We start from the raw sequence: 287516 nt of genomic DNA, 5'->3' as shown, positions 1-287516 counted from the left end.
GTATAGCAACCTTATCCACGTGTGCCTGGCGGAAGACGGCCTAAATGAAAGTAACGTGCAACTAGCTCTGACAAAAGGTATAATACTGTCTCTCTCTCTCTCTTTTGCATTGATGTCCGTGCCATTTCCGCTCAATGTGTACCACCCGAATGCCTTTGAAATGTTAATCACTTGTCATGCTCTTGCGACATGCCAAAAAGAGAATATTCCTTCTTATCTCTCATTACTACAAAGTAACTTAGATAAACGCATAAAGGGCGAAGAATGAGCGCATATTATAGTTGCAGCATCATAAACTGACTTTCTTAATGCTTCGTATAAGCAGCGACGAAACTCGGCATTACATCAGAGTGCGCTGACAACGCGGTCCTCTTTGGCATGCCCCCCGTAGCCTCCAGAGCGGTGCATGTATTTACTAGCCCATACGACGCCACCAGCTGGTGTGAGATTGTGAGAGCGTGCGTCTGTTTGTGTGTATGTGTAGGCGGCGTGTGAGAGCGTGTCTACTATGCTGAGCTTTTATGAGCTCCACACGAAGTGTTTTCCAAGAAGGGCCCACAGTAAAAGCGTGAAGCCGACTACGCTCCGCGGCAGTTTGTGTATCTTTTACGGCCCCTTTCACTGTTCGCAGCGAGCGCTGTCTGCCCTGATGGGAAGCAGTCCGGGGGTAAAAGGGGGGGGGGGGATAGAGAGAGAGAGAAGGAGGTCTGAGCTTGCTCCCATTTCTCGCGACGCGTCATAGTGCGCCTGAGAGGGAGCGCTGTTCCGAGTAGGCGTACGCGTCGTGGATATATGGCTTCTTATTCTAGTCGTAAATTTGCCACGAGTGCTTAAGCAAATTGAGTTCACTTTTAAGCGCGTTACCTGCCTCCTCGAGCACCGAATTAACTTAGAGAGAGCTGTTTCAGGTTTCTGAGCACGTTCCTAAAGTTTGTTTTGCATGTTTGGGCATGCGCATATGCGGTAGATTGTCTTTTTTTCCTTTCTCCCACATGTTGGAATGTGGTAGTAGCTTTCTGAAAGTCTTGTTTGGGGGGGGGGGGGGGGGGAGGGAGGGGGGGGGGCTGGTTTATACGTACTCATAAATAGCAATATCTGCCATGAAGAACACACACGGAGATGTGTGTCTTTCTCTGTTTATCTCTGTTTGGGTGTCCTTCTTCACGCCAGAACATTATGCGTAAATGTTTGGTTTATTTGGTTTATAGGGGTTTAACGTTCCAAAGCGACTCAGGCTATGAGAGACGCCGTAGTGAAGGGCTCCGGAAATTTCGACCCTCTGGGGTTCTTTAACGTGCAGTGACATCGCTCTGTGCACGGGCCTCTAGAATTTCGCCTCCATCGAAATTCTACCGCCGCGGCCGGGATCGAACCCGCGTCTTTCGGGCCGGCAGCCGAGCGCCGCAACCACTCAGCCACCGCTGCGGCTTTATGCGTAAATGTGCCAACTAGCTCAGCAACAGATCCGTCCCAAAGCCTTCACAAAGTATGTTTCAAAATATGTGCTTGAGCGATAGCTGTGGAAAATATGAAAACAAAATATATCAACCTTTACTGCATTGCTTGCAATTTTCCTAGGGTTGCGATTTTGACTAAGGCCATTAAGAGGGTGTATACCGATTATTTCAGCAAACTTGTGCCAAGCTTTACCAAACGACAACGCGCTCAAAGAAGATTCCACTACTGCAGGGTTATAGGCGGTCGTCGTGACCGGATCAGGGTATTTTTTTAACGCTCTTAATTTGTCAGTTAAAAAGGAAAAATTAACCAACCTTTTTGTCGTCAGCTTGAACGCGAACATTTAATAGTAATTGTTGCAGAGCAAGTGGAGAAGTACAAATTTCAGTTTTCTTGAACATGACTTAACTTGAGCTTGGCTCCCACGAGAATTGAGAACTATGACATCACTATAAGCTCCAGCATCGAAGATGTAAGCACCCTCAAACGTGCCTCTGCTGTAGAAATGAAGTTGTCTGATGCTGCAATGAGTGAACAGGTTTCTGGTGGTAGCGGCGTTTCCACGCTGAACGCGGACACTTCCTCTTGTTCGAATTGATAATGATGCAGCAGGAGGTAAGTTGAGTTTCTTGCTAACTATCGTGAGATTAACCTTGGTATTATCCTGCCGGTAATTTCTCTACCATGAAGACACATAGATATTAATTAAGCTCGGGCAAGAGCGAGGACACCACGTTGTCATTTTACGGCAAAACATGTCATTTTTGCAATCTGGCGTGATTACGCACCATGATTTTAGCAAAGCAAAGCGCCCGCATTGATCACATTATCACCATTGATACTTCTGTCCTGCTTTATTCATTGCGGCTTCGTGTAACTCATTTCCTCTTTACCGTATATAATTCCCCGATTTTTTTTTCTTTTCTACGCAGAGAAAGTTGACGTGCCCCTAACAAAGCGGGTTCCCTTCCAACAATATACTGCTGCCCTCGCAGATGTCTTTACCATTGTCGCCTCTTACTACACTTATTTATCTACCTAAATCCTCTCGAAATCCGACGGGCATTGTAGAAAGGAGTGGGATAAGAAGAAAGGAAATGGACGTTTAAAAATGGCTTATAGAATTGCAAATTATTAGATTCGACCTCTGCACAGTAAGAGCAAACGAGAGTTGGAACTATGATAGTCGGCTTAGTAAAGGTAAAAGGAATAGTATTGAGGCATTCATATAAAAGCATTTACTGCAGACACATCAAAGACCATGCCGAGCGAGGCATATGACAGTTGCCTTATATACAGCAGCCAGCTGTCACGAGAAGCGGATCACTGCGCCAGCATTGGGAACCGAGTTTTCAGGAACTTCTCGGTCTGGTCGAAGGGAACGCCCCTCTTGGGGGCGATGGGTGTTGTGCGGCGCACCATCTGGATGCACTCCGGGATGGGGCACACTGATAGGCATAGGGTACACCCGGTGCAGGTGTCCGTAACTGTGGGCAGGTGCGTTTCGGCGTCGAACTCGATGGCCTGGTAGCCCGAGTCGTTGCAGGTCATGTAGCATTTGCCGCAGTTGATGCACATGTCCTGCGAAGTAAATGGTCGCATATCTCATCAGTGGCACTGCACGCCCAACAGCACTACCTTCTCTTTTCCAACAAAGTTGGCTTTAGAATATTGTCTTATTGTCATTTTTCTGCTTTCTCTGCTTTGACAATCAAGAAACGTGTCTGAAGAAAGCACTCCGCCCTTTGATCTAGCGCCCCCTAATGGATGCCAAGGTTCTGGGAAGTGGCCTCAATTGTCGTCAGCTAGGAACGTCACCAAGATACTCCTTAAGAAAAGCTACAGGCTTCAGTACCCCACTGTAGATGCACTTTGGGCTTTCTTTGTCTTGGAATACCGAGGGACAACATGGTCGACATGCTACTTACATTGAGCTGATCTTTCCTCTTTAAACACCGAGAGAAAGCATGCAGACGCAATGAACACCGAGAGAACAAGCGTGACGCATCGCGCCTAGCTAACGGACATGTTTTCAGCTAAAGTGGGGAACCACTACGATTGTCTCGATCCCAGATAGCTATTGCTATATGACATTGCAATACAGTTTTGCAGAGCTCCGCCACCGGTTGCGTGTTAAATACCACTTTTGCTCACGACTGCACATGCAGTCTTTGCCAAAAGTAACCAGGCTGCATGGTTTGCTCCTCCCTCATATAGTGGAACCCTTACGGATATCCTAAAGACCAAAATGTATTTTAAGGTGAGAAAAAGGGTCCCCTTACCTCACAGTGATGTATAGTTTGATGGGTGTGATGACTGTTCCACTGCTCAGCTGAGAAGCAAACCGGGCAGCCTGGTTACTTTTGGCGAAGGAGGCACATAACCAACCAGGCGTAGCTCCGTTAACCTCCCTAACTTTCCTTAATTCTGTCCCTCTGCTGTGCTGTGAAATAGAACGGCTTCGCAATGGCCCGCTCATAGAGAGCGAAGTAATCGCACGGTGGCCACATCGATCGTTAGTCGCTGAGGTTTGCCAAATGTTGTTCCATTCCTTCAGAATACCGTGCTTGTGAAACAGGTTATGACTGTGCCGTAAACAGATCCTCATGTGCCCACCTTGATGCCCTTGATTATTCCGTTGTCCAACTCTTTCTTTCTAACATACCTTTTTCGCTTCCTCCGCTGAGGGTAGTCAACCGGAACTGTGTTCTGCTTAGACTCGCTGCCCTTAATCTAACCGATACTCTGTTCTGCTTAGTGTCGCAGCCCTTAATCTAACCGGAACTTTGTTCTGCTTAGCCTCGCAGCCCTTAATCTTTCTCTTCGCGTCTCTTTTAGCATCATACAGTGTTATTGCGACTGTACTAATTATTGATTGCTTTATAGCTATTGTTGACTTAGTAGAAGAGGGTTTTTATTTTTTTATACTCCTGTTGCTATTCAGTATTCTTCACAAATCCCTATTCCGACATTCCCAGTTAAAGTTATTGATGTGTTGCGCCTCTAGCTCTGTCGTAGTATGTATTGTGATCTGAGTCCTGCGTGTGGTGAGCGTTTGGTAAACTTTGTTAAAGGAGAAGCCGTCGCTGCAGTTGCGCATTACGAGTCTTATCGGTTCATGTAAATTACAAAAATATAGGGCAGAGTGCCGTGCATTCCACATCTTTGATGCAATGAAGAATATGCGCAGATTTCTAGCGGACGTTATTAGACAGGAGTCCGACATATGGACCTTCGAAAAAATCTTTCGGACAAAAAAAAAAAAGGAGATGCAGCATCCATTGACATGAAGCAGCTGGTTAGTGCTCTTCTGGGAGAACGTAGTTGATTGGTAAAAGCTGCCTTCATCGTCCGATTCATCCTGCGAAATCATCCTTTGTGACATTTGTGTAATTCGTCCTTTGTGACATATACGGGCATGCGTCAGCCGGACCCACTACAAGTTAATAAGTCTCTGCCTCATTTCATGACTTAACCTTGAAAAAACCAAGCCTAACTCCTCGTCTGTTCAGTTACTTTACGAGGCTTCGTTGAACTCTCGCATTTTGACAGCTGAACTGAGTGCTAATTCATAGAGGAGCCTCTTAGAGTGGAAATGACTCGCCATGGAGAAGTCCTTGAAAGGTGACCAACCGAAACAGAAATTTTCAAGCGCGTTTTTCGCTTCTCATGCGCTATGGTCGAGCCTACTATTTCAACCTACCATCACGAAATTTTATTCCTTTCTTTTGGGGGGCTGCGTTGAGGAATTATAAGTGCAGAATTCCGGCCATATTATCAAGACGGTTGTCTCGTTGAGTTCCGGTGTAATAACTGCACTTTTCACAGCGTTTGTCTATGATTATATGTAGTAAAATACATTAATAATGTCTACTTTTTTAATATACACAAAACCAGCAATCTAGACGCTGCTAAAGAACGCTTTGTGCCCCAAGACCACGACTGAAATCTTACCTCGTCGATGAGAGCCACAACGTGTTCGGTGATGTCGAGGTCTCCGAAGGTGCCTATCTTCTTTAGCGACGCACCAATCACATCCTGCAGTCACGAAGACCAAGACAACGCGAGTGAGACATTACACCTCTTGGCAGAATAGTCCTGACCATGTTTTTTTTTTTGTGGCATTGGATGTACAGTCAATCAACCACCATAATCATGTACGGCGATACTGAATTCTTACGTCTCAGTAATATTTCACTAGCCCAATTTTCTAGTGCGGGTATCAGATCATTAGTTGCATAAGCACCGCTTCAACTGTCGACTACCAGTATAGCAGAATGAAAAGGCACGAAACATGCAGTTTTGTCAACATTCGAACGTTCTAAAGCCCTTTTTTGTGAGCTACAAGGGATGGTGATCGGCTAGTAAATGTGGTTATTGTCTTACTGTCAGTGCGGGTCCCCCAGTTAACTGACGAGCCTAATAACCAAGGGCAGAGCTTGCTAGCAAAGAGTTTGACCGAAATACCCATTTCGTTCTTTCTTTTGTGTTTTTTTTCTTATGAATCGAAGTTTCACTTGTGTGTTAGCTTTCTGGTGGCTAAACCCACACTTTAGGCTTCAAGGAACGCCGCAGTGGAGGGCTTCCGAATTGATTTCACTTCTTGGGGTTCTCTAAACAACTCCAAATATCAATAACCAGGCGCTTTTTCACTCAACCTCCATCAAAATCTAGGTATCGACGCCCATGTTTAATCCCAGACCTGTGAGCAACATAGCCATGAGCGACAGTAGCCTCGCAGTCAGGAATACGTTGTAGTATAATGCAAGAACCATCCTTACCTGAACGTTTGGTAGCTTTCCTTTGAGTTGCCTGATATCCCGGACTGCTGCTGCAGCTTTGTCCTCGGAAAGCAGGTCATCTGCGAGTTTCTCTTCCGCCACAAGAGCTTCCTTCTTATGTAGGTATGGCCCGAAGTTTGGTAGAGTCTGGAACACAGCGTCAGAGCACACATGAGGCGGCTTTGTCGGCTATTGTGGTAATGCAATTGCTATTCTTATACAAAGCCGTTGCTAATGATTGAAAATTTGGGACAAACGTCTTCGTGTTTTTTTTTACTCCCTCCTTGCGCACTTCTCTACTATGTTTGCCTGCGTACAGTCACTACGTGCTTCAACATTATATACCGCACACACACTGCAGCTTTCTTCGGCACATAACCGATTACGATTTCAGCAATGCACACCTTCTGCCAACATTTCCTCTATAACTGTGCATGCTCCGAGTTTTCATATACTTTTCAAATATTCCGACATTTACATGCGCCTTTTGATTTTGCTCGCTTGGCCTTTCTCGAAATAATTTCTGTGAATATCGACGAGCCCACGATACAAGCTCACAAGAAGAACTGCAAAATTGATGTTGAAACAGAGAAAAAACAAAGTGAACCACACCCGAGCACTAAACAAATCTCGCTAAAATTCATTAATTACAAGTAACATTTTACACAAAGTCCCCGGCGTCGCGAGATGGTCCTGCTGTCCGCGTATCACTATGCTGCCACTGTTAAATTTCCTAGAAAAAGGGTAAGAGAGGAATACTCCGATACTAAATATAATTCTATTAGGGAATAGTTCCCCGAAGAATGTAGCCGCGTTTACATTAATGCGACAGTAGCGCATCGCATTTCCTAGCGTACCGTGCGGAGCCGACGCGCTACTCTTTGCACGTGCCGCATCAAGTCTGGCGGGACACCTTTCGCCCATTGCACGCGACAGAGGGGTCCAGTCACCCCCATCTTGAGCAAAGTGTGCTTTTTTATCCGGCTAGGGAGGGGGGAGGGTGTACTGTATAGCCACGACAGGGAGGAAGAGGGACACCTCTAAGCCTGTTTCCATTAACCCCTGAAGTCGATTCGCCATTCTCGATTTATCCCCGTCTGGTGATGCGACACGCTTTCCTAGCGCATCATCACCGTTTACATGAATGCGATGCGGTAAAAAGCTGATGCGATTCGCTGCTATCACATTCATGTAAATGCGGCTTATGACATAATAAAGCCGTCCGCCTACGAAGAAAAGCTGCACAACGTTCTCGTATTTCTTAAGTTTTCTCAGTAATTCGTACTCGCCCTGCAAGCTACCTGCCGTCTTGGTAAATTTCGTTAGTGGAGCAATGGCTCTGATGGGGCGTTCGTCCCAGGTTCGAGCACCGGACGAGGGCAAATTCTTTTTCTACGACAGAGGTATGAAGTTCTGTAGATGTGCAGTGAAGCCCTAGAGGTACTTCGCGGCAGTCTAATTATAATTATTTCTTGTTTTACAATTTTGTTTATATCCAAGTATTTTACTGTAGCAGAATATTTTGACGGGATAGTTGATGCATGGCTCCAGATTAAAGAAATCTGGAGAAAAAATGTGTATGTACAGAGGTGATCACATGTGCCTAGGGAGCTCAAGCGGGCTTCTGCGGAGGGAAGGAAGCGAAATTATAAATCAGGTTCTGAGTTCCCAAGATAATACTTGAGGCCGTGCATCGTTGAATATACATAAAAACTGTGTAGGCACACCCTGGTCCTACCACAGCTGCTGTGCTAATACCTCACTTCGTTGCCTCCGAAGCACACGTCTACAGTGCTCTAGACTATCTTAATCACCTCTTTAGTTCTGTCTCGCTTGTCCTCTATTTGTTTGCGCAGCTTCTATTATTATTATAAATATTTTGCTGTTCCTTTAAGTTTCGCGTCAAACGACTGACAGAACCTACATAAATGTTTGCTTAACTCGTTCAGATAGCTCAGTGTTGCTACTAAAACGCTGAGCCTCCCTTATATGAAACAAACTTTAAATTTCAGAGAGCGTAAATTCAAGCGGCCAAGAGATGAGTATCTATTTGGTAGGCACGAACAAAATGTTTGATATATGCTTATGAAGAAGCAATCGGCAGTCGTTAGATGGTGTGAGCCTTCACCAGTCCACGTCTTGGCTATTTTTTACCTGGCTTCCAAGCCTAGAAGGTTTGACCACCGGCTTTCCTTTCTGGTGCGGCCGAACTGGGGGTGATTGTCCGTCCCACGATTCCATGCCTTCTAGGTTCTTCACGTACAGGGCTGCCTTGAGGCCAGTCAGGTAGTCCTCGATCACGGTGAAGTCCTGGTTCTGCACCGAACTGCACACCTAACAAAACAAGACCAAGTACAGCATGAGAAAAAGTTGAGGCTGTTAGTCCTCTCTGGAGAGGATGACTGTCAGCTGTTAACGTACGGCATCCATCCTTTCCAAAATAAGCAGCTCCCATGACCGCAGAAAACAGCCCTAGCTAATATGACCTCAAAAACGGCACGTTCTCATTGGTCGAAAGACGACTACGTCGACTTGGAGCAGTGCTGCACTATTACTAGGAGAACGCCGCAGGAAATTCAGGAAACGAAGGAGAGATTGTAGATTAAAAAAGACAGTGAGGGGAACGGAACCCAGGCCCGGTTTGCCATCCTCCGTGAGTGGGAGACGATTAGGGACAAAAAGGAAAGACATTATAAAAAGGATAGAGCGCGTGCAGAAGAAGATGCATGCACCCTTATTATAAGGTGTCTCATAGACTTAGAGATTGCAAGTACTGCCGAAGATGTTGCGTTACTCTCTCAGCCATCCGTATATATCGCCAGTGTACAAGAACCTCCCGCCACATTTACAGCTATCACTCTGAAAACAGGCAGTAAACCTTCCAGCAACCGCGCGAAATCGAAACTATGGGGCTCGCCTGTAGTACGGAGGCGCCAGCCTGCAGGAACTGGTAGCCGGCCTCTGCGGAGTCGATGCCTCCCGTCGCCAGGATGGGGAATCCCGGCAGCGCTCGGGCGATGGCTGACACGGCCTTCAGTGCGATGGGCCGTATGGCGTTGCCCGACACGCCACCGTACGTGGTCCGCTTCTCGACACCGACGCCCGGCCACGGGTCGTTGTTGTACTTGAGGCTCATGAGGCCCGACACCGTGTTCACTGCCGTGACACCGTCGGCCTTGCCTGCAGTAGAGGAACGATTCAGGCAGCGTTCAACGCTGCGCTCCATAGGTGGAGTATTTAAATTGGCCTTAAGTGCATTGCTCGTTCCCGAAGAAAACGTGAAAAAATGTCTCTAATTAGGAAGATAGCCTTAGTAAGGTGGCCGAACCACTTTGCTTATCACCGCTTTTTCAGATTCGTAGGATTTGTTGCTGGAATCAGTAGCCGATGCAAAACTTGAGTTTAGAACATTGGTCTTGAAATATGGGGGTACATTGGAGAATTGTACGGAAAAAGTACACTTTTTTTCGGGAACAAAGTAGAGCATTTATGAATGTCATCCACGTGAAGACGCTAACTGCTGATTGCAAATAAAATCCAAAATGTACAGTTCTGGTAGGAAAATAGCATAGCAACTATGTAATCCATAAGCAAGGCACTGAAATGAGTAATCGCGATAACAAGACATACAGTCGAGCCATTTACCTTAGATACTGATTTCCACTAAAGTGGCATACGCGACTAAGGAACGCAGCTGCAAATACGCCTCAAAGGACGACCTCCAGCTAACCGCGATGACCGATTGTCATGACGTTGCGGTTAATCCCAATTCGTGGAGGCACCTACCAATCATCTGCCAGGTCACCGTCACTGGCTGAAGGACTTCCTTTAACGAGCATTAGACACTGCGTTATTGCGCTGTAGCCTCGTCTGCAGCCTACAAAAACGGTCGCTTCTTCTACCAAGAGAAAAATGTTTAAAAGCACTGTACACTGGCGACGCTGCTTTTTTCTTTCTTATTGTCTATGCTCTTTAGCAGGCGTCATATTACGGGAATGCTCCATGTAGCGAAGGATGCATGTTTAGTTACCTTCTCCGCTGCAACTTAAATTACAAGTGCCCTGCTTATTCATAAACTTATTTATATCGCCTTCTGTAGGTTAAGCCACTTACCTTCGTAGGCTGCCTTTGCAATTGTGACAACGTTGGTGACATTTGGAGTAAGCTTGGCAAAGAAAGGAATCTTCACAGCCTTCCGCACCCAGAGGCAAATGTTTCGAACCAGCTCCGGATCCTTAAAAGAATGTTAAAAAAAAGCACCTTCTAAGTTCAAATATATTTTCCCATAGCGTAAAGCTCATAACTGTCATAGACGTGCGCCTTACCTGCCCGCAAGCCAGTCCCATTCCCCTTTCGCCCATTCCATGTGGACATGAGAGGTTCAGTTCCAGCGCATCTGCTCCGGCTGCCTAAATAAGATACCGGGAACTCCCTTTAGTTTTTTTGTGATTGGTACATTGTGAAGATATGAACTCTCTCAAAAACGCCTAGAGTGTACGGTTATGGACGGCGCCTCTTATGGTTCAGGCGTACCTGAATGTTACGGCGACATTTGGTGCGCACTGGAGAGCGCTCATATAATAATTGGTTTTTGGGGAAAGGAAATGGTGCAGTATCTGTCTCATATATCGTTGGACACTTGAGCCGCGCCGTAAGGGACAGTATAAAGGAGGGAGTGAAAGAAGAAAGGGAGAAAGAGGTGCCGTAGTGGACGGCTCCGGAATAATTTCGACCACCTGGGGATCTTTAACGTGCACTGACATCGCACAGCACACGGGCGCCTTAGCGTTTTTCCTCCATAAAAACGCAGCCGCCACGGTTGGGTTCAAACCCGGTAACTCCGGCTCAGTAGTCGAGCGCCCTAACCACTGAGCCACCGCGGCACTCAACGCCTTTCGTGGGCGTTATTACCTGCTTAAATATCATGTGCGAAGGTTTTGGTAACGACATAAGACGGTGACACCGTTTAACCAAGAGAATATCTAGTGCCTACGCACATAACAAAGCAATACAGAATAGAAGGCTAAATTTCTCTGAGTAATTACTGCGTTGTAAGTGCGGCCATGGCAAAGAAAGACTAACTTGCTGCTCAGTTGAATTGTGCATGTATGAAAGCTTTAGCACGGTGCGATCCACTTTGGCGAGGAGCCATGCGCAGATGGTTCCGAAGGGCTCAGTGTTGGCAGGCATCTGTGCATCTACCACTGTAAAGGCGCTGTTGGGTCATACAGGTTATCGGTTCATGGTTGCTGATCGAGGAGAGTGTTGAGCTAGAACGCCATATAAATAATTGTTTGTGGAAAATAGCTAGCTGTATGGTTATTTCTACTTCGTGTCTCTAAGCTTTTTTGTTTAATGTGAAGAAGTCAAGGAGAAATTGAAGCATCTTTTCAAGTAGTGGTTTGAGATCCTTGACGAGATGCTGAATATATGCGTCACGGCAAGCAGGCATGCTATAATAGCGAGGGTGCATGCAATGAAGCAACGGCTGCAGCACGGTAGCACAAGTGTACCCTTGAAAAAAGCTCGTTTAAAGACAACAATAAAGGAACAAGGCGAAGAAGTGGTGGTTCAAAACGTTAATTTGGTTTTAAAATAACCATTTTGCCAAACACCTTTAAAATAAGCAATAAGTAAGGATATATAACAAGCTGCGAAAAAGAAATCTAACGCGAAAGTGGAAATTCCCGTTGTTACCTCAGCACGTTTCGCAAGCTCCGTCCAGTCCTCCTCGTTGAAAGTGCACATGATGCTGGCGATCACAATCTGGAAGAAGTATATCGTGCTATTTCAACGTACTGTATCTATCTAGCGAAATAAAAATTGTTACGATCAGGCATTCGAAGCACCGATATGAACAGATAGTATTCTGCTGCCTGAAAGAATGAATTAACGTTGTGCCTAATTATACGACATACAAGCTGCAAACGGGTGAATACCATACAATTTGGTCAATTAACGAAGTATTTGAACTCAAAAACTGCCTAAATTTATTTCGATAACGCTTCACTTGAACTTGTGCTTTCATATGCACTAGGCTTCATAGTGATTGGTTTCGCAAAGCGGTTGATAGCTTGCTTACAGCAAAACAAAAGCAAGATTGAATGACTGCACTGAAAGGGCTTACTTCTCATTGCAGATTTCAGATTTGCAGAATAACTACAGATATTTTATCAGTGCAGATACAGACAAAAATCATCATGAAATGAAGAGTCTCTTATAAGCACAACTTACGTGGTCGGGGAAGTCCCTCTTGAGTTCAGCTATGCTGCCACACCAGTAAGCTGAAGTTTTTTCGCTGATGAGTTCGATGTTCAGGAAAGAGCCCTGACCGGGTCCGTAGGTGTGCCCGAAGGTCGACCCGCGAATGATGCGAGGCGACACGTTTGTCACGACATCCTGCGCAAACAGAGCTTTCTTTTACCTTAAAACAGTTCAATATGAGGACATGCAAAGGCTTTTGAGGAGAATCCGAGGAATGAAATTCGGCGGCGATCCACAAACCTTTACGCCTAACTCCCCCCCATTCCGCATGGGGTAAAGCTTTCATACGTCCAGAAGTCTTCTATAGACTCTTCAGCCAGATTAAAATGATGAGAAATCCCCTATAAGTCTTTATTTCTTTCAAAGCGAAAGCTTTACTGGCCTAGCGGCGCTGATTTACAGTATTACTAATGAGGTATTGAGCAATCACCCACCTGCCTGGCCCACCTTACAGACCGGACCTCACACCAACGCACTCTTCGATATTTCACAGAATAAAGAGCATTTGAAAGGTGCGCGGTTCGCATGCCATAAAGAGGACCACCGACGGAACGTAACGCATGGTGACGTCAATATTTGTCCTCATTTGTTATATGAGCGCATGCAAAGGCCAGCGCTCTGAGGCTGCAAGTGGACAGCCGTTCGCGGAAGCTACGTCGAAAAGTGACGCGCTCATGGGAAAGGTGACATTGTTAACATTAATTTTATTGTAACATCTCTCAATTCTCGCACCTAATATAATGGTCGTAGTGCACAATATAAAGGAAATCATATAGTCCAACGCCATGAAATGTGGTATGCATCGTCAGGCTTGTTCTACCCGCTGTTAACCTTTCGGTTCTGCCCTCAGTTCTGGAATGTTAGTGACTTGCCTTGTCCAGGCCGAAGGTCTTAGTGAGCGCGAAGCCCCAGCCAGCTTTGAAAGCGCGCCGGATCATGGCGCTTGAGGTTGTAGGAGGGGCACTGGCCAACCCGAAGGGGTTCTTGAACTTGAGGCCACAGAATTCCACACTGAGGTCCACCAAGTCTATGGGCGTGTAGAAGCGAGGCAGCTCGGGTACCGCAGGCACAGGCAGGTTGTGCAGCGACTGCAGAGACCATTCAAAAGGGGCTGCTAAGTCCATCATAGTAAGCCTGTAGCATTTATGTAAAATTAGAAACACATATCACATGTCTATACAGTACGCGGTAAGTGCTTGGGGCGACGGGTGCTCTGAGTTGAGTAAGTAAATGGTACACGGTCAAAGTCTTGATAATGAAAGGCCACTTTTGCATCATTCCACAGCACAGTTTTGCCTATTTCTTTTTTAAGTTGTTAATGTTTTAACACAGAGAGCTCGAAAGAAAAGCATTTGATGGCTAACGGCATGACTAATAGCGCCAGACAAATATACAGGTACCCTTTAGTTCTAAACAAAGGGCTGATACCGCTGGCCAGCTGAAGTTACAGCAGGCAATCAACGGGTTCATAAAAATGTACCTCCATGGACATAAAGTTAGAATGAACCAAGGCATCAGGTGCACTCTCGAAGCATAAATTTATTCCGGCCGCACAGGTTAATTTCTAGTACTGATTGGTTATGTTTTTAATGGACATCATGAAGAAAATATTCTAATAATAATAATTGGTTTTCCGGGAAACGAAAATGGCGCAGTACCTGTCTCATATATCGTTGGACACATGAACCGCGCCGTAAGGTAAGGGATAAAGGAGGGAGTGAAAGACGAAAGGAAGAAAGAGGTGCCTTTGTGTAGGGCTCTGGAATAATTTCGACTACCTGGGGATCTTTAACGTGCACTGACATCGCACAGCACACGGGCGCCTTAGCGTTTTTGCCTCCATAAAAACGCAGCAGCCGAGGTCGGGTTCGAACCCGGGAACTCCGAATCAGTAGCCGAGTGCCCTAACCACTGAGCCATCACGGCAGGTTAGAAAATATTCTGCTTATTCCTTTTTTTTCACAACTGCAGTATATAGTTGTCATGAATCCGGAATTTCTTAGTTTTGCCGCACTTTTTATTTAGAGGTATTTTTTAGGTTTTACAAGTCTACACAATGACGTAAAAACTGTATCCTAAGTCGAAAGCTAAATACCCCCAACGCCTGCTTTACTAATGCACCTAAAGCATATATAGCGATGTACTCATCCGATGACCGTGTATAACTATCGCATCCTAATTAGAGGTCAGCGCAATAGAACTAGGGATTTCCACAACCAACCTGCAAGTACTTGTGTATGTGCCAGGAGGCTGTCTTTCCGTCGTTGACGGCCTCCACGGTGGTCTCGGAGACTCCGGCCAAGTCTCCCCCGCAGAACACCCATGGCTCACTCGACTGCATCGTCTTCGTGTCGACTTCGGGCTGCCCGTATTTGTTTAGCTTCAGCGGACTAAGCGCCTCCACAACTGGAAAGGCAAGGTTTCAATAGCTCTAAGGTCCAACTTAAGATGCGACAAACAGAAGTCTTGCAGCATGGAAATAAAAAGACAAAATAGCTTCTTTAACTGTTTGTTTAATTTCGATCATAGGGTGGAGCATGCTACCAAAGAACCTCGTCAACATTTTGGGCTTTAAGTACTTCTTGGAATTTAATTTCAACGCTTTATTCAGGTTCGCATGTGCATGAATTTACATTTCTTGTTGTACATATGTTATTTGTAATATTCACGTTTGAACGGCTTTATTTGTTACTAAGAAGAAAGGTGTTACCTCCTCTCTGTTGTTTCATGTCTTCCCTGCGCAAAGCCTTCAGCATTTGTAGGTATTCACTAAATAACTAACAACTAAATCATCGGGCACACATAGTACAGCACCTCCCCTGAACCAGGCGTGTTTGACGGGACAATTCTTTTTAAGTGTTTCGAATCACTCGCCCGGCATAAGAAAGCCCGCGCAATTAAGCGCCCTCTCTCGGCATTATGAGTAACAGCATTGAATAATGACTAAATACTAGTTAGAGAAAGGTCACGTACAATTGAATGTACAGGACGGACCACGCTTAACGGGAACACTTGAGCACTTGAGCACAGTCTTCCCAAGCAGCGCAGGTAATTGATCCAAAATTAAAAATGTATCGGAAAATGCTGATCCTACAAAGGACCAGTGTGAAACCATTTTTTCTCAATGTTGTACCAATTACCTGTGCTGCCTGGGATTATTCCTATTTTCGCGCGGTAAAAAGGTGCTTCATAAGTCTGTGAGACACACCATCGTTCTCGAATACGCTACCTGACATATCTCCCAACGTGGATCCGAAGGCGGAAATGATGAAGTCCGCCTTCAGCCGCACCACCTGCTCTTCGTCCTCAATCCAGCTGCCGTCCTCGGTCTGTTCCGTCCTCAGGAACTCCATGCCCTTGATGCGGCCCTCGTGCACCAGAAGGTTTCTCGGTGCCAGGAACGGCAGGAACTCGCACTTTTCCTCTTTGGCCAGCTCCATCTGGAAGGCGGTATGACGTAGAACAACAGTGCATCATGGGCTTAAGAGCATGCCGACTTAAATCGGCTTCTCACGAACGGGTACCATTAGTGTTCAAGAGTCAGCACACAATGTGAGCTTTTAGCATGCGAGGAGCCGCACACTGTTGCCAGTCCAGACGCAAGATACATGGACTCGTATTTTTCAAAATAGTGGGGCCCTTTTATGAACAACGCAGTGCGTCAGCATTGAACGTTAAACGACCACAAAATTCCATGAAGTGGAAGGAGTCACGCCAACGTAACGAAAAAACGTTCGAGATCACTGCGGTAGCCCGCATTGGAGGAATTCGGAAGCTTTGATGCCTTCTCGCCCCTCTTTGCTAATCTTTGTCTCTCTTCGCACCTCTTTGCCTCTCTGAACTTTCAAATTTGGTGCCACGAATTGGCACCGCCCACTTCCGGTGTTGTCAAATTTGCCGCCACTATTGCTCCGGTCCCGCTCACTTAATGGACATTTTTGGCTCTAATTAAATAGCTAATCTTTCGATTTTGAAAATGTCTTTGGCGCAGAATCCTCACATCGTTCTCTTTCCTTTGAAACCACTCGTTTGATGCTACCTCTTCAAGAACGTTACAACTACTGCCGACACGTTTTGATGACCCGAAAGCACCGATCGAAATCGCCTAGAAATGCTTTCGCATTAAATGTTGACAGTGAGTGTGATCGTCGATGACTGGTTTTTCTTCGCACTGCCACGGTATGGTGTGTAACGGCAACACGAACCAAAATGATGTATACCGTATATATACATGAATGCGACTGATGCGCCCAATATGAACCGTTACTTTGCACACCCAACGTATATACGGCATTGCGACACGACGATATATTTGTCCGCTTCTCATGTGTTATGACTCAAGCATACTTTCTTAAATTCTGCAGCTTACGTGAAAGACCACACTGTCCAAAAAGGCTGTTCAATTTTTTCCCGTAACGGGCTTCGCAAAGAATCTTGTCGTGTCTTTTCACCGCTGTTGGTGGCGTCAAATCATCCACTAAACCAACATCTCGTGTACAACATCCGCACTGCTGACGTTTCAACGTCAGGTGCACTCTCGCAGCATAAATTTATTCCAGGCACGAGGGTGAATTTCTAGAACTGATTAGTTTTGGTTTTATAGGGTTTAACTTCTCAAGGCGACTCAAGTTATGAGGGACGCTTTCTAGTATTGAAATATTGCCTGTTAATCAGATACGATTCCTGATAAAGGTATAGTTTTATCCTTGCACGGGACATATGTCTCGGGTCAAGGTAAGTATTTAGAGCCATAACCAGAGCCAGTGTTCGCGCTACTCCCTAACGATCTGCACTGAAACTTTCGCAGCAATCATTGAAGCTTACGAAACTTTGTTAATGAATCCGCTTATGATGCTCGTCGATATGCATGATTATCTCCAATAGAAAGGACTCTAAGGGCCAAGACAACAGCAAATAAGCTGAGACTTCAAAGAAGACTGAAGGCAAATGCAGTCGCTTCAGGCGACTTTGGACTTCTGTTTTCCTGAATCGAAGAAAAACAGGTACTTATTTGGATTTTTTTTTACATTTTATTCCACGAAACCATGCATGTGGCGCGGCTTAACGAACATCTTCACTTAAGTGCAACGACAAATCCGATGCAGCTTTTTGAGCTTAAAAGCTAACATCGTCCGCCAAAGCTGACCGGGAAGCCTTTCGAAAGAAACCCGCTTTATTTCGACTAGAAACTGTTTCTTACGGTTGTGCATTCAAGATAGCTTAAGCTCATGTAATGACGAAGGAATGTGCTTTGAGTGAAAACTGCAGAAATTGCGGACAATAAATAGAATCAGAAAACGTTTATATGACGGGAAGCAACTCTCCAGAATTCAAAGTTCAGAATGTTGCCGTAATAAACAAAAACTTACGGTTAATTTTTTTTTACTCAAACCCAACAAACACTACGTTAATGAGCGCCTTCCCAAACTTCCGGAGTCCCAAAACTTCAAAAGAAAAGTTCAAGAACAATGTACGACAACATTTATACATACAGTATTTGCCAAAAGTAACCAGGCACTTGGGTTAACATCTCAGCCGTAAACTCTAAAAACAAATACGCCTATATGGGTGTAAGAAGGGAGTAAGTCTTCTAGAACACACCTCTTTTGTAAAGAGAGTGCGCTTGAGGAGAGTTCACTCCCTTTTTACTACTTGCTGTTTAGAGTGTATGTTGCGGCCCTTATCAAACCCCTGAAGTTTGAAAAATATCGAAAGCTAACAAGGCTTCTCCTAACTTTACACAGATTTAGAGCTTAAGAGGTCCATAAATACTCCAATACACGCATAAGAAACAAACCACATTGATTGGTTATTTTTGACAATTACGGTGCCAATTAAGCTCGCATTTACGACGCACAACTGTGATGCCAATATTCCAAACTTTCCCTTTCAAGTTTTCACAAAGAGAAATCTGCATGATAACAATGAAAACTGAATACTCTCAATTTTAGCCTATTTATTTTTCAACGCAACCTAACAGAGGCATGGAATAAGATTTCGATGTCCAATGTAACGGATAAAAACAACCCTTTAATTACAACTCAAACCATCTTCAGTTGCAAGTAGAGAAAAATATATTTTTTTGTTGTGCGGAACTATAGAAGCAATAATCTAGTTCATTATGCATCCAAGCAGGCGCAGCTGTGTTAATGAGGCGTAATTGAGTTTTGCGGGTCGAAATCGACATATCGGTCATGACATATGACGTAATAGAGGGCTTCAGATTATTTTTGGCAAAATGAGGTTCTTTCATGCGCAGTGAAACGTCGCTACACAAGCGTTTTTGCATCTCGACTTTGCCCCGCCGCGGTGGCTCAGTGGTTAGGGCGCTCGACTACTGATCCGGAGTTCCCGGGTTCGAACCCGACCGCGGCGGCTGCGTTTTTATGGAGGAAAAACGCTCAGGCGCCCGTGTGCTGTGCGATGTCAGTGCACGTTAAAGATACCCAGGTGGTCGAAATTATTCCGGAGCCCTCCACTACGGCACCTATTCTTCCTTTCTTTCACTCCCTCCTTTATCCCTTCCCTTACGGCGCGGTTCAGGTGTCCAAAGATATATGAGACAGATACTGCGCCATTTCCTTTCCCCAAAAACCAATTATTATTATTATTATCTCGACTTCGCAAAGATGCGGTCGCCTCAGCTAGGATCGAACCTGCGACCACGTGCATGGTAGCAGAATGTCGTATCTACTTAACCATCGCGTTGAAAGAGAACGTAGTGCATGAAAAAACATAGCAACAAGATTTTAAAGAAACTTCCTTGACAGCCTGACGAATTCTTTTTATTACTGAACATTTTTCCCTGGCAAACACGCTTTTTGTGTTTATTCTTCCAGCGAATAGAAAGATATTGGTGTAATTACTATTCATTGGGCATAGCCCGTTGCAAATCTTGAGTTTTTTCAGTGCATGTGCTTAGAATTAAGTTCTTATACTCGTTTTACAATGATCACGCTTATTTGTCTACCTTTGAAAAATTGTAAATTCGACGTCCTCAAGAGACGCATGGGTTATGAGGGCTTTCTGACGGGTCAATTGGTTCATTATCTTCGAATAAAAAGCTTGGGTTGAAATTACAAACACAGCAAGAACCAAGAGAGCCGCTTCTGTCCTGTGGTCTCTCTCGATTCCTCCTGTGGTCGTAATTTCAGCGCTAGCTATTTAATCAAAGATGGGATACGAGGGACTCCTGCAGGGGAGGGCTCCGGATTAATTTAGACCTCCTGAGGCTCTCTGACGTGCGCTGACATCGCATAGCACACGGGTGCCTTGAGCACTTCGCCTTCATCGAAACGCTAACTTTACGCGCTTACTATGTTGCGGTGATTTCCCTTGTCTCATGGCACGAAGTATAACAAAAATCTATCTCAAACGCTAGATCTGTTCCTTTTTATTCTACATTAGAGCTGTTCCAAAATAATTTTTATGCGAGTCGTTCTTCTGTCGCGACTTTCACCTGCAGACTGAATGAAATTGTTCCCCGGGTGTTTGATTTAATGCAGCTCGTGCAATAACTCAAGCTTGAAGGGTATGAAATAATTCAAAATAAATTAATTTAACGTATCTCTCTCTCACCTCTTCGGGGACCGCGCGGATGTTGGTGAACCCCTTGCGGAAGACGACGAAGACGCGCCTTGCACCGCACCGCAGCGCCGAGGTGGCGCAGTCGAAGGCCGTGTCTCCGGCACCGAGGACAATGACGTTCCCGTGCAGGCTGGGCAGCGACTGCTTGCAGCGGCACATTCCTGTCGGCGGGAAGCGGGACCGAAGGAATGCACTGCACTGTTTGCCCAAGAATGTGTCGAGGATTGCTGGAGGAACGCGAGTGCTTGGATATTCATCATTCTTTTCCCTCTGCCCTGTACGACAGGGCGAGTAGTTCAAGACCACACTGAGAAGACGCACAAACTGGTGAAGTTTGTAAGTAATCGACATGAAAACATTTTGAAGGACTCGCCTTGTGCAAGCTGCTGTCTTGGCCAATACGGAAAGCAAGGCGCTTCAATCTTTTTGTAAGCATTAAATAATAAGCGCAAAGCGTACAGCTAGAGGAAATATTCAGGGAAGCACTAAAGAACCATATCTATTTTTTCTTCAGGATTCAACTGAAAAGAATGGATCTAAATCAAACTTCGTTAACAAAGAATCTGAACACGTTTCGGGCACATAAACCTAGGGAGCAGTTTTTGACTGTATGCTGAAGTGTTCTTTTTAGTATTGCTCCAAGCCGTAAGTTAGCTTTGTTTACTTTTTCGTCTTTAAGGTATAAAAATGGACTTCTGTAGACCTAAGCAGGTGCCTATGTGGCTCGTGTCGAGTGAATTACGGTTCGTTTTGAGCTAGGTTGAATCAGCCTTTCAGCTTTTGCGATACCACCTTGTAATGAATTTCAGGATTTAGTAATTTTATTTGATCCTATTTTATTTAGTTTGTAAATATTAGCGCCCAATAAGTAACGAGCGCATCGCATGCTTCAAATAGTGAATGATATCGCGGTTACCGCAACTTCCATCCAATGGATTAACTACGCTCCCTTGAATCGAAGAAAGGCTAATTCCTCCCAAATAGCAGCACTTGCATAAACGACGTTAAGAATGCTCTTTCAAGTGTCATAATTGGTGTCAAAGCGATTTAAATTTATGTATTTTTTTGCACTTAGTGTCAAGATAGTTCCTATTGGTGCGAAGCTTCGTAATATTTCTTCGTGCTCAAAGTCACCGGCACGAGGCATCATCACTATCAGGACGCGCGATGGAACCGGATTAATCTGAAATGATTGCTGACACGTGCAGCTGCTTCAACATTATTCGAGATTGTAGTAAGTAATTTCAGCGCCTCATATCGACATTTCTACCTCAACTTTAAATTGATTGCGGTCGAAAGCAGCGGTGATCATGTTCTTCGACGACCGCCGCGCACGCGTTTTGCTATCTCCTCCGCCATGTTGTTCAGTTCTTTGTGAGCGAAAGTCGGCCCTATGAAGAGTTTCATTTGAACGCCTTTAGCTACCTTCCTGCTTGTCTTACTGCCTCCATCGTCACGTGACCCTGTTATGGCTGTTTCGGCATGGTTTTCTTCCTGTATACATCCCCGATTTCTTTTCCACTCTGCTTGAGCGCACTATTGCTTAGAACTGCTTGCTAACACACAGGATACGTATTTAGGACCTACCCGGCTTGCTGGCTTTCGACACCAGCGGCAAAAATGTCTTAGATGTAAAAAATCCGTGACTCGAGTCCAAGCCTTCAAATATTGGTATGACTTTAGGATCCGGTAGACCTGAAATATAGTGGCGCGTTTAGCAGGAGGTTAAAAAGAAACTATATGATCAGTCCATATCTTTTTCCCTAACTCTCAGAAAATCAAACCACTTTCTATACTTGCCTATGCCAAGGAAGACTACATCGTAGTCCTTCTTAAGAGACTCAAGTGTGAAGTCTCGTCCTAGAGCCTTGTTGAACTCGACCTGAAAGGACAAGAGAGGTTTTAATGTGGAGTTCCATATGTAGTTATAAATTGTGTGCATGTTTTCTACTTACTCTGACACCCAAGTCTTTGACGAGGTCCAGTTCGAACGACACCACATCGAAAGGTAGCCGATACTGAGGAATCTCTGCTGAGCTGAAAGCGATAAATTTCATTACCAGAGAATACAATCCTTGCCCGTGCCGGCAGTTCGCCGATGTGAGCATGAACATCACGGCCTGGTTAGAAACTACGCTCACTTTAGCTTTGCTGTTGTTCGTATACGCGTTTACCTACGAGATCCTCCAAACAGATCATGCAGTTAAATGCCTAGCAGCACAGTACTTGTTCATTCCAGTGTACAATAATTACTGCGTGAAGATTTGTAGTGATAATGATAGACAATTTTTGGCAATAAAAGCGCTGTTCCTCTCGTCCAATAGAGCACGAAAAGTGTTTTAAAAGGCATACATTACGATCATGCGATAAATGTACTACTGGGGAAAAAAGTATCCGGGACACGATTTCTAGGAAAAACGTTTATTGCAGCTCTACCTCTCTACCCAGTCGCCTGATATTGTATGAGATCATTAAAGACCTAAATGTTCCTTCCTCTCTTCACAATATCAGGCGAATGAGTAGCGAAGTGGAGCTATAATAAACGTTTTTGCTAGAACTCACGTCCCGGAAACTTTTGTCCCCACTAGTACATACCTATGCGCCATTTATAAATATTTCGTTATGAGATTCCAAAATACGCATCATAGAAGCCTAAATGTTGCTCATGCGAACCAGAAGACTACTTCTGAAAGCACCTGTTTAAACCTTGCAAAGCAACATGTGCGTATAAGCTGCGAAGTACCCTCTCACACGCTTCAGCAGCCCCTGAGGAGCTAGCCTACCTGAGTCCACCGAAGTAAGCCTGCTTCTCGAAGATGACGATGTCCGAGTATCCAAGTCTGGCGAGAAACGTGGCGCAGCTCATGCTGGCTGGGCCACAACCGACGAGGGCGATCTTGGCCCTGTAGCTTGCCGGAAGTTGGTGCAGCGGGGGAAGGTTCGGTGGCCGTATTTGAGGGACCCGCATCTGCTTGAACACCTGTTCAAGCAAGCAGAGGCAATCGGTATTGATGCGTCACACCTTATATGCCGCGCAAAAAAAAATGCAGTTACACAGGCAAACTCCGGAGAAAGCTATCAAGATTTCTAATGTCATTCTGTTTGAATGTCATAGTTGTCATGAATGTCAAGCCTATGTCATAGTTATAACATATTCTGGTCATAGACACTATGGCAAAACTCATAGTTAAGAACTAATGGAAAGACTAGAATTAAAGCACGCAAAGATTATTTATAGAAACTGGGTATTTTTTTCCTAGCATGGAAAAAGCCGCAGACAAAACACACCGCACGGAGAGGGGGGTTTAAATAGAAATGAAAGAAAGGTAGGCATAGATGAAAGTAAGCAATAATGATTATAATTGGATGTGGATATCTTGAGCGGAGATAAGAATATTCTGAAGTTTTCAAGGAAGTCGAAGTCCTTCAGATGGAGTAACAAAGAGATCAGAGCATGACACAAGAAAAGGGCGCCTTCCAGGTAAAGAATCCTTAGACTATGACTTTAAAAAAACACGTACACAACAGCCATAAAACGAGTTTTTTTGGTAGTATAAGAAATTGTTCTATAATAGCAGTACTTTGAAGCTGTTCTCATTCATTCTTACATCAGTAGCGAACTGCTGCAGGCCACCGATGTTGATGGGTCCTTCTTCGGAGGCGTACAGGTTGCAGCCTCCCACACAGAGATCGCTTGTCGGGCACACCATTCCGCAGGTGAGGCCGAGGGGATTGTCCGAAAAGATGGCCTTGGCGGCACCGTAGTAGTTCTGGGGGTTAGAATCGGCGGTCACTGTTTTTTGCATTTAACACGAAACAAGAAGATACGTCTTCACTTACTACATGAGTTTCTGAAGAAGCTTCTTAACACATATTACCGTCATCGTTTTCGTGACTTTTTAAGAGGCTTAAGCGAATCTGGGTATAACTGCTAAATCAAATTTCAGTCATGAACCAGAACGACGTCTGGTGCACTCACCTTTGTCGCTATGCTGCTGATGAATGCCTTGATGTCGAGCTGCGTGGGGCAACTCTTCTGGCACGGGGCATCGGCACATTTTAAACATCTGTGAGAAAAGAAAGCTTAGCCATCATTAACGCACCCGAGTCAATCATATTCTAGTGGAAACTAATGAAGGAAGTGAACATAGCTGGGACATCTCGGGTGGAGAACAGGTAAGCGATAGTCAGCTGGGTTAGCAATACATTGGTAAAGTTTCGCAGTGGTAAAAGAGAAAAAAAACGGACCAGAAGAAAGGAAGAGGGAGGATAGGAGCGTACTCACTTCCTCTCTAGTCTGCTGGATATTTTTTTTTTTTTGCGCCGATTTGACAGTATGAATCGGTTAAGCTAATGTAGTGTATTCCAAGACATGTAAACGTAGCCATGGCAGGCAGACAGATAAGTGCAGGGTTCAGACAGGGAAACTTTGACACAATAAGTTGATTGCTGCTAGCACAAAGTATCGCTACGCTTGGCGACAAAATTTCTGGCAATTAAGGAAAAGGTACAGTAGCGGATCATCTGCAGCTGTGTCAATACGCCAAAAGTTCAGCCGCCGGACGGCTAACAGCCACGTTTCTCGCTGCACGTTTGCTTCGCTTCGTTACGGTGAAGTAGAATCTTTAAAGGTTCTAGCCCACTGTAGCTCCGTCGATAGCGTATGTGGCGCCATCTATGGCAGCTTCGCTGTAATCGGTCATACCTGGAAAATATGTTCGCAAAAAAAGGTGTTTTCGAAGTGACAGCCTAAAATTGAAAGTGTATAGTTATGTTTGAAATAGGCACTAACCGTTACCAAAACACCCTGTTTTGAGAGAAACCTAATTCTTGCGACCGGTGATTACATTCAGCTTCGTAGAACGCAAGGGCGTGTTTCCGTTCCGTAGCTCTGGCAAGAAAAGTGTTCCCTGAGTATAGTTCTAGTTCGAAGGAAGCAGCCCTTGTCCTGCAGTGGATGTAATTTTGATTGACTGACTGACTGATTTATTTATTTATTTGTTTTATTTATTTATTTATTTATTTATTTATTTATTTATTTATTTATTTATTTATTTATTTATTTATTTATTGATTGATTGATTGATTGATTGATTGATTGATTGATTGATTGATTGATTGATTGATTGATTGATTGATTGATTGATTGATTGATTGATTGATTGATTGATTGTGATGGTAGAGACGAAGGCAAAGACAATATTGCATCCCATAAATTATGTTTTCACCACCTTCGCACCACAGCAGGTTACTCTGGACGTATGTGCAATAATAAATCAGTGCACTTGCGACTCCTCACTACATCGAAGTAATGAACAGTCAAATATTGCTAACACTAAAGACGGGTTACTTGATATCAAAACACATGGGCAGAACAAAACGGTTTGGTTTATGGGGGGTTATTGTCCCAAAGCAACTCCGGGTATGAGGAACGCCGTAGTGACAGGCTCCAGAAATTTCGACCACCTGCAGTTCTTTAACGTGCACCCACTTCGCACAGTGCACGGATCTTTAGAATTTTGCCTCCATCGAAATTCGACCGCCGCGGCGGCCGGGCTCAAACCCATGTCCTTCGGGTCAGCAGCCGAGCACCGTAACAACTGAGCCACCGTCCTTTCTACCGAAAGGTAGACGGCACGAAATGCCATGCCGTCTATCTTTTTATGCTACCTCATGTATTGCTCCGTAAAGTAGTCAGTCTTTTACCATCAGCAAATTAGCCGCAAAGCGAGCATTGCTAACACATTGAACGTTTTTATCATCGTAAGCGTTACCTAGCTGCCTCTCTTAGGGCGCCCCGTTCACTCAGCGTGGTATGCTTGATGTCGTCGAAGTTTTTCTCCAGAGGCTTGCAGCTCTGAAATAGGAGAGTTGTGCTTGCTGTTAGCACAAAGCTTGAGTGAAGGAACAGTTCACTAAAAAGCAGTTAAAAACCATGCAAGCAATTTTCAGAGTCAGAGATGAAGTTTCAGCGTTCAGATTCAAATGCAACCGGCTAAGCTTTTGCCCCGTTACACAGTGGCAGGTAGAAATGGCACTTCTTTATAAGGATTATGTGCTGGGCTGGTTGGTATCTTCCATGTAACGAGGCACATTTTTTGGAATTATTCTAAACCTTATGTGGACAAAGACAACTCAGCAAGTATGAATTTAAAAGTACCGTAAAATTAACAATACACTGTCATGTATTTGATGCAATATTTCATAGTTTAGATGACCTGTGCTTCAAGTACTGTGGTTCAACAACTCCCATTCCCAGGCCTTCGACTCTAAAAGATGTGTACAGACTATCGCAAAAGTGTCTATGCCACAACCACCGCGTTGGCTTAGTGAGTGCTTTACCGCACGGTGGCGCAGTGATTATTGTTACTAAATAGCTTGCAGGTTATATTAGACTGAGATAAGATTAGGAAGGGCAATTCTGTTGCGAGTCCACACCTTACACGAACCAATTAAGTGCAGCCGTTTTAATGAGGCAGTCGTGCTGCTCCCACTGCGGCGACCATATCAGAACCTCGGGGAGAGATGATAAATTCACAAGCGTTATCAAACGCTCATCGAACTCTGTACCACCATCAAGCGTGGCTGAAACGTGAATAGCCAGCTGCAGTTTTTGGCCCGGGATGAAAGCATTTGTCCTTCCATTGTTACTATCGCAATAAATTCCCGCCGGAACGTGGCTTCCACTTAACAGCGGTGCCAAAGACTGATGAAAAAGAGAGATAAGCGGCTTGCACTTACACCGCACTTCTTATCGCTATTCCTCTTCCAGTGCTGCTTGTTTCGCTTTGTGTAGGAGCTTGGCGTTATCGTCGTCGTATGCTTGACGCGTGGGTTAAGTGCCAGAATGTTCTGCGAAAAGAAAGAGAAGACAAAAAATTTGGTCAAACCTAATTAAAATCTTTTTGCAGAATTATTATAAGGAAGAGCATAGTTACAAGTGCTAACAAAAACTATGGTAACACTCAAGTAAACTTAAGGGTGGAATGCGGTAGCATTGCATTTCACACTTTTCGCAGCTTCTATGCAACTTCTGTGCGTTTCTAGAAATGTATAATTCAGCACTACTTATTAAAGACGAGGACACAGACATGACAGGACAGGCGCTGTCTCGTCTGAAATAAGCATTGCTGGATTACTAATATAAAAACAACGCATCACCAACTAGCCTCGCAACGTAGTTTATTAAACTTCTGTATGTGTTTGCGTGCGTTTATTTGCAATTTTATGTCTATCAGCCACAATTTTCGGACTGCTAGCTGCAGCAGCAGATGTCCGTTAGGCTGCAATGGCGCCAACCTTTACATATATCATGGTTTTTTTTCTTGATCTTTCTTTTCAGTTTTTCCTCTAATGAAATCAAGATTGCCATAAAAAAACTCCCTTGCTCCCACACGAGTAGGGAAGTTGTGACAACGTCACAAGGTCACGAAACCTCTCTCGACCAATCGGCGGATTTCGTTACAACGGACCGCGGATTTTGCTCCTGGCGTGAACTCGAACGCCTCCGCATTAAAAGAAAAATTCCCGGTTAAACGCATGGCACAAGCGTCCTTCAAGTCGTCCAAAGGCATTATTATGCGTTCACTGGGTTCTAAAAATACCTTAGATTCTAGCAGCAGCAAGCGTTTAGGCTCCTGCAAGTGCACAACACTTTGAAATCATTATCATTTTGATTCCATCTGCCTTGCATGCTGTCTCCGCAGTAAAGTGAGGCGGCAACAAATGAACAGAAACTAGGATGCCAATTTTGTTCCTTAATAATAAACACAAGAGTATGTCTCCCAGTGGTATCAAGTCATTTTGCTTATCTGTCCCTAGTAAGTGGTGAGGTCCAGCTCTCCCAGCTAAACGCATTGCAGCTACTTAATTCTACGCACGGTTGCCTCCCGCCGTGGTGCAAGCCATTATAATTATCCGCAGTTCAACGTAAGCCATACTTATTCATAGCGTATATTTCTAACGCGGCAATTTAAAATAAGGCTTTGATTTATTTATTTAATCCTTTATGTAAAATTCCTCGCAGGCTTCGTAACTATGCATGTGTGATAGAGATATGCAGATGAGGAGATGAAAAATGAACAAAAGCAGATCGGCACGAAGAAAACCACACTTAAACGGCTGTCTTTTTTGTTTCCGTGGCATATAAATAGCAAGAAAGACAATGATTTACAGTACACAATGTTGAAGGGGCCGGGGTGAAGCCGCAGCCCACTAGCCAATGTTTCGACAGTAGTATTCGGCGCAAAAATGGCTAGACGTAGCCGAAGGCAAGCGTTGGCTACCGTTGGCTAGCGGACTGAAGCAACAGCCCTCCCCCACCCCCTCTTCCATGGAACACCGCGTGTTGTGTTTTTAGCTGTATACTAAATAAATTACTTACTAAAAAAAGTGAAGAAATCAATGAAAAAAACTACAGGAAATATAGCGCGGATAAAGCTTACCGCGTCAAGAAAATTAGAAAAGAAGTGGGTAGAAATATGCATTCATATGTAATCTCGGCGGACTTAGGGGCTCCTGTAAATACACTCACTTTGAAGCAACCTGGCATTGTGCCATGCAAGCATGTTTTTTTTAATAATAAATGAAGAATAGGCGTCTTCGGTTCCTGCTTTATTTCACAGAAAATATAACCGCTAACAGCAATTAAACATCCTACCCTTCCAAAAATGGTCTTTATACAGTCTATAGAGTTCTTAAAAACTCTATTACGTTCCTACAGATGCTTCTTTTTGTCTAGTACTATTCTATAGACTGTCTATAGACAAAAGTCTACTGAAAGTGTATGGCCATAAATCTATACATTGTCTATCATCATCATCATCATCATCATCATCATCATTTAGTATTCCTTAAAGGCCCCTAAGCGGGGTATTACATAAGGGGGGAGGGGAGAGAAGATCGATAACATATATATCTATGGTCAATAATAGAAAAACGAGAACAGGCACTACAATACAATAACAATACAAGGATACCATAATGACTGCCCATATTTTACGAGTACGGAGGCCTCCTACTCCTGGAAGCGATTAATTTTGCCCACAGGTTCTCGCTGTTTAAGCTCCAATTCCCGTAATGCATAGCTTTAGGGTTTAAAAGATTGCTGCTCACGTCCCACAAGGTGGCTGGAGCAGTATCGACACGTGACCTCTCGGGAAGGCCAAAATTTTCAGCTCGTTTAGCAAAATCCTGACTGCGTAGCGTGTTTTGCACACGGGCCTCGCAAAAGGCCTCCGTTTCCCTCCTGCTGTGCAGCGATTGCTTACTGCTGAGTTGCCTCTTCTCTAAACGCTTGTCGTTTCTATATATCACTACGCAGCGCTGTCTGTGTGCGTGTGTTTATGCTTTATGGGAGTTTAGTGTCCCAAAGCGACTCTGGCTATGAGAGACGCCGTAGTGAAGGGCTCCGGAAATTTCGACCACCTGAGGTTCTTTAACGTGCACTGACATCGCTCAGTACACGGGCCTCTAGAATTTCGCCTCCATAGAAATTCGACCGCCGCGGCCGGGATCGAACCCGCGTCTTTGAGGCCAGCCTCCGAGCGCCATAATCACCTAGCCACCGCTGCGGCTGTGTGTGTGCGTGTGTGTGTGTGTGTGTGTGTGCGTGTGCGTGTGCGTGTGCGTGTGTGTGTGTGTGTGTGTGTGTGTGTGTGTGTGTGTGTGTGTGTGTGTGTGTGTGTGTGTGTGTGAGAGAGAGAGAGGGGGGGGGGAGGCGGGCACATGTTTTCCCCACATATCAGTGCATAATGACAGTATTTGCCTAAAACCGACAAAAAGGCACGCAATTCTCGAAATATAGATACTAACAGGTAATTTTTCAATGATTCCCATAGTTTCGGATACAGCTCAGGTGTGGCATGAGCGCGGCTATGGTACAATAAGACAACGAAATTATCTCCGCAACAATCATTATGTAAGCAATAGCCACCTTAGTTACGTAGTTAGATCATTTGTTCCCTTGCCAGCCTCTTGTTTGGTAAGGAACAGCCACCTTAGTTTGCTCATTTCTTTCTCAGCCAGCTGCTTGTTCGGTGTGTTAACACATGCAAAACGTTTGAGGTCACTGCGGTAACCCGCACTGGAGGGATGCGAAAGCATTGACGCCTCCTCGTTTCTCTTTGCCTCTCCTTGCTTCACTTGTCCCCATCTCCTCACATTTACTCGACTAAGCAATGCTGTAAATTCATCCAATTCCCCAATTACCACAATTAATTGTCTTACTCAATCAAGTTTCATCAATTGCCCATTTTGAGTTTTCAAACTTGGCGCCACGCTTCGTTTACAAATTTAGCGCCACGCGTTGGCTCCGCCCACGCTTCCGGTTTTTCAAATTTGGCGCCACACGTTGCCCTGGCTCCGTCCACTTTTTGGACATTTTTGACTCTAATTAATGAACTAATCAACTTGTCAACCTATTTTCTTTTTCTACATCAACCTCATATCATCCCCTTTCGATTACATCCATTCGTTAGGCGCTACCCCTTCTAAGTTCCTCACAACTGCAGCAAATACGACCTTGTCTAATTAGCCTAGTAATGCTGTCGCATTAATGAGGAACTCAGAGACTATCATGCACCAAAAAGCGGGTAACATCCCCCGACTACACCACGTGACATATTACATAATTCATGCAGGAGTGCGCGTCGCACCGGTTCATCACTCCGCCGCCCCAGGGGGGGGGTAGTCAAACGCCGTTCCTAGGCAGCTTCCAGCCAACCGACGGTACACCACCGGCTGGCAACGTCGACGGTTGTATTTCACGCGCGCCGAGCAACAGTCAGTCAAAACACGCGCTCGCCTTTCTGTCCTTGAGAGACGGTTCACTCAGCGTAAACAGAGCCGCGGCGTCCTGTCACGAGGGTCTGTGAAAGCGTCTGTTGCTTTCAGCTGCACGCATGGAACGCCGGCGTGTTGCATTACCTGTTTGGCTTTCTTGGGTTCGTTCTCTACCGCTGAGCACTCCGCCGGCAAAAATTCCAAGATTGTAATAACGTCAAGCATGCCTGCTTCCTATTTCAAAACGAAACATGCTCTCTTTCGTGCTGTGGATCTAAGTTCTTTTGAGTGCCTCTGCGTCCGACGCATCGACCCAAAGTGGCGCAGGCGCAGCCATGTCAGCTGCCAAACCGGCCGCTAGGGGCGCTCTGGTGCTCCGAAGAGAGCGGCCACGCCTTCTCTTGTTCCCTTTAAGTCTGAAACAAACTATTCATATGTGCCGCCTTTCTCGCAAGTAAGCAGACAAAGGGTTTTGTAAATCGGCCGTGCAATGAAGTGATTATGGCCCCCTCTCAAACTCGAAATCTGTGTATGAAAAAGAGAAACCTTGTCCTCCGTTTTCGGGATCTTTCACAGCAATAACTTTTAGGCGCCCATCCCTGGCTTTCTCGTCGCAGTAACCAGTGGGCGAGTTAATGCCATTAATGCCCCCGCCGGCCATTAACGCTCTGACCTTATATCGCGGTCAACCTGGGTCGCATAAGCCTACGGGTGGCTCTGTTTGGAACAGCCGTCTGCCAGTGCAGGGGTGCATCACGTGACCACTACACCAGTAGTCGCGTGACTAAACGCATAAACAGCTATCGCTGAATCTCGCGTTACATAGCCGTAACCGTCCTGTGAGATTTTTTTTTGTATTTAGGAGTGTCGTAAGTGGTTCACGATACAGACGAAGAGCAAACCCCTTTGCCTGGTTTCATTTGGAGCAGACGGCACATAGACTCTAGACACGAATACACTTATGTGAGCGTAAAAAGGCAGTAAGTTGTCCCTTAGCGCACAAACATTTATAAAAGGGAATGCGCTACAGGACAGCTTACACCATTTTTAATGCTTTCTGTTTTGTAGCAAATAGCTACATTACGGTAGCATTTCGAGCCTTCAGCGTGGTGGCGCCGCCACGCTGTCACATGGTTGGTCACGTGGTGCGGAGCAGCTGCCGGTGCCGTGGCTGATCACGTGGTTGGTCACGTGACCAAGTTCCACTCGGTCAGCTGTAGCTATCGCCTCACTAAACCGCCAGAGCTAAACCACCGCCAATTTTTTATCTTTATTTTCTTGTGGGGTGGTCCGTGGGCGCGTTAAGGGTGACGATGGTCGCGACGAAAGTTTCTGTATTACGTCAATTTTGTTGCAGAATATGCAAGGAGCCTGTGATAGTCTTCGCGGACGCTTTAGATGATATGTGGAGTTTAAGTCCCGAAGCGATATATAGACCATGAGGAATGCCGTAGAGGGGGCTTCGGATTAATTTATACCAGCCGCGGTTCTGTGATGTGCGTTGACATCGAACAACACTCAAGCGCCTTGTGCATTTCCTTTCCGGCGAAATGCGGCGCCGCGCCCTGGATTCGAACCCGCGACTGTGGGATCAGCAGCCGAACGTCAATGTACCGAGCCTACCGCGGCGAGTGGACACGTAAAAGTTACGAAGGTCGAAGAAACTCCGGTCAATGCTCCCATACTAGTCAGCGCTGTAAAAAAAAAAACTATTACACGCATACGTTCACTGCTCGTGGATGGCGAATAGTTAGAGCAAATATCCAACACGTGCTAACAATTAACACGCGTATCACATCCACTAAATCAGCGTGTGTGATGCACACATACTGCGCAGTCAAATGAGCAACATTATTTATAAAAATTCTTTAAATTCTATTTCTATAAAATATGTATGAAGTTCGCTGCTATTTAGGGTACAATGCCAAGCCATAATTAGAAGTGTAAAAAGCTCAATTTCAAGCGTTTTTCGAATGAAAGGGCTAGTCTGAGTTCGTCCTGTCCGCTCTAGTTTCTCCGTCCTCCTTTGAGTTCTAAGAAATGGCTTGCTTCGCGCATCGGCATATAACTTAAAATACAGTTAACACCCCGGTTATCCCGCCTTGAGCAACAAGAAACGGCCGCGTGATATGTAGCGGTGAACTAGTTTTCTTTTGTGTGTGTGTGCCGAGGTCAATGCTTGAGTTTCGGTCGACCATAACTCAGACAGGTTATACAATCTCGCTGTAACCGCCAGTTTAGACAACGACTATCCGCCAGCGACACTGTATCCTATCTAGTTTAGTCATTATCTAGTGGTTGCAGCTCTCCACAAGCAGGACGCTCTAGATAACGTGAAGAGAACGGCGAACCGGGACGGTGGAAAAGACAATGTGAAACATCAACCCGGACACACGAGCAATAAGGCTAGAAAAAAAATGCACTCACACGAATATATCTGCAAAATATAATGCTAATTTGCCTATGGAAATGGGACATGCAGGAACGCGAGAATGTACAGGACGATGCAGCTTGCTCCTCACAGATTTCTCATCACCAACTATAGAGTCAGTCGCCCGTAGTTTCGAGAGAATAAGGCGGCTTTTATTGGGCGCCTCAACCGACCAAAGAGGAGCGGGAAGGGGGGGGGGGGGGGGGGAGTGACATAAAATCAGTCTATTTGGGAAATTAGTCTACATGCGGATATATGCCCTCAGCATGATGTGCTTAACTGCTTCGCTTCTCTGCCAGGTTAAGGTGGTTGTTTCTGTGTGTGTTCTTTCATGCAAAACTGAAAAGGGGAAATGGCAACACCTGCAACAGCACTAGTTTCACTGCTCTCCTGCCTAGCGGCTACACCTTTGCAAGTAAGCCACCCGATGGGCAGGTGAGCACTGGCGCAGACAGATAAAGAGGAGGAGGGAAAGGCAGGGGTTCCGGTAGGCTACCCTGCACTGGGGAAGAGGAATTAGGGGACTAAAAGGAGGAAGAGAGAAAGGGGAAAAAGGCATAACACACACACGCACAACGCTGTCACGATTTGTCACTCAATCCAGTCGCTCTCAAGTAGGCAAAGAGTGCCTTGTATGCCTTGAGGGCAGTCGACTGCTGTGGCCACGGACCGAGGATCTGTGGCACAAGGCAGGTGCTATGGCAGGTATTGTCATAGCACCGCTGCCGCCTGCCACGGTGGGCAGGTGAGCCGCCTGCCACAAAACCGCCTTCGGGTTCGAACCCGACCGCGGCGGCCGCGTTTCGATGGAGGCGAAACGCTAAGGTGCCCGTGTGCTGTGCGATGTCAGTACATGCTAAAGATGCCCAGGTGGTCGAAATTATTCCGGAGCCCTCCACTACGGCACCTGATCGAGTATAGTGGAGAGGTGGGCGAGTCGGTACATGGTTGCTGAAAGAAAACCAGCGCAAAGGACAGAGACACAAAACAGGAACCCAGCGTCGTCCTGTGTTCCTGTTCTGTGTCTCCGGTCTTTAATAATAATAATAATTGGTTTTTTGGGGAAAGGAAATGGCGCAGTATCTGTCTCATATATCGGTGGACACCTGGACCGCGCCGTAAGGGAAGGGATAAGGGAGGGAGTGAAAGAGGAAAGGAAGGAGGAGGTGCCGTAGTGGCTCGAGGGCTCCGGAATAATTTCGACCACCTGGGGATCTTTAACGTGCACTGACATCGCACAGCACACGGGCGCCTTAGCGTTTTTCCTCCATAAAAACGCAGCCGCCGCGGTCGGGTTCGAACCCGGGAACTCCGGATCCGGTCTTTGCGCTGGTTCTCTTTCTGCGCTACGGCACCTCTTTCATCCTTTATTATCTCACTCCCTTCCTTTATCTCTTCCCTTACTGCGCGGTTCAGGTGTCCGCCGATATGCGAGACAGATACTGTGTCATTTCCTTTCCCTAAAAACCAACCAATTTAAAGACAGACCGACAGGCACACAGCGCCCAAATGCGGGGAATGGCCACTATTAGTGCTGGCACACTAAAGATGAAGACAGAAAGAGGTGCCGTAGTGAAGGGCTCCGGAATAATTTCCTACACCTGGGGATTTTTTAAGCCCACTCGCATCGCCGAGCACACGGGCGCCTTTTTCGTTTACCCTCCATCGAAACGTGGCCGGCATTGAACAGCGAGAGCATCCCTGAGAAGAGCTGGGCATACTGGACGCTCCACTCAGGTTGTAACCATCACAGGGCTGTGCGCGTGTGTGATTGAATTCCTCTAAATGAACTAATCACGCGCACAACCTGTACACATCTCATATTGTGTAAATAGTTTGTACATATTACTTCTCCCCCTATCCTTTCTTCCTGTCCCCTCACCTCTCTCATTTCATTTCTCCATTCTGCCTGCTATCCTTTATTTCCGCTGCCCCAGCTCAGGTGCTTCAATATCGATGGCAGATGCCGGGGCTAGCAAAAAATCTTTTCCTTCCTTTTTACTATTATTTTTTAATAAAACCACTACCACCACCATACGTGACGAGAGCAAGTAAGCACGTTCGAGTGCTTGCGGGAAACGCAGAATGTCAAAAAACTATACGCTAGATGCCACCAGTGAATTCATTGGCAAGTAGGATCTGGAATCTTCGTAATTTCTTTCCGTGAACAGGCCCCGCCGCGGTGGCTCAGTGGTTAGGGCGCTCGACTACTGATCCGGAGTTCCCGGGTTCGAACCCGACCGCGGCGGCTGCGTTTTTATGGAGGAAAAACGCTAAGGCGCCCGTGTGCTGTGCGATGTCAGTGCACGTTAAAGATCCCCAGGTGGTCGAAATTATTCCGGCGCCCTCCACTACGGCACCTCTCTCTTCCTTTCTCCTTTCACTCCCTCCTTTACCCTTCCCTTACGGCGCGGTTCAGGTGTCCAACGATATATGAGACAGATACTGCGCCATTTCCTTTCCCTCCAAAAACCAATTATTATTATTATTATTTCCGTGAACAGACCTGTTGACAGCCGGTTTTTTTTTTTCAGTAAAAATTAATGGCCGGTCGTATTTATTTATTGCGAGGTGCCCACTAACAGCCATACGATTTTTACAATGGTGCACTAAGAGCAGTGAACGATAAAAGAACAAGGAAAAATTGTAAAAAAGAGTAACAAGAGGCTCAATTAAACCCTGAAGACGATGACAGTGACCACGAATGATAGAAACATTTAACAGTGAAAAGATGTTAGAGCCCCAGTCAGTTTTCGCTCAAAAGGTTTCAAATCCTGATGAAATATATCAGGACGACATGGTGTCACGGCTTCAGACGTACACATCATTCGCACAGTGGCGCTTATTTTGAAAGGCGAGACGTCAAGCACAAGATTAAAACAGGACGCTCCCTCCCGAGGTTTTTTTTTTTACCTCCACGCTTCAAATTGTTGCGCAGATTACAAGTGAAGGACAGCTCACTATTCTTGAGCGGCGTCAATTCGTTGTACGCAAATGTAAGGCACGTGTATGAGCATGCATGCTTGCCACACGAAGTACACTGTACACTTTTTTTTTCTCTTGCAAAACACCGCTAACGGGTAACCTACTACTGAGCTTCCCGAGAGCGCTTTCCAGTTTTGGTTATCTGACGTCTAGCGCAAAATGTGTGAACCAGGGTTTAGACGTCTTTGCTGCAAGCCTAATAGCTTGCTTTCCCCCACAACACCCTATACACCCCTCCTATTACCCACAACTCCCTCCCTCAGTAAGAAAACGTGAATGCGGTGGTTTTGTATTCAATCTTCAACCCTATTCACTAAATATCGGAATATCTTCAACCCCCCGCGCGCAGTGTGAGTCCAGGTTCTGACAGCTGAATGAGCTCGTTACAGGTGCAGTTGCTCAGCAAGTAGCACATCCTGCATGCCTTGCATACAGGGCCTTAATTTCAGCTCGCTACATCATAATCCCTCCCTGTAAGAGAAACTTGTCTTTTCCTTGCCTTGCCTTTTGGGCTGTCCTTTGGCATGTCGGACTGTACTTTCTATCAAGGAGCTTTACCCGCTTTCAACAGTGACGCTATTCTCGTGAGTACAGGTGAGGCATTCTTTGGAATTGCGCTAAATAAATCTTCATTTACTGCCTATTATTTAAACAGTATTGCGCGCAGCCGAAAGTGAGCTTCGAGCAGAGACACACATATCCGGAAGCAAATGAGAGCAAGGTCATGCGATGCAACGAAGAGCAAGAAAGACGCTTATGACGGGGAGAGGAGGAAATGAGGGCACGAAGCCTACCTCGATGTCAGGCGGGTCGACGCTCAGCTGGTCGGGATATCGCGCGGCGGACTGCATCCTGTTGCTTCGCGTAGGGCCGCTTTATGTCACAAGACACAGTCAGCAGGTGCGGACGGCCGGTTAATGTAACAGCCGCTGGGCCGTTGCGTCGACGAAAAAAGACGGCGTGGTTAGCGCGACACACGCAAGGTCAGGCACGCGGCACGCCCGAACTACGGCAACAGCTTCCCGGTTCGTGAAGAGAGCTGCAGTCGGAAGAAACTGGCGCAAGCGATTGCGGTGGCAGAGTGCGAGAGAGAGAGAGAAAGGAGAGAGAGAGAGAGAGCGAAAGAACAGCCGCGCCGACGGCGTGGGTTACGGCGTGTCGAAAGCTGCAGGAGTCTAGTAGGGAGGGGTTAACTAAAGGACAAAGGCGAGAGCGAGGTCCATGTGATTTTTCCTGCCAGTTGCTAGACTGCCAGACAGGGTGATGGGGAAGGGAAGGTCTGAGTTAGCCTGGAGGAGAGAGTTGCAGCTGCCGAGTCGGCCTTCCTCCTCCTTTCTTCCTTGTTATCAGCGCGAGGGTCCCGCCAGCCGTTGTATCGGTGGCAATCCGGCTGGCCGCATGGGTCGGAAGAGCTGCCCTCGGAGGCTCAGAGGGCGGTTACGCAAGTCTCGCGTGCCTCGCCTGCTTACTTGATTGCCTGTGCCAAACTAAATGTTTGCTGCTTGTGATCATCAGCCTTGTTTCGTATTGGAACGTAAATCAACGTCGCTATTTTTCGGTGCTTAAGTTTTTAGGCGGTAATCGCGTTGCCAGGCAAGCTGCTGCATACTGCTGCTGCAAAACTTCTTGACCTTGGCGTCCTCAGCGAGCCCAGCGACGTTTTTTCGATTGCGAAGTGCGATAGGAAATCTTTTCTTTTATCAGAGATAACAAAAGCGATGTCCCGTCTATTTCCTAATGCGGCCCTGTGGCTCACATACTTGGTCTCTCTTGCCACTTGTGGAAGCGAATAGGTGCTTGTACGCGTTGGGACGGCGCAGTCCTGCGCTATAGAGAAGGTTTCCGACAAGCTCGCCAATAGTAGCCTTCTACTACACTTAATAATAATAATAATAATAATAATATTAATAATAATAATAATAATAATATAAAATAATAATAATACTTTATTGCGCCAAATGTTTAAAAAAAAGGTACAGAAAATCCGGCCTGCCAAAAGCTCATAGGGCTTGAGTTGCAGAACCGGCAGGCAGCGGTACCGCGCAAACATACCCGCAGGCATAAACGCACATTAAAAATTACAGAATATCAAATTAGTACAGAGGCAAAATAAAAATAGGCATGAAACCAAAATGGCATAAAATACCTGAAATCGCTGCAAAAAATGCAGCAGTTACCAGTGAAATCATGATTTACTTGACAGGTGGTAAAGCATATGTACAACGTCGAAAACCACTAATTAGGTGCATCTGCAGCACACGTGACGATAGAAAAGATACCCGGGCGATTAGAACCCAGGGACAAATTTCGTTGTCTTTGCAACATATGTGCAGTCCGCCATCGCCTGCAAATACGCCACCGATTGCGTTACCAACGGGTGGATTTGCATTTTATATGGGCGCGGTGCTGATGTCTTAAACAGGAACTCAGCCAGTGGTCGATAGGTCATTCAGATGAAGTTGCCATGGCTTCTGTGTAAAATTAACAAGGTTAGACTTGCATATTTGATTTTTTTGCTGTGAAAAGAGCTATAAATAACAGTGCGGGCGCGTGGAATAGATTGAAGCGTGCGTGTTATACCCGAACAAAGCCCCAGCTTCATTCTTAAACGCTGACGCAAGACATTTGCTCCAATATTAAAATAAAAGGAATCTTTTCGCGGCACATGCTAATTTGTAATTGGAACCCGCGGTAACGACCCCCTTATCATTCTTCAATCAGGCTTCCCAACAACACATATCTCCATCCCAGGCAACGTCAGCATGACAGCTAGCGCTGTATCTTCGGGAAATGGAAAGCTGTTCTCGCGTGACAAGATAACGTTCCAGGGAGAATTGTATTGCTTGGTTGATACTGTACATTATATTGCGGATCTGTTTCGGTCTCTATGCGTTACTTCTGTGTTTTTCGGTCTGGACTCGTAGGTCGGACAGTGACTACTAGCTGCTTGTGAAGAGCAAAGCTGGAACGGAATTCATATCCAGATGTGTGCATAATCTGACACTGTAGCGTATTGGCTCTAAGCTGCATTGAGGTGTAATAAAGAACTGTTTTTCTATAAGAAAAGGTTGTTCCTGTACTTCGAGCGTCCATAAACGTTTTCATTCTGTCGCTCACATTTTATTCCTACCCAAAAAAATGTGCGCAGTCCCCTGTATTTCACACCGCAAGATTCGATTGCGAGCATTTGTTTTAAATATTCGCGCACGTCCTCAGTGCTTAGAGTATATGGCCAAATTTCAACTCGTCGTTACGAGAGCCTATGTCTCCCAAATACCGAGGAGGACTCCCTTGTATTTCACTTCGCACGCATCGATTTCGCGCATTTCTTTTAGCTATTCGCGCGCGTCCCCAGTACTTCGAGTATATGGCTCAATTCCAGCTCGTCGTTATGAGGGCCCATTTCTCTCAAATACCGGGGAGGCTGACGACGGTGTGCCTAAGAGAAGCTGTGAAAACGTGACCGGGTCGCTTTTAGCCATTGCACTAAGTATTTCTTATCAGTAATCGGCTTCTTCAGGCATGGTGGGCACTTGCACTCCTGATAGCACGTTATCTTTGGCACTATAAGTGCCTTCCACAAAACTGTTTCCACGCGCCAAGTGCAGACAGGGTTCTTTTTCTTTTCCTCCAACCGATTGTGCTATTATCGCTTGTTAAGCCTTCTGAAGCGCGCAACTAAATAGTAATGTTTTTGTAGATTACACACTCATATTGAGGTTACTGCTACTGTAGCTCATGCAGAACAAAGCTCCAAATCCTTTATGAAAAATAGGAGCGTACACTTAAGCTCCGCCTTAATGGTACGACGTGATAGCATCAAAGAGTTGATGTCCATATACGCGGTATTGGTCATTTTCGACTTTACGCTCATGTATACCTGGGAATCCTCATGGAAACCCTGGCGCGGTGGTGCAGCGGTTTAGCGATGCGCCACTGCACGAACGTTTATGAGGATGTTTGAGCGAACATTTATACTTCATATAGTTATGAACGCCGCTCATAACTGCTGCACTGGACCTTTCTTTAACGAATTGAACAGGCTTATACACTCCTACTTTTGGGAAGCCATGTTTCCTAAGCGTTAAAAGAGAGAGAGAGAGAAAGAATGATGAACGGAAAGGCATGGAAGTTAGCTAAGGCGACGCCCAGCATGCTTACCTGCATGTGGGAAGGGGGACGGAGGGAGAGACAGAAAGGGGAGAGTGGAAAAGGAGATCACTGTTCCACGTGTCCGTTGGCCATAACCTAAATGGCCCACACTGATAGTTCACAACCTTGCACTCAGTCCTGATTCCTTCAAGAACTTTAAAAGTGCCTTCACAGCTGTCCTCAGCGATGAAGGTGTACTCCAAGGACCCAGAATCTTGGCTTCAGTAAAGGGCCGAGGATCTGAGCGGTGGAATGTTGCAGCCAGGAGGACACGCTCATGCCGAGGGCAGTCACAAAGAAGGTGCTCTACATTCGGCATTAAATATGTTAACAAAAATCTACACCACGCGGTGAACCTCACCCTTAAGGAACCCCCCCTTCCCCCCAGCCGACAGTGTGCATCGGCAATAAATACGATTATGCGCAAATTACATGCACTGGTTATATGTAATGAACTTCTATCGCATGTGAAAAAGGAAAATTTCACATCACTGCATTTTACACATCGCTCTAGAGGCACTTTTCCTCTTTGCGTATTCCGCAAGAACGGTAAAACCTTTGCATACATTTTCTAATGTCTTTGTAATGTATCAGACCTCTGTAAATTCGATTTACTGCTCTTGTGGAGCAGTTTGTTGCCCGCGCTGTGCACGCAGGCCATGAACCTAGTTGAGCCCGCTTAGCAGACTTTTGTTTGCCGTTCTCGGCAGCTGCGGTGTTGGAACAAACAAGTGAAATGAGAATCGCCGTCATGACTTTTTCCTAGTCCCGACTGAAAAACCGCCGTAAATCTGTGGAGTGAAGCGCGACTCGTTAAAGCACACGTCCATCCACCCAAAGTCCATCCACCCAAAGTTCATCCACCCGTACATGAGATGCCAAACCGAACACGAACTTAGGTTAGTCAGCGGCGAACCCACCAGTCATACATTGCCGCGAGATTGTCAGGGTACGCGTTTTTTATGTTTTACCGAGTTTGAGGCATTTAATGCTTTTTTCTTCTTTTGAAATCAAACTTTTTTTCGCCTCACACAGCTGCAAGGGGTCTATTTGTGAAACGTGCGAACCAAAGAGGACAGGGAAGTTCAACCAGAACAATAGGCTGGGTTAATCCGAATGCGCTGAGGATAAAAAATAACAAAAAAAAGTTGAAAAATTAGAAGCGAAGAAAAAACAACGGCAGTGCCGCGGGGATGCGCAAGTGTCTACTGCGCTCGCACACTGACTGGCTTTGGTGAGTGCATTAAATTGGAAAACCGCTGGAGTGTTTTTGTATTTTTCCGTCGGTAGTGAGCGGCACTCGAGGTCAGCGTTCCCAGGTAATCTTTACACAGAAGGATCTGTCGCTGTCTAGACGGCTCGGAGTAGTCATCAATCGTGAGAACAAGAGCAGTGACACGATCGCCTGTATAGGCAACCAACCGTAAGGCAGTTCCTGGAATTCCACGTGTCTTGATCGTTACGCGGCTAATAAGTGATCGCTTTGTGGGTTTCTATTAAAAGGAGGAGTCTTGAGTTTTTAATAATTCAGCTTGTACCTTGCTGCACGCATTTATGGAGGAGAAAGGGTGTGAACTCAACCATTCAGAAGGAAGAGAAACGGGCAGCCGCTAGAGAGCAGCGGACGTGTTAGCTGCAGTCGATGCTGGCTCTAGACACACTGCTTTTTCAAGTTCGTTCACACCTTGGCTGGAATGTCTGGCACCACCTACAGTTGCAACATGTCTAAGCTTTTATTAAAATTTCGTGATGTTTCGCAAGCCGGTTCAAAGCAGCGTATAATGCCCGGTTCACCTAAATACGCAGCTTTGAAATGTTTGAGCCCTGTTCATCTCTTCTGCCGAAATGTAGCGCACTCCGGGCCCAGTGAGACTGCTGCCGTTACTACACACAAACGTTGTAGGCAGACTGAAAACCAAAATGCTTCAAATCGCTAGCATACCATTCGACTGCAGAGAGATTCCTGGTACGATATGCAAAATCGAGGCCATATGTAGGCAACAAAACGGTTTCCCGTATGTTTCCCTCGAGAGCAGTTTTGCATTACAAAGGAGGAAATAGATTTCGGGCATTGTAACTGCTGCACGAAGAGTCGAAACCGGAGAACATTTCGTGTAGCGCGGCCTATGGGCGCAGGAAGGCGCTGCCACGCGCTATGGTATCGATCACGCCGGTAAATTCCGAACCAAAGGAATCTCTATATCAATAGCATGCGTATGGAGAACGCTGTGACATTGTGATATGTTCTGGGGAGAACGCTGTGACATTGTGATATGTTCTGGCGAGGCAAAAACTCCGAGTACTTATTTACTTTGTGAGCTACAGTGGAGTTTTATTTTTATACTTAATTTTTTTTGGGGGGGAGGGGGGGGGAGTGACGGCCGGAAGGGGAGTCGGAGGTAGAAGAGGAGGAGGGCAAAACGAAAAGTAATAGCACATCGGTGATATTACGGTGCCTGATAATTTGAGATTAAATAGCTCGCACACTGCAGGCAGCGTGGTTGATCATGCTCGTGCTGCAATTTACAGTACACGCCAACGTGTGAAATATTGCCAAGTTTTTGGAAATGCTTCTTTTAGCATTTTTGGCCATTAATAACTTTCGAAGTTCCAATGTCATTTCTTTTTGTAATGTTCCTATTGCGAATTTCTCATGACAAGTTGGCGGCAGGCGTTGGATCTCGGTGTCTTCCGACATATTGTTTCCACTAATGCATATTGACTGTTCGTTTTTTTTCCCCTCGCTTCATCTTTGCACTTGTTATTTCGGAATAGAATCTGTTCCCACGTGCTTTGGTTCGTATAAATCGAGGCGTGTACACATTTGTCAAATATGCATCTGAATATATGTTGACACTTACACAATGTTGGTTTTAAATATTGTCGTGCTATTCTCTTTCATCCAGTTAAGTGCGCCCGTAATTTACTACCATTAGAGGATCTTGGACCCTGTGATGCTATTCCTGGCAGCTTTTAGCCCTTCAATATCTCCAGGATGTATCCTTTTCTGGAAAATAAAGGGATTTTAATCGAATTTTGAGCAAGACGTAAAGCGTACGTGGGGACCTCCATCAACTATTATTGTTTGAGGCATAACTGGAGGCAAAATTTAAACTTTTCATCGAACACACTAGTTGTCGCTAATCTGTCCGGTTCACATCCCAGTATCGGTTTCCAACTTGTCATAATGATTCAGAATAAAACAATACAAATTCTCCTGACTTTCAGACCACGCATGATGACTCGCTTTGGGCATAATTGAATCAGTCCGCTCGTCAGCATCGATGCCCGACGAATCGGTTCTACATGGCACGTAGGCAGCAGTAGGGATATGGATGACGGTACTCAGTCAAAATGGGATTGAACCTTGGAAAGGGGCAATGCGGCGCTATGTTCCCTTTAAGGAAGAACAAGGCTGTATGTGCAAAACTGCCATCAAGCAACGCTGCAGCGAGGGGTTGGGAAGATGAAGGTAAGGTTTAAAGAAAAAAGGAATAGATCAGTACTCATAAAAGCTACCGCCATTGATTGCACAAATCTGTATCCTGAGCATGCCCCATAACATCCTGTTTAAGCATCCAGAAATTAAAACGCTTCCAGCTTCCACCATGAGCCTTCGGCGCCCAATTCCGTCGAGATACAGTGATCTACTTCAACGAAGTGGTGTTGGTTTCACTCTCTATATGTGAAGGACGGGGATTGGTTATTTAGTGATGTTTTCACACGTGGATAACGTCAAAAGGTCCTCTTAGCGAACTGCTGGGTCGGACAACATACAAGTAGTTGGAATATTCAACTTAAAAACCTTGCAGAGTCAGGAAAGCTGCAGAAAACGCGTCGACTTCGATAGAGCGGTGTCTTGTCTTTAGGCCTTCTTGAACTGCAATCATGCAGCTACCGCGTGTAAAGGCTTATTTTTTTTTCTTTAACCTCTTGTCCCATTTTCTCTGCACTGCGGCTCTCTGACTACACTACCAGGGTTCCACAATTCCCAAAAATCAACGCCCTAGTAAACAAACTCAAGATGGAACGTACACTGTTCCGAACTTTATCTGTGTATACAAAAACTGTACTCGGTTTTTCTAAAACTAACTCTGGCGCAGCACATTATAGGCATTCGAGATTACATATGCATGAGTAATATTGGCCGCAACTCGTTTACGTTTGAAGTACACCTCCCGTCAAAAGTCTTCAGGCCACAGCGTTCGCTTGTAATGGAATGAATGTTCCTTGAAAGCTGTGCGTACGGGAACATTGTCGAGCGGCAAGCTTTTTCTACCCCAAGAATAAACCTCATCCTAGCATTTCAATACCCCTTTGGTATTTAATTGTACCGTGATGGCTCCATTTCTCGGCTCAAGCGAAAGTACTTTGGCCTGAATACCTTTGACCAAGTCTGTAAAGACGATATGAAAAATGAACGGTTCCTGCAAACAGGGTACAAACTTTAGACTTCTTGTTTTGGTGTGTAGGTGAGAAAAGATGGTTATTGATGTATTTTTGTGAAAGGCGCTCTTAATGGTATATTTAATAAACACTTACACGTCGCTATCAGACTATACGCTACAATGAAAACTCATAGGTCTTTACGCGTTCGAACCGAGTCCAGCGAAATCACTCATGTAAAATATAAGAGTAATCTCCGCTGTTTAAGAATGCCGCTTTTATTGTCCACAATGTTGTTGTTTCTTTATCTCGCTCCGCAGTGTGAAACCTCACTTCAGATAATTATCAGACTCTACATTACTTATGCGTCCACAGGCCTTACGCAACAGGTCCGTTGTTTACCGTTTCGAATTGACCGCGAAGTTTTAGTCACCTCGCTGCCATCTATCGACAATAGCGCACAATGAACGCTGCGCCTTTTCAGCGCGGCAAAATACGAATTTCGCGAACATGCATTCGTTACTCGGAGCAAAACCAGATGGCAGCAAACATAGGTCTGTCAAATAGAAGATTACAGGGAGGTTGAAGTAACAGCAGAAAAAGCCGCATGAATTTTCCGTGGTGTTCAGAAGATCACTTCGGGGGCTTCAAACTGACCTCAGTACTTTGAACTCGTAGCTGCCAGAATGGTCATTGCTTTTCGAGGTCTCTCAACTTTCTATTCTCTCAGAGTAGATGGCGAAGCCCCGATTCCTCCCTCTTTTTTCCTAACTAGTCGTTTCAACACATTCCCCATCTCTCTAAAAACAAGGACCTGTTTTATGACACTTTCACATGTTTAGAAATCTGCAGCAATTTGGAGACTCGAATACATAAGCAGAAACAACGACAGCTATTCACACTAGAAGAGTAGGATTACCGAACACTTGCATATTCATGAGACAATTCTGGTGTACACTTATTAAGCCCTCTACCAGCCGGTCAAAAAACTCCACGGTGGCAGGGTGGTGTCAGACTTGGGAACGATCTGGAATAAGGTTCTTGTTTACGGAATTTTCAGGACGTCCTTTAAAGGTTTTGTTAATTTCTATGGCTAATTTTCACAAATTTTTTGTTAGCGGCTGATAAGCATGCCACAGTTGCGTTCTCAAAATACCTAATTGTGACTCTAGAAATGTTTGTACCACTTTTCAGCATTTGTACTCGCTGTAGAAGCATGCACAACAGATCACAGAATTAAAAACTTAGCAGATATCACTAATTCCGGTTTTTTTTTTCAAACACAGCCTCTGGAAAAGCCTTGCAAACAGTATGACTTTACAGCGTTTGTTTGTAACTAACGAAGAACACCAAGTGAAGCATGGGCACCAGTCTTTAGTTAAGAAGCATTTGTGTGATGTTTATTTTTGCTTATTTTATTTACAAGAACTTAAATGTCATAAGGTTGGAAAAGTGCTGGAATAATTTATTACCGTACATGTTTTCGTAGACTGACTTCGTTGCAGAGCTATGTTCGTACTATGCTGTCATTTTCTCGTTCTTTTTCTTTTTATCTTCCCAATCCTTCTCGGGAGAAGTCAGCAAACCATAGGATTTCGCAATAATTAATAAAAATGAACTAAAAGGGCCGCGGAGACAAAAACAGAAGTTGCACGAAGAAAATAAAGCAATGAATAAGGCTGTACAAGAATGAAAAATATTCCACAAAAACATAAGAAAAAATATTGGTGAGCAATGACCGTGGGCTCTACTTTGGGCATTATAGACTGACGGGTTTCACTTCTATGCCATGCTGGGGAGTGCCTCGAAACGAACTCACAAAACTCCTGTCAAGGAAATATAAAATGATCGTAGCCTTAACGTCGATTCAAGCGTATGCATTGACCTTGCATAGAGCTTTGATTGCTATTAAGCTTCCCTATTAAAGTTGATACGGGGCTGGAAAGACTCGTTGGTCAGGAGGCCGTGATGTCCGATGTCAAAAGGTCAAAGGGGACTTTGATCAGTACGCGAGAGTCCCTATCCGAAGAAATCCAGCTTCGGTCTGAGCCAGCGCCAAAGGGTGCCCTTGGCGCGAGTCCTGGCCCAGGCCACTGACACGGGGTCGTGGTCGTTCGGAGTCCGCAGGTCGAGCAGATGGGCTGCGTTGCGTACCGCGATCGACGTCGTGGTCTCAGTGCCCGACAGCACGCCACCGTAGTACCACGGGTCCCTCAGGTTGTTCCTGCATGCCCAATAGAAACGGAACGTGAGACAGGCAAATACCTAGCGCTCCACCACGCTAGCATTGGTGATCCGAACGGATTCCCAGCTGTCATGCTTATACTAAAATGAAATGAAATCGTGTGTTTCGTTGCATTAAAAGTGATTACAGAGGTTGGCTAGAGAAGGAGGTGTCATAGTCTGGCACACTAATAGGATATTCAGTTAATAACAGGCATCAAAAACAAAAATATCAAGCAGTATAGACTAAAATAACACCCCAGGAAGAAATTACTAAATATGCGTTAACACAAGCTATTGTGAGACATTTCAATAAGGTACGTCTTTGGATTTACTGCTCAAGTGAATAAATTGCACGTGCCTGCGTATCAACGCCACTGGGTAACCCGCCACAAGAGAAGAATATTTGAGAGAAAGCAGGCACATGATTACAAGTACGACGGAGTAGAAGAAAGTGTCCATTTTAAAACATTCGAAAATTTGTGTATCCGGATCTGAGAATCGCAGTACGTTCGGCACATAGCTGGTATGTTTATAGCTTATGAGGGTTTAACGTCCGAAAGGGACTCAGACTACGAGGGACGCCGCAGTGAAGGGCTCCGGAAATTTTGACCACCTGGGGTTCTTTGACGTACACTGAACTCGCAGAGAATAGCGCCTCTATCAAAATTCGACCGCGGCGGCCGGCATCGAACCAGCGTCTTTATGGTCAGCAGATGAGTGCCATAACCACTGAGCCACCCAGACGGCATAGCTGATATGTCTATGGGCATTATAGACATTACATATGTCCATTATATATTAATATAAGTGAGTATGATACACAGTGCATTATGTGAATATAACGCACAGCAGATAAAGTTTAAAGGCGATTGCACCCGTGGTAATGCGGGCGGATGATCAGCGCTGTAGCTTGTCCAAATTGTTTTGTCCGTTGGTGCGTTTGCTTTGAATGCTGCTGCTGCCACGCGTCAGTGTGTGACGATTGCGTTCGATTGCGTTTCTATTTTGGCAGGGTTACAACGAGTGCTTTATGGTGAGACAGGCTTCAGCATGTTGTCGCGTAGAGCATTTACTGAAAGCGTCCCGACCGCGTTCGTCCTCTGTTCGCCCCGCCCCACTTTTACAGCTCTTGCCTCCCGTGTCCGTATACAGCGTTCGGAGCGCGACAACCGTGACTCCCGCAACGTGACAGACGGGCCACGTCGCCAGTGGCGTGTTTATTGGAACTGCATCGGCTGGTAGTACGCAGGCGCGCGGGATGCCACACCATGCAAACGTTTCAGGATTATATCTTGAGTGGCGTTTCAAGGCGTTTCCCTCCTACTTGTCGCTACCGCGTGCCTAACACAATGACCAAGATTATGCAAAGTTCGAGGTACAGGCGAAAGGCACGGGTAGTTGACTCGTTTTGGCGGCGAACATGGCAAGCGCTATCACGTCTTTGTCAAGAACCTTCGCTAGATCTGTAAAAATAACTACGAGCAACTGAGGAAAGGAAATAAGGGACTCGTTATGACATACGTATGAAGGAAGCCAGTAGCCACCGAGACCAAGCAGCCTAGGAGAATGTTTCTATTTTGTTTTTTTTTGTTTTTACTTCTACCGTTGATCATTGGGAGATAAATAGTGTAATTATTTTATCACTTAAACGTAATTGATTAGAAAGCAAAATAAAACACAACCACATGCCGCCAGTTGGATCAAAACCCACGACCCCCTAATTTAGCGTCAGCATGTGTACTAAAGGTTTAGTGCACGAGGCAATTTCAGGTTCTATTTTGTTGAATTAACGTCGCGATTCTAGTTGTCACATTGCTTTTTATCTTCAAAATCCGGCCGCCGTGCCCCAGGAACCGAACATCCGACCTCTTGCTCAGCAAGTCAACACCTTACCGGCATTGAGAGGAGGTGACTCACGTGAATATCACGTTAGAGACATCCCGCAGGTCGCTCCCACCGTACAGCATCTTCAGCCGCCCAGGGTTGGGAGTCACGCCAAACCGCTGCCTGCACCTCTTCGCCAGCTTTCTTATGTCCCACTTTTTAGGCTGGAACATGTCTTCTGCACCGTTGGAGCACTCTGGCATCACGAGTTCCGTGCACGTCTGCGAACACGGGTCGGAAAATTCCACCTGTCACTAAATGTCGGAAACACGAATGTCGTTCCGGCTTTGATTCCGTTTAGGCACCCCAAGGAATACCGACTCGTCACTCCTGTATCTAGATATCCCTTCACCTCACTTGCTTTCCATACATCGATAGCTTTCCGCATCGTATTGCTAGCAAGTATAGATTGAGATAAATTTGATTTAAGCAATTGCACGGTGTGCCATTTTCGAGCCTCTCTGACCTATTCAGGCAGTACTCTGACGTCTGAGATTGGCCAGGTCTAGGAGGCATCAGAGGCTTCTCATTTCGCGTTGTCAGTTCCTCTGTTTTCCTGGGGTTTCGAAGGTGTTAACGATGTTTTTGTCATTGAATCCTACAAACGTTTTTTTTTTTTTTTTCAAAGACAATGATTATTCATCGCACGCTTGAATACTTTTGCTTCTACCATAGTTAAGGAGTCAAGAGCTGCCCATTAAATTCCAATTCAGTAAATATCCTAATGATCGTTGTTACTGTTATCGTAGAGAACATGCGACACTGGCATGATTTATTTACCTGGAACATCCAGCCGGCATGTACTCCAACGTTACCGTCGATGCTGTAACAGGCAGCGTTTCCGGAGCTATTGTACAGGATAGATGCCGCCTTGTGCAGGCTTCGTATGAGGTCTTCACCCGTCTGCAACGGGTTCCATAGGAACCGGCAGGCTTCCTGGGTTAAGGGGAAGTTATAATTAGTCCCCCAGGCGAAACCAATCAGCATCTTTTCAACTAACTTGGCAGCATTACTGAAGCGATGAGAATTGTTCTTAAGCAGCGGTGTTCCTCCATGAGATATTCTCAGCACCTCCTTGTTTAATGGTTCAAAAATAAATGACGCGGACGCATTTGATTCACACTTCTGCTCGCAACCACACGAATTAGTCAAGGTAGACATTTTGATACGTTCTGCTTAGCTGGGAAAGAAAGAAACTAAGCTGGCGAGCTAAGTAGTTAGGTTAGTTACGCAGAAATTATGGAAACGAAAAGAGAAGACGCGCGGGTTTCATACCGACGATCACCACGCCGGGTGACCGAACTTTTCCATTCTTTAATGGCGATGCGCAACTTTAATGCTTTTCGGCCGCAAACCATGAACCGTTCAAACCTTACTTGCAACGCACTGTTCAAGAAGATGGCAAGGTGTTTCACATCACAGCTCTACAACCCGGCTTTTATTCGTCCTGTGTTATTTTTAACAAGAGCGCGGCAGAGAGCGGCGCTTCCTCTGATTCCGACGACAGCGCAGTTTGCTCGTCACCATCGTCGCCTAATCAACAGTTTTATGTGAAAGCTTTCTTCTAGCACGCTGTATGTACCCGCTTGTCATCCCAGCTAGGAGGGATAGCTCGAAGCTGAAGGCTGCAAGGTGGTGTTCCTGCGTTAGCATTATAGTCCTATTTCGACGAAAGTTCCCTGAGCATGAAGCCCACACCCCCACCCCCTCCCCCTTTAGATTTGGGTACCTTGCCGGCACCAACCGGTAAAAATGCATCTCTCCACCTACGGGTCTCCCACCATCTACGCACCTTAGGCAAAGTGTCCCCTACATTTCTTGTTCAACTTCCTTGTAAGCACAATATATACTTGCACAACACTAATAAAACAGCAAACTTCCTAACGTTTAACGCATTCATCGAGCATTGGGTATGAGACTAGGGGAGTTCCCTTGCCTTGACTGGATTCGCTGGCAGCTTGCCGAACAATTCGGTGTCGTAGGGGTAGTCGAGCATGGCCATGGTCTGGTAGGCCTCCTTCAGCCAGTGGTAGAGATGCGGGACGCTGTCCTTCGTCAGCCGCTGACACGAGTGGAACGCCTCTGTCAGGAAGCTCAGCCCGTCATCTGCGGAAAAGAAGGTAAAAGAACAAGAACGCTTCCTTGACTATATATGTGCGAACAAAATAAAATGCTTACTGTTTAAAAATAAAATATAAAAATTACACTTAAGTCGTTTTCTGTCATTGCCTTGCTCACGTTTAGGCTTGCCAAGCGTTCCTAGACATCAGCGACTAGAGCCAGCATTTCAGTTAATTTGAGTTTTGTTTATTACCTTAAATGTCCCCCGGAGGGGCATTACATAAGAGGTGGGTTCTCATACATGCAGTAAATATCATGGTATATAATCATTGGATAAAAATGGTCATACAGAAGTTGCAAAAATGAAGATGGGCAAGCAGTAGTAGTGATTTCGTGAGTACACCACCTAATGAACAGTTTTATGTGAAAGTTTTCTTCTACTGTGCGGTCTACACCCGCACGCCCCCCCCCACCCCCCCCCCCCTTCTGTTACGTCGAAATATCTTGAAGCTTAAGGCAGCAAGGCAGTCTTCGGTAGAGAACAGAGTGCAACTCAATAGGGATATTTCAAACTTGTAATTTTTCGACAACTAGAGAGTTTAGACAGAAGGCAAGCGGACATTCTGACTATTATTGCCGACTATTTCGCCTCCATGCAATAATCAGATCTGTAAATAGCACCCTGCGCTCACACCGACTGTTTCAGAGAACATTTCAGATAGATAGATAGATAGATAGATAAAGAGGAGGAGGGAAAGGCAGGGAATGTTTAAAAATACCCCTTCTAATCTCACGCTGCACTGAAGAAAGTGCAATAGATTGTTCTGCGATAACTGATCGGGCAGCGGCTGTTTTCAGGTGTCGTCATCAAGTGTGCCATGAGGTAGTGGAAGCTCTCCTGATAAGCAAAAACAAGGAAATAGGTGTGGCGTAACCGTCACTACCATTGCAATCCAGTGAAAATGTGTTTTTGGACGCGAACTTCGGAGAGTTGTAACGCGATAGCGGTAAGGCTCCTGTTTTGCAGAAAATACGGCGTCGTCCGCATTGTGAGCGAAAAGAACTCTGAAGAAGCAATCCAGATGGAACACATAGGTCACGCGATCTTGCGGCGTCGTCACAATCTGTCCACCGGTTTATGAGAAAACTGCCCATTGTGGCAGGTGGCCGTCGCTAGAGGTCGCTCGGGAAGAGCAACCTGGTTCGCACAAGGCCCGCCGGTGGAAGCACCTGCCATCGCAGGGCAGTGGCGCACCACTTAATCGCTGCACCGATGGTATGAGGACTCCCAGTGATCTATGGATGTGAAGTCGAGACTGACCAATCCGCGTATATAGGCGTTGATCCATTAACGCTTTCGCGTTATACACTTAAGGCGGAACTTAAGTGTCCGCTTCAGTTTTGTAGCGATAGCTACATTACGGTAGCATTTCGAGCCTTCAGCGTGGCTGCGCCGCCACGCCGTCACGTGGTTGACCACGTGGTGCGGAGCAGCTGCCGGCGGAGCGGCGCCGTGGCTGATCACGTGGTTCTTCACGTGGTTGTTCATGTGTCCAGCCACATGGCTGTTCCGTCCAGTTCTATTGTCCTTGTCTTTATCCTTCCGAGCGCTTTCAAATTATAGGATCCTATATAGCAGGCAGTTTAAACAATTGTTTTGTATACGTGTGGACTGCGCGAGCAAAGTTGCCCGTTTTACTCATGGAGTAGAAGCTCACCTGTGTACGCCATCTTGTCCATGATTGCCCAAGACCTGCGTATGCTGGCGGCGCAGTTCTGCGATTGGCTCTTGTAACTGTCGGTGATGGCGCGGGCGAACTTGTCACATGGCACTTCGCCGCTGTAGTACGCGATGGGCGCGCTGGACGCGTAGGCTCTGCGAAGAGAAAGCGGGAGGGGGGTGTAAAAGAGATTCCAGAAAAATCTGAGGACTTCAATCTTGTGTAACGGCTAACGTGTTCTCTTTCAATGCTGTTCACAAAAGACGGTAGGCGGAATGTGGGGTTAAATGTCCCGTAGTAACACATGGACTGGACAAAATACAGCGATAGTTCTTACTCATCACGTTGCTCGATTTTCTGGGGGTCTGCAACCACCTCCCTTCGGTGTCAAATTTTCTAAGTCCGAGGAATTCAAGATGCCGGCCGCCATAGTAAGTCGCTATAACAACACAACTGGTGATTGATTGGTGACGTCACTGATATATCCAATTGGTAATTGATTGGTGATGTCACTTATAAATCCAAGATGTCGGCCAGTAATGGTAATTATTTGATGACATCATTAATTAATCCAACACGGCGGCGGCTAACGCTCGCTACTTCAACGTCTTCCAGGCGGTGGCGGCGTCATTTTAAGCGCCGTCAGTACCTGTGTGCTGTGTTTCTAGAGCACGGCCGGCCCTCGAAACTACAACGCTGAAAGCAATTTTCTACACTGCGTCTTGTTTTCCAGGAGCTAATCACGGTGCATTTGTCACCAATGATCTTCCCCGAGTGCGCACAAAAAAGGAGCGTGTGGTCGCTCACCCCTTGACGAGGTGTGGATAGCGAATGCGCATCCAAGCTGCAAGCATTCCCCCGTATCCTCCGCCGAACGTCACCACCATGCTCTTATCGGCGCCGGGGGCGGTTGACTTGATGTGCTGGATGAGGTACGCGAAGTCTGCGAGTGCCTGCTCCGTCGTCAGGTAGCCACGCTTCTCCTTGGACTGTCACAAGCGAGGCGCGTAAGACGGATGAAGAAAAAAAATGCAAATTTCAAACAAATTTATTGTTCTTTAGTAGATATAAAATTGAGGTTTCGCAAAAGCCGTACACATGAATTCTGCATAGGAATTAAATCAAGAGTTCACATAGCAAAAAACTGAATGCAGCCAAAGAGATCCCTTAGGTATACAAAACTGGAGAAGGAAAAATAAATTACAATCGAAAGTAGTGAGTAGTCGTACAATAGAGCACGCGAGTCACGATACGTTTCTCACTTTTGTAATAGATTTCCAATGGTTGGAAGTGCTTTTCTGCAGAAGGTAAAGACGCAATGGAACAACAGTGTTCGGAAAATTATTTCACAGCAGTGCATCCAAACAAAAACAGAAATGAAAATATCTGTAATTTGGCACAATGTGTCGTCCAAAGTAGCGCGTTGTACGTGATTAGCCTCACAGCATGACCAGCTACGCGAATAAATTAGTTTTTTTAGGCAAGAAAATGGCGCCGAAGCTCTTCACGTATCTCGGAGGACAGCCGAACCGCGATTTAAGGCAAGGGATAAAGGAGCGATTAAGAGAAGAAAGGAAGAGGTAGGTGCCGTAGTGGAGGGCTCGGAATAGCTTCGACCACCTGGGGATCTCTTGCAGCTTTCTATACAAGGACGGCTAACAATACGATGAATCATTATCTTCAAAACGGAAGTGATATTCCTATAAACCTATAAATTGTCATCAGTGGAGACAAAAACGGCAATAAACCACATGGTCTATTAGAAATCTTTGAATCAAACCGCTATAGAGTGGTTAAATTAAGAAGTTCTAAAGCAGTATAGAAAAATTTAGAGTTTGGTTATCTGTCAGATGTCCAGTCATGGCAGTTTAATGGCAAGCACGACACCCCGGTGCTGCTTTTTCTAGCTGTTAATGAAAGAAAACAAACTTCCCCGTTTCCTTTTCTATCTGTCAAAAGTCAGGTGTACTGTGTTCTAACAGATCAATGAAAACTCAATCACTTCTACCCTCATGCTTCAATCTCTTTCTGGAACTGCAGTAACATTTCTGCCAGGAGAGGGATGGCCCGGACACCATCTGCGCCATCTGCATCGGGATTTGGAAGTGAGATTGGACTCGAAAGTAAATGATGAATAACTTCACTGAATTTTCGCAACTAACTGCACGGTTCCGAAAGGCATTGCTTGGAAGGTACCAGCTGGCTTTTCATAAAGGAGTTTCGCGTTAACCATAATTCATTAATTTCTCATATGCTATCTCTTTATCATACATGATTAAGGGAGGCATGCGATAGTCTAACCCACTTATAACGAACCTGACAGTCGCGCTGATTGTGCTCACTGTTTCCGAAGTTCTTATAAGTGGACTCTTCATATTACAGCCAGAAGTATAAAGTAAAAAAAATGGCGATTATTTCTTTAAAAAGTGCGTAGTGGGCGTCTGTTTCTTCAAAACAGGCATTGGCCTCCTACATAACAGCAAACCTCGTCATCGTCCGGTAGCTTTAATCCTGTACATATTTACGCCACTGTGGTGTCAGCAGTTTCAGCCGTTATTACTTGGACTGATGAGCATGCCTTGACACGTTGGTACTGCATCATTAAACCTGATTAAGGCGCCACGGGAAAGGACGGCGTACGGAGGGTTGAAAACGCATCAAGCCGAGCCTAAGATGGGATAAAAAAAATATAGAAGTTAAATTTTTGTGTGTGTCAGCGCTCTTCGTGGCACTTTTTTGCGTTCTTTTAACATCAATGTTATTTTGCAAGACGACATGTAGCTGTACATGGGAGCCCTAGACTTACCGTGAATGACCGTTCTCCGTATGGCAGCGAATCCCCGTAGTAGCGGTGTTCCGCGAATACAAGCATAGCTTTGAAGTCCAGTGCCCAGTCGTACATTATTCCCTGAAATAAAGAACATCACAAGCTTCGACTTATTCATTTTTTGTATATAACAGCTGAACAGCCTGTGCAGTACCCTGGGCCTCAATGCTGCGTTCACTATTCGAGGTCTGTCAAGATTAATTAATTTATTTATTAATTCTTCATGTTGCGGACCGCAAGCTCTTATTTCCTCATATAGGTTTCATATATGGGTATGCAAATGCGGGCGTAAATGTTTACTCTGTAAATAAAGCAGTTCTGAAGCTGGGGCTTTTTGAACCGCAAATAATTTGCAACTAGCGTGTGGAAAAACTCAGGGGAGAGAAAAAGGTCTTCACGCAGCAAAATGTTGTGCTCGGAAATTGTCTTTTTTGTCTTTTTTGCGTAATACAGGTAGTTACAACGTCTCAGCCATATTTATACAGGTGCTGTATTTAGCCCTGGACGTCCCTCACCTCCTTCCCCCCGTCGATGAAAATTTGACATCACTGTCCCCAGTGTTGATGTGGATTTGGTTCAAACGTGCTCCTGTTCGAATATGTTAGGTAAGGTAAAGGTGCTTACCATTTGGTTAGCTAGGACCTCGACGTTCATTTCGCTTCCTGTGCAAAAAAATATGGGACCGCCATTTTGGTTCCAGTGATTCTCGTAGACGAGGTAGCGCTGGCGAAATGTGTCCTTATTGCTGAAGCTGAAGTGGTCAACCTTGGAGACAAAAAGTTAGCCAGCATCACCACCAACAACAACTGCATAATCAATGTCCAAGCCATACCTAATAAACAAAGTACGACTCCAGCTGTGTCCGCTTTAAATTCATGCGGATTTTCAAACCGCATTGCCCCGACTACTCGTTTTGACTCATTTGACGCACAAACTTCCACTTCAAACTTCGATTTACCGAGGTTTATCTTTTCTACGTATTACAAGTCCTTCCCAAGCTGTTTCATTATTCCCAGTTTCACCTGAAATACTGTCGGATACTTCTTGTTTCCTGACAGTCACTAGTTTTTTTTTTTCTCTCTATCTTCCAACGTCTCACCACTCGTTCACCTTCCTATTGCTTTTCACAATGTGAACTCTCGTTCGAAAAGCTCGAAGATAAGGACCCACAAGAGGACACTGGCAGAATATGTTGATAACATTTGTAGGTTTGCACGGTACTGATAAGCAACTCTTCAGAATGTAAAATTTCTTACGAACTTCGCTCTGAGTAAAATAGAACGGCGTGCTTAATGGGCATCTTTCATCTGTAGTTCGGTGTATTAGTCTCTATACTGAAGGATTTTCTCAGAAGATCGGGGTTCTTATGTAATACCAAGAACCCGTAATCATATCACTAGAGCCCCTACTAATAAAGTCACTACAAAATCGAAATATAGGTAAATATTAGGTGGTTTAACGAGCGCCGCAGTAAACTGCTTTTGTTTTTTGTTGGCTGTTTAGATGTTTTCCACAATACTTTTCCATGACAATTTCATACAGGACGTACTCATTGTCTACCAATGGCTTTAGAGAGAATACGTTGCTATTTTAAGTTATCTAAGAATGAATTGCTATGTTATGTTAAGACTAATGGTCAATTTTCGATATATAGTGCGTAATTATTTATCGTTTCAAGAATCCCATATCAGATTTAATTCATTATTTCACCTCATTTCGTCATTGTACGATGTTTTTCCTACGTAAATCTTTCATTTGTCAACGCAATATAAAGAAGAGTTACCTCTTGTAAAACACACGTTAATCTCCGAACAGGTAATAACTGTAATTAATGCAAGTGGAGCTACTAATTAAATTAATACTGTTCTAAAGGCATGTCGGCGGAGAATTATGGTTTTTCAATGCTTCATTTGACTTTATTTACCACAAATTTAAAGAACAAAATTCAGCTAACGGATGCATGAACTCCACTGTGCAATACGTTAACCACTGGGCATTGAAATTTAGCAGCAAGCTTAGTTACTAATGGTCAATTTTCGATATATAGTGCGTAACTAATTTATTGTATCAAGATTCCCATAGCAGTTATAATTCATTATTTCACCTCATTTCGTCATTATACCATGTTTTTCATTGTTAAATACAGCAAACATTTAGTTGCCATTGTTAGCATACGCCCAATATTCGGCATCTGTGAGGTTCGATCACCACCTACTGGTTTCCCACGGTTACAAACCTTCCCTGTCCTAATGCTCGACTTTTCTGAGGGGAAGTGCCTGAGAAAAAGCTTCTTCGTGCGCACCTAACACGCTACCTATGGGGCCTTTTTGGATAATCCTGTACTTTCGCGCAATTATAATTAAATAATAATCACAACCTTACTTTAAACCAAAATCTCGTTTGCATTGAAATGATTCTGAGAGGTCACACCTGCTGGTAAGTATTGCGTTATGCCGCACTCGCAACAACAGATTTCTTCCTGAGACTAACCCAGAAAATGCGTACAAGCGCTTCCGGTTTTAGCGGCTGCCACCAACCACGTGCTGCTGGCGCCAAGCCGGAAAAAAACCGCGGGAATTTTGAATGTTTAACACCCCATTGATTTCTTGTCGCCGTAGGAACTAGTGTTTGCGAGCACAAGAAGCACTTCGTAAGTCAAATTTGGCAGCGCGTCTAAAGAGTAGGCCATCAGTATCAACATCTTCGCGTGACATCTTAAAAGCCTCTTTAGCTTTCTCTTACTTACAAATTAAAATATTTCATTTATATAAACGGTGTTCGCTGCTGGTGGCTGACAGATGGCGCTAGTTGGTGACGACCACGAAAGTTGAGAGTGAAATATCTATTTTTTTTTTAATCTCGACCACGTGGGGATCTTTAACGTACACTGACATCGCACAGCACACGGGCGCTTTGGCGTTTCGCCTCCATTCAAACGCGGCCGCCGCGGTCGGGTTCGAACCCGTGTACTCCGGCTCAGTAGCCGAGCGTCTTAACACTGAGCTACCGTGGCTGGTTATCCCCAGGTGGTCAAAATTATTCCAGAGACTTCCTCTGCGGCACCTCTTTCTTCCTTTCTTCTTTTACTCCCTCCCTTATCCCTTTTCTTACGGTGCGGTTCGGGTGTCCACAGAGATATGTGAAACAGTTACTGCACAATTTCCTTTCCTCAAAACCATTTTTAAATACTTTTTAACTTTGAAACCCTGATCTGCATAATATTGTTTACGTCCCAGTTTGGTTTGATATTTTCCTCGTAAAGCACGGTTCTTGGTGTCGCCGCACATTGCATGGGCGCTAAGCTTACCAACATCTCCCTCAATTGAATGTTCGGTCTATACTGCCGAAAAACTGTCTCTAGTGATAATGATCTTCGTAATGCGCTCTCGAAATGTCAGTCCTTTGAGGAATCTCGCTAATGCTGCCCATCATTAACTTGGCGCCCCTAGTTACGCGAAACTAGGGGCATATTTTCGCAACCACAAACGTGAGGACTTGCACGAGTGTCCTAATGACAACGAGGAGACCCCCAGTGTACCATAAAACGTTCTACCAGAGCTCTCCACCAACTCACAGTTGCCCAAAAAAGAAACATCGTAGCCTGAATCCGCCACAATCACTCACCTTCTGCTTGAAATAGGCGACTCTGTATTTCTGCTCGGCGTTCGACGCCGTCAGCGGCAAGTGAAAAACGAGTAGTCCAGCGAAAATTAGCATTTTTGTCCTCGGGAGTGCGGCGGATAACACAGCGTCCACTTGTCCGAACGACTCGTCTTGACAAACGGGCCTACTGCCTTGAGGAACGGCGCGTGGATGCCGGCCGAGACGCAACGTCCGTCGACACGGAGAATCGAGAGCAGGTAACGGTAACATCCTTTCCCATTAGGGGGCGCATCCTGGGTCAATTTGCGTCCGCTTGTATCGGCACTTGCTCACTCCTTGTACGGAACCTGTTTCCTGCATCGCCATGCCGTGTCGTTACGGCGTTCACGCGAGGTGCGTTTGTGTCGCGGTTCTGAACGCGCTGACAACTTTTTGGCAGCCAGTGAACTGTCATACGTGTGATATTATTCCTTTATTTGTTCGATCAGAACAAAAAAAATAATCCTCAAAGCAGTATTTAAGCTCTGAACTTACAACAGAAAAAAAATAGAGAAGCACGAAAGGCCAGAATAGGACGGTAAGAACAGTGTACAGTCTAGCGCGATTTGAAGGTTCCCCGCAAGGTTTTTGCAGGCTGCATTCAATTTCGCAAATTTTAATCTTTTCTTTTTTTATATTCATGGCAGTATCGCATGAAAGGAGACAAACCGCACCGGGCCGGGCCCTACCCGCGGCTAGCTGCCCGCCTGCGGCTCCCGAGGCCTGCCGCTAGGGGAACTTCAGTAGCGCCCCCTACAACCGGTGCTCGAGGTGCATATGGCCAGCTATTATAGGTTAAGCAAAGAGGCAGCTCCATGGTCGCACTCTACTGACCCACTGTGCCAGTCGTTAAGGCATCACACGCGCAAACATAGACGAATGTAAACATCTAAGTACATTCTGGAATCTTATTGCCGATCTGTGAGTGCAAACACGCACACACATGACATAATGACTCTAAGTGGGGCCTCGTCTTTCGTGACGGATCACTTATCTCGGCCCTCCGAAAACCAGTTCCCAGGCCCGCGGGCTCTGTAACCGGCCAGACTATTTTCTGTGGGTTGAGTCTTAGCGTCTGGCTGGCAAAGTACGCGTAAACGATCAGTTACTAACGCAGACGTATAGTTTGTGGTAAAAACTAGCACTAAGGGACTGTTGAGCAGTTATTAAATGTACCTAACACCTGGTGGCTCACGCTGTAAGCGTATGGCAGTCAGCGGGTAAGAGGCACCGTTAATTGCTTGTGAGCATACACCTCCTATACAAATGAGACGAACTGTGTTAAATTACGCGCTTTCGGGCGCACCAATAAACTAAGACAAATTTATTGAGATCACAATGCTAGTCCAGGTATAGCAATATTGGGATTTTTGGAGTCTCCTGTTAATAAAGTTTTTTGGTTAATGCCTTAAAATAAAATTTCTTTCACATCTAAGCATTAGCGCTGCAAACAGGAATTTTTCAATCCGTTCAGGAGGATCGGCAGTATAGAATCAACTGTTTGTCTCTAGCACCTCGATCTAATTTATTTTGCAGCAATAATTTTATCGCTGCTGGTAAATGTAATAGAGGTAACAAAAAATTATAGGATACACTTAACGCCCGCCATACGGGTATGACGCGATAGCCTAATCGGTTAGTTCTCATATATGCCGAAGGTCATTCTCAACTTCACAATCATAAATTCAATTCTCACGCCCCTCCTGGCGCAGTGGTGCAGCGGTTAAGCGACGCGTCACTGCCCTGCGATGGCAGGTGCTCCCAGCGGTGGGCCCTGTGATACCCAGGTTGCTCTTCCAGAGCGACCAATCATTGAATTAACTGCCACCTGCCACATTTGGCAGTTTGTTCACTATCATGTGGGAAGGTTGAGTTGACGTCGCAAGGTCACGTTACCTAGGTTGCCCTCTGAAGACCACCTGCCAGAGCCATGCTCGTGATTTTTCGCTCAAAACGCCGGCACCGGATTTTGTGGGGAACGGGGCCTTTAACGCTATGGTGCTAAGAAATGCTTATTACTGAGTAATAGGCGCTGTGCCTTCCCGCTAGTATTTGAAATGTCTTTTAGAATTTGATATTTGATAAACAAATTTGTCTAATTCACCATTTTTATCGTCCTTTACTTAAAGTTCTGATGTGCTCAGCTTTGCTTTTTTTACTGCTAAAAATCTTAAGCTGCGGTTTAGCCACTTACTCCTGTGGTCTACAGAGGAATCTACAGTGAACCTACGTAAGATCTCAATTACTTAGTAAATCAATTTCAATTAAACCTAATTGAATTCCGTTTAAGTTTGGTTATCTTAATTTAATTAAGGCAAATCAATAAAATGGCCTCCACTTGTCACGTAGAGAGAGGTAGATCCCCTCCCTACTTTTTGGGGACAGCGAAGGAAGGAAAGAAGGGAAGTGCAGAAGGGAAGAGAGAAATGAAGTGGGTGAGAGTAGACGGGTGTCCTGATCAGATTGCGCTGATTCGCATTAGCACAGCTGGGATTTATCTTACGGCTTAATGCGCTAAGCCGGCAAGATTAGCTCTACAATTTTTATTTTAATTACAAACGTAGTATTATATGACGTATTCGTTCTGTCTTATTATTTGTCATCTTATTTTGTACTGACATCTCCGGCTTGGACATGTCAGATGCCTGAAATATTTTGGGGTATGTTTTGAAATAAACTTCCGCCACTATATCAAACCGTAGACCTGAGACGCAGTCGCACTGCTGTCGTAGAACAGGGCTCGGAAAACATATGAAGGCAGGTCACCATCATATCACTCGGCCCTCGAGTCGACCCTGCTAACATGTAACCCGAAACGTTATAGAAAATTGTTCAGATTATCCTAATTATACGTATTTCAAATCAGAGTAAGTGTTTTTACCAAATATGATGTTCGTAAGAGCAAAGCCAGAGGTCCGAATAAAGTTCCAGTTAAGCAAGTACAAAATAACGAGGTTCCACTGTTACTAATACAGTTAAGCGAAGCAGACTGCCGGAATTGTTACTTACCTTCATATAATTTTCAACCCCAAAGACAACGGGGCACAACGTATAAAAGGTATAGGCATTAGTTTGGAGCCCTTCGGATAGCTCAACGCTTACCGAAACCTCGTTGCACGGGTGTGTTCGCGTTTCGACCGTATATAAACGCTGCCGCCGCGCCCGAAAATTCAGTTAGTAACATCACGTCGAGGCCTAGACCTCCACAGCCGCTCAATCACCGCACCTGACTAGCGTACACGTTGTTCCAAGAAAAGAACAATCAGTTATGAGGATGAGAAAAAACCGTATGATTGATGTTTGTCGGCATAAAAGCAAAGGTACCGGAAAGTAACAGGTCGTAGAACAGACAGCGGAGCTAGCTTTTGTATTGGTAGTCGGTCGTAACATCAGCGCTAAGAAGAAAGAAATGCGCGTACACGCAAGGAGCACCGCGACCTTTGCTTCCTTGCTCCGTCTGGTGAAGCTACAGCTATTTGAGAGGTTTAGAACAGCGCGATACGGAGATCCGCTATCGTAATTCGTTTCCGCGGAGGCTAAGCTATGTCTGTTTAATAGCGGGTGTGTGCCCCTTGAAGACGACGATGTGAAATTCACAGCGCAAGAGTGTGTTTGCAGTTTAACATGTGCCCCGCCCCGGTGGCTCAGTGGTTAGGGCGCCCGACTACTGATCCGGAGTTCCCGGGTTCGAACCCGACCGCGGCGGCCGCGTTTTTATGGAGGAAAAACGCTAAGGCGCCCGTGTGCAGTGCGATGTCAGTGCACGTTAAAGATCCCCAGGTGGTCGAAATTATTCCGGAGCCCTCCACTACGGCACCTCTTCTTCCTTTATTATTTCACTCCCTCCTTTATCCCTTACCTACGGCGCGGTTCAGGTGTCCAACGATATGAGACAGATACTGCGCCATTTCCTTTCCACCAAAAACCAATTATTATTATTATTCGCATTTGGCGGCCGTCGCTTCATGGGGACGCGTGGAATTCACCACATTTTCACAGAAGCCATACTGAATTCCACGGTAAACCGGTCTACGCACCTGCATAAACGGCAGCCTGGAGGCAATCAAAAGTTCCCGCACGCTGTTCACCGGCGTCAAAGGGAGGGGTTGCGGTTCATGCACCTACCTGTGAGAAGTGGAATTGTTTCCGCTCTGTGCAAAGTGGCTGCTGCGGCGCTTCATTATTGGCTACCGAGGCAGTTGGGGTACAGGTCACGTGATAGCGGGTGAGCACGCGTCACACCCGACGTAGATGAAGGTAGCGCGAGGCGTGTGCATGCGTCATACACATAAAACGATGGTGAACAATAAAGAGTTTATTGATCAGCTGTGGCTGCGCGTCGCTGTCTCGTGCGCTTTGGTCTGCCTTGATCTAGTGTGTGTACTCTACAATCGCCATTGGCCCAGAAAACCTTTCACGAACGTTCTAAAATGAATGCTTTGAAGAACTGAAAACAACGATACCTCAGCTTTCATCGTTTTCTGTTAGAAATACGGTTGCTGAGAACAAAACACAATAAGAAAAATGTGTACCAGCTAACCAGTTGTTTTCTGTTTCATAATTTTTTTATACATCCGTCAGTACGTTTGCACACTTCAAATAGACATCCTGTTGATTTAAGGATTACGGTAAGTTCGAAATCACCACTCACTGGCGAGTACTTTTGCTCTCCAGAATCTGTGTTTGAAGGGGCCTTATTCTGAACGATACACTGCAATCAGTGTGTCGACGTCTTAGAGCATTCACTTAAATTTTCCTTCAAAAAAATTTCCTTGCTCCGTGCATTGAAATTTGCACTTCTGTTTAGAAGATAAATCGAAAACAAAAGAAGGTTACGGCGGCCGCCTCAAAGAAGGTGTACACGGACGAAGAAATACACAGCACTACGCCAAGCTACAGAACAGCACTGGTCTCTTATGCAGGCTGCACGCTGCGATGTTCTGCACTGCGCGTTCTAAATGTTCTCAAACAACGAAATTCCCGACCACTTGTTTGCCCAGAGACAGACCAAACTCTTCGCCTCAATTGTATTCAAAGTGCGCTCGTTTCCTGTTTATACAGACATGAATAATCGAACTGCCGTACTTCGAACAGCAGTTGAACAGACACGGGCACTCACAAAAACTGCTAAAACTGAACAAACTATTCGCGACGTGTATGCGCCCCCAATCTCATAAATAAAATAATACTGTCAGGAGACTCCCTGAGTTCATTCGTAAGATCGTGGTGCGCGTGCGTTGTCACGTCATCAGGCACACGCGTCTAAAATCTGTACTGGCCAAAAAAGCTGCCCTTCTCCCCTCGAACGACGATGTGAGGCGCGCTCTTTTTACGCGAAGCAGGGGAATCCTGGGAGGTCCACTGACGGAGGTAGTTCCTCTCGACGATTCTGGCCTGTCTGACAGCCGGTGTGTCGGTTGGTGCGGCGAAGCGCAGGTCGACGTGGTGAGCAGCCCCAGGTATTGTGATCAGTACTACGTCATCGGTTGGAGGCTCCTGGATGCCCACTGCAGACCAAGGGTCCAATTCTCCATTGCTGAGAGCGTGAGAAAGAAATAGTATTTAGTGAAAGCCAGCCTAAACTTCCACCTCTGCCCTTGCAAAAATTTCTTTAGACAGTGTATAGACCATCCATAGACTCTCTATAAAATCTATAGACTTTATATAGACGAATTCCCTAGATTAGTCTATAGGCAATACAAATTCTGTAAACGGCCTACAGACAATCGATAGATTTTTGTCCGTACATTTTTAGTAGGCTTTATTTATAGACAGCCTATAGACATTGAATAGACAAATGGAAATATCTGTAGCAAAGCAATAGAGTCTGTAGCGCCCTCTCTTGGGTGGCGCATGAAACCCGGATAGCGCGCGCCACCCGGCGAAGAAAATAAAGACGGAACCTGGCCGCGGCTCGCAGTTCTTTTCTGGTGTCGGTTCGCAGCAGCGGTCGTCTTCCTTCGCTCCGGAGGCGTTAAGCCTACAAGTTTATGGAAGACTACAGATAGTATATGCAGCGTTTTTTAAGGGATGGTCTTTCCAGTCTCTAAATCATTCAGCAGTGTACGATTTTCCTTGTTGCTGTTGTTCTACTACTATTTTTGTTGTATTTAGTCAAGATTTGTGTGACTAGTTTGCCATATTAAATTATTTCTTTTCCGGAGTCGAGCCTTGCTTTTTTTGGTTTTTGTTTTTTGAATGCGTGCTGTTCAGGTTATTCCCTCAGTAATGCATGTTGTTCAATGCGCATTTCAGATAAATAAGTTAATTAATAAGAAATATTCAAGGAAGAGAAAATGAGATAATGAGGAGACAGATGATGAGGATGTATGCGATGGTGACGCAACAAATATGCAAAAACAAGTTATTGCACCAGGTGGCTTAGATGACATTTGTTCCCGAATACCAGTTGTAAGCTGCCTCCTGTGCAGAACTGTTCTTTCCTACTTGTCGTCACGATACGCAACTTTTTTCAGAGGCTGCACTGTGAAACACTCGTTCTCAGGCGGCGAACAATGGCCCTTATCACCTCTCCGACGCACACTGATTGTCCAGGCCTGTGCGGTTATCCGTAGCCCTTGTCACTCGCTGCTTAAAGTGTACATGCATTCAAGTGTATGCAGTGCGTTTCATTGTCTTTCGCAGGCAACACTACTCACAGCCGCCAAGGTACAGGTACTGCTGAGTGAAAGTCTATGGGATGATGGGAAGGCATTTCAGCTGCGTTGACGCTAGTCTATGTCATTCCCTCTATTAGCTATGCTTGAGAGAAAAGTCAAATTGTACAATGTGTGCGCACACACACGTCGCGGCGCGAAACCTTAGAAAATTTTGAATGCCGCTCAGAATTAGCTAAAAAAAGCTGAACAAAAGACAAAGTAACGGGCGACAGTGGCATAAGCGAAGGCCTGTTCTCAGGTAAAGGCCTGAAGTCTGAAGGTCTACCAGGCTTGCCATCTGATCGACTTGAGATTCCCTCGTCAAAAACAATAGCGAACGCGTTATCTACCATTGCTGGCTAAATATTATAGCGAAGGAACAGTTTATAGAGTCCCCGTTTCAAGAAACAAAATAAAACGGCCTACAGATCGGTGCAGAGCCGAAGTCTAAACAAGCTTCACAAAGGGTTGACAAACTCCCAACTTTCTTAACTTTTCGTTTTACATTTTTATAGGCGCCGTCGGGCGTGGTTGCTATTAATAGGTGGCGCTTACGTCGGTGAGTTTCCTAATAACTACCAACAGAAGGTGGCCGAATTTATATGGCGATTTTTGCAGCCTGCTTTACAGAGGAATATAGATGCTTAAAGAACTCCAAATTCTCTAAAGCGTAAGGCCACTGGGTGCTCCTTTTCTTAGTCATCCCTTTCAACATAAGTCATTATAAGCCCTACCTGAAGATGATGTTGGTCGCTGTGCTGAACTTGCTGCCACCGAACATCATGACCGTCCTGTAAAAATCTGGCGTGATTCCGAACTTCTTCTGGCACCTCTCTCGTTCAGCCGTCGCGTTCCACGTGTAAGGGTAGAACATGTCGCTCACCCCGTTCGCGCAAAACGGCTGAGCCAGCTCGTTGCATTTCTGTAGCAAGCAAAAGATTGACGAAGTGAGTGTACGGTTCTGCATCACCCAATTTCACACTGGAGTCATTTTCTTGCGGCCGGAAAGTGAAGCACGTACGTTGCACTTCAATAGTGGCTGTTGCTTACGAGCAATGGAAACCGCTTGGTGACTTGCGGATACACGATTGCTTATTAATCAGAATATTCTGCTAGAAACACACGAGCCAGTCATGAAACGAGCTTACTTGAGAGAATCTTCAAGAAGTGGTTCTAATCTTTTGCTGCATTTTTTGCGGAAGATGACCTATGCTGTAGTTATGGTGTATGATTTATGGTGTTTAACGTCTTAAAGCGACGCTAGTGACAATGAGGGACGCGATAATCGAGCGCTTCGGATAATTTTCTCCCCCTGGGGTTCTTTAACGTGCACTGACATCGCACAGTACACGGGCCTCTCGAAATGCGACCGCCGCGGCCGTAATCGAACCCGCGCCTTTGGGGTCAGCAGCCGAGTGCCATAACCACTGAGCCATGCTGTAACCATTGTTGCAACCGCTGAGCTTATGTTGTAATGAGAAACGCATTGTTGATGACGCCACGCAAACCACTTCGTAAAATGTCATGTTAGTGCCACTTTGTTGCACTCTAAAATCAGGCCGATCAAGGAAGCGACTTTTTCAGAACATAATCAAGGTAGCATCCTATCTCCTCATGTGGTCATGCGATCATTAACACGGAATGATTTCCAACGCACTGAGAAGGGAAATAAATTTGCCAGTCGGTGCATCAACAGAATAGAAATCGCAGCAAAAAAAAAATAAACTGATGTAAAAGCTTTCTGCTTCAAATGTTTGGGCTGTTTGTAACAGAGATTATAGCTAAAGGTGTGAAAAAGAGGACACCAGTGTATTCCACGGTCAAGTACCTTGCCAGCTGACTCCTACTTTTCAGCATACCGAATAATGAAAGCGCAGCCAAGGCCGAAAAACTACAGTAGACAGTCAAGTGCTCCGAAATAGAGGTTACACATAAAACAGCCCAAAGTTGAAGAAATATTGTTGAAGAAGAAGTTGAAGAAGTTGTCTGCTGGACCACTTGGTGTAATAGCCACCGCATTTTGATGGGGAACCTGCGCTGCCAAGGTGGCACTGCAATTGTTCCATTCGGTGACTCAAAACTGCTCTTGTCAGACGCTTAGGCCGCTGCAAACGCGAGAACACATTCCACGCGATTAGATACCCGCGTTTGGCAGACAGCATTCATTGCCTATAGCTTCTCGGCGTAGCCCAGATAGCTGACGCACGACACGTTCGCCTTCGACAGAGCGCGGAGGCTCACACCAATAAGCGCCTGAAGATGGCGCGGAAAAGTACTGAGAGTACTGCCCAAAACTGATTGCTCCTCTCGCTAGGCAGTGTGTTATGGCGCTGCAATCGGCACCGCAAACTTCAGCGCAAGTTCCCCATAGCCCGGGTTGTCTTCATCTGTGCTTTCAAAATTAGGTTTGCTGTACCTACTAGCCCAACAGACAACTTTGTTCAGCCTACGTTTTAAATATCTTTATTGATATTGATTTGCCTCTTCTCTTCGTTCCTGTTATTTACTGCGTATCCTTTCAGTTGAACGAAGAAGGACCACGCTAACAGTGGAGGCTTTCGTCCGTCTACGACTAGGGTTTCACAGCAAAATGTGCGAAAAGCAACGAAAACCGCACAAAATTGCACTTAACTATTTTAGTATAAACAAGCGCTCTGTATGAACAATGACCGTTAAAACAAGAACACTGAATACCATCAAGATGGCCTTTGAAATCCTCAGCAATACTTACTAAAAACTGGTAGCTGTCGAGACCCCTCTCGTAGAGGAAGACGTCGAGACATCGTCGCGTGCCATTTATTGTGAGATATGCCCCCATTGCATCGGCAGCAGCGTCTACCAGACCCAGCTTAGTTTCTGGAGCATTGATAAAGTGCTTGCAAACCTCCTACAACCAGTAAGAAAACAGTAAAGGGAAATAATTAATTGGCTATAAGTAAGCTGTCATTGTTCTTAGACTGCAGCATGGAGTGCAAATTTGGGAGGTACTGCTTGATCTAGGCTTAGAAAGAACGCATGATTTTCATTCAGTAGGACCCCCCCCCCCCCCCCCAGCTGAATCTTTTAATCTATTCACTCGCAAAGAATACCCATTATTGCTCTTTAACGTGTACTTAGGAAATGTTATTAGGCTGGGCATTATGTCAAATTTCAATGCAAATTAGTCCTAGAATACTAATGAAGCGTTGTTTCTTAGTGGGAACAATAGTTACATGGCAGTAGTCATACGTGAAAGTTCACGTCAGCAATCTGTTATAGAGGGCTAGTTGGTCCTTCGCAATGACATTGGGGTGAGCTAATTTCGGAACAGACAACTCAAAAGATACACCACGAGACACTGCGCTCGGTGACACGTGGCCTCCGCTTTGTGTTGTCTGTTGCGAAGTTATCGCACCCTTATTTCAGTGTGCAAATAGTCTGTACATTTGAATACAAAACTACGTCTAGGAAGCAGGGGCATCGTACGGGAAGATAGGAAACGAGTTTTCTTGCCGCTCTAGGTGCCAGTCTCCATCAAAATATAGCGGACCACTTATAACCGGCCAACCGAGCAGTATTTCCTTGTCAACCTCCCGGCATTTCATGTGTTATCTCTCTCTATAACCGGCCATTGTTTCCCCTTCACTTCAATAATCCAATCTCCCCCTCACGCCGTCCCTCTTGCCTACTTTCCTGAGCACCCGACGCATCATCTCTACACTAATAAAATATTTCTGGCAATGCGTACTGTACGAAGGCTCCGGGCCATCTGTCAAGGCTGAAGCCTTGTGCTCATTAAGGACATAGTTTTACGTACTAGATAGATAGATAGACATTTCATTTTAAGTGTGCCTCAACAGCCAACGTGCCTAAACGACAGCACACTAAGTCATTACAAACACCATGACGCGATCAGACATAATACAGAAAATTGTCACAAATTCAATAATAACAACAACAACAACAAAAATAATAACAACAATAATAATAATAAATGAAAACAAGCATAATTAAATAAAGAATGAAAGCAACAAATTGGGCAAATATACTTGTGTCAGGAAAAGTTGAATTATGTGTTATTTGCAAACGAGTCATTGGTGAAATAGCATGCATGTGAGGATAAAATGTATCACGGCATTTGGTGGTTTTCACCTGAGGCACACGAAATAAAAGTGGCATCAATAACTGACGCACGTTCGCAACTTCGATGGTCATGAATATCACAACCATTAATATCTTACTCAGCTTTTTTTTCATTATTGCTTAGGCTTAGACTGCAAGAAAACAAACATAACCGTAGCGAAGCAGATGTGTCGTTCTCTCGTGTGTACCATCTAGTTTGCACTGTTTTTTTCATTAAAATCTCCACTGAATACTGTTTCAGTCGCAGCAAATTGAGTTTGAGCACCCTTTGCAAACGCGATTTGTGACTCCTGTTTTTATTATTGTTAGAAAAAAGTACCCCTTTTTCCCCTGCTTTAATGCCAGAAACAAGCGATGCAGGCAGGAAAAAAAGAATAACCATAACGTCCCTAATCTTCTTCATGTGTCCAACAGCGAAATGTCTGCAATTCCTTCAAGCAGCGCTCACCTTGACAGGGCTTGGCGGAAGGGCACCCACCAGCTCCGATGCGTCGGCGTAGTTTGACATCGCAATCACGCCGTAGGTGTCCCTCAGCATGTCCCTCAAGAGGGTGTAGTTGCTAGGATGCAGCGGCTGGCACATGTTAAACTTCCGCTGCAGGTACGCTGATCCCGTCACTGAAAAAGAGTCCGTAATAATTAATGATAGTCAGGTTCCACAAATCAACGCAAGAACCCCTGAAGAGTATATGAAGAAATACGCAGGGAATAAAAAATAGGTCACTGCCTCTCCTCGACAACAGCCGGAATGGTTGTAATCCTGAAAACGCAAAAGCTAATTCATGGGAGCTTTTAATGGCATACGGCGGCTACTATAGCTGATGAACTCTTGTTGCTGCTAAAATATATTTATTATTTGCATCAGTGCGGTGAACCCTATCGATTGTCGTTATCTGCGATGAAAAGGGTAAGAATAATAAATGAGGTCATGGAATGAAGGGCGGTTCAGGGCAACGGCGACAGACCCCACTTAGAAGAGAGATGAATAAAAGATTTACAGGAGATGAGCGCTAAAAGCCAACTGCATTAATATTTAGACACTCCAAATATATTTATTTATTATCTATAACTAAAGAATACTTCTCGTTGGAGTTCTTGGGTGACCGTAGCTGGCAGGAATGCTTGCGCAGGCGAGACAGACTCAGAAAAATGATCAAGCAAAAAAAGAAGATTGTCATGTTGCTTCATCTTCGTCTATCCTGTTTGCTCTAGATACTTTCTGTGTCACCATGCAGGGCTTCATTACTTAAGCAGGAAGGGAGAAAGAGTAAGTTAATGGTTTGCTAGGTAACCCCTGGGGGCGGGGTGTGGGGGGTGGGGGGGGCTGTACGTAAGGTGGAAAGTTGAGGTTACGAAGTTTCATGGGAAAGGGTGTATGGCGGCTGGCGCAACGCAGGGGTGGGGGCAAAATGACGATCATTGGTGCAGGTGAAGTACGTTTCGCACTTCATGCAGAATAAAATCCACGCTTCCAACTGATGCGACATTCCCTTCAGAGTGCATCTCACCCAAGTTTAACGGGGCTGCCCACATTTTTATTCGTTATGTGACAATACCAAAGCACGAGCTCACTGTGGGTGCTTCCAAACACGGGCAGAAAACTCGAGCTACCGCTGCTTTCTGTTTTGAAACATGCAGTTGATCTTTTGTCAGCTCAATGTGAATGGGAAACTCGAAAATGTGCCCGAGCGTCATTCATTAATTACCTCTCTTCTATGGTTGCTGATTTATTCCATCACACAGTCGCACACTATAGGACTTTCACATGTTCACAGCATTCCAGCAGTCATCACGGTGACACTGACTCATATCTTGTATATAAATCCGCGCACCTGTGGAAGCCAGTCTCTCCATGACCACCCACGAGCGTCTGATGGCCCTAGCGCATAGCTCGGATTCGCTCCGGTAGGCCTTGGTAACTGCTTCGTTGTAAGTCGAACACGGCGCGAGGCCTGGCGGCATGTTGAACGGGCCGCCGGAGGCGAGCGCTCTGAAAAAAAAAAAAAAAAGCGGCAGACCAGCAGATTTTTTTACGTCCTCTCCTGCAATAACGACAGCTGCACTTTTCCCTTCGCCAGTGACCGCGTAACTAGCATGACCACTGAGGACACGTTCTTCACAGTTCACACAGCTTTGCACGGCCACTAGTATAGCATTTTTACTTGCGTAGCAGTTTTTAACTGCTGAGTATACTACGAGCCGATGCCGTTTAACCCGGTAACGTTTACGTACAGCTGTCATTTTAAAGATTTTCAGAGTTTCATCCTTCTCGTGGCTGGAAAAGAGACAATGAAAGGTGAATGCCTAATCTTTCACAAGCCCTATCGGAAAAATTTACCTTCTTGAGCACGTCACTTAGCTAGGGATAAAAATTTCGCTTATCTTGATTCTAGTTCACTTTAAACGTGAACTCTGTGTACGTATTCAAGTCGTTCAACTAGCACCCGCCTTCTACTAAGAACTCACGAATGCGGGAGCCACGTTGGATGTTGCTGAGAGGGCGGCAGAATTATGGGCTCAAGTACTCGAGAGTCCCAGGATAAACCTATTTCGGAAGTAGATGACGATTATCTGCCACGACATTCTTATAAACGAGAAAGTATTTTCATGCATTTCCTCTTTCTCTCTGTAAGCAGGAAGACTAGCAATTTTCACTCACGCGTCCACGATGTGCGGGTACTTGAGGCGCATCCATGCGGCGAGCAGGCCTCCATACGAACCCCCGAATGCCACCACGGGACTCCTTTCGGCACCAGGAAGGGTGTACTTCAGGTGTAACAGGAGATCCGCGTAGTCCGCCAAGGCCTGGTCGCTGGTCAGGTAGCCCAGATTTTGGGGGCTCTGCAGACATGTGAGTGAGTGAGTGAGTGAGTGAGTGAGTGAGTGAGTGAGTGAGTGAGTGAGTGAGTGAGTGAGTGAGTGAGTGAGTGAGTGAGTGAGTGAGTGAGTGAGTGAGTGAGTGAGTGAGTGAGTGAGTGAGTGAGTGAGTGAGTGAGTGAGTGAGTGAGTGAGTGAGTGAGTGAGTGAGTGAGTGAGTGAGTGAGTGAGTGAGTGAGTGAGTGAGTGAGTGAGTGAGTGAGTGAGTGAGTGAGTGAGTGAGTGAGTGAGTGAGCGAGCGAGCGAGCGAGCGAGCATGCAGGCAAGGCGGGGAGTGAGTGAAACAGTTAAATTTTTATAGTGAAGCTATGCAACTGTTCACACGGTGAAGTCGAAACGCAAAGTGCAGTTGAATTACCAGGCCAAGGGTGTGCTTATTTCTCACCAGACACTTGGCGAGTGTAGCAGATAGTTATGCTCATTGCAGACAGCACCCACAACGAATATATTAAGGCGATGCGTAGTTGCGTTGCGCACACGTACTCACCACGAAAGACTCCTTTCCGAAAGGAAGGGACTGGCCAAAAAATCTGTGCTCCGCAAAGATGATGAGTGCCCCAAACTCGGGAGCCCACTCCCACAAGGCGCCCTGCAAGAAAGTAATCATCATCAGCCGAACTATGTCCAAAAAAAGCCTCTCGCAAATCCCTCCGATTAACCCTCTCCTGTGGCCATCTTATCACAGCAAACTTCCTCATATTTTTCCGTACACCTGACTTTCTGACACCCCCTGATAAGCTTGCCCTCTCTTGGAATGCACTCCATAAAGATAAAGGACCGTCTATCATCTTGCTTTCGCATTACATGTTCTGCCCCTGTCCGTTTCTTCTTCTTGATTTCTACTAGGGTATCAATAACTGGTCTACTCTGCTCTCTTACTCACTGTTAACGTTCCACCTAACAATTTCCTTTCCATTGCTTTCTGCAACGTCCTCAATTTAGGTTCGACCCTTTTCGATAGCCTCCGCGTTTCTGCCCCATATATGTGAGTATCGATAAAATGCAGCTCCTATATGCTTTCCATTTCAGGCATCTTGGTAAACCGCTATTCATCAACAGAGAGTACCCGCCAGATGCACTTCCCTTCATCCGTACTCTCATAGTTATTTCCCTTCTGTACGGTCACCACCTGCCCTAAGTTGATGTATTCCCCGACCACTTCCATTGATTCAGTGCCTATCGCAAACTGTCATGGCCTGCTGAGATTGTCCACATTACTTAAGATTTCCTCATATTAATTTTTAAGCCTACTATCCTGCTTTGTCTGTGTGTTCTGTACCATGTTCTGAAATTCTATCACGAGTTTTTGGCAAGGAAATGTCATCAGCGAATTGCTTCGCTGAGCAAACGCAAAAGACCGATTGGATTTAAATATTTCGAAAACTTCAAACGCTGCTTCAGTTATGACAAGCACCGAGGCCCACACTGAAGCTGGATGCAGCTCAAGAACAAAGCTGCAAGGGTGTACAATATTCTTGATGAAAAAATTTGAAGGTTAGAAAATTGTAAGATAGTGTTAGGGAAAGACTGAACGTTATGGTCCATTCCTCCAATGTAGCAGAATATTTCTTTTCAAGTTTTCTCACCGCTCGCATAGTGCAGTTAAGACTGTCGTATAAAACCAATGGGGAAGGTTTTTTACGATAGCAAAAACGTTAATTGAACAAAATGCCAGCTTTCCGACGGGAGATCTACGGGTTTATTGATTGTTATAGTGAAATTTTACAATATATAAATTACGTCCATTAACTCTTTCCCGTTCAAACATGTTTTTATGCAGAATTGTTGGGTATGTGTCCCTCAAGGGAGGCCCTCTAATCAAGGGCGTCGACCGGTTGTCATGACTTTGTGTCCAAGCGCCTTGCACCTGCTACCGTGGTGTCGAAAAGGCTGACACGACGTCATGACAATATTCACCCTAAGTGGCCTGAGTCAATGATGTCCTAAGTCATCGTTTAGAGATCATCACTTGAGGGGCATTGCCGCTTTGTACTTGGAGCTGGATCCGCCCATAGCACTGCCTTCGATATTTACCGCAAAGTGTCCTACTACGCTGTCTAAAAGCTCAACAGAAAAGTTTCTGTCGTCGCAACAGATTTTCTGTAACGTTTTTTCACCAGAAACTTGTAGTAATCACATAAACGTTTATAGTAACAACTGAATTTTATGTAGCTACAGCAGAAGAGTCGCAGCACAACACTATAGAAAAAACTGCAGTAATAGAGAAAAATTCAACATAACAAAGAAAAATTTTCTCATTACGCAAGAATTACAGACTGTTCTATTTTTGACATGGTTCAGTCGTTTCCTTCTACTGGGTTTATTTGTTCCCTTCGCAGTTTCTGGCTTGGCTTTTGCCTCATTCTATACGTTTGCTAGAGAAGGCTCCACTGCGCATGCGTCACAGATCACTATTGCTTTTCGTTGGCGGCAGAATTATGGGCTCAAGTATTTCTAACACACGCGCGCCTACTATAAAACCTAATCAGGGTGTTCTTAATAAAAATTATAGATTAATATTCTTCTATGAGCCGGCGATGCCATGATTCTCTGTGTGCTTCTCTCGGAGAATCATATTTGGAAGCGCTGCAGATGAGAAATGATTTTCTAAACCACAACAGTGAAACGAAATGCGCCAGTCAAGGAGATTCACCATTTAGAGTCTCGCGCTGTAAGTTTAACCTTCCTCCAAGGTTTCGCATAGCGATTTCCTCACGCTAGGCATATATATTTAGGACAATACGTAGTTAGGACTGACAAGAGTAAGACACTCACCGCACTCTCTGCGAAGGCTTCTATGCGGTTTTCATTTCCAGTGTAGATAAAAATGGGCCCGCCGTCACGGTCCCAGTACTTGTCGCACATTAGGTAGCGCAACTCAAAGCTGTGGTTGCTGTGGAAGGCAAAGTGGTCCACCTGAAATATTCGACAGCGACGTTACGTCCTAACTGTAGAACAGAACAACGTTTGTGATTCCGCCTGAAAACTCAAGTGCCTCATTGAGCCTGATCAGTAATGTGTTTATATTTGGTTGTCATGCCCTCGAACGACAAACAGTTTGAGAGAAACTAGATGTGTAATTTCTTTCTCACAAGAAACTTGTCAGGGTCCTGACGTCGTTAAAGACACATTAAAAGCGACGTATTGTTGCCGGCACTAATGGCCGACAACAATGTAATATGATCCGATGACCGCCAACAAGCGATGTGATAGCACACAACGGTATGTAGTCGGATCCAACTCAAGAAGAAAGCAGCGGACGGCCTTCAAAGGAGGCCCTCCAGTCAATAGCGTCATCTGATTTTCATAACGCCGCGGTTAATCCGATTAAGCGATGGTTATTCCCATTCATTTGCCACCCCATGCAATTTGACCCTAGCAGGTGCGAAAGGATCTCTGGAGAGCTAGAGGCGAAGAATCGGTCGGCGCCATTGGCTGGAGGAGCACCTTTGAGGGGCATCTGTGGCTTTCTTCTTGAGCTGTATCCGACTACAATCAATAGTCCTTCTAGAATAATAGGATTTGCTTGCGGTGAAAATTTGATGTAATATAATTTGATAAACTAACACGTTTCTTGCCTTTATAAAACAAAACCGTGTCTTGGTGAGTTCTGATTTTTTCTACCATATCAGTCTATGATTGTAAGGCCTAATTTGTTTGCTGTATTCGGCATACCTCCGTTATTTATATTCTGATTAGAACATTGTTGTCCGGATAAACAATTTTACTTTCGTTCCCACATTCCTTTCATCCACCTGCTCCTATATTTTGATAAAAATTAAAAGTAACATTAGAGTTAAAATTCCTCGCTGTTTTTTTTTGTATTTCCTCGCTATTCGTACCCCATTCGTTCATACATATGTTCTAGTCGTTTGTTTAGTTCACCCTGCTTTTAGTACTTTCAGAAGGACAGAAACGCATTGTTCTTATAATGCCAACCATTGCACGCGTAAAAGTGGGTGAAAATTCGGTCATGTCCAGCGAAAGCATAGGGAGTTCGTATTTGTAGTCTTGGTCAAAAGTAAAGAGACTAAAAAGTTAGCTTTTAAGCCGTGCAATGGTGGTATTGTGATTTCTAAATGTGTAATTCGTAATTAATTAATTATTAATTGTCAATTAACTTTCTGTCTAATTAAAGTCGAATTCCTAAATTTCGAAGAGGTTAGGAAGGCAGTTTGTCTCGCCCTCAATACATTTGGAACACCGGAAGGCAAGCGAGGCACAAAGCGTGACCCGGAAGATAACCCCAGGGGCTTTTTTCTTTATAAAAAGGAACTAAAGTATTTCCTACTATAGAAAAGGAACGAATGCAAGTGAAAATTTATATAAGTGAAACTTCATATAAAGACCAATTCTTTGCTGTGGTGGTCCTCATAACGACGCACGTCATAAGTTCAATAACCAAATGGGCAACTGGTCGCTGCGTTAGTATTATTAGGTTATAGCGTGTTTCTTTTTCCTCTGTGCACATTATGAAAAAGGAGCATATGCAAGTGAAACTTTATATTCAGTGAAACTTTAAACATTACATTAAGAAAAATTCATGGCTGCGCTGGACCTCATAATGTAAATACAGAAAAAAATAATGCATAAAACAAAATCTCACCTTTGTACGGATCCAGTGCTCTTTGTAAGACACCTCTTTTGCACCGGCAAATAGTATGCAAGTCCCAAGCGTAATCACGAGCGACACTTGGAGAATGCCCATTGTGACCGTAGGGACCGGTACGTTGGCACTGCGGTGTCGGGTTCGTGTTCACCCCGACGGCACCGCACTCTTTATTGCCCTTCCGTCACAGGCACCCCGACCCCTTCGGCCCCGCTATCGGCGGGTTGCGGAACAACCAGGCAGATATGCCGCGTCCAGGTGTATTGACGTTCACTCTTAGGACACAAGCACGATTGCGACGCGTAACGCCGGTCAAGGGTCGACCCGGTCGGTTATTCTTCCTGCTTCTTCCTAAGATTCATCGTGTGAACCGTCTTATCGCGTTCACGGGCTCGTGTGGGTGGAGCTTATCACAAAGCTTCATTTCCTATTGATCTGTTTACCTCTATTGTTGATCAGGGGGGTGCGCAACCTGAGATAAGAGAGGGATGCTACGAAACACCAGGGACGAGGTATTGCGAGGGGCGCTTGTTTTTTCGCTTTTTTTTTTGGTAGGCCTGACATTTGTACGAAGTTGTCGAGAGTGCTTCCCGATGATGCAAGAGAAATTCGTCGTACGTTGAGGGTCTTTCTTGCGTGTCATAGCACGGGATTTTCACGTGCACATAGCTAGTTTGCGCGACCTGGCTCAAGAAATTGTTTGTGGGACAGTCACATGCTACTAACAAACAACACTTAAGACAATAAAATGGTTTTTCTCACCAAGCATCAACTGGTGTCACGCTCAGTGTTGTAATAGTAAAACTTTCTTTTACTGGCTCTAGTTGGAGGAGTAATTGTAGTAGTATTGGTAGCAGTAACAATTACGGTAGCAGACACGGCAGTATTAGTAGTGGTTGTAGCAGCAACATGGACAGAAGCAATATCTATAGTGGTAGAGGCAACAATGGTGCTAGTAGTTTGTAGCCTCTTTGCTATTAAAGATTGTAGTAGAGGGGAGGGGGTAAGTAGTAGTGGCAGTGGTAGTAGTAGTAGTAGTAGTAGCAGTAGTAGTAGTAGTAGTAGTAGTAGTAGTGGTGGTGGTGGTAGTAGTAGTAGTAGTGATGGTGGTAGTAGTGGTAGTAGTAGTAGTAGCAGCAGTAGTAACAGTAGTAGTAGCAGCAGTAGTAGCAGCAGTAGTAGCAGTAACGTGTGTCGCTTTAGGACGTTAACCTGCATAAACCAAACCAAACCACGAAGGGTCGCATCACCCGAATAGCATCAATCTTTTGCCGTTATCAGCAGCATATTGATCTTAATACCTACACGCGTTATCATCAGTTAATGTAGTGTGATCTTCTCGCAGTTTAATTCCCTTTGCATTTATAGTTCGTCGCTTTGAGATTCACTGGTGTACTGAGCAAATTTCTCACTCATAACGACGTTGTGTATATCTATCCTAGGTTGCGTCCAAAGGTGGCGATCAAATTAAGCTTTTTCCAGTAAAAAAGGACAGAACTATGCTCACAGTATGAAAAAATGTTTTGTCGTTTCGTCCTAGTGACTAATATTTCTGTGGTATTGCAATATTTTTCGGTACTAAAATAGAGTTTCTTGTACTACTTTTCTGTAGTTAAGTGGCTACGACAGAGCACAGCGCAATACGATCGTAAATTTTGTTGTTTCTCAAAAAATTTCTGTTCTTACTGCAAGTTAATGACCGAAATGCTATGAAGAAACCTCCTGTGAAGAAAGGAAATTCTCTGTTATTTTATTCGACTGGATTTTCGCAAATATTTGGTCGCATGACCTTCTTGCCTTCAAGTTGATATTGCAAAGATGAAAAAACTGTATTTGACGTTATAACACAAATTGTTATGAACCTGGAGATTACCTTACGTACATTTTCCTGGGATGGAAGGTTCGGTTCAAAGAGCAGTTTGATGTCAATTGCGATTGGAAATAGCGAACGCAGTCTGCGGCATATGATCTTTTACCGGCGCAATTGTGGCGTACTCGATACGGAATCATGTTGAGAAAAAGTAAAACAAGGACACACAACAACGCTTACTTACGATTAACTTTTTGCAGCTTGAGCGATGAAAACATAAGCAGAGTGGAGCAAGCAGGTACAGAGCAAAAACAAAAATACTTCTTTTCGGCACTTTTTATTATCACTGACATATTTTACCCACTATTCCCAGCTAGTAGAGAGACCAGCCTAATGGCCATACATATCACATTAAAAATCGAATTTTTGTAACCATAAATCCTGCTGGTATATAGCTTTATAGTTTATTTAAGCCACTCTCGGGGACCACAATGAAAGTAGATGCCTAACCTAATATAACAAAACGTTAATTCGAAAATGTTGATCATGGAATTTCAGTTGCGAATTTTCATTCTTGGAGAAAAAAAAATGCATCGTAAAACTTAAAATCCGCCATTAAGTCGGTCTAGGGATTCTCAACGTGAGCTTATGAAGCACCACTAAGCTTGCTTCCAGCAGACTTTATGTATTGAAAAAAAAAACAGCTTTTAGCTCATGCGCACACGAGAACACGATTGACGCTAGTGCAATCTATTGCTTTCCAGCTTTTCCGAGGTCTTTACTTTCGACTAGCGTGTTTCGAGATGCTACGCAACCTCGTCCAGCGAGTACGGTCGACCTATCTTTCAGAGCCTGGCCGTTCAAGAGAAGCCCGAAAGTCGCAGGATGTGTACCTCTCTTATCGGTGAGGAGGTTCTCGCTGCAAAACAATTGTAATGCTCTTCTCTTGTCGTTCGTTAGCATGTATTTTTTGCATTTGATTTGGACTTGCACCGAAGAGGGTTCACCAAGCTCTGAGATATCCTGTACGTCTTGTCCCGTGCGGGCAGATTCCGAGCATCCTTTTGTTTGACTGGACTGTGAGTCAACAAGCTAGTTCAAAAGTGGGTAGGCCTCGTGCAATGCTCCGAGCATTGCGTAAAAATCCGGGTTCCGCTAAGTTGTGTACTCTGCTAAAGAGGTATGCACCACTCTAGCTTCGGTTAGACTATTGCAGCGCCACCTTCAGGCAGCGCCATCTGTCGTGACAGGCGAGGACCTTCCTGTTTTTATCCAGAGGCATGTCAGTACGTAGGTTTGAGAGCTGTGACCCTCCTGCTTCGAAAAGACACCAGAGGACGCCGCAAGGACAGTGATCCATGCAACGACGAGCGGCATACATCAGTATCCCAAGCAGCACAGGTAATTGGGTCAATATTGGAAAGGGCTAGTATCAAACTGGTCCTTTACAGGATGCGATACAGCGCGAATAAAGACGGGGACGAAGCGAAAAAAAGACGGGGACGAAGACGAAGCGTCCCCGTCTTTATTCGCGCTGTATCGCATTATGGAAAAATACCAACTAGCCCGATCTGCCACTCTTGCCTTTACAGGAACAGCCTTTGCCAATACATTTCCAATATTTGGCCAATTACCTGTGCTGTTTGGGACAGTTCCTGACAGTACGTTCACTGACCGCGGGAACATAAGGAAACAGACTTCATCTTCGTTTGCTAGTTTGTTTAAAGAATACCGGAGACACTTACGGCTTCGCATCTGGATACCGGCGGAAAGAACGCACATTGCGAACTCCGAGATTTTTCCGGGAGTGGGCTGTAGCAGTTCTAATTTCTTCGTTTCTGGCGTGACAACTTGTTAACATTAACGTTTTATGCTAATCAGAGCACTAATTTTTTAGGCATAAACCGCATCTTGTGTTTCAGCCATGTTAAACCGAAATCACGGTTGCGACTCCCATGGCACAGAAACTTTTTTTCTTTTTAGCCCTTGACGTCCGAAAACGCCGCCAGCTTAGACCTACATCAATATAGCATGAGGGCGCTTGTTCTGTTGAGAAACAAGTCAAAGTCAGTGACTTGAGTGCACAACCTGGAGCCGAACGCATGCGGTCAGTAACAAACTAAATACATGGTTGTTATGAGATTTAAACGCTTAGTGTGACACCCTTTTATCGGTTCGATAATAATAATAATAATAATAATAATAATAATAATAATAATAATAATAATAATAATAATAATAATAATAATAATAATAATAATAATAATGTATTTCTAGGCAAGTGTACATAATAATAGCCAGCCCGCTTAAGCATTGATGCTTGTGAGCGTGGCTGGGCAGTACAGCATGACTGCATCAGGACAAAGCACTGCACAGTAAAAGCATATTGAAAGCACATAAATGTTCAAACAGAAATAAAAACAGATTAAGACTAAGTTGAGCAGGATACTGTTTTTCACTTGTCCACAACGGATAAGGTTCTATTTTACGGGTCAGCACGTTCAGTTTAGCCAGATGTCCATAGTGAATCGGGGAGCCATAGTCTTTACCAGTCGATGGGTTATGCTGAAACTCAACCAGCGCCAAGAAAACAATCTCGTACGAAACAAAAAGGAAAAGCCCTGTGATTGCGTATTTTTTACGCCCCTGTGTTTTTCGCAGTAGTTAAGATTTTAGCGCAGGACGTCAACCAGCGCGTTTGCGCCAAGTCCTTGCAGCGTACTTGCGCACGTGTTCGAGAAGAGCGGCTCAAGGCCCTTCTAGGGCGTCCAGCTGGCTCGCTAATGTTGAAAGCAAAACTCGCTACTGAAATTGAACACAGCTCTTTCTTTTGACAAACCAATAGCACTTAAAGGAAATATTCTCTATACCGCACCATTTGTGGCGCTACAATACGAAACGCCATTAATTAGCGCCGCATTTCAGCCACTTCTATTTAAAGCTTGTCAGGCTAGTCTTCGTGATCAGCAAAGCAGTGTGTTCGTTTGCCCAATAACTAAACGCGGGCCACCCTTATCTGAAGCATAAAAAAGAAAAATAATGGGCAGCGACATCAAGTTAGATTATTTCAGGGCAATGCGATCACATTAGAAGATGTTGCCTTTACGAAGAGCGACGTCACTTGTGGTCTGGTGGCGCCACTTTCCTCCAGATAGTAAGAATCATCGAGTCTGGTGACGTCTCCTCCGTTCAGCCAGTGAGCGAATGTCATGACAGACGGCACATTTTTTTCACCGATGAGGCTCCTAATGTTATCGCGGTAAAAATGTCATCAGTAGAGCTTTGTAGGGGGCTAGTTGGTCGTACATACTGATACTGGGGAGCGCTACAATCAAGACAAGGGGACAACATCACATAAGAACACCACGAGACACGAGCGCAAACTTTCAACTGAGTTTATTTTCGACATGGCGCATATTTATACGCATCTAATCATGGGACACACAAACATAAAAGCGTTGCGAGGATAGTTTATATCTCGCATGGTTTAAGTGATTGCTTTGCTATCTTGGCTGGCTCTAACGCTTTTATGTTTGTGTGTCCCATGATTAGATGCGTATAAATATGCGCCATGTCGAAAATAAACTCAGTTGAAAGTTTGCGCTCGTGTCTCGTGGTGTTCTTATGTGGTGTGGTCCCCTTGTCTTGACTGTAGCGCTCCCCAGTCTCAGAAAAGTATCATAAGTTTTTATTTAAGATAAACTTTTACAGCCATTTATTTTCCGGTTGCAATATATGCAAAGGATGTACCTCGAGAAGACAATGAAAGGCGCGATATCTTTATTCAGTAAGAGCTACGAAAACGGCACGTATGATTGTCTTCAACGCTACGTGCTGGCACAGTTGGAATGTCGTCACGTCACAACTTGGCATAAGGAGGGGACGTGCTATCTGGTTGGTACTTCATGGTATAGCCTCCTACTCCCGGATGCACAGGCTCCTTTTTTCGAAATGAGATGAAATAGAAACAATGGGGGCGTTTTCCGATTTGCTTTCTCAGCTTCACTTTACTGTTTCGAGTGCTACTGCGTCACAGCACTACGCTATCGGTTCTTGCTGTGCAGAGGTTAGCCACCAGGCTTGAACACCGCACGTATACGTACTATACATGCTAGATAGAGTGCCGTCAGTAGCATGGCAACGGCGTTTGGTGCAGGAGGTATGAAGACCCCGCCTTGAACGTCGAGAAGGCCGTGCAATCCCTTACAAAAATTTCCTTAGACAGTCTATAGATTGTCCATAGACTTCTGTCTATAAAATCTATAGGCTCTCTATAAACAAACCCTAGAGAATTAACAATCTATAGACAATACAAATTCTACAGACAAGCCCTAGAGAACAATCTGTAGGCAATAAAAATCCTATAGACAGTCTATAGACAATCTATAGATTTTATGGCCATACACTTTGAGTGGACTTTTGTCTATAGATAGCCTATAGACTATGAATAGACAAAAATATACATCTATAGGAAGACAATAAAGTCTATAAGAAGTCTACAGACTGGTTATAGACCATTTTTGTAAAGGATATTCCTTTAATTGTCAAGGATCATTCATTCACTAATCTGCAGACCTCACAGAAGGTGCTTGATCAGCAGCTTCCGCTTCCTCTGCTCCTTCTTCTTGTCAGACACTCTGTCCACAAGAACCTGTAGCCTGCGGTCCCCTACATCGGCGAAGTTGGAGATCCAGTGGCGGATGTAGTTCTTCTCGATCTGACGCGCCCGGACCAGCTCCGGAGAATCGCTGGGGCGAGAGAAGCGCAGGTCCGCGTGGTGCGCGACACCAGGTATGAGCAGGACCACCACATCGTCCGAAGGCGGCTCCAGCACGCCCACAGCGGACCACGGATCCAGTTCACCATTGCTGGGAAGACATAAGACATAAGGTAAGCATATTCAGTGTTAATGCGATAGCCTTAAAGGCCCCGTTCACCAGAAAATCGGGTGTCAGCGTTGCCGGCGTCGCGTTGCGAGCGGAAAAATCACTGGCGTGACTCTGGCAGGTGGTCCCCAGAGAGCAAACTAGCAGGCAGGTGGGCCACCTAAGTCCCGTGACCTTGCGGTGCCGTCATAACCTGAACACCGGGTAGTGAGCAAACTGTCCGCCGTGGAAGGTGGCAGTTTAATCAATGATTGGTCACTCGGCAAGAGCAGCCTGGGTCGCACAAGGCCCGCCACTGGGAGCACCTGCCATCGCAGAGCAGTGGCGCATCGTTTAACCGCTGAACCACTGCGCCAGGAAGGGGTATGAGGACACCCAAGGATGTATATGTAAAGTAGAGAATGACCTTTTGCATATGTGGAAATTAATCCATTACGCGCTACCGCGTCATGGCCTTTAAGGCGGAGCTTAACGTTCCCTCCAATTTTTTTTAGTCTGCGATGCGTTTGACTGCGCAGTGATCCAGAGTGAACACCTGAAGCGAGTAAAGTGGAGGCAAAAGGTGTCGACACCGCAGTAGTGAATAGCTTTTATGAACGTAAGGTGTGATTGTCATGTGACACCGTGGCAGCTAACCATGTTGTGTTGCAAACGAGCTTGCAGAACGCATGACGCAGGTAATTTATTATTTTTATTTTACGGTGTTGGCTGTTCTTAGTTTTTTCCTCAGATCTGTGCCGTTGGCGTCTGAGCGTTAGCTCTTACTCATCACGTTTCTCGATTTCTTGGGGTCTGCTACCACCTCCATTCGGCGGGAAATTTTCTAATTCCAAGGAATTCAAGGTGGTGGCCCCCCTGAAAATCGATATAGCAACCCAATTGGAAGTTGGTTAGTGACGTCAGTAATTTCACAAATTGGTGATTGATTGGTGACATCACTAATATATCCAATTGATAATTGATTGACGTCACGTCCAAGATGACAAATTCGCATTTTCATTGGTGTACCTTACTTTAATCTCACTTATATCAATTCTAGTAAACCAAACAGCTAACGCTTGTTGCTTCAACCTCTTCTACATGGTGGCGGAATATTTTTTGTTTTTGTTCGCAATGGGGACACTCATGGAGAGACGGCCATCGGCGATCGTGTAGTTCATACTCCCCTGAAAGAAGTTACGCTAAACAAGCGAGTTCTTTGAAGCAGTTGCCCGTATGACCCCGTTATAAACACTGAAAACAAATCAAACTTTGCGTGTGTTGATGAATTATCTCACACTAACAACAAACACGTTATAATCACTGGAAACCGCTTTTCCAAGCTATAAGAAGCCAAGAAATGAAATACAGGTGTCGCCATCACCCGGCTGATTTCGCAAGTAAACAGCGGTGCGTCGACACTTTTGAACGGAAATCTCGGAGGCTAGGCTACATTGCAATTCACTCCAAAACGGTGATCACGGAGCCCTTTTCGGTGTGGTTTGAATCTAGTGGCGGGAAAATATTTAAATTCAGTTTGGTAAGCAATAAATCCGTCTCATCATCTCCGACAAACATCACCATAGCCAGAAGGGCTCACACAATTTTTACAACGAACCAAAATTAAATAGCGTTGCCCTCAATGTCTCTTTCAAGGGTTAGTACCTATCGCGTATTTAACCCGTCCTAGAGGACTTTACACTGCGGCTAGTTGTTCAAGCAGCAAGTAAATTCACTTCTGCGGGGCTGATTGCAAAACAAATAAACGCAGATCAAGGGCGACGACATTGAGCCAAGTGAGGCGCAACCCTAAAAAGTAGAACTGCGATTCGAGTGTCAGCTGCAGGCTACTCAAAGCTTGCTTTAGCTTCGCAGTAGCCCTGAGAACGGTTGGAACAGATCTTATCAAGCCGCATCACCTGAAGATGATGTTGGTGGCAGTCTCGAAGCTGTCTCCTCCGTAGAGCATGATCGTTCGATAAAAGTCCGGCCAAACGCCGAACTCCTTCCAGCACCTCTCCCTCTCCGCTGTGGCGTTCCAGGTGTAAGGGAAGAACATGTCGGTCACGCCGTTTCCGCAGGTCGCCATCATGAGCTCGTTGCACGTCTGAGAAAGAGGGGTTTTTTATTTTTATTTATTCAATACTGCCTGCCACCTTTTGGTAGCAAGGCAGTAGTGGGCTCGTGACGTGTACAGTGCTTGGTCCACAACATACAGCAGCATCAACAACAACAAAAAGAAAGCATATACAGTTAAATCTCGATTTAAAGAAGTGAAAAGCAGCTACAAATTATTTCGTTAAATCTGGAAATTCGTCAAATCGAACAACGCATTTCTCCACGCCTTTGAAATCTTAAATTGTAACGTAGCCGCACCGAAAAGCTACCACGGCACCGTATTTGCCGACAACCCACGCCAGCGCGTATCAAAAGTCCATGAAAGCAGTATGACAAAATGATTTCGAAGGCAAGGTGGGAAGCGCCGCCGACTGCCTTGTCCTTCGCTCAGTGCAGCAGCACGACTTGCAGCCCTGTCAGAACTAAACCAGGGCTGTGACTTTCGCGTCTAGACGTTATTGTTGTCTTGTTTCCAACAAGCTGCGAGACATCGTGGGAAAATAAGAGAGAACTGACCTTTCGTTACTCAATTATTCTCGGGAAAACTTCGTTACATAGGGTTTAGAGGTCGTTTGTTTCGTTATTTCGGGTTATTGAGAACATTGAACCCAGTGGTCACCTGCCGTGGAATCTAGATTTGTTTGTTAGATCGGCAACTTCGGAAAATCGAGTTTCGTTAGACAGGGCTTTAACTGTTCATGCGCAAAGCAATGTTTCTGCGGAACAAATTAGCTTAGAAAGAAGACATAAACGCAATACATTTACATCCAAGTACAGAAAGCATTAAAAGCATACACTTGAAGAATCAAGAAACATGCATTAAACTTACTAGCTGGAACTTATTGCAGAAAAAAAAATTTGGTGATAATGAGGTAACTTCTTCCAATCGGCTATCGTTCTTGGAAAGAACGACAGCTTGTACGCATTGGTTCTGCACTGAGGTAATACTACCGCTTTTCTCTGTTTTGTGACGAGTTTGTCGTGTTCTATTGTACTCATATAAGAAGAAAATTCTATTTTATTATGATTATTTATGATGGCGAATAACATTTTTAAACGGTGAATTTTTTCACCAAATTCCAAAACGCGCAAACCGGAGCGGCTGAGATGATCGGATATCGATGCCTGTCCACCAGAGGTGTTGTATATGAATCAAAGTGCTTTTCTTTGAACCCCCTCTATACTTCTAACAATCATTTTTGTATGCGGATTCCAAACCACGTCAGCGTAATCGGGTAAGGGTCACGCGAGTGAAATATACGCTACAAACTCTAAGTGGACGCATGTCTAACCCGGTGTCTTATTAGTCATAGTCTTTTGAATTCCACTGAAACTATGTTTTTACTGTGAGGGTTCCGACTGAGGTTCGACTTTCGACTATGATGTACTAATGAGGGCTTCTACAACATTTAACGTGATAGCGTTAAGGCTTCCATTCCGTAGAAAAATCGGCGTCTCGGTGTCGTCGAGCGTAAAGCAGGTGGACCACCTGCCACCTAGGTTACGTGACCTTGTGACGTCATCACAACCTGCCCTCCGCATTCTGAGCAAACTGCCCATCATGTGCACGTAGATGTTAAATTAATGTTTGATCGCGAGAGGTTGCTCGGCAGAGCAATCTGGGTCTCACAAGCCCCACCAGTGGCTGTGTTTGAAGTGGCCAGCTTCTCGGGCAGTAATGCGTCCATACCCAACTATTCTAGACAAGCATTTTCTAGCGGTAAAAAAATAATGGGCACAATTTCTTTTCATATATTGTAAGATTTCGCTATAGCAATTAGTATATCCGAAGATCTCTCGTCAGCAGGCTTGCATTGCTTTACTGTGTGAGGTGCACAAAAGATCCTCGGAGGATTTTTGAACGCGGTGCGTCGACAGTGGTGCGTCGGACAGCGAAGCGCTGCGCGTGTCAGCCCAGCGTTGCGCTTGTGCGCGTGCTAACTATGTGTGCGAGGCGACGGCGACAAAGAGCGTGGCGAGCACGAGGAGTGTAAAGCTGACGTGTCAACGAGCCGAAGTGTGAAGGAAGACAGCACAGCGGAGTTCGTGTCATTCAAGCGTGGAGGTGGCAGCCGTAGGACGTTGGGTCCGTGCTGCCGTGACCTCCCTTGGATCATCGACGTAAGCCTTCTGCGTCCCTTTCAAGCTTGGAGGTGGCAGCCGATGGACTGAGGGTCCGTGCTGCCTAAAGGCACCCTTGGATAGCCTGCTTTAAGCCTCTGACGTCTCGTGACGTCGTCGACAGGACTTGGCAACGTTTTTCCTGCAGCTGCCAAGTTCTTCGGGCTCTTGACGGGAAACCGTCGGCGTCTTCCTGTGTTCCTCTCCGCTCCTACTACCACCTGGCTCCCTTCCGCCGCTTCCTTCGACGCATCGCCAGCGACGCGTCGCACAACATGGACCCGCGTTCGCCCTGTCTGCAAGGCATCCCCGCTTCACCTGGGACTCTCAGTACCTGGTCAACTCTTTCCTTTTATTCTGTCTGAAGCCGCCACGCTGGCTTAGTGGTTACGGCGCTCGGCTGCTGACCCGAAAGACGCGGGTTCGATCCCGGCCGCGGCGTTCGAATTTCGATGGAGGCGAAATTCTAGAGGCCCGTGTACTATGCGATGTCAGTGCACGTTAAAGAAACCCAGGTGGTCGAAATTTCCGGAGCCCTCCACTACGGCGTCGCTCATAGCCTAAGTTACTTTGGGAGGTAAAAACCCCATAAACCAAGCCTTTTATTCTGTAGTGTTGGACGCGTGTTGTGTGTCTTTGTCTCTTGGTGTTTGCCTTTTTTATTGGCCCATTTTCCTTTAAATTATAAATACGACTTCGTTTTGTTTTGTTTGATCTCTTTGTTCTCTTGTTCTCTTCGAATATGCACGCGATAGCGTTCCGGGCCCCTCCGGAAAGTCGGGGACGCGCTGCCAATTCGCGACATCCTGTTAATGATTTTGATATCATCAAAAACGTTCTCTATTGGTTTTTAACTGCTCAACGTAAAGCGATGGAAACATTATAAACATTTTGCTGCATATCGGAGGAAGGGACCATTATCTTCAAAATTTCTATACCAGTACCTCACAGTTTTCTAATATTCGAAATTTTTGTCCAAGATTGTTGGACATGAACCACTGCACCACTGCACCAGTAGTGGTATGAGGGTGCACAGCGATGTATGGATGTAAAGTCGCGAGTGACCAATTCTGCATATATGGGCATTAACCTATTAACACTTTCACGTCATACCCCTGTGTCGAAACTTAAGTGACCCCTCAAATTTCTGCCTCGTGCTCTTGTGCTGCTAGTCGCACCGCTGGTAGTAGCAGCGCTGTCACAAACAAGCTTTCGCACCACCTAAATATTAACAAAAAGAAATCCAACAGGATGGTAACGACTTTGTAACGCGAGATTCAGCGGTAGCTGTTTAGGCGTTCAGTTACGTGACCACTGGTGTAGTGGTCACGTGGTGCATCCCTGCGCTGGCAGGCGGCTGTTTCAAACGGAGCCACCCGTAGGCTTATGCGGCCCAGGTTGACCGGTTACGCCGACGGCGACGAGAAAGCCAGGAAGAGACGCCTATAACAGCTATCGCTGTAAAAGGATGAGAAAGCTTGCACTCGTGATAAATCATTTCCCCAAAAACTCCAGACAAATGCACAGCTTAGGCATTGCACTAATTGGCTTGCGTTAATTAGCTTCAAGGCTTCAACGCTAGCTTTCAAGACTTCCTTACGGTGTTTTTTCAAAGAAATTAAGTCGGACAGAAGCCAGCACTGCCTGACCGTAGAAACATTACTTCAATGGACAACACGGTTAATTCTGTTGTACGCTGTAGTGTAAGCTCCGCACCTCGCTTTTTGAGTTTTCCCGCTATCTCAAAGTCGTCATATGTTTAGAAATCACAGAAATAGACAAGTAACTTACGGCGAAAACCGGGAACCGAGTGATCTATTGCAGTGAGGAGTAATAGCTGCACATGTCATTGGATGATACTCGAATGTTATCCGCACTTGTGGATCTTAGAATCGCTATGGCCGTGTTTCACATTGTTCAAAAGTTGCTTTCGCGGTCTTTTAGACGTTTCGATCTTTTTTTTTCAATTACATTGCTGCATAATTTGCACGACTTGTTCCTGACAGATGAATGGAATAGCCGTTTAATAAACGGACATAGACGACAAATGGAAGTTCACGTGTATTAATGTTTACGGCATCCTAACAACAAATATTCGTCGGTCTCTCAGCGCTGAACGACGAGGATAACATAAACGAATGTCTCGCCATCACTGATGTATTTCGCAATGAAGTGCGGCGCATCGATGCAATAGTCGCGGATCTCAGGGGCTTAGTTTCTCTATCATTCACAGCATAACGATGACCACGGAGTCTTTCCGGCATATATTTGACGCGTTTGAATCAAATGGCGGCGAAATGCTTCTTCTGCTTCCGTAGAAACATCAACATACCAAGAGAGTGTCATAGAATTGATTTTTACTAGACACAAAAATCGAATGTGGTTCTTCCTGGAGGCTTTTTAAATTTTCCATTCTACAAAACATCTAAACTTTTGTTTTGCTCAAATCCAACATTCTCTCGGCAAAAATTTTGAATATTGGAAAATTGTACGTTACTGTGATAGAAATGTTGAAGGTACTGGCCCAGTCTTCCGATGTGTAGCAAGATTCTTCTTTTAAAGTTTTTCGATCAATCGAATCAGCATTTCAGACTGCCTTAGAAAACCAATGAGAAACGCTTTGACGATCGGGAAAATGTTACTGGCACAAAAATGCATCCCTGCCGACGGGAGACCTGCGGATGTATTGATTGTTATGGTGAAATCTCACAATGTATGAAAAAATTTGCTTTCATAAACTTTTTTACCGTTCAAAAATGGCTTTGTCCAGAATTGTTGGGTACGCAACTGTTTCGGACAATAATTTACTAATCCCAGAAAAATTGCTGCAATACGTGAAAGATACAAAGAATCCCAACTTTTTAATAATTCAAAGACTTGCCATGTAGACATAGTCAAGGGTTCGACGAAAGTTCGTCTGGTCAGGCATTAGTAACAGTAAAGGTATAACAGTCACCAACCAAGTAAAACAAGTGAAAGTTAAAAAAATGTTTACTTTGACTTGGTGAGTGACTATTATACTTTTACTTCTACTTGCCATGTGGCATAATAACAGGCTTACTATCAGCTAAGTAGGTGGTGGAGCCGGTTCTCTTAAACCTTAGAAACCTTAGCGAGCTCCGGCTTTTGTAGTTGCCTCTAAGCTACAAGGACAGGTGCTTCTCCTTTGCAGTTGTAAGTTCAACTTCCAGTAATCGTCTTCTTATTAAGTCCTGCTTTCCTGGGATAGTCCACAAAGAGTGGCAAAGATCCACCTCAGCAGCCAGTGTAAGACACTTCAGACATGCGCTGAGCTCTGCAACTTCTTTAGGGCCCCATCGGCATATCTCCGACAGGGTAAGGGCCGCCCCAGCTCTTATCCTTCTTCTAAGGTATTACCTCCTCCAATCGTGTTAGGTTACGAAGGAGGCGGTAAGTGGACGGGGGAAACATAGGACGTCTACCTCTCCTTTTATAGGACGACAAGATGGGAAGAGCGGAGCGCAATCAAAAGGGCAGCCAGTGGGCGAGGCATTCGTATTTTTTTGTTTGTTGCGTGAAGAACACCGCTTTCTTCTAGTGAACATTCTGAGCATCTTCTTGTGTCTCATGTATGTGGACGCGTTTCTTTATTTCCGTATTAGGAGCATGTTTCTCCTGCGTGATGTCTAGTGTATTTGTAACTCTTTTAAGTTGTTTAATAACCACTAAGGTGTACGCGTAGATATGGGCTTCTCTTATAGATGGCATGTCTTTTATAGACTCATTTGAATCACGGATAGCATAGAGCACCATCCCAAGCAGGTCCGGGTATTCGGAGACGTATTCGCGTCGTGTGATTAACTCAGTGTGCAGGGCTTTTAGTAGCCGTTCTTCCACCCTTTTCTATGAACGACGCGTCTGTATAAGTTATACACGTTCCTGAACTTATATCAACCACCGTTCATTTTGCTGGCTTTTGCTTTTCAATGGAGCTTGTTTGTCTTGTTTGTGGTCATTGTCATGTATGCCCGCGGAGGGAGTTGGGGCGGGCGGGAGGGGGGGGGGGGGGGAGGGCCTATCATTTTGGTGTTTGTGCTGTCACCTCACAGTATAGAGCTGCAACGGGCGTAAGAATATTTCTCTCTGGATCTCTTGTTGCCTCTATGTGTTAAATTAGTTGTCAGTGCGTTCAATTCTGCATATTTCTGGGCAATCAGGATGGGTGTAAGTTTTGGCAAAGCAATGATGGTGCGCATTGCGCTCTTATTTATCGTTTTTAGTGCCACTCACTGCCGTCATGTCAGCCGATGGAACTGAGCCTCGTATAGCATCGTGGGTTGAAATACTGAACGTACGAGGCGTCTGGCCTTCTCTGTCCAAGCCTTTCCAACCCTAGACGAGATGCGTTTCATCAAGTGCAGCGTAGTCGCTGACGTTTTCTTTGTCCTGTGTAGCCATTTTGTTCCTTTACCTGATCTACACTCTAAAAATCAATACACCTATATACGTGTAAAGAGGGGAGCAAAGTGTCCTAGATCTAGCGCACACTCCCTTTCATAAAATAGAAGTGCTCTAGAGGACACTTTACTCCCTTTTTACACCTTTCTGTTTAGAGCGTATGTATGTCTAACCCAATAACTCTCAGTTCATCGACAATGTCTGGTTACCAATTGTGACCGCCAACCTTGTAGCTTGAAATTTCTTTCTTCGGTTAATGTTAGCCACGTGTATGTAGCTATACTCCTGTGGCAACAGTACCAAGCCCGCTTCTCCACTGTTTTAAGGCTTCTTGTAAATGAAATTTCTGCGTCGCAATATGCTTTAGTTGACCATATCATGACATCATCTGCATAAATCATGAGCTGTATGTGTTGTGTTTCTCCTAATTTCCAAGGCAATGGTATGAAATCTATGTTAAATAGCAAGGCGGTGAAGACTGCGTATTGTGGAGCTCAAATATTTGAAGTGTATTTACGGTTTTCTTCTCCAGTGAGCCGAATAGGGAGGGTCCTGTGTGAGCAGGTTGTGTACTACTTTCATAATCTGTATGGGAACGCCCAAATCTTGCATGTTCTCAAGGATCTTTGCGTGTGACGCGTTATCATATGCTTTTATGCATTCGCCACGTCTTCAGCTAGTGAAGCCAATCCTGCTACTGTGTCGAGGTTTGACCTGAGCCCAATTTCTCGCGGGCGGTGCCTTTGTTCACTTTCAAGCCACCAAGATAAGCGCATGGCAACCATATTATAAATGTTACAAATTTGGGCGTTAAGTATATATAGGCCGCAGTTATTGTATGTTTTTGGGTGGTTTCCCAGCTTGGTATCGCGACGACGACTGAGTGTTTCCAGTCTTGCGGAACTTTTCCTCTTTGCCGTATCTCATTTATCATACTCAAAAGGGCATCAACAGCTTCTCATTTTAATTCAAGACTTCGTATTGAATGTTGCCATGCCCCGGTTATGTTCTTTCGCTTGCTGCTTCTATAGCAGCCATCAGCTTTAATCTGTTAAACGGATATGTTATTCCCACGTTTTCCACCACGTCCTTCATCGGTGGCAGGGCGGGCGATTGCTCATAAGTAGGGGAAAGAAGGACTGCGGCCTCCCCTGCAAACTCCTACGGTGTCAACTGCGGGGCGAGCAGGATACTTTCAGCATGATCTTTAATATGGCGCCCCTTTTCCACGCCTCTGAAAGACCTCCAGAGGGCTCTGTTATCTTTTTATCTTTTCTTGTACCCAGACTACTGCACCAGTCAGTCCACCTATTATGCCCCAGTTGCTTTTCATAGCAGAGTGCCTGAGCTGTCAGTCAGTTGATCGATGTATCTTTCTGTCAGCGTCCTCAGGTTGCCGAGTAGCCTCTATCTCTGCTAGTTTTCTACGTGCCCATATGTTTGTAGAAGGCGGAGGTAGGGAGTTGGCTGATCTTCGTTTACTATTGTGCTGACGGTGTGATCCTTGGGACCCGCTTGTAATGTTGACATAATCGTGTCTGGGATAGAACTTTCTGACGGGCTAGTTGATACATTTCTATTAAACAGCGTGCGCTAACAGGACGAACACAGGAAACTTGAAGACAGAGGAAAGAAGCGCTTCTTTTCTCTGTCTCCAAGTTTCCTGTGTTCGTCCTGTTAGCGCACGCTATTTATTCGTGTCTGGGCTTGCGGTTTGGCTCCTTGTATCCTTCCGAACACCATCCCAATGTGCTAATGAGATTTATCTTCGGATTTTCTTCACTCGTGTTGTATTGAAAGCTATCTGTATGGGGATGTGCCCACTACTCCATGCGTCAAAACCTGCCTCGCATTCTGGCCCACCGGGACTCCTCCGCCCCGTCAGATCTGGAGAGTGCATTCGTGTTGAAGGCAGCGTTGGGACCCTACCAAGTCGAAAAAAAAAAAACGACAGCGCCGGTTCCAAAATAAAACAAATTTTTGTCCTCCTGTCGTTATTAGAGGTCGAAAGGGCGGGTTGAATAATCAGTAGTTGGCGTTCTTTTTTTGATTGATGGTCATGCCCCCAAGCGGTGTGCGGAGCATTGCAGTTCCCGCCTATTGACACAGGTGTTCCGAGATTGTTGGACGTATGTATTTTACCCATCCGAAATTTATGCCCGTGTTTCTTGGGCGAGCGTGAACTGACACCAGTATTAGCGGAGTTTTATTCGGACTTGTTAGGACAGCAATGACTTCCTGATTTTTGATCCACAGTAAATCACTGCATCACAAAGAGAACCAACAGCCGCGGATACAGCAGGCTAGTAAACGAAAGCGTGAACAAACAGCAAAAACAGATTCTCATTCACCAAGCAAGGGTTAGAGTACTTTGTATTTACTACTCCAAACGCGCAAAGGTAGGAATACAAATTTTCCTACAGAAACAAATTTAATATTTTTTTTAGGAGAACCAACTAAGAAAAAGTTTCATTGATGAAGGAAATTCATCGCACAATAAAATAACAGCACAAGATGAGGCAAATATTTCATAATTTTATTAACTTTGGTGTTACAAAACTTGTTACTTTACCGTTCTTGTTTATTCGTGTTTTTATTCACCGTTATTAGCCAAATGTTTCTGCAAGGTTGTAACATTTCTGCTCATATTGTGCAGTGTATGGAAGACCTTAAGCAACCATTGGGCGCATTTTGCTCGAACGAGTCAGTATGCATCCAGAAGTTAAGGCAAGCATATCCAGTATCCCCAATGCACTGGGGTTCGCAGAGAGCGGAGGTTATGTGAATGCATCAGCGTTATAGGTTAGTAAGAAATGGGTGGATAGTTAGTGCTTAAAACTAGGGTATTGACCTATACATGTCAATTGAGACCTCAAAGCTGGGTAGACTAACTAAATACAAAATCTAAATACCATTCTAAATACAAAATCAAAGTATTTGTATTTAGAATGGGTGAACTAGCACTATTACGTTTGAAAGACTCGATAGAGAAGCATAGCTAGACAAAATATAGAGTGCGTTGGCACCTACCACCAGCGCGTTTCAAACGGGACGCTCTCAGCATTGAGCGATACATGTGCGTGTGTATACTAGGTGGCCGAGGGTGCAGCAATAACTATCACCCTTTCCTCCTCCCCATTTCCGGTAATGGGAGGAGCGAGAGGGCTGGGAACAAGATTTCGGGTTTTAAACTTTTGGCGCTCACCTGGAACCTGTAACCTCCCAGGTTACGCTGGAAGATGAAGAGGTCGTTGCACCGGCGCTTGCCGGTGCTGTTGTACAGAACGCCGACTGCCTTCACAACAGCGTCCACCAAAGCCGACCTCTTGTTGGCTGGCGTTTCGATGAAACCCTTGCACGCCTCCTGTGTAGAGTGAAGACCAATTATAAATCATTTTAGTGCTAAAGCATTCGTACGCTCACCAATGCCGACCAAGAACCTTGTCACCTACGTACGTAGACGTAAGTACATAGACGTACGTACGTAAAGAAACAGAAATGAAATAAATCTACAATTGGGAGTCGAAGGCGCGGCGGCGCGAACAGAACTACAGCTTCGCAGGCCACTGCACGAGAGCACTGTGCTATCACCGCAGCCTATCACGCTTCGTGCTAAACTGCAACGCACTCTCGCGCTGTGCAGTGTACGTCGTCGTCTTCATCAATTAATACTACTATCGAACTACGTAATAGCGTCGCCAGACGTGCCGACGACCCAGCAAAGCAAACGCATGAGCCAAACAGTCTGAACACATGCTTTTGTCACGTCTACTCGGTTCGACTGCGTTAAAACCCTACCAATTTTTGAAGCAAAAGCTTCACTACGCTAGGTTTCAAGAAAAAAGCGTCAGTGCAGTCACGTGACAGGCGTCATGTGGTGTCACGTGGCACGTCATGTGACCTACTGACGTCATCGCCATCTGCCTGCAGTGACAGGTGGCAACCGCCCCATCGGGCATTTCATCGACGCTTTACAGACAATCCGTTCGGCAGTGTGTGCGGCGTTTGTGAACGTAGCCATGCAAAGAACGCATTCGCTTCTCGCCAGGGTTAACAAAAGTTTAAACCATAGCTAATATTTGTTAAGAGAGCGCATATCGCTCGCCCACTGAATCAATTTTACCGCACGCAAGAACAAGCCTGCAATTTTAATATTAGTGAGATGATTACGTCGTTTAAATATAATAATAAAAATGTCTGCTTCCATCAAAACAATGTCATGGAGAAGGTGAGATAAAACTAAGGAGCGCATCTCTACGTTCTCACCTCAAGTCATTAAGTTAACATAGTGAACCAAAAGTAAGGAAAAGGACAGGTTACATATCTAAATTAGCTTTATCAACACACTAGCACACCAACACTCAGCAACTTATGCGCATGGAGTATCTACGAATCCCTTAATTGTTCCTGGAGGAGAGAATCTTAGCATACGTGCAAGCCGCCAGCCCGTGTCAAGTTACCAGGGGCGGCTTTATGCCCGAGAGCTTTATGAGTTCTGCTTCAGGAATTAATTAATCGTGCTTTGTTATGGAGACATTGGTCATGATTACTGTTTACCGCATGATAGCGTCTTCTGCGAAAGACACAATATGGCTCAATGCTCTCCATCTAATTTAAGCTATTTTTGTACCCGGACATTGCCTGCACTCATGTGGCATGGGCTGTACACACATGTGGTCTGCTGTAATTTATTTACCACGGCACTCACGTTTTACGTTTCATAGCCTAGCTAGAGAGTCAGCGATATAAGGCGTGTAGGGACCGATGTTTTCAGAAATCGTTTTCTGAACATTTAAGATTCCAAATAAATATATATGACATACCATCAGCAGCTCGGATTTTCTTAACAAAACTTCGCGAGCAATGTAATTCCTCGCAGCTTTCCTAACGCTGCTCAGAGATTCGAGGCTCAGCATAAATAAATAACAAAGCTCTCGTCTTACGCCGCTGTCGCCTTTTTCTTCGTAATCACTACAGCTTGAATACTCTGTCACAGAACGATTAAACCTACACTCTAAAAGAAAAATCGATCCAGGGGGAAACAAAGGCAACTTTAGTCCTCAAACGCCCCGTTAGACCCTCAATTTGCACACGACACACTTTTTGTCACAATTGCGCGCCCTGCGCAAAATCAACGGACTACCTGCTGAGAAAGAAACTATCGGGGGGCGCATCGCGGCATAGCAGCACGCGAAAATTGCACAAGAAGACCTCGACTCGAGGATGCCGTCTAAGGCCAGTGAGAGCACTGTCGCCGCCCGTTGGTACCCCGTTGGTCCCCTGTTGGTCCCCTTTCCAAGGGGACCAACAGTTCGAACCTTCGCAGTTAGTCCCGTAAAGGACGAATACCAGTGGCAGGTCAGTTAGTCCCCAAAAAGACTAACCTCTCGCCCGCTGTTAGTCTCTTTTTTCGTAGAGTGTATCCCTTGGGCATGCCACACTGATTGTGGATATCGATAGCAATGCGTGAATGGCATAGAAAACAATGCGGTACGAAAGAATTGCCCAGCCGTGCTATCCCAACGGAATGTAAGCATGTTTTTTTTTCTTTTCATTCATGGGCAGCAGTCGGGACGGTGCCTCTTAAAATAAATGAGGACGTATTTCTGAAAGTACTGCTGCACCGTTCAAATGATTACCTCATTATTGCGTTCTGTAGGCTACCAAGTACACTTACCTCAGGCTAGATAATCGACGTTGAGTTCTGCGAATTTAGCTTAGCAGGCGCAGTTACCGGTAACGCTGACAGCATAAAAAACGACGTGGATATTGCTAGCAGGTGTACCGCAGTCGGACCGAGACGTTCAGAAAGCCCACCAGGAAAGAAGGCAGAGCTCTTGAAGCATTGGAACCAAATTCTCTAGCTGGTACAAATTTCAAGAGTGGGCAAACTCGCGTACTTAATTATTTAATTCGACCCCCCCCCCCCCTCATGAAAAAAAGGATTTTAGCAAGAAGGCGGGCGGAATTAGTATAGCCACACATTTTCTTGAACTGCTGAAGCTTAAGGTGGCGGACAACCGCGTTCCGATAAGGAAAGTCAACCACAAGCAAAACAGGCTCCGTAACAGGTCATTTCTATAGTCTTGAATGAAAAATAAATCATGTTCCTTACAGCGTGTCAGGGAGTGTGCTTGCTGAATCGCATCTTACCCGCACGGGATAAGCAGGTAGCGAACCGACGAGGTCCGAAGGCTCAGGGAAGTTGGCCAGAGCCAGGATAGAGTAGCTCTCCTTAATCCAGTCCCTGAGGAGCGTGTAGTTGCTGGGATGCAAGCTCTGGCAGAGGCCAAATTTTTTCCCCAGCTGACGGCATCCGGCCTCTGGAACAGGTGCAAAGAGGAGTTATCACGTATGCCAGCGTTTCCTACCTTCTTCTTGTTCTCATTATCGTCATCATTATCAGCCTGATTATGCTCATTGCAGGCAAAAGGCCTCTCCCGTGTCTCTCCAATTAGCCCTGTCCTTTGCCAGCTGCGGCCACCTTATACCCGCAAACTTCTTAATCTGATCCGCCCACCTAACATTCTGCCGTCTCCTGGATGTCATTAACCCGCATTTGTTCCCTCACCCATTTTGCCCGCTTCCGGTCTCTTAACGTTCATCATCATCATCATCATCATCATCATCATCATCAGCCTTACTACACCCACTGCAGGGCAAAGGCCTCTCCCATGTCTCTCCAATTAACCCTATCCTTTGCCAGCTGCATCCACCCTTTGCCTGCAAACTTCTTAATCTCATCCGCCCATCTAACCTTCTGCCGCCCCCTGCTACGCTTACTTTCTCTTGGAACCCACTCCGTTACCCTTAAAGACCAGCGGTTATCCTGCCTTCGCATTACATGCCCTGCCCAAGCCCATTTCTTTCTCTTGATTTCGACTAGGATGTCATTAACCCGTGTTTGTTCCCTCACCCACTCTGCCCGCTTCCGATCTCTTAACGTTACACCTATCATTTTTCTTTCCATGGCTCGCGGCGTTGTCCTTAACTTAAGCTGAACCCTTTATGTTAGCCTCCACGTTTCTGCTCCGTAGGTGAGTACCGCTAAAATACAGCAGTACACTTTTCTCTTCAGGGGTATTGGTAAACTTTTTTCTTGTATCAATTTGCAAAACAGTTTTTTACAACCTCTGGTAAGTTAAAGTATGACTGCCGGAAAACATGACTCACTCAACTACTTGAACATATTCGTTCATCAGAGATCCCTTAACTATGCATAGTACTATTTGAAGGAATACAGAAAAAGGTTGTTAGGTTTGTTTATCCGAAATTCAAAACGACTGATTCCCCTAAACACTGAGCTCGCATTAAGGATAAGAATATTGACACATTTCGAATGCAAAGGGAGTACCTCCTTGACTTTCTCGATTCACCGTTCGACCGTAACTTGGTGCTCTAAAGTTCTTTATACGTGTCCCCTTTATTCATGCGACATATTCAACATCTCCAGGAACACTGGCGCCATCTTTATCGAACACTGAGGGCCCCAAATTCCGCTTCTTTCCGCAACATTTACCCGTTTGCGATCACCTTTCAGCCTTACTGTCACACTTCGAGTGGTCCTGGATCAACTTTTCTCGCATGTTTTTTTGGCCATTTTACCCGCCGTATTTGTTTCGTAAATTGATTAAAATGTGTCGGTGGCCCTTCGAACCTAATTTGACGTGCATTATGCACGAAATAGTCATGATTATTTCTATATATAAGTGAAGCCACCATGGACCTCTAGAATTTCGCCTCCATCGAAATTCGACCGTCGCGGTCGGGATCAAACCGGCATCTTTCGGGTCAGCAGCCGAGCGCCATGAACACTCAGCCACCGCGGCGGGTGCATGTTGTTGTGTTTTTACTTATCATAACAACCGAAGGTCCGCCATGAGTCACTTACCCGAGTATCCGAGTTTCTGCAGCTCGGTCCATGATTTTCTTAAGGCATCGGCGCACAGTTGAGATTCTCGTTCGAACGCGGCGGTCACTGCTTCGTTGAACCTTCCGCAAGGCACAAGGCCCGGAGACATGTTGACCGGAGCACTGGAGGCGAGTGCTCTGAAAAGTTGTTATACATTTCAATTAAACTTAATTTCATTTACTTTATTTCCAGAAAGTTCTGGTCGGCTATCAGGGCTAAAAGCTGTGAATAAAAAGCGTTTCGTCACATACTTTAAGGAGAATACTCAGGACAAATTAAAGTTGGCCTGTGTCGATACTACGAAATTATAACGGCAGAGGCCACTCTAATCGAAAACGAGCTTTCAGTTAAGCTTTAAACGAGCGAAAAAACAAATACAGGCGGCGCCATCAGCCGGAAGATTTCGATACTAAGCTGCGTGCCTCAACACCAAATTATACACGAATCTCAGAGGCTACGCTAGATTACAATTCAAAATGGTGATCACGGAGTCATTTTCGGTGTAGACGTCACGAGTTTGGATCAAGTGGCGGGAAATTTTATAAACTGTTTTCTCAGCCATAAATGCGTCTTTCGCTACCGGACAAACGTTAACATAACTAGAAGGAGCGAGATGACAAATTTTTACCTGGAATAATAATTCCACGGAATTTTCCTCAGTGTCCCACGATGTTGGGCGAAAGAAAAAAGAAATAAAAAAGGTGTCCTGCCTGCATCCCCAAGGCACAGAGGACTAGCGTCTATTCGTGAGCTCTTATTCAATTTCGTTTATCCATGTCATCTATTTAACATCACTATTCTCTATGGTCTCAATCGTAAAAGAAAAATTCTAGCGCCGTCTCAATTATAAAGTAGTGCGAACTGGCATTCACGTAACAGTTTTAGTGTTTCTGAAAGTTCGCTTTCTTTGCTTACAATATTGGCTATAACCGCTTTCTACCGAGCGTGTTTTTCAGCGTTTGTTAATTGCCCACATGGCTTTTCAGTCCTAACGGTCATCGCCATCGTCAGCAGCCAAAGTGGGCCCAACGCAGGGGAAATTTCCTCTCCCTATTATCTCCAACTGGTCCACTGTTAGGTCAGCCACAACTATCTAATCCGAGCAAATTTCGTAGTCTTCTCTTCCCACCGACTGAATTTTTCTTCGCTTGGCATCCGGTCTGCCGCTTGGTCAGCAATACGTGATAGCCTCAGAGAAAATCAGTTATCTGTTTGGTCCGTATTACGCGTATATACCGGCCTAGTCAATTTTTCGTCTCAATTTCCGGTAAAATATCAACTGGCTTGATATCATTCTTTAACTCACTTTGTACTCTAGCACGAATCAAGCAAAATGAGGGTAGACTTAACATCTAGCGACCTCTTTAATCAAGATTCTTTATACTCCGCCAGTTCTGGGTTAAATTTTCACCTCATGAAATACCGAGTATTTACGGTTGGTATTGGGAGCAGGTCTGGCATTGATTTTTAACCCGATAATTACGGAATATGTATTCCATTTTCGGGGGGGGGGGGGGGCGAGGAGGGGTGAGAATATATTACAGATTTGCTCCCGTTGTAACCTCCGTAGTTTGAGGGGGTAACAATATACCCGAATACTCGCTCAGTATTTCGAACCGCGATTAGAGATCACGCTAGAGCACAAACCATGCTCCATCTGAGTTGATTTGTGTTTAGTGTGTGTTATCGCGGTGTCTCCTGAAGTTATCATTTTTTTCCTTTCCATAGCCCGTAGTTCGAGCCCTTGATCGAATATCAAACTTTTTCGTTAGCCTACGAGTTTGAACTGCCCGAAGTACTAGATTGTTGACTTCCTTATCAATATTTCGTGAGCTATTCTACCGTACAACGGAGATATACTTGCAATTTTTGCACCTGCTAAAAAAAACTGTGCAACGAATCATACAAAACCTGCTCCCCACAGCTCTTCGCTTCGCGCTTTGCGGGGCCGATTATCACGACCCTTCGAAAGTGTTCGCAAGTACTTTGAGCACTTCATTGCTTGGCGCCTCAGGCATTGTCTCGTTGTGGGTCATAACCGTCTGCCACATGGATCAATCCTAATAAGTATAGCTTTGTCAGCAACTTAGAGTCCAAGATGTTCGCTTCGGGGTCACGCTGTGTGGCTTATTATGCACCGCCAGCGTTTCAAATCCCGTGAAGGCGAGAAGAGCCGTCAATCTCAGCCCTCCGAGAGCTAGAAATCAGAAGAGCCACACTGCACGCGTTAAAAGCTAAGCCCTTGGGCTCCTTGCTTTCCACAGAGTCTGTACCTTAGCAATGCGTGGTCTTTGGTGCAGCAGTTTGCAGCGTGCCGTCACGAACCTATTGTACGGGCGAATGACTGAGGGCCGGTTTTTTCTTCTTGTCCTCTTTTCTCGCCTTGAGAGCAAGGGTAAGCTTTGGAATTATTCTAATGCGATGTCATTAGAAGGATCATTGGGGGAAAATGTGGCGTCGGTCATTAAACTCGCCCATTGGCTGGAGGGGAGGGACGTTACTTCCGGTAAAAGCATGAACAGTTTCTAATGCTATCCCGTTGCCAACGCATAATGTAATCAGGTGCCCCTGCGATTTTTTGTTTTTTGTTTCTAAATATACGCAACCATTGCTTTTGTTGTTGTTCTTGCTCCGAAAGATCTGGTTCGTCTCGCTCTTACACTGCAGCTCGCACAGAACGCGTCTTATTCTTTGCTTGTTAAAAACAAGGCCCCGACTTACGCGTCCACGATGTGCGGGTACTTAAGCCTGAACCACGCTGCCAGCATGCCGCCGTAGGAGCCCCCGAAGGCGACTACGGGACTCATCTCGGCTCCGGGAAGAGTGTACTTGAGGTGCAGGATGAGGTCGGCGTAGTCGGCAAGAGCTTGCTCCGAAGCAAGGTACCCGATATTGTTGGGGCTCTGCAGCGTGTGAAAGTCATCACCTTCACTTACGTCAACTTCGTCACCATCATCACAAAAGTTCAACTTCCGAAATACGTCAACTTCGTCACCATCATCACAAAACTTCAACTTCCGAAATAAAAGAACACGCCGCAGTGGCTCAGTGGTTAGGGCGCTCGACTACTGATCCGGAGTTCCCGGGCTCGAACCCGACCGCGGCGGCAGCGTTTTTATGGAGGCAAAACGCTAAGGCGCCCGTGTGCTGTGCGATGTCAGTGCACGTTAAAGATCCCCAGGTGGTCGAAATAATTCCGGAGCCCTCCACTACAGCACCTCTTTCTTCCTTTCTTCTTTCATTCTCTCCTTTATCCCTTCCCTTACGGCGCGGTCCAGGTGTCCAACGATAATGGAGACAGATACTGCACCATTTCCTTTCCCCAAATATCAATTATTATTATTATTGAATGAAAGAAAATTATCCCACTTGCCTCTAATGCAGTTTGCCCTGCTGCACGTGAGGCGATCCTATTCCTTCGAGCATTTGAGCCTCACCACGCCACCTTATGCTCTGCCACTAGCGGTTTCGTCTGCCTTCCCTTTGTATTGGATTTGTCCAGCGGTTGTTCGTTAAGCGGGTCACATGCCCTGGTTTAACTTGATTCCTCCTCCAATGTTCAGCAAAGATTGCGTCAATTCGTCTCTCTTCTTTGTACAGGCTGCTCATCATCTATCTCTCAAGTTTCAGGATAACGTTTCGACAATGTAACGCTCGCGTCAGAGTGATCGAGAACTATAACCACCTCTTTCTTCGCTTTGACTATAGCTAAGGGAAAGATACTCGACAATAGACCATTATCACACTATCAATCAGGTGATAGAGAAATGCGCAGAGTATAACCAACCCCTATATATAGCCTTCACTGACTACCGAGAAAGCATTCGACTCCGTGGAAACCTCAGCAGTCATACAGACATTGCGGAATCAGGATCTAGAATAGACTTATGTGAAAATACTGAAACGACTGCACAGCTACCCTAATCCTCCATAAAGTCAGCAATAAAATTCAAATAAGGAAGGGCGTCAGGCAGTGAGACACGATCTCGCCAATGCTATTCACCGCCTGTTTACAGGAGGTATTCCGTGGCATGAATTGGGAAAAGTTTGGGATAAGAGTTAATGGAGAATACCTAAATAATCTGCGATTTACTAATGACATTGCCTTGCTGAGTCAGCTGCAAATCATGATCAATGAGGGGCGGCTCTGACACCATCTGTCCGTCATCGGTGGCGTGACAAAGATCTGCCAGCACCTGACAGGTGCCCTCACTGTAGCGCTGCATCGGACATTTTGTGATGTGCGGCACTTGTTGTGGATGTGCCCAGCAACGGCTGCTATAAGAAAACGGCTCCTCAGGGAGGTACGCCTGCGGTGGAACCGCGAAAGTGACTACGTGAAGTGGACTATGAACAACCGTTTCATTAGCAACCTATGCGACTACCTCAGCGCAACGGGTCGTCACTCCTTCTTTTAACTTTAAATCCCGTGCATTCCTTCCCCTTTTTTAAACATATGCCTCATGGCACACTTTTCGGATAAGAAAAGAAGATCAATGAGTTAGACAGGCAGAGCAGAATGGTGTGTCTAAAAATTAACATGCAGAAAACCAAAGTAATGTTCAACAGTCTCGCAAAGGAATGTTCGCATGTTCATTTTCACATCTAGAAGTCAAATTCTTTTGCTCTTTGCATGTTTAGCTTTGCGTGATACCCGTGAAACAGGGTGCGGCAAAGAGGGCGACACGAGCGCCGCTTGCGGCCATCGAAGCTGCAGTCTTCGCAATTTCTGCAAAAACTGACACCATTCCCGGCACTTAAAGCAAATAACAGATGTGAGACTTACTTCGATGTAGTTCACATTAGTTTGGATAGGTGGAAGCAATTAGTATATGAGGTAAGTTGTGCGCATTTGAAAAAATAAAACGAGCTGCGTCTTAAAAATCGCTCCTTACGGCGAAAGCGCCAAAAGCGTACCGTACGTCTAAACGCGAGTTCCCCAGAAAAGGGGGCCAACTCGCCCAAGCAGACACTTACCTCGTACGACTTGTCTCCGAACGGCAGCGACTGCCCGTAGTAACGGTGCTCGGCAAATACGACGAGGGCGTTGAACTCCGGCGCCCACTCCCACATGACACCCTGAAACAACAAAGTCCAAGCTTCAAGCCTGCACTGAGGACAAATTTAAGTTGGCTTGTATCGACAGATTACCGTGCTAATCACAAAGCCGCTTCTTTAATCAAAAACTGTACTTTTGTAAGCTAGAACTGACGTAGAAATGAAATACAAAAGCCGCGAATCTCAGAGGCTTCACTTCAATTCAAGACGTTAATCACGGTGTCATTTATGCTGATGGCGTCACGAATTTGAATTGAGTGGCGGGAATATTTCTAAATCCAGTTAGCGCAACAATAAGTGCGTCTTTTACAGGCGGACAATTTTCAACGTAGGCTGTTGCAGAATAAATTTTAACTAACAAATTTAATAAGAACAACACTTTCATACAGTTTTCCTGAGTGTTGCTTTATGTCTGGCACCATGACAAAGAAAAATAAAAGGACACCATTGAAAAGTGACAACGTGCATAGATGGAGAGCAAAAGTGTCAAAAGCGACTGGCATAAGTTGCTACAGAAACAAGTCACGCGTTGCAAAGTCTTCTTTTAGTTAATGCCCAGGGCCTGCATACAAGTAATGACTCGAACCCTGGCCCGCTACGTCCATGGCTTAGCAAGAAGTGGTCATACATTACTGCGGAAGGAACAGTCACCTAATCATGAGTGCCTGCGAGGGGGGCACTGACGGAAGACGTACGGCTTATTCGGGAGAGAATTTTACTCATTAAGTAACTAAGTAAAATACCGAAGCTCCATTCAAGGCTCCGGTTCATCTGGTGCTCTTCAGTTTTCACACAGGTAGAAACAGCCGTAGAGTAAGTTTTTGTTCTTTTCACTGAAAGCGGTTTCCTGTTGACGTAATCTTCATGTGATACACAACAAAGTCTAAATTGCTGTGCACTTCATATCAATATATTTGTATTCAACCCATTACCCTACTTATTGGTTTACCATGAGGGTACTGATAATTAAAAAAATGTTTAAGTGTGCCGTCATTCCATTGACTGGGACGGGACCGACTCATGCCATTGCCAGGGTCAATACGCATACTCATGGAGTCTCTGTGCATTGAATCGACACAACATACGATTAAGCGTACACAAGGCTATAATCCAGGAACATACATCTGCTGCTTCAGAAACTTCGACCCCATATAACGCACCAATCTGTCTCTTCGCTCCATTGTGATGGTGGTGATGATGATCATGATGAATTTTTATGGCGCGAGGGCGTCTGTGGCTAAAGAGTGCCATGACACAAGGTTTTTCTTTTTTCAAGGCGGGGTCAAAGACCCATTTCCCAAGCATTCCACCCCAGATAAGCCGAGCACCAGACCAGGAGAAAGCTTGTACCCATTGTATCACCGGTGGGTACCCGGCGGCACTGGGGATCGAACCCCGCACCTCCCGCGTGCGAGGCGAATGCTCAACCGACTAGGCCCCATCTGCGGTCATCGTTTCATTGTGATACAGGCATCCGTGTGGGCGTCGAAGCGTCAATGTTTCTTTCTTTTGTGCAACTTTCGGTGAGTGTGTGTTTTTGTCAATCTCTATACATGCTTTTCTATACGAATCCTCACTGTGTTTGATAAATTGGTATTAAATAATAATGTAATCAGTACAGTCGCGAACAACTACAAATCTACTTTCAATGGGGTACAACTAAAAGCGAACTAACGCAGTAGTAGAACTGCCAGTGTAGTGAAAGTCGTGTTTTATTCTGCACGCAATTGTTCCTTGCGTGAGAACTCACCGTGTTTCGAATGAACTTCTCCAGTTCAGCTTCGTTACCAGCGTAGAAAAATATTGGTCCACCGTCATGGTCCCAGTACTGGTCAGCCATAACATAGCGGATTTCGAAGGTCTTATTGTTGTGGAAGGCGAAGTGGTCCAACTGAAAAGCGAACGAGCAAACCTGGTGAATAATGGTGCGCAGAGGAAACATGGTGGTCATAAGTACACGATTGTAACGAACTCAACGAGTGGTATAAGGTGCACGAGTTGAATGTAACCAAGCATTTAAAAAAGATGAAGTGTCGTAGGCCAGCGAAACTCACTGAGGGTTGTTAGGAGTCGTGTGGCCTAGTCTGTAGTATTTTTTTCGTTATTAAAAGTTGATTAATTAGATAAGTCTAACTAGCTAACTTTTTTATAATTGGTTTTAGGAACAAAGTGTCAATGTAAAAGTTCTAGATCGTCTCAAAAAACCGCCAGCTGGGCTTTTTCCATCAAAGTACGATTTACGTACCTTTACTTATTGGCCTTAAAAGAAAGCCATCACGTGACCAACTGGTGGGTCACATCTCTGTCCCAGTGTGCACGCAAAGGCTAATCGGAGAGAGCACTTCAGTAAAAATTGATTTTTTTTCTAATACGGGTCTTGGGATGTTTAAATGGCGCTATTGTGCCGTGGACGCTTTTCTTTTTTTGCGAGCTAGGGTTTAAGGCCAGAAAAAACTACTTTACGTTAACGGCATCTTAGTGCAAACGTTGCAGTCAACTGTTTTTCGAAGTGATCTACAATTTTTCCATTGACACTGTGTTCCTCAGGGTAATAATTAAAAAGTTTGCTAATTTTGCTTAACTAATTAGCTAACTTTGAATAACGAGCAAAAATACTGCAGATTAGGTGACGCGACTCTAAACAACCCTCAGTTGGTCTCACGCGGCTAGGACATTCCGTGCTTTTTAAACGCTTGGTTACATTTAGCTGGGACACCTGGTATAACCAGCCCGTTGTAGCAATCTGCCACAATAAGAGTGTGCTTTAATGTCCTTGTGTTATTAGCTCCGATATAAAGCTACAGTAGTACTTGCTGTAGGGTTGGTTGTCTAATGTTATAAATTTGAGGTGCTCTTTCTATCCACCCTCATTCCAAACAATTCCGCACAGAACCATTCTTGAGCAGGAAGCCGTTTATGAATGCGATTTTTTTTTTTCATATAATGAAAGATCTCGTTATAACAATCAATATATCATTTGATCACGGACGGCACTCTTGCATTTTTCGATTAATTTTTTTATTATCGTCCATTGGTTTTCTATGGCAGTCGTGACTTTTCGATGCCACCAATGGAAACATTTTAAAAGAAAGATTTTGCTAGACGTCATAAAAGTAGACCATTACCTTCAATATTTTCGTAACAGTTTCTTACAATTTTCTAATTCTCAAAAATTTTATCCGAGAATGTTAGACATGCCGGTGTTCGTGTCTTTCGCGCCGTTTAATTTTATACTATGAGATAAAGTTAACTGAACGCATTCTTATGGTATTGTTAGTAGGGGTGTGCAAATAATACTTTTTCAAATCGAATACGAATACTCTAGCTTTTCTACCGAATTGAATAAAGATAGTTTAGCTGAAAACCGCGTCGAATACGAATCGAATAGTGAGAGATCTGAATAGATTACGAATTGAATATATAAACGAATACTTGCTACTGGTGCGAATATTCAATTATCAAACGTGAAAAACAGGGAAGCATTGCTTTCGGAGTTAGAGCTGTATTATTTGAAAGACGCAACACTGATCTTAATTTGAGGGGGTCGCAACTCGAGGTCAGTGTATTAACTTTTATCGTTGTCATGTTATGCGCATAGGAAAAATCTTTTTTGCTTTTGATAACGAAACGTAAAAGAGCGCAACATCTTAGTGCATGGGTCGACAAGAGCTATATATGAGGCATGGCCTCAGAGATCCGGCATTATGCCGGGTTTGCTGAAACTGCCTTGGCCCTGTCGCGTCGTCCAATCTCTGAGGCCATGTATGAGGATTATGAACATCACCATGGTAATGGACCGCACCGTGGAGTTGAACCCTCTATCCCGCGCATACCGATAATGGCAGCATAGTACCAGGCATGTATGGTCCCTGTTTCTTGGAATAGTCACCGAAGAAAAATACGGCAGGCATTATTCGAACTTTCGAGCCAATTATTCGAAAAGTATATAAAGACTTGAGGAGATATTCAATTTGCTTCATATAATTTTGAGCATTCACTTTTTTATTCCTTAGAATAATTGATTAGGAGGGCTTTGATTCGGTATTCGAAATTTATGAATATTCGCACACTCCTATTGGTTAGTCATTCCTATCCCTTCCTCAGCGATGTGTGCATACCATGCTAACACGGCTGCGATTGCTTCAAAAGGGTCCAAGTAAGCTACGTTTCACGCCTTTTCATCAGTCCAACTGAACGGCCCAATTTTCAGATTAATAAAAAGTGGACTACGAAGCTGTTGAAATTGTACGGTCTGCTAGCGTTCTCATTTTGCAGCATTCCTAGAAAATCTTGACGAGCTAATTTTTTCGACGGAAAGTTATGTATGAACGCAGTTTTTTTTCGCATATCGAGAGATTACATACCGGTCGCTTGAAGTTTTCCGCGATTTATTGTCAAAACCAATTGTTTTTCTGTGGCAGTCTTAACTGCTCGGTGCGAACGCGGGACAAACATTAGTAGCAAGATTTTACTACTCATCTGAAGGTTAGACCATTCACACCGATATGTTCACAGCACTATCTTACGATATTTCCCATTTGCCTCAGAATTAAAACGGATGCGCAAGAAATCTGGCTTTGCTGCGTTACAAATAAAATGCGACTCGTTGTTTTCTTCTCGAACAGAAACATTTCCTAAACTGCCCGATATGTGTCGCTCTCCTGCGATAAATTCCTGTTCTTGACAGCATGCTGGCAACGCTCTGTTCTTCTGTTCTGCCAGTAAGGTTCACGTCAACAGTACACGCTGTGCATTTGACAGTCTGTTCAGGGAAGCCTTGTAGGGGGATGAATTCATTTCAACCTACGCAACCAACGCCAAGAGTTGTCTGTCTCACTCGAAACACACTCCGGCGATACTTGGATTGAGAAGCGGCTGGTCGTGCAAACAAAGTCTTAAGGCAACAAACAACTACGCACCTTCGTCCTAAACTTGTACTCCTTGAACGACGTGTCGAGTGCAGCTCGGGACCCCAGCAAAAGGGCGCATGATGTGAACAAAAGCAGAAGAGCGGCACCCATCCTTTCCGTGTGTAGCTGTTCGCTGCCTCCTCCTGGGCCTTCTATATAAGGATTCGGCGGAACTCAAGTCACTCTCACAGCACAAGTCGCCTTTGACGCCTCTTCTCACCAGCTACATGCCGTTGCGTTTTCCCTTTCAGTAGCACGGCTTCCCAACGCCCTGCATAAGACGCTGCCGCCCTGGCGTCGGCCCAGGCACTGCTCTACGGGGCGATATCGAGACTATCGACTATCTTCTGTGATAATGGATGTGCCCTCTGTTCCTATTTTCCGTTCTTTCGGGTTATCTTCATTGTGGTAGGCGGACGAGATAACAGCAACGAGATAACTTCGGCACTACTACTCTGTGCGATGCATGTGTCACCCACGTCTAGTACAGGGACAGATGTCTGGAACGTCGCCTAAGAGCCCGAGTCTGCGTAACGTGGATAATGAAGACTCCGCGGCGAGGTTCGAAGTCTCAGTTTCACGTGTCCGACTGTTGTTTGTGAAGGCGTGCTGTTTGTTCTACGTGATTCATGGCGACGTGTTCGGTTTCCCTTCGAGTGGGACCTGGGGTAAACAATGTCTGGTCCTGGCAACTTGAAGCACTTGACGTCAAATTGGCATTGTTCATCGGCTATGTCGATAAAAAGATCGCGCAACTACGTTGCTTGGACACTCGGTCTCGGAGGTTGTATTGCCGATGGCGTTAATTTTAATAACGCTTTAACTGTGGTGTACAGATGCGACTAGAATAATACGGAGCACAGGAAAGGTCGCAGATCTGCGGAGATGTGCTTATGCGCGCCACCTAGCATGAGCGTCGGGAACTTTGCGTGTCAGCACGCGCAGAGGTGCGCCGGGGCACGGACCCACTTTTTTGCCGCAAGCCTATCACTGCTTAACGTATAGTCTGCGTGCCTGCAGCAAAGGAAAGGCTGCGCGCTTCGTAGCGCAACACAGCTTGGCGCCCGGCGCGCGACATCGACGATAAACTCAGCACGCTTGGAGGAAGGCATCACCTGGCGGAATTGCTCGGAACAGCTCAGCATCTTTCGAGCAAAGATAACGACAGGGTTGAAGCAAAGAGTGGGGCTCGGTGGCGGGTGCTCTCGCTGCGCGCGGACGGCCAAGTGTTGCTTTCTGTCGTCGATAGGTGGCGCTTAGATGCAGTTTCTCAAAACAGCAGATCAAGGAGGCGTTTTATAACTCAAGAGTCAGTGCCCTACTCTTTGAAGCTAAGTCAGGATGTCTTAGAACGCGCAGCTGTAAAAAGAAATTTAACGAAGGTGACACATGTGCTGGGTGTGGTAAATCTGTAGAAACAATAGAACACCTCATACTAAAATTTGATGGTATCAGTCCCGATGTCGATACAGGAACAGTCACTCTTTCTGAGGCCCTAGAGTTTAGAGATAAAAATAGTCGTGAAAATAAATCTGCGGTGGAAATAAACAAAAGGCGATTGGAGGATTGGTGGCTCAAAAGCAGAGAGGTCACATGAGGTTAAAAGTGTAGGAAGACGTATTTTAAAGAAAGTGGCGAATTTTATTAACAGCTTACAACACAGTTAAACAAACATAAAGGAAAAAGAAAGCTGAGCATGGTTGCAACTGCCATCACCCCGTTTCAAAGGGGGCGCTCCTACCTTCCATCCATTCATCCATCCATCCTTGATGCGTCACTTGTCGCGTGCTCCGTATTATTATGGCCGCGCCTGCACGTTCAGGAACTCTGGAAGTCGAAACCTGGATAATCACCCCCCCATTCTCACACACTACAACAGCACGAATACACAGCTCTACACACTCCGACGGCGTACCTCATAGCTCAAATTTATATTTCGTATCTAAGTTGAGAAACAGTGCTGTGTAATTTGCACAAAATATTCGCCCGTCTAGTTGTTGCACATTTTCTGTAGTTTTTAATAGCTGCTCATATACAGCGAAGCCCTGATGTACATAAAACCCCACGTATATCTAGGCACACAAACCTGAAATGCATGTTAATTTCCTTAATTCAGTAATTCAGTGTGCTACTGCACAGCTTCATAAATTTTGTATGTTATGTCCTTTGTGCTATTTCACATACTTCTTGCTGTATGTCCGCGGGAAATTAGTGTCCCCGACATCAAATACCAGGTTTCACTCAGTGTTGAGGTAACGGTTTTTTTTTCAGCTTCTACTCTATTTCTGCTGACATATATAAACAAACTAGCATGAACTTTGATTTAATGTGCAGGGACGAGCAAGCATGGCTGTGTGATCGTCAACATTTTTTTTTGGACACGGTGCCGCAATTCGTAAATGTATTCGTAGACCTAGCAGTCGCATGTACGATTCATTTGCAACATCCTGTAGCCGCCGCGGTGGCTCAGTGGTCATGGCGCTTGGCTGCTGACCCGAAAGACGCGGGTTCGATATCGGCCGCACCAGTCGAATTTCGATGAAGGCGAAATGCTAGAGGCTCGTGTACTGGACGATGTCAGTGCACGTTAAAGAACCCCAGGTGGTCGAAATTTCCGGAGCCCTCCACTACGGCGTCCCTCATAGCCCGAGTCGCTTTGGGGCGTTTAAACCTTCATAAAGCGGACCAAGTAGCACCCTGTTGTCATGCTCTTTTGATGAGTCCTTCTCTTGCAGTTCAAGCATCGATGAAAAGCACGCGAAAAAAATTAAACTAAATGGCCTTGATTGAATGTAAGAAGCACCATGCTGCTATTTTTGTGCTTCTCAGTGACACAGCTGTTTTTTTTTTTTTACGTGGACTGACTTGGCCCTAGTGCTTATACTAAAGGATTCTCCGACAAATTTTTGCGAGTACCTCAGAGAGAGTGTGAGTTCCACAGCGTGCGTAATTTGCGCAGTTATTCCTGTTATAAATTTAACCTCTTAACACGGACATAGTTTATCTATGCTGGCTGGATATCTATTACCACGATGGAGTTACTTCTTTATTGACTTCGTTACGTTCTCTTCTTTTGCAGAAATTTAAACAGGAACTATGGGTTCCCGGGGCCTGAAAGACCCTCTTCGGGCTGCATCTGGCATGCAGCACCAATATCTTTTTGTGCAGTGTACAGGTGCTTGCAGAAGTCAGTTGAGCACGCAAGCAGTGGCCTGAGTGCATACTAGCGGACTCTAGGGGCTACGGCAAGAAATTTAGCCACGACTAGTATGACCTTGTACCAAATGGCATTCGAATTCCCAATAGGCCGCATACCTCAATTTCGGCGACGCGAATGGTGTGGGGCTCTTTACGATGGAGCTGGCTGGCTACAAAAAGAAAAATAGCCAAGTTCATCACATAAGACCTAGGACTCGGGTTTGTTGGTATTTTGTGTTACGTTTGAAAAGCGCTATATTCCAAACGGGCAGCGCTTTTCGAACATACGATGATGACATATGTGCAGTGCGTGCTAAATCTGAACAGGCAATTGAGCATATTTTGCTACATTATGGCAGTAGCCATCAAGATGTCGAAACAGGGGCAATCAGCATTCCCGAGTCCCTAGGATTCAGAAATTTATTCATTTATTGATTTATTTCCTCAAAGGTCTCAATCGATACACTAAATGAGAGAGTGGGTGGTTATGGCAAACAAAGGAAATAAATTATGATGAGAGGTTTTCGATGAGCCGCTTGAATGCTTGTGAGTTGATGATAGTGGCAACTTCGTTGAGCAGGTCATTCCAGTCTCGTGCTGTACGTAGGATGATTGCTGAAAGGTCACGGTACGGGCTTTCGGGGGATACACTGTATTTTGATGGCGAAAGCAGGCGATGCGATGGGCTCTCTTTATGTAGGGGTTATCGAAAGGCAAGGAGCGGAAAAATTGATCAAAAAAGTTAACACGTGCTATTCTATGGCGCTCAGCTAGGAGTGGGGGGGGGGGGGGGGGGGGGTAGTTTTATTTGCGCTTTCAGTGCGGAGATGCTGGCATTGTAGGAATAATTAGACAGAATGAAGCGTGTCGCGCGATTCTGAACCGACTCGAAGGCGTTAGTGAGATTATTGTTGTGCTGGTCAAAATAGCATTAGCATACTCCAGCTTCGGTCGCAAAAAAGTTTGAAAAGCAAGCTGTTTAATAGAAGGTGGAGCGAGGATTACGACGTAAATGCGATCTGCGGTTGACTTTAGTAAGGAACGATCTAAGAACTGGTGGTTCATAGCCAAGCAAGTGACCTAAAGGTATACAAGCTGAGGATGGAAAGTTGGGACAACGTAGCACTCAATGATATTCACATTTTACAAGGGTAAATTTCTAGGCAGTACTTTTTAGCGGTAAATATTGGTTAAATAAATATAAAGAGGAGAAAATGCCGAGCCTGATGGCAGCCGCCACCACCTAGTTTCAAAGGGAAAGTCCTTAGCATCCAATCATGCATCCGTCAGAAGGCAAGCGTAGCGGGGAACGGGAGAAAGTTAGGCGAGTCGACGAGATTTGGCGCAGCGGCCACACCTGATTGGTCGAAGCGCCGGAAGCGGATGTCGCTTCGGTTGGGACTGTGAGCGGCGGCTGGATGTCACTGCGTCGCGGTTGCCGCAGCGCATGGTCCGCTGTGTGTTTGAGGTCACAGGTCCAGTTTCTTCGACTATCTTAGCTGCATCCGAACTACCACACCCGCTTGCGGCGTTTCGATCAATCAGGTGTAGCCGCTGCGACAGATTATGACGCTTTTTATTATGACACAAACTTAGAATACAGACGTAGGAGTCTGCGGAGGTAAGTTGGTCGCGGCTGGCATAGGAAAGGTTTAATTGGTGAGTCTTGGGGAGGCCTTTGTCGTTCGGTGAGCGTAGTCAGGCTGGTGATCCATTCGCCATTCCCTCCTTCCACCCGTCCATCTGGGTGGCCCTCCGTCGTCCGTCCGTCCATCCACCCGTCCGTCCGACGCAAGCGGCTTCGAATGCACTAGCCGCGCTCCTATAGTGTCAACACTTAGCGCTGTTTTATGTGAATCAGCCCCTCACGCCCCGATAAGCGAGTATTTCATGGTGACACCAGTAGCATGATTTGACAGTGATTCACTCTTCATATTGTGCAAAAAAGAAGATCATAACATTGCTGTAATAATAATAATAATAATAATAATAATAATAATAATAACCATTATTTTCCATCAACACAGGGTGACGGAGGAGGTGCGAAATAAAGCGACGGGCGGTTGACTACGTTCTCACCTTCTTTACACTGGGCAGCGGAAGGGTTCGGCGGGCCTCGTGATTATACACATTACACAATTAAAAATAAGGGAATAAAGGATATGATGATACATATAACACGCAAATAACATAATACTGAATGGCAGCACTAACGGTGTAGTACCGAACAAATGTTTATTCAATGGTGCTGATAACAGGTGTTAGTCAGGGATCGTTACTTGTAATGAGGTAATGTCGAATAAGTGAATTTTTGATATCGATACCATTTGACCTCTATATGTCGCTCTTGTAAACTATCAGATTTATTCAAACGGCGTCCATTCAAAGTATGTTCTGTTTCCTCGGCCTAGACTTTGCAATTTGTCACAACGAAAGCCATCGTCGGAAGGCTCTCTTGGCGACTCTCCTGGAGAGCCTGAGTGAATGCGGATCCCAGCGGGAGTTTGCGAAGCGCAGGTCTAGGCAGTGAGCCCCGCCCCTGATGTTGCGGAACTCGTTACTGCGTGTCGGAGGAGCCTCGACACCGTAAGCCGCCCACGGGTCCAGATTGCCGGTGCTGCAGACATAGGGGAGAGATATTGAATTAAATTAAAGAATCGGGGGGGGGGGGGGGGGGAGGCAGAGCGCTGCACTACGAGCTGGTAGCCATGCCACAATATTACCCTTTTTAGCATTCTTTAACCCGTCATTCTATTTTATGTAATTATTTTGTCTCCTGACAAAGCCTTCGTCCCGACATATTGACCGCAAATAGGCGCCACAGTTTCAGTAAGTCAGTCAGTCAGTTTTTATTTGCAAGAAAGTTAGATAATCCTTCGGGTGGCAGAGACTAAAGGCATGGTTGCCTGACGACCCATGCAAAAATTTATTTAGACAGTCTAAAGACTGTCCATAGACTTTTGTCAATAAAGTCCATAGACTCTCTATAGACAAACCCCAAAGAATAGCCTATAGGCAATACAAATCCTATAGGTAGTTTATAGACAATCTATAGATTTATGGCCATACACTTTAAGTAGACATTTGTCTATAGACAGTCTATAGAATATGAATACACAAAAAGATATATCTATAGGAAGGCAATAGAGTCAATCACAAGTCTATAGACTGTCTATAGACCATTTTTATAAGGGGAGGGTTCTGCCCCCGTAACAAAAGAAGCAACCTACAGCAGTACAGCAGAGAGCTGGTACAAAAAAAGAGAAGCATCGTTACAGATTGTACACGCATACATCCCATACAACATAGATGTACTTAAGTACTATGGACAGTTTTTTTTTTAAATCACATTGAATATTCGCTCAAATATCGCAAAAACACATAAAACGAAGTCAACAATTGAAAACAAAATTTATATTTATCATTGTTACTTAACAATCTCAACGGAAAACAAAATTGCCCGCAGTTCACGTTTGAACGTTTTTCTGGGTAGGCAGGAATCTAAAATAGAAGCAGAGTTATTTAACATGTCTATTACCTGGTGTTTCAGATCTTCTTTTCCATAATTTGTTCCCACTTTTTTATTTCTGCGTTTGGCGCTACGGATATCATATTGAGCCAAAACAGGTGTGTAAACACTGAGGAGTTTCTGTTATATATTCGCTGTACTACGAAAAGCTAGAGTCACTATAACACACTTCACAGCGTCGCAATCCTTTTCCTCTCGCTGTCAGGCATAGCGCGTACTAATGGCTACCCCAACAGCGTGTATTAAAATTTGCTGGGAATTTGCGAAGAGCGGCGCCCTTCCAATCTGCCTGGACCTGAACACAAGCAGAAGGTACTGCTTAAAGGAGTGCCGTAACTTGTATTCTTTTTTTTTCAGCTTCTTCTGAGTCTCAGTCCAGAATATTGTCGAAGTGGTTTAAGCTGTCGCTCACAAAAACTGCGTCCATGTGCAAAATTCCCGGAAAAAAATGAAAATTTCAAAATTGTAAGGTACTATTATGGAAATACTGAAGGTAGTGGTCCATTCCTGCGATGTGTAGCAAAATCTTTCTTTTCTAGTGTTTCCATCGCTCGCATTGACCAGTTGAGACTGCCGTAAAACCAATGGAAAACGCCTTTGACGGTAGCAAAAACATTCATAGCACAAAAAAAATGCAAGCCTACCGACGGTAAATCTGCAGATATGCTGATTTTTATACTGAAATCTTGCAATATATAAAAAAAATCATTCATAAACTCTTTCCTGCTCAAAAATGTTTTGGTCCAGAATTTTTGGGTATGCCAAGGGCCGATAGAAAAACAGGACACCACAACAGTGACTGTCATATTGTTAACGTAAGGCATTGATAACTATGTTCCTTTCAAATCCTGAAGCGGAAAGAGGCGAAATAGAATACTTTGAAAAAGTTTTAGTGATCGACTTTTGCAGAAAGGGATGACGGGGCCGACAACTGGGATCGCTCGGACTTCCCTTGCTTGTAAGAGTAAAATTTTCTGCGAAAGTCTTTTCTTTTTATTATAAAATGGCAACGCACCAATCTAGCCGGATTTCAATTTCTCCTCAGTGTACCTTTGAGATGTTCAAACTTTTTAAAGCGCTCACCTGTAGAACACACGGGATGTTCCGGAAAGGTTCGCTCCACCCAGTGCCGAGATGACTCTGTCAGTTGTGGGCGTGATGCCGAACTGCAGCCAACACTTTTGGCTAACCTTGCCGAAGTCCCATTCGGTCGGGTAGAACATGTCCTTGACGCCATCCCCGCACACCGGGTGCACGAATTCCGTGCATTGCTGCGATAATTTTTATCACTATTCGTCCGTCACTCAGCTGCACTATGATGCTGTGTAGCTGGAACAGCGGATCCTGTTCACGAATTTACGCGCTAGTGCGATAAGTGATAACCGAATAACTGAGTTGGTGTAATATAAAAACGGTTATTATTCGGTTATATTTCGTTCCCATTGTCCTGAACGCTATCAGACCATAGCTATAGCAGTGGTGTGGCGTCAGTCCTGGCTAAGAACGACGGACGAAGAAGAAAAAAAAAAGTTAAATTGAACTGAATTGAATTACTATATTCTACCTCCCCTGAAGTAGGTGCCTGGCTTACATACATAAAGAAGCAATAATAATAATAATAATAGTTAGTTTTTTGGGAAATGAAATGGCGCAGTATCTTCCTCACATTTCGGCGGACACCTGAACCGCGCCGTAAGGGAAGGGATAAAGGAGGGAGTGAAAGAAGCAAATGAAGGAAAGAGGTGCCGTAGTGGAGGGCTCCGGAATAATTTCGACCACCTGAGGATCTTTAACATGCACTGACATCGCACAGCACACGGGCGCCTTAGCGTTTTGCCTCCATAAAAACACAGCCGCCGCGGTCGGGTTCAAACCCCGGTTCTCAGAATCAGTAGCCGAGCGACTTCGCGGGTATAGAGAAGCCAGGAGCAGCATATTATCGACATTTTCAGTGCGAAAGCAATAGTGTGGCAGTCCTGACGCTGGAAAAATCGTCTAACGTTTGCTTGTGTTTCCGATACCAATCTGGATTGCACAAATGCCACCGGTGGCAGCACCTGCCATCTTACGTCATGCTTTACCCACTGTATGCGAATGTTTTAAATATGCTCTCATTGTTTTTCTTCGATTCTATTCTACATTTATCGTATATGCTGGGCCGAATGGTAGATCCAGTGATATCGAAGCATTATAAAAAAACCAAAACAATAAAATAAATTTTGAACAGAATCGCTGTATCATCCAGGCCAGAAATGAAGCCGGCGTAAAGGACTCTGGAACGCTGTTTGTCGAAGTAATTAACGAAAGCGGGGAGGGAGGTGCTGTGGTCGAACAACGACGCTATCTACTGCTAACACATTGGAAACACGGCTTAGCGCCTATGAAAAGGGTATGGGAGAAACTACGGACCACACAGAGTATACGGCCAAATATATAAAAGAAATTGCCGACGTTTACGCTTCTCAGAAATATAATTCTTTAGAGCATCTGCTGCGGTTCTCGAATCGTAGGTTACCGCATACGGAATATGCATTGCCTAACGGACGTGGCTGTGGATTTCGACTTGGGCAGCGCGCAGTGTTCCGCCATCGACGAGCCTCGCCTCGGGCGAACGGCCAGAGCGCTTGCAGAGTGCGCTAGTCTGGCGCCATCTCTAGGGAATGATGCATACTTTATCGGTGACGTCATCGACGAGCAGACGATGGCGCACGCTACTCTTCTCTCCTCTTCACGCTGCCGCCGTTCCCTCCTTTTCAGATTTTCTCCTCGGGCTCTCTTCGCTACCACCATCTCTCCTCCTCCGCTGCGCTACGCGCTCGGTTACACCGAGGCCGAGGCCTGCCGCTCAACGCCTGAACGGGCGCCTAAGAGATGCCCGTGGGCTGTGCAATAGTAGTGCGCGTTAAAAACCCCCGCATGGTTGAAATCAATCCCGAACCCTCCACTACAGCGTGCCTCACAGACTGAGTAGCATTGGTACGTTAAACACCGTTTTGCTATGCCATACCCTACTCTCCTTTCGCCATCAACCCTTAACCTCCCATCTCCCATGTAGTTCAGATTGGTTTCGAAGTGGATGTACTGATTTCCGGAAACGGGCAGAAATGAGACAGAAGTTTTTGTTAAAACTAATGTCCGTTAGAGCATTGAGAGGACCCACTTGAAAAAGCCACGCAGGCTCTTTGCTCGCCACCGGTTTAGCGTAGCAGGTGGTCTTTCCAGTGTTGTTACGAAAGAAGCCAACTGCCTTCACTAGTGCGTCGACCAGCTGATCGGTGTCTCCATGGGCCTTGCGTAGGAGCTCGCATACCGCCTGCGAATGCGATCAGCAGCGCTGTTGTTTTTTCGGCTCTCAAAGTTTGTAACAGTGGCTAACGCAGGTCGTTGCGTCCGATTCACGATTTTCAAGTGGCTTTCACAACCACAGCTGCTCGAGTAAGAACAGCTATCCCTGCAAATTCTTCGCCCTTTATAGCAACGCGCGAGCAGGAACTTTCTTCTTTATTTGTTGTTTTTCAGGCAGCAACGGACGCAGTACAAGGAGTGTAGATTTTTTACCGTTTTAAATTCAAATATTTAACTGTTGAGAATCGTAAAAGTTTAATCAACGCCTTTCAAAACATAACTTGACACAACCTCTTGCTTCTCATTATAATTACCCATTGCCGTATCGAGGTCAATTTCCTGCCCCCATAACGAAAGTAGGTTCACTTCATTAGTACGAAAGCATTATACTGGTGGGTAAACCCCGAGCAAGATCTTGTGATGTTTGTGTGCTTGCGGTGTTTGTGGATTTTTGTCAAGTGAAATAAATGAATAAAAATCAATCAAATAAATATCCGAGAGGGGTATTCGAATCCGCGGCGACGCGAACAGATGAGCTTCGCTGGCCACTGCACGAGGGCACTATGCTATCGCCGCATCCGATCACACCTCATGCTAAACTGCCACATACACTCACGCTGTGAATTGCACATTGTCTTTTTCATTAACTAATACTATTATCAAACTACTAATCGCGCTTTGAGCTACAGGGAGATGTGCGTTGCATGCGTTGACGTGGACAACGTAGTGGCAGAGACACGGCACTAGAACAATAGGCGTTGACAGCGACAATACTGCTGAAAAAACACGGCACTGCAGCATAGGCCGCCGGCGTACATGGGGTAAATTGGCACTGACGCTGAAAAAGGTAAAGACACGCATAACCGCCTTACTGGGTCAATGGACACCTCAATCGCACTTTCAGGTCCGTGACGGGTGGACGCCCCACTCCAGCTGTAGTGTGCACAGTGTTGTGCGCGTGTGTTTTTATCCCTTTTTCATGAACCTATCATGCGAGCAACCTGTATATATCTATTATTGTGTAAATAGTTTTTGTATGCATCATCTCTCCCCCATCTTTTCTTCCTGTACCCTCAACTTTTCTATTTCATTTCTCCATTCTGCCTGCTATCCTTTACTTCCGCCGCCCCAGCTCAGATGCTTCAGTATCGACAGCAGATGCCGTGGCTAGCAAAAAAAAATTTCGTTCCTTGTTCATTATTTTTAATAAAACCACTTACTACTACTACGTGGCGGTGGTGTCCACATGCAAACAACTGTGCTTTCGAACAAAATTTCGTGGTTAGCAAGGCTAAACCGCGAGCCTTTTCTTTCTAGTTTTCTACAAAAAGAAGATAACTTACGGAAACGGCGTGTTTTTTTTTTCACATTAAGTGCACTAAGCAAAAATGTAGCTATCTTTAAGCCGCGTACCGAGGCATATGATTTAGTCTACGTGGTATTGGGTAGGCGTGCTACTTACCTCACCCTACGAAGCCGCCACTGTTGTTTCTTCAAAGAGGACTAAAACTTTTATTTACCCAACTATATATATATATATATATATATATATATATATATATATATATATATATATATATATATATATATATATATATATATATATATATATATATATATATATATATATATATATATATATATACATTTCGCCCGTAAATGAACGCTAATGATTGCTGGCGCACGGCGCTCACCTTCAGAGGGTGCGGCGGTGCGTGCGATGTCGGGTAGGGATAGTTCACGAGAGCAACACCGATCAAGCTGTCACGAAGCCAGTTTCGAAAAGCCGGGAAATGACTGCGGCGCAAATGGGCACAGAGGCGAAATTTTCTCCCGAGACTTTGGCAGCCTTCCTCTGAAAGCAGCAAATATCACGATAATGAGCAGAGAAGCAAATAATGGACAGCTAAATGAGAATTGCCGTTCGGCATGGTACAATGCTCGGATAATGCAAATGCTTCCGAACAACTCTACTAGATCCATGTCAGCATGTTAGAAGTATGCGCTGCATCTTTACAGACATAACTGTACATGCATTTTCTAAAAATGTAAACAGCGTCACAACTGACATCGCCGTTAACTGCACTCTCACGTAGAGTCTTGGCCAAAAGTCTTGAGGCCAAAGGCTTTTCGCTTCATTCGCTTAACAGAGCCATTACGGCACCATTGAAGACCGAATGACCTTGAAATGCTAGCAGAGGGTTTCTCCTTGACGTAGAGTAGCTAGCTTCCTGCTTGACTTGTGCTTTGAATGATCCACTACACGGAGCATTCTAGGAACATTCATTTCGCTGCAGCTGAACGCTGTGGCATTAAGACTTTTGACCAAGATTGCACATCTTACTTGGCGGGGCGGGAAGGTAGCGAGTATAAGTTTCTTTTTACTTCGTCATCGCTTATAAGATGAAAAAATTCACATCATGATGGTGGAATGCAATAGCATCAGAGGCTGTTTGATAGCTTTACGGGAGGTGACGTAAGTTTCGGTCTTGTGACATCCCTTTTTCCAAGCAATGTATTAATTTTATGACCAAAGATAATTTTTTTTTTCGATGAGACTCCTAATGCTCATCGATGCCCTGTTACGCTAACAGTGCATAATGAAAAAAGATGAGTTTTTGCATTATTTTTTGTACTATAAGGATGACCATAGGTGAAGAGACTTCTTTGCTTTTTGCGAAACAAGAGAAGCTACTTTTAAATTACCGGTTGAGGCCAGCTTTTCGAGGACCGGCCATATCTTCCTGACTTCGTTGGGGCAATTTTTGGAAGTCTTTTTGTAGGCATCCGTCGCCGCCTTGAAGTAAGTGTCACAGGAAACGAAGGGAGATAGTATCTTGAAGGGAGCGCTGCTCGCCAGGACACTGTCGGCGACGAAAGATTACAGTCAGGCAGTGCCTTCCTTAACATGCTTTTTCTTTCACACATGCTCTGTTATAAAACCAACATTTGTTTCTTCGACACACAAGCTCACATAACAGGTACAGTCTTTGTCAAAAGCGTACAGACCAAGGGGTTTGCTTCCAAGCCCCGTAGCGGGGATGTTTAGCACATTTGTTAGTCCTAAGCTTGAGAGGGTTGAGGACTGAAGTTTCTCCCTCCTTCGTGAGGTTAGGGTCCCTGAGTGTGCAAGAGGAGCTGCAGTGCCGGGCTCAGAAGCAGACCCCTTGGGCTATATAATTTTGACAAAGACTGTACTTCTGCTGTCGTTTTAACTTTTCATCTAGTATTGGATCGAGGTGTGAAAGCTCATCGTAATCGCTCGCAAGAACTAGCACTTACCCCCTGACAATGTGCGGGTACTTAACCCTGAACCAGGTGGCCAACATGGCTTCGTAGTGGCAACCAAAAGCTGCCACTCTACTGTTTTGGGCTCCCTTGACGTTCTTCTTGATCCACGTGATCAGTTCGGCGTAATCGGCGAGGGCCTGTTCCGTGGTCAGGTAGGCGGTCATCTCAGGAGCCTGACAGAGAGAGAGTGAACAGTCATGGGCGCCTGGTTATAGCCATGTAACTAACAGAAGACTTGCTCCTTCAAAGATTAACAGGCAGTATTTTAGAGAAATGGCCCCCTGAAGTTTGAAAGAGAGAAATTTCGCCGGCGCGCACAATCTCCACAATCGAAAAACAGTACTACAAAGGAACAAAATTGTAGCCACGGACTCTCCCAGGTGATGAAGGTTTGTAATAAGAGAGTAATTACTCATTATCGTCCACCCATGCGCAGCCATAAGGCTACAGAGGAAAGCTATACAGCTTCGATGCACGGAAAGCTGAGAAGTTGGTTACTGTTATCCATGGTAAAACAACGCGAAAAAACACGAGGACGGAACAAACACGACGACACGAGCGCTGACTTTCAACTTCGCCTCGGAGTGGTGGAGACAAGCTCGTTTTTTCAAAGAAAGGTTGAATGTTTGTTGTGGCAATGAACGTGAACGAAGTGATCGCCGACTCTTTGCTGATTGGTGCAAGACAGCTTACCAGCACACTAATTTGTTGTGGAACTGGGTCCGCCGCTCATTGTCTGCGAGCAAGGAACGCATGTCTGCCGGTGCTCGCGGTAGGGTAGTTGTTTTGGATGACGCTGTTGTGGAAGAACGCCATCGCAAGACACTGGAGCTTGGACCAAAATACTGTTTTGAGCCACGGCTATTACCAGCTGAAGAGTTGGGCCTGTCAAGGACAATCGCTAGGCAGGTACCTGAAGGGCAGCGCCAGCAGTGCGTCTCCGAGTGTTTCTCAGTTTTTCAAGGTTCCCTTGGCAAGCGTAAGGCTCAAAAAGGGTTTGGCGCATTAGTGAACCACCTGGCCGCGAATGACCTGAGACCGCTGATAGCAGACAAAGAGGGCTGCTTTGTTGTTATGAAGGAGAGTGTGTTCTCGGACAAAGCGCTTGCTGCCATCTCCAAGAATTTTCGACAAGTGCTAGAGAGTGCCGCAAAAGTTAAGAGACGTGCCGTCGCCCTTCTTAAAAAGGCCAATCTCGACCGTTTGCGCGAGTCCGTAAAGAAATCGAAACGCAGCACGCTTGAAATATTTTTTACGGTTAAAACCCACAAAATAGGCTATCCGTTTCGTTCCATAATTTCGGAAAAGGGAACTTGGCAGCTTGTTGTTTCCAGCTACTTACAGAAGGCGCTTGCTTCCCTTGCTTTTGAAGACCCTTTCCGAACGCGAAACTCCGACGTCGTCTTGGAGTACCTTCAGAACAATAATCCTGGTGACTGTAATGTGTTCAGCGTGGACGTCGAGGATTTATACTATTCAATTCCTCATGAGTAATTGCTGCGCTTTGTAAGGGAATGTATAAGTGAGGACAATGACGAAGTGCGCTTCCGAAATGTTTGCGGTGTATCTGTTGATGCTTTCCTTGAAGTGCTGTGTATGTACCTCCGCTCCAACATTGTTTCATGGAATGACAGTGTGTTTATACAGCGTTCCGGGATATGCATTGGGTCTCGCGTGGCTCCGCTGCTAAGTGACTTGTTCCTTAGCAGAATTGACAAAGCAATTGCAGGAGAGTTACCGGGCGGTGTACTGAAAGTACACAGATACGTCGACGATTACCTCGTTTTTGTTGAAAACGAAGGATGCACGCAAGATGTCGTGAACACATTTGTCAGAAATGGTCAAGGACTTGCTTTCACCACGGAGACCGTTAACCAAGGTAGGATACAATTCTTGGATGTGGAGCTGAGACTTGAGCCCGGACATGTTTGGTGGCTGTATTCGCCTCGTTCCGTCAAGCCCCTACTCAGCTTTCAGTCTGGGCACTCTAAGCTGGTAAAGGATGGCATCTCCCTGTCTTGTGTTCGCGCCGCTCTCAACAAGTCGTGTGTCCATATCATTGAGGAAGGTGTGCAAGGCCAGATTTCTAGGCTTAAAGACGCTGGTTTTCCTGGGGCCGCTATCGGAAGGTTATGCGAAAGGCTGATGGCCAAAATCAAATCGGTGCATAAGCGTGCTCCTCAGGAAGATGAGGTCTCGAATCGCCGGAAGATTGCTGTGATCCCTTACGCCCATGCATTATCACAACGTCTGAAGAAAGTGGGGCGAAAATTTCTAGTTGATGTTGTATTTTCGTCTCGCCGAAAATTAAGAAACATTTGCCGAGCTGTGCAGCGGAAGCGAGAGTCCCTACTAGGAAGGACGATTGGCGGTGGTTGTACCACAGCACACGCAGAGAGGAAGGTTGAGTGCGTCGAAGGTGTAGTATACAAGATCCCCCTTTCATGCGGTGGGTGGTATGTTGGCCAGACTGGGCGATGTCTTAACGAACGGCTGAGGGAGCATCACAATTCTTTGGACAGGGCAGCCGGTTCGAATTTGGCGCTGCACTGCAGGCAACCTAAGCACACGTGCGCCCCATTGCTTCATCAGACATCCGTCATCTTCAAACATAAAGATCAGATAGTAAGGGAACTAGTAGAGGCATATCATATTGACAAGGGGGGGGGGGGGGGGCAGCATGCATTAGCAAGCCCTCATTATCATTGGCTAACCACGAAATCACCTGTTTGGAGCATGCATTTGCAACAAGGTAGATTTAATGTGTTCAGTGATGACGCAGTGTTTCTTGAATATTTTTTGTTCTGTGTAGTGTTTGGCGGGAATAGTATATGTACACACGTGCGTAATAAATCATCTGTTGAAAGTCAGCGCTCGTGTCGTCGTGTTTTTTTCCTTCATCGTGTTTTTTCCGCGCTGTTTTACCATGGATATACAGCTTCGACAGAAACATTGTAGTTGAAGGAAAATTAGCCGTGGTCCGGGGTTAGAACCCAGTTCCACCGCTTCAGCGACGCAGTCGCTCGACCAAATGAGCTAACCGGGACGACTAGCAAATGGAAGGACGTGAACGAAGTGATCGATACATCGATGTAGGAACAGTGCTGGTCAAATGTTTAGGAGAATCCCGCAAGGTGGATTATATTTGCGATGAGGGACAAGTTATTCATTCGCATGGGTAATTAGTCCCTCATCTCTCCAGACTCTCACTGCCTTGAAGACCGACAGTTTTGGGTTTCGTTAGAGGACGAGATTCCAATCGGCGACCGTTGCATCCAGGGATACCAGTTCGCGGTCCCACCGAGGCCAGTCATAAAGTAGGTGCGCAGTTTCCTCTTCGCATTTGCTCCGATATGGTGGCAGCGCCTGGCGCTGTACACAGCTGATAGGAGACCAGTAGTGAATGCCTTTATCATAGAGAGTAGGTAATCTGGCAACGGTGGTGGTTTCGACATTCTAAGGTATAGAGTGATAAAAGCAGAAAAGGAAGCATGCGCACTTACGAAAATTCGCTCTGTCAAAACGTTCGTAGTTTCACAGAAGTGATCAACACGCAGTTTATTATTCAGACTTGCTGTGTCAGAGTCACATAAAACAAACAGAAATACTTGAGATCGTTTTCGCAAAAAGTGTGGGAAAGGGCGAATATTGTGTCGTGTTACTTCAGAAAGCGAGAGAGAACTACGTCGGCTTGCGGGGTACGGATCTTCATGCGCAGAAATCAAAAAGAGGTGTACAGCGCAAAGTTTCCGAAGCGTCGTCGTTGCTCACCTTGAATGAGTCCTTTCCAAAGGGCAAAGACTGGCCGTAGTAGCGATGCTCCGCGAATACCAAGACCGCCTTGAAATCGCGAGCCCAGTTCCACATAATTCCCTGAAAATAAAACAAAGTTAATGTGTGCTGCGCGAAGTCAGCGCACGTTAAAGACTCCCGGTGGTCGAAATTACTCCGGAGCCCTCCACTACGGCACCTCTTTCTTCTTTCACTCCCTCCTTTATCCCTTCCCTTTCGGCGCGGTTCAGGTGTCCAACGGTATATGAGACAGATACTGTCATTTCCTTTCCCCAAGAACCAATTATTATTATTAGTATTATTATTATTAGTAGTATTATTAGTATTATTGTCCAGAAAAATAAGGGGGAGGGGGGCACGTGTACAGGGGAAAGTTAAATTGCCCGCACAGTGTATCCGACAGGTATGGTATTGAGAGTAATTTCTTTGAATTTTCGAGTGGAAACTGCCATGCTTGGGGTGCCTGTGCATTCCCAAACTCCATACATTCCGGTCTCTAAAGCTACGACACATTTTCAAACGGCATAAGAATCCTCGAAGACGCGAAAAAATTACCAAGCACGCTGAGTAATGACAGAGTAGGCATCTCTGGTCACATTTCAATGAAGTTGAGTGTGTCCTTGAGTACGTCTAAATCTTAAAAAGAAGCCAAGCTACGCTGCATTTTAAACCTTACGCAGCACTGTTTACAACACCCCCATAGGCTTCGGTGAGCGCCCTTATAACACTGGTGATAAACTTATTACCATAGATGTGCGGCCCGTATAGGCCAATAATCAACAGCGGGTAGGTAGGAGAGTCCGTTGCCAAATCAGCTTGCGAATTCCTTTTTCTTTCGGAATCGCTCTTATTTTGCTGTATATAAGAAGGAAGCCAACAGTACCCGAAACTGAATCAATGGGATTATATTAGTATAATTAGTTTATCGCTGAAAGGTAACTGATTAGAAAGCAGAAGATACAACCACACGCCGCCGTTGTGATCCGAACCCCTGGCCTCCGAATTTCGCATACGGCGCGCTACCAGCTGAGCCACGGTGGCGGATGTCCAATCTTCTGCTTTCGGGGTGTTTATGTTGCGTGTAAGCTAACCTTAAAAGTGTTCACCAGCGCCACCCTCGTCCATAGCGGCGGATATAATATTTCCTGCAGTACCGCGAGTGTCACGTGACCGAACGGAGAGGGCGGAAGCTGTTGGACCACGTTGTAACAAAGTTGAAGGGGCCCGGCGATCCCTTTGTTATAGCCGCAGCTTCGTTATAGCTCGTGTTAACCGAGATTCTAATAGGAATCGTCATTCCTTCGTTATATACATTATTTCGCTTTAGACCGTTTCGTTATAACGAGTTTCGATTGTATCAACTCGTCCAGCTTTATGTCTGGCATCGGCCTCTCAAAAACACGTGTTTCGTGGCTGCAAGAAAAAAAAAGTTGGGCTGAGGCTTAGCTAAAGTGTTAAGCCTGGATATCTCAAAGCGAAAAGTGTTTAGCAAGGCGTGCCTCTCGTGATTCTGGCGTTTCAGCCGCTTGTCTAGCCTTGCACTTTTCATATCTTCGATGCTTTTGAGCCAACTCCCACGCTTCCACTTCTGGGTCTTCTTCTCCTCCTTCCATGAGGAAAGGTCAGACGACGGAGGCAGCGCGCGGCGGCGACGACGGCTGCGGCAGCAGCGACCACCGGCGCTCCGCGTGACGTCACTCGGTTTCGAGCATGCGCAGCTGTGGCAAGTTTGTAGTGTGGCTCACGCGATGCCCTGTGTTGACGAGCCTAGTGAAGCTTTTCGCTTCAAAAAAGACGACGAAGAAGATCACTCACCACGCTGCTCACGTGTTCTTCAACGGAACCTTGGTGTCCAGTGTGAAAAAATATTGGTCCACCTTTTCGGTTCCAATACTGATCGGCTATTGCGTATCTTAATTGAAATGTGGTGTTTTTGTTGTACGTGAAGTGATCGATCTGCAGGAAGAAAGCGAAAAATAGTGTGAGTGAGTACACGTGCAGACTTTCTCCTTCAACTGCGGCAGGAACTTCTCTCATAAGAGTCTTAGCAAAAAGGACGTAAGTTACGAACCAGCGCGTCGAAGGTGTGAATCTTGTATGTGAGGTTCAAGCCACTAGTTTGAGTCGCACCCGCTAGCGCTGCGGCGAAAAATACGGTCAACAGTGGAGAAAAAATTTTCGGTGTGGCCATCTTGAATTTCTGAAAGAGATGGCGAACGAGTTACTGTGAGCAGTCTAGCAGCATGATTCAATTTTGTCTTCATTTTTCCGCACGAGTTATCGCTTACTGCCTTGTTTGAGGTACCCCGTACAGACTTGAGGAAAACATTCTGCCCGGAAACGTACCAAAGTGCGTTTCAAAAATAAATGAACTGAAGCCGCTACCATATATATGTCTTTTTCCCTTCGAGTGAAAAGCTTCAACATGCCACGGAAATTAACTTTTTAATCCTCAAAAGTTTCAAAGATGGTTTAAAAAGTCAATACAGTATTTTGCTTCTTCTCCTAAAAGCAAACTGGTCGTTAATGTTGATAGGGATTCATTTTGTTCCACTGCCACCAGTTTTTGTGACAACTTCTTTTTCTTCTTCCAGGCTAAAAGGTGCAAAGGCCCATGAAAATGACCATCATAAAATCCAAATATTCGTAATGCTTTAAATATTCAAGACAGTAATCGCCTCCCTCTCCTAAAATAAAGACCCATACCATGCTAGTATGAGTTTGTTTTGTTCTAATAGCACCAGCTTTTGCGCGCATTTCTAGCGAGAAAAAAGGAATTTTCGCCGTTCACCAAGGAGAGAAACCGACCCGCGACATCAGTATCACACTCTCATGCTTACCCCTGTAGCCAAGTACAACCCGTGGATTCCACTACCGCGAATGGTCGCCTTAACAGGAGCCTTCATGGCACCGCCCGTTCAAGACAGCGGCGTCATTGGACAGTAGCTCAAAGCCAGAGTTTTGGGTTACGACATACCACGACAACGAGGCCGTTCACCTTAAAAGAAAGTCCTCTATAAAACTAACACTGAACAGCCTAAACTGTAGTCATTAATGTTGCATATAGTCTTCGGTAGTGGAGCATAAAAACAATAGATATGCACAACACTGCATGCGCATATGAAGCCCTGCATATCGTATACGCACAACTTTTCACACCACTGCTACAGAGTGTGATCAGCATTGGCAGTTCACGAGCCCAGACCTTGTGCCCCTATATAAACGACAGACATAAAGAGAGCGGCAAATAGGAGGGCGCCAGAAATCGACTAGTTTATAAGGGGTAAGTGCAATGACACACCGACAAATCTTGGACTTACTGTTGGCGATGGTGAGTCAGCGATTGCGGCCCATCGACGTTACCACCGTGATGGTGGGACTTAAGCGATGAAACGTCTTTGGCTGCCACGTCCTGGAGACGCCGTGAATGGACACGGCTTACCCGAAGGCGCCGACGCGCCTACTTTTGGGGGGACCATGCGTATGATTTGTTAGTGGCGATGACACCCCGGCTTGCCCATGGATGGCTGCTGATTATGACGACTGCTATCCCTTCAGCTGATGATGAGCTAAAGGAAGGAAAAAGACAGCATATGTGCCAGAAGAAGAATGTGAACTCAAATCAGATAGATTTAATTTTTTTTATATTTCCATATGTGAATACATTTTTACCCCCCATGTGCCTAAAAAGTTCTAATTTGTCTGTGACTATTATCATTAAATTCACATGGGTGTAAGGTTATGATGAAGAAAAAGAGAAACCATTGCCAGGGTTTCTTTTTCAGTATTCTTGCAGCATCTTGGCCTTAGTTTGAGCAGCCCGCTCTTGCTATCATTTGGCGCCACCACATTTGGGTTCCGCCACAGATCTCTTTGTACCGCTGTTCTAAATTTCCTGAGAGAATCTCACCGACTGCCTTGCTAAGTGTTCCAAAATATTTTTTTCTGTCAATTATTACATTTTGACTTAATAATTATAATTAATTCCTCTCTTTATTATTATTCTTATAATTTTGAAGTCAAAACTCTCATCCCTTTTCTGTTCATGAGGAAGAATTCACCGGTGTTGCGCTTCCACGTGCTTTTCCTTTTTATTAACTGCGTTCAGGTGAATAGCCACCCGATTCTTGGCCGATCCCCTAGTGTGGGTATGTGCCATCTTTTGATAGGCTAATAGCAATGTGCCAGAAGAAGAATGTAAACTCAAAAAAGAAAGATTTAATTTTTATATTTCCGTCTTTAAATACATTTTTACCCATTGTGTGCCTAAAAAGTTTTAATTTGTCCGTGACTATTATCATTAAATTCACATGGGTGTAAGGTTGCGATGACGAAAAAAAGAAACTGTTGCCAGGGTTTCATTTTCGGTATTCGGCAATTTCTCCGTTCTTTCTGGAAACAACAAAAACTGCCAGAATCGTCATTTTTATTTTTATTTTCTGCTCACAGATTTCATTATCTTCTTTAAACAATTAATCGAAGCGCTACTCCCAGAAATTCCGAAAAGAGATCACAGACTGGAAGCTCTGTTGTTATCGTGAAGTCAAGTGTCTAATACAAAAAGAAATACAGCATAAAAGCATTTGTGCCTTGTCACGAAGACAAAACAACAACAAGATGGAGATGAAGCAGCTCGGACATATCACTGAGTAACACGATGCAGTCTCAGAAAAAAAAAATACAGAAATGCTGGACAGCATGGCGTCAAAAAAAAGGCAAAGCTGCAAAAAGCAATTGGTAAATATAGATGTAAATATTTTAAATTATTTTTTTTCCCGAAGTGCCACTTGAAACATTAGCGATCAGTTGAAGCTGTTCTGTAGTTATTCAAAACGTCATGGATCGGGAACTAATGTCTCTCCGCAGTAATACGGTAAAAGTTCGAGTAGCTTCCATGCAGAAGTTGATCGGGTGAGCACAAATATCTCTTTTAGTGTTAGTTCAGATAGGCAAAAAACAAAATAAGGCACAGCAGATTAAGAAAATCAAACTGAATAACGAAAACAGTATTCAAAAACCACTTTAATATGGCCATACACTCATGGGCTTCGGGAGTTTTTTTTTTTACAAATGCATTTATTGATTCTTTCAATAAGCCTCATCATTTTGTTCTGGAAGAAAACCTTGGTGTCTGGACAGCGTAATTCAGTCGAGTGATAAGCCTGGTCTCTTTCTTTTGAAGCATTAACAGAGGGTTGAGATTTGTTTTTCATATAGTGGCGTAGACTAAAAGGCAGTATTCAATGTGCGACTGATATGATCAATCAACAAGGAGGGCAGTGTCATTAGCAATATGGATAAGATAGTTAATGTAGCCAAAGAGTTCTACACAAATCTATACAGTAGTCAATTCAATCAGAACGTAAATGATAGAGACAGCAACACAGCAATGTGTCACCCGCCAGTAACGAAAAAGGCAAAGCAAAGGGGAAAAGCAGCTGGTGAGGGTCATAATAATAATAATAATAATAATATTTGGTTTTTTGGGGAAAGGAAATGGCGCAGTATCTGTCTCAAATATCGTTGGACACCTGAACCGCGCCGTTAGGGAAGGGATAAGGGAGGGAGTGAAAGAAGAAAGGAAGAAAGGTGCCGTAGTGGAGGGCTCCGGAATAATTTCGACCACCTGGGGATCTTTAACGTGCACTGACATCGCACAGCACACGGGCGCCTTAGCGTTTTTCCTCCATAAAAACGCAGCCGCCGCGGTCGGGTTCGAACCCGGGAACTCCGGATCAGTAGTCGAGCGCCCCAACCACTGAGCCACCGTTAACAGCAGACCTGTGGAAAGACGGAGGGTAGATTTTGCTAGAAAAACTATCCACCCTGTATACGCAATGCCTTATGGCCTCGAACGTACGAGAAGCTAAGAAGAAAGCAAACGTAATCTTAATAAGAAGGAGGCGCCAAGTACTTGAAAAATTACAGACCAATCAGCTTACTGTCCATTGCCTACAAGGTATTTACTAAGGTTATCGCTATTAGAGTCAGGGCAACCCTAGGCTTTAATCAACCAAACGATCAGGCAAGCTTTCGTAAGAGATATTCCACATCCGATCATATTCACACTATCAATCAGATGATAGAGAAATGCGCAGAATATAACTAACCCCTATATATAGCCTTCATTGATTACGAGAAAGCATTTGACTCAGTGGAAGCCTCAGCAGTCATACAGGCATTGCGGAATCAGGGTGAAGATGAGTCTTAAGTCAAAATACTGGAAGGTATATGTAGGAACTATACAGCTACCATAGCCCTCCATAAAGTCAGAAATAAAATTCCAATAAGGCAGGGCGTCAGGCAAGGAGACACGATCTCGCCAATGCTATTCACCGCTTGTTTAGAGGAGGTATTCCGAGGCCTGAATTCGGAACATTTGGGGATAAGAGTTAATGGGGAATACCTACACAATCTGTCATTCGCTAATGACATTGCCTTGCTGAGTCACTCAGGAGGTGAATTGCAAATCATGATCATTGAGTTAGACAGGCAGAGTAGAATGGTAGGTCTAAAAATTAACATGCAGGAAACCCAAGTAATGTTCGACCGTCTAGCAAGGAAACAGCAGTTCCCATTTGGTAGTGAGGTGCTGGAAGCGGTGAGTGAATACATCTACTTAGGGCAGGTAATGACGACTGATCCGGATCATGAGAGGGAAATAACTAGAAGGATAAGAATGGGGTGGAGCGCATATGGCAGGTTCTCAAAGATCATGAGCGGTTGTTTACCAATGTCCCTCAAGATAAATGTGTACAGCAGCTGTATCTTACCGCTACTCACCAACGGGGCGGAAACGTGGAGGCTAACGAAAAAGGTCCAGCTTAAGTTAAGGACAACGCAGGGAGCCATGGAAAGAAAATTGATAGGTGTAACGTTAAGAGACCGGAAGCAGGCACAGTGGTTCTTGTAAACCAGCGCAACGGCTCGAAGCCAAACGGAAAGGGACAAAACACAGCGCTGAACTAACAACAGAATAGATTTATTCAGGGCACCATGCAGTGGTTAAATACACGCTGGTATCACAGAATCTGTTGTTAGTTCAGCGTTGTGTTTTGTCCCTTTCTGTTTGGCTTCGAGCCGTTGCGCTGTTTTACAAGAACTATGTCTGACCAACTCGCCCACCAGTTCATGTTGTACAGGCACAGTCGATGAGGGAACAAATGTGGGTTAATGACATTCTAGTCGAAATCAAGAGGAAGAAATGGGCTTGGGCAGGGAATTTAATAAGAAGGCAATATAACCGCTGGTCCTTAAAGATAACGGAGTGGATTCCAAGAGAAGGTAAGCGTAGCAAGGGGCGGCAGAAGCTTAGGTGGGTGGGTGAGGTTAAGAAGTTTGCAGGCATAGGGTGGATGCTGCTGGCGAAGGACAGGGTTAATTGGAGATACATGGGAGAGGCCTTTGCCCTGCAGTGGGTGCAGTCGGGCTGATGATGATGATATGATCAATAACACGTAATACTTTTATCGTTACCCAAAAGACGCGTTTTCGATCCCGGCCACGGTGGTCGTATTTAAATGGAGGCGAAATGCTAGAGACCCGTGCACTGTGCGATGTCAGTGCACTTTAAAGAACCCCAGGGCGTCTAAATTACCCGGAGCCCTCCAATACGGCGTCCCTCATAGCCTGTGTCGTTTTGGGCGTTAAATCTCATAAAACTAAACCAAACCAAATCACACCAAACCTAAACATTTATCATGAGGTGACACCAGCTCGGCATCAATAAAGGAGGCCAAATGGTGGCGCTACTTTTATGAGAATAATAATTGGTTTTCAATAATTGGTTTTTGGTGGAAAGGAAATGGCGCAGTATCTGTCTCATATATCGTTGGACACCTGAACCGCGCCGTAAGGGAAAGGATAAGGGAGGGAGTGAAAGAGGAAAGGAAGAAGGAGGTGCCGTAGTGGAGGGCTCCGGAATAATTTCGACCACCTGGGGATCTTTAACGTGCACTGACATCGCACAGCACACGGGCGCCTTAGCGTTTTTCCTCCATAAAAACGCAGCCGCCGCGGTCGGGTTCGAACTTTTATGAGAAGCAAGTTATATATTCGGTCTATTTCATATAGGTATCAACACAACTCTCAGTGACCTAAAAGTGTTCGCTATTTCGACTTTGTTGCTGTCAAGCAGAAGCGGTCCGTTCTCGATTGATGGGTTGGAAGTTGACTGGCCAGAAAAATAAAGCTTCTGACTTATTAGCGTTTGAGAACGAACCATTACACAGGGACAACACGTGAGGCAAATTTAGGACGAGTTGCTTGTGGTTACTGCTTCATCAAAGAGAGAGCGAAATAGAGGAATAGACTTCAAGAGTGCACGTTATTTTGCAAGTCAGTCGTACATTGTTAAGCAAGAAATTGCGGAACACAAACATGGACCTGAAGAGCACAAGGACCGGGGCAGACTCACATATACATTCATGTCCAACATTCATGGGCAAAAATTTTGAAAATTGCAAAACTGTAAGATACTGGCATAAAAATATTGAAAGTAATGATCACTTATTCCGATATGTAGCCAAATCTTCTGTTTATAGTGTTTTTATCGCTCGGATGGAGTAGTTGAGACTACCATAAAAAATCAATAGAGAACGCGTTTGATGATAAAAAAAACGTTAATAGCAGAAAAATGCAAGCCTACCGACGGCAGATCCGCGGATATATTTATTTTTTTATAGGGAAAGCTTAAAATATATGAAAAAATGCGCTCATAAAATTTTCACGCTCAAAAATGCTTTTGTCTAGAATTGATGGGTATGCTTTGACTAAGCGCATGCCAAGGCCATATAAACCTATTCGGTGTAATGAACACAGAGGATGTGGTCTAATTTCTAAAGGGTTCCCCTTCGTTGGGCTACGCCGTCTCGATTGCCCACACGCAACTTGTTCATTTTTATTCTTCACGATGAACTGCTTTGCGGCCTTAGGTCTTGTATTAAAGGTAATGTGTCATTGATTTTCAGAACACCAGCAGTTTGAACCTGGACACATTTATGACACTCGTTTAATTCTATCTTCAGTCAACTTTTATAACATTTGAAAACCAGGTCCTTGTTCAGCGCGAGGGTTTCTGCGTTGGTTCTTGTGTGGCACCTGTACTGGCTGATATTCTCTTGGCCAGCATTGACCGTTATCTGATGTGCTCTTTGGACGACGTGATAGTTCTAATGATTTTTAGATACGTAGATGACCAACTTATTTTCTTATAGCTCCAGGGTTTGGCACACACGGACTCCGTTCAAAATGTTTTATTTGTATGTAAACCAAATGGAAGATGTGTAACCTTCACCAACGAATAACCCCGACCAGAATAGATTGCAGATTTTCAGATGTTAGATGTTTAGTGATCATACCAACAGATCACACGTGCTGGGTGTACTATCATCGACAAACGAAATGCGAATATGGTTTATGGGGGTTTAACGTCCTAAAGCGACTCAGGCTATGAGGGACGCCGTAGTGAAGGGCTTCGGAAATTTCGACCACCTGGGGTTCTTTAACGTGCACTGACATCGCACAGTACACAGGCCTCTAGAGTTCCGCCTCCATCGAAATGTGACCGCCGCGGCCGGAATGAAACCCGCGCGTATCGGGTCAGCAGCCGAGCACCATAACCACCGAGCCGACGCGCCGTGCGAAATTCGAACAGCGGAGCGCGTGGCAAAAGGTCCAGTTTAATACGTCTGCCTGTCGCCGTCGCAGATCGGCGCGCTCATCCGGTTTGCAACAGTTTTGCTTCTGTTTTCTTCGACGTTCGTTTTCTCGCTATGCCACTGGAGCGCCACATTCCCTATTTCCACCGATCTCAACTCGCTCGGGGCGGTTTCGCTGGCCGCACCGGCGGTGGCCCTGGGGAAGGGGGTGGGGGAGGGGGGGAGGGGTAGAGCGTTCTTATCTCACTCGCCTGTAGCGCTTTGATTTCGCTTCCATCATCTTCGTGTTATCAGCCTCTGATTGCGATGCGAGCAGTGAAAGAGACCAATAGGGTTGCGGTTGGTGCCCGACGAGACAGTTCCCGGATCACGTGTTTCAAGTAGTGAACACAACTTCGTCGCCCCCAGGAGAGCTCAAATGCCCCGGAACTGAAAATTCACGCGTTACCGTGAGGCCTGGAAAGAGAGCGCGAATCGTTCATCTCTGCCGTCGCAGTGTGCAGCGGCGTTGCGTAGGAAACGGGTCGTCCGCTATCTACAATTACTAGAATTTTCCAGGCATTCTGTGGTGCGGGAAGGCTCAGAAACTTGCTCCGTGGGCACAGGCAGTTGGTTACCGGCAAGGATTGAGACCTACTTATTGTGGCCTCTGCAGCAGACACGCAGCATTCCGGCTCTCTATTTTAAGGAAATTTTTCGGTTATGTGCCTGCACGTCAACCGTTAGACGTCTCCTGCAAGAGGCTGTTCTGCGAAGCCTTGTACCGTCGTAAAACACAGCGGTGTCAGAAGCACAGAAGCAAATAGAAAAGCAAGGCTTGTGTTGGCACATGAACATTCATCGTGGACTATACGGACAAGTGGCACTGGGTGACTTTCTATAACGAGTAAACGTTTTCAACTCACTGGGACGAGCGTCAACGAATCTGGAGACCGAAAATACCTGGTGGGCCTTTCCTGTCGTATGTGCATGTCGACCTGCCATATTCGAGGTAAGATTGCTTTAATGCCATAGCCATGTCATTGCTTTAATGCCATCTCACTGAGTAGAAGAGGCCATCGTTCTTTTATGAATTCACGGAACCAGTCGACCTTTATTTGTTCATAGCGCAACCATACGCTGAAAACACGCCCAGGAATGAATCTAAATCAAAGCCCTGCACTCCAGAGAGCTAAAAGCGCTCGCTTCACGCAAGCGGACGACAGCCTTAGCCGCCAGCAATATTGCGATTGGTGGAAAGAATGCACCGGCCAATCCAGTGGCAAATCGAGGGAACGAACGCCCAGGAAAATAGAAGCAAAACTATGGTGAATGGGATGAGAGTGCCTATCTCTGATGAGGACAGGCAGGCGGCGTAAAATGGAACTTTTTTCCACGCGCTCCGCTTTCATTTGACGCTGAAAGTTCTCGCCATGAGCACGAAAAGACCTGCTGCCATTTGAATCGGCTCATTCCAAGACGATGAAACGGGCAATTGCTACGTTCTGTTTGAAGGCAGCCTTGGAAAAATCTTGAGTTCACGTGGTAAAAGATTGCCTCAACAATCAGGTTGGAAGGTTTCCGAAAGCTGGTTTCCCTATTTTAGTCGTGGTCACTGTCACTGAGAAGCTCCTGCATAGATTTATATGCTAGAACACCGCAGGAAGTTGGCAGTCCAGAAGAAATCAGACCGGCTGCTATCCCCTGTATTCATAAGGTGTCTCACAATCCGACGAATGTAGCCAATCGCCACCGTGTGCCGGTGATATTATCTGCCCCAAAAGAGTCCACTCGACTGCATCCCCGGATCGTCTCCGGAGGAAGAATTGTGCAGAAGTGCAGGACACTAAGGTAGTAAACAACAGCTTACAATAGGCAGCAATCTGTTAGTCGTGGTAAAAAAAACACGCCCACCTGGAGCAAGTAGTGAAACAACTAGGAGGTAAAGAATGGGCCGCAGAACATTTAGCACTTGCTCTCGGGATCCGACAGCAGTTTACTAATATTCCTCAAGCGAGAACTATACAAGAGTTGCATCTTGCCAGTACTCACGTACGGAGCAGAAACTAAGAGGCTAACGAGGATTAGCAGACAAAGACAGCAGAGTAGGTCAGGGAACAAACGCGAGTTAGTGATCTCTTAGCTGAGATAAAAAAGACGACCTAAGCAACGCATGTAATCAGAACGGATAACAGGTAGTTCCTTAGTGTAACAGAATGGATTCCAAAAGAAGGCAAGCGTAGCAGAGGACGGCAGAAAGTCAGGTGGGATTAGGAAGTTCGCGAGGTTAAGGTCCGTGGCGCACCGCAGCGGTGGTCAAGTGGTTGAGCATCCACCTTGCATGCGGGAGGTGCGGGGTTCGATCCCCAGTGCCGTTGGGTACCCACCGGTGATCCAATGGGTACAAGCTTTCCTCTGGTCTCGTGCTCACCATATTTAAGGTGAAATGCTTAGGAAACGGGTCTTTGACCCCACCTTGAGTACTGGAAAAATACCTTGTGCCATGGCGCTCTTTGGCCATAGATGCCCTTGCGCCATAAAAAATCTATAATCATCGTCATAGTCAGTAGCTGACGCAGGACAGGGTTAACTGGAGATCACGTAGCTAGGCTCCTGATGATGATTTCGGCGAAGTTTTCGGTTACAACAACGATGACGCTGCTGTTTACGCTGCAAAAAGAAACAAGGCTGGATTTCTTATATTCTGTGCAAGCCGCCTATGGCAGGCGTCGATGCGCCCCGCCCCATGCGCTTCATATCCGGCGTGCGAGGGGGTACCGAAGCCGCTAAGATATACGCTTGCGAATTATTTGCTTTTCGACTCTTCCGGTAGCTGCGAAATAGTGCAATTCGCCTGGCCAGGATAACAAGAAGTCACCGTGGTGGATGCCACCCTTGACGAGCAGGGACCGGTCCCTTTTTAGGTGCCGCTTTCAAGCTGAATGCCGTCGTACAAAGAAAGCATGAACCTCAGAAAATACTCACTGGCCAAAAAACAAAACAAAAATGCGCTGGACAAACTGACGTTTGCACTGTCTATGACGCTTGAGACTAAAATTGATAGGTAAACGGAAGTGCTTCATTTTTCGAGGTTTGGGCTGGTTGCTTGAGGACATAGTGTCGCCGGCAAAACATTGACACCAGGGATGACATTAGCTGTTGCTCTTATATCACGAGACCTCGATAAAAAAAGTGTCAGTGGGGTTTGCTGTGTTTAATTTGATTTCATATTTATTTCATACAAGGCGAAAAGCAGGACAAGAAAAAAGCCACTCTGCGCGCCTTTTGATGATTCAACAGCACCCAGAAGACAGTTTCCATGGTATCACAAGGACTACATATGTTATAGCTGGGCTCGAAACCGAAGCAAAGAACTGCATGATTGCAGTGGGTATAGAAGTCCTCAGAAGAAATGGTTAAACAGAGGGTGTTCGCGTGCTGTGCGGACTATAATGTCCTTGGCGTCCGCCAGGGCCGCCTTTTCCAGCCAGCGAAGCACATGTGCCTTTTCTAGCTGGCGGGCCGCCCTGAGCGAGGCTGGGTCGCTGTCCGTGGAGAACCGCAGGTCGCTGTGGTGCGCCGCGCCTGAGATCAGGATGACTGGCAGGTTGTCAGACAATGGCTCCCTGAAGCCCACCGCCGACCACGGGTCCAGGTCTCCTTGGCTGCGCAAAACCGGTGTGCACCATTGAGCCCTTAGTCAATTGAATGTAGATCTTCCTCACGAGGCCTGCCCTTAGAAAAACTTATTTAGACAGTCTATAGACTGTCCACAGACTTACCTCTATGAAGTCTGTAGACTCTCTATAGACGAACCCTAGAGGACAGTGTATTGGCAATACAAATCCTATAGACAGTCCATAGACAATCTATAGATTTATGGCCATACACTTTTAGTAGACTTCTGTCTATAGGCAGTCTATAGACTATGAGAAGACAAAAAGGAATATCTATACGAAGGCAATAGTCTATAAGAAGTATATAGACTGTCTATTTTTATAAGGCTGCCACTCGGATCAATAGATCAATAGCCACAGGTTTCTGTTTCATTACAAGAGGCATTTTCACTAGAGTACTAGCCCGTAGTCAGACACAAGAAAAGCATAAGACGCATTTTCACTAAAGAGAGACAAGAGATGCAGTTTTTTCAAGTCTTTAATGCCACATTGTCAGCTGCTAAAGCCTTCTTGTGCGGGGCTGGCTTTGTATGCACGAATTCATGTAATAATCACGAGATCAGCGGCGGCAGGCCCCTTGCCCACTTCCACGAATCTGGTGGTCGCCGTCGGCATAATATTACTTCATCATACTCAACGTCCCGTTTGCAACTTATCGTGATCCATTTAAACAGTGCACCTCACCTGCTAGTTATAAAACATTATATATTATATAGCGGTTATGGAAGTTTACCAATATCCCTCAAGAGGAAAGTATACAACAGCTGTATCTTACCAGTACTCACCTACGGGGCAGTAACTTGGAGGCTAACGAAAAGGGCTCAGCTCAAGTTAAGGACAACGCAGGGAAGTATGGAAAGAAAAATGATAGGTGTAACGTTAAGGGACCGGAAGCCAGCAGAATGGGTGAGGAAACAGACGCGGGTTAGTGACATCCTAGTCGAAATCAAAAGGAAGAAATGGGTTTGGGCAGGGCATGTGATGCAAGACAACCGCTGGTCCTTAAGGGTAACGAAGTGGATTCCAAGACAAGGCAAGCGTAGCAAGGGGCGGCAGAAGGTTAAGTGGTTGGATGAGATTAGGAAGCTTGCGGGGATGCGGTGGCCGCAGCTGGCAAAAGACAGGGTTAATTGGAGAGACATGGGAGAGGCCGTTGCCCGGCAGTGGGCGTAGTCAGGCTGATGATGATTACGATTATGATGATGATGGTGGTGGTGATAGTGATTATTATTATTATTATTGTTGTTGTTGTTGTTGTTGTTGTTGTTGTTGTTGTTGTTGTTGTTGTTGTTGTTGTTGTTGTTGTTGTTGTTGTTGTTGTTGTTGTTGTTGTTGTTGTTGTTGTTGTTGTTGTTGTTGTTGTTGTTGTTGTTGTTGTTGTTGTTGTTGTTGTTGTTGTTGTTGTTGTTGTTGTTGTTGTTGTTGTTGTATAGTTGCATAGCGTCATCTAACCCATCACCTCTCATTAAACCGATTTAATCAACTTGACCAAAAAGTGCTTTTACCTGCTCTAATTTCCACATCCCATCAAACATACCCCAGAGGATGAAACAGATTTTACATTACGTACGCAGACCTTCAACATTTACTTCTCATTTTTCAGGAGTATTTGAAAACGCTATACTGCTTTACTTTGTAGCTTCCGGATGCACCCTTTAGTAAGCAACGCTCTGGCGTGAAACGTCTTTTAGATTTTCGCCAAAAGTCTTGGGCGCCATTCATGTTTTTCCTTTCTCTATAAGACGAAATTCTGTCAGACAATGGACCAGGCGGATGAGCACCACTCACAGTACTGTATCTTTATTCACGGGTGTCTGTCTCGGCACCCTAACAAAACGGTAAAGTTCGAACTCAGGCGCAGTCTCTAAAATACTGCTAGCATGGTGTCTACGGCTTGTTTGTCATAGAGAGGACATAGTACTATAGTGCCAAACAATAGCGACAGAGAGAAGACAAATCAAACACTTGCGTTTGTGTTTTCTTCTCTCCATTCGTTCCTGTTGTTTAGTGCTACAGTGCTATGCCCTCTCTATCTAAACACCAAGTATCCAAGCTCTGCGCCTTAATTTTTTTGTCATTTCTTATGCGCCATTGTGTAACGCGAAAGACGCCCGGGCAGAGAAGTCGAAACACCTTGAGCCGACTTTAAACAACAAGTTTTTACTAAAAGCACGTCAGATATACACCCAACAACGCCCTAGAAGCTACATGGAACATGATTTCCAATGGAACATGTTTTCAATAGAATAGACTGCGTTGTCGGAAATCAGCACTTCTGGTGTCCATTTCTTCTCTATCGCAGGAAGCATGATAAAGTGTGTGGATTTAGTGCCTGCTTCCGCGTTTGCTTTGTTCCTTTCTCGTTGCGCGAATACAGGACGATATGTAAATATTAGCTGTCCAAAGTGCCGGCTCTGCAACAATGTGTCACAGATGGATCGATCAGCCAATTCAGTAGCAAGACAGAGAATGAATGTATCACTCAGTATAAATTTTAAAAGCCATTATTAGCGGCGTACGCTTGGAGTTGCAATTGCTGACAAGGCCAAAGTAAGCTTACCCTTTCGCAGCTCTTAATCGCTGTCGCATTTGTCAGGCCTTAATCGTCGCAATTTTGGATATTAACTACTTAGGCGTAGCGGAACGCTGTGGAACGGTAAAGTATCTTCTGGTTTTACACCTTGCTGTTGATTGAGGTCATTTAAAAACTCATCCTGCTTATTATGCAGCCAATGGTGGCTACCTTTAAGATGAAGCTGAGTATCCTTTTGGAGTGTCCCGAAAGAGAATATATTTAGAATCACTGGGTTTTGTAAAGAGTCGCGGAAAACATTAACTATCGCGTCAAAATTAAGAAGAGGTCAGAAGGGCTGGTGCTTACGAACGTAGGAGTAATTCAGTCGCAGGAAAATAGAACTAGCCCAGCGGTTAAGAAATAGGCATTGGCAGAATCCACGCTAACTAATGCAGTGACGAACTGCGACCATGTTATGATGTAAAGCCCGAAGCTTGTGGCCAATCATCCGTCCATATACATCTCCGATTTATCTTTACGCCTCTAGATCCTTGGTCTGCCACTCGACATCATAAAAGGGGAAGGGGAAATGACTCTAAAGAGACACTGACGGCATAATGCCCCGACCATCGCAGGCGATGTCCATACCCGCGTGCACATCACACGGAGATTTAATAAGTTGGTTTAGGTTTGGTTTATGGGGGTTTAACGTCCCAAAGCGACTCAGGCTATGAGGGACGCCGTAGTGAAGGGCTCCGGAAATTTCGACCACCTGGGGTTCTTTAACGTGCACTGACATCGCACAGCACACGAGCCTCTAGAATTTCGCCTCCATCGAAAGGAGAGTTAATAAGTGTCTCAGAGGTGGACATGTGTGCGATAGTGGAGTGTACCAGTGTAGACACTAGAACAGCAGACGAACTGAGTGAATCGGACGTGGTACAGTTCACTGCGTCTTTTCGGGCCCACAGTCGAAAACGTTTACGAACTGACAATGCTGAATGCCGTGCTAAAGCAAAACTTACCTGAATATAATGTTTGATGCCGAGCCGACATTCCTCCCACCGAACGTCATGACGCCGTGGTAGAAGTCGGGCCTCACGCCAAACTTCCTCTCGCACTCCTGGGCGAACTTGGTGCTGTTCCACACCTGAGGGTAGAACATGTCCGTGACACCATCGCTGCACGTGGGCATGGTCAGCTCGGTGCATTCCTGCGTTGTCAACCACGTTAAATAATGCACATGCATACAAAAAGTTGAATGTAACCTTTCATTGTTAAGATAATATTTGGTGAGAATTGTTGCTGCAACGCGACCTGAGTGAAATTAAAGACTCCGAGGAGGTTTCTGTATATCTGTCACAACCAGTGATACAAATGAGTACTGGCCGGTTGAGTGTCAAATCGCTAGCAAAGAAAGACATGCAGGCTTTTCAGATATTCATATTTATTTTCATGAGGATATTTTGAAAAACAAGACATTAAGGCTATATTTTGCAGCTTCATAGTTGTGCGATGTGAATTTTAGTTGTTTATGAGAGCTGTGTTAAGCGCTGTTTTTTTCTGTCATGCCACTATTTACCTGGAACCGCCATGATGTTTGGTATGCGTGGAAAATGTCGATGTCGTTACAGGCACGCGTCCCCGTGCCATTGAAGAAGAGGTTCACGGTTTTAGCGACGGCATCCACGAGAGCGTCGTCGCTGGCAAAGCTGCTCTGTAGGAACTTGCACGCTTCCTGGTTTCACAATTGAAAAAAAAGTATAAGGAACTGTAAAATTACGCTCAGTAGCCACCTAGTACATGTGACAAAAAAACGTAACAAGCTTTACCTTATTACTAAGTTTCACAAGCAAATTTAGAGTGAGTAGGAATTTTATAAAGCGCATACTGCGAAGAAGACACTATACTCATAGCACATATTACTGTCACAGGACAAGTTAAAAGAGCATAGGTTTCCTTTTACCAATTCATGACCAGCACTCTAGGACAAAAATTTGAAATGTTGTAAAATTAAAGTACTTTTATGAAAATATTGAAGGTAATAGCAGACTCTTCAGACCTGTAGCATTTTTTTTATTGTTCCCATAGCTCGCATCGAGCAGTTAAGACTGTCATAGAAAATCAATGAGGAACACTTTTGACCATAGCAAAAATGTTAATACCAAAAAATGCAAGCCTACCAACGGGAGATCTGCGGATATATTGATTGTTACAGAGAAATCTTACAATGTATGAAAACATTGCGGTCATAAATTGTTTCCCGTTAAAAAATGCTTTTGTCCAGAAGTGTTGGGTATGAACTGCGCAATCTTTGCAGGTGGCGTTTTCGTTTCTTTTTTTTTTTTGTAGGCATAGCAGTCGTTATGTCCTTGTGTGGTATAGCTGCTAAGGCACGTTCAGAGAAAAGGAAAGAAACAAGGAAAGAGAGAGAGAGAGAGAGATCTATGGCCCGACGAATGAGGGTGCTGCTTTAGTGAAGAGGGTATACTATAAGTTTTCACATGATGTGTGGATTGTCGTGTGCAGACAGCGCTTCTACAGGAGTTTCTGAGTTTCTCGCGTGGCACGAAAGGACGAAAATATTCAAGGCCTATAGTTAGACAGCTGCTCAAAGGCTCTGCTAACTAGATGTGTACTTGAAAGCATTCGTGATCTTTCTTAGCTCCTTCCATAACTTAGCATGAAAACTCACTCAGTGATAGAAAACGTGAATTTTAAGAGACTTTGAGGATAGCAACCGTGTAGTTGCATTAGAGCTCGTAGTAACCAACTCAACATCTGACTGACGACTTCTTTTTCAGTACTGAAAATTTTCCTGATATTGTCAGCATCCCGCGCCGCCAGCCCCACATTTGTGGACGTGTTTCTCGTGTCAAAATTGTTCTCCGTCTCCTTGCTTTCGCTTAAAGGTTAGTTTATTATTGGTAGAGGGCACCAGTATTTGAATCCCTATAGGCACCGCCTTTACGAATACCAAACCCGCGCGGCAGATCACTGGCCCTACCCTGCAAAGGGAATGTCCAAAAATATAACATATTTTGCTGAAATGAGCAAACTATACCGCACTCTCCTTCACGAGAACGTCTCTATGATAGCCGTTATGAGAACGACTTCAATATAGAAAATATGCGTAGTTCATGTGACGTCTTATAGAGCGAAATTGTCGTCCTTTACAAAATAAAAATAAAACCTGCAACTTTCAGTTGGATTTCACTAAGATAGTTCAGACAGGTTTGCTTTAAATGTTTGCGTCTGTGATTTGTTCCCCCCCCCCCCCCTATTGCGCTGTGGATATTACGTGCCCAGTTTCCATTGGTCACCAGCGTGTTCGAACGCAAACATTTCTGGCATTATGGGGGAGCACACATGTGGAGAAGGAGGAGGTGAGGCAGTGAGCTTAAGCGGAAGAATAAACCGGTTTTCTACCCTGCACAGGAAGAAAGGGATGAGGGAATAAAAAGATGAAGCAGAAAAGAGAATAGCAGGAAAATGAAGTCAGTATGAAAAGTCGTAAAAAGTTCGGTAAAGTCCCAGCCTATCGTGCGGGCCACAAGTTCGCAAGAAACGGAGCAGTGCCTAGGAGGCCTTCACCGCCGACGATCACCGCAGCCAGTGGCCGAGAATCTTTTTTTCCGTCAGTGGGCGTGGATCTAGACGCTCCAGCGCATGGCGGAGAGACTGCCTTTCGGCGCTGTAGACCGGGCATTCACGTAGAATCTGGATGACAAGTTCAGGCGATGTGCCAGCGATTTGAAAATCCCAATAGGAGGGATGTAACAACGGTGGTGATGCGTACGCTATCGCAGGCGCGCAACCTAGATGACCTGCGCCACGTTTACTGTAGTCTGATTGCTTAGAGATTAGCTCCAGGACGGTAGCAGAATGCACGATAAATAATCTCATATGGAAGCCCAAAATATCGACGACACACAAACAGCTGTTTGGCAGTATGTCCCGTTTCAGGAATGCCTGTCGCGATTTCGTTGAACGCAGTCAACAATACACTGCAACCACTTGATCTAATAAAGTCTACTCGGCTGCTGACCCAACAGACGCGGGTTCGATCCCGGCCACGGAGGTCGAATTTTGATGGAGGCGAAATTCTAGATGTCCGTGTGCTGTTTGATGTCAGTGCTCGTTAAAGAACTCCAGGTGGTCGAAATTTCCAGAGCCCTTCACTACAGCGTCCCTCATAGCCTGAGTCACTCTGGAACGTTAAACCCCCATAAACCCTACCAAATCTGTGGAAATTTTGAAAAATTATAGTCGTGGAGAGTAAAGAAAACCGGCAGGCGTCCTCACCCTGACGGGGCGGGCCGGAAGTGGCGTCAGAAGAGTGGAAGCGTCAACGTAGTTGAGCATAGCGAGCACCATGTAGACGTCGTGAAGCCAATCTCGTAGCTTGATGTAGTCGCCAACGTGGAGGTCTTGACACAGCTTGAACTTATCGCGTAAAGCTTTGACGGACTCTTCTGCAGGTGGTAAGAAAAGAAAAGAATCGAAATCTTTAAGATCGTTGCATGATTATGAATATCGTTAACGCTATTGCATCAAGCATTTACTGTGGAATTGAATTCAAGAGAAATATGGAGTCACTAAAGAATATGATTTCTACTTTCTTTCAGTGTAAGTTATTGAAAGCAGGACTGCATAATTTTTGTCACAAGTTTTACCAAAAGTAGGCAACACAACACAGTTCTTCTCTAGTAGTTAACATAGCCACGCTGCGGCTCAAGAAAATCGAAGCTCCCCCCCCCCCCCCCCCCCCATTTAAAATCAATATTATAAATAGCAGCCGAGGAGTACGAACTTTCCGCTCCAGCAGTGTCTCCGTGTAGCAAGCCTCGTCGATTTGACAGACTGTCTTGTTTTCTGCGAGTCACTATTACGCCGCCGTGTTGGAATCAATATACAGTTGATCACTCTAAGGCTAACCTAGTTGGATAAAGTGTTCTGCCTCAGTCCGTACTTACAAGACAAAAAAAACAATGAGAATAGCTGGCTCCTTCATCTCTGTATGCCTCAACGGCACATTTCGGAGAATGAGCAAACACCACACCCGAGCCGCCGCGGTGGCTGAGTGGTTACGGCGCTCGGCTGCCAGCCCGAAAGACGCGGGTTCGATCCCGGCCGCGGCGGTCGAATTTCGATGGAGGCGAAATTCTAGAGGCCCGTGTACTGTGCGATGTCAGTGCACGTTAAAAAACCCCAGGTGGTCGAAATTTCCGGAGCCCTCCACTACGGCGTCTCTCATAGCCTGAGTCGCTTTGGGACGTTAAACCCCTCATAAACCAATCATAAACCAAACACCACACCCGGAACAAATTATTAATTTCAGTGAAGCCTCACGAAAGCGGTCACCTTCATATTGACACTGTCTGTACTGCATGCTCCCACAGTTGGAAATTACTCAGAAGCAGTGGTTTGAATATAGCCAATTTAGGATTAACTTGCTAGCACGAAAGTGCTCTCTTGCACCTCCTTTTTTTTCAAGACGGCAAAATCAAATGCATATCTAAAGCTAGTCCAATTGGTTGTTGATTTCTGGCAGTCACTTTACGGGAGGGCAAGTGATCGCTTCGTCATACTAAAAAGAATCGCTCGTGTTCTGCCTACACCAAGCTGATTACTTGCATGTTCACTGAGGCTGTATCAACGAGATCTCACTTTATACTTCTGCCCAAATGCGCCAGATAAGGTGAGACTGAACTCACCCAAGGAGAACTTCGCTTCGATGATGGACCATGACTTGCGAACTGCCTTGGCACACAGGGGTCCTCCCTGGTCGAACGCGTTGGTGATCGCTTGATTGAAAGCCGAACACGGTGAGAGGCCGGGAAACATGAGAAGCGGAGCACTGCTTGAGAGTGCCCTGTGCGCGCCATAGTCACAAATATGCCGTCAACAGAGCACCTTACTGCTCAAGTCCTACGTGTCGCAGTGTCAAGAGAATGCCAACAACTTCATGCCACGGGAAATGGCCTTCGTTCAAAAATGTAATCAACTCGCTGGGTGATGTTGATGAGACCTAAATGTATTATGCATGACGTTCAGCTCACTCCAGCTTCGCACCTTTATCTTCACACTTTCCTTCTTTACTAATTTTCCTACAAACATACAAATCTATTCACACTATGCGAACTGACAAGCCAGAGGATTGCTCTTCTTACCAACCTCGACCTTTCTTTTTTCATCAGACTTCTCTCGTCATTTGTGAGTGAGCATTCCCCCCTCCCTTTTTTTTTTGCAGTGACAGCTGTATATACATAACATCCAGTGAGGTCATGTCGTTGATGTCGGTGGCCATCTCCCTTTCGGTCTGCCTCCGCCCTGCGATGCCGGGCACTCGCCTTATAAGGTATGATGAGCGTGTGACGTACACCCTTTGTCAGAAATTTAAAGTCCAGGAGGTTCGCTTCCGAGCCACATCATGTGGCGTGTAATGCATTCTTAGTGATCAAGATCTGACGGCGAAAAGATTGTTCGTCCTGCACCCTCCTGCGGAAAGGACTTCCAGGAATCCTACAGGAGCACCACTGCACGACTTTAAAGCAAACCCCCTGGGCTTTAAACTTTTGACAAAAGCGTACCCTACACCCGTATATCCACAACCAATGACTGGTTGCTGCGCCCGTCTACGATATTCTGAGCAAAAGGCATTCACTACATAGCCCTTATACACGGCGAAAATTGAGTGTACGTCATGGCAGTATAAATGCGACATCCTATATCTCTACACAGAGTAACTAAACCCTCCAAGTGGCATTCGCACCGCCCCGACTGCCGCTGAAGTTCTCCTTACCACAAAGACAGATGTCCGGTGATTATTTTTTGTGATAAAGATGAAGTGTGGCAAGTGCGCTGCACGCACTCGCGCGCATGGGGGGAGAGAAGACGACGAAGTAGGAGAATACAGATCGGCTCGATCGTATGCCACGTGTACTGTTTCATTGCTAATTATCATTACTACGATACAACATATTTTGGCGACGAGGATGCTGTTTTGATTCGGGACCTTCACGTGGCCTGCTCACCATCCGTCATGAGCTTTTCTGGGCTTCAGCCACCACCACCCTTCCTGCCGACTCCTGGTCGTCCTGCCCTTCCATGGGAGCAATGGGAGCTGGCGTTCCGGAATTACATGCTGGCCTCGTGTGCCTCTACTCTGGGCGCGGACAGGCGGAAGGCCATCCTGCTGAATTGCCTCGGACTGGAAGGTCAGCGCATTTTTTATACATTGGCGCCGCCGTCGTCCACTCCAGCGCCTACAGCTGTGGCTTCGCACTCCGGTGACGAGGCGCCCCGCCTTGACGAATTTGATGCGGCGATAGCCATCCTGTCGGAGCATTACAAATCGTCCGTGAATGTAATCGCCGCACGTCATCGCTTTCGCCGTCGAGTTCAAGCTCCAGGAGAGACAACCGATGAGTACGTCGCTGTCCTTCGCAGCCTTGTCGGCGACTGCGGGTTTGGGACCATGGCGGACGATATGATCAGGGACCAGCTGATGGAGAAGACCTCGAGTTGCCATCTGCGTGAGTGCCTACTCATGGAAGGCTCCTCCTTGACTCTGTCGCGCGCCATGCTCCTTGCTCGACAGTGTGAGCAAGCTTCCCGGGAAGCCAGGGAATTGGCTGAGGAGGACGCTCCAGTACATCGTGTGAGATGCGAGCGCGGATCGAGACAAACACCACCTCAGGCCCATTGCTGCAAGTGCCAAAGTCAACCATCACAACCATCACAGCATTTTTTCTTATAATTCAGTTAGCAAAACCACGCCCTCATCTTGCAGCTTGTCCTAAGCGTCAGATCTTCTCAAGGGTCCCAGTCAAAAGCTGAGAAATGAGTAATCAATCAACCAGTTAAAGCTCGGAAAGCCTTGGCCTGGGGCGTCTTGTACAAAGCAAATAAGACAGTCTTGTTCCCAGTCTAATCTTATTCGCGGTTTAAAACTTCTCTGGGTTTTGAGTAAAAACGCATAGCTGGTTCACTATTTGTTGGTGGGCACCTCAAGCGCACCACGAACGCAGGTTGATCACTCGGTGTTTCTGCGGCGCGCTTGAGGCGTCCACCAACAACTGAACCAGCTATGCGCATTTCCTTTTCTCAAAACCGACAGAAGTTTTAGACCGCGAATAAGATTATACTGGCGATAAGGCTGTCTTATTTGCACCGTGCGAACCGCCCTTCGTTGTGGTACTCACGCTGTAACTAGATGCGGGTATTTCATGCGCATCCAGGCAGCGAGCATTCCTCCGTAAGAACCACCAAAGGCTACCACGGGGCGATTAGCAGCTCCAGGAAGCGTGCCCCTGAGGTGGATCAAAAGATCGGCGTAGTCGGCCAGCGCCTGCTCAGCGCTGAGGTAGCCCAGTTGGGGTAGTCCCTGCAAACGTGCACGCCGACGCATTGTTTTCTCAAATACGCTCACCTCGTTGGACACGCGTAGAACATATTTACACATACTTAAGTCGTCGGGCAGCCCATATTTAAGCATACTTAAAGGTTTTTCTCGTCCTGGTCTCATTCGCACTTTATTCGTACCCAAGATGTGCAGTCGGGGACATAAGCCTCTGGACCACGTGTTCCGTCAACGAAGCCGATAGCTCTGTTATTATCCGTCCGCTGGCGACCTCACTTGTGAAATAATAGGGTGTTGGCTTTCACCTTCGCAAGTGTGGTCTCCCACCGCCGGCTATCATTAAAGCTATCGGCTTCGCTTAAGGAACACGTGGTCCAGAGACTTTTGTCCCTGACTGCACATGAGGACAAGGAAAAAGCCATTCTACGACGGCTTGAGCAGCCCCTGGCCCCCTAAACAGAATGGCATTGGAAACCACAAAGACATGGTGAAAAATAGTTAGCCTTATGACGACAAACAAATTAATTTCATAAACATACAAATGTGAGTACAAGCAAACAAAAATGTATACAAAGGGTCCTAAACGCAAACACATACACATATACGCACATACAAAAAATCCTCCAAGAATGTACATCAGATTTTAAGCAACTGATGAAACTCAGAAATGGTTAATTTCGCAAGATTGATGCTAACTGCTGTAATAATTTCGAAGCCTTGGTAATGTAGTTTGGAGCATTTGCCTACCGTATTTCGTATCTCATTTTGGGATTTTCCAGTGTTCGGCACTTCTCGGGTTTAATTTTTTTACCACGCTCGCAAAAAGTCTTAACGCGCTATATAACTGAAATGCAGGTTACTGGATAGCTGCATTATATGGTCACATCGTGGTGACAGCATTCAGTACGGAAGGAAGAGAATTAGACGGGTCAAACTAGAAAGTCTTTATGCACAGTTTCCACTGCCCAAGCGGCGCTGTAATAGTTCCACTGCGCGCCTAAAAACTGCTGCCGTCAGCAGCTTGTGCCGCGATAAACGCTAAACCACACGCTCTCCGATTAGGTGGCAGCGTTCGGCTGATAACGCTCCTTGCTCAGGTGATCTCGACGTAACACAGTTATCTTTAAGTGCATCACGAGTGACTTCGACAGAGCGCAGAATCGTATTTCGATAAGCGCTGGGTTGGCGTGGAAACGCATTACTGACGCGTGTAAAAAATTCTTGCTTCTGTCACTAGGCAATGTTGCGGCGCTGCGATCGACAAAGGCAAACTTCGTCGCTAGTTGCCTATTGAGCGATCTTGTGCCCGCATACGGAAACTCAGCAGGCTACGACAATAACAGCAAGTGCGCTCGGCGGTCGACGAAGGTCCCAAGCATGCCCACAGGGCTATCAAGACCACAACCAGCAAACAAATAAAACAAGCAACATTGCGCGGCAGTATCGCGGAATCGATAAAAGAATATATCGATGGACCAGTCGAGGTATCATTCAGTCCAGTAAGCAGAGCAACTGCCTTCAGGCCACTCCAAGGCTAATCTCGCCTATACGCCAACGCCAGCACCTCCACAGCATCATTCTTTAGTTTACAAATAAAGCTTGGTGTAAGGTAAGCAAACACAACGAGGCTGTATGACTGCCAGTGAAAGGCTAGCCGAGAATTTTGCGGATTCCCTAGACGGTGTTCTAGATTTTGCGGCTACGGTATGACGAGCATTCTGTAGACTTCGATATAATTAGGTTTGGTAAGAGGTAATCAAAAACAACGCAACTACCTGATTACCAACGTGCATGGACAATGTATCGCTTTGGAGTAACTTAAAAGCTTCGATTCGACGTGCATATCTAGACTCCCTCCGGAGAGCTGGTCATTAACACAATAATTCGTACGCAACATTATTCAAAATTTACACATAACTCAAAAATGTACCACGCTGAGTGAGTTGATGATAATAAGCCGGCTGGTTACATTGTTTCCTTTGGAAGTCGCACTATTCGATATCCTGTTTTTCTTCTGAAACGATTCATTGCGATTGTTGACTGCGCAGACAACCGGAATCTTCTGGGTAACCTTCCCCTGTTGCTACCCGCCGCGGCATCTCGCGTAGACAGTAGTATAGCTCTGGAAAGTGAAGTGCTAAAAGCATATTATACAATCTTTTCAGTAATGTCTCTCCCTCTTTCTATCACTCTCTCTCTCTCTCTATAGCTGACTAAAAAATATTCGCAGTTGTTTTGTGGCTAGCGTTTACTATACTGCGTTGACCATAGTATCAAAGGTTCGATTCGTGCCTGTTTGGTGGAATGATTTCTTTAAAGATACAGTCCTAATACAGTAAAAACAAAAAACGAACATGCAGAATGGGAGTTTTACGTTGAGTTCTTTGCAACGCAGAGTGCTGCACAGTTTAAACGTCATCGAATGTATTAATGCCGGCGATTCCGATGTTCCTTGCGGCGATCGAGGTTGTCACAATTAGGAGCAGTGCTGCGCTTATGTGCAATGCAGTTTGCTCGTCACACTTACCGTTAGGGACTTCTGACCAAAAGGCATGGATTTGCCGTAGAAGCGATGCTCAGCAAATATAATCAGTGCTTTCATTTCGGGTGCCCATTCCCACATCAGGCCCTGTGGTGGAAAAAATTTGAAAATTCGAACAAACCAGACAAAGAACACTTCATAATAGAGGGGCAGTTTGGAACGCTCAGCAAGCGACCCCACTTCGCAAATAAGTAGCGCCTTGATATTTCTTACAGAAAAAACCTGCGACAAAATTTTAACTCGGAACATGTTTTGGACGTGAGTATATTTCTCAGGCGAATACAGAAAGCCTCCAAAGAGACACGAAGCGACATTTAAGGGACATTCCAAGCCATTTAAAAATTCCAAGAAGCATATATTCTGGCATAGTAAAAACAGACGAATGTTCTCGTAGCTCAGCACTCGACACCTCTAGCGCCCTCTGGGTCATAAACGAGGTGTTACAGGGTTGTTACTACTAATGTCATAATGCCGTTAGCTTCTTTTATTCTTATTAGACATTCTTCAATAGATGTTCCATAAAGTGTTTCAACAAATGCTTCAATGCTTGAACAAATAGCAAACGGTGTTTTCAGAGCCCCTTTTTATGTCGGTAGTATGGATACATGTGATGTTTCAGCGTGATTCAAAATAGTGACCACGGCCATGTCGCAAGACAGTCGAAAGGTTGTCGTTAAGTCGGCATTACGAATTTATAAAGACTTTAAATGACCATGATTATTTTGAACGGTGGTGGCCAATTGCAGTACAGTTATCTATAAGTTATTCATGAGCAGTACAAGCGGAACTAATGGACATTAACTTCGTTGCTACTTGGTTCTGATACCCTTCGTTAAAGTACATTCTATTCAGTTCTGCTCAAAATCTTTTAAGGGTCTTGATGATGATGATGAAGATGATGATGATGATGATGATGATGAGCGCCATGGGATAAGATTTTTTCTATTACTCAAAGTGGGGTCAAACACTCATTTCCCAATCATTTCACCATAAAGAAGTTGAGCACCAAGCAGGGAAAAACTTGTACCCATTGCTTTTAAGGGTCTTGTTTAGGCGTTAATGATAAAGTGCTTTATCTTGTGAAATAATTCGTGCCAAGCTAACTTTACCTCAGTGAGAATCTGCACTCATCCTACAGACCATTTGTTACAGTTTAGTTCCGACTATTCAGTTCCTGCAAAAGATCCCTGTGAAGAAGAGCAGCTGCTTGACAAGAATCCGAGCCCCGCGATGTATCGCAACGTGACACAACGGCTGAATTTTACAAAAGAACACACACGAAATACAGCAAAACTTATTGTGAGAGACTAGCCAGTTGCGTGTACAAGCTTTAGTACAACTTGTATATAGTATAATGTTATGAACAGATAGATTTTTTTTGTTTCTTTTTCTGCTCACTCATACTCCCCTCTCAAAAGCTTGTCTATTCCTAAGGGTAAAAAGAATGAAAGAAATTAATGGTGTTTATGCAACTTATATATTCGCATTACCGTGTTTTCAATGAAGTTCTCCATAAAAAACTCGTTGCCGGTGTAGAAGAATATCGGCCCCTTGCTTCTGTCCCAAAACTGATCAGCGACAGCATAACGCATCTCGAAGGTGTCATTGTTGTGGAATCCGAAGTGGTCAACCTGAATGTAGAAAGCGAAGGCGTTAACAGAGCGAGATAAAAATGCATAAACTGAGCACGTCTCGACAAGTTCAAACTTAAATTCAGCGAAAGAAACCAGTAAAGCATGAAAAGAGTTCGTTGGGGCCGCACCAGACTTTTTTTCACGTGCGCGAAGTTAAAACAGGCATGATTAGAGAACATCTGGAATATCACTTGATACGCACGGCTTCTTTCGTTGCTTTTCTATGAGATCATTGTGCATTCTGAGAAAACTGCAAATACCCAGAAAAGTTACGATCCGTGACCGGTAAAGCGACCACTCTGAAGATTTCAAGACGCGAAAATTGCTTTGCATTGTGAATTAATATATGAGCGGGCATTTACAGTAAGCACCCGTCGCAATAATGATTTTATTAAGAGAATTATTTTCGAATAGCTACCGAAAAGTATTGTGAGGTGGAAAACTGATGACGATTAGCTAAGTAATAACATTCAATGTTTCGAACCATATTTTACATCTAATGGTCGCAATTTTCGGTTCATATTTTTCACAATTCGCCGGTCTTTTCTCGGGGTTGATATCAGAGCGCAGTTTTCTGATTGTTTCGAAGAATACTTATTTTCTGCTAATGAATGACCGGCCTATTTCTGCGATATGGCACTCCTGTGTGTGCAAAATTCCCTTGTGACCAAATGTTGGCTATCAAGTGTTGGTTCGTCGGTTTACTAGCTAAATTAGCAATTAGCTAAATTAGGCTGTTTAGTATTTCGGCGGAGAGTACAATAAAACTTCCTATATACGATGACAAATGTCCGTATGAACTGCACATAAAAAATGCCCCTACCTTCGTCCGAAAGAAATGCTTCTTGTATGGTCCGACCTTGGCCGGCTTACCGCCGACGGCGATCGCGCCTAAGGCCAAGCTCCACATCCACACCGCGTTCATCTTTAGTCAGCGGCAGGCCACAATACTAACTGCTGCGGCTGCTGCGGACAAGCTGGGACGCAAGCGAAGGTGAAAGAACAAACGTCATTGTCCATGTCATTGTCCCTGGTATCGGCTCGCAAATCATGCTGGAAGCTGTGGCTATATCCGCCTGAACATGCATTTGTTCCACCTCTGCTTGTTTTCCGCATGCGAGGGACGTTCCGTGGGACACTCGTTATCAGTTATTACTTGTGCCCGTGGTGGGGAGAGAGTGCGCTCGCACTCTCTTATTATGCTCTTCTAAGGCCGGTCAAATGTCGACGTAGGTAGAGGTTGGCACATGACCAGATAATGCGATAAAGAATCATAATAACGGGCTGTAACGCTGAATGGAGTGTTGAACACTCCGCGAAAAGCAAATGAAACGAAACCTCTGATTCGTTGTTTGACTGATGCGCTCCTTGCATCGTTTGCTGGCCCTGGTATATCCGGTTCAGGTGCTTTGTAGAAAATAGTGTACACAACGAACTCGCAGTTTTTTCCGAGAGTTTGCTGCACCTGGAAGTGATTTTATTGATGCAGTCGAATTTAGCATCATTCTCGTGGCAAAAAAAAAAAGGTTTGGATTTTGGGCTGTATAGCGAGGGCAGAAAATAATATTGCACAAAACTGTGAGCTTGGAAGCACGTCGTCCGTCCTTTTTATGCAGTCACAGTTTTCCGCCAGTGATCGCATCGATTGTTGTTGCTCTGTGTCGAGCGTAATATGCATCTTCGGAAAACAGACTGATTCCACGATCCCTCATATGCTTATAGTAGCACAGTAGTAGACTTTTTTGGGGGACAAAAATCTACACAATTTGTCCTTGGTAAGTAGCATAATGGTGGTTTCTCGCCTGCCGAGGCCATCCCACCCTTGATAGCAGTGGCAACTATTTACATGATTTGGTCTAGAACAGTACTTGTAATATACAACACATGCACAGTTGTAATACAATACAACCAAGTCATAACCGCGTAATTGTAAGTACAATACATACATACATACATACATATATATATATATATATATATATATATATATATATATATATATATATATATATATATATATATATATATATATATATATATATATATATAAAGAGGGGCACACGAACGGAAACAGATTTATTAACGACGTTTAAATCTGTGTTTCCGTTCGTGTGCCCCTCTTTTCTGCATTAAAAATTTCTGGATCCGGGAAGACCTTTGAGAAGGGTATATATATATTCGTGATTCCGCGGCATCGGGGCGATGCCCTTTCCAGGAGGATTATAATGCCACCGTGTTAGCCATTTACTGCCGCCGCCATGCGGTGGGACAGCACCCGCTGGTCTTCTTTGTCTCCCCCGGCTCGTGCGTTTGTTCGCTGAGTGTGTCTGCCTGGCTAGTCCTGGTGTTCCCTTCTGCCCTTTCTGTCGGCTTTCGGTGACAATATATAAAAAATTTGCTACAGAACACAAAAACACAATAAGGTAAGATGCAAAATAAAGGAAAAATGCCTGCTTAAGCACATTATAAGCCAAAGAAATCAATCACACAAAAAGTAAAGGGAAATATGCCTCTAAATGGATTATACAATCACAGGGTATTTACTTACACGTCAGATCAGGATATTTTGATGGCACTATTTTTTACCAACCTGTCTCTTTGTGCGGAATTTTTCAGATCCTTGTAAAAACTTATCCGCCGGTCTTTTGTTCTGGAAGAGTAATAAATTCTCTTTCTTGAGGTCCAAGTGTACTATTTAGGCAGGGAACTAAATCTTTCCGATCAAAACAAAAAATAGCGCTTCAGAATGCTATCCTGGACGATTATCAGAAAGGTGCTGAAAAGTAACTTCATTACGCAACCTTGTGTTTGCCTGATGATGTCGCTTAGTGGCTCAAGTGCTGTAGGCTACTCCGCTCGAGGTGATGAGTTCGATACCGGCCGTGACGCCTCAATTGCGATCGAAGCGGAATGCGTAAATATCCGCATGGACTTATATTTCGCTGCACCCTAAATAACGGTGCGCAGTCTAAATACATCACGAGTCATCGAACAGCGCGCTTCTCATAGCTCGCAGAGTCATACTGGCACATAAAATCAACCATTCGATCAATCACATCATCATTCTTCAGTCCCTGCAAACCGCTCACCGTACTTTGCGGTTATCTGTGGCCTGAATATTTTTTCGTGTCTCTCAACAAACAGGACGCTCTCATTGGTTATTGTGCGCTTGCGAGAAGTGTGAATGAACATTAATGAGCTTTCAGGTTAAAAAAACAAGGGAGGGGGAGACAATGAGTTCTAGCTGAGGAGGCGGCGGCAGACGCTGCCTTCTGTGTGACCTGTGCGGATGTGGGCGTATTACTATGCAGGCGCACTTGTCTACCCTCGCAAGATGACTGCCGTGGCAAACCAAGCTTGGCGCTATTTCGAAACCATCCTATTTAATAATAAACACTGGACGACTGTTGGAAAAGCTGCAATTTTTAACGATACTGACGTAATAACACCTAACTATGATGTCTCTGCTAAATAAGGTGGTAAAACAGCAGGGCTGGAAGGACTGAACCACCGTACGGCAGTACTAAAATAGATTAGCGGATGCTGTATTGGTGTTATAGTACAGGGTGTCGCGTGAGCTGTGAGCGAAGGTCAAAGGTCAAACTAGCCTTGCTTTGGGCCCGTGATTATCGGGTGAAGTAGAACACATGACCCGGTAGTTCAACCACCCGCATCGTATGGGTTAAGTACCATGTTCAATCCCCAGTAACGCCGGGTGAGAAACTTTTGCGCAGCCAGGCAAAAGAAAAAAATTCCCCTGAGATTTCTTCTTCCCACCGGGGCGATAAATTGAACTTTGTATACGTGCAAGGTGATAGGCGCTGTGATAGGTGAGTTTTCTGTTGGTACAGTATGAAAGGCCGAAGCCATTTAAAATGGACACTTTTATACATATAGCAATTGCTGTAAACCTCCTTGTTGTTAGCGTCTGGTATTCGCTCTCACCCCTTCTAGCATCTTGTAATAACTCTTTGCAACAAGAAAAAGATGCCGTAGGCCGCTTTTTCTTTTTTATGTTTCTTTATTCTGTCTTTGTCGCGTGACGTTCCGTTTGCAAAAAGAAAAAGAAAAACAAGTCGGCGAACAGCGCGTGGATGCGTGTTTGATTGCTCATTCTATTGAGTGAGCGAGCGCTGTACGACAGTTAGAAATAACACGCAGGGGTCAGAGCAAACAGAATCTGACGCACCCGCTTTTGCCCACGTGGTGGACAGCGCGATACCATTGTTCGATGCGCGTGCCTTCGCGTGCACTCATCGCCTACCTTGGGCTCTGTCCACTAATAAGAACCACGGGACTCCGACAAAGGCGCCGCAAGCACTCTCCGTCCCTGTCCTCTCCCTATAGTGACATTGCTCCGAAACTGAGTTTGAAGTGGCATGAATGCCTTTGAGGCCACATGGCGAGAGAGGAGGAGGAGGAGGATGAGGAAGAGGAGGAGGAAGAGGAGGAGGAGGAGGAGGAGGAGGAGGAGGAGGAGGAAGAGGAGGAGGAGGAGGAGGAGGAGGAAAAACTTTGTTAAAGTGAACGGGAGTTGGACGAGCTTGTGGGTGGTGCCCTCATTCCGAGGCTCCACTGGCTTGAGCTGCCCTGCGGACCTGTTGTATGAGGGCCCGTTGCTCCTCCAGGCTTATCGCTGGTCAGCAGCCCCTCCCACCGCTCAAAAGAAGTGTCTTCCGTCTGCAGAGTGTTTGGTTTGGCCCCACACCCCCACGAAATGTGGAAGAGTGTAGGGCGGGCCTGGCACCAGGGACAGGTGTCGGAGTTTAATGTTGGGTGTATGAGATGTAGTCTATGCAGGTTTGGAAATGTGTTCGTCTGTATCTGCCACCAAGAGACGGCATCTGGGGTGTCTAATTTCCTATGAGCTGGATGGAAGTGTGTCCTTTGAAGACGCTGGAACACGAAGCGTTCGTTGTGCTTCGAAGGCAGAGAGATAAAAGCGGGCACGGTTTGTGGCCCCGCTCGGTTGATGATACCTCGAGCTAGAGCATGTGCCCTCTCATTTCCCTCCAGTCCCTTGTGGTCTGGGGTCCAGGTGATTTGGTTGAGCTTAGTGAGGGATCTAGTGCCCATGAGGCGACACGCAGCACCAAATCACCTGGACCCCAGGCCACGAGGGACTGGAAGGGAATGAGAAGTCCCATGTTTTAGTTCGAGGCATCATCAACCGAGCGGGGCCACAGACCGTGCCCGCTTTTACCCTTCTACCTTCTAGAGAGGAAACCATCCTCGCAGAGAGACCAAACAGACTTTCTTAGCAGAATTCAAGCCAGAGTCCTTTATGCACCTCGTTTGAATGAAGTATGAAGATGAATAAATCCATCGGCAGAAAACTTAAGAGCCTAGTAATGCTCGCCAAGTTATGCCGCCGACTCAATGTATCGACTAAAGAGTTCAAAATTTGTTTTAAATTGGAGGTGGTGGAGACAGCCTTATCGTTGCCTTCTTCGCCTGGGTCTTGTGTGTAGTAAATGTAAATTGGTTTTTCTGGAAAGGAAATGGCGCAGTATCTGTCTCACATCTCGGCGGACGCTTGAACCGCGCCGCAAGAGAAGTGATAAAAGGGGACCAAGAGAAGAAAGGATGAAAGAGGTGCCGTAGTGGAGGGCTCCGGAATAATTTCGACCGCCTGGGGATCTTTAACGTGCACTGACATCGCACAGCACACGGGCGCCTTAGCGTTTCGCCTCCATCGAAACGCAGCCGCCGCGGTCGGGTTCGAACGCGTGTTCTCCGGATCAGTAGCCGAGCGCGCTAACCACTGAGCCACCGCGGCTGGTCTTGTGTGCAACGCACGGCAGTGTTAGTGTATTTCGTCGGACAGGAGAAGGAAGCTAGGGGGTATGGGACGACGAGGGGGTGGGGGGGGGGGGGGGGGTCTATTTATTCGTTCGAATTTCGACGAGTTAGGTGCACTGCAGTTTGCTTTGCCTGTAAGCTTCTCGGAAGCGCATGTATTTTGGCGCGATGTAGCCAAAATTTATCGCGCCACTGCGCCGAGGATAACTGCGTTTTCGAAATTCTAGAAACTGGTATGGATATTACTTACGGTAGGCTAAACTCCTCTCAATAATTAAGGATCCTAACAGCGATAGTTAGGAAGTTAACTATCCAATTTTAGTTAACCAGCCTGCTAGTTAGCACGTCATAGCTGTATTCTGATGTACTACACCGCTGAAAATGCCATTCCGAAAACAGCGCTCTTCTAACTCGAAAAACCTTTTTTTTTTAATTGTGTAAATTCATGGTTGAAACGCTCTGTATATACATCATACACATTCAGAATACTACGTTTGTGCTACCTGCAGTGGCTACCCAAGCAGCACAAGTAATTGGCCCAACATTGGAACTCTATTGGCAAAGCTGGCCCTACAAAGGACCGGGATGGGACCATCCTGTTGCAACATTGGGCCGATGACCTGTGCTGCTTGGGTAGAATTCCCTTCTAGATTCGTCTTCGCAATACCGGGAGCCATAATTTAGAACTGCCGTGAATTGCAACCTGTTGCATTAGTGTTAATTGATCTTAATATATTAGCAGCTTCTAGACTTGTTAAGCTTGAGCACACTTCGTCGTTCTGTTCCAGCCTTCAGGCTTCAGTATAACAATACCTGGCTGCGAGTATGAAGCTCTGGTCATTGGAAAACCGCACGTAGACAGGACATAGTGGGACAGTTAAACAAGAGAGGCGCTGATTTATTCTTCGTACATCCTGCGTCTGTGCTGCCTTTTCATTCATTCATTCATTCATTCATTCATTCATTCATTCATTCATTCATTCATTAATTCGTTCATTCGTTCATTCGTTCATTCATTTCCCATTCTCACGGGTGGATGAAACCGAGGTAAAAGCTGCATGCAAACAGCTTGACAGTGACGCTCACGACTCAGCAGGGCAGGAGGTGAGCACGTATATTTCGAATCAGATAACGCGATGGCGGCCGTCAGCCTCATTCAGCCACGTGGTGATGTATTTCTTCTCCAACGCCCTCGCATCTACGACGGACTGCGGGTCGGCCGGGTTGGAGGAACGCAGATCTAGATGGTGGGCGGCTCCTTCCATGTAGATGGCGATCAAACTGTCCGAGATGCTGTCGAGGACACCGCCTGACGACCACGGGTCCAGGTCGCCGTTGCTGCGTATCAGAATTTTGTAATGAGAAAAGGGTTTTTTGTGTGTGTGCAATTCTTAGTGGTAGTAGGAGTACTAGGACTGGTAATTGTAGTAGTGGTAGTTGCGTTAGCAACAGTACTCCTACTAGCGCTAGTTCTGCTACTCGTACTGCTGCCAGTACTGCTACTAGGTTTATACCTCCTCCAACGACAGTTTTTTCCATGACTGAAATTATTAAGTTTTTGTTTTTCAGGTACTGATAATTGTAAACCCAAATTATTCGGGAGATCACACTACGACATCTCTATGTTCCTTTCTTCTTTCACTCCCTCCTTTATCCTTTCCTTTACGATGCGGTTCGGATGTCCACCAAGATATGTGAGACAGTTACTGCGTCATTTCCATTCCTCAAAAAGAAATTTTCAATTTCTCCTATAATGCCCTAGGGGGAGGTGCAGGTTACTAATAAACGAATAAATGGACGATGAGAAGGAGATGGAATGGTATTAGAAGTAGCAGCATTGGTAATAGTAGAAGTAATATATTACAACAAACAGCGCAAAAAACACAAGGACGTAAAGTACTTTTGCTTTTGCGCTGTTTGTTGTATTGGATCACTACCAATGGGCCCAACTCGATCTACGTCTACAGTAGAAGTAATAATAATAGTACCAAATACTCGATACTCTTGTAACAGAACAATCACCGATGACGCCACTGCCATATTACGTGACTAGCCCCCGAATATTGAAAATGGGGTACTACCCTCGCCCGCTGGAAACCAAGATCGTGATCACACGAGTGAATCGAAACGGCAGTTTCGTGTCACTCAATGAAGGCTGCAGCACTAAACCAGAACTGCGGCTGGGTGCGACTCGAAAGTAACTAGTTATGGTTTGGTTTGGTTTGGTTTGGATTGGTTTAGGGGAGTTTAACGTCCCAAGGCGACTCAGGCTATGAGGAACGCCATAGTGAAGGGCTCCGGAAATTTCGACCGCCTGGGGTTCTTTAACGCGCACTGACATCGCACAGTATACACGACCCTCTAGAATTTCGCCTCCATCGAATTCGACCCCGGTGGCTGGCATAGAACCCGCGGCTTTCGGGTCAGCAACCGAGCGCCTTAAGCACTGAGCCACCACGGAGGATAACTAATTATGTATATGCTTGGAAGAACATCACATAGCATATAGCAGCTCGATCTCATGCGTCATAGCCAGGTAACTAAAACGGAATGACACTCATCAATCCTGGTAACTGAAGCAGCACGAGACTAAAAATTGATAATTAGATGCCCAAGGCTCTTGTCGAATTCCCTCCTCACATAGCACTTGTGCTCCATGGGTGGAGAAGGAAACAGCGAACATTAGCGGATAATAGAGCATATTCTGGCGATGGTGCCTAAAATAAACGGTATGCTGTACAGCACTTATACTGCAGCTGGTTATAAAGTTTATGTTGATGATTTATGTATTCTTTAAAATCCGAGACGATACACTGTCAGGCATAACAAATGCCGCATCAGGGCAGGCTTACAGTCAAGTGAGGGATTGTTAGTTGGTGCTGATTAAGTCAGTGGTTAATAAACTTTCTCATGGTATCCTGTCATTCAAGTTTGATTTCAGCTGATATTTTCATGTTATTCAAATGCTTAGGGGAATCCCCCAAGGTAGAGTAGACTTTAATTAAGAGAGTAATTACTCACTGGCATCCACCCAAGCGCAGCCATACGGCTACAAAAGAAAGCTATACAGCTTTCTCAGAAACTTCGCAGTAGAAGAAAAATTCGTCGTCCGGGGTTCGAACCCGGGACCACCGCTTCACCGGAGCAGTCGCTCTACCAACTGAGCTAACCGGGACGGCAAGCTCATGGTAGGGCGACCAACAACACTATTCCCACTTCGAGTTTTTGGCAAATTCGCTCTCGCCCTACCATGAGCTTACCGTCCCGGTTAGCTCAGTTGGTAGAGCACCTACTCCGGTGAAGCGGTGGTCCCGGGTTTGAACCCCGGACCAGGACGAATTTTTCTTTAACTGCGAAGTTTCTGAGAAAGCTGTATATACCTTTCTTTTGTAGCCGTGTGGCTGCGCTTGGGTGGATGTCAATGGATAATTACTCGCTTATTGATTCCACGAAATTCTAAATGAATGATTGAAGCTCACTTTCCACCAGGTTACGCAATCTAGCGTAACGTCAAGCATCTAGTATACAAGGCAACATAACGCACCTGAAGATGATGTTTGACGACGCCGAGATGTCCCTGCCACCAAATATGAGCACCGCCTTGTAGACGTCGGGTGTGACGTGAAAATCTTTCTCGCATTTTGCCCGGATTTTCTTCAAGTCCCAGTCGTTCCTGTAGAACATGTCGTTCACGCCGTCACTGCACATCGGCATCACCATCTCGTTGCAGGACTGGAATAAAAGAACAAAACCACGAAAACTTTGTTACTTTTGTCTTACTTAAAATCTTGCGAGAAATTCCGTCATGGGTAAATTCCAATTCCCTTGCTTTGCTTTAGACGCACAGTATAGTGTCAGACATGGGGTACTGACAAGAATCGATGTTGCTTTGGTCCTTCGCAGTGAGTAGTAGTGATTATTCATCTCTTTGATTGCAATAGGTCTCTTGTTTGAAAATTGGTGCGAACCCCTTTAAAGGGCATGTCCACGCAATGGTTAACGTAGTGATCACGTAGGGATGCACTACCGCACTTTGCATTGCGCTGCAGCCTGTAAAGTGAACTACCACGTCACTCGCCAAAACTTCGCCGTGTATTATCATGACTCATCTGCGAGCATTTGCGACCTCAATTTTCTTAGTTTTCGATGCTAACTGGAGTGCAGGTCACGTACAGCCGTCCTGATTTAAAATATTATCGCGCGAGCGTCGACCAAACTGCTGGTCAGCGCCTTATAACCGCGACAAGCGTGCAACACGGCGAGAGTTGGCGCATGCGCGCGAAGGGAGAGCGTCGTCTGCTACGCTGTCCCTTTCACGAAGAAACACGCCCTGCCACTATATGTGTTCGCAAAATACCGGCGTACAGCAGAGCACATGTGCATGACTAAGATGCGACTGAGAAGTTTGAAAGCTGCGATGCTTTTTTTATACTGTCTAGGCACTGAAAGACTGATTAAAGAGCTGGGTGTTGCCCCTTTTATCATGTTCCCATATCGCAGAGGTTTGCTCAAATCAGAAGGTTCGCATTCCAGGCAATGGTTTCCACGTGCCGCTGTATTTATGTCCTTTTATTTTTCTTATCTTAACTCTGCTTCGCCAGCGGGGCCTCCCGCAATAGGAAAAAAAAGAGTGAAAGCAAGTTTCAGTGTCACATCTTATTCATGCACATGTGCTCAAATGCCCGCCGGTTTTTGCGGGCAGATATGTGGCAGGGCGTGTGTCTTCGTGAACGGAACAGCGTAGCAGACGACGCTCTCCCTTCGTGCGCATGCGCGAACTCTCGCCGTGTTGCAGACTTATCGCCGTTATAAGGCGCTAACGAGCAGATTGGTCGACGCTCGCGTTATATTATTAAAAATCAGGAAGGTTGTACTTCTATGGTCGAAACAGTCTGTACAAGTCTGGCCTTGACAACTTTCTGCACTTTGTGACGTTGATTTGTGCCACGCGCGCCTAAAGGTTTCACACACTTAATAACCATTAAATAGCTTCTCTGTGACATCACCACGATATGAAGTTTATTCTCATGTAACTTCCCGGATTTAATCAAAATTGGGATGCTACCCTCTAAGGGATGAAATACTTCACCTGATAGTCCCAGCCAGCCGCATCCAGTGTCCCCGAACCTTTGGAGAGGTCGTTGCATTGCGTCTGACCCGTGTAATTTGTAAAGACGCTGAATGCCTGGTAAATGCCTTCTAGTAACTGGTCGCTGCTTTCAAAAGTCCTGTTCAAAAATCTGCAGGCTTCCTGCGATTATAGAAAAAAAGACAAGAAACCATGTGTTACAGTCAAACCTTGTTAAAACGAAGCGGTTTATCGCACAATAATAGATTTAACAAACATATATCCATTCCCCTTAGTGGCTCCCATAGACACCCGTGTATTCGATGTCTCGTTTTTACGAAGTAACATTTTCCTATACGGTGATATAACAAATACCAAACCAAATAACAAATACTGGCTATTTGGCGTTGAGTATATTGATTTGTCATCGGCATCAGCTGCTTGACTTCGCCCACTGCATGGCAAGGGCCTCTCCCATGTCTCTCCAATGAACCCTATCCTTTGACAGCTGCGGCCACCGTATCCCCCAGATTTCTTAATCTCATCCGTCCACCTAAGCTTCTGCCGCCCCCTGCTACACACCATTTCTCGTAGAATCCACTCCATTACCCTTAAGGACCAGCGGTTATCTTGCCTGCGCATTACGTGCCCTCCCTGCCGAAGCCTATTTGTTCCTCTTGATTTAGACTAGGATACTGACCCGGAGTTCCCGGGTTCGAACCCGACCGTGGCGGCTGCGTTTTTCTGGAGTCAAAGCGCTAGGGCGCCCGTGTGCTGTGCGATGTCAGTGCACGTTAAAGATCCCCAGTTGGTCAAAATTATTCCGGAGCCATCCACTACGGCACCTCTTTCTTCCTTTCTTCTTTCACTCCCTCCTTTATCCCTTCCCTTACGTTGCGGTTCAGGTGTCCAACGATATACGAGACAGATACTGCGCCATTTCCTTTCCCCAAAAAAACAATTATTATTATTATTTCGACTATAATGTTATTAACCCGCATTTGTACCCTCACCCACTCTGCCCGCTTCCGGTCTCTTAACGTTACACCTAACATTTCTTTTTTCCATAACTCGCTGCGTAACGATGTTCAATTCCCACCTCCAGATCCATTCGACGCCGCAAGCCGAGATTACTGTGCATAACCCACTCTGTCGAGCACCACAGATAACGTTCAGAAACAGTTTCCTTCCTCGAGCAGGGATCGCACAGAGCGTGATCTCGGGGCGATTCATCGACGTCTGATTGGGTACAAGTAAGCTTTGACGCCGGAAACCCGGGCAACACGGTTCGCTAAACGATGCCGCGCAATGCGGTGCGCACAACCCGCTGCGTCTGGACAGAGGTGGCAGTTTCATTGGAGCTCCCCCGTTTCCAACATTCGCCGCTGCCCACTGCGGGCCCGCTGCACTGGCCGCACTTCTCGGGTGCCGTGTGCAGTAAAGTTTCAGTTCTCGCGCCGTGGTTTAACCGTTTCGGCAGTGCATGCTGTGTGCTTCGTACGTTTTGACGCACCATTAGCTTCACAAGGCCAAGATTAATGACAGCGGTGGAACACGGAAGCATAGGTCGATTTCCGTTGACCAGAACGCGGCCTCGTATAAGCTGTTGCATGGGTGTACGAAGAAGTGTCAGGTAGCGAAGGACTATGAAGTAACTACAAGAATGCATACAATCTTCGGCAACAAAAAAGCAATCACGTCGCCCGCGAAGGGAAAAGAAGCTGGGACCATTTGTTTTCGAAGCAGTTGGCGGACCCCTTATCAAATTATTTTTCCACAGCATTTGATCTGGCGTACTCATTCCCCCCTAGACGCTACTCTCATGCGGTGAAGTGATGATGATGACGAATTTTTCGTGGCGCAAGTGCAGCTTTGGCTGAAGAGCTCCATGGCACAAGGTGCTTTTTCGTCTACTCAAGGTTGGGTCAAAGATCCATTTCCCAAGCACATCGCCCGAGAAATGCCACGCACCAGGACAGGGGAAAACTTGTACGCATTGTATCACCGATGGGCACCCGGCGGCACTTGGGGTCGAACCCTGCATCTCCCGGGTGAAGTGTTACGACCAGCGCCTTTATCCGTCATGTGCCGAAGAAAACCGGACGGGTACTCGTGACGTAAATGTCGCGGCGCTTAATCGCTGCACCACTGCGCCAGGAGAGGTATGAAGTCTCTCAGCGATCTATGAATGTAGAGAATGACCAAATACGCTCTAGCGTCATACTGTTAATGCGAAGCAAAAATGTCCCCTCCAATTTTCGGCCGCGTGGAAGAGCTCGGTGCGGTTGTTGAAGGTTCCTTCAAGACGGATTGATGGAAGACTAAGCACAAGCTACGACGCTCTCTGTCTACAAAGTGACACGAAGCCCGTTGGCATACGACAGGCCCGGCCATCACATACGGCTATAACGAAGCAAAGAAATCGCGGGTTCTCTTCGACTTCGTTATAGCGAGGTGTAACTGTAAAAGCAGCAATAAAACATATTTCTCGTTTTGTTAGTGTATGCCAATTTCATTTAAAATATTTCCTTTGACTGTCATATATGGTTCGTTTTCTTGCGTGATGTGAGATTTTTTTTAATGAGCATGGGCATAGCATGTAATGCGATGAACTGACAACTGCTTGTCTGCTAGAGCGGCCGCAAAGACAGAAAAAAACGTGGTCGCGGTACAAAGAACTAACTATTGTAGCGGTTGGCCTAGACTCCGATACGAGGTCAGGAAATTCCGATGGTGATGATGATGAAGATTATTGTGGTGGTGATGTGTTAATACGATAACTTGAGTGCAATATGCAGTACCGAAGTGTATACCCTTACCTTTTCGCAGGACTGCTTAGCTGGCTAATCCATAATTTTTCAGGACCTACTCATATTCCTTCCTTTAAGTAAGTCTCCTCGCTCTTTTCCTTATATCTCTCTGATTGACGTACTGAAGCTAACGCCTTATCAATTTTCTTGAGCTACCCTCTGTGGTTTCCTCCGAGAAACATTTTAGCAGTGTCAACAACCGAGCCCCCCAGGCGTTCACACTCACCCTGACCGGGTGACCAGGAACGGGGTTCAGAAAGTTGTTCGGGTACGGGTAGTTGACCATGGCCAGGTTCGTGTACTGATCGGTCAGCCAGTCACGCAGGCCCGTATAATTCTTAGGTGTGTAGTTTCCGCAAATGTGGAAGCGTTCGGCGATGTCCACGGCACCCTCCACTGTTTAAAACAGAAAGAAAACAGCAGGAAATGTAAAACGAAGACCACACCTATCAGATGAGTGAAGTAAAACATTCGAGTTAAAGCACACTGCGCAAAGGCTGCACTGCACCCTGCTCCGGATAGACAAGGGTGGCGGCCTAGCTAGTAGCAGTGCATCGGGCTGGCACGTAGTAGGTACAGGGTTCGAATACCTCCCCCCAGAAAACCAACAGACTGAAAAGAGAGTCTAAGGGCCTCTTTTTTGTCATGAGGAACATAGTGGACAAGAAGGATTCTGCATGCTTTGGCCACGGATGGTCATACGACCAAGCATCGAAGCAGCTTGGTTCATTAACTTCCTGTATCCCGAACAAGCCCGGAATTTTTATTTGCTACCCTAATTTTTTTCCTGTCATGCACCGCAACCTGTTTCCGAATACAAAGACAACACCAAGTACGAAATAATCGGAGTAGCAGCACGGTAAGACGCCTGTTCTACTTCACCTGTAGAAGACCTGTTCTTGATCACGTCCCACGAACTTCTGATAGCTTCTGCGCAGAGCTCCGAGTCCTTCCTGAACGCCCTGGTGACGACAGCATTCAGGGCGCCGCAGGGCGTGATGTCTTGGAACTGAAGAATCGGAGCGCTGGCCGCCAGGGCCCTGCGGATGAAGATGTGAACGCCCTAAGGTCAACGTCGCAGCCATTAGTTACTTATTTGGCGATGTTAGCTTCGTGCTGTTAACGAATAAGAAAGAGAGAGACACCGAGTCAGTGCCTTCTGTGTTCATCGTGAAAGGTCAGAGGCCACGCTTCTTATGACGTTATCTACGCATAAAAGTTCGTGTGTAAGCTTAAGTGTTGCGTAGTAGCAGGCGCGGTAGTACTTGTTGGAATCACGTGATCTCAGTACGCGTTACTTGCCCTGAGATTGGGTCGTATATTTTAACGGCTGGCTAACAACAGCCGTGCCATAATGGTTGCTACTAAAGTGAGCGAAAATGTGCAGAGGGCGTACATGGGAACGCGGCCAGCCCTGTAACCCAGGCGCATACATGGTGGCGCCTCGCGAAGCGCACTGCGGGAAAGACCACACAGGCGGGTTCTTAGGAAGGTAAGATTCTTAAGCATCAAACGACACAGCGTGAAAATTTGTAGAACACAGTACATGCTCCGGCGTTTCGTGCTGCAGTCTTAGGCTTAGGCGTTGTGCGTTCCCCTAGGCGCCTTCGGAGTCGCTGACTTTCGGGTGTTCCACCAAAATACACCAGAGTGTCACAAGAGCTGCAGCGATGCACGTATGTTTTCTGGCCCTTGCGCTGCCAGTGCTCGGTGTTCAGATTGAGGAGAAAGTCGTGGAACGTCAGCACTCACGCAACGGTCACGTGTGGGTACTTGATTCGGAACCAGGCGGCCAGCATGCCACCGTAAGAGCCGCCGAAAGAAACCACCTGGCTGCTTCCCGCACCAGGAAGTGTGTCCTTGATGTACTGGAGCAGATCCGCGTAGTCAGCCAGCGTCTGCTCCACTGTCAGGTAGCCTAAACGGCTGGGACTCTACGAAAAGACAGCGCAATACAGGTGAGGATAAAGTTACGATAGCAGTACGCAGTTCCTTAAAGTTCACTGACATCGAACTGTACACGGGCCTCTAGAATTTCACCAACATCGAAATTCAACCGCCGCGACTGGGATAGAATCCGCGTCCCTCAAGTCAGCAGCCGAGTTCCATAACCACTGAGCCACCGCGGTGGCTGTGCCACTTTGAGAAAATGTCATGAGGAACGGGGGTAAAATGCAGATGCGCACACTTTATTTTTTTTATAAATAAGCAGACTTTCGAAGGAAGCTTATACTACACAAAAAGCGTGTGGAGTTTAGATAAAAATTAAGAAACGTTCTTTACCTCGAAGGAGCGGTCTCCGTATGGCATTGACTTGCCGTAGTACCGGTGCTCGGCGAAAATCAGCAGTGCTCTGAATTCGGGCGCCCAATCCCACATCAGCCCCTAGAAAGAGCAGAATGATTAAGACTCGATTCAGAATTATTCAGTAGTGTTCTGCACACGCGTATGTGGTCTGTATACATCGCAGATATAGAAACTCGTTAATTGGACAGAGGTGGTCGAACGCTGATATCCCAAGAGTTAGCAGGACAAACTAACATCGAACAGAATACAGAAAATATCACTGTTATAGTCGGATACAACTCAAGAACGTAGCTGCGTATTCCTCTCAAAGAAGGCACTCCAGCCAATGGCGTCGACCGATTTTCATGACGCTGCGGTTAATCCGATTAATCTTTGGTTGTTGCTCTTTCATCTGATAACCCCTTGGATTTCACGCAAGCAGGTCCGAAGGGATCGGTCAAGAGAGAGAGCGAGAATCTGTCGACGCCATAGGCTGGAGGGGCTCCTTTGATGCGCACTTGCCGCTTCATCCTTGAATTGTACCCGATTTTAGTATTGTCTCTACTTTTGCAGGGCATCGCTACAATTGTGTTTAACCGGGATTCAAGCGGTACGAACATAACGGCCCTTTAGGTGACACGAAGTGAATAGGGTGGCAGGTGCAGCAACGAATTCATTTCGAAAGCGAAAAGCCAGCTGTATACCTCGGGTCTGTTATTGATTTGAATCGCAATGAATTTGAATGAGTTTTAACTGAAGATTGCAGCTGAGGTTGACACAGCCCAACTTCAACAGGTCTAAAAGGTTGTATTGCACCGTTTTGAGATTATGCTGCTTCTGTGCTGCGTGGTTCTAGTATCTCGTTATTTGGGCTCTTGTACTGGGCTTGTTTTTTTTTTTGCGTGTGTCATTTCACTGTCCCATTTTTCTTTCGTTTCATGTCATCCTTCACTCCAACCTACAAGTAAAATAACAGTCAGAGCTGTTAAGGGTATACTGAATAAAAAAAAATAGCATTAAGAAGCATATCTGCAACGCTACAAGCTGCAATGAACATACAGAACCAGGAATAGGTGATGAACAGTATTACGGAGTAAAGCACTATGCTGTGCTTCATGTTTAGCATCTGGGAATTCAGAAAGGTTGCTAGAGCAGAACGCACTGCTCAATTAATGCTTCGCTCAGCAACTGGATCCAGGACGAAGTGGTCCTCTTGTTCATACGAGCAAAGTGAAGTCGTCATCCACCCGCATTGGTCGAGGCGCAGCACCGCCTTAAACATGCGCCCTGGCAGCCTAGACCTGCTGACGCCGACGCACTTGAAAAGAGCTCGAGTTGAGTTGCAGCAACTTGACCAGTCCTGGATTCATCCTGCCATCAGCGGAACATATTTGGAGTTCTTCGAAGCCGCGAATAGCCCTGACGCCTTCGTCCGGCAAGTAACAGCCGCTGGATCTGTTGTGAGAGGTGGCTTCGCACATGATCACCTGTAGCCTGCCGATGTTGCGGATGTGGCTCTGACCTGCTGGCGATGGAAAGGGGTAATAATTGGCTCCCTAAGGGTAGACCTCTCAACTGCTCCAAGGGGGAAGAGGTGGAAGTGCGGCTACATGCCGGGTATCATGGGACATTTTTTTTTCTTTTTTGGGCGATACCATGCAATTGGATCGGTCACTGCCTTCATTTGTGCCCTTCCCGTTCAAAGTCGAATTATTTCGCAACGCCTGTGGTGAATGCATTTTGTCATATAGCCACGTGTAAGGTATAATTTATGGCATCTGCTTATCGTTACAGTAACTATAACGACTTCAACTAGTTCTTGTATTTGCATTTGTAAGTTTGTATTCGCTGTTGAGCGCACTCATAACGAATGCACTATACTCTAAGGGCGCTGTTGATATATCAGCAAGTATATAGAAGCATATAGAAGAAAGGGGCGATTAGAGGATTCGTAAGGAAGGGTACGAGAGTAATTTAGATGGGAAAGAGGAAAATTGGCAGTTAATGTGAAGAAATTTAGTAGGCCAGGATTTAGTAGCTTGGTGATAATGATCCCCACCTCGATACGAAAGGGAGGTTACTAATTACCTATCTATCTATTCTATAGTGACTGCATGAAGGCACACACGGCGACGCCACCGCACCAACACAAAGGAAAATGGCACACATTTACAGCAGTACGTACTCCGAAGACCTCCAACGTTGAATTCAAATGCGTTTCTGTATTAACAAAAGCGAAAAAATAATTATCTTCTCTTCTAATGCCTTAGTATAGGGAAGCGCCCTGTTCCTTGATAACTAATGCGGAAAGTTGAGGCGACACAATGGACCAAGTAATTGTGTGCAGTGTGTGCTTACGGTGTTGTTCGCGAAGGTCGTGATGCTGCCCTCGTTTCCCGTGTAGAAGAATATAGGGCCACCTTGGTGGTCCCAGTACTGGTCCGCGAAGAGATAGCGCATCTTGAACGTGTCATTGTTGGCGTAGCCAAAGTGGTCCACCTGGAAATTCGCACAACAGTCACCGTCACTTCGGATGCAGTCCAAAGAGCAGGTATGATCAAGCAATCGAATTCCTTTCGAAGTAACCGGCTTGCAACTCCATCATTGCGCCGGCTGAAAAAATAATTCGCAGACGTTTCACCACGGCCCGAGTCGAAGGGATCGCAGTGATAACTGTCCTGTTCCCGATTGCTAATCGATTGATCCATAGATCGGCAATCGGTTAACGGCAAAAGGATGTGCTGCTAAATAAACGCCGCTTTGGCTTTTAGCGAGTTTTCATATTCGCCTCTTAGTGCTGACGCGCACATGCTGCCGCTGACTTTGCTGTTATATTTGCTTTACGGTTTGCTGCCGCTGCATTTCAGAGACAGGGTTTTTTTTCGTGATGATGTAGGCAGAAAATGTGAGCTTCGCATGTAATGCTGACTTTGCCTAAATCAAGTATAGTGCTTGTGTGCAGGAACTGTAGGTGTACCTGCCGCGTTGGAAGTTGCGTTGGTAAGAGCGAACTTACATGCCGAAAGCAGAGCACTGTCAACGAGAGAAAGCTGATTGAGCTTTAGAATGAAAATGGACGCGTCGATGTCGCTAAGGGAAGCGGTGCAGAACATCGCCAAGTCAGAATAGTTGATGTATGATAGGTATAGGGCTACGTTGTACGACGCCTGAGGCCACAAGAAAATTACACTAAATACCTGCGAGAAAAGAAGCAAGAAATTTTAAGGAATGGGTTGGGAGCATACATCAAGAGAGTACAATAATCAGGACCTAGCTTTACTGACCTAGAATCTATGAGCCAGTGGATGAACTTGAAATTCTACGAAATTAAGATTCGCAAAACGGGAACTTCATAATAAGACTGATTTAGGCTCCAAATGGACAGGCATTCCAGTGTATCTGACGCAAAAGCTCTCTGACATAACATCTAGTATCAAAACATGAAATAATTAACATCTTAATTGTGAAAATTAACCGACACAAATGTGTGGGTCAGATTTTTTAATGATGAAACTGTCGCCACAGCACAGATCAAAAATGCATCAAGTTAAAAGAAACCCGTGCTCTTGTATAAAAGAATGCAAAGCAGTTACTTTCTGACTGTCAAACACCAGCACACGTCGCACTTGGAGCGGGGAGGAGTCCTCGAACGCAACCCTGGAAGTTTTCAAGTATGGGTCTGTTTGATGAAGCGATGGGAGGTTCATTTTTAGGTGTTTCGCGAACTGGCAAGAGAGGTTTATTTTTTAAACCTTCACAAATGCGTGGACTATTCTAGAATATGCACATTTTTGCCTTAGGATCCAAAGTATTTTTTATGCACCTACACATTTGTGTAGGCTGCGCCGTAAAAGGTTATGTTTTATATGTAGATGAAAAGATGTATGTGTGAAAATGAATGCCCTTGTCATAGATGTTTCCTACCGCCCCTTCAGGCCCTTTTGTATTTAATTTTTTTTTAATTTTTTAGAGAAGCTGGTTACATTTGTGAACGGAAACAAATACATCACGATTAGTGGTGAGGGCTTGAGTATCGACGTGCGCTGTAACAACACACAGAATACTAAGTTTGAAAATAAGCTTTTGCGTAACAGAAATTTGTACTCTTCTGTGCGCATCAAGCTTATTTTCCTCGGAAGCTGTGCCAGGTCTGTTTGCATCAAACTGTGACTCATGTTCGTTATTTTTTTACTTTTTTTGCTGTTTGGTTCTGTTACCAAGCACAAAGCGACGTGGTGAATTGTCTAAACCATACCAGCTGAACATTTCCTTTTAGTACGTTATTTCGAACTAATCGTATCAAGTCATTTCACAGGCTGCGCTCGATTTTTCCTGCTTAGAAATAAGTAAGCTGCTTTGAAACAACTTAGGCATCTTCATGTTAACTTTGCTTACGAGGCTTTTATGTTCCTGTTTCGTTCATTTCGTTTGCAAGAACTTTATATAGAAAATAGAGGGAAAATATGTGCACAGATTGGAGTTTCGTGCGTTGAAAGATACTTCACGGAAGAAAAAAATCTTATCGTCCGCAGAGCGCGTGATTCAGAACAGTCCCCTCCCTTTCAAGAGCCAGCAGTATTGGCTCGGCTAGTTGATTTTTTTTTTTTAGCCGTTTGCTCCTACACCCCTTTATCACAATCTTTGCGTTATGACACTTGTACGCAAGCCTCTTAAGGGCTCACTGCATTAAAGAGTAAACATTCTCACCTCTGGAACGCCAAATTTGCGGACAATACTGAAACTTCCTATTCCATTCTATATTATTCTATTCTACGGTATTCTATTTTATTCTATTGTACTTTATTCACCCCTGTCGGTCACCTACGTCTGCTGATCTTTCCTATTATCTGCATATCGCGGACAACAAAGAGACAAGAAAGCTTGTACGGCACTTATCGTTGATTGTGAGCGCGTGACTGGTCTACGAACGATCTATCTTGCGACAGATTTCAACACCTCACTTCTCTCAGAAGCTCGTCGTCTAGCTTCGCTTAACGTTAGACCTAAAGCTGTCCGCTTGCAAAGACATATGGCATACGTTGAAGATCGAGAAGCAAATTAATAAAACAAATCGATCGGGCTTAAATTGGCACACGTGCGTTGTGAGTCCGGCTAGGTGAAAAAACCAATAGAGAAATCCGCTAAACCGAAGGCCCGGCGAGGGCCCAAAAGGCGTCACTGTTAGTATGGCACACCCTGTATGAATGTCACCGTACACACACCAAATTACACATTTTACGTTGTAAGCAATGTGCAGTTGCGCAAGATGCATACTGACGTGCGCTCATATGGGTACACATGAATTATACATAAGCACTCACTATACACGTGGTGTGTACGACATCAAGATTCACACATAGGTGCATTCCACCTACGTTTTGGTGGGTATCACATTATGTCCGGCAAACGACAGGGTCGTGAACGAGAACAATTTAATAATCATTGCTAAGCTATATTGGCCTTATAGATGGCAACGCGTTGCCGATATTAACAATATAGCGAGTAACTTGGACAACAGCGAAAGAAGAGACTGATGTGTTGTTGTTCGCTAAACAGATTTTTATATGCCTTCGAGGGCGAAACATTTTTTTTTTTTCTCAGCGCTCGAGTAGGTCTTACAAACAAAACTCCAAGCCGCCATCATATTTAGAAACTCTGCTCGAAATAACTTTTCTTTTTCTAAGTTGTTGTCATGGGGAACAGACAGTCGTTGTCATGGGGAACAGGCATTGGCAGTCGTCCTGGTGCTTTCATTTTTTTACGCGTTTTAATAATAATAACAATTGATTCCGGGGGAAGGAAAATGACGCAGTATTTGTCTCATATATCGTTGGACACTTAACCACGCCGTAAGAGAAGGGATAAAGGAGGGAGTGAAAGAAGAAAGGAAGTGAGAGGTGCCGTAGTGGAGGGCTCCGGAATAATTTCGACCACCAGGGGATCTTTAACGGGCACCGACATCGCACAGCACACGGGCGCCTTAGCGTTTTTCCTCCATAAAAACGCAGCCGCCGCGGTCGGGTTCGAACCTTTTTACGCGCTTTTTTTCCTCCATAAAAGCGCAGCCGCCGCGGTCGGGTTCGAACCTTTTTACGCGCTTTCCAAAACTACACTCAGGACTGGCGAAATGCAGCCCCGCGCGGTGGCTCAGTGGTTAGGGCGCTCGACTACTGATCCGGAGTTTCCGGGTTCGAATCCGACCGCGGCGGCTGCGTCTTTATGGAGGAAAAACGCTAAGGCGCCCGTGTGCTGTGCGATGTCAGTGCACGTTAAAGATCCCCAGATGGTCGAAATTATTCCGGAGCCCTCCACTACGGCACCTCTTCTTCCTTTCTTCTTTCACTCCCTCCTTTAACCCTTCCCTTACGGCGCGGTTCAGGTGTCCAACGATATATGATACTGCGCCATTTCCTTCCCTCCCCCCCCCCCCCCCCCCAGAAAAACCAATTAAAACCAACTCGCGAAATGCATCAAACCCTCTCCTCTTTAAGTACAGCTATCCAACCAACCTGTCAACACTCACTTTCGCTCACCGCATTCTGTTCACTATCAAAACACCGTCGACTAGAAAACTTTAACCAAAATGCTCCGCAACAGCCCGAACGAATCGCTCGAGGCGTGGTTGACGCGGACAACTAACTCCTTTCACGAAACCTTGAAGCAGCCAATCTCACCTTCGTCTCGAAGTAGCGGGTCTCGTATACATAGTCCGTCGACGCCGGCGCGGCGCAAACAGTCGCCGCCGTCAGCAAGACGGCCCTCAACGAAGCCAAGTGCATTGCTTGCGGCGTCCAAATACCCGGGGGCAGGTCAGGAGCAGAGCGCCTTTATAAAGCCAGCGGGAACAACCTCCGCCGACTCTACTCGCCGACTCTAGCGACGCCACGCAGCCGACGAGACCCCGCGGAGGTGTACAAGCGTTCCGGATGCTTTCAAACGGGCTCGAAGCGCGAAGAGAAAGTGCAGCACCGCGTCATATCCCCCTACGCTTTCGTCCGTTCCGCGACTGCGATGGTACGACAATGGCCACTCGACAGCGCTGATAGCAAGACCGCGCGAGCCCGAGGTTGATGGCTCCTGTTTCACGCCGATATAGATTACGGGTTCCTCCCTCTGTCTGGAGCGGTAGCTGGAACGAGACTCTTCTCGCCGCCTTCGCGTGTCTGCGGGACTCCAAGTGTGGTCGAGCACGCGGCGTTGTTATATGCAGGAAGTCCGAATGCGACGTCGAAGCTGTAGCTCTTGACGAAACGCTTCAATGCACAATGGCTGGCGGGGGTAAGATATCAACAGGTCGATAGATTAACCCTTGAGAGAGATGGTGATTTTGAGTCACTTCCTTGCTTTGAACTCTTCGGGCATCGAAATTCACCACCGAAGGCAAGCGGTCAATTTATCTTGTCCGTTCCATTTTTTTTATTTTTTTTTTGTCCGTGTTGGACGCCGACTTAAGACCTGATCAAAGAGAAGTGAGGAGACAGGAGTGTCGGCCGTTGACAAAAAAAAAAGCAGTGACATGTACAGCAATGAGCAGTATAACAGGAAACAAAGTGTGCATTTCTTTTAATTTATTTCGGCATCGTCGTCAACCATTATTACATGTCATTTTATGCCCTGAAGCTATAAACATCGCTTTAAAGAAAAAGTAAGCATCTCTTTATCCATCGCTGAATAAATTATGAGCGCCAAGCATATTTTGTTCTGTTTCCTAATTAGTTTTCCCCTTGGCGTATAATATACACAAATAATTCTCAAATTTATTGAAAAAATAACTAAAAAATTCACGTTTTTCGGCAAAAATCACGTTCCCTTTCGTATTTCTCACAACTGTACCTGTGTAGCAGGTTGACAAAAGGGCCCACAAATTCTGCTTTTATGGGGCATGACCGATCGCAGTGCTAGTTTTCCCTCTGTCGGTAACCCTGCGAAAAACTGGTCACACCAAACACGGCTGCTGCGGGAGGCACCCCTAATGGATTTAGTGTACTGGAATATTAATAGCTGTCTATTTTCACGAGCTGCCATCCCTTCTCGGCAGGTGGCGAGATGAGTTCACGCATTACATTTTCACCTTGCTGGTTTGAGTGGTCACATGACTACGACGTCAGCACTATAGCGATGGTATCGACAACAGCGATACATTGCGCTTTGCGTGACACCACCGCGGGCCTCCTCGTGAGAAGCACTAGAATAACCGTCCCGGTAAAACGCGAGTAACCTAACTAGTGCTAATCCTGCAAGAAAGCCTAACGTTTGACGCAACGAGACAAAAATACGTACACATACCTGGGAACTTTAGTATGCACGGTAGCGTCTTCGTCGTTCGGTTAAGGTGTGTTCAGAACTTCCTCCTCCTTTACGAAACTCTTAAGATCGAGCTTCTTGATGAGCGACTCTGTCCTATAAGTTTGCGTCAGCCTAAAGCAGCGGGACTCTGTTTGAGCAGAGATATACACGCCTCTCTTTCATTCACCTTCTACTCGGTCGGTCGTCCGCACGACCCGCGCCATCTGCTCTTTAGTTAATGAGAACAACAACCCTGCAGTTAGTTCATGGCCTCCTTTCGCCAAGCGGACAATTTATGCTTCCTCGGCACTCCGTCCTCTTCCAAGGACTGCCGCACGAGCGCGGTGCTATGGAGAACGGCTCTGAAGGCAACGCTGGCTGGCATGATCTGCTTGCATGTCCTCAACGCAAAGCAACCAACATCTTTGGCTCGTGTTTCATTGCATGAAACGCACTAGTCAGGTCGCTGATCGTACAGGACAGCATTCGCCTCGTTCTTGATGCCAATGCATACCAAACAACTCAGTACAGAAGCATTTTATATTGAGAAAGAGTTAGTGAACGCAATCTTTCCATATATAGTATGATCTCACAATAACAATAAGTATATGCGCAGATCTCCCGCCGGCAGGCTTGCATTTTTTTTTGCTATTAACGTTTTTTTTTCTTTTGTCAAGAGCGTTCCCAATCAGTTTTTTATGGTAGTCTTAACTGCTCGATGCGAGCGGTGGAAACGCTATAAAAGAAAAATTTTGCTACACTTGAGAAGGATGGGCCATTACCTTCGATATTTCCACATCAGTACCTTACATTTTTCCAATATTCAAAATTTTTGTCCAAGGATTCATTTGCTTAACAGGGTTGCCGACAGTGTTTCGATACGTCAGCACCTCTACAACCCCCCGCGGTGGCTCAGTGGTTAGGGCGCTCGGCTACTGATCCGGAGCACCCGGGTTCGAACCCGAACGCGGCGGCCGCGATTCGATGGAGGTGAAACGCAAAGGCGCCCGTGTGCTGTGCGATGTCAGTGCACGTTAAAGATCCCCAGGTGGTTGAAATTATTCCGGAGCCCTCCACTACGGCACCTCTTTCTTCGTTACTTCTCTCAGTCCCTCCTTTATCCCTCCCCTTACGGCACGGTTCAAGTGTCCGCCGAGATGTGTGAGACAATAATGCGCCATTTCCTTTACTCAAAAATCAATTTTTAAACACATCTACGCCACTTCCAACCTCAGCGCTTGCTGCTGATCCTCCCGGTGATATGGCTACTGACCTTCCCATCAGGGGCGTATCCAAAGAAGGAGTGGGGAGCGCTTTTGGGACTTGAGCTGCCTCTACCCCCCCCCCCCCCCCCCTCATATATGGCTGCTGGCAGTAGCAAAGAAAAGACAAGACTCCTACTTCTGAAAACCTGCGAAACTGCGGGTGCAGGAGGCAGTGGTGCGACTGGCGAGGGAAGAAGGAAATAAGCTAGGGAGGAATTTCGGGAGGCAACCTAGAAGCGGAAAAAAAAACTGAGGTTGAGAGCAGAGCGGAGAAACGATGCCAGCAACCTCAACCGGTGCCACGCGCTACAATGCCCCAGACTTGCCTTTTCTTGACGCGTGCGTACATTAATGTTGTCCTGAAGGTAAACATGCTACATTCAGCAAAAATCTGCCGAGGCAGCCAAAACGCAGCGACTGGAGGCCGGGCGCCCCAACCTTGCCGCTTGTGCAGAGTGCTGTGGGCGCGATTAATTAGTGACAGGACGGTAGGTTCATGCAGTTTTGTATATGCAGAGTATTCTCATGTGTACTCTCACGGCATACCTAACTCGTAAAAGACCCTGCTTGATAGCATGGCCGTTACTTTCAACGAAGTGTGGCGTCCCGGCTTCATGCCGGAAAAGTGGAAGCATTCCATAGCTGCCCCAAATTCGAAATCCGGTCAGTACTCAGTGCCCCTCTCCCTGCCCCCTACCCTATTTCTCTCACACCTACAGTCCGGCAGCTGTATAAACATCTGCTCCCCGCAGGCTTATTGTGGCGGTTGGAATCCCACGACCGTTACCTAGAATCCCGGATTGGTTTCCGCCCGCAAATGGAACGGAGGACGGCCTTTCTGCCTCTGCTGCCGACATACCGTGCCATTCCTCTCAGAGTCACGTTGTTCGCACGGTGATCGCAACGAACAGTACAAAGGCACATGACAACATTCTTCATTCTACCATACTTGACCCTTCAATCTTTGTCTTGCGGACCGCTTTCACCTCTCCATTCATGCTTTCGTTACAAACCAAACCTTCAGTTTTGTTATCAACGGGAACCAATTTGGGTCGTACTGTCAGCTGACTGATAATCGCTTCAGTGCTTTTCCGCGGTATCACAAACGTCACCGCTACGTATACTTACCGGTTGTGCGCTTTTTTTTATTGAGATGAACATAAAAGGAAAGGTTGGTGTCTGATTTTGCCTCCGGCTACTCCTTTGCACATAATTGAAGAAAAAATTGGCTGTGTTTTAGCTCTGGTTAAACCTGGAGTGATGCGATAGCTACATCTGGCCGGGTTGAATTGCAAAGTCAGTCTTTCGCCGCTCCGTTTCGCTGGGCGTTCCTTCTTCATCTTCGTCCCACTTGGCACGGCGCATGCGCACAGCTGTTGCAGCTCGCTTTCGCCAGCGGCGCCGCGCCGCCTGCAGCAGCGCTGCTCCGCACCACGTGACCAACCCAGGTGACCAATCACGTGGTCAATGGCGCCGCCACGGAGCTCAAGTGGTGCCACACTGAAGGGTCGAAGAGGTGGCGTAGTGTAGCTATCGCTACAAAACCCGCGTTCTAGAAAGCTGCGTGCTTTCGCATTCCTGCACGTAAGCAGACTTAAGTGCCCTCAGAACATTTATTATTATTACGGGTAGTATGTTAGGCTTGCACAAATTACGCGCGGGCGCAAATTACTCGAGTAATTACGGTAATCTTGAAAGTTCCAATTCTTTTTGGTACTTTCCGGATATTATTGGGCAATCACTGTACCATCTTGGGCCACCCCACGCGGCAGCACAACCAAGCAAAGCCGCAAGCACAGCCAGTGATGAAGCGAAACAGTTTATTAACCGAATACAATGACTTCCGTGTCACCTGGACCCTCAGCGTTTTAGAAGTGAGTCAGTCCTCTGTTCCTGGCCGAAGCGCTCCAGGTCTTGAAGCTTCTGCTGCAAGAGGTCTGTTGCAGACAGAAAAAAAATGCAGGCGGTTTAGCATGGCTAAGCACGGAATATCGTGCAGTAGCGCTTGACTCGATTGTTTATTACGCTGGCGGTCAAGTCAAGGTCCCGTAAGGACACGTCTGAACATGACAAGACATACCACTGTCAAGGTCGTGTCAAAGGGCAAGTCATGGTATGTCATGACATTGCTTGACTTATTTGCAATTCATCGTGTATTAGAGGCTTGGAGGACGTTTTTATGGGTGCCCGAAATCCGTAAGGTACGTCTATAGTAGTGCTACTGCACCAAAAAAGGAAGGCTTTAGCTACATGGCCCGAGTGTGGTACAGGGCAAGGACATCGCATTAGTGACTTGCAAATTAGCTAAATAGTACCGGTACACTAGTCGGTCTGCAGCCTTTTGTAGCACAACCAAGACAACACCGAAGAAAGCAGATCGGACCAAGTGCTGACATCTCAGAACTGTTTAAAGGGCAGATTAGTTAGCCAAGGTAATTAACCAGCCTCCCCCTCCCCCAAAAAAAATGCTCCATAAGCAATGGTGGTTTTAAAGGAGGCGTTACCACTCCTGCTGTCTAAGCAAGAAATTAAGTTTTATTCTCAGACAGTCCAAGAAATACACTGCAAAAGCAGAACCCTCCCGTTACCCCTTTCCAAAGATCCCTCGCCAATCCGTAACTGCCCAGAAACGACGGCAAGAGGAGAAAACAGGACGGCAAACCAAGGATAGAGATACAGTGACAGACACGACAAGCGCTGGCCTCTCATTACATCTTGGTGTTGTTTGGTTTCTGCTCCTGTTTTCTCCTCATTTCAGAACTAACAAGCCCAGCAAAACGAGGCGACAGCAAAAGCTGTACTGTACACCAGCCAATGGAATCGCCCCCACCAAGGACCATACAAACTAGGCCCTATTTGGGCCTGATACATCATGTCCCTTACGGAATCACGTGACCTATACGAGACCCGGTCCTGAACCACACAGACTGATCTAAGGAGTTCCCACTCCCGTGCTCTCTTGCAGCAAATTTTGATTACAACATTCTATCAGACCAACATAGTTTACCCCCAGGAAAATCCCGTATACATTTATTGTTTAAAAAACTTTGGGGCCTCCTTAACTACATTCTTACAGAAGAAAATGCGATGGCATTTAGGTTGCCTGCTGGGGTGTCTACAATGAGTGCCTCATGCTCTTCTAGTAGTTGTCCCGCCAGAACACGAGTTGGAACCGGTTCCATTACCCTTGTATAGTATGCATGAGTCATCACGTTCTCGAATGAAGTGCTTTCCATTGAATCATTGTGCAGGATTATATTAATCTGACCCTCTAATCCACCTTAATCTATTTTCATGGATGGGCCCAGTACTTTCAAAATTTTGAGGGTCCTTTAGAATTCTTGGGGGTCGGCTAACTTCTAAATTTTGGGGGTCCTCAGATTTTGGATCTTGAAATCCAGTGGTGCCCTATGATTGGTCCACTGGGTCACTTGGTGTTGATGTCACGACCTCTCAATCGCATTCATAGATCACGAGAAGTCTTCATACCACTCCCGGCGCGGTTTAGCGACGCGCAACTTCCCCGGCAGGTAGCTGTTTCAAACACAGCCACCGGTTGGTATTGTGAGGCCCGGGTTATTCTCCCAGAGCTTCCGTAAGCCTCATGCGCAAGTGACATGGTGGGCAGGTTACAAATGCGTTGAATTTGGCAACAGCAGGCAGGTTTACACCTTCTGTACGGTCACGAGGTCGCGTAACCTCTCTCGACCAAGCAGGGAATTTGTGACACTGAAGCCGGAAACTTTTTATGAGACAACCTAAATGCTATCGTTTTAAAAGGCACGAGATAAGGCAGGGAGAAAGGTGGAAAGACACTTTACCACGTGACATTGCTGCCATTTTGCCACTTTTCGCAGCTGCACAAGACATCACTCCAGAACTGGGCGTGACGTTACCGACAATGTGATCACACAGAGGTCAGACTATTCGGACTGCTTGATCAGGCTGACTGCAACGATAGGTGCTGCTCACCTGAATTGTGTTTGATCCACTTCAGGGCATCCATGTGTGAACTCAGCACCTTTGATATCATCTCAAGCTGCTTGAAAAAAAAAAGGATTTCAAGTTGTGGACACTGCCAGTCTTATCAAGTAACCAGCTCTCCTACCCTGGCCAGCTGTGAAAGAAGACACTCACCACCATCATCATTTATTTTACGCTCAAAACCCTCTATTGAGGCATTACATAAGGAGGAGGGGGAGGCCAAGTAAATACATTTTAAATAGATAGAATACAACGTTAATACAATAAAGCATAATGTAATAGGATGAAAATGAAAAGCGATACAATCACAATACGGCGTTGGCCATAATACCAAAACACAACAGAACAACACAGTCACAATCGCAATTTCGAAACACAATCACAATACTAAAATGTAGGAGAAAGGCAACAATGGGATGACATCCGACGGGGATGTCGTAAGGCCATGTGATATACCACGTCATAGACACGTGGTCGTGCGGGTGTTTATAGAACGGCTGTCGCGAGCGTATAGCAGAACTGCCATAGGCGAGCCTAAGACCCTTAGCAAGCGTCCTTGCTTTTCGCTGAATTCCAGGGTCAGCCAAGTTAAGCCACTGCCATTTTTTTCGCAGGAATATCGCTCCATGTGGGTCGGCCTTTATAGGGTTTTGAAGTTGTCACTTCAGAAACGTGAAGAAAAGCTTGTATTCCTGTACCTGGAGTGGCAACTTCCATACCCTGCAACTCAAGTTCTACGATAAGCATGATGGTAATTTTACCCTTTTTGCATTCCATGGTGTCAAGAGAACCCAATGGCATGATAAACTTTTTTTGTAAGCTCTTCACAAAAAAACCTGCATAACAATTACATAAATTCTCAAGGAATTGGTTTACATGAAATTAAATGACATCTTTATGACTGGCGCTTGAAATTGCATGTTCCCTGAAGATTTCATACTTGTGACTACATTAATAAACATTTGTTTAGTACCGGCTTACCCCTAAAAGACGAGAGAGGGCTATAGGAGAACTGTCGGGTGTGTTATCAGTGATACTAACGAGTACAGTGCCGGGCCAGGTTGGCGAAAGGATGTCCTACTTGAGGTTCTCACTTCCGCAAACTTTATCCGCCGCGCTAATCTTTTCATCGCTTGCTGTGGTCAAAGAAGAAGATTAACATCAGTGAGCATCTTGAAAGTACTCCTAAATTCATTTGAATTAGAGCCAGAAAGTGCTCTCTGAGATGCTCAGAGGCCATGAAGAAACTAAGAGCATGGTCATAGCCAGATGAACTCTCCTGTGGCAACAATGGCAAAAGTGCCACCCTTAGAACCAGAAGATACTGCTCAAGCGAGGCCAACGTTGTCACGTGAATGCTGCCTACATCCAACTAGCCTCATTTAGCTGGGACAGGCGGCCTTCAGACCTCCAAGGGCCGCACACCGCACTGGTGCCGAGTTTGTCTCGCTACCGCCTCTGATACAGTGGCGTCAAAGTGCCACGTGGTAACTTGATGAGGACTGACCGCCTTGTCCTGTGCAGAAGACGCATTGGCAGCATTAAAGTGCTCCACAATGTCGAGGATGTCCCGAGACACACAGTTTAGCTGGGAGTTGATGTTGTCCGCCAGGCGGTACCTGCAACGCACCAGGCAGAGGAGACACCGCTCAGAAGCAGACGACAACAACACAAAGAAAGGTCGCCATCTCCATTATAGATGCAATCACTTCACGAAAATAGTGGAATGTTATCCAGTGTAAAAGAAACTTTGATAGTCAGCCCAGCTTTATACCGCACCAAAGTTCATGTTGTTTTCATGACCTTTAAAAATTGGCTACATTTCGCAAGAATCCTGCAAACAATTTTCGCTGCCAACAAATGAAACTTAGGCATCCAAACATGACACTTCCTTAGGCGTCAGTATAAATTTAAGTGCAGAGGTACTCATAGCTTCGCAACGTAGCTTAACAACATTTCTCAAAATATTAGCAAAACTTAGAATTAATGATCATGTGAAGTACTTTACTGACGTGTCCAATAAATGTCTGCCACAGCAAACACTCTTCTTTATGGTCACGAGCTTCGAGACCTGAGCACACTCAGTGTGCACTGCTGCATACACAGGATCCATCGTGCTGGCTCATAAGTACACCGTCAACAAAAGAGGTGGTCGTCATTAACCTGATTGTGCGCTTGTGAAATTTTGTGACCGCAAATCATCCCACAATTCAAGCATGGGATGTTCATGTGAAATATGTACGTAATGAAAAAATTGCTACTCCTACATGTCCTATTGCAGTAAGCAGTACTGAAACTACTTCCCCACCCTGCATATGGCGGTAGGGAGACAATGGCTAGTGGCGTGGCGTCCATTCCTTTGTGCATTTTTCACGAGATGTAGCGCCCTCTGGGGAGTGACGAAAATTCCTCTGCTGCTGGTTGAAAACTAACGCACGTGGGAGACGCAGGCCCAGTCCGGTTCCACGAGAGCTTGCTGTGCCTGCCAAGTGGCAAGTGTGCGCTTGACCGCTGTCGCCATCTGTCGCATGAGCCTGTCACTAACATGAACTGCGCATGCGCAGTAGGAGCTGGCTGTTTGCAACCAGTGGAGGTGGAGAAGAGGAGCGCTTGCTCAGAGCGAGCAGCGTGAGAAAGGCGGATTGTCCTACTGCGAAACCAGTGCCTTCCAGTATGAAACTAGCACGATTTAGAGCTGGATTACTGGGGACACTGGCAGTTGACAAGATTGCCTGTCGTCGCAAAATCCCCGTCTTTCTTTGTATCAAATTTTATCACACTTTCAGCCCCCACTATGACGCGCGCTCGTCGCATTTTTTATAATAGTCGCACTAATGCCGTCTGCTCTGAAAAAGCACACACAGGAACTTATGCCTTTTTTTATCAGAAAAGCCAGCGACTGGAATGGCTTTCCGTCCAAAGTGGCGTCCATCATCAATCCCGCTCACTTCAAATCTGAAATCGAAGACCGTTTGTTATGGTAACACCCTTCTTTTGTCAGGCCACCCCTCATTTCATACCCCCTGTGTACCTTTGAGGAATACTGTGAATAAATAAATTACCTAGAGTTGGTGAAAGACGTGAGAGTGCAAAACGGCAACACGGACGAGAAAAGGAACAGGACGATCGCTGCACTTTCAACAGGATTTATTCAAGGAAGAGCGTTTATATAGCATCTGCCATTATTCATGCTCTTAATGCAGTTGACAGACATTCACCTCTCACAGATATGCATCAAGAAACAGCATTTCACTGTGGCGAAGAATAACTGACGTGTCACTAATGCAATTATCACCTCGCTTCTTGATATAGAAGGCTTCCGCGAGCTCACGTTCTGTCTTATCTCGGCTTTCCAAAAGCACTTTGCATTCCAATAGTCGAGGCTTGCAGGCTATACGCTTCTCTTTCGAGCAGGCTTGGCAGTGATCTGGCAGATGGGCACCCTTCTTGTTTAATGAGTTCTTGTGTTCAAGCAGGCGCTCATTAAGACACCGTCCGGTTTGTCCAACGTACACCTTGCCGCATGTAAGCGGGAACTCGTATACCACTCCTTTCTTGCAACCAACATGTGGCGTTCGGTATCTGATGGCGCACTCTTGCATTTTTTTTTTTTGCAGTGCAACCCACTGGAACAAAGCACTATACGAGTTCGGACAGCACTGGTTTCATTATCATGCTGGGTAAAGCTGGTCGTCTGGAAACTGAGAACAGAGACATTGCGCAGATGAAACATATTGCGAAAAAAAATACTATTTTATTTTGTCAACACGTACATTTCATAGCTCGATAAAAAAAATGACCTTTTCTTATTCTTTTCAGCACGTAGATGGGAGCGCCAATTGTTTTTTTTTTTTTTGGACAGCACGATCAACATAGCAGTAACACTCACAACAGTGATTCACTAAAAACTTCCAACATGCAACAAAAGTGAAAGCGATAATGAAGGCTACCGTCAGCTACGTGAAAAATATTATTCCTAGTTTGGGTGCACGAACCATGTGGAGCTAGTGGTACATGGCACATCATCTGGCAAAAGATGCTCCGAAAATGAAAGGGTTCACACTTTGGGAATCGCAACCACAAGGCCAGTACTACACTGCCAATAATAATAATAATAATAATAATAATAATAATAATAATAATAATAATAATAATAATAATAATAATAATAATTTTGTTTATTTCAAGTAGTTTTTACAAATGCGGGCCTGCCAAAGCCGCGGAAGGCTTGAGTGGCAGCGCCTGGCAGCAGTCAACACATCGGGTATACGCTGTCGCAAAGAGGCGCAGAAGAACCAAGGAAACATTCTCAGTTGAAAGAAAAAAAGAAAGGAAAAACATTCCGCTGACGAGTTAGTAGTAATTAACAACGCAATTTAACCAGCAACAATTTCACTGTATTACGAGTGTTAAGCGAAAAGATATCTTTAGCTATTTGGTTAAGGACTTGTGTCACATAATACTTCCGAAGGTGTTTGCCATATCTGGTCCGTGCTTTGGGTAGTACAAAGTGATCCCGATTACGAAGGTCACGAACAGGAACAAAAGGTATACAAAATTGTTTCCCCACTAGCTGGTATAGCAGACGTTAATTCGAAGAGCCGGTTTATTTGAATTGACGCTTTGGATCTGGCAATATCAAGTGTACTGGAAAAGCTGCCGTTAATTCGACCAAATTTTTTATCTCCTTGGAGCCTGAACTACCAAGCGGACTGCAGTATCTCCGGTCTTTCAGTGCCAAAGAAGTGGCAAGGGGGCCACACGTACGTGTAATCGCGCTCGAGGTCGGCGTGCTGCCGCATAGTGCGGGTGGGTGCGGTGCGCATGGCACTCTCCAGGGGCTCCAGCAGCCGCTCCAGCTCCGCCAGCTGGGCAGCCTCGTAGTCCACCTCGTGTTCCAGCTGCTGCTGGTCCAGCTGGGCGCGCTCCACCAGGCTGTTAAGCTGAGCCACGCGCTTGGCGCTTGCCCAGAGCAGCTGATCGCTGGCGTTCACCTGCGCCGCACGCGTGTCCAGCATGCTTAGAGCCATCGAAGAGGAGCCAGTGCTTTTCAGAGCGTTAACTCCAGTGAGTGGAATAACACAACGATGGATGATGCTGTTGACACTCTGACCAGTGTCTCGCTGCCACACCCCAATACTGGATTAATGTGAAGTTGGATGTTCCGACACTGGACACAAAAATTGCAGGGGACACTTTAACTCGGCCTTAGGGGTATGACTCGATAGCGTAATGGGTTATTTCCCATTAATGCACAAGGTTATTCTCTGATTTACATTCATAGATCCTTGGGATTCTTCATAGCCCTCCTGCTGCAGTAGCGCCCACACAGACGCCGACTCCATCGGACAGTTTTCGCCTTTATAGCCCTCCTGGTGCTGTCGCATTAAAAACTAAACGAAGGAACAGTATAATAATAATTATTATTATTACAAGGGCTCTTAATTATAATGAAATGAGAGTGCATTAGCATTAGGAGTTCTTTTTGCTTGCAAATTCAAGGTTGCCACGTATGCATTAATCAGCGGACGTTGATTGGCACCCACCGGGTTGTTCCCATGAAAAACCCCCTCAGCCACCCCCGAGGTTCTTCCTGTGGCAGCCACGTTTCGGCCTCTCCATCTTCCCCCCTCCAAGTGGAGAGGGGATTCCCTCTCTCAACGTTACCAACCATGCTAGGTGGCTGGCAGGTGGAAGCTGGTGTACAATAAACACGAGCACAATGCCGGACACTGCTTTTTCTTCAAGGTGGACCTTCTAATTGAATAGTGTTAATCTACTGCACGGATCCGGTCAGAAAAGAAAGTATGTGAGGCTTACAGCAATAGGAACAATATGTGAGGCTCGGCGTTCCGATGTGGACCCTGAGCTCCGCAAAAGCGTAGTGGAGGGTAGCAGATTAATTTCAACGCCGTGGGATCATTCAACATGCATTTACACTACAAGACACACAGCCGTCCTTGCATTCTGCCTCCGCGCAAATGTAGCCACTGTAGCCAAAATTCGGTCTGCGGTACCTGGCAGAGTAGCAGATAACCTGAGCCAGTGAGCTATCACAGCTAGTCAGATACAAAATTATATCACTGGCCGGGGGGGGGGGGGGGGGGGGGGGGGGGGCTGTTTAAGAGAACACAAATAATAAAGAATAGAAAAACAAAAACCATCAGATGGTACATTTATGACAACAGGAACAAAACTAACAGCCATAAAAAAGGAATCATGGGATCACTTTTCAAATCAAACAGAGTTTTAATACACCACGTCGCTGGTTTCTTGCTTTCCCTCCTAACCATTTTTTTTTGTACTACTGGTAAACCTGGATGCAACAAACCTCGATATAGCGAATTTCTTGATGTTACGAGGTTAACTTTTCTTGTGCCCATGCTCAGCACAAACCTAAAAGTGCTTGGAAAAGGCAACAGGCAGCATTAGAAACTGAATACTAACCCACCGTATATGCCTTATACAATTATATAGAGGCATACAAGGGTACAAGAGCAAGTAATTTGAAAGACTATAATTACAGCACAGTATGTTTCACATCCCTATGACTTTGCTACAGTTAGCACTTTATTTACAAGTTCCGCCCAACTGAAGCCAGGGTAACCAAAAGAAAATCTTTTTTAATGCTGCCTTTCGTCTTGTATGATGTTCATTCAACTGCCTGACAGTATATTAATTATGAAGATAAACAATTTTTTTCTTGTGTTACAGCGCATACTGAGATGAAAAACTGTTGTGTTGCAACCATGAAGATGAACAGTATAGCCTGCAGAAAAACAGCCCACAAACGGATTCGCCGAAAAAATTAAAAGGCAGTTGCAAATCAATCGCCCTGGAACTGCAAAGAGGCCATGAAATACCAAATAAAACATCAGTAAGCCAATGCTTTACAGTGAGCATTTTCTGAGAAAACATGTCGTTAAAAGAGTCTGATTACAACGAACGGCCGGGAGGGCTACCCTACCTATCGACAATACTGTGAAGCCAGCATTCTTTCTTGCATCCTTTCAGCGTACAGCATTTTTACAGCGATAGCTCTATTCAGTGCAGAAACTCAAGTTTAGGTCGGTATGTAGATTTGACATTGAAGTGATCTTCGGACTTGCCCATTTCATAGCAAAAGCCTTAAGTAAGGTGCCGAAGAATAATTAATGGCCAGAGTGATGGTGTCCCTAAATTTCGGCCTGGTCACCACCAACCTTGGCGCACCCCGCCCCCGAAATTTGACCACAGATTTGGACCAAAATCTAGATACAACCTAATGTGAATGTTCCCAATAAGATGGTGACCTCCAAATGTAGACACTGTCATTTCTAAACTTGGCCCACCCCCACCCTCGAAATTAGACCTCGGATTTGGACGGAAATCGGTATACAGGCTAATTTTAATGCGCCCCATACGATTGTAACCTTCAAATTTAACCCGGGCCAATAACAAATTTGGGCCACTCACCCCCGAAATTTTACCTTGTTGGATTTGGACCAAAACCGATGTTCAGAATAATTTGATTGTGCTCGACACGATGGTGACCTTTAATTTTGGCCTTGCGAGTGGTTCTTGCAAAGGTTACCATAGTCGAACTGCTAACCATTTCCAACTACCTCACGGACCACAGGGGGTGTTTGTCAGAATCAAGAAGCTTAACTTAATAAATGGTTTAAACTTGCAAACGGAGTATTCAATCCGATTACACATAACAGCCGGAAGCAACAAGTTAAGCCAAGAGCTAAGAAACAGCAAAACCATATTAGTAGCACGAGTAGCTATCGCTCGACCATTCGGTGTAGCAGAGTTAAACCACAGTCATTTTTTTTCGTTCTTCGCTATCTCACAACACAGCATACCTGGGTGGCCTGTTTGACGAAGTTCGTCTCCAGCCCTGCCCGTTCCTCTTCCCACTCTTTGACCGACTCCTCCAGAAGTCGGTAGTTCATCCTGTAACAGTGCCCACACAATGCCAGGCATTGTGCGCACAAGTTCTACGGCAATCACTAACTCTCTGCTGTTCAAATTTCTGACCCACTTTGCGGTCACCCCGGACTGAAACTATTTCGCCAGTTCTGGGCCCCTCGAAAGAAAACAGCTACTGTGCGAGAACAACTCCTGGAATGTTTATTTATGGTGCTTCCTTTATGTACCCATGTCTACCAACGATATTTTGGCAGCGTGCGTCTTAATAGATGGATCATGCGTAGTGAGGAAAATGCGAGCAAATACACCACGAGAAATCTTGTTGGGCAGTTCCCGACAGTATACTGGAACGGCCATGTTGCGTTGTCGAGACCCAATGGACATTAAAACTCCCGTGGATGTCCTGCGGACGTTCAGGACGTCCTCAGGACATCCAAGGGACATCCAGTGCCTATTGGGAAAGTGCCCTACTAGGAACTCCAAAGGATTAGGAGGCTGCCAGGAGAGTGTTCATTCGCAAGGAAAGTAACTAGAATCTAATTCAGCTGCAGAAATCTTGACTGCTGTCGTCGAATATGCAGGTGAAGCCAGCCCATCACGAGTAAAGTGTAGAAAGTAACCATGCACATCTTACAGCAACCCACGAAGGAGCAGCATTGCTGCCAAGGTCACGGTGAAACAGGGTACTACCAGCGCAAAGAGGCAAAGACTAGGGATAAACAGACGCCATGAATGCTGGACATCAACTTGCGGTGTGTTCTAGCTGGTGCTTAGCAGTCGTCTCTCTGCGCTGGTAGTAACTAGTCTCGTTGTCTTCAAAGCTGCCAACTAACCCCCCTGTCTGCACATATAATGTCGTTAAAGGCCGAAGCATACTCATGCAAGATGTAATGTGTCAAAAAATTAGGTTGTTTTTTTTTTTGGTGCGCGCCAGGACAACGTCGAATGCTCGGAACAATTAACGGGCAAAAGCCTCGCCAGGCAGGCTGCAAGAGAAGTGTTGCGAATAGGAATTGACTGCGTATAGAATTACGGACCATTTACAGCCATATAACAAACATTCGCAAAAATTAAGTCACTGCTGCAAGATCTATCGAGTCGTTACCATTTTTCTGTAAATGCAGTAAACCCCCGTTGATTTCGATTTCATGGGACCGGAGAAAAAGGCCTAATTAACCAAATGTCGAATTCTAGGGGAGATCGAAATGAAAAAAAAGCATTAAAAAATTCCGCGTATATACCTTTATTTCTTTTTTTTAATCTGTAACCACTAATAGCTTTGTGTAATAGCTTCATGCGCGTATATTTCCATGGCGATCACTAGTTTTCACAGCTCCGCCAAACAGTGATGCACGTGCACCCTCTCGAATGAATCAACACATTGTGGCGCCTCTCCGGGCACCCAGGGCGCCAACAGTAATAAAAAGCACACCCAGCGTACACGCACACGACGTAATAAAGACGATTGCAGGCTTCGCGAAAGCATGAAAGCTGACGGCAAAATCCGCGACCCACACGCACGCAAGAGAAAGAAAGAAATTTTCAAAGCGTAGCACAAAACAAAAAAAAGCATTGCCTTGCACCTTCTCCACTGATTTTCACAGAGACCAGTCCGATTCATATTTGAACAGCGCAATAAAACTACGAGACACAACGAAGGATGGACACCACAAGCGCTGACTCGCAACTAGATTTTTATTCACGTCAAAGGAATCTTAAATACCAAGAACACCAAACACAAACCAGAGGGAAAGCAAAAGGAAACAAAAGAACACAAAAGCTAATAATCAGGCCCACAACGGTGACAATCGGATAATTAGCTTTTGTGTTCTTTTGTTTTCCCTCTGGTTTGTGTTTGGTGTTCTTGGTATATAAGATGCCTTTGACGTGAATAAAAATCTAGTTGCGAGTCAGCGCTTGTGGTGCCCATTCTTCGTTGTGTCCCGTAGTTTTATTACACTGTTCAAATATGAATCAGTACAAACTCGCCCAGTTCGCAGCTTAAATGAACCAGTACGATGCCTTTACGTTTCGGTTCGACACCAAGCCATATTTCTTGCTCGCTCACTAACCATCGTACCCATCCCATCTAAGGAACCCTGTGATCATGAAAGCTCTCCTACTTGTCCGAATTAACCGAAGCGAGACCAGATTCCTCTGAATTAGCAAGATTTTCGCGCCACAGACTAATACACGTGGCTAAGAGGGCTGGACGGGGTGTCTGAGTCAACAGGTTTTTATTGTTCTGTACAAACACCTTAAAAGGTGGCAGGGGTTTAACGTAGTTGAACCGAGTAGACGTGCAAAGCAGGTGTTCTTTCTCAGGGTATAACGCGATAGATTTGGTTGGTAAATGCCCATATGTGCAGAATTGGTCATTCTCTACTAAACATTCATAGATAACGGCGAATCCTCATATCACTGTAGTCACAGTGGTGCAGCTGTTAAGCGATGCGCCACTGCACTGGCAGGTCGTTGTTTCTACCCTAGCCACCGGCAGCGATTATGCCACCCATGTTGCTTCTTCCCGAGAAACCTCTCGCGACCAATCACTAATTTTAACTACCACCTACTAACCGCCTCCTATTGGCTACAGCTGGCGAGCTGAGCATCCTCCACCAATTGGCTGCAGCTGGCGCGACGCTGCATCGAACTTAACCGAGCTAACTCGGGTAATCTCGGGCTAGTTCTGAGGACAAGACAAGTGACAAGATGCTTGCTCGGGGTTGGTACGTACGGAGTGGTGCTTTAGCATCAAAATGCATAAAACAGATAATGACACTCATTCCATGCATCTACTCTGCTATGCGATGCAGCCAATAAATGGCCATGATTATTCCTCCTGTGCTGTACAGCTTTCGATGGTGCACTTACGACACAGATGGTGCAGTAGAGCTGGACGTCGGTTCTGAGGGTTGTGTTGTAGCTACAAAAGAACGCACAAGCAATGAGTGAATGGAAACACCTATCACCACTGTTTAAGGGAGAACCTCGCCACCGCTTGTACAGAAACAAGACTTGACACTGCCGCTGCCACTGTCAACAGAGAGTTACATTTGGCCTTTGTTGGGCAGCCCTAAGGCAGAAGCAAAGCGAACAGGCTGTGCTGCCTGTTGTGCAAATGCAAGAAGACAGATGAAGAATGAGAAACAAGGGAAGCAAACTGCTTACGAGGCATGCTTGTGTCTGCAAAGCATTAAAAAGAACCTGGTGACAACGATGATGGCATGCCCTGACTACATCTCTTGCCGCCAAAAGTTGCTATTACTAACTGTGATGCGTAGAAAAAATGCTCACAGCGCAAAACGTGAACAAGGCAATACAAATGTACACTCATTTTTTGCCACAGCAGAAACATGGTTGGTAAGAGCAAGCATTTGCATGAAACAAAAAAAGGAACAGTGTATGGGTGCAGTTTGGGATAGGATCTATAAACAGTTCAATACTTGTGTAAATATACTACAGGTTAAGAGGAAAGTGGCCTGTTGCTTGGTGTCCGCCACAATTAAAAAGGTTCTATAAACAGATCAATGCTTGTGCATGTGGACTTGCTTGTGTAAAAATCCCGCCTGTTGTGAACGTCCATTTAGAAGTGCGAATAACGGCAAGCGTGATGACAATACGAAGTCTCGTGTCCCTAGGTAAACTAGCCTGGCTGCGTAGTTTTGGCTTCTGAGCTTCACCATAAGCCCGCAGCTGACAGCCCTCAGCACAAAGACCAACTGCAACAAGTTTCTACAGTCATTAAGATATGCTAGATCAAACAGAAAAACCTTTTGTGGACAGACGGAGTTTCTAGTAGTTCTCGGATTCTTTGAGGTACACATTATTACTTGGCTGTTGGCTGTTCATAGAGTAAGGTATAGTAGTCTTGACATTCGACAGGTGGCGCATTTTTGTACTGCGCAGTTTCGGCGTCCAAGAAAGAGCCACATTGCTAGCATTCAGTATCATTGTCAGCATTGTGCACACAAAAATAAAGGGAGTGCGTTCATTACGCGAGAGAACACGGTATAGAAGGAGACCGGCAGATGCCAACAGCCTCACCATTCACAGCTGCGGCAGTGGCGGCTGGAGTGGCAGCGGCAGGGGCTGCAGTGGATGGCTGCTGCTGCTGGCCAAAGCTGAATGTCGGGTTAGTCTTGTTGGTCCCAAAAGAAAATGCTGCGAAACGCAAGAAGGACACTCACTGCCACTCTCTTCAAACTAGCTCAGAGTTCTAAGTAGCAACATTTCGTGTTTGTGTAGTGACCTGTAGCAGGGAGGAAAATATTCACGAGCGTGTCATGGACTTTGGGACGTCAATTTCATACTTAAATACTAATAACGACGCTGCCCTGGCAGCATTCACTTCACTTGTCAATTTTCACTCATGCATTCACTTGGCCTGTACTTGAACTCCTTCATTTCTTCCTCTACAACCCCCCCGCCCCCGCCCCCCCCCCCCCCCCCTCCGAGACGAGAGAAGGCATAGAATGCATGTGTTATAAGTTAAAAGCTTATTCATGGTGAACAAGCTCATTCATGTGCCTTATGAAGTTTATTCATCTTCAAAATTTTGTATTCTAAATTTTTCCATGTTTGCTTTTTTTCCGTAAGGGACTGAGTATGTTGTGTTGTGAGTTTTGGTTTCTGTTTATCGGATTTGATTAGTACTTGTCTGTGTGTATGTGTAGTTGTTATTGGTTGTTAATTATCACTTGTTCATTCCCCGATATAAACCCAGCCCGCTTTGACTAAAATGTTCATTCGTTATGTCAGTCTGAGTCTCTACTCACTTCTTACGGCAGGCAGCCCAGGCTGACGCTACACCCCTACTAGCATTCACCATCATCATCAGCATACTGCACACCACAAGAAAGGGGTTGAGTTCATTACATCAAGAAAAAATCACGTTTCCTGAGAGCCAAAGTAGAGGGTGTTGTCAGTAGTCGAGTGAATACGGTAAAAAAGGAAGCCAGCAGAAGCCAAGAGCCTCACCCGTCACAGGTGCTGCAGTGGCGGCTGGAGTGGCGGTGGCAGGGGCTGCAGTGGGTGGCGGCGCAGCTGCAGATCCTGTCGACGGTTGCTGCTGGCCAAAGCTGAATGTCGGGTTCGTCTTAGTGGTGCCAAAAGAAAATGCTGCAAAACACAAGCAGGGCAGTTGCTGCCTCTCTTCCGATCACTAGCCACTCTATTCCCGGGGAACAGAGATTAAAGGAAATCTTCCCCATATCTCCACCTTTTCTTACTGCCAGCCACTCAGATACCGCTCAGCAGTTTGTGGCTCGTCAATATAAGGCAGAAAAATTGTCGTTCAGGCTACAGTGTGTTAATTACAGTAGCTTTAATCTATCGTCTATGTTACAGCGTCGGTGAGGATTAGAGGGGCTTTGAAAGTCCCTTGCCGTGCAGTCTTCCACCGGAGCTCCCAGCCAATTAAGCGAGGCGCATAAACAACGGTCCCACATATGTAATTCACTGCAGGTATTGTTCCCCACTGCAAAGCAGCTCTGGCGGCAAAACAAAACATAAACAGTGATATGTGCAAATGAACCTAACATACGACCAAACCGGGAGAAAAGTGGTTCCATTTGCTCACCTGGAACAGAAAGCCCGTAGAAGGGCACCAACATACTTTTACAGCACTGAAGTTCTTGAAAACGTTTATCATGCGGCAGACGTGCTTTAGCTCAGCATCACAAGGTGGCCTGGCAAGGAAGTTGACAGGTTGTTCTAGCACAGCATGGTGCACTAATACAATCCGCTAAGCCAAGGCTGCAGGTGAGCAAGTGCGCCTGCCATAGCACAGGAGTGGTTGGAGCCTTGCAGAGATAAGATTGTGGCGGAGCGCTGTGCTGTACTAAGATCCGGCGATTTCATAAGCAAAATGCAGACTAATGCAGGCACAGAAGATTACGCGACGTAAAAAAAATTTAAAGAGGGCAATATACTGGTTGTGGGCGGCGTAGCAAAGGTGAAGCTGGTGGTTGTCGTGTTGGCACCCGACATCTTTCTCGCCCAAAGGTCACGGGGCTAGCACAGGGGAGCGGCAAGCAACCTGAAAGACAGAGGTGATTCGTCCATGAGGTCATGAGTTTTCCAAGCCGGGCAGACAAAATGTTTCAAGGGGCTTCTGTTCAATCAGTGCACATGCAGCATAGTGTGCAGCTAGAAGCAATATTAGAGAGAACACAGGAGCGTGTGGCCGCCATATTTATCGCGGACCGCTGTCACCGAGAGGCGGCGAGAATCGGCGCAAATGCGCATGCCCCGTAAGCTTGCACGGCCGGCTGCACTTTTCGCACATATGCCCCTGGTGGTTCCGCCCATTCTCATCGGCTGACGGCGGCAGCGCTTTGAGGAACGTGGAGGCCATGCGCTCCTGTGTTCCCTCTCGTATTGTTACTAGCTGTATATGAACAAAAAAAATTGAAGATTGGTTGTTGGGGAAAGGAAATAGCGCAGTATCTGCCTCACATCTCGGCGGACACCTGAACCGGGCCCTAAGGGAAGGGATAAAGGTGGGACTGAGCGAAGAAAGGAATAAAAAGGTGCCGTAGTGGAGGGCTCCGAGTAATTTCCACCACCTGGGGATCTTTAACGTGCACTGACATCGCACAGCACACGGCGCCTTTGCGTTTCGCCTCCATCGAAACGCGGCCGCCGCGGTCGGGTTCGAACCCGGATACCACTGATCAGTAGCCGAGCGCCTTAACCACTGAGCCACCACGGCGGGTCCTGTATATGGCATAAACCTTTAATGAAATGCAACTTTGATATTCGATGCAAGTTTTGTGACAGTTCATGCATGGTAGTGAGAAAACTGAAAAGATACAAAGGATACAAAGTGGTTGCTTGGCGGCTTGGGGTGCCTTGTTTAATGGTACATAAGCAGAAGCAGCAGTAAGTTGAGGTGGAAAAGACAACACTTTTTAAGTTAGTTGATGACATTTCCTTCGCTTAACATTCTAACAACTTGTGATAACTCTACTGTTGTATTCTTTCCTAAGAGAAAGTTGGGGTGTAAAGGAATGTGTTTACTGTAATTAAGACATTGTGAAAAGGTTTTTCAGTTTGCTTTGACCACTTTGCCACATGGTTTACAAAGGGGATATCCTTTTTCGTGACTGTGAAGTTACGTGTAAGATATGTCCAATTCGAAGGCGACATGACAGCAATAAAGCGTTCTTGGTGTTGACACGACTTCCATTAGATCATGCACAAAAGATCTCAGATTAAGTAGTCGCACCTAGATTGGCAGTCATAGAGACTACACCTGTCATCCCATAAGCAACATGTAAGTTTAATGTCCTTCATTATCTTGCAGTGTGACTGCAACCGGAGTACCAGGCAGGCTCCCTCTTGTGTCCAGTAACTTCCCTCTAGCTACTCCCGACCAACTTTTTAATAGTAGTGTGATCATCGACCTGGGGGGGGGGGGGGGGGGGGGGGCAGTACGTCAGCGCCTTTCAAGGCACGAAGCGGCGAAACAAGCGAGACTATGTGCATGTGTATCAGATGCGTTTATTCTTTCCGGTATCGCCGCTTCGCGCCGTGATAAGGCATTAACAAGCCGGTGGGTCGATGGCCGTGCGATACTGTCCAACAATTGGCTGGATGCAGTAGTCCCGATAAAGTAGACCTCAAACCACACGCTATGGCCAGAGGCAGCATTCAAAAAGGCCGATGAAAGGCGACAGTCCCCTCCCATGGTCGCGGATAGTCTCCTCCTTGTATTGTCACGCCGCTCCTTGAATTGTCGCTGCAGCAGGTTCATAAGGATCGGCCTCCGCCATTGGCTGGGCCAAATTTTGAAAATGACGCGGGCCGTATTTGGAGGTCGCCATCGTGTCGGGCATGCTAAGTTATGGTTGGACATGGATTTTGATACAATTCGGCCAAGGTCAAGCTTCGGGAGTGGGCCATATTTTGGGGGTGTCCCGAGCCAAACTTGGAGGTCAGTAATGGCTAGAGGTCAATTTTGGTCCAAATTTGCCAAGGTCAAATTTCGGGGATGGCCCGGGCCAAACTTGGGGGAGGTCACCATCGTGTTTGGCGCGGTCAGTTATGGCTAGACATCGATTTTGATCTAAATCTGCGAAGGTCAAATTTCGGGGGTGGGCGAGCTAAGTTTTGGGTGTGACCAAAGGCCAAGGTCAAATACCATGCCACCATGGTGGACCAGGGTGGCCATGGTGAACCTTGTAGACATGGTACACCTTGTATAGCTCACAGTAACCCTGTTGCTGTGCTAGACATCACAAGGCTATGTCAAGGTCATCCGGAGACATGGAATCGGAGATAAGGGTTGTGCATCGAGTAGAGCTTTCGCTCTAAAACTACATTTCATTGAGCGGCGTCTTCACTGCACCGCTCCGGCACGCGCTGTGGCCGCTGTTACTGACCCTCCGTGTATACAGAATGGCCAATCCCCACTCACAGAATCAGAGGCAGGGCACACAGCAGCGGCGGTTGAGGCCGGCGTTTGATGCTGCTGTATTCTACAGCACCGCTTCCTCGAGCAGCGCCGCTTTATGATGATGATGATGATGATTATGATGATGTCCTCAGGCTTAATGGCACATACCCACGGCGGGGGATAAGCCAGGGTGCATTGCTGATACAAACGCACTCATGGGCCTTTCTTTCTTTATTTCCTCTCATATCCTTTAACTCTCCTACTTTCAGCACTCGGCAGCGAGCGTGGCTCGGCTTGAGCCAGTAGGCAGGCCCGTGCACTTTCCTTTCATCCTGTCAACAACAGCACCAGCAAGGAGTGCAGTAATTGGGGTTTTTCTTTTTCTATCGTGTGCGCGCGTGTGCCTGCAGCGCGCTACTTCTTCTTCATAACAAGAGAGCACATTAGTCCGCTATAGCCTCTATAAACAAGCGACCTATAGTAATTAAGTGTGCTCCATGAAATGAACTGCGATGGAATAATAACGAATCAAGTCGTTCATGCTCTGGAGAAGGCGTTGTTCACGCACTGAAAGTAGATAACATGCCAAGCTGCAGGTTCATTAGCGCTTTTTTGCCTGCGACCAACTAGAATATAAAACATCGACATTTTTTCCCACAAAAAAAAAAGACGCATAAAAAACTAGGCAGCCCTCATGAAGTGCTGCCGGTCACTAAACTGCCTGCTCGAACGCAAATCCTTCTTACAGAGCAGGTTTCGTTTCAGAGCACTAACGCACAATGAGCAGTTATTTGCCTTTGAAGAAACTTGATGGAATGAAGAGCAGCTCACAGTCCTTTATATTCTTCCTGATATCAGTAACAATAAAGAAATTAGATAAAACTTGCGGCTACACTTCGCATAGCATTATCTGTCTCGATTTGGATCGCTTATTGTTGGATCCTTGTCATCCCTGTTGTCGTAATTGTCGGATCCACGTAGCGAACGGGTTAAAGAATTACGGACATCAAACTTTTGTGTGCGTGTTTTCTTCTTTGCGATCATGCGTAGGGCATTATTATACATGGATCCCCACCTGGCATTATCCTACCACCACTAAATAATTTATAAACGAATTTCTTTCTCGTGCTGTTTCGGTTTCGTTTGAACCGTCGAACGATGACTGTGACGTAACAGTGCGTTCGTAGGTTACGTACGTGAGGCATGAGAGAACTGCAACATATTAGCTGCTTCTACATTCGTCTGTCATTCCGACTCTTGATGCAGCTTGCCTTTAGCGTTGTAGTGAATTAAAACAAGAAAGCACTGATTATATCGCAGTTATTTTTGAAGCGCATTTTGACGTCACAGTCATCGTTCGGCTGTTGAAACCGAAACGAAACATGACAGTAAAATTCTATTCTAAACTATTTATCGGTCGTTGGCGAATGCCACGTGGTGATTTATGCATACTAGTGTCTACCGCATCGTTGTGGAGAAGGAAACATGCCACCAAAATTATGTCTCACTTAATGTCACACTCGCCAAATTAAAAAAAGTTAACTCTCCGCAGTGTACGTACAGTGCATTCCCCTACAGCACAAATATGTAGGGGTTTGCGAATATTCTAAATTATTGACTAGCCAGTAGAATATCCTTTCATTCAATTCGCTGAATGAATCAAGCAGGATCCTCAAAATTATTTGAAATGAATCGAACCTGTTTTCAAGTTGTCGAACGAATATCCTCTTTTGCAATTTGCTGGATGAGTCAAACAGCGGATGTTCAAAATTATTGCAAACGAATAGAATCAGTTCTGATGTCACGTGAGTGATGGTTAAAATTTGTCCGAGGCCCCCCACTATACGATATCACTCATAGTCCACGTCCAGATTCGGGTCGTTAATCGCCACGTGGAAATAACGCGAAGGGTAGTACAGTCTCCGATTCGTGTTTACTAGTCAGCTTTAGAGAACAAAACCCGCCATCAATGGTGTGCAAGTTGTCGCATGCAGAACTCTTTAATCTTTCCCCGTTGCGGAACTTGCCGTACGGTTCATGTATCAGAAAATGGCACTCCATGTGGGCCATAATTCGGGTGCTTAAAGTTTGCCGCGACGCCCGAGGTCAATTACGTCAACTGTATTCAAATTGCAAGCTTCAACATTGTTTATAAACACACAACCACCTGACAACAAAAATCCAAGGGGACACTACCCGCCGCGGTGGATCAGTGGCTAGGGCGGTCGGCTACTGATCCGGAGTTCCCAGGTTCGAACCCGATCGCGGCGGCTGCGTTTTTATAGAGGCAAAACGCTAAGGCACCCGTGTGCTGTGCGATGTCAGTGCACGTTAAAGATCCCCAGGTGGTCTAAATTATTCCGGAGCCCTCCACTACGGCACCTCTCTCTTTCTTTCTTCTTTCACTCCCTCCTTTATCTCTTCCCTTGCGGTGCGGTTCAGGTGTCCAACGATATACGAGACAGATACTGCGCCATTTCATTCCCCCAAAACTAATTATTATTATTAATAATAAGGGGACACTTTAGCTCCGCCTTAAGGGTATAACGCGATAGCGTTAATGAGTTAAGGCGCGCTCACACTGGCGGGAAGCTTCCCGCGCCGGCACAGCGTCAACGTCGACGCTGCCTCGCAGCTCCTCGGAATGACGCTCACACTACGCGCGTTTTCTCGCTGCGGTTGTCTTGGAATGTGGAGAGAGGAGGCGCTGAGGGAGGACCCGAACGAGCAGAAAGAGAAGGGGATAGTCACGTGACACTAGAGAAGACTGGAAAGCGCACCCTGCTAGCTCCCCTCCCGTCGCCCTGGCAAAGCAGCCGCCGAGTGCCCCGGCCGGCCGGGGCCGGCCGGCCGGACGCGCGCAGCCTCCGCCGCCGCCGAAGGGGTCACTGAGCTGGGACCGACGTCACGGTTCACGGTCGGCGCCCATTGGCTGTCCTTAATCACCGGCACGGGAAAAATAGGTACCGAACCCATCGCTCCGCGGGACGGGAGAGCAGGCTGTCCGCGGGAGAAAAACCGGCTTGGGCGGGAAGCGGCACGCGGGAAACGCCCGGCGTTGCGCGTTTTCCCGCTAATGTGAGCGCCTTTTTATACGGAATTGGTCATTCTCGACCTTACATTCATAAAGGTCCGTGGAAGTCCCCACACCACTCCTGCAATGGTGCAGTTAACGGATGTGCGACTGCCGATGGCAGGTGCTGCCACCAGTAGGGCTTGTATGACCCAAGTGGTTTTTCCCGAGCAACCTCTCGCCATCAGTTCATAACTGCCACGAGCTACATTGGTCAGTTTGCTCACAATCCGGTGGGCAGGTTGTGATGACGTCACAAGGTCACGTTACCTAAGTGGCTCACCTAGCTAGGTTGCTTCTCCGGCAGGTGGCCACCGTATTTTTCGCTCACAACGCCAGGGCCTTTAACGCAGCTGCGTTGAAAGCGGTAAGAGTCCGCCGAATTGAATTTTCTAAATTTGTTTTCAACCAAAAAAGTCGGTATAATTGACATGCGCGCCACAGATAGCTCGCTGCTGAGTAGGAGTTACGCTCAGTGAAAGGAGGAAATTAGTGATGAGGGTCAATTTTTTTGTTAACATATCTTGCTGAAACTTAGAATGCAGGTATATCATACGATGCTGATTTTGAATATGGAGCAAAAATTTAAAATATCTCACCTGGAAGAAAATATATGGCAAATTAATATATACTAATTGGGTCATTTCTTAGGGCCTTTATAGTAATTTAGCAGTTAAAGAAAGCTTTTAAGAATAAGCAGACATTTCCAAAGGCCCACAGCACATCCTAAAGTTATAAAATGTCTGTAAAGTTTTTTTGTTGATCATAAATTGGAAAGAAACAATGTGGCAGTAATTATCCCACACTTGGCCTAATTGCTAATCTATCATGTTTAAATGAAAAAGAAAAGCCTTAATAATAACATAATCAAATTACTTTCCTGGTCTGGTAATTTACTAAAAAATAAATTTGGGCAGCAATTTTGCAGCGGAAGTAATTAAATACTTTGGAAATTACTTTTATTAAAGGAGTATAGACACAATTTTGGTGGCATGTTTTCTTCTCAACAGTGATGTGGAAGACACTGCTATGCATGAATCATCATGTGGTATTCACATATAACAGCTAAATAGTTTATAATCATATTTTTCCCCAATGCTGTCACAGCCGCACAATGGCTGTGACGTCAAAGGCGGTTATACGTCAAGTGAGGCATGGAAAAACTGCGACACAACCGCTGCTACATCGTTTTAATTCACTATAGTGCTGAAGACAGCCTTCCTCAAGAGCCAAAATCCCAGTGAATGCAGAAGCAGAAATTATACTGCAGTTTTTTTTCATGCTTCATGTGACCTATAACCACAATTTGACGTCACAGTCATCGTTCGGCTTTTGAAACTGAAGAAGCAGCACAAGAAAGAAATTCGCTTATCGATTATTTAGTGGTCATATGAGAATACCACTTTGTGATCCAAGTATAATAATAATGCCTTACGCACCATTACAAAGAAGAAAACACGTACCAGAGAGTTAGGTGTCTATACTCCTTTAAAGAATGCATTACTGCTCTTTGTGTCAGCAAGCCTTCGGTCTCTCGTTTGCCAGGTCAGGCGCCCCAAAAACAGAAGCGATGCATGGAAAGGCTAAGCCAGCAAGCTAGGGAACTTTCGCTCGCAGACGAGTAGCGATGGGCGCGCAAATCTCAGCCGGCATCATTTTTTTTAATTGGTGCCGAGCATGCACCTTTCCAATAAGGACTGCCTGGGCATCGTCACATTGCTCGCCGTACTGGTGTGTGCACCCCACGCTCGCGCGGTGGAAGCGGCAGAGCCACAGAGGAACCAATTTTCAACAGCTTACAGAGGAGGCGTTTCGGCATCCTCCTCGGCAGATGGAAAAGCTACGTGCCCTCTGTCTCTGGCACTCGCCTGCGCACACCCACACACATCACGTGATTATGCGATTTTTTAGTTGTACCAACCTCTGAGGAAGCATTTCACCTTTACTAAGCTGGATCGCCTGGGACTGCATAAGCAGCATGAATATTCAGCAAGCGAGCCAGAATTTTCTTTGAAGCTCCTGCTCCTGCGATGAAGGAAACTAAGAAATCCGAAATTCTTGTAGGAGCCGTGGGCAGCACAAGTTTCCGTATGCGTGAAAACTGCATAGACACTTTATTCTAGAAACCCTAAGAAAAGTGCTTTACACAACTAAAGCATAGACCTCACTGACGCTCCCCACAATTTCCCACTAGAAAAGCTTAGTAGGTGGTGGCGAGAAAATTGATGAACAAGAATATATATTTCCACATGTCATTACCCATCTCAATCAATTTTCTGCAACTTCTATACCCAGGCTCTAGGAAATGGGGAAGGGTGAATTAATTCAGTCCAGTCCAGGTGAGAAATCTTCCATGGGAAGACACCACTCACCCCCATTTTTTAGATGACAGTTTAAGGAATGCAATATGCAAACTGGACTAACTGCCTTCCCTCCCCCTGGAATCACCCCCTCCAAGAAACCTCTATAAATGTGCCCCTGCGTTTCATACCTCTCCACATAGCCATCCATATGTGAAAGGGGTCCCTGAGAAGCAGCCACACATAGCACAACCTAGTTTCGAAACATGGTCAACAGCTTCTCAGTCTTCGCACACACGCTGACAAGTGAAGTAACATTCATCCAGAGGTAAACACTGTAACAAGTTGTATTTTATATACAGAAAGTACTCGACGTCATGATGCAGAAACCGCACATTCATCAAATGGGGGAGGTTCCTCTTCATCACTGTCAAATTCGGCATTTTCGTCCTTAACCCATTTGCCATCTCGGTCCCGTTTCCAGCCAGACCTGCGGATAAACGGAAATCAGAGCAGGTCAAGGTGGCGAAACAACAAAACCTCTCCCAGTTTATCTGTGCTATCATGCTCGGCTTTGGGTACACTGACAAAGAAACAATGGACACATGCTTCTGTCAACATACAATGTTGCTGTCTGCAGCATTTATCACAGTTGTTGAGTCGTACCTGTAAGGTGCTTTGTTTCCACTCGAAAAAGCGTTGCATTTAAAGTGCAGCTGCACAGACCTTAATTCAAGAGTTAAACAAAGCAGGAACTTCACAGAGTATGCATATTCATGTTGAACAGCTGCAGTGAGTCAAATCTCTTGCATACATACTGCAAGATACTTCATAATATACATATTTTATCATTTGCTTCTCTCATTCAGGACAGGTTCATGCTTTGCTATATGGCAGCCAATAGTTGCCAAACAAGCTTTTTTTCCCTTTGTGATTTTCATGAAGAACCGCCACCACGGCTAAAACGAAGAAGAAGCATGCTGCATCATAATTAAGATCCTAAGTTTTTGTGGTCAAAAATTTGAAATTCTCTTAATTGAGAACACAAAATCTGCAAAATTCCGTTAAAATCTACTCGCGTGTTCAAACGTGCAGCCTGTTAAGCAGCAAAGGCCTCCGTGCTGCCGCTTCTTGTACTGCTGCTTCGTGTTTCGTGCTGCACAGTTTTGTGCCCGTTCACCCATTTTTCACTTCCCTACTCGTCGCAGCTCCCCTTTCCCAGTTTTCTCTTCTTTCTAAACGGTCTGCGCTGCCTTCGTTCCACGTTGTAGCTATCATTTCTCACCAGTATGTGCCACCCTTTTCGCCTCAATGACCCAACATTTCTGAGAAATTAGCTTTTTGCCGCAGTTCACAAGCCTGATGAGTTTGGAGAGCTTGCTGTCGGTTCCAATGCCTACTAAACATAGCGGTGTGGGCTGAGGTAACATTCTTTTTTGTTCTCTTTAAAGCCTTGCCATATATTTTTGTTTTGTGGGTATCTCACAAGAACTGAAAAAAATTCGTTCTATATTCGTAGCATGGTCTACAAGTATACCGTGAGGTGGTTTCTGAAGCAGATTATTTCACAAAAAACTCACATTATATCCGAGAAAACATGGTAATATTGCTTTCAGTAAACGCCAGTATCATGACACTTCAGCCATAAAGCGTGCAAGCACCTTGCTGCCAGAGCCACATCGCTTGACGCTCTACCTTACTTGAGCGGATCAGGGAGCAAGGATGTCAAAGCTTTAGCAGAACTTTGTTCAGTATCAGATTCTGCCTTTCAAGAGAGGTCAGATGAATAAATTCCAACCACTCTATCATTCCGACTGATAGTCTACAAACAAAAAAATCATCAAACATCGTGAATATGGCTGCAAGCACACATTTAAGCGCAAATTGCTTTAAATGCAAGATTTTCCCGGAATCGTGAGAAACTAGAGGCCCTAATCATAACATGCAAGGTGACGATTTGTCACATTTGCCAAGCTATTCAGTTGCTCCTAATGCGTCCAGTCATTCATTCATAAAGCAGCTAAACACAGGCACATTCTCAGTCATACAATAGTTTTGGATGCTTTGACATGACTATAAAACAAATTTCATACAGGGTTGCGCATGTGTCAGCCTGATCAGCAAGAATGAACAAGGATGGCGACACCTAAAACTAGGAAGACCTTGAAGATGCTGCATTAGGCTTTGCCCAAAGACAACTGCATTATACTAGATAAAAAATGAGAGTCCAGATTTTGCTTCACCTGCTATTAATACAAAGAGCACAGGTTTTTCTAGTGTCTAATATGAAACTGTGTTCAGCAGGGAAAGATCTGCATGCATTGCAGCAGTACTAAAGAACAACCTCTGACATCTATGCTGTCAGTAAAATGTAGAGAGACCATAACATCTGCGACTGAAACTAATGTGATTAATTTTGTTACACAGCATTGATATGGCATGTAGTGAATCTCCAAAAGCCCTTCTTGGTGCTCATAACCCTTGTGATCAAGAAGAACAAATTCTCTGGTCTCCAGAGCTCTGCAACATAAGTAGAATAATAAGAGCCCTTAAGAACGGTCGGCCATCACCATGTCACGTATGTGCTAAGCTGCTGAGAAGACAGACTGTTCATCCCAGAGTCGGTCGAAAACAAGAAAGAAAAAGTAACGAGCTTAAGACAAAGAATTTACTCCAGTGATAGTTAAGGTTGACCCTTGGTGTCCATAAAATGAAACTGCATGATGCAGCCAGAACTGTCCTATGGTGACTAGACGTAGACGATATTGCCACTGTGGTTGTTGTAATTCACTGGTTCACAAGAAAGGCAACATTTTTGTCCAAGCCCAGAAGCAGAACGCTGAAGCCAGTGAAATATACTAACATACAAGGGTAGTGAGTGACTTATCTTATGTTGAGCAAAACGCGACCTCAAGCTTCACAGAACTTCTTGTTGGGCTAGTTGGCAATTGATCATTGTACTTGCGTGCCAAACATTCCGCCCACACACACACACACACACACACGTGCATGCACGCACACATGCACGCACGTGCACGCACGCACACACGCGCACACACACACAAGAGAAAAGGCGCTACAAAACACTGGTTTTATTTTACAGCAAGCTATATGCAACACTACTGGGCTATTCGATTATGTTTCAGAGCTTCCACTCAAAATGCATAAAGAGCCCCTGGCAAATGCAAGGGGCACATGTATGAACTACTTCTTTGATATATATTAGCACATCACAAGTGACAGCAGCCTATGCACTTAGTTAAGCCAATATGACAAGGTCGTGCAAAACAAGTGGCTTCTATCATGATTAATAGCAGGCAAAACTTGAACATCTGGGCTTTCACAACACTATTACGAATGATGTCATGTTGCCGCACTGAGTGCACATGAAACAGAAATGGCCTCAGTGACAGCACTTTTCTTATGAAAAAGTAATGTGCCCAAGCAAGCACAAAATGCAGAAATATGGCTGATAATCCTGAAAGCCATCTTCTAGAAGCAAACAAAAATATGTGGAACCTGTTCTTGTGTCCTTTTAAAACTTTCCCGCAGCACTACCAAACTTTTCAAGAAAGGGAAGCTCATTCCTCAGAAAGACGTACGACAAACATTCCTAACAGTCCTCAAATGCAGGGCCTCAGATATTTACCGCAAGTTAGGTGAAATGGAAATGCCGCGATCACCTCGTGTCATGGCTTTGAGTGTAAACGAACAAACAGTACAAAGATTCACAGCAATAGGTTCACTGCTGGAGGCAATGAAGATAAGATAACGCTCCTTATTTACAGTAAGCTATAAGCTATGCTTTTTCATATCTTCGCCCCCAGAGGCAGAGAAGATAATACTCTGGAACTACACATGCAGCGTTGCTCATGTGCTACTGAGCGGGGCCTGCAGAATCATTTGTGTTTCATCCTTAAAGCAACTTAGCTCTTCCATGCCACAGTCAGCAGCTCCTAGGTTTCAAAAATCAGGCTGCTTACTGGCTTTTCATTTACAGCAACAGATGTTCAAGAATACGTGATCAGTAGACAAAAAATAAGGGCATTCACGGGCGACAACAATGAATGGGTTTTTCTTGAGATAAGGAGAGGCAACACCCCTCCTCCAAATCTGAGCACACGGCCATAACACATGGCTCTTTAGTAAAAGCACTATAAAAGCGCTTTTAACGAGGACTGTGGATCTGAGTACAGTTACGAACTGTACAAATTATGGCTTTAACTATATGCTTACTTTTGGCTGGTTTAGCTATGTTTGAAACAAGAAATCAGCCTTTCTTCAGGTTGCTTCAGTTATCAATACCAATGATGACAGAAGCTTTCCCATTAAATGAAAAACAAGTAAGACTACCCAATTCTTGACAGTAAACATGTGCTTTCATTCAGTGTTGAATTGAGATGGAAAACTTTGTAAAAACAAACAGACAGCAAACTTCACACCCTCCACAACAGCACAGTATTGCTGTGAATAACGCGCTACACCTGTGTCCCCCATTCCAGTTGTCGTTTTGTTAGTGTGTAGCGCGTTATTCCCACCAAATGTACAACCAACTAGCCCACATTGCTGCCTTGCTTACAGCATTGCTCCCAAGCCGAGAACATTCTCCTATCTACTGCCATGTGTACACACTGTATTATGATGAATAGATGCTTTTAATCCATTTAAACCCATTCCAATTTTATTTTTTGTGCATGGCTGGCCCTATGCCTTAACGTGGTGCAGCTACTAATGTTTTTTATGCCACTGTGAAATCTAGGTGATATGAAGCAATAACTTTACAAAACCTACGTGAAAAACCACTAGCTCTAGCAGCTTGTTTTCAAATAGCTGAAGTGGCTCAAGAAAGCAATAGCACCACAAGCTGCACAGTTCAAAAAAAAAATTGCAATGAGGCACACCCTTTCACTGATCTTTGTGCATTTAGACAACTAAGACCTAAGCAATGCAAGTTTGGTATACACAAGTTTGATATGGACACATGGCACAGAACTGGTGCGCTTTACGGCCTTTACAATAGCATAATATAGTAACAAATGCATAGCACTCACATTCGCAAGTTCAGGAAGTATTGTGCTTTTGCCTTTTCCCTGGATTCTTCCTCAGTGAGATCTCCTGTCATTTCTTTTGAAGCAGGCTTTTTACGTTGCGGTGCAGACTGAGCTGCTGGACTCTCAGCAGCATCTAATCTCTCCCCGCTGCCACCCAGTGGAGGTCTTGTAGAAGACGTCAGGGTGTTGTTACGCTTGCTCTGTTCAACGGCAGCAGCAAAACTATTTTTTTGTTGGGCCTTCTTGATGTATGCCTTCACCAAAGGGGTCTCTGGATTCTGCGATGTGGACGGCATAGTCCCTTGGTGGTCATCTCCTAAACAATAAAACAATAGTAAGGAAAGAATTTAATGCTAATGCAAAGTCATGAAACCACATTTATATGCAAATTTCTCAAGCACAGACAATGATACAAACATTCACTTTACACTTTTCGTTTCCACAACTTTTGTAGATACCAAGAGTGCAGTTGAGCGCAACACAAACGAAGCTGTCAGTTACGACTGTGATCTTTAACGACTTGATTTTCTGCTCCTGCAAAAAAACTTCCACTGCCAATGAAATCAAGCAACCATAAGAAAAAATATGAATACTGTGTGAAAGAAATTAAAGCTCACAGAGAAACTATGACCTCACACATAACTTCTACCCTGTCCAATTACTGTTTTTCAGTAAAAATACATTATCTGGCTATTTCTGGCTATACTGACATTTGTCTGGCAGAAAATATGCAATTATTACTGAGAAAATTGGATTGAAAATTCTTCTCTACCACTTGATCCAAACTTGTCATGTCAAGACTGAAAAACGACTCCATGATCATCGTTTACAAGTGAAAAGCAGTGTAACATAGCCTCACAGATTTGTGGTGAAAAGCTGCCTTCACATGCTGCAGTTCTCAAAAACGGCTGGTGGTGGCAACACCTGTCTTTTATTTTTCGGAATTTTGTACCTTATAAGAACTCTGTTTTTCGTTCAAAGTAGTCTCTTTGTGGCAAGAATTCGGCAGTTTATTGATATTGACCAACTTAAATTTGTCCTTAGTTTTTTTTTACTGTATTCTGGGAAAAAAATATTTATAACACCACTGCAACACACCTTTTCAGCGTGTGTGTGTGTGTGTGGTTCTAACCTCCTGAATATGACGCACAATCTTCTGCGCCCAGGTTTACAATGTTCTCTGACACTATTTACCGTATACACTCAATTAAGGGTCACACTTCATTTTCTTAATTTCGGCAGGGTGCGGAACTTGCATGAAAGTGGCATTTTTCAGTCCAATTTTCCAAATCCATTCCGGAAAACCTCTTTAAGCGAATTGCACCACACATTCTGCTGCATTTCACACCTCGTTGCAGACCTCATTGAATTTCTTCATTGCCACTGTTGTCGCCACTGCCCGGGCGTGACTCCTCACCACCCTCGTAAATGATGCCATCTTCAGATCAAACCACTGCATTTCACATTCTTGTAACTTTAAAACTTTTATCCATTGTGAGGGGACACTGCACGCCATGAATTCAAAAATCATGAGTAGGCAAGCTGCAGCAATGCCCTTCTTAAGTCATCCAGCCATCGCCACTTCGGCATCAGCCATTACCATCCACTCTGAGTACCGGTGTCAGAATCCTGCTTTAGACCGCACAGTTTCATGCCAGTGCATTCTGGGAGATGGTTTGGTTTAGTTTATGGGGTTTAAGGTCCCAAAGCGACTCAGGCTATGAGGAACGCCATGGTGAAGGTCTCCAGAAATTTCAACGACCTGGGGTTCTTTAACATGCACTGACATCGCACAGTACACAGGCCTCTAGAATTTCGCCTCCATCGAAATTTGAACACCGCGGCCGGGATCGAACCAGTGTCTTTCAGGTCAGCAGCCAAGTGCCCTAACCACTTAGCCACCGCGGCAGCTGGTTCTGGAAGATGATACTTATAGCAAAAGGTAGCTGCTGCCGGCTCACAGCTTCCTGTGGAGCGTGCTGAGCAAGAATATTTAAACACGTGAAAAGCAGTTGCTCTCAGCAATTTTTTTTGCCCTCAAATTACTGGCTTCCAAGTCGGGGAGTGGCACGTAGTTGAATGTATATGGTATTTATTGTCTTCACAACAAAGCAATAGTTATGAAAAAGTGCTTGTGTGTCTTTCCCTTACTTCTGTTCATACTTGAGCCTAATAATGAATGTACCCCAGCTCACTCAGTTCAACATCTTAATGCCCTCGTACTACACAGGCACCCCCTCCCTTCTAGTATTTATCCCTCTCTAGAAGTTATAGATAACACTTTTAACTACAAAATGAGCAGCAGCAGTCTATCTATACTGCCAGCATGTCGCAAAGGACAGTTCTCAGCCCAGCATGCATTGTATCTGGCATGTTGTAACGTTGTTAACAGTCACCGGTGCACTCCTGTTAACCTGCCTTGCATTTCATGCAAGGAAGTGCTGAATGAGGGGCAAAAGAGCCAATGTTGCAGATAATTAGAGTTGCAGAGCATGTTAAGATCTTGATCTGACCCTGAACTGTCGTCTTCTCTCTACCTCCTGTGATTGCTCCCATTCACTGGCCGCTGCGGGGTACGCAAATTTAATTATGGCTCAGAAACAGTGCTTAAAGGGCAACTGCATAGGTTTTAGAAATTTACGAGCTTATAGGGAAGGTGAAATGATTTTTTGAGAATTTGAGGTTCTTTAAGAAATTGAATTCATGAAGCTTCAAGGTAAAGCATGCCATGTATTTTTTCGCCAGCATTTAAAATAGTGAAGTAATTGCCGATTAAAACTGCAATGATAGTCAGGCTTCTCCTTACTGCGTAGGAGAGCCTCGTGATGACGTCATTGTTGCCAAAACTTTAGACGTCTGCTGCCATCGCCCACGAGCTGGTGTGCGTTTTCCAACACCACCAAACAATGCTTCGTGGGCTTCACCATCAGCGGCATCGATTTACTTCCTTGAAACATTTTCTTACCTGGAAATGCACCGCCGCCCTACGTGACGTCATCGTTGCGTCCTCTGCCCGTCGCTGCGCACTGCAGAAAAGCCTGAACACCGATGTGGCTTTATTCTAAAATTACATCACCATTTCAAATCCTAGCACAAAAATACTTCACATGCTTTACCTGCAAGTTTCACATATTCCACCCCTTTAAGCTCGTCAAATTCTAAAACCTCTTCACCTGCCCTTTAAAAGGTCCGAATGTGTGACACTTGCCAGCATCTGAAATGGTGACGTAATCACCGATTAAAACCACAACGGCCTTCAAGCTTCTCCACAGCGCACAATGCCAAACGGGGCCATATGATGACGTCATCCAAGGTATAGGTATCATCGGGGGCAAAAGTAACAGGCCCCTGCTCCAAGTTCCGGCCCATGCCACTATGTGTAGGGACGCACCTGACAAAGCACTTCTGGTGTCGAACAGGCCCACTGCGCCGGTCTCGACACCAGAAGTGTTTTGATAAGTGGCGCCCCCAAGCACAGTGGCACGGGCCGGAACTTGGAATGGGGGTCTGTTACTTTTGCCCCAGATGGTACATTTCCAACACAAAACGCCTGCTTTCAAGTAAAAAACAATGACACCGAAGGAAAAGCTCGCCGAGCGTTGTTTGGCAGCATTCAACGAAACACACCAGGGTGTGGTTGACGGCAGCGGTAATTTGCAACCATACCTTCCGCGACGACACACTGAACTTCCCCGCACTCCTCCAGTGCAAAGAGGAGAAGCGCAAAATTCAATCATCGATTACGTCACTATTTTAAATGCTAGTGCAAAAACACTAACCATGCTTTACCTACAGCCTATATAGCCGCCGTGGTGGCTCAATGGTTATGGCGCTTGGCTGCTGACCTGAAAGACACGGGTTCGATTCCGGCCATGGAAGTTGAATTTCGATGGCAGCCAAATTCTAGAGGCCCGTGTACTGTGAGATGTCAGTGCGCATTAAAGAACTTTAGGTGGTCGAAATTTACCAAATTCCACAACTTCAGCCAGAACCTAAGCACTCCCTTTCTTCATAAATGTAGTATGCACAAAACAGAATGTGAGTCGCAGAAGCCGCAAGAAGCCCCAAGGCTTTTTGAGCTTATTGCTCTGTTCCAGACATTTCACGAAGGGGACAAGACCCGAAGATATAAGTGGGTGTTAAATATTTCCAAGAGAAGGTTTGGTTTATGGGAGTTCAACGTTGCAAAGCGGCTCAGGCTATGAGGGACGTCGTAGTGAAGGGCTCGGAAATTTGAACCACCTGGGGTTCTTTAACGTGCACTGACATCGCACAGTACACGGGCCTCTAGAATTTCGCCTTCATCGAAATTCGACCGCCGCGGCCGGGATCGAAACCCGCGTCTTTCAGGTCAGCAGCCAATTATTTCCAAGAGAAGATGAAGACATAGGCGAAGATGAAGATGAAGACATCGAAACACTTTCCAAGTGCAATTTGTTACTTTTTCCATTCAAACTTACAAAGCAAGCTCTCGGTCTCAGCTGGTCTAACAAAAATGATGCCATGCCATGACCAGGAGACTACCTCCATAACCTAAAACAAAGGACACAGCCTCGGAGCAGCAGAGAAGAGAGTGGCAGTGGAGCAGCCGAGCTGCCTAGTGGAGACAAAGAGGTTGCCCAGAGCAAGAACCGTACAGGGAACATAGCTGCTGAACAGTAGGTGGATGCCAGTCGCACTTTCTATCAAGAACAGGGACTTATTAGTGCAGAAGAGGAAGGTGGTTCAAATGCAGATTACATAGCTAGTGACAACAGCGGAAGATCAGATGAGTAGCCATGTCGATAAATGGGACCTGACCGTAACGCAAGTGCAGATTGCAAAAAAGTGCACAGCCTTAAGAAGTCAATGTGCGGCTGGAACAGTTCTCGACAGAAGAGGCCACTGATGAGGAGTTTCAGAGAACAAATGATTATGACGTGAAGATACACTCTGTACTGTCACAGCTGGCAATACACTTTGAGGCGTCAGATAAACGCCATGTAGAATTATCAACAGAACAAACAGGCACGAAGCAAAGCACAAGTCAGACAGAAAAGAAGTTGGGAAAGGTACCCAAAATGGATATGACAAACTTCAGTGGCAGACACAATATGGGTCAGCTGTCCATCTCAGATCGAATATGAGCAATGCACAAACATTCAATTAACCTGAACAAAGTCCAAGTCCACACTTCAGCACTGGAGTTAAAGCAGGTAACAGCAAACTGTCATGCACCAATGCTTGTCCGTACTGAATAGTTATTCCTTAAGAACTGGCAGAGGGATTCTAGTGCAAAGAGGCAGGGCATCTAAGAGCTTAAAGAAATTGTACACCCGATTAGCCCATTGCCAAAAAGAAAACAGCAGCACCCTTGAACCATTTCCAAGAGTTTATTAAAGAGCAAGTAATGGAAACAAGCACCAATGATAGCTGTTAGAGGCACCCTAAGACAGATGCGAACAACATCGAACTTTCATAGCGCACCAGGCATAGAGTGCGTTTTCTGAAAGCAAACAAGCTATGCAGCTGGGGACAGCCGTTGCAGCTTAATGCCCGAAGATAAGAAAAGTGTTTTCAGCACAGGTGGAGCGTGTTTCATATGTATGTCACCCAATTATGTGGCAAAGCTTTGTAAAGCCCAAGTTCACTGCAAGGGCTGAAGAGGACGTCACGCCACTTCGATGTGCAGATCAAGATGAAAGCCTCCTGCACAATGCTCGCAGAACAGCAAACCAAAGTGGCACAGACTGCTAGAGCCATGGGTGCAAGGAGACGCAGCAGGGGTATGTGCCAGACTGCTAATTTGACAGTGGCGGCTAACGGTCATTTATTTAAAGGTGTCTGGCAACAGAAATCGGCGCAAAAAATTCCTTGAAGCCCAGTAGCGACTCCATAATTATTCAAGCAGTGCAAGTTGACGTGATTTCTCACAGTAAGCTGCCGCCACCTCCTACAGAGCTGTAGAGAAATTGTGCAGAATGTAGACTGAAATCTCTGATGACCAAAGCCGGACGGTGGTACAGCATTGACGAATCTGCTCATAGGTTCCGATTTATACTGGATTATTTCATCAGAAAGACATATTGCACTCGAGACAATGTTGGCACCTTGGAAACAAAAGGGTGGATTGTCCAAGGACCACAACATCACCAAGATGAGTGGTGGTGAAGAACAAAAGCGAGGTGATGGTACTCCATGTGGGAACACCTGCAAATACACTGTAGCAGTTCTGGACCTTAGAATCCAATGGAATTATGCCACCTGAAAACCACCATAGCTAAGAAGACGTACTAAAGCAGTTCCAGCAAATGATCACAAAAGCACACAATCGGTATGCTGTCAGTTTGTTGTGGAAAGAAACCCTCAACAACAATACAAACCAAGATCTTAGTGGCTCAACGATGGTTATTACAGCCTACAAAACAATGGCAGCAACATCGAGAAATTCTGTGAGAATTCTGTGGGTATTTTAAGGCGGGAGTTGTGGAGAAAGTTCTAGACAGTAAAACTCGAGTCAAGAATCTGCTACTACGTGCCACATTATGCCATGATCCATAAAGACAGAGCAACTACAAAAGTCCAAGTTGTTTTGGCGTCCTAATTCACTGTCGAATGCTGCGGGAGGTTACTGGAAGAAGATGCGTCACTGCCATCCTGAATGCCATTTTAAATAGCCGATCTATGCCCTCTCCTGAGATTCAGTCTACAGAACACATATCTATTCAACGAGTACTACAGGCAAGTCTTCGGCACTGCTATGGGTGTGTCGGTATCCTGTGCCAATGTCGCGCTGGAATCTATCAAAAGTTCGAACCTGCAATCGTTCCGCACTTATCCGAAGCTCTTCTTGGTATGTGAACGCTTGCTTTTGTGTAATTCACCGCAAGGACGCCAAACCGTTTCCGGGCAATCTCAACTCCTTTCAACCAACAATTCAATTTACAGTGGAAGAAGAAGTCGCCGAAGAGGTTGCTTTTCTTGATGTCCTTGTTTTCTGCACTCCCGATGGGCTTGCTACTACCGTTTTCCGGAAGCCGAAACACATTGGGAAGACATCAATTTTAAATCTGCCCATCCCATTGGCCACAAACATTCTGCAGCATCCGCTCTAGCTAACCAGGCAGCTAGTCTTTGCTCCAAACCTGGTCTGCGCTCTTACAAGCAGAAAAAGAAAGTCCACGTCGACCTCAAAAACAATGGGTATCCAAGACAAATGCTTCAAAATAAAGGGCACCGCTTTCTGCAACCTGCAGAGCCCCAATTTGTCGGACAACAGAAATACGCGAACGTGCCTTACGCCTGGGGTACAAGTGAGACTCTGGCGCGAAATAAGACATGCGCATTGTGCACATGCTGTCCAGCAAGCTGAAACAACAGCTCTGTCCTGTAAAAGATCATCTGAAGCGCCCATGTTACCCTGGAGCTGTGTATAAGATCCCCTTCAAAAACTGCGATGCTTCATATACTGTGTAAACTCGTGTAAGGGCCGCACTTCTTTTTTAAATTCGGGTGTGTATTTTGAAGGTGCAGCCCTTACAAGAATTAAAAAAACTTTTTGCATTGCCAAAATAAAACTAACTGCGGTCGTAAGCAAAGGAATGTAAATGCTTTTATTTTGGCTTTAGGCTTTTTCTCACTCACTATCCTTGTTCTCAGGGCTGGAGGCTGGCTGGTTCGTTCCCTCAGATGCGCGCGCGTTCTTCAAAGAAGAGGTTATCCTCAGTGCCATCAAGTTCATTCGAAATTTCAGTGACTTTGAAGCCCTTGAAAATGGTCTCTGAAGAAACGGAGTCCCATGCACTCACAATCCACTCAGCAAGTCGCCAAGGGTGCTCTCTTGAGTCGCCCGGTAGGCGTCTTTTCATGGCTGGCGTTCGCCATCCATTCTGTGTAGCACCGACTGAACGCAACTTTTGACGGCCTATTTATGCTCACGTCCAGGGGCTGTAACACACCAGTAAGCCCCCTGGAATCACCGCCATGTCCGTTCTTGCTTCCTGAAGCTCATCCTTCACCTTCTGAGTCAAGTGCCCGCGAAGGGCCTTTTTCGCAAGCATGGCACCGGGGCGCTTGTTCCACACTGTCCGAATCCAATCGAACACGAGGGCGTCGTTCATCCAGCCCTTTTTTTGTGCGCGGACGATCAGGCCTCGAAGGAATTGCTCATTGGGAAGCTTTTTGTGTTTGAAGATAACACACGGCGGCAACTTGCGGCCGTGTGCCGTAATGCACAGCATTGCAGTACAACGCTGTCACTCTGTACTAGTTGTACGCACAGTGACACTCTTTCTCCCCTTGAAATCAATCGTGCAGTTTTCTGGGCAGTCAGACCACACCAGAGTTTGATCCGCGTTGCCGATTTGCGATAAGCTGTATTGGTTTTGCCGCCACACTGCGATGACATACTTCTGAAAGTTCAGAAGCTTACCATCATACTCGTGAGGAAGCCGCTGACATATTGATGTCCTCTGTCAAATGGACAAATTGTTGCGCTTCATAAACCTTCGCACCCAACCAGCACTTGCCTTAAAATCTTTGTGGTATGCTCTTCGCACGCGCCAGCTTTAGTGCCCTGAACCGTAGCATGTCAGTCGACAAAGCATACCTGTTGTTCCGCACCTCCGAGACATAGCTTGCAAGTTCAGTTTTTAGGTCTGAGAATTTGCAGGGCTTACCCGGGAAGGCGCGTCTAGTGCCACACGTGCTCGCCAAGGAACCAGCGTCACACACATTTTTTTGTCAACGTCGAAGTGCCTTGCTACTGCACGCTCATCGTGCTCCAGGGCATAGTCGACGAATGTTAGCTTGAACGCTGCTGTGTAACTGTTCAGGTACTTGCCCATCCTTGCCAGGTAGAACAGCTATGCACACGCAAATCGAGCAGCTGACGTCCGCGTCAGCATGAGCCCCTAAGCAAGCTCTAAAGGGGCACGATAAACAAGTGGAGAACAAGGCCTGATGAGGTGCCGATAAGGCTGATGCTTAGCAAACAACGAAAAAAAGAGAAAGCGGGCGTCATGCAGCCACTGCTCCGATGCGCGCGCCGTGTTTCGGGCTGCCAAGTAAACATGACACGGCGAGCACGGTTGCATCTGGGAAGCGCTTTGGAAAATGGGGGGGTTGCGGCTCTTACACAAGTGCGGCCCTTACACGAGTTTATATGGTATTGGCGAGTCAGGCGACATTAAAAGATCAAGAGAGCACAAGAACCACATCGACAAATGTTGCACGTCATCCAGCCCTGTTGCAGAGCATGCTCAAATGACAGAGCACACCAATGACTGGGAAAACGCCACAATCTTGGACACAAAGGAAACTTTATTGTCACAACTGCTTTTAGAATCTTTTTGCGTACAGATTACCAAGAATGTTATTACCAGGACAGAGGGCAATCTCCCCGATAACTACACCCACTGACTGCGTGTCACATACACAAATAAGATGCGGCCCATTCCGTCAATCTTCAGTGTGAACAAAGGACCCATAGGGGTCCCGTACCATCATGTTTTAAAACCCCCTCCTTTTTTTTTTCACGAGTGTATGCTTTATTCTACCACTATGCCTCCCCCTCACCAGACACGATTCTGTCGAATTCTTGACTATGTAACCAAGAGGTTAGTGCTTCAGCTGACTGCAAAGATTTTACACCCACTTGAATTGGTTTTGCCATTCACCATTACAGTAAAAGCTGGTTACCAGCTCTTAAAACAAGCAAAACCAAAGCCTGCTTAGTAAAAACAGCTCAGGATAACCTAAACCGAAGCATGCAGGAAACAAAATGAGTGAAAGAATGTCTCGCATTGCATGAGCAAGATGTGTTCATGCGCAAACAAGGTATAAAACATCAAACGAGACACCTGCAGTACTGCAAAGTAAAGAACAAGCATGCTGTCGTGGCACCCAAAGATGGCCATTTTATGGACTTGTTAGGCACATTTATAGTGACATTACACTGAGGTGTTAAAATACCATCACAAGACTGCGGATAAAGTACTAGATCATTCAAGGACGCAAGGTCGCGAAAACAGTTCGCCACAAATGTGTTGTTTGCAAACTATACAACACCAGGCCGACGAGTGAGACCATTCCTTCAATGCCTGCTAACTGGGTTACACAAGCCTTAACTTTTCAAGTCTGTGGAAAAGATTTTATGGAACTGCTCAATGCAAAAGACAGCCGTGGACAAGTCAAGCAATACGTCGCCATCGTCAGCACACAGTTACAAGAGCAGTACATCTAGAGGCGTTTGGCAGCACATCAACAAAGGCTTTTCTGCAATCCTTTCGATGATTTGTTACAAAACGAGGAATGCCAGAAATAATTCTGACAATGCCAGAACCCTTATAAAGAGCAAAACAGGATGTTACCAAGGTACTCAGCATCATCATTTGCGGTCAGGTTCAGGATTATTCAAGCGAAACTCAGATTCACTGAAAAAACAAGAGCCCTGCGGTAGGGAAGATTTCACGAAAAATGTATCGCTAGTAGCCTCAAGACAGTCCGAAAAACCATAGCACAACGCACTGTAACCATGGAGGAATTGCACACAATTGTGACCGAAGTGGAAAGAGCCCTGAACCACCTACGTTTATAGCGAATCCAGCAATCCAGTTCCGTTACCTTCAGTAGATATAGCAGGATGAAGGCAATTGCTTTACGATAGAATAGACATCATCCGAAAGCTTTTGCACTGATCTCCAGATGTGATAAGCTGTAAATTAAGTGCGAGAACAGTGAACTACTACTCTTCTCAAGTATTCCAAACATTTAGTTGAAGCCTCCTGACACCAAGTAAATTTCTCTAGAATTGTGGCAGATCCCAACCATGCCAGAAACCACCAACACATTGGTGTCTTGCCTGCTCTATGTGCTCCCCGCTTAAGCTACATGACCAGCCACAACAGTGGGCCGCCATGCGTAAAAACCTTCCGCTTCAGGCAGTTTCAATCGCCTGTGAGGGGAAAACCAGAGACCCAAAGCATCGAGACTTACTTTATTTACGAGATTTGAGTTGCTTTCGACTGTAACAAATAATTTGCACAATCAGCAGAAAAAAAGATTAGAAAATGGCAGTTTAATTAATCCGAAATCGAGTGCCTAGCACTACCGTTTCTTGTTTACCATGCACGATGAAGAGGGGCCAGAGAGTCAGTCCAAGTGTTCCACTCTACCCAGGTGGTAGGTTAAGGATTTTTGTGAATTTATGTGAGATGCACCTTACACACATGAGTTCATAAGTGACTCTAGACAAATCCAATAACTACTATTGCTTGTTGTAGCCGGTATTTTCTGCAGTAGTTGCAGTTCAGTGTATTCGGGCTTCTGCTGAGGCAGTGTTTTTTGGAAAGCGATGATGCATGTGTTTGGCAAAGGAAGGCTACACATTCTGTGCTAAAGTGGTGTGGCATATTTGTTGAGTTATTTGAGTGTGACGATTCTTTCCAGGTGAATTTTCTGCCTGTGTTAAAAACATTAGTCGTAGGTTGATGGTCCCAATGTTAGGGATGTCTGTGGGTCAGACATGCAAGATCTTTCTTCTTCACCTAGCGATAGCAGCATTAGTAGCTACACAGGTTGGCAAGAAAGAAATCACAATGTTCTTATCTCGATTTTCTTGATGTTCCTGCGATATCTCCATGTGTTTTCCTTTTCCTGCCTTTTCCTTTCCATGAAGCAGGAAATGAAAAATGCTACAGACCTAGCAAAAACTCATAAAACAGTGCATAAACAACAGGGTCAACAGTGACTAACATAGCATTAGTTGAAGCCGTATCTGGTATATGGATATTGTAAGAATATTTTTTGACAAGCATGTTTACATGACGGTATCTTCATTATTTCTTTGATCGCTGCATTACTGTCAAAACTCAGACCCCAACTAATATAATAAGAAGCTCCGTTAGACACCTTGTGCCAAACCAAGAAAAAATCTTGTCCTCAATTTCACAATTAACAAGTCGCTGTAAACGAAAGAGACAACTGTTCAGCTCACCTTTGGCATCTGCAGAGCCCTGTTGGTTGCCTTTCTTTCTACAACAGCTGTTGTAAGGTGCCGACTTCATCAGCTTCAGACGTGGCGCTTTCTTTGTGGCCTTCGCTGATGCAGGACCTAAGGGCTGAAAGCGATAATGGTTAGAACCGTTTTCCACTCCTGCAAAACAAGGCTGTAGGAAGCTGCACACAGCGTGAGAGTGAAAACAAAGCCAATGCAGTACTGCTTCACCATTGACACTCATCAATAAATACATATGGTATTTTCCGGACTATAGTCCACGGACAGTACGTTTGAAAGTTCAAGTTTCACATGGTGCGGATTATCTATGGGTGTAGGCTATACACGACTTAATTTCTTAGGATCATCTGTCAGAGCCAAAGAAGCTTAGCATGGCTGTAAAAGTAAAAAGAAAATATGTGACCCAATTGCAGCTGTAACATTTTACTGCGCTAAATCACATAGCAAAGCCAGCTCCCACATACCGTCAGCTTTGACATGCAAGCGTATGCTGCTCACAGTGGCTGCTTTTCAGTTCTTGGATTTATCGGCACATGCGCAAAACCTAGCTGAACAATGCCACATGAGGAGATGTAATGCCTCATGCTCTGAGTGCTGAAGAAGGTACCCAGGAAGTTGTCATTAACAGCTTCATGAAAACCAGACTTCGGTCTATGAAAGGCCCAGAGTTTTACTGCTTGACAATAAAATGTTTGCTAAGAGATTGTAGACTGCTTGCTGACCACCTAATAAAACTTAATTTCACTGAAAATTCGTCCTTGCAGACTCTACATCGGATGCGGACTACCTAATCTAAGACGTTTCATTTTAAGCCGAAGTTTTCCCTTGTGGACAATACATTGGATGCGGACTATAGTCCAAAAAATATGGCAAGTAAAAATTTTAGATTCTTCTCTCCTCTCAATTACTTGTCACCAGCAACAATTTAAAGAGCCGTTTTAGAACAGTTCTGTATAAGAGAAATTTCCAACAAACTTCAGTCATTAAATTAATTAAGAATGCACGAGGGTAGTAGTGCCTTTTGTGGTAATGAATTCTTACCTTACAATTTTGTGGCCATTAAGATAAGGAAATGTTCTGTGGATCTAAGGTAACAAAAAAAAACCTCATGTGCACAAATTCATCGCAAAATACTTGTTTCACACCCCTCAATCTATTGATACTTCAATGGCAATCTGACTCTCCACAGGAGTGCTCATTCTCCTGGGTGCAGGCTGGGATGCTTGCTACATGCTAGTTATGTTGGGATTTTAGGCCAGTAAGCAACTAAGGCTATCATCTGTGTCTTTTGAAATTGAAAGAACAGCATAATCGTCCCGTTCACGAAAATTATCTCCACCATCACTAGACTGGCACGAATTGATTCTGTCAAACAAGAATCAAAAGAGTCATCATTATTGGCCAAAGCACCAAAGTTGACTGACCATCTTTTTGTTGTCCACTGGTTAAAATAAAACATAATTGTAGATGCCTGTGTTACGAAACCCCTGAAAGATGGCACCACATGCCGAACAAGAATGAACTGAGGGTGAAAGGAATTAGTGGGGAAAGCTTCACACATGATCCAAATGGTTACTCTCGGAACTTGGATGGGAACAGACTGATGAATGAAGAGGATTGAGCAATATACTCCAGGAACTGCTCTGAAAAGCATTTACAACCTAAATCCATGCAAACATTGCATCATGCTGTCAAATCTGAAGTTTAATTTTTTAGCTGTGTACCATACATGAATAACAATAAAATTGCATCCTTTAAAGCTTTTCTTGTATCATCAACTGGTCCTTGAATTTTTGCTATGGCTCACACATGAATAAAAATAAAATACCATCCATTTGCAACAATATATAAAGCTTTTCTTGAATCATGAGCTCCTCCTTCAATCATGGCAATGGCAGCATACTTAAAGCTTTTCTGAAGTGGGCCTCGGAAAACTCTCTCTACGCAAGCAACCGCAAAGAGCGGAGCCAATATCCAAAACATGAAGTATGGCACAAAGCTTGCTGAATTGCAAGTCATTTAGCAAACACAGCAGCCATCAGGTAACCGGCATACTTCGAGAGGGATGAATGGTCCACGCACAGATAATCTCTAAAATTATTTTCCAAACATAGCCTTTGCATAAAAATACACTGTCTACGCATAAAATTAAGGCCTACTATGCAAATGCAGCTCTCAAACCATAGGGTCCACTAATAAGTGTGCTGCAGTTTAACTTTTAATGCCCAAATTATAAAGGAATGAAGAAAAAAATCCCTGCCCTCCCTATTATGCTACCTAATGTAACCATATTCAAACGCCAATGTATAGAAAATTTGTTAGCACAACTACAACTCGAGAAATTTTTGCATTGAGAATTCACAACAATGGGCATTTGGTCTATTTTGAGCAACTAATCCAAATTAAGGCCTGAAACGATGGTCAGGGGCAGTAGAAATTTTTTTATCCAACTGTCTTCCCATTTTTCCCAAAAAAGATGTCAGAAATGAGAGCTGACTAGAGTTCGCACATAAACACCAACCCCCTTCTTTTACACGCAGTAACTTGATGGTGACACCAAACATTTTGAATTGAAAGCATTGGGCAATGAAAACATGGTGACATCAAATTTTGTATGCAAGCTTCATACTGTAAAGAGCACACGCGGTGCAAATGATATATCACGAATTCATGACACTGGGCACTGTTGCAAATGGGTTGCAAGCCCCAAGGGTAGCGTTGGCCTGGCGGCCTGGGGCAAAGCTGGAGACATCCGAAGGTCCCGGCAAAGGATGAGTCGACTGGCAACAGAACAACTTGTTTATTCTGGCATCTCAAAAGAGCAGCCGGTCACGGTGACCACGTTACTCGAAGGAAGGAATCGAAGTCCCTCTGGCGTCCGGGGCAGCGGCTTTTTTATACCCTCGGAGTCGAGGGCAAGAAGGAACGCCTCGGGATGAGTCGCACTAGACGGCGACGCGCAGACATGTCCAGACGTGACGCGCGCGTCCGCCGGGCCGGCGCCGGTCAGACCTCCTCGCCTCCCAGTTGGGGAGCTCCTCTCTCCGGCTGCCGCGCTTTGACAAGCGTGGGCACAAACATGCACACACACACACGCACGCACGACGACACGTGGCACTGAAACCTGTCTGGACACGCTTGGCGGGAGGCGTTGCGGCAGCGCTGAACGGGTCCAAATGACCGCCGCTTTGAACAAAGCCGCGGCGTCCGTTGCATCCGCGCCGGCTATACCGCGCGTCGTAGGCGAGACGTAACAGACCGCCCCGCCGGGAGAAGGAGATCCCGATGGTCAGGGGACTGCATCCGCTGTCCAGAGGGATGTCGCTCGATGATGCTCGTAATCGAAACCGGTCGTCCCTCGACGTTGCTTGAGCGCAGCGCACAGAGAAGGCCTCGTTCTCGGGTTCAGGATCACATAGGACACTGCAAAGTCACTTCGGGAGAGTTGCCATTTTTGTGCTCGTTCCCAGCAAGCGTTAGAACTACGCCGAAACGCAACCGCTCAGTCAGCAAGCACGAGACAACCCTCACTAAGCTCTGCCAGGCTCTTTCCCCTTTTATACTACTGCCTAGTTCCTTACAGTAGTCAAGCAGCACTCAGAACGCGTCCACAAATTGGAAAATTGCACTAGAAAGCACATAATCACTTTGAAACACTAAACAAAAGCAATATGTTAAAAATCCTGCCTCAGGAAGAAAACATCAGTAACCAACAACTTTGAGGCGGATTCCTACGTTAGGGGCTTCGACTTAAGCCATCGGCGTTACCGTTGAGACTCCCCTTTTTGTAACGCACCTCAAAGGAATATTGTTGCAAAGCGAGGCTCCAGCGCAGGAGGCGGCCATTTTTGGGAGAGATGGTCTGCAGCCATTGGAGAGGGCAGTGATCAGTCTCAATGATAAACCTCGAGCCGGCTAGGTAGCATGACAATTTCTGAACGGCCCACACGAGACACGCACACTCTTTCTCGGTGGCGCTGTACGCCTGCTCACGACAGGTCAGCTTACGACTAGCATACAGGACGGGGTGTTTCACTTCTCCATTGTCCCTTTGGCACAGTACAACGCCCATGCCTCGCTCACTAGCATCGCACTGAACAACGAACCCTTTTGTGTAGTCTGGCGATCGTAGCACAGGCTGGCTTGTTAGGGCGCTCTTTAAGGCGCTAAAAGCTCTTTCCTTTGTCTCACTCCAGACGACTGTTTGGGGCTCTGTTTTTCTTAGAGCATCCGTCAGGGGAGCCGCGATATCGGAGTACCTGGGGATGTACCTCTGATAGTAGCCGGCGACACCTAAGAACGACCGAATATCGGTCTTCGTGCGCGGTTGCGGGAAGTCTCGCACAGCGGCCACTTTTATTTCAGAGGGGCGGCGACGACCCTGTCCAATCACGTGACCGAGGTAGACAACCTCGGCCTGTGCTAATTGGCACTTGGGAGCCTTGACTGTCAAGCCCGCTTCGCGCAGGCGGGTTAGCACTGCCCGCAAGTGTGCCATATGCTCAGACCAGGAGGCGGAGAATATCGCTACGTCGTCTAAATACGGTAAAGCGAATTCTTCCTGTCCCCGCAACACTTTGTCCATGAGGCTTGAAAAGCAGTATGGCGCGTTCTTCAAACCAAAACTCAAAACTTTAGGACGGAATGTTCCCATTGGTGAAATGAACGCCGCATACCTACTAGCCTCTTCTGTAAGTGGAACCTGCCAATAACCCCTGACAAGATCTAGGGTGGAAATAAACTGAGCGCTACTAACTTTCTCAAGGCGCTCCTCGATGTTAGGGATCGGATAAATTTGATCCTTAGTGATGGAATTAAGCCTGCGGTAGTCGACGCAAGGACGAGGTTCCTTGCCCGGTACCTCAACTAAAATCAAGGGGGAGGTATAATCACTCTCACCCGCCTCAATAACACCGAGCTGTAGCATTTTCTTTACCTCAGCCTCCATAATATCGCGCTGGCGGGGTGACACCCGGTACGCCTTGGATTGTACTGGCTCTGGGGAGGTAAGTTCTATATCATGAGTAAGGACAGAAGTCCTACCAGGCCTCTCAGAGAACTGACCTTGAAACTCTTGTAAGTGTTGGTGTAGTTCGGTTTTCTGCTCAGGCGACAGCGGTGCTTTACTGAGTAAGTCACTAATGACCTGATCAGTGTCTTCCCTGTTCATCACTGAGCCTAGTCCCGGAAGCTCGACCGGAAGCTCTTCTAACTTTCCCATGTCGGGCATTTGCTCTCCAGTACCTGGTGCCTTCAACGCTACAGGCTCAATTTTATTCAGTTCGGACGTGCTCTGAATATCAGCTTGCTGCACCTCCGACCCTTTCTCATTGTTCGACAACGTCGGCCCCGCAACTACCGCCTTTGCAGCGAGCTCCCGAACTCTCGATCTGGTTAAGGCCTGAACGCTAGCCTCACCAAACAAAAGCCCCTTCTCGCGCAGGAGGTGATCGGACCGGTTCGAAAATAGGTACGGGTACTGGGGGGGCAGCATAGATGACACTACGGCCTCCGTCTCAAGTGCTCCGAAAGGTCCTTCAATAAGCACTTTTGCTACGGGCAGACACACGCTGTGAGCTTCCACGGCTTGCTTGATCCATGCGCGCTCGCCCGTGAACATATCGGGTTCTACGTAAGAGGGGTGAACTACATCCATTGTAGCTGCGGAATCACGAAGCACTCGGCACTCTTTCCCGTTCACGAGGAAGTCTCGCATGTAAGGCTCGAGAAGCTTCATGTTCTCGTCAGTGCTACATAATGACAAACACACGACTTCTCTTTTTGTTTCTGGACACTGCGCCGAAAAGTGACCCGGCTTCTGGCACGTATAACACACGCGCGCTTGCCTCCTCTCGAACCGCTTTCTGCGTTCGGCTTCGGCTGCCGCCGTCTCCTTACGTTCGCTCGGACTGCTTTCACTCGCATCCGCACTACGCGTGTCCCCCCTTGCTCTCATGGGTGTGAACTTCGGCCTCTCAGACTTGGAGCCAAATTGACCCTTTTGACCGTCCTTAGCTCCGCGAGCCCGACGCGTCACAAACTCCTCGGCTAGCTCGGCGGCTTTAGCCACTGTACTAACGTCTGGCCTATCCAAGACCCAGTACCGCACGTTCTCAGGTAACCGACTATAAAACTGTTCCAGCCCGAAACACTGCAGAATTTTCTCGTGGTCACCAAACGCTTTCTCTTCTTTGAGCCACTCCTGCATGTTTGACATAAGCCTGTAGGCAAACTCTGTATATGACTCACTTCTGCCTTTTTCATTTTCCCGAAACTTCCGACGGAACGCCTCCGCTGACAGCCTGTACTTTTTTAGCAGACTCGATTTCACTTGGTCGAAATCCTCTGCCTCCTCTCTCTTCAAGCGAGCGACTACGTCGGCCGCCTCGCCGGGTAACAAAGTGAGCAAGCGCTGTGGCCACGTTTCCCGAGAGAACCCCTGCTTCTCGCACGTTCGCTCAAAGTTAACCAGGAACAAACCAATGTCCTCTCCAAGCTTAAACGGCCGCATCAGGTCAGTCATTTTGAACGATACTCGTTCTCCTGCACCGTGTGCCTGACTTCCATTACGAGCGCGTTCCATCTCTACCTCGAGACGCATTTCCAAAGCGCGCTCTTCTTTCCCTTTTTGCTCTTTACGTTCGCGCTCGTCTTTCTCTTTTTGTTCTTTACGTTCGCGCTCGTCTTTCTCTTTTTGCTCCCTCTCCTCAATGGTCTCAAGGCATTCCGACAGCTCGTCATCCTCAGCCTCCAACTCAAGAATAGCCCTTAGCAGTTCTGGTTTTCTGAGTTTGTCTGAGACATCCAGACCCAACTCTCTTGCAAGCTCCAGCAATTTCGGTTTGCGCAACGACTTCAAATCCATGGCTGCTCCGAATGCTGCTTTCTCTACTGCCTACTATTGTCTTGCCGCAAACTAACCCGGCAGCAACGACAACCACAATTACCAGCTCTGTTTCTGACACTAACAAAAGCCTGGCAAAACTCAGAAGAAGAAAGTCCCGCACTCACCAAACCTCGCAGCCAAGAATTCAGCGCAGTCGTTCCGCTGCAGGCAACCAGTCATCACACAGGGCTCGTTGCACTGCTCCCGGATGGTCGTTGTGCTGCTCAGCATACAGTTGACCGCATATCTTCGCTGCTGGCCTCCGTTGTCGCGATCTCACCGCTGGCAACCAGTTGTTGCAAATGGGTTGCAAGCCCCAAGGGTAGCGTTGGCCTGGCGGCCTGGGGCAAAGCTGGAGACATCCGAAGGTCCCGGCAAAGGATGAGTCGACTGGCAACAGAACAACTTGTTTATTCTGGCATCTCAAAAGAGCAGCCGGTCAGGGCGACCACGTTACTCGAAGGAAGGAATCGAAGTCCCTCTGGCGTCCGGGGCAGCGGCTTTTTTATACCCTCGGAGTCGAGGGCAAGAAGGAACGCCTCGGGATGAGTCGCACTAGACGGCGACGCGCAGACATGTCCAGACGTGACGTGCGCGTCCGCCGGGCCGGCGCCGGTCAGACCTCCTCGCCTCCCAGTTGGGGAGCTCCTCTCTCCGGCTGCCGCGCTTTGACAAGCGTGGGCACAAACATGCACACACACACACACGCACGCACGACGACACGTGGCACTGAAACCTGTCTGGACGCGCTTGGCGGGAGGCGTTGCGGCAGCGCTGAACGGGTCCAAATGACCGCCGCTTTGAACAAAGCCGCGGCGTCCGTTGCATCCGCGCCGGCTATACCGCGCGCCGTAGGCGAGACGTAACAGCACTCAAGGTTCAATACTTTTTCCTCAAGTTTTTACTCACAACAGCAGTTCACTGACTAAGAGGAACAGGCGACAAGAGTGACTACAGGAGTGATGAGTGCCTGTAGCAGCCACATTTCCGTATGGTGTGAAATGCCATAAAATGCCAGCATGCCAAGGTAGTGACGCACAAGGAAGGACCACGGGCTATCAGTGCTACTTCGGAGATATTGGCTATGGCGAGCATCATGTCACAAGATGTACCTTTGACATACCAAGTAGCCGCTTTGTGCGACACAACTTCGTGTACACAAGTGAACGTTAATGCAAACACATTTTACTGTTCAGCACCTCAACAAGTTTCAAAGCATGGTCGCCTCATCTAGCAAATTTTGCTGCCGCTGAAGTTCATTACAAAAGGCGAAAGAATGAAAAACACCATGAAGGGAGTGGAAGTGAGAACACATGCTTTGCGACAGTGCCAAGAGTGTGTAAAACACTGTTTTGGGGCAGGCACGAGCAGAACAAACAGCTTGTAGCACTTTGGCAAGAGGGGACATGTTTTATAGAACATTATTAAGAACCCCTCACACGTTGCAAAGCTGATAATGGACAAATTACAAATATGCAGAAGGAAAGGACTCTTTCAGGTGCCTTCAGTTGTAGTGAAAACTACAAGCACAAGCCATGAGATTCCAGGCCTTTGCCATTCATTTATGACCGCACCTGAAACAAGAGATTGGCCTATTTTTCCATTCCAGCACAAGGCGTCTTGTATGATGCAAGCTGGCGCCAGCAATTATTTCACTGCATCAGCAGTATAGCCGACATTCCTACAAAACCGCTCTGCTGTGGGCACTGTGAACAGAGCAAAGCAGAGTGAGAGGAAAAGGTGACAGCGAAAGGGGAAAAGGAAAGGAGGAAGCACACAGCAATTGCGCCACTAGTGGATGCATGAGGAACAGGTGTTCCTCATTAAAACCGAAACAGGAACATTATAAGCAAAACTGAAAAGACTCAATTAAAAGGAAAATAAAGCAAAATTGGAAAGATGAAAATTAAAAGCATACTGCTGATGCAAAAATGTTGCAACACAGTTCAATCTTTTGGTGCAACTTGCACATTCTGGCACAGCACAGCACTAAAAAGTTAATCTGGAACAGAATGATGCATTTGACATGGCAGCTCTAGCATTTCTTTTGCAGTTCACCATGTGAATGCCTCCTTGACTTCAATGCCAGCCACAATGCTTGCTTCGCAATGGGAACCATTTGGACGCCTCACTTCATTTACTCATCATGATCTGGCGTTGAGCGGTGGCTTACACCCTAAACGCAAGCTGCTCGCACGATGGCCGAATACTTGTTTATACAGTGCTGCCTCTCCAAGAAAAGAACAAAAATTTGTTCGCTCTAATCCTGTGCTATGTCGTTAGCTACAAAGTGCTCTCTCCCTCACTTAATGTGCACAGCAGGCATGAGAGCTAGAAAACGGGGGAGCTGAACATAGGGTAGTAGGTGCCAAAACTGGCTCTTCTACCTGGCAATGAAATCAAGAAGGCACTGAACAGAGCATATGAAATATGACGTTGACAGCTTACAATCTACTGTTTAATAATACAAAGCATTAGACGTCCCGTTCACGAAAAAATCCGGCATCCGTATGTCTGTGTCACAAAAATCAGGTGGCAACCTGCCCACTGGGCTGTACCATATCGTGCCCACCATAGTAACAGGTGGCAATGAAATTAATTCTAATAATTTAATTGCCACCTACCCATAATAGCACTGCGCATCAGCTCACTGGACAGGAGCCAGACAGCCTCCCAAAAAACTATTTGTGCAAAAACGAGCTTTGTGGGAACTCACGAAGAGCAAAACCTGGGTCTCATAAGCCCCACCGTTGGCCGCATTTGAAAGAGCCACGTGCCGGGGCAATGGCACATCGCTGAACCACTGCGGAAAATCTATGAAACAGAAGGAGAAGGATCTCTAATGCCATCAGATTGTACTTTTAAGGGTAGGTTAAGGGTCATACAAGTTATTTTACACCTCTTTCTTGCATAGTGTGTTTAATCAGTTTCCAAATTGCCTGTTCTCTTTTTATTTATTTGCAATATTTCGTACTTGACCTTAATTTGCAGTTGTTTAATAGTCTTTCATTTTTTTAAGTTCCATGTTCAAGTTTGTCACCAGCAGAACCTTTCATAGGTTGCATCACGACAATATTTCTTACTTTAGTGAGGTCAACACTGCTAGCTCGTGCTCCTGATGTCACATATGCTTCTTGCAGCCTCTTTTCCAGTTCCTGCTCTTTCCACTTCGTGTGTGACAGGTGTCTTGTGAGACCTACGAGAAGAGCAGGCAGGATTGTTATTTGGCATTAATAAGGAAAGCACATTCAGGAAAGCACATTCATAGAAGGTACAGCTGGCCAAATCTTTAACTGGCCTGCTTGACGGCAGCCTTTTCTGTGCTCCTGCGCCTTAAGATGAAGCAAAACTTGAGGGAAGCTCAACATGAAGCGCGGGCTCGTTGAGCCTGAGCTGAGATTTGATCTTTTCGCAAGTTTGCTCCGTCACAAGGCACAGGAGGGGAGAAAAAGCGGCCATCGAGCACGCTAGCTAAAGATACGGCCACCTATATATCCAAAGTATGCCTCGCAAGAGGGGAAAAAGCACCACAGGCTGGATATATAACAGTAACATTGTTAGTGCACAGCTTCACAACAGCACTTCATGCAATTCAGTGCTCAGAGGAAGACGCTCGCTCTCATGCAACCTCACAATCAATATATAAATATTGTGCGATAATCGTGTCTGGAAAACCAAGCACAGAAAACTTCTTACCAACATTGCGTTGTCGCATTATAATGTACAGCCACAGGTAGAGGTGAACACATGAGTGCGTCCGTTGCAATTAATGTGCAACTTCTTCAACATCCCCCATACAGCCCTTAGTGCTCAATACCTTTCACCTTTACGTACCTAAGAAGAAGTTTCTTGCCAGAAACGCTTCGACAGCGACACTGCGCTTGAAATGCTGTTTAGTATCCAACATGTTGACTTGTAAGAAAGCATGTGAAACATTCAAGGCATGATGAGACAAGCTCCAAAATAATGGTGGAGCATACATCAGAAACCAGTTATGTATCAAGTAGCGTGCAGGAATTAAGCACTCCTTTCTCCCTGTGTTCCTGTCTCATTTATCAATCAATCAGAAATCACAGAACACAACTCCTTATCAAGGAAGCCAGCATACTTATCAAGTGCCGTTTGCCTTTCCTATGCATGGCAAGCATTTCGATAGTGTCCAGAACGGGTCGGTGTGGGCAGACCGTGCAAGAATACCTGAAAAAGAAAGTGCAAGCCGTAAGGTTTATATCAATCCTCAATGATAAAACACGTCGCTTCGTTTACACTTACTTGCCATTCTTCAGCAGTAGAGCCTCGTCTTCTGGTATGTGGCTGACGAGGATTTCACTAACTCGTCGCTTCTGTAAACAACAATAACAAGAACGTATAATTCTGAAAGCTAGTGCGGTGACGAAATAGCCCCACAAGAAGTCATAAACAGCAGCTGGTAACCGCTTTCAAGCTAATAACAAGCAGGAGCGAGTAGCACCGCCGCAGTGACTCAGTGACAGTGACATTCGGCTGCTCAGACCACGTTCGCGGGTGAAATGCTCGCCACCGAAGCCGCATTTCGAAGGAGGCGAAATTGCAAAACGATCGTGCGCTGTGCGATGTCGGTGCACGTTGAACAACGCCGGGAGACCGGAATTAATATGAAGCCCAGCACTACACCTTGCCTTACAGCGGACAAGCAGTTTTGGAACGGCAAACGCTGCATAATATGATGTGAACTTGGTTCACCTGAAGGTCTTGCAGAAGCGCTGAATCTGTCCCTTCTCTTTTGAACGCCATTTCTTGTTTACATCGCGCCCATCCTGGATTGGCTACGGACTGGCTAGCATTGACTGACTGGCGATTTTTTATTAACACAAAATAATTGTCTTATTTATAAAAATATGACAATCCAAATTTCTGTTTTCGAATATTTTTTGCAATGCTAAATAGACTTTTTTAGTCTTCTTTTTTGAATAAAAAAATGACGAGCGCTATCTTGTCTTACATAGTCTTTTTTTGTTTTATTTCAAAACAAATCAGGTATTTTAAACAAAGTAAAATCGATGTTCCAGTTATGTTTAGAATGCAGTAAAAATTATTATTCAAATTTTGTTAAAGTTAACTTTTTTTATTGCTGGATAGATAAATTTAGTTTTCCTCTTTGAATGGAAAAGATGACAAGCGCTGTCTTGTCTTACATCGTCAAGTTTTTTTTTTTTCAAAGCCAATCAATTATTCAAAACTAAGTAAAATCAAGGCTTTTGTTATTTTTGCAATGCAATAAAAATTTTACAGTTCAACTTTTTTGTTTTCTAACTTTTTTTTCAATGCTGGACAGATAGATCAAATTTTCTTCCTTTGTATAAAAAAATAATGGCGAGCGCCCTCTTGCCTTACGAAGTAAAATGGAGCCTATGTTTTGATCGTTTGTGGCCTAAGGTATAAAAATTTTACACATTACCGTTTTTTTTGTTATTTATTGCGAGTTTTGCGCGAAGATTGTGAATTACTGCGCTGCTTCTTAGCAATGTTCTTGTCCGTCTGCAGCGAATCGCCATCGCATCACTGTCCGCGCCGAGCGCGGCAAAATTTCGCTGTCCAAATGCAAGCGGAGTTGGCAAATCTTGGTGCAAGAAAGTCGTGTTGGTGAAAATGTTTACTGACAGTTTGGCACAAGAAATTCAAGACAACTTTGGCTGAGGTAAGCCTTCACATAACTTAAATGTCAGAGGTTAAGTCATGTCTGCGGTATTTTGTGAATCGCAACCTCCCCGCATTCTTAAAGAGGGAACTTGATTCGTCAACTCGAACAATGGCGGCAATGTCAAGGGTCATGTCGCCTGCGCTCTTACAGATTAAGAACGACCTCGTTGCTGATGCAACGCTGAACGACTTTCAAACACACTGTGCCTGTAATGACAAAGGGGTGGCATTTTCTAGTTACCAAAGGTTTTGTTCCTAATTAGAACGAGCGTCTTTGATTCGCAAAGATTGACCAACGTCTAACAGCAGCGCAGTTGTGCCTTGAGAGAGCGGCCTTCTATTAGATTTCCCTTCATTGAGAGGTTCAATGTCGGCTGCGATGTCTCGCGCGGAGCGAACCTGCAAAGCTGGAGGCCTGGCAAAGGCAGCGACCCCTATGCAGTGTTCCCGCGAGCATCTGGTGGAGCGAGAAAGGGAATAGTTCAAGCTAGCTGCAGCTAGTTCTCGCAAAGTTGGGGCCTGATAAGGCTGACTGCGTCACGCTCCTGATTTGGCCCGCTTTTCCGGCAGATAACCGCGAATCCATGCGATATCGTTCGCTTCTTCACGGCGTCGACAAGCAAGCCACGGCCCGAAAAAGCACTCCCATATTTTTCATGGGCGTGCTTTTTAGCGCGACTGCACACTTGAAAATTATCCTCTGTGTCCAACCGGTAGCGCGTATGATATAGTGTACGTTATATTTAGGAGTATTAGATCTGGCAAGATTTGGAGCCCCATTTAAATGCGTGTTAATTCTGTCTATTACCCGAATTTATACATGCGGCCAGGAAGCTCTGCTCTTGCGCTTCAGTTTGTTAGGCATTCACTGGCCGCGTTGTAGGTATAGTTAGATTATTAGTAATGAACATTACTGCCTATTGCACCAGGTGAGGACTGTGATGTGAAATTGTACCCGCGCTGTTCAGCTCGTTTTTTTCATCCCTGTGTATTGGGGGCGAAGGGGAGGGGGAAGGAGTATGGTGTATGGTATGATATGGTGTGGCGTGGCGTGGTGTGGTATGGTGAGGTATGGTGTGGTATGGTATGGTATCGTATGGCATGGAATGGCAGGATATGGTATGGTATGGTATTGCATAGCATGGCAGGATATGGTATGACATGGAATGGCAGGATATAGTATGGTATGGTATGATATGGCGTAGCATGGCAGGATATGGTATGGCATGGAATGGCAGGATATGGTATGGTATGCTGTGGCGTAGCATGGCAGGATATGGTATGGCATGGAATCGCAGGATATGGTATGGCGTAGCATCGCAGGATGTGGTATGGCATGGAATGGCAGGATATGGTATGGTATGGCGTAGCATGGCAGGATGTGGTATGGCATGGAATGGCAGGATATGGTATGGTATGGTATGGTATGGTATGGTGTGGTGTGGAATGCTATGGTATGGCATGGTATGTTCAATAGATAAGAGAACGGAAAGGGGTGCTGGTTATGACAAACGACTGAAGCCAACAGTCACTGAAACCAAGGAGCATAGGGAATGTTTTTTTTTTAATTTTCTGGTTTTTATCTTTGGGAGATTAATGAAAGCAGAAGAAAAAAACAACCACATGCCGCCGGTCGAATCCGAACCCACGACCTTTAAATTTCGCGTCCGGTGCTGTGTACCAAACTGAGCTGCCGCGACGGCTGCTTTCCGGGGGAATTTATGTGCAGTGTAAGCGAACCCTGAGAGTGTTCACCAGCGCCACCCTTTTTCATAGCGGCGGACGTAGTACGTCCTGCATTACCGTGAGTGCCAGGCAGGAGCGTGGTCGAACGCTGAGTGCGGAAGCTGTACGAGAACCGTCTTATGCCAGGTGGTCGTACGCCCTTTATTACCGCGAGTGCGACGTAGGAACGTGGTCGAACGCTGAGGGCGAAGCTGTGCGCGAACTGTCTTATGCCAGGTGGTCGAAATTATTCCGGAGCCCTCCAATACAGCACCTCTTTCTTCGTTTCTTCTTTCACTCCCTCCTTTATCCCTTCCCTTACGGCGCGGTTCAGGTGTCCGCCGATATATGAGACAGGTACTGCGCCATTTCCTTTCCCACAAAACCAATTAATAATTACAATTATTTGCCTGCGGCATCAAGAATGCCAGATCTTGATGCCGGCAGTCTTCAAAGTTTCTTCATCGCCTTTGCAGCTTCGCTCTAATAATTTCAATTTTATCGGACGCCTACCAGATGCCCAGAACACCCAACATCGGCGTTTTGTTTATTTATTTCTGACGCATACGGGAGGAGAAATTTCAGGTCTGCGCGAATCAAAAGAAAAGCTTCAGAAAGTTCAGCTTCCGATCGGGGTGCATGTAATTGTAAAAGTGGTAGGAGAAGAAGGCCGTGTAGCTTGCCAAGATGGGAGTCATGGCCGCGACGACCAACATAATGCGACTCCGTATCGAAATGGGGCGGGCCGTCTGGAGCCGATGCACGAAGAAGGCCGTACTGCGACCAGGCGCCATCTTTTCGCGGCGCTTCGTCGGATCGCGTTTCGTCGAATCGCGCTTCGTCGTCGGGCCATGCATTCGTTTCTCGTCGGCAGCTTTCAAGAGCTCGTCCATATCCTCGTCCCCGTGGTCCGGGGCGTGGGTGAGGCCTAGCACGAGGCGACATTGGCGCCCCCTATGAAGAGGCAGGTAGCCGTATGGTTGGTTGCTCGTGACGATCACGGACCGCCCGCACTTCGGATTTACAGTGCCCTGTGAGAAAAAATGAGAAGTTTTCGCGTGAACACGTACGTTACACGGGAAGATCTCTCGAGCATCGCCTATGTGTTTTAACGCCTGAGCTAAACTTTACGCACAGATTTGTCAAAAGCAAACAGCTAGAGTTTGGACTTTTTCGGTTCGTAGTTTCTGAAACTTGGGTGAACTTTGTTCTGCGTTTATTTCAAAATGCAGTGTTAATTTTTTTTTCTTTAGAGAATGTTGTGTCCCCTGGAAGAATTACCGGGCTTTCTGGGTGCGTATGTAGCACCTTTGTGCGCTTTAAAGTCACCTATAGTTTACCTTGGCTTGTTTGTTAGCAAAAATAGTTTATGCAGAAGCAAATAATGCAGAAATGGTCGTGTTTATGGAAGTGGTTGCGATATAAAATACTCTCACCATAGAAAAAAGTAACAGCGTGAAGTTTAGTTATCGGGCGCAAGACGTAAACGTAAATACAAATTTATTTCTCGAAACTAGGTTGCTCGAAAAACAAAAAAAATGAACAAAGAAAAAAAAACAAGCTAAAGTAACAGGGGAGCAACACCCTATACATTTACTTCGCTTAGACAAACAGAGCCGGGCCCTTCTATAGTCGCCTTCACGTCGGAGTATCTTTTTATCCAGCTGCGATGAATCTATGTGTATTTGGTGCTCGTGACACAACTCGTCACTAATTGAGGCCCATAATGAACTGCGAAAGTAGCAAATGCTTCATAAAGAACAAAGTTTCGTAATGGAAATAAAGAAGAGCGACCGAGACCGAAATCCTCCGATTCACGTAATTGGCATTATGAAGGCAGCTGTAGTATATTGGTGGCAAACAGTGCAACGACGCGGACAGAGTGGAAGAAAATACAGGACAGCGCTGACTCATAACTGAAATTTATTTAAGGAAAGCAGTACATTTTATAGAAAAAGTGGCCAACTTATCAGCTAGTACATAGACTGTGATATCCTCTACAAACACCCGTCCCGATTAACACGTGAGATTATGGAAGCATATCACATGAAGAAAAAAACAAGGTTATGTGTCAGTAAGCCATCTATTTCATTATATGACAGTGAGGTTGCATACCTCGATGCCACGTAGAAACTTGGGTTTTGTCTAGGTACTAGCTGATAAGTTGGCCACTTTTTCTATAAAATGTACTGCTTTCCTTAAATAAATTTCAGTTGTGAGTCAGCGCTGTCCTGTATTTTCTTCCACTCTGTCCGCGTCGTTGCGCTGTTTGCCACCAATATGTACCACCAACTCGCCCGTTTGGCTATTGAGCTGTAGTATAGTTCCGCTGATCTGTCGCGTTAGTCAGAGCATGACATTTTTATTTCCTGACATTTTGTGCATGATTTCGAGTGGAAGGTGGCTTGTTACAGTGACAAATGTTGTTAGTGCCCTTACATGCGTGCGAAAACTCCTCACCCAAGCAAAGGCTCTCATAATGACAGTCTGTGAGCAGGAGGAAACAATAGTAGACGGAGCTATTAGTGCAGATTCTCGATCTGAAGCCGCCATTTGTCTAAATTAGCGGAGCAGCTACTTCAAAACGTACAACTGCACTGCTTAATCCAACGATCCCGTTGTCTTCATTCCCAGACAGAAGGACCTATGAACTTTGCGTTCATAGATCCCTGAGAGTCCTCATACCCCTCCTGGCGCAGTGGTGCAGTGGTTAAGCGATGCGCTACTGCCCTGCGATGGCAGGTGCTGCCAGCGGTGGGCCCTGTGCGACACAGGTTGTTCTTCCCGAACGACAGATTAATTTAACGGCCACTTGCCACATTTGGCAGTTTGCTCACTGTCCGGTTGGCAGGTTGTGATGACGTCACAAGGTCACGTGACCTAGGTGGCCCACCTGCTTCCTACGTTGTGCTCTGGGGACCACCCGCTAAAGCCATGCGAGTCATTTTTCGCTCACAACACCGACACCGGATTTTCTGCAAAACGGGGCCTTTAACGCTATCGCGTTAAAAGGAATTGGGCTTACCTGCTATCGGTTTTTGTCGATTTAAACTCAAGCCTTCACCCCTACACGCAGCTCTCTAGGATTAATTTTGAGCAATGAAGTGACGTTTGAGATCTACCTAAAGTGAGAGAAATAACTTGCACGCTGTATTGGGCTAGTTGTTTTGCATTCACCTTAAGGAATTGCGCCCTGTGTCTCATCGTTGCCGCGCGAATCTTAAGATGAAATAACTCGTCCCCATTCCTGAGAGGCATAGATTTCCACTGTTAATCAACAGTGCCGCGACACAGGTTAAATACAAACCCTACAGTTTCTTACTTTTTAACAAGAGCTGCACTTTTCCTGGCTTGTCATCCTTCGGTTTAAATGTTTAAGCCGATCTCCAAAACAGACTACTATTGCTGGAGAATTGGTGTCTATAATTTTGAATATACAGAACGTATTATCGCGATCAAACGTTTACGGGGCGCGAGTGTGCGGAAAAGTTTATTTTCGGCGCAGTCATGTAATCCAGTAGCCTATGTGATTGCTCTATCCGGTGCTAACCATACCACGTGACTGGGTAGCGCGTTAGAGCTGCAATTAACTTTTTAGTGAGAACTTTAGTACAGTACGGACCTGTAGCGTTGTTAATGTTAAGAAAAGGGTTTTAGTTCTTGACTTGTCTAGTAAGGCCACATATTGTTAATCGGCGCGTTTGGAAATGCTGAAACCTATTTTTTCATGCTCGTTTTGAAGTTGCCAATGTGCACACTGAATTCTCGTTCTGCTCTACGCTTAAGGCCCCGCCGCGGTGGCTCAGTGGTTACGGCGCTCGACTACTGATCCGGAGTTCCCGGGTTCAAACCCGACCGCGGCGGCTACGTTTTTATGGAGGAAAAACGCTAAGGCGCCCGTGTGCTGTGCAATGTCAGTGCACGTTAAAGATCCCCAGGGGGTCGAAATTATTCCGGAGCCCTACACTACGGCACCTCTCTCTTCCTTTCTTCTTTCACTCCCTCCTTTATCCCTTCCCTTACGGCGCGGTTCAGGTGTCCAACGATATATGAGACAGATACTGCGCCATTTCCTTTCCCCCCAAAACCAATTATTATTATTATTATTCTACGCTTAAGAAAAACGCTAAGGCGCCCGTGTGCTGTGCGATGTCAGTGCACGTTAAAGATCCCCAGGTGGTCGAAATTATTCCGGAGCCCTCCACTACGGCACCTCCTTCTTCCCTTCTTCTTTCACTCCCTCCCTTGTCACTTCCCTTACGGCGCTGTTCAGGCGTCGAACGATATATGAGACAGATACTGCGCCATTTCCTTTCCCCCCAAAACCAATTATTATTATTATTATTATTCTACGCTTAAGAAAAACGCTAAGGCGCCCGTGTGCTGTGCGATGCCAGTGCCCGTTAAAGATCCCCAGGTGGTCGAAATTATTCCGGAGCCCTCCACTACGGCACCTCCTTCTTCCTTTCTTCTTTCACTCTCTCCTATATCCCTTCCCTCACGGCGCTGTTCAGGTGTCCAACGATATATGAGACAGATACTGCGCCATTTCCTTTCCCCAAAACCAATTATTATTATTATTATTATTATTATTATTATTATTATTATTATTATTATTATTATTATTATTATTATTATTATTATTATTATTATTATTATTATTATTATTATTATTATTATTATTATTATCTACGCTTACCAAAGTGCTTCGTCCTGTGAGGACGAAGTGGCCGCCTTGAAAGTCGTCATTCAGGAACAGAACGGCACTGCGAAGGACATAGTGAGATGGGTTTATACCTTGGCGAACTCGTGACCTACGCCATGCATGCTGTATACAAGGTGTTTCAGTGAAGGAGAACCAGAATTTATAAAGTATAGACACAATCTCGCCAATGCTGTTCACAGCCTGTTTACAGGAGGTATTCCGAGGCCTGAATTGGGAACAGTTGGGGATAAGAGTTAATGGAGAGTACCCAAATAATCTGCGATTCGCTGATGACATTGCCTTGCTGAGCCACTCAAGAGATGAACTGCAAATCGTGATCAATGAGCTAGACAGACAGAGCAGTGCGGTGGGTCTAGAAATTAACATGCAAGAAACCAAAGTAATATTCAACAGTCTAGCAAGGGAACAGCAGTTCATAATTAGAAGCGAGGTGCTGGATGTGGTAAAGGAATACCTCTACTCAGGGCAGGTAGTGACAGCTGATCCGGATCATGAGAGGGAAATAACTAGAAGGATAAGAATGAGGTGGAGCGCGTATGACAGGTTCTCTCAGATCATGAATAGCAGTTTACCAATATCCCTCAAGAGAGAAGTGTACAACAGCTCTATCTTACCGGTACTCACCTACGGGGCAGAAACGTGGAGGCTAACGAAAAGGGTTCAGCTTAAGTTAAGGACAACGCAGCGAGCCATGGAAAGAAAAAGGCCGGAAGCGGGCAGAGTGGGTGAGAGAACAAACGCGTGTTAATGACATCCTAGTCGAAATGAAGAGGAAGAAATGGACTTGGGAGGGGCATGTAATGCGAAATCAAGATAACCACTGGTCCTTAAGGGTAACGGAGTGGACTCCAAGAGAAAGCAAGCGTAGCAGGGGGCGGCAGACGGTTAGGTGGGCGGATGAGATCAGGAAGTTTGTAGGCAAGTGCCTTTCGCTTGAGTCGCATAAGAGAGCCATTGCGCCACTATTGAAACCGAATAACCTTGAAATGCTAGCAGAAGGTTTTTTTTTTTTTTTGCGGTAGAGAAGCTTCCTGCTTGACTTGTGTTTTGAAATGATCCGCTACAAGGAGCATCCTAGGAACATCCATCTCGCTGCAGCTGAACGCTGTGGTCTTAAGATTTTTGACCAAGTCTGTATACATGGTGCAGGAAATTCATCACCAAACAAATAAGAAGACGACATGCCCAACAAAACAGATGCCGGCTCACCTGTAGTGTCGCCATTTAGTATTCGATTCCAGACGCACACACGACCCGTTCGGCTGAGGCTGGCAAATACCGGCCCGCACCAGATCGCGCGCGTAGCTTTCTGTGCTGTATGATCCTGCGTGAAAGGTATATACGCGTATGTACAGTCGTGAGCAGTGCCAACTTTTTGCCCAAAATTTCGAATTTTCCGGTTATTTCTCCGCTAAATTTGGGAATTACTTTTGGATATCATTCGCCAACAGGGAAACTAGTTATAAAACAGAAAAAGGTGTGCTTGTCACACGTTATTATTATGCCTAAATAGAATGCTCACACTTTGTTCTCCGCCATTTTTTCTCACGACTCCACATGCATGCAAAAATTAGCTAAATTTGCAAGCTCGCATTTTTCTAGTCTGCGAAGCAGCACTGCTTAAGTTGTGTCAGATTAGGAGTAAAGCTTAAAACTGCCATAGCTACGTTTTCAAGCAGAGTCACAATCTCATCGTCATTATACCAACGCACGCACGGAGAGGAATCTTGTAGCTACGTGTAAAAGGTGTTTCACTTAAGACTTTCTGCAATTTTTAAAAATAGGCTTTTTGAGTTAGAACATTGTCAGCGGTGTAGTACATCAGAATACAGCTAAGACGTGCTAACTAGCAGGCAGGTTAACTAATATTGAATAGTTAACTTTCTAACTATCACTGTTAGGCTCCTTTATTATTGAGAGGCGTGTAGCCCATCGTAGATAATAACCATTTCAGTTTTTAGAATTTCGAAAAGCGGTCACCCTCGGCGCTCAGGCCCAACAAATTTTGGCTATTTCGCCTCTGGAAGCTTTTCGAAAGTGCATATATTTTGCCGCGGTGTAGCCACAATTTGTTGCGCCACAGTTATCACTGAGGGTAACCGCTTTTTCGAAATTCTAGAAAATGATATGGATATTACTTACGGCGGGCTACATGCCTTTGAATAATTATAAGGAGCCTAACAATAATAGTCATAAAGTTAACTATTCAGGATTAGTTACCAGCCTTCTATTCAGCTCATTTTAGTTGTATTCCGATGTGCTACACCGCTGACAATGCTATGCCGCAAAGAGCGCTCTTCTAACTCAAAAAGGCTATTTTTTTTAATTGCAGGAAATCTTAGGTGAAAACCCTGTTTAGCGTGTTAACTTTAGCGGTACACATGAAGGGCAGCGCAGTTGGCTTCTTTATATATAGAGCTCACCATCAGGGGCAGCGTGGCACTCGAGTCGAACTTGATCGAAGTGGAGTTGCGAACGGAGCTTGAAGTAGGCTTCCGTGTAGCGCCGAATTTTACTCGACGATGCCACGATGAGTTCCGCACCCTCTCGAGCGACGACCGAACGCGGCAGAGCCTAAACGGACGAGAGTGATTATGTTAAAAGAAACTGCATTAGGACGTCAGACACAGGAAAGCACGCTACTGTCGGATACAACTCAAGAACTAAGCGCCTTTTCCCCGTCAAAGGTTTGTGGTTTATGGGGGGTTTAACGTCCCAAAGCGACTCAGGCTATGAGAGACGCCGTAGTGAAGGGCTCCGGAAATTTCTACCGCCTGGGGTTCTTTAACGTGCACTGACATCGCACAGCACACGGGCCTCTAGAATTTCGCCTCCATAGAAATTCGACCGCGCGGCCGGGATCGAACCCGCGTCTTTCGGGCCAGGAGCCGAGCGCCATAACCACTTAGCCACCGCGGCGGCTATTTCACCGTCAAAGGACCCCCTCCTTCCAGCCAATGGCGTCGGGCGATTCTCATGATACTGCTAGCATGACAGGAACGGCGTGAAAATGCAGGGGAGGGGGGGGGGTGCTGTCTTCTTACATCGGCCACTTCCTGCATTGTCGCACTAGCAGTCTCGTGAGAATCGCCCGACGCCATTGGCTGGAAGGCGGAGGTTCTTTGACGGGGAAAAGCCGCTTCGTTCTTGAGTTGTATCCGGCTACAGCATTACACGAGATGCGACGCGTGGAAAGAAAAAAATTACAGGGATCCTAATTCCATTATGTGTTCGCAATGCTATAGCATTAGCATCTGTTGATGCCTTTACCGGAGGTAATACTACTACTAATAATAATACTTTATTTTTTCTTTGATACAAGGAAAGGAGCAGCTGCTAAAAAGCTGTTTCGAAGAGCATCCTGACTGGCAGGGGGAAGTGACGCTGCTTCCGGTCGAGTGACGTAACTTCCTCCATATGCGAATTTCATTACCGTAGATGAATTTAATTTGGCGCCATCGGGCTTCTCATGAGTTAAAAACAAAGAGCTATTACTGAGTCTGAAGCCGTGCTGACCAGCTCAGACCCGGACAAGCAGCTTCGGCTGGTGGTCAATTCGCTCAACCTGTATTTAGTTTGTCACGTGATCATGTTCTAGTACATACCACAGCATGAGGAATTAGGGTGAAAACGGAAGGCTCCTGAGAAACAAGTCAGATTGATTGGGCACTGAATTTCTGGCCAACTACTTTCACTACAGTCTATGACTGCCAGTATTTACTAAGCTTACCGCTCTAAGCCATTTGGCGTCAGCGCTCCAGGCGTTGACGTCAGGTGATCCCGAAGGAGTCGTTTCCCTGTGGTCTTCGCCTCGAGCCGATAACTCCTGCGAGTTTATCGCGGGGGAAAAGATTAAAAGGATAACGTTCTTTTTTTCCTGTTTCATGAAGAATTTTCCGGACGTGCAGTTTCTGTCGAAAGTACTCAGCCCACTGCTCCACACGCTATGCCAATCTTGCTCAGTTGCACTGCTATAAATTCGACGCTTGGGATCACTGCAGTGTATTTGCAATCAACGTACTGGGCACAAATTGAAGGATTGCCTCTTTTGCCGCAACCCCATACATTTCTAAGGAGCAGTAAAAAAAAACACATATGGCGTTGACCTACAAAATAGGTATAGGTACAGGGACTCCGGAACCTCTTTTGTGTGTGTGCGCGCGGGGGAAGGGGGTGGGGGTCAAGACTTCGAGTTTATTTTGTTATTTATTTATTTAATGCTCATTTGCATAATAAATTTTATATTATTTTTTAATGTCCAAAGGTTGATGTAACTGTCACGTTGTGATGACGAACCACCAGTAGTCAGGAAGACAACGAAAAGGCTTCCAAAAGAAACAGTTTAAGCGGCTGACTCCCGCCCACTAAAATCTGAACGATTCGGCGGCGGCAATAGTCACAAGCGCGCTGGGCGGTCATCGAACTGAATGCGTGCAGTTCTTGGCCGCGCTCAGTTTAAAGCTGGCAAGGAACCTTCGAAATAAAGAACCAACAGAAAAATGTGGAAGCATTTGCACGTGGCCACGATCAATGGAGATAAGTCTGGTTGCATCTGGCATTACAAAACAAAATGATAAAGCCGTGTGCCGGCGGTTCTGAAAGCGAACGATCAAACGGTGCAAAGATTCACGGCAATATAAAACGAATTGAAATGGGCAGCTTTATAGTTGTGCGCACGAGGAGTGATAAATTGGTTAAAAAAGTTTGTGCATAGTTTGTTTAAATTCCGGTAATCATCATCGTGTACACGGGTCACACAGTCGACTTCTGTTGGGACATGGCTGGTTTAGGTTGCTCATATACGAAATGCTTTAAAACTGGCTACGAAGCCAAGTAGCTCAGCTCCACTGTGCTTTGCATTAAAAGATTGCTAGAAATGAGGTGTTTCAATTGTCAGAAATCTGACCCAAGGGCAAGCAATTAAAAACTGGGTGGGGGGTCCCTGTATAGGTAGCTGTGGATGTTAGTTTGGTGGAAAACAGCGCAACGACGCGGACAGAGTGGCAGAAAAAATACAGGACAAGCGCTGTCCTGTATTTTTTCTTCCACTCTGTCCGCGTCGTTGCGCTGTTTGCCACCAATATGTACCACCAACTCGCCCGTTTGGCTATTGTGAGTGGACGTTAGATTACACAACAAATTCTTTAGTCATTTACATGAATGAATAAAAGAACTGCTGAAGTTTGTAAGATAGCCTAAGATAGCCGTATATAGGATAGCCTAGAGGACAGCTTACAAGATATCTAGAGCCAATCACAAAAGAAGTTTGAGTTACGCTCGAGAACTTTCAAGCAGTAGCCTGACTTTTGCGGTGACAGCTGTTAAAGCTACACCCCCACCCACGGGGTTCTATTGTCATTATTCGCGTCAAATGACGTAATCGCATACAAGGTCATGATCCAGTGGCCACAGTGCATATGAACCACTGGCCACTTAATGTCACGTTATGGTGATCACTGGTCACATTAGGGCTCGCAATCGAACCAGGAACACACTAGTACGTGCTATTCACCTTCTTTCTTCCAAATAGAACTTAAACGTAAAGCTGACACTAAAACTTGAGCCACGTTGAGTGAACTCCCCTTCAACGTTCTAACTGCATAAATATTTTCGTAATTATGCTGTAGGATGGCACCAATCCATGTATCATGACTGCGTCCCCTTTAACACGGCATAAAGGTAGCAGCAAAGGGAACGTTATCGCGGCAACGCACCATAAAGCCCCTTGATGTTTTGAAAGTAGCGACACTCTCCTCCTTCGCGGCGCATTCCTCCTCGTTTCTCCTCGCCCGCCAGCCGCCCGCGCTGCACACCGCACTCTTTTTCACCCAAGCGCCCGCCGGCCAGCCGCGCCTTTGAACGCTGGCGTGCTTTTTAAGCACCGTTTACAGCTTCGGTAGTGAGAGTAATTCTCATAAACGGTTACCCAAGCGATTAGAATGCTGAGAAAAAATTCTGTGGATTTTTTTTCTTTTTTTAAGGCACTTAATTTCTAAATATTTCCCAGAAGAAAACATTCTTCTGCGGGTGTCATTTACGAAAACCGTCTCTGAAAGGAGATGTGATGTTTTGCGGCGTGTAATCAACTAAGTAGTGCTCCAGGCATAAGTTAATGCGTATTAAGCTTATCAGTGCAAGACATCTAACGGTTTGCTAGTGTTTATGACGGCGTACAATAAATTAGTTGTAAGTGCTGTGCAAGACGATGTTGTGACATTCCGTGTGTGCTACGAGGATCCACGTTCGACGGCGCGGCGTAGACGGAGACCCGTGACAGCGGCATCATCAATTACCCAGCCATGCTCTTTGAGTGACGACCAGAACAACCGGACCCGCCGCCGCCGCCGCGGTGAAACAGGCTTTATCCTCCCCAATTTCCGGGCACATTCCAGGACAAGGGAGCTGTCAGCGGGCCAGAGCGCGCCGTACCACAGCCGACCCTATGCGCTACCGCGAAGACGACATTCTTTCCCTCCCCCCCCCCCCCCCCCCCCCTTTGTCGTGGGCTATCGCCGGGAAGGCACCCACAGCTTCCCAGAAGGGCCGCGACGGACACCTGTCATGGCGGACAGGCAGTACTCGCCAAGAATGTGGAAAGACAGGCGCTAGTGAATTAGCTCCGAAGAGAGAGCCTGTGTATACTCTCACTTGAGAGAGAGTGGTGGCGTTTTTGTTGTTTATTTAGTTTGTATTGTTAACAGACTCTGGGTTCGAGGCTAAGCCCAACCCAAGGGGTGGTCCCCATCTCGCATGTTATTTTGGATTGGAGAATTGATGCTTTGGGCGGGCCACTTAAATGACCGCCCTTAGTCCTTTGTTAATCAAGTGCTTAAAAGCACATGTAAACGGATGCAGTCCAGTCTGAGCTGGGGCTCCATGCTTAGCATGTAATGTGATGCTACTTAGGCACTAACCTGCCCGGTCGATGAGTAAATTCGTGCAAAGTTTGTTCTGTTGTAAAATTATGCTCTGCTGTCATCATCTACAAGCTCGCCTCCTGTTCATCTTCCAAGCCGAACGACACTAGAGGAAGGGTTTGTGAACCATCCTCGAAGAAACGGACGACTATTGAAATTCTACTGCATCCACGCTCAGGACGACATCGTTTGCCAAGAGGGCCTTCAGCGCCGAAGCCCGACGGCGTGCAGCTTCTGCCAGCAACCGCTCGAGCCCAACTCCGGAGCCACTCCATCGCCCCCATGAAGTCGTCGGCACGTAAGCTCGGACGCCCCAGCCTCTGATGTATAACCTTAATCATGTGTAATTATTGAATATACCTGTTTGTTTAAACTGAGCCATACGGTGTCTCTTTGCCTCTCCGTCCCGTGTGGACCTGCGCATTATGGGGGTCATCACAATGTGTTTAGTTTCCTGATGTGAACGCAGGTGCATGCAGTGAGATGTGCGGCGCAGAAGGGATGGACTTAAAAAAACTTACAAAACTGACAGTTCAAAACACAACACAAAAAGCAAGCACAATTGTACAAAAGCAATATCACGCTATGAATGAATCGGTTTTAGTGCGGCTGAAAAATGACCAACACGGTACCAAGCATGAACTGCTTACGATTTCCAGACATGTAATGAGGCCGATGCTACGTGGTGCAAGGGCCAGCACATTATTTGGAGCCGGAACTCTCCAGTAAAAGGAAGCTCAACGCACGGAACGCAGTTTTCTTTAACGTTTATTGTCTCTCCTTCACCCTTTGTGGACGTTCTGAAGTTTTTTTTTTCTTGGTGCACTTTACCATTGAGCCCCTTCAGTTTTATGTTACAGTAAATTGAAAGTGGATTGAAATAAAAAAAGGTCTTTTCTGTTGTGAACAAAATTTATTTCGACATGAAAAGCGAAATCCTCACGTTAGATATTAACTACACAGTGGCTGTAAAATTTTAAAATTTATCCCAGGCAGTGGCTTGCTGCTTATGAAAGATATTTGTTTTAAAAGTATCACATAAAGGTCCTTTGCTTCGCAAGCAATGAAGCGTCTACACATCATTTAATGCTTGAAACAGCAACGCGCATGCCAATGCTTTTACTGGCACATTTGGAACTCTCAATAGAAGATCTTTTAGCCGCTTCACTTTTCACTAAAATTTCCATGCGCAGTTTGCCGAATATTTTAACAATGTCTTCAAGTAAGTTATGGCAAGAAGGAAAGCATGTCTGCGAAGTTACGCTTTGGGTAATGGCTTTTTGCACCTCCGACTCATGTACAGAATTACGGATTAGCTTTTCCTTATTAGTGTGGAAGTAGTTCTCTGCTATTTTTATCACTTCAATCACCCCTTGCGATGGAGTGGTCAAAGACTGCTGGTGCTTTGAAAAGTTTTTGAGCTCTATCAGCGTCGTAGAGCTGTCTCGTTCAATCAGAGAATTATAGCAATTCTCACACTGTACTCGCTTCACAAGTTTTGAAGCAACGTAGCCTGCTAGGTACGTTAATGACTGCTCTATTTCAGGGCTCAGGTCAAGAATATCATCGGGCGCTTGAATAGCATCTGTGTCGCTTCTTGCTTCACTTGTGTCGCGTAAATGTAATAGTAAATAACCTTCCTCCTCGGAGTAGCTTCCTGATTTGGTAGGCTTCAAAAATTTACCTAGTGTTGCGTTCCTTAATCTACATTTAAACTCATATAGTCTCGGGATGGGGTTTTTGGCGCGTAATGTAGAGAAAAAGTTTTCAACCCCATCCTGGCCTAACCTGCTCGGGAACACATAATGAAAGTTGTACGTTGTGAGAAGGACGTCTTGTACTTCTAGTGCTGTTATTGTCGCTAGTATAATTCCCGATTGTACAGGCTTCCAGACAGCATTTTTTTCACGTCCAATTTGAATTTTAGAGAAGAGCTCGATTATCATTTCCAAAAATGCTACACTGGAGTCATACTCCTCTTGAACTGCGTGGCTAAAAGCTAGCTTTGTTGCCCGTGACGTGATCAGGCGAAACCACCTGAACACGGTTTCGATAAACCATGCAGTAGTAAGAGCGTTTCTCGGAATTTTTCCTCTGTCTTGAAGCAAGCGCAAGCCTGAAGCTGTGTCATTATGGAAAATGGAAAAAGCTGGGCCTACCTTCATTTTATCGTAGTGGCTTGGATCAAGACAGGAAGCATTTAGGTGCGGGGCAAGTTTTATATCATCCGTTTCATCGTGCCTTACAAGTGCTTTAATGAACTCAAAATTCACGACATTAGTTGGCAAGTTATGTTTTTGCACAACTTCTTCGGGAAGGTAGGTGAGGTGCCCTTTAGTCAAATGATTTCTAAGATTTTTTAACAAGTGAGGTACATCGGCCATGAACCAAAGCTTTCTCTGCGCGTCACATGGATGACGACAGCTAGTCCGCGCCCTGCTGTGCTTTCCTGAAATAATTCCGAAAAGTTTCCAAAGTGCCTGATTCGAACTGCCCATATCAGACACCACGACATGAATGCTGAGTCCGATAGACTCGCATTGGGCAATCAAATCAACTAATTCACGTTTCAAGCTTGCAGCATGAATGGAGTTCCCAGTTAGATGATATCCTATTGTTTGCTTCCATCTAGTTGATAAACCACCTATCATGAATACCAAACCGTGTGTAGCTAAGCAATCATCAGGTAACGATCCATCGGATAACGGCAGTGTGGGTGCACCCACGACTTCGCGAACCGTATGATCATACACAAGACCTGACGCGATTTGCATTTCGTCAAGCATAATAACAGCATGGCGCTCCTCCGGCTTCATGAGATTGACCTGCAGAATACAAATCAACATTAATAACGGCTAAAGGTTGATACGCACTAGTAATGCTAAGATGGAAAAAATATGGACAGAGAAAACGATGGGACAGTAAAAAGGCGGGAATAGCTACACCCATACTTAGAGAGCAATTCAGGAAAATGAGATCGTACCGGAGTTCCCGGGTTCGAACCCGACCGCGGCGGCTGCGTTTTTATGGAGGAAAAACGCTAAGGCGCCCGTGTGCTGTGCGATGTCAGTGCACGTTAAAGATCCCCAGGTGGTCGAAATTATTCCGGAGCCCTCCACTACGGACCTATTTGTTCCTCTCTTCTTTCACTCCCTCCTTTATCCCTTCCCTTACGGCGCGGTTCAGGTGTCCGACGATATATGAGACAGATACTGCGCCATTTCCTTTCCACCAAAAACCAATTATTATAATGTAGAAAAATCGACAAAAAGCTCTGTTAGCAAAACATTCACAGTTACCTTCATCTTTAAGGTTCCAAAATATCAGTTAGAATTCCAGGTCGAAACTTCGCATGCTCGATGTGTCTTTGCAGTGTGCGCTCAGAAGGCAGTGGGTAACCATAATCTCGGAGCAGATTGTAGCCTCGCGTCCCGCATGCAAGCCGTAGTCTCAGCGACTTCACCAGAGTGTCAGCTTCCCACCGTGAACTATTACTGGACAACCGCTCCATTGAGGACATTTGATCATCATTGAAGAGGTGCTTGATTTTCTTCTGTAGCTGCTCCTTCTCCGCTTCGCACTTCAGGTATCTCCTTTTAGCAATTTGTAGTTTTCTGTTAGCATCCTTTTGGGCGCGTTCCAAATCTGATATGCGTTCCAGGAGTGCTTGCTGGGATGCTAAAAAAGAAAGCCGATTTCAAAAACTGAAATTTAAGTCCTACACTCACGAAAGTCTAAGAAACAACATTCAGGGTTTCTAATGAGGCGCGAAAGCTCTGCTTTCTTTGGCGTATATTAGTATAGTAGTAGAAGTCGCATGGCAGCACAATGTATTCTAAATTGCTTTATGTTACAAGCTACACTATAATGAACAAAAAGCAGCATTTACCATTCACTGAACTCTGCTCGTGGGGCGTGCATGGTACCTCTTGATGTACTTCGGATGGGGCTGTAAAAAAAAAAACATAATGTTCTGAACATGTACTACGGGCTATATTGAAGTATGGGTACGAAGGCAGCAAAAAGCAGCATTTACCATTCACTGAACTCTGCTCGTGGGGCGTGTATGGTACCTCTTGATGTACTTCGGATGGGGCTGTACAAAAAAAAATAAACATAATGTTCTGAACATGTACTACGGGCTATATTGAAGTATGGGTACGAAGGCAGCCGCTTACAGCAGGATTCACTTGTAGCGGTGAACTTTACTGCTGACTCACTGAAGTCTGCGGAGACTGCTGCTGGGGTACCGAGTGCTGCATGAAAAATCACACTATCATCTGATACAAGAAAAATATTAAAACCTAACTCACCATTGGTAAAATCTGGCTCATGGCGCGCATTTGGTAGCTCAAGGCACTCTTTAGATGGGGCTGAGAGAGGTATGAAACTAATGTAGAAACTGACTATCGGAGCCAAATTCAGCAGGAAATAAAAAAAGATGCTTACAAAAGCGATCCCTCGAAGATGGAACAGTCCCTATTGCTGCGACACTGCATGCAGCGGGCAAGGATGTCCTGGCTGAAGGCGCTGCATGAAAGATCAGAGAGAGGTGGTTTATGAATAGTAAGGATTGCTAATACATTTCGCCAAACGTTATTTCCGCGCCGCATCAGGTAGCAGCGAGAATTGAGAAGTAAAATTATTGCAGGAATGTACGAAATTCAGACGCAATTAAAACGGGTACGACTTACAAAACACTTCATTGGGATTTGTGGCGGGTATCGAGGCATGGAATGTAGCGGGCAGCAAAGCGGAGGTACAAGATACTGCACGAAAAATCATTTCCTTCATATCACGCCCTCAAAAAAAATGAAAAATTGACGTTTACCATTGGTTAAATCAGGTTCATGGCGCGCCTCAGATAGCTCGGAGCTCCCTCCATCTGCTGCTAATGAACATTGGTTGTAAGAACGCATGACCACACACTAAATTCATGCGCCATCGCAAAGAACATCGCTTACAGAGTTTTTCATTCGAAGAAGAGCCAGACTCTGCTCTGGAGACATTGCAGGAATCAGGCAAACCCGCACTGTTTACACTTGCTGCAGAAAAAAAATAAGGTGATGAGCTACATCGCTAAGTGACAAAACTGATACGAATAAATGGACAAAGAAAGAAAAAACCAGCAATTATCACTCACTTCTGTTTTCCCGAGGGTCAATTCTTAGTCGGGGCGGTTTCCTTGGTTTTACAGCAGGTCTGTGCGAGAAAAACTTCGGAACCGCATTTGGCTTCAGCTTCTTTTTCCCATATTTTTGCAATATCAGTGGTTCAAACTGATCGTCACTGAAATGTGCCTAGAATGAAAAGCGAAGATTAGGTCTCTCATGAAGGATGAATCAATTTCCGTCAAATGACGCGGCTAAAAATTTATATAGTTAAACAGCAATACCAACTATTTATTCGCATAACCATCCCTGTAATATTCCGAAAGGTACTGAGAGCCCATCGCAGCTAGAACTCCGTATTCGCGCCGAAATAAAAGCTGTTAAGAAATATCTAAGGGTAAGACGCGAGATGCCACGGCTGAACGAAAAATTACAAGAAACCAATAAAAATAACAATTTATGATGTATTTAACTTAAAATCAGTCATCACAAACAGATTTCACGAAATGAAATAATTCAAAACGAAGATATATATAAAGCGATCTAAATACATACGAATAAATGACACCTAATTAAGATGTTAAGCAGAAAATTGAAAGGATAATTAGGGGCTCGTTATTATACAACGAAAGGAGCGAGCAGTCTACGATTCCAAGGTGGACGCATGGGGATGTTTTGTTTGTAATGTTTATAGTAGTTTACATTGAGCTGAATCAGTCTTGTAATGATTTGATTGAGAAAGAAATTAAAGTAAAGCGGAAAGAAAGACAACGGGCCGATGGCGGGATGGCGCCATCGGCCCGTTGTTTTTACTAAAAGAATATTTCTGCATGGATTACACCTCGTCTAGTAAACTTGGGAAAAGCGGGAAAGTGAGAGAGGTGCCTTACCTCGCACACAACGCTGCTTCTTGTCGGCACGAAGTTTTTTCTCCCGATATAATGAAGCCATTGCTTCGTCTTCAAGCGATCCCGCTTTCCTTGAGGTACCATGAAAGCTGCATAGCCATCCTCAGGCCGGTTTGAACAGTTATATGCGCAACACTGTGGCATTTGGCGAGCGCGCCGCGAAGAAAAACAACGTGCGCAAGGTCTCCTTTGCTTGAGTGGGTGAAAAAAGGCGCGCGAAGAACGAAAAGCTTCACAAAGAATGCAAAAAGCGCGCGTGTAACCATGGCGACCCGAGGGACAGCCAGAGTGACCAATTAGCGCGAAGCGGAACGCGCCGCGCGTCTGCGCGCGGCGTCGCGCAGAGGGTGCCCGCGCGTAGATCTGAATCCGAGTAGGTGGCGAGGAGGTGAGGAGAGGAGGTGATGCGGCGGCGGCAAAGTACAAAGCGTGGCGGTACTTTCTCTTTATCGAGGGACTTTAACGCACCAACCTTTGTGATGCCACCTACCAGGCAGTACGAAGGACATCTGCCAAGTAGTGGCAAGCTCACTCGATAGATGTCCCTTCAAGCGCAAAGCTTGGCGCTAATTCGCGTTTGATCATTTCCTTTTCAATATCTTTGCCTGTTCTCACCAGCCATAGACGTGATTAAAAAACCGCATTGATCGAAATGTACTCGCGGCGTGCTCCGCTCATTAGAAATGAAAATGCAGCTAGCGAACAGCAATTTCAAACAACCAGATAGCATACGGAGTTGAGCCCCAGTGGGTCCCATGCGCTGTCTCACGTGGGAAATTGGGCTAAGTAAGCTTAAATGGCATAATAAGTAGGGGCTAAGTGGGCTAAAATTCATTGCGGAAATAGATACGGAGCTATATGAGGACCCGGAAGAAACATTAAACCATCGAATAAGCTGGGATTTTTTTTTTCCTGCGGATTCTTATCGAGCCCCTTAAAAAATATGAATTATTTTTAAAACATTGGCTGCCATTGGATTTACTTAGTGCCTACAGGGGGCAGAATCACATTTCAGATTTGCGATACCTTAAAGAAATAAACTTATTAATTAATGCTTTCCATTTGCTTGATGGAAAGACACACACGTGTATATAGCGCTTATGATACAAACGAAAGGTGACCTTCTACACTGCACTCACATTCAGCCCCATGATGCGCCTGCACTCTTGCGGCAAGAGAAATCCTTCGGCCACCAGCGTGTCCGGTCCGTTGAGGCACGGCTCGTCACGTGACAGCCTGATCCCATCGCGCAGGAAGTCAGCATCGCAGTGCGGCAGCAGGTCCTGGCCCAACGTACAGGCAGACAACAGAGTGGCGAGAAATGCGTGGGTTGGTGGTACATGGTGGTGTGTTGGTGGTGTATTATTTCTGATAATACTGAAAAGTAAGTTTGATTGTGCTTTGGAAAACCACGCTGAGCTATTATTGTACAGTGTCTGCTGTTCTCCATTTTTCCATTGTTTTTCTGTTAACTATTGTTAGTAGCTATGTCGGCACTGCCTTGTAGACGTTTTCAGGACCATGTCAAGCTGTGATTTGCAGCTTTTTGCCCCAATATCTTTCCAAACTTCTGGTAAAATGAATTTAATTGAATACTTAATTCATCTCTCCAATTGAAACCCCACAACTGAGAGCGCAAAATTTCGACGGACAAAAGTGGAGACGATAGCGGCCGGGAACAGCGCCCAGAGCTAGCCCTGCCCAGTCGAAAAAGAAAAAGAAACGACAGAACTATGTTAAAAATGCGACAAATCTTTTGTAGCTATGACGTAACAAGGTTTTTGTTGTTTTGTAGTATTTTTCTGTAGTACTTTTCTGTAGCCTGTAGCTCTGTGGTATATATAGTAGATATACAAAATTCTGTGTAATTACTACAAGGTCCTGGTCGAAAACAATACAGAAAATCTGTGGGGACAACAAGTTTTGTTTCGCGTTTTTCGATTGGGTACCGTAGTCTTCCTTTGTCCATCGTTCTTCCGCGTTGTAAATTTGGTTGTGAGCATAGAGCGTCGGCCTTTAACATATTTTGTGCCCATCGAATTTTCATTAGCTCAGGCGATGAACGACTTTCTAAACAGCCTTTCGTGAAAGTTTGCAGGCCATAATAATAACAATAATAATAATTGTTTTTTGTGGGAAAGGAAATGGCGCAGTATCTGTCCCATATATCGTTGGACACCTGAACCACGCCTTAAAGGAAGAGATAAAGGAGGGAGTGAAAGAATAAATAGGTGCCGTAGTGGAGGGCTCCGGAATAATTTCGGCCACTGACATCGCGCAGCACACGGGTGCCTTAGCGTTTTAAAAACCAAGGAACTGTACGATAGGCTGGGTGACAGCTATGCTCGGATCTAAAAAAAAAAACGCCAGAATCTATAGATAGCAAAATTACGTTCCCTTCTGCAGCAAAATCGCATTCGTCACGAGAGCTGGTGGAAAGGAATTTCAGTTTCCGCGGCCCAAAGAAAAAATACCTTCATGTACTGCCTAGTATTGCTAACATGAGAAAGAGCGCTGTACGTACCCACCGCGGTGGCTTAGTGGTTAGGGCGCTCGGCCACTCATCCGGAGTACCCGGGTTCGAACCCGACAGCGGCGGCCGCGCTTCGATGGAGGCGAAGCGCTAAGGCGCCCGTGTTACTGTGCGGCGTCGGTGCACGTTAAAGATCCCAAGGTGGTCTAAATTATTGCGGAGCCCACCACTACGGCACCTCTTTCTTCTTTTCTTTCACTCCCTCCTTTATCCCTTTCCTTACAGCGCGGTTCAGGTGTCCGCCGACATGTGAGACAATTACTGCGCCATTTCCTTTCCTCAAAAACCATTTTTTTACCAATTTTTTTTACCAATTTTTCTGACCCGCAGCGGTGGCTCAGTGGTTAGGGCGCTCGACTACTACTGAGCCGGAGTTCCCGGGTTCGAACCCGACCGCGGCGGCTGCGTTTTTATGGAGGAAAAACGCTAAGGCGCCCGTGTGCTGTGCGATGTCAGTGCACGTTAAAGATCCCCAGGTGGTCGAAATTATTCCGGAGCCCTCCTCTACGGCACCTATTTCTTCCTTTCTTCTTTCACTCCCTCCCTTATCCCTTCCCATACGGCGCGGTTCAGGTGTCCAACGATATATGAGACAGATACTGCGCCATTTCCTTTCCCCAAAAACCAATTTAGCAATTTTTCTTTCACTCCCTCCTTTATCCCTTCCTTTATGGCGCGGTTCAGGTGTCCAACGATATATGAGACAGATACTGCGCCATTTCCTTTCCCCAAAAAACCAATTATTATTATAATTTTTCTGGTAAGTGTAGCGAATTGTTTTAGTTGTAAGAGGCTTCACATGCTCCTAGGAATGTTAGTTCAGCAGGTGCGACGATTGATGGTTCAGTGAATTTCCAACGGACGGATATTTGCCGCTTTAAATGGGCGAATCACGCAGTTTATATTTTCTAAAGGCAACTAAAACTTGATTCCTATTTACACGCTCTACGTTGAGCATGATTCCCATAGTAGCTGCGTCCATATTAGAAATGCCTCCGTCGTCCTGTGTTGGTGCTGTTCCCCTTTTTTGTCTTATATTCCAACTTACACATCATTGTACCTCCCAGCTCGCAGAGAGTATCGCATTTGTTACCGATCGTGGCACACTTCTTAGTTTCTAGTGCCTCGTCGCATGCTTTGCAACTAAAGTGCACTGGACCTCTCTTTTTTTTTTCACGGGAAACCTTGCGAATTTTTGGTTTATTGTAGCTATAATGAATCACTTGGTAAAAAACGACTTATTAATGAAAGAACAACATGGGTTCCGCAAAGGTGTGTCTTGTAATACACAGCTTGTAGAATTTTATCATGAACTTGCATCTGAAGTTGACGACGGGGGGCAGATAGACTGTATAATAATAATAATTGGTTTTCGGGGAAAGGAAATGGCGCAGTATCTGTCTCATATATCGTTGGACACCTGAACCGCGCCGTAAGGGAAGGGATAAGGAAGGGACTGAGAGAAGAAAGGAAGAGAGAGGTGTCGTAGTGGAGGGCTCCGGAATAATTTCGACCACCTGGGGATCTTTAACGTGCACTGACACCGCACAGCACACGGGCGCCTTAGCGTTTTTCCTCCATCGTTGGCAAAATTTGTTCACACCCTCGCCTTTGTGTTCCGAACGTGCAAAGTCGGAACAGCTGCAAGCGAGGATGTTCCCGTCGTACCTTGGGACAGGTGGCCGCTGGAAAGGTGCAGTTGGGATGGTGCACCATGCGCAAACACTCCAACTCCGGCATCCAATCCGGGCACCCCAAGTGGTCGAAGTCGCTGGGGAGCAGGTGGCCGTTGCAGAACGCTTTGCGACCTCCGTGGTGCGGGCAAGGAGACGTGTCCTTGAGGGCTTCATGTCGCGAAGTGGGTGATGACGCGGCATTAATGACGACGTCCGACGAAGCGGGCTGCTGAACGCTGCCAGACGCGAAGCAAATGTGCAGAGAGAGGACCACTAGTCCACGCGTGAGATGTGGCGCCATGTTGGTGTTGATTATCATGATGCTGTTTTCAGGCTTGATGACACATACCCACGGCGGGGGATTGGCCACGGTGCACTGCGGATACAAACGCACTCATGGACAAGGAGTGGAGTAAGTGGATAATTTTGTGGCTTAGACTAGAATTTGTGCAAAGAAAATAACGAAAAAGAAAAAAAGTAGTGTTGGGGGCCGTTAGCGGTGTGAGGCAAACAACAGCAGCTCAGCTTCATCTTCTTTTCCTGCTATACAGCCACCAAAAAAGCCAGAAATCTGCAAATACAGGCGCAAAACGTTGGGGGGCAATGCAAAAATGCATCCCGACTGGTTTCATTCATAATTGGTGACGGACCACCGCGAATTTTCTCTGCTTTTCTTGTTAAGAGTGGGTCCATAAAAACCCGTGTATATACACAAGGCTATCTTCTTCATAATATGCTTATTCTTGCTGTTCTTCATCTTCTTCCAAGCATACCCAGAAAAGATAAAAATCTGTTCGTAACGTGTCACCGCAAGGAAATTACAATCAAATAAATATTTATCAACCCGGTCAAATTCAGCTGATTTATTTTGCCTGTTCGCAACACAAGATATGCTGCGAGCAGTAAGTTTAACTTTCTAATCCATACCAATAGATACGGCGAGATATTAATTTGATTAATTTGGACGAAGGTCTGCAATACATTGCCAGTAGAAATAAAGCTTGCGGGAAATTTTAGGCTCTCTTCAAACTATTTTTTTTTTGGTACAGCCTAGTTAGGATGTGATTTCGCTATTTGCGTCTTGTTTGAATTCAATATGTGTATTTTTTCCCAAATATTAGTTCGCAATTTCCTTATACGGGTGCCTATAAAGGCTTTGTTCTGTATTCGACAGGAAACCGGATGATTTCGCTGTCTTAATCCGCCGTTTGTATTTTGTTGAAATATTAGTGTGCACATTTCATATTGCGGTTGCCCAAATGTCTTGTTTTGTATAGGACCCGATGCTAGCCGTGTCGGCTATCGGTCCAAATATTTGGCGCAAATTTTTCTTTAATGATCAGATAAAGCTTCCTTTTATTTATTTATTTAGTTATTTATTTACTTATTTAATGATTGATTGGTTGATTGATTGATTGATTCACATTGCGCCTTTTGTGGAAAAGTGGCTAACTTATATCGCATGATATGAGCTTGCCGGAAAAATTGAGATATAGCGAGCATCAATTACCGCTTTCTGCGGCGAAGTGGCTAACTTATACCGCTTGGTGCTGGCATAAAAGAACGATCCATGTATTCCAAGAACCAAAACCCAACAACTGAGGACTGAGGAAAAAAAAGGACTTGAATAGTTCATAATGACTGAGAATGACGTAGCAACAATGAAAATGACTAGTACTAAGAAGCCATTAAGAGCCGGGAGAAGACCTCACGCTAGCGCATTGTCGTCACCTGATGATAATTAAGCTCCCCCGCAATTTTTTCACTGCTTATCTATTTGCATCGTGGTTAACCAACTAGACTTCGTATGTCAAGGTTTCCAACTCCAGTTTACCGTTCAGCATTTCCCAGCTTCGACAGCTGTGGTAACCGACATTTTGTTATAGCCTGCATATGTGTTTGTAACTAGAAACGAGAACTCAAGGGATGGCTCACATTGGCCTTTGCTTCTTATTTTTTCTAACTGCACCAAATAAATTTTAATAACCTTTTCTTAATTTCTTGAACAGTGACCTTCCTAGAGCTGAGACATTGTGAACTCCGAAAGAAATGCCTACGGGACAGGAGTTAGGCACTCATGAAAGCTTTCTATCAATGTATACCTCTGCTTTTGGCACGTTCTGTTACGCGCACAAAAAAAAAACATACTTGCAGTTTATGACTACGGGAACTCCTTTTCTATGACCTACTTCTTACTGTATCATCAAAAAAGTAATAAAAGATTAATCGATTGATTGATTAATTGATCAATTGATTGATTGATTGATTGCTTGATTGCTTGATTGATTGATTCGTTTAGTTCGATCCGTAGCGCGCGAAAAGTGGCCGGAGCTTCCTAGCTAGTAACTGAAAGGGTGAGGCCTCGTGTGGCGTTTATCATGGTGCATTCATTAGCCATTAAGCGCAAAGCACACTTCAGTCATTGCCGGCACGTTGCAGGTAATACTGAACACGGTTGTACCTACTGTACGCACTTTTCATGCGCATATATGTACCCGTGTCTTCCACTTTCCCGTCCAGACCGCAGCGGTGGCCTATGTGGTTTCAGCATCCACCTCGCATGCGGGAGGTGCGGGGTTCGATCCCCAGTGCCGCCGGGTACCCACCGGTGATACAATGGGTACAAGCTTTCCCCTGGTCTGGTGCTCGACTTATCTGGGGTGAAATGCTTGGGAAACAGGTCTTTGACCCCACCTTGAGAAGTCGAAAAATACCTTGTGCCACGGTGCTCTTTGGCCCCAGATGGCCTTGCGCCATAAAAATTCACAAACATCACTTTCCCGTCCACAATGAATGCACTGCAAACGAGGGTGAAAATTCTAAAAAGTCACCTTTATTCCGGGACAGAGATCGAGTCTACAGGTACAGAATAATTGTGTTCGGCACGGACCGCGCCCCCGAAGCAGGCAGCGGCGGCCGGAGTTCTCCTACAAAAGAAGACAAACAGCACCCTGACAATAGCATCTGCATAGAAACTGCAATTCTCGACGCAAAAAGAGAGCGAAATAGAAAGAGAGAGAGAGAGAGAAAAAATAAACAGAAAGACATCGTGCGACCCCGTACGACACGACGTACAGTGATAACAGCATACACAACAACGCCTGCGGGTTACAAATGTTATTGTTGTTTATACGTCTCGAGGTAAAACAATGCACTACGAGAGAGTAGGCGTGAGCAATTTAAACTGCTTTTCCTGCAGCGAGCGTGGATTGCGTGCCATACACCGTGCGACAGAAATTGCCGCGACACGACGCTTATAGACGTGACGCCTTTCGACGAACCGCCTTTCGATATGGCGGCTTTCGACGGGGCGCCGTTCGGCGGGACGCCTATAGGCGGGACGCTTGACGAGGCGCGTTGAAGTGACGAAATAGGACGATGCTCTTGAGTGAAGTTTTCGTTTGCTGGGCGTGCATTGTTCAATGACTTCTTAGCTGCAGGAGCGTCGGACATTAGTCGCTCTAAGCAGAGGGTGCCTCAATAGAAATCAAGGCGGTGGCTTTGTACCCATGCTACTTTAACTTTTTTCTAATTATATTCAGCAGAAAAAAGATTAGAGTTTCTATTGAGGGAAAGGGGAGAGTCTCTTGTTTTGTTTTGCGTAAGGGCAGCACTGTCCAACTGACTGTTGTCCGTTTTTATTGAGCTGCGAATATCAAATCTCATTCGCGTTTGTACTCGTCTACTGGGCACTGCTTTTCGGTATTCTCCGAGACAAGGCACCTTCCTGATTGCCTTCTCAACCTGCCTGCAACCGGTTAGCACGTTCCAAAACTTGTTCGGGGCTACTTTGTGCACTGTCATTGGGGTACCGTTAGTACCGCTTAAATGGTGAGGCTAGTTAAGCAACGATGATGACAATGTTTGGGACCGTGGCAGCCTGACCCTCAGAGTACTAGACACAAGAGACTGCGGGCAGTGGCAAAGAAACAAAATTGTTACTACAAAAAAAATGCTCGCGTTTCGAGAGTCTAGCAGTTTTCATTTCAGATTTTCCTTGCTTATGGTGATGTCCTAACTGGTAGTTTTCAGTGAACAAAAATAAATAAATACTGGCACAATTTTCGGTTGCTTAGGTCACACTTCTTGCACAGATATCATGCCTTGCTTCTGAGGCGAAGAAAAAAGGCGAAAGAAAAAGGATATCTGGCGCGAGTATGAATTTTAGACGCTTTCTTTTTTTTTAGCGTTATAACCAACCAGTTAAGGCTCAGATGTTCCTCATGAATGACTGTAAACATGAGGCTATTGCAGCCGCCGCGGTGGCTGAGTGGTTATGGCGTTCGGGTGCTGGCCCGAAAAGACGCGGGTTCGATCCCGGCCGCGGCGGTCGAATTTCGATGGAGGCGAAATTCTAGAGGCCCGTACACTGTGCGATGTCAGTGCACGTTAAAGAGCCCCAGGTGGTCGAAATTTCCGGAGCCCTTCACTACGGCATCTCTCATAGCCTGAGTCGCTTTGGGACGTTAAACCCCCATAAACCATAAACCAAACCAAACCTGAAGCTATTGATAATTTGGCACAGCGCCAAAGTTGCCCTACAACAGAGAAAGATATGCACTACGTTAGGGGATCAAACAAAACAACTACTGCAGCAGGTTCGATTGCATGCTATCAGCAACCGCTGATCTTGGTATTGCTGGAAATGTATATGGCAGTCAACCGTAGATGAATAGTATTTGGCCTCTCTGCGGACAAGGTGAAGTCCGTTGGAAATGTAGTCCGGTTCCGTTTTCACAGCGTCCGTTCCTGTTTGAGCCTCACAACAATAAAATTGCACCCCAGAATGGTGCCGGTCGAGGGAGGCAGCCATCTTGCGATTGTGTACGTGTGGAAAAGTTTGACCACCCAGTTTGCGACATCGTAAATGTGGAAACTGCGAAAGTGTCTTTCCTTACTACGCGACGTTTACGACAGCGTCACTCAGTTATCTTCGAAGATAGCAGTGATGGAAGGAAATATTATACGGACACTTAATTTCATTACGTGTTGGCAATACAATTACATTAGCAGCTGTTGATTTCTTTAGCGGAAGTGACGTTAATTCCAGCCAATCAGCGAATTTAGCTTCCGACGACATATTTTCTTTCCGATGAGGCGTCTATTGCTATCGCGTTATAACGGTGTGTTGACAGCTTATTTATTTTTATTTTCTTGCTATATAAAGGTACCTGTCGGCCGACGTTAAGATGACTTACATTCTGTGAGGTGTATACATGCTCTAAGCGTATTTCCTTGCATTTTCCTTATACGCTGCCCCTGTATATAGCACGTAATGCGCTTCGGTAATGGTGGCTCCCTCTCACGCATTGAAACGTTCCGTATGGTCAGCACATAGGGAATCCAGCTGATACACTATACGGAGAAATTCGCCTGCCTTCCGCATATATTCCGACTTTTCCACTTGTGCTGTCCATAAAGGTTCCGCATGAGTGATACCGAATCCATATGAAATTGTATGTGACTCCTGCAAAAAAAAAAATACTCTCATAATTTAATCGTCATACGGAACGTTTCAGTAGGGTGCAGTGAGGAGTAGTCGTGGCGTCTCTTATTTGGTCACTAACGCAACCACCGATGCGTGAGAGAAATGAGTCTGGATATTTGGCATTTAGTAGTACAGAGAAAAATATTTAGTCTCATAACGAAGAGAGCACGGCGAAGTGCGATCCTCATATACACGTCTCGTCCATACCCTCATTCCTTTGGGCCTCTTTAGAGAAATACAAGTCTTCAATCGTAGTCTTCAACCACACGATAAAAACTTTCCCTCATTTACTTTGTTTCCTATACACAGCTTAGCACGTCCTGACTGACTACTTGCCTTAACGTGGTGAGCTATAGAAAACCGTTAACGTGGTCCCGGTAGCGTTTGGAGCCTACAGCAACCGCAATTTTTGAAGTGCAGTGCCTAGCGGTGCACTGTGAACGTTTTGTATATGTCCCTTTTTCGGCTAATTTTTAGGACTTAAGCGATTGCAGCGCCGCCTCTGAGCACTGATCTCAGCTAGAGGCGGCGCCTGTAATTTCTTAGCAATTCTAAGCAGTTCTTGTGATAACCGCTGGTGACGCGACAATCTGCAAAACCTCCAAATTTTAAACGAGTAGCCGTTTGGGATTTCTATGTTTGTTTGCTACTGAAATATGGTTTGGATGCTTCGATTCTATGACGAGTTTTAGAAACGATGGTTCAAGGAAGCTCCGACCAGGACCGTACTCTTGGTTTGCTATAACTCTCTCATACGCGTGAACCGTCACAAGCAGGACACTCCTCGGACTTTGAAATGCCACAGATGCGCGTTGGCACATGTAATGGAGCTTCTGTGCGCACCTGTTGTGTTTATTTTTATACTGAGCGGTACTGATGACTATAGAAAGAAGTGCGTCTGAACGCATAACAACGGCAAACCCTGTCAACAGGACGACGTAGTTGGCATGCTGTTGCGTATGGCTGTTTGTTTTTGAGCTACGTAGTTCGTCAGTTACTGAACAACAAAGCAATACGTAAACCAAGGGTAATTCGCGGTTCTCGGTTCCACGAAAGCGCGGAACAACATGGCGGTGTTAGATTCTGCCATAGAGAGATGTGCGACCGCGGAAGTGGAAACACTCATGGTGTCACTGTGGCCGACGTCTTCTGTCTCGGAACCAGCAGCCCTGGCGGTGGGTGGTGTGTAGACACAGCGTCCCCAGTGCGGGAACACCCTTCCGGTTCCGGTAGCAGCCTTCCGCTGGATGTCTCTCCCATCCGGGTTGCACTGTCTTTCTAAAAATGCGGTTCCTCCACTTTCTGTGCTTGTAATGACCTGCGTGAAAAAAAAAGGAGAGACGGAGTTGAGTTTCCCCCTTCAGGTGGCGATGAGAGGAAACAGCTTGTTGATGATGAAATCGGGGTTTCTTGATGACCCTGTGGTTCTAACTCGCAAACATTCACGTTACTCGAAGAAAGGAGAAGGTTAACTATTTATTTACAACATAAATAAAACAAGAAGAAACTAAACAAGGAGAAAACTATTTACAACATGACTAAACCGTTGTTCAGACGAATTCAGCCCTCGTTCAACCCAGAGCGCTTGTTTTTAAACCCTCCGTCTCTGCCCTTAGCGGGGACAGCCACCAATCAGATTACAAGCGACCTACCTCACAAATCAGTGGTTAGGGAAAGGAAAATAAAGGTTTCCGCCAACTAATCACATGTTGGGGAAAGAGTACTGATTAAACATTTGGAAAATGAGAGGTTGCAATCAAATACACAAAGAGCACAAACGCGACCATCCTCTCCCACGGCATCCACGGCACAGCCGTTACAACTTACCACTTTCCTAACATTGTCATATGCCGACGAAACGATCGCTCAAGTTGTTTACAGAACATCGAAAGAGAAGAAGACAGTCGTTGCGGGAATAATGGGTTGCATGGTCACTCGGCTCCTAATCGGCCGTATGTCGCGCAATCCCGAAGCCCCGGCAACCCCTTGACAACGCACACATGTCGACAGCTGTACATGGTTAGGCTTCTTAAGACGGGTTATGCCAGTGACGGCGCCGGGAAGATAAGGACGTCCGCCGCAAGCAGGGGAGGCCGGGACGGGACAGGTCCCTTTGTTGGCGACTTTCGAGCGGCCTTCCTTGCAAACACACGACCAACGAGTTTGCGAAAAGGTCAGCGAACTCCCCAGACGGTTGCATCGAGAATGCTTTAGGCAGAGCTTTTTATTTAGCTTTTATTTTTTTTCTGTTATGTAAGTTCTTGTATGGTGAGGTTACAACCGAAAGCTTTGTGATTTATCTGGTCGCCAGTGAGCTTATCTAGGTGGGCATGATTATAAGGTTGGTTTCGGCTGGGGCCTACATCAGCCATATGGACTAATCAACCTGATGTGATCCATTGGTACCTGGGCCAGAAGAGAAATCAAGGCCGGGGACTGAACGCTCTGTAGACATCTAGCTCTGCCCATTCAGCCCATGTGGGTTACGTAGGGGATGCCCTCTAGAGTGCTGTGTTACAGCTGTCGCTGTTGGTCAAATGTTTAGGGGAATCCTCCAAGGTGGAGTAGATTTGTAATTATGGCAGTAATTACTGATTGGCATCCACCCAAGCGCCGCCATACGGCTACAAAGGAAAGCTATACAGCTTTCTCAGAAACTTCGTAGTTAAAGAAAAATTCATCTTGGACCGGGGTTCGAACCCAGGACCACCACTTCACCGTAGCAGCCGCTCTACCAACTGAGCTGACCGGCACAGCTAGCATAAGTAGGGTGAGAGCGAATTGATCAATATTCGAAATGGGGACAGTGTTGGTCAAATGTTTAGGGGAATCCCCTAACATGGAGTGAATTTGTGATAAGGGCAGTAATTACTCATTGTAATCCACCCAAGCTCAGCCATACAGCTACAAATGAAAGTTAGTGAGAGCTACTGCTGTCATTCCATTGTCCTGGGCGACGCAAAAGGAAGGTCTGGGAGTCATGTACTCAACTTTTCATGTATGTACTGAAGTTTTCAGCATCGTTCAGTGTAAGCCTGCAAATGATCTCTATATGTAGACAAGTACGTCTGAGTAGAATATGTAGTAATAAGTGTGAAGACGCGGATTATTTCTTCCAAATAATACACTGTTGCTAACACGTACACCGAGACACAGAGAAACAGACCTAAAAAAACAAAAAAGAACGATTAAAGGACGGCACACTATACTGAAAGAAAAACTGGTAATGGCGCAAGAAACGGGGACACAGAAGGCACACAAAAGACAGGACTGACGCCAACTCAGACTTGAGTATCTTGCAGACGCGCCTGACGTGCCCCCAAGATGGCTGCAGAACACCGAATAATGACTGATCCTCCAAAGGAACTATTTTCCGTTTCAAGCAGTAGGAGACCACTCGAGACTGGCACGTTGAGACGGCAATCAGGTTGAGACACGTAATGGCAGGTTCGGTGCGGAAGCTTCGAAAGAGGAAAGGGCCCATTGTAGGAGAAATATGGTCAAGTAAAACTCTAGTTTGGGCGAGTTTGTTCATGTTGAAAGAAAAACATGAACCAACTCGGTCCGACGACTCAATTTCTATCACAAGCCTCAAACCTTCTCAGCTCCACCTATTTAAAAAAATAAATTCTGGAAAGCTCTGAAGACACGTGTAACGTGTCGCTGAAGTCGTAGGGCCAAGCCGAATAATGTATTTGTCATAACAGTGTTCAGTGCGCTTGAGCATACCAATATAAGGACTACTGTACCTGTAGTCTTGTCGCATCTGTACAGGCACTGCAGGTGCCAGCATTTTTCAACCCGGCTTGTTCAATACATGCGATGACGGGGCCTGCAAAAGTATGAAACACAGCAGGAATCATTGAATGGTTATCTGCACTCCGGACCAGTTATAGCTTTTTTTCAGTATTTAAGTATATCAGGCACACAGCCTGCATTCTTTTTTTTCGTGATGGTCTCGAGGTGAATTTTTGCATCGAGGGGGGGGGGGGGGGGGGGTATTTGGGGGCCCCATTGAATACGTGCCTGCTGAAGGTGAAGGCGTATCCTTGAGACTCACATGCTGACGCAGGGATTTTTCGTAATGACATTTCTACTGCAACTGCACTAAATGAAACTGAACGATGCGAAAAAGAAATTCGAATTGGTCTTCTGTAGTATCTGGAATTCTTCTGGAATTGGTCTCCTAAAGTTCTGAGGTTACCCAAAAGAATTCTCTAAGAATCTAAAATACGTTCGTTGGTCTGTGGAGTGGAAGTTTTCTCGTTTCATTTAGTATATTCTGCCTGTAACCGACTTGTAGCCTCTAAACACGAATACGCTAATATAATAGAGTAAAAAAAGAGCAAGATCTCATCTAGCGTATACCCGCTTGTAGACAGCTTACACCATTTAGACTCCTTTCAGTACAGAGTGTAGAATGCATTTTTTAAAATTTCCTAACTAGTTTTCTTTTTGGCGCATATCATAAAGTTATTATCAATTTAAGTAGAGAAGTAACAAAAAAATGTCATTGTGTGCGAACTGGTTGTTCCCTTTCATATTGGAGAGTCCAGTACATGCAGCGCGCAAGAAAGCTGAAGAGCGATCTTGCAGTCGAGCACTGCTAGGAATGCTCCACCAAACCCAAGAACCAAGTCCCGTTATTGGTTTCTTTCGCCAGTCAATAGAGACTAACAATGGTTCAGAACTTTAGCCCGAATTTTCTAACTACGACAGATTGATGTCCTTTTGGAAGAAATATTAGCGCAAAAAAAAGACACGCACAAAAAAAGCCGACACAGACAGAGGACAAGAACTTCCTCGGTCTTTTCGTGCGTGTGCTTTTTGCGCTATTATTTTCTCCAAAAGCTACGCATCATCTTTCCCGACTACAAGTTTAGTTCAGTATCCGACGCATCACCTTTCCCGACTACAAGTTTAGTTCGATATCCGACGCACCATCTTTCCCGACTACAAGTTTAGTTCGATATCCGACGCACCATCTTTCCCGACTACAAGTTTAGTTCGATATCCGACGCACCATCTTTCCCCATTACAAGTTTAGTTCGATTTCCGACGCACCGCCTTTTCCGACTACAAGTTTAGTTCGATATCCGACGCACCATCTTTCCCGACTACAAGTTTAGTTCGATATCCGACGCACCATCTTTCCCCATTACAAGTTTAGTTCGATTTCCGACGCACCGTCTTTTCTGACTACAAATTTAGTTCGACATCCGACGCACCATCTTTCCCGACTACAAGTTTAGTTCGATATCCGACGCACCATCTTTCCCCATTACAAGTTTAGTTCGATTTCCGACGCACCATCTTTTCCGACTACAAGTTTAGTTCGATATCCGACGCACTATCTTTCCCCACTACAAGTTTAGTTCGATATCCGACGCACCATCTTTCCCGACTAAAAGTTTAGTTCGATATTCGACGCACCATCTTTCCCCACTACAAGTTTAGTTCGATATCCGACGCACCATCTTTCCCGACTACAAGTTTAGTTCGATATCCGACGCACCATCTTTCCCCACTACAAGTTTAGTTCGATATCCGACGCACCGTCTTTCCCGACTACAAGTTTAGTTCGATATTCGACGCACCATCTTTCCCCACTACAAGTTTAGTTCGATATCCGACGCACCATCTTTCCCGACTACAAGTTTAGTTCGATATCCGAAGCACCATCTTTCCCCATTACAAGTTTAGTTCGATTTCCCACGCACCATCTTTCCCCATTACAAGTTTAGTTCGATATCCGACGCACCATCTTTCCCGACTACAAGTTTAGTTCGATATCCGACGCACCATCTTTCCCGACTACAAGTTTAGTTCGATATCCGACGCACCATCTTTCCCCATTACAAGTTTAGTTCGATTTCCGACGCACCGTCTTTCCCCATTACAAGTTTAGTTCGATATCCGACGCACCATCTTTCCTGACTATAAATGTAGTTCGATATCCGACGCACCATCTTTCCCCATTACAAGTTTAGTTCGATTTCCGGCGCACCGTCTTTCCCCATTACAATTTTAGTTCGATATCCGACGCACCATCTTTCCTGACTATAAGTGTAGTTCGATATCCGACGCACCATCTTTCCCGACTACAAGTTTAGTTCGATATCCGACGCACCATCTTTCTCCACTACAAGTTTAGTTCGATATCCGACGCACCATCTTTCCCGACTACAAGTTTAGTTCGATATCCGACGCACCATCTTTCCCCATTACAAGTTTAGTTCGATTTCCGACGCACCGTCTTTCCCCATTACAAGTTTAGTTCGATATCCGACGCACCATCTTTCCTGACTATAAGTGTAGTTCGATATCCGACGCACCATCTTTCCCGACTACAAGTTTAGTTCGATATCCGACGCACCATCTTTCTCCACTACAAGTTTAGTTCGATATCCGACGCACCATCTTTCCCGACTACAAGTTTAGTTCGATATCCGACGCACCATCTTTCTCCACTACAAGTTTAGTTCGATATCCGACGCACCATCTTTCCCGACTACAAGTTTAGTTCGATATCCGACGCACCATCTTTCCCCATTACAAGTTTAGTTCGATTTCCGACGCGCCGTCTTTCCCCATTACAAGTTTAGTTCGATATCCGACGCACCATCTTTCCTGACTATAAGTGTAGTTCGATATCCGACGCACCATCTTTCCCGACTACAAGTTTAGTTCGATATCCGACGCACCATCTTTCTCCACTACAAGTTTAGTTCGATATCCGACGCACCATCTTTCCCGACTACAAGTTTAGTTCGATATCCGACGCACCATCTTTCCCGACTACAAGTTTAGTTCGATATCCGACGCACCATCTTTCCCGACTACAAGTTTAGTTCGATATCCGACGCAGCGATATCCGTTTTCGGCACAGAATATATTAGGCTTAAATGTCGAGCCCAACAAGTCTCGTGTACTGTGCGATGTCAGTGCACGTTAAAGAACCCCAGGTGGTCAAAATTTCCGGATCCCCTCACTACGGCGTCCCTCATATCCGGAGTCGCTTTGGGATGTTAAACCCCTATAAACCAAACCAATTCTCGTTTGATTCTCGCACATTTTTCTTTTTCGTTCGTCGATAGAAGTCCGTTGAGGTACATCTTAATGTGTTCTCCCGTTTTGGGAAGCCTGAAACGGGCTAGGCGTTACTGAGCATGTTCAGATGTCACCAAACGAGAAATCAGCTGAAATTTGATTTCACGAAGTCCACGGGAACAGAAACTTGTAACGTATAGACGGAAACATTGACCACTCGAGAAGCACAGGAAGGCGGCAAGTGGATGCAAAGCTTAAGCAGTGAAAAAGAAAGTTTGCCGTTTTTGCTCCAATATCGTTTTCCATCGTGGCATTTTAACATTTCTTGCAAATTTACAGAGACACCCTCTGCGTCTGATCACATTGCCGCAGCCAGTGGAATTGCCCAGGGCGTCGACTCTACCCGGCTGTTCCTTGCATGAAATCTCCAGCAGCGTAAGTACAAATTAATATCTGACACTTCTTCCCCGGAGATGCAATCCGCACAACATCCTAGTCGCAAAGAATTTCTGTCGCGCCCACGTCCGGATGACAATAGGACAACACTGCGGAACAATGACCTCTGTCCTTGATCTCCAATTAGTCCTGTCCTGTAGTTGCTGCTACCATACTGTCCTCGCGCATTTCAGAAAATCATCTCGCAAACTGACTCCTCGCCTTCTACCTGTGAAGCTTTCCTTCCCTTCTAGCACAGTCGTACTCTCTTCCGTACCAGACCCCTACGTTATGTACCCTCCTGGGTACATGTGATAATAATGCTCATTCTAATTTCCTCTTCTAGATATTTTTTTTTATTTTTTTAAAGAAAGAAAGATTTATTTCAGCAGAGCAGTTACAGCATCTGCTGCAGGGGCAGAGGCTAAAGGCTGTGGCGCCTGACGAGGCCTCTGTCCCTCTGCAGTCGACGGAAGTGCAATACAAATTTGAGTATAACAAGAAGGTAAGTCACATAATTAAAACAAATGTGGGTAAATTATGCTATTATAACCACAACATTAACACAATATGATAAGTACAAAAAAAATGCAAGGATATTATACAGAGATTTTGTTCAGTAGACAATACATTGAAGGACACTTATTACAAAAATAAAGTGAAAAACCATAGTACAAAAGAAGGATACATCCTGAGTATGCATGTCATATGTACTCGTCACTCCCCGTACAAAACACCTGATATTATTAGGACATCTTTAATGTGCTTTTTGAATGTGCTAATATTAGATGCGAAATTCAAGTTACCTTCAAGTTTATTAAAAATCGAAGCCATTTGATAAGGAACTGTTTGTTTACCGTAATTGGTTCTAGTTTTTGGTATGCGTCTTTTATTGTGTCGGAAAGGATAAGTGGAGTTTTCTTCCCTGTCACAAATGTGCAGCTTCCGGAGTTGTACGAACTGATGTAGTTTATAGTAGTATAGCTGGTCAGTCCTCAGCATTTTATATTTTAAGAACAAAGGAGAAGTTTGTAGTAGCTGGTAACGTCCATAATAATTTTCATAACAACGTAATATCTTTTTCTGCAGTATTATGAGCTTATTGTAATTAGCTACGCTATCATTAACTAGCCCTTGTTTCCTGGTCGGCTCTGGTCTTTTTCAGTTCGTTAGTGTTGCCACTTACATATTCCTTTTCATGGCTCGTTTCGCGCTGTCGCCAATTTAATCTGAAGCCCCGCTTTCTTTTTAACCTTTAAGCAGTCAGCAGCCGATCAGATACGCCGCCATGAAGTGGGCCCTTCTAGCTCGGCTTTCTTTAGTGCTTCGCTGCAGCTGCGATAACAAGAACCACCTATCTGATCCGTAGATCCATAACTGTCTTCAGCCTCACTGCGAATGGGCGCAGGCACAACGTAAGACAAGCGAGACTCTGCAAAGCAAAAACGCGTGCACAGTCTCGCGTCCACAACCAGCGCAGAGTAAAGACGCTTATGCGCTAGCACCGCGTCGGGCTTCGCTAATTACAAAAATCAATTAGGCGCAGAAAGAATCCGAATCGACCCAGCAGACATGCACAATAGTATACATGGTAGAACTGAAACGGAGAGCTCTATTTCAATGCAATACGCAGCTATTCGTGCTCTTTACATTGTAATGAACTCTTGCTTACAAAGAGGCAGAACGCAGCCAGGGACGCTAAGCAAGTAATATAATTGTTTTTTGGGGAAAGGAAATGGCGCAGTATCTGTCTCATATATCGCTGGACACCTGAACCGCGCCGTAAGGGAAGGGATAAAGGAGGGAGTGAAAGAAGAAAGGAAGAGAGAGGTGCCGTAGTGGAGGGCTCCGGAATAATTTCGACCACCTGGGGATCTTTAACGCGCACTGACATCGCACAGCACACGGGCGCCTTAGCGTTTTTCCTCCATAAAAACGCAGCCGGCCGCGGTCGGGTTCGAACCCGGGAATTCCGGATCAGTAGCCGAGCGCTCTAACCACTGAGCCACCGCGGCGGGTGTAAGCAAGGAAATGAATGCTATCTTTACCGGCTCTGAGGATGGGTGACAGCGACTCCGGAAGTATGTTCTGATTAGAGAGGATGCCCAGGAGGTTCGGAACTGATCAGCTAATTGGAGGAGAGGAAACTTCAACCCTTTTTTCTTCCTCGGGGGAAAATTGTTAGGGCAGACCGGCCCCCGGTTCCGGAGTCGCTGCCCAGCCACATTTGGCAAATTTTGTGTGAAGAGAGATGAGCGCTTACTTTTGGCACACACGTGACCAGGGCCTTTCCTCTTCTTTTCACCACAAAAATAAACAAAAAAGTAGACAAGTCTGTCTGTACGTAGTTCTCTTCCTACGGGGCTATTGTACCACCACTGTTGCGCGAATGTACGGCGACAAAGGCTTCCTTTTGAAGAGACCTCTCAGGAACTACGAAAAACATGCGTCTAAGCAGCCGCACTACACGAATAACGACGCACAGCAGTCGCTGCTCCACCGGTGGTGCGAAGAGTGACGTTGTGCGACACGTGCTAACGATTCACGAGACGGAGCTACATTAGGCGCGCTGCTGGAGGTTATATATTGAGCATACATCTTGTCGGCAACACCGGAGAACCACGTTGTTTGCCGAGTGCCTGAGAAGAAGAACGAGACACGGGCCGAGTCAGTCCTCCTCCTGTCCTTTCCTCCTCCTCCTCTTTTTTTTCCGCTTGGGGTCCGTCGTCGACCTCAGCATCGGCGCAGCGCACCAGCCTCTTCGCCGCCAAGTGTGGCTCACTTGGTCGACGAGTAGCTCAGCACCCATCGCACGAACACCAACAGGCACAGTCCGATGGCGCACCAAATGATGAATAGCACGAAGTAATAGAAGCCGCTCTTGAAGCTCATCGAAGACGGCAGCACACTGCGGCGAGCCAGCGGGAACGTTGTAATGGCGGACCTATTGCCGCTTGGGCGCAGACGGGTATGTGGGGTTGGTCTCCGGTCCTGGACAGGACGTTACAGGATTGGCACGCTGACAGCCGCAGTTCTTTAACTGGGGCGGCCGGACGTATTCTTCGGCCTTGAATAGTGTGGTACAAGCAGTAGCTGTCCGAGCCGCAAGCCTAGTCCCCGACCCATCCGCTCTTTCCCATGATGCAACGCGCGCGCGCGCGGGAGGGCGCCATCGATTTCCGTGGAGGAGAGACTCTCCTCCGCGCCATTTCCTTCCCCGCGTTTTTCCTTTTCGAGTCACGTGGTGGTGCTCCTGTCACGTGACGGCGTGGCTTTGGCGTCGTTGTTTTTGGGGTACCCTACTGCCTCATCTCCGCTTCTACCAGCTCGATCGCTGCGTAGCTTCCGTGTGGGATCGGATAGGAACGGAAGGAAGAGGGAACCCTTGGAACTTCGGGCAGCGTTCCATAGAGGAGGCGCTGGTTCCACCGTTCGCCTCTTGAGCTCCCTCATTCTCCTTACCGCGCTGCCCGGGCTCCGCAGAGCCCCCGCACGGTCCCGTCCGCTGGACCAGGAGAGCTGCAGGGCCGAAGCTGGCCGACCATTCACGCCCCCCCCCCCCCCTTCGTTCTGTTCTCCCGCGCAATACATCCCAGAGTATTGAAGAGGGCTCACAGGCAGCAGAGCGGCAGCTCAGAAGCACAGGAAAGGGAAAGAGAACCTTGTTTGTGTAGAGTCGACAGAGAGAGGGATGAGGGCTTTATTCACCGCCTCCATTCATCTCTCTATTTGCCCCTCTCTCAGCATTTTCTCGTTTCATCCCCAACGGTGCGAGCGGAGAAGGAGTTGAACGAAGGAGAGAAGGGGGCGTGCCTCCTCTTTTCCTTTCGAGACATTGATGATGAGAGAAGCGGCTGCGGCGGCAAGGCGAAGGAAGCGAGCTACCCCTGCCGCGCAGCTAGAAAGGGGGAAACCTGAGACCCGGTCAGCGAGCGGCGGCAAGGCACGGCTCGGCGGGAACTGGCGTAAAAAAGAAAACTCGCCCACCGCCGCCGCCGCCGCCGCATCGTCGACGCTGAGAAGGATTCCACCGGCGGCCGAGGAAGCGGTCGGTCGCTCTCGTTGCGGTGGTAGTCGCGTGCTGCAGTTGGTGGGAGCACGTCCACCGTACAGAATCGAGCGTGGAGGCACAGTGCGTTTTCGACGGCCTGCTGCGACTGCTGCTGTACCTAGTTCCTGCGAACGCCGCTGTGTAGCGCGCGGGTCGCTTTGTGGGGCTGCTGTCGCCGTTTCTTCGCCGCGGAGATTGTGGTGGGTGCTGGTGCGCTGTCGCCGTAATCGTTATTCGCTGGTGGTGTCGGTGTTTGCAGTGGCGGTGTTGACGTTACGTTAACTGTGTCGTTAAGCGAACGTAACTACGCGCGCACTCTCCCGCGCTCCGCGCGGAGGGTGTGTTGTTTGTTCCGTACACTCCGTTTGTTTCGTGCCGCCGCAGCGTTGTTGTTGTTATTGCGGTAGTCGTCGATCTTCGTTTGTGATATCGTCGCGCCGCGTGCATCCGGCTGTCGCAACGTTCGGAAAGGAAGGAGGGTATAGTGTGTGATTTTCGCCGACGGAGGAACAACGTTTCGGCTAGCCTCTGCGCGCCCCAGCCATTCAGCTGTGCCGTGAGACGCTGGTCGACGTCGACCCTTCCCAGCTGATTTCCGCTTCTTCTATCCGGTGACCGACCGCCAGGAGCTGGTGGTCACATCAGGTGCGTACTACCGGCAGTTTTTAATTCATTCCCACCCTCTCTGTCTATTTTCTTTCCCTCGAACCGTGACGTCGTCCCACGCGACGTTTATTCTCACCCGCGGGATGGCCGCATCTCATATATGCTGACCTTCCGGGACATATGCGCCTTCCGTGAGAACTGGGAAAGGGGTTTGCAGTTTTTTTTTTGCGGTCGTAGCGCTCTTACACACGTTCACTCTGTTCTTTTTTGCCTTTGTTTCCGCCCGCAATTTGTTCGCTTCTCGCTAATTTCACGCCCGACTGCGCTGTGACAACGGTGCCCTGTCTCCCGGGCACCACGCTATTAACGGCCGCATGCGTTGACCTTTACCCCCCTCCCTCGTTTTTTTTTTAACACGAAAAGACGCCGTTGTTGGCTGATAGCCCTTTTGCAAGTGTTTGTTGTAGTGAGAGATTGTTGAAGGATGTTTAGTTCGGTTTGGAATGAAGACTTAGCTCATGCAAGTGTTTGTTGTAATCAGAGATCGGATGATTGTGTGGTTTGCTTTGGAGTGAAGACTTAGCTCATGAAAAGCGTTGCGCACAATGTAAGCTGACGTTAAAAATCACCTGAGAGACAGGTAAAAAAAAAAGGCATTACGATATCTAAAAGTTTATCTAGAATACGTCGGTTAACAGGTTTGCTGCTAACTTGTGCGGTGCGGATCCAAACCTTTTGGGAGTAAAGGGAACTGTCACTCTTACCTTTCCAAAGCATAGATGAGTTCTGGGGCGGCTGCGAGAGGTCTATATTTCGTGATCTGGTGGAAAACCTGGTTTGCCTGCATATTTCTGAGGAAGGGCTAAAGGTCACTCCGGAGTCGAGATTACAAAGAACCAACTAGTCCAGCTAGAAGTTCTAGCAGAAGCCTAGGCCAGCGATATCTCTCGAATGACCCGGAGTGGCTTCGAATCATATCGGTGCGCCTTGCGAGCATCACGCGTTTATGTTTAGGTAGTCAGTGTGTACCGAAAAACACGTGTAAGGTGGAGACCATCAAGAGACTGCGGGGGTAGATGTTATGCTTATAGGTATTCCACAATACCACAACTGAGCGCCTTTACTTGTTTGCCTTCTTTTGCGGGAAAACCTTTTATATTATAAGCGATTACTAAGCATAGAACTCGAGCACAAACCTTACTTTGTTCATTTCGAGATTGAAAGAGACGATTTCACGACATTAAACTGGACATATAGGCAACGTACGATGCGCCGCTGTCGACCTGGTCGGCCGTGTGCCCGTGCTTTCAAAGGAACAAAAACGCGAGAGATACTATAAACTTGTACGAAGAATGAAACGGTGGACAATGCGAAGCGCAAACGCGTACCGGCGCTGATTTTTCATTGAGCACGCCCACTGACACATTCTTGATGCGAAACTTGGAGCGAAATGCATCGGAACCGCGTCCATAACGCGCGAATAGAAACTGCGCTGTATCGTCTAATCGATTCTCTATTTACGCAATATCAGAGGCATTTAGCATAGCGGAGCCGTACTAGCGTAAACGTATACCGGTTTACATGACTGCGGCTGGCGCCGCACGCGCAGTAGTAGCGCCTGGCTCCACCTGTGTCACTGTGCGTGCGCAGTAGACGCCCGGTCAAACGGTATACGTCTACGTTAATACGCCTCGCCTATGCTAATAATAATAATAATAATAATTGGTTTTTAGGGAAAGGAAATGGCGCAGTATAATTATTTAATTGGTTTTTTGGGGAAAGGAAATGGCGCAGTATCTGTCTCATATATCGTTGGACACCCGAACCAAGCCGTAAGGGAAGGGATAATGGAGGCAGTGAAAGAAGAAAGGAATAAAGAGGTGCCGTAGTGGAGGGCTTCGGAATAATTTCGACCACCTGGGGATCCTTAACGTGCACTGACATCGCACAGCACACGGGCGCCTTAGCGTTTTTCCTCCATAAAAACGCAGCCGCCGCGGTCGGGTTCGAACCCGGGAACTCCGGATCAGTTGTCGAGCGCTCTAACCACTGAGCCACCGCGGCGGGTATAATGGCGCAGTATCACTCTCTTGTATCGTTGGACACCTTAACCGCGCCGTAAGGGAAGGGATAATGGAGGGACGGAGAGAAGAAAGGAATAAAGAGGTGCCGTAGTGGAGGGCTCCGGAATAGTTTCGACCACCTGGGGATCTTTAACGTGCGCTGACATCGCACAGCACACGGGCGCCTTAACGTTTTGCCTCCATAAAAACGCAGCCGCCGCTATGCTAAAAGTCTCTTTCGGCACATCAAGCCGATTTGGCCGTTGTAACCAGCGCATCTGCCACGAATGTTTTTTTATAACACAACGCAGAGTCAACCGCCGCTGTGGCTCAGTGGTTACGGCGCTCGTCTGCTTACCCGAAAGACGCGTGTTCGATCCCGGCCGCGGCGGTCGAATTTCGATGGAGGCGAAATTCTAGAGTCCTGTGTACTGTGCGATGTCAGCGTACACCAATGAACCCCAGGTGGTCGAAATTTACAGAGCCCTTCACTACGGCGTCCATAATAGCCTTAGTCGCTTTGGGACAAGAAGTGTTTTGGTTTGGGTAGTTGGTTCATAGCTGTAGTTGATGTCAGGACGGCGCGAGAGGAACAAGGATACGAGAGGCACAAGGCGCATGTCCTGTTGTGTTCTTGTGCCTCTGTTGTCCTTGTTCCTTTCGCGCCGTCCTGACATCAACTACCGCTTTGGGACGTTAAACGCCCTATAAACCAAACCAAACAATGCGCAGTCTAACCCGTCAATTAACGAATAAGCACGTCGCGCTGGGTGCGTGAGCATTCGTTTATTTACTTGGAGCAGTAATTAGGTTACGGAAGTGCGCCGCTATTTCGGAACCAAACAATGTAAGAGGCAACCGTAAACACAAACAAATGAAAGAAAGTGAGACGACAACGATCGCGGCCTACCCGCTCGATAACCCAGCGAAAGGAGAGAGCAGCGCGGAAAGAGACTTGGTAGCGAGTTTTCTCCCGATTGCCCCAATTTAGTCGTACTCCCGCGAGTGCTGGGAACGTGAAAAAAAAAAGGGGGGGGGGGGGGGAGTGGCTCCCCATAATAAGAATTTCGGGGCTGCGTCAGCAACGATCGCTCTGAGGCCGCTATACCTTCCTTGCAAGAAGGAGAAGCTCGCACCGTTAGCGGAGTTATAGCGGTGCTTGCTGCTCCTCAAGGGCGATCGATCCAAGGTCCTTTCCCTCTTCCCACCTCTGCCCTCTCTCAAGTCGTCGTCTCCCAGGTGAGCTTACGTGCGGCGAAGACCGGCCTTTCTCCGCGAACGGTGTGCACACATTCGAGTCCAATTAACGACACAATCTAATTAGGGCGTTTCTTAGTGCGATAGCGTTAGAAGCCTCGTCGTTGGTCATGAAGTTCGCTGATTGGCATGGACCCTGGAAGTTTTTTTTGTTTTTTGCAGCGGGGGGGGGGGGGGGGGGGCGACTGTGAGTTCTTTTTATTTATTCGGTGGGCGGATGAGAGAGGCCTTTGCCCTGCAATGTAGTTTTTTTTTATTCCACGCGTTGTTTAAATAATCGTTGAAGTTTATTTTTGTTCAAAGGTGTGTTTTGTAATGCGTATAAAACTTAAATTGAAGTGGGCAACTTTACAAAGATGTGCACGCAAGGAGTGATGTCGACTGCATTAGAAAGGTTTACGCGCAGACTGTTTCAGTTCTGCTAACCGTGCTCATGGACAAAGGTTCAGAAATCGAGGACTTCTGTTGGGAGAGTGTTGGTTTAAGTTACTGCAACGTAATGCTTTACGCCTCGCTATGAAGGCAACTAGCTCACCCCCACTGTGATTTACATTAATAATGACCGAGAATTTGAGCGTTTGTCAAAAATCTTATATGAGCGCAATCAGTTGGAGACTGGGGGCGCTGTCCCTCTAGAGAAATGTTGGGGGCAACTGCGCCCCCTTGCCCCCATGTTCTGGAGTTCCTGCTGATTGGTTGGAGGGAAATGACCTCACCAGACCGGAAAATTCCTATTGGCTAAAAGGTTATATACCGAAATTTCTACCACCTGGGGTTCTTTAACGTGCAGTGACATCGCACAGTACTCGGACCTCTAGAATTTCGCCTCCATCGAAATGCGACCGCCGCGGCCGGTATCGAAACCGCCTCTTCCAGGTCAGCTGTGAAACATATTGACTAGCGCAAACACAGACAGGGACCAAAGTAAGAGTAAGAGGCAGGACACACTTTGGTCCCTGTCTGTGTTTGCGCTAGTCAGTATGTTTCACTGCTACAACCAACTAGCCCAAATGAAAGCCTTAGCATTTTAAGGTCAGCAGCCGAGTGCCGTTACCACTCAGCCACCGCGGCGGCTCGAGTGAATTTTTTTTTAACCTTGGGAGTTTAAAACACCGCAGCAGATGGGTCTGTGCATTTCAATGCTTGCGGACGTTCACTTCCGCTCAAAAGCGCTAAAGCATTGGGCTCATACCAAGAAAGGCTTGAAACGAAGCTTTCTAGAGACAGCTTGCCCGAAGGCGTTTTGAATGCGACGACGATGCCTTTATTGGCCTCGCATGTGTGCTCAGCTTTTTTTTTAATTAGTTTTTGGGGAAAGGAAGTGGCGCAGTATCTGTCTCATATATCGTTGGACACCTGAACCGCGCCGTAAGGGAAGGGATAAAGGAGGGAGTGAAAGAAGAAAGGAAGAAGAGGTGCCGTAGTGGAGGGCTCCGGAATAATTTCGACCACCTGGGGATCTTTAACGTGCACTGACATCGCACAGCACACGGGCGCCTTAGCGTTTTTCCTCCATGAAAACGCAGCCGCCGCGGTCGGGTTCGAACCCGGGAACTCCGGATCAGAAGTCGAAGCTTTTCTGGGGCGAAATGCTCGATAAAATATGCAGACGAAGCACAGTAGTCATGGCACCCTTTGGAAAAGCTGCCGTTGTGCTACTTAAATTAAAGCATCATCATCACACGTTTCCCAGTATACGCCATATGCAAGTAAAAAAAGATTCAATTAAAATAAAACAAGAAAACTTCTTCTTCGGGCACCTGTTTAGAGGTTCAATTTTCCGCCGCCAGGTGTCGCAACAATCTGTAGATGTCGGGATTTGTTGTTTGAATTAGCGTCTTTGATGCCGTCCCGGAGAGAGAGAAGTTTATGAACATGCGTAATGCAAAAAGCAAACGTCGTTGCTTGCGCGCATTGTTCTATGTCAAGTTGCTTAGGAAACTACAATACAAAACGTATGCGCTACTTCTTCGGCGCCTTTGAAACAATGTCCCGAATTCAGTGAGACAAAGTGCAGACTGCTTTTGCTGCTGTCCGGTGTTCTCCGTGCGGTCTGTGGCCCCGTCCAAGGACGAAACCAAGCTAAAAAAACCTGAGATAGTGTTTTCTGGGGCCTTCGCCAGCAGGCTCTATCCGTTCATCTTCATTTGACCGCGCTCAGAGTACGTGCACTCAGAGGAAATGCGGCGACGTCACTCTGTACTCGTTTTTTTTTGTTCTTGTTGTTGTTGCCTGACTCGTGGGGTTTCCAACGTTCGCCTTTCTCTTGCTCAAATGGTGGCCACCGACGCAAACCCTTTTCTGCTTTGCTTGAGAGACTTAAAATGCTTTTCGCTTATTGGTTGGGAGGCGGAGGGAAGTCTTTTTTTTTTTGGAAAAGATGCCTCTTAGAAGTCTGTCTAGTTACCTAACCTCGTACCTTACTACATTGTGGGCTTTGAGGTTTAGTACGCTGCTAAGTATTAAAGCGAAGAGTTATAAGATAGTGAGAAGGGTGGGGTCGATGACATTAGAAACAGAGGTTTAAGTCGGAAGTATCAAGGATGACAGTGCCGACCACAACAATTCAAACACACAAGAAAGGGTAGCCGCACAGAACACTATAGCTTATGAAAGAATCGTGCTGAATAATTAATGCAGGGCCGCTTAGCAGTGGCCCCGTGCTCTTCAGAACGTGAGCTTCCGACTGACAGCCCATTGCCAGTAACTAGTTCAGGGCCACTTAGAAGCGGCTCCAGTACGTCCAGTACTTGCACACCACTCATCGCCGGTGGAGTGCGTAGAGCGTAGGATATTTCGCAGATGACGAAGCATATTTAGCACTTTTTCTCCTTCGAGCCTACCGTCATTGTGAGGCCACTTAGAAGCGTTGTGTACTTAGCTGAAGTTCAAAGGGGTCTCGCTCAATTTATGCGTACACCAACTCTGAAGTTTGCGGCTTAGAAAGGGCGTTCACACCACAATGAAACCAAGCTACTGTCGGCAACCTAAGAGGAAGTCGGGGGGCTTTTTTTTTAGTCTAAAATGCCGGCCGCGGTGACAACGCGGTTTCTGATGCTTTATAACGAGGTCGTGGTGTTCCCATTTCACCTGACGGATCTTCGTCAGAATTACGGCAAATTTTTAATTACTTCGACATTGTTATTGCGCTACTCATGGTTTACACAGACAAGACCGACACATACACAAGAACGAAACACATGCACCCTGTCTGTATGTGTCGTTCTTGTCTGTGTAAACCATGAGTAGCGCAATAACAATGTCGAAAATACAAACCAACTAGGCCCATTTGAAGCTCTTCTTAGTTTAATTACTACTCTACAGTATGTGAATATTGTGCGACTGCTGTATTTGACTTTGTGCAAGTGAACAATAAAGAATAAATGGGAGATGCACTAATTTCTGGTGAAGGCTTTTTCTTACGTCCTCGCGGACATGCGTAAGTGCAACGACTGCGACTTACTTTCTTCTAATTGTGCGCATTTTAATGCTTTACACACACTTGTACAACACTTATTCGACCCATAGCGAAACGATGGTCGGGGGTACAACAAAACATGAGGCAGTCTCTCTTTTCTTGTGGGCAAATAATACACACGACATAGCATCAGTGTGTGTCACTGAAGAGAGTAAAAAAAAAATTGGCGGTGGTTTAGCTCTGGTTAAACCTGGAGTGTCGCGATAGCTACAGCTGGCCGAGTGGAACTCGCTGAATAGAAGTGCAAAGTCAGTTTTTCGCCGCTCCGCTTCCCTGGGCCTTCCTTCATCTTCGTCCCACTTGACACGGCGCATGCGCACAGCTGTGGCAGCTCTGTTTCACCGTCGCGCCGCCGGAAGCAGCAGCTGCTCCGCACGACGTGGCTGGTGACCACGTGACGAACCACGTGATCAGACACGGCGCCGCACCGCCGGCAGCTGCTCCGTACCACGTGACCAACCACGTGACAGCGTGGCGGCGCCTCCACGCTGAAGGCTCGAAATGCTATCGTAATGTAGCTATCGCTACAAAAATTAACGAAAATAACACGGAGGGCTTGTTTCGGAGGTGTGCAATTAACATTTGTCTCCTACACTAACTTTTCTTCACTAAGCGATAGAATTCAAAACTGTTGCACTCAAATGAAAGTCTTTATTGCGCTATTCACCAGGAGCACATTCAATTCCCCTCTCCCTGCGCGCCACCCTTCGTGGGTGGCCACCCAATCCACCCTCAAAGGGTTTGGCATTTCCGCCTCCAATATACACAGTGTCTACACCCTTTCGTGGAGAAACAAGCGCGGTCGCTGTCAGCATTAACAGCGCAAGCGAACCTCTTTCAACGTCGAGAATCGGCACGGCGCGATCCTTCGCGCACAATTTAGTGGCTATATAGAAGACGCATGCGTAAGAAAACACGCCTCGCGTGCCGAGTGATGAAGAGTCTTAGCGAGAGTTGCTGTTCGTGCTGTATAGATAACAAACGAGACAGTTATTTTAACCTCGACCTGCCGGAACAACGACACCCTCTGCACATTGAATAGCACATCAACTAAAGCAACTAACTGCTCGCTTGGCTGCTCCGTGGTAATCAAAGGAGGCTTCTATCGCCAAGAAAGATAGAGAGGGAGATCAATGTTTTTATCGGGCGCCGTCCCCACTCTTGTCCTGTGACGTCATTAAAGCATAGAAAAAGGAAGATGGAGGGAAGGGAGTTTAGGGACAATAAACAAAGGAAAGGGTTCGAGCGAGCCTCAGAGTAATACGGGGAAGACGTGGCGTTCAACAAGCAGAACACGCCGTGTCATACGTAATCTAAAATCCCCCCCTTTTTTTTTCTGAACGCGACTAACCATTATCCTTTATCGTATCGGAGTCTTCTCCGAATGCACGCGCAGCTAGATACAGCCGTCCGGTGTAGCTTATTCTTCTCGGAAGCGACCACATCAATCCGTCAGACGCGTTCCTTCTGGTCTCGACGTCGGTGCCTCCAGCGATGTTTTGTTAACGTTCTTTCCTTCGGCAGCGCCCTCTGCCGACGTATACTTCGGTGACAAATGACGCCGAAGTCGTCCGCAGACGCCGTTTGCGACATCGACATGTTGCAGGAGCAACGCCTGTCTACTCGCACCGTCACGCTTGCTCGTGTTCGCGCGTGGCGCTCGTTTATAACGGTCGGGGAGCGAGAAGCCGTCACCAGGGGGCAGCAGTCAGTGCACTGCCCTTGACACGCGTGCGGAAGGGAGGAGGAAAGGGAGGAATACGGGGGGAGGCAGTTATTACGGGCGCATAAGCAAACATGTCCCTTGATTTACCCCAAGCTGCACCGTTATTTCTTCGGGGGTGAATGCACGATGGGCGATGCTGGAGGGTTGGAGGCTGGGGTAGGGGCAGGAGTAGACGCTTGTGAACGTACCGGCTTCTTCTCTACCGTAGAAAGAAACGTCTTGTTGGTTCAAAGCCTGGCCTGCTTAACCCTTCTTCTTTGATTTTAACCTGGAGTCTAAAAAAATATGGCATGTAAACGGCAGAGAATAAACGGGGCTTTGCTACGGAAACTATGACGTCACTCTTCTTAACAGGACAAATACTGTGTCAGCAGTCCTTCCGCATGCCCTTCACCCTCGGCAGTGCAGTGATCCTCCGATGCGGTGTTGTACCCTATGTGCCACTGATGCCAGACTTGTGTGTGTTCTGAGTGTGTGTGCTGTGTTGCCCTCGCTGATCCCCCCCCCCCCTACCACCTCCCCTACTCCCCCACCCCGGCTCTGAGCAGTGATCTCCGCAGGGAGCAGCAGAAAAAAGAGTCGTTAATCCCCCTCAACATTGAAGCGACCAACGTTCGGGTCGAGGGCTAACCCACTCCACTATCCCTCTTTGGCAGCCCTCACCACCAACTCGCTTCACTATAGTCGGATACAACTCAAGAACGAAGCGGCATTTCCCCGTCAGAGGACCCCCTTCCAGCCAATGGCGTCGGCCGATTCTCATGAACCTGCTA

At 45.8% G+C, this 287516-nt stretch overlaps 9 protein-coding genes and 3 long non-coding RNA genes across 14 annotated transcripts; 1 reads left to right on the top strand and 11 right to left on the bottom strand.

The window, feature by feature from the left end:
- Positions 1-2673: 2673 nt before the first annotated feature.
- On the bottom strand, positions 2674-37455 carry su(r) (dihydropyrimidine dehydrogenase su(r)). Its single transcript, XM_077644128.1, has 22 exons — positions 37083-37455; positions 26832-26942; positions 25865-25947; positions 24070-24157; positions 23699-23860; positions 22874-23070; positions 22046-22127; positions 21891-21972; positions 21678-21785; positions 20082-20251; positions 15733-15943; positions 14725-14909; positions 13376-13591; positions 12474-12638; positions 11937-12005; positions 10565-10648; positions 10353-10473; positions 9157-9419; positions 8394-8573; positions 6240-6386; positions 5413-5496; positions 2674-3039 (listed from the first exon to the last, which is right to left on the bottom strand). The coding sequence occupies exons 1-22, from the start codon at positions 37137-37139 to the stop codon at positions 2782-2784; spliced, it is 3123 nt and encodes a 1040-aa protein (XP_077500254.1). The 5' UTR covers positions 37140-37455; the 3' UTR covers positions 2674-2781.
- Positions 37456-46796: 9341 nt separating this feature from the next.
- LOC144109554 (lysosomal Pro-X carboxypeptidase-like) lies at positions 46797-59262 on the bottom strand. Its single transcript, XM_077642379.1, has 9 exons — positions 59170-59262; positions 56170-56310; positions 55525-55626; positions 53526-53707; positions 52716-52873; positions 50873-51042; positions 49717-49872; positions 48970-49157; positions 46797-47050 (listed from the first exon to the last, which is right to left on the bottom strand). The coding sequence occupies exons 1-9, from the start codon at positions 59260-59262 to the stop codon at positions 46846-46848; spliced, it is 1395 nt and encodes a 464-aa protein (XP_077498505.1). The 3' UTR covers positions 46797-46845.
- Positions 59263-63487: 4225 nt separating this feature from the next.
- On the bottom strand, positions 63488-77729 carry LOC144111248 (lysosomal Pro-X carboxypeptidase-like). Its single transcript, XM_077644469.1, has 9 exons — positions 77452-77729; positions 75621-75761; positions 73333-73434; positions 72628-72809; positions 71801-71958; positions 70417-70586; positions 68578-68733; positions 66581-66768; positions 63488-64723 (listed from the first exon to the last, which is right to left on the bottom strand). Exons 1-9 carry the CDS (start codon positions 77551-77553, stop codon positions 64450-64452), a joined length of 1473 nt encoding a protein of 490 aa, XP_077500595.1. The 5' UTR covers positions 77554-77729; the 3' UTR covers positions 63488-64449.
- A 5730-nt stretch (positions 77730-83459) lies between these two features.
- Positions 83460-110990, bottom strand: LOC144110770 (lysosomal Pro-X carboxypeptidase-like). Its single transcript, XM_077643867.1, has 9 exons — positions 110677-110990; positions 107508-107648; positions 105677-105778; positions 103421-103602; positions 100679-100836; positions 98941-99110; positions 95993-96151; positions 86049-86236; positions 83460-84132 (listed from the first exon to the last, which is right to left on the bottom strand). Exons 1-9 carry the CDS (start codon positions 110776-110778, stop codon positions 83841-83843), a joined length of 1494 nt encoding a protein of 497 aa, XP_077499993.1. The 5' UTR covers positions 110779-110990; the 3' UTR covers positions 83460-83840.
- On the top strand, positions 84028-273566 carry LOC144110772 (uncharacterized). Its single transcript, XR_013309921.1, has 3 exons — positions 84028-84154; positions 236838-236991; positions 273467-273566. It is a non-coding gene; the product is annotated as an uncharacterized LOC144110772 (long non-coding RNA).
- Positions 116102-131344, bottom strand: LOC144109933 (lysosomal Pro-X carboxypeptidase-like). Its single transcript, XM_077642702.1, has 10 exons — positions 131143-131344; positions 129894-130022; positions 129638-129778; positions 127802-127903; positions 124022-124203; positions 123446-123603; positions 122434-122594; positions 120555-120707; positions 118478-118665; positions 116102-116482 (listed from the first exon to the last, which is right to left on the bottom strand). Exons 2-10 carry the CDS (start codon positions 130011-130013, stop codon positions 116290-116292), a joined length of 1398 nt encoding a protein of 465 aa, XP_077498828.1. The 5' UTR covers positions 130014-130022; positions 131143-131344; the 3' UTR covers positions 116102-116289.
- On the bottom strand, positions 140665-179163 carry LOC144111043 (lysosomal Pro-X carboxypeptidase-like). Its single transcript, XM_077644142.1, has 15 exons — positions 178834-179163; positions 174518-174658; positions 172157-172258; positions 171626-171807; positions 170756-170913; positions 170100-170269; positions 167085-167246; positions 156050-156190; positions 154545-154646; positions 151860-152041; positions 149370-149527; positions 147958-148127; positions 145235-145390; positions 144678-144865; positions 140665-141125 (listed from the first exon to the last, which is right to left on the bottom strand). Exons 1-15 carry the CDS (start codon positions 178936-178938, stop codon positions 140864-140866), a joined length of 2379 nt encoding a protein of 792 aa, XP_077500268.1. The 5' UTR covers positions 178939-179163; the 3' UTR covers positions 140665-140863.
- On the bottom strand, positions 183538-197764 carry LOC144110059 (nuclear pore glycoprotein p62-like). Its single transcript, XM_077642866.1, has 6 exons — positions 197656-197764; positions 193542-193632; positions 190462-190688; positions 187202-187313; positions 185683-185749; positions 183538-183647 (listed from the first exon to the last, which is right to left on the bottom strand). Exons 2-6 carry the CDS (start codon positions 193629-193631, stop codon positions 183571-183573), a joined length of 573 nt encoding a protein of 190 aa, XP_077498992.1. The 5' UTR covers position 193632; positions 197656-197764; the 3' UTR covers positions 183538-183570.
- LOC144110058 (sodium channel modifier 1-like) lies at positions 207713-236122 on the bottom strand. The gene is made up of 7 exons (XM_077642865.1): positions 236037-236122; positions 235587-235657; positions 235423-235511; positions 234398-234510; positions 224408-224531; positions 212434-212749; positions 207713-207872 (listed from the first exon to the last, which is right to left on the bottom strand). Exons 1-7 carry the CDS (start codon positions 236085-236087, stop codon positions 207758-207760), a joined length of 879 nt encoding a protein of 292 aa, XP_077498991.1. The 5' UTR covers positions 236088-236122; the 3' UTR covers positions 207713-207757.
- LOC144110792 (prolyl 3-hydroxylase 3-like) lies at positions 239293-260985 on the bottom strand. Its single transcript, XM_077643888.1, has 7 exons — positions 260582-260985; positions 257520-257663; positions 247175-247270; positions 245868-246018; positions 244654-244768; positions 243418-243484; positions 239293-239749 (listed from the first exon to the last, which is right to left on the bottom strand). Exons 1-7 carry the CDS (start codon positions 260906-260908, stop codon positions 239315-239317), a joined length of 1335 nt encoding a protein of 444 aa, XP_077500014.1. The 5' UTR covers positions 260909-260985; the 3' UTR covers positions 239293-239314.
- LOC144110177 (uncharacterized) lies at positions 251114-256811 on the bottom strand. 3 transcript variants are annotated; one of them, XR_013309744.1, is made up of 9 exons: positions 256363-256811; positions 255505-255661; positions 255326-255432; positions 255193-255252; positions 254675-255130; positions 254540-254617; positions 254251-254457; positions 253661-254039; positions 251114-253186 (listed from the first exon to the last, which is right to left on the bottom strand). It is a non-coding gene; the product is annotated as an uncharacterized LOC144110177 (long non-coding RNA). The 3 variants fall into 3 exon arrangements; XR_013309745.1 differs by having other exon boundaries at positions 255193-255249; positions 255326-255406; positions 256363-256810; XR_013309743.1 differs by having other exon boundaries at positions 255326-255406; positions 256363-256809.
- LOC144110771 (uncharacterized) lies at positions 263402-276712 on the bottom strand. Its single transcript, XR_013309920.1, has 3 exons — positions 275826-276712; positions 269827-269909; positions 263402-267395 (listed from the first exon to the last, which is right to left on the bottom strand). It is a non-coding gene; the product is annotated as an uncharacterized LOC144110771 (long non-coding RNA).
- Between the last annotated feature and the right edge of the window lie 10804 nt (positions 276713-287516).

The sequence above is a fragment of the Amblyomma americanum genome, chromosome 11, assembly GCF_052857255.1.
Source record: "Amblyomma americanum isolate KBUSLIRL-KWMA chromosome 11, ASM5285725v1, whole genome shotgun sequence".
In the NCBI taxonomy this organism is placed as follows: domain Eukaryota; kingdom Metazoa; phylum Arthropoda; class Arachnida; order Ixodida; family Ixodidae; genus Amblyomma; species Amblyomma americanum.
This window is presented reverse-complemented; position numbering and strand designations above follow the sequence as displayed.

Excerpts from the sequence above, each read along its gene's own strand:
- LOC144109554 (XM_077642379.1), bottom strand. The coding sequence starts at position 59,262 with ATGCTAATTTTCGCTGGACTACTCGTTTTTCACTTGCCGCTGACGGCG. Across the intron at positions 52,874-53,525 it reads TATCCACACCTCGTCAAGGG|AGCCTACGCGTCCAGCGCGC; the intron begins GTGAGCGACCAC and ends TTCTCTTCGCAG. Across the intron at positions 47,051-48,969 it reads GTCTCTAACGTGATATTCAC|GAACAACCTGAGGGACCCGT; the intron begins GTGAGTCACCTC and ends TTGGGCATGCAG.
- LOC144111248 (XM_077644469.1), bottom strand. The coding sequence starts at position 77,553 with ATGGGCATTCTCCAAGTGTCGCTCGTGATTACGCTTGGGACTTGCATA. Across the intron at positions 71,959-72,627 it reads TACCCGCACATCGTGGACGC|AGCGCTCGCCTCCGGCGGCC; the intron begins GTGAGTGAAAAT and ends TTTTTTTTTCAG. Across the intron at positions 64,724-66,580 it reads GCGACCAACATCATCTTCAG|CAATGGAGAATTGGACCCTT; the intron begins GTAGGGCTTATA and ends TCACGCTCTCAG.
- LOC144110770 (XM_077643867.1), bottom strand. The coding sequence starts at position 110,778 with ATGGGTGCCGCTCTTCTGCTTTTGTTCACATCATGCGCCCTTTTGCTG. Across the intron at positions 107,649-110,676 it reads AGTACAAGTTTAGGACGAAG|TTGGACCACTTCGCCTTCCA; the intron begins GTGCGTAGTTGT and ends TTCGCTTTTCAG. Across the intron at positions 100,837-103,420 it reads TACCCGCACATCGTGGACGC|AGCACTCGCCTCCAGTGCTC; the intron begins GTAAGTCGGGGC and ends ACAACTTTTCAG.
- LOC144109933 (XM_077642702.1), bottom strand. The coding sequence starts at position 130,013 with ATGGCCACACCGAAAATTTTTTCTCCACTGTTGACCGTATTTTTCGCC. Across the intron at positions 123,604-124,021 it reads TACCCGCACATTGTCAGGGG|TGTCCTGGCGAGCAGCGCTC; the intron begins GTAAGTGCTAGT and ends CGTCGCCGACAG. Across the intron at positions 116,483-118,477 it reads ACATCCCGTGTGTTCTACAG|CACCGGCAATCTGGACCCGT; the intron begins GTGAGCGCTTTA and ends CTATGTCTGCAG.
- LOC144111043 (XM_077644142.1), bottom strand. The coding sequence starts at position 178,938 with ATGCACTTGGCTTCGTTGAGGGCCGTCTTGCTGACGGCGGCGACTGTT. Across the intron at positions 174,659-178,833 it reads CCCGCTACTTCGAGACGAAG|GTGGACCACTTTGGCTACGC; the intron begins GTGAGATTGGCT and ends GCGAATTTCCAG. Across the intron at positions 145,391-147,957 it reads TTCCGGCCCGCCCCGTCAGG|GAAGCGTGCAAGTTCCTACA; the intron begins GTGAGGACGCCT and ends TTGTGAAACCAG.
- LOC144110059 (XM_077642866.1), bottom strand. The coding sequence starts at position 193,631 with ATGAACTACCGACTTCTGGAGGAGTCGGTCAAAGAGTGGGAAGAGGAA. Across the intron at positions 187,314-190,461 it reads GACCTCGAGCGCGATTACAC|GTACCGCCTGGCGGACAACA; the intron begins GTACGTGTGGCC and ends GGTGCGTTGCAG. Across the intron at positions 185,750-187,201 it reads CTTCTGCACAGGACAAGGCG|CTTGAGATGATATCAAAGGT; the intron begins GTCAGTCCTCAT and ends TTTTTCAAGCAG.
- LOC144110058 (XM_077642865.1), bottom strand. The coding sequence starts at position 236,087 with ATGGCGTTCAAAAGAGAAGGGACAGATTCAGCGCTTCTGCAAGACCTT. Across the intron at positions 235,658-236,036 it reads CGCTTCTGCAAGACCTTCAG|AAGCGACGAGTTAGTGAAAT; the intron begins GTGAACCAAGTT and ends TGTTGTTTACAG. Across the intron at positions 207,873-212,433 it reads TACTTCCTGAACTTGCGAAT|GTCTGGCTGGAAACGGGACC; the intron begins GTGAGTGCTATG and ends GTTTATCCGCAG.
- LOC144110792 (XM_077643888.1), bottom strand. The coding sequence starts at position 260,908 with ATGATAATCAACACCAACATGGCGCCACATCTCACGCGTGGACTAGTG. Across the intron at positions 246,019-247,174 it reads ACGCCAAATGGCTTAGAGCG|GCTCTGCCGCGTTCGGTCGT; the intron begins GTAAGCTTAGTA and ends TCGTCCGTTTAG. Across the intron at positions 244,769-245,867 it reads GTGCCACGCTGCCCCTGATG|GATCATACAGCACAGAAAGC; the intron begins GTGAGCTCTATA and ends CCTTTCACGCAG.